General features: G+C 41.6%; 6 protein-coding genes and 2 long non-coding RNA genes across 31 annotated transcripts; 4 read left to right on the top strand and 4 right to left on the bottom strand.

Annotated features, from left to right (window-relative positions):
• Nucleotides 1-11,191: 11,191 nt before the first annotated feature.
• On the bottom strand, nt 11,192-30,564 carry VSX2 (visual system homeobox 2). Of its 2 annotated transcripts, none has more exons than XM_060620258.3 (5): nt 29,820-30,564; nt 28,441-28,525; nt 24,611-24,734; nt 14,163-14,343; nt 11,192-13,378 (listed from the first exon to the last, which is right to left on the bottom strand). In XM_060620258.3, the coding sequence occupies exons 1-5, from the start codon at nt 30,187-30,189 to the stop codon at nt 12,996-12,998; spliced, it is 1,143 nt and encodes a 380-aa protein (XP_060476241.1). In that variant the 5' UTR covers nt 30,190-30,564; the 3' UTR covers nt 11,192-12,995. The 2 variants fall into 2 exon arrangements, with proteins under 2 accessions (XP_060476241.1, XP_060476242.1); XM_060620259.3 differs by having other exon boundaries at nt 11,192-13,321; nt 29,820-30,561.
• A 7,950-nt stretch (nt 30,565-38,514) lies between these two features.
• Nucleotides 38,515-38,670, bottom strand: LOC132668504 (large ribosomal subunit protein eL39-like). The gene has a single exon (XM_060617436.1). The coding sequence runs from the start codon at nt 38,668-38,670 to the stop codon at nt 38,515-38,517; it is 156 nt and encodes a 51-aa protein (XP_060473419.1).
• Nucleotides 38,671-68,386: 29,716 nt separating this feature from the next.
• On the bottom strand, nt 68,387-178,399 carry LIN52 (lin-52 DREAM MuvB core complex component). Of its 4 annotated transcripts, XR_014137835.1 has the most exons (7): nt 178,277-178,399; nt 173,181-173,255; nt 171,635-171,672; nt 169,001-169,067; nt 167,214-167,297; nt 139,865-139,974; nt 68,387-70,469 (listed from the first exon to the last, which is right to left on the bottom strand). XR_014137835.1 is itself a non-coding variant. In XM_060620254.3 (6 exons), the coding sequence occupies exons 1-6, from the start codon at nt 178,305-178,307 to the stop codon at nt 70,418-70,420; spliced, it is 351 nt and encodes a 116-aa protein (XP_060476237.1). In that variant the 5' UTR covers nt 178,308-178,399; the 3' UTR covers nt 68,387-70,417. The 4 variants fall into 4 exon arrangements, 3 of the variants coding, with proteins under 3 accessions (XP_060476237.1, XP_078304163.1, XP_060476238.1); XM_060620254.3 differs by lacking the exon at nt 139,865-139,974 and having other exon boundaries at nt 68,387-70,473; XM_078448037.2 differs by lacking the exons at nt 68,387-70,469; nt 139,865-139,974 and adding an exon at nt 117,127-117,787.
• A 395-nt stretch (nt 178,400-178,794) lies between these two features.
• On the top strand, nt 178,795-201,645 carry ALDH6A1 (aldehyde dehydrogenase 6 family member A1). Of its 2 annotated transcripts, none has more exons than XM_060620253.3 (12): nt 178,795-178,940; nt 187,261-187,317; nt 188,912-188,986; nt 189,157-189,318; nt 189,524-189,602; nt 190,021-190,323; nt 191,307-191,428; nt 193,660-193,849; nt 194,045-194,226; nt 196,189-196,368; nt 196,636-196,734; nt 199,111-199,541. In XM_060620253.3, the coding sequence occupies exons 1-12, from the start codon at nt 178,890-178,892 to the stop codon at nt 199,126-199,128; spliced, it is 1,518 nt and encodes a 505-aa protein (XP_060476236.1). In that variant the 5' UTR covers nt 178,795-178,889; the 3' UTR covers nt 199,129-199,541. The 2 variants fall into 2 exon arrangements, with proteins under 2 accessions (XP_060476236.1, XP_060476235.1); XM_060620252.2 differs by lacking the exon at nt 199,111-199,541 and adding an exon at nt 199,602-201,645 and having other exon boundaries at nt 178,798-178,940.
• BBOF1 (basal body orientation factor 1) lies at nt 182,878-236,557 on the bottom strand. 5 transcript variants are annotated; one of them, XM_060620249.3, is made up of 14 exons: nt 236,474-236,557; nt 232,226-232,454; nt 225,783-225,848; nt 224,261-224,404; nt 214,739-214,819; nt 212,115-212,185; nt 211,209-211,353; nt 209,755-209,838; nt 209,345-209,622; nt 206,534-206,635; nt 202,531-202,605; nt 202,246-202,360; nt 183,072-183,120; nt 182,878-182,977 (listed from the first exon to the last, which is right to left on the bottom strand). In XM_060620249.3, exons 1-13 carry the CDS (start codon nt 236,527-236,529, stop codon nt 183,073-183,075), a joined length of 1,494 nt encoding a protein of 497 aa, XP_060476232.2. In that variant the 5' UTR covers nt 236,530-236,557; the 3' UTR covers nt 182,878-182,977; nt 183,072. The 5 variants fall into 5 exon arrangements, with proteins under 5 accessions (XP_060476232.2, XP_060476229.2, XP_060476233.2 ...); XM_060620246.3 differs by having other exon boundaries at nt 182,879-182,977; nt 209,345-209,838; XM_060620250.3 differs by lacking the exon at nt 236,474-236,557 and adding an exon at nt 236,158-236,453 and having other exon boundaries at nt 182,879-182,977; nt 209,345-209,838.
• Nucleotides 194,233-195,770, top strand: LOC145715572 (uncharacterized). The gene is made up of 2 exons (XR_014137836.1): nt 194,233-195,054; nt 195,308-195,770. It is a non-coding gene; the product is annotated as an uncharacterized LOC145715572 (long non-coding RNA).
• LOC132670078 (uncharacterized) lies at nt 209,040-219,016 on the top strand. The gene is made up of 3 exons (XR_009606412.2): nt 209,040-209,196; nt 210,253-210,334; nt 218,985-219,016. It is a non-coding gene; the product is annotated as an uncharacterized LOC132670078 (long non-coding RNA).
• ENTPD5 (ectonucleoside triphosphate diphosphohydrolase 5 (inactive)) lies at nt 236,522-281,671 on the top strand. 15 transcript variants are annotated; one of them, XM_081795957.1, is made up of 18 exons: nt 236,673-236,790; nt 239,259-239,365; nt 241,776-241,854; nt 245,306-245,372; nt 256,708-256,780; nt 258,613-258,898; nt 259,544-259,623; nt 261,137-261,280; nt 269,324-269,399; nt 269,678-269,713; nt 270,045-270,133; nt 270,445-270,524; nt 271,127-271,188; nt 272,386-272,487; nt 273,652-273,792; nt 274,527-274,583; nt 278,473-278,588; nt 281,044-281,671. In XM_081795957.1, the coding sequence occupies exons 6-18, from the start codon at nt 258,682-258,684 to the stop codon at nt 281,128-281,130; spliced, it is 1,287 nt and encodes a 428-aa protein (XP_081652083.1). In that variant the 5' UTR covers nt 236,673-236,790; nt 239,259-239,365; nt 241,776-241,854; nt 245,306-245,372; nt 256,708-256,780; nt 258,613-258,681; the 3' UTR covers nt 281,131-281,671. The 15 variants fall into 15 exon arrangements, with proteins under 15 accessions (XP_081652081.1, XP_081652083.1, XP_081652086.1 ...); XM_081795955.1 differs by lacking the exons at nt 236,673-236,790; nt 241,776-241,854 and adding an exon at nt 236,522-236,619; XM_081795960.1 differs by lacking the exon at nt 241,776-241,854 and having other exon boundaries at nt 258,622-258,898.
• The last annotated feature ends 6,687 nt before the right edge of the window (nt 281,672-288,358 follow it).

Raw genomic sequence — 288,358 nt, 5'->3', positions numbered from 1 at the left:
TTGCTCTCTTTGTACAAAGGGAGGTTAGGAGATTGTTGCAAGGGAGTTAGACGTACTGGCATCCAAGTGAGAATTTTCGCCTTAATAAAGTTAAAAACCTGGAATGGGAACTGCAAGGGGAATGACTTTCTCACTGTAAGACTTGAGGTTATTTACTGCCTTGTTGCTTATCACGGAAGGTGATCCCAGATGTGGGGCAGGAAATGGTAGAAATGGAAATTGGGAAAGTGCTGCCTGGGTAGCCGAAGTCTCCCCAACCCGGCCTGGCTAGAGCTTTTTCTTAGCTCCAGCTCCACCCTTTGCACCCAGGTGCCGGGCCGAGAGAGCGCAGGTGGCTACCTGGCCAGGTCTGATGGAAGTTCTGGTCCCTGGTGAAGCCTTCTTAGGGACCTGTAGGATACCAGCACTGCCAAGGCCGGTAGCAGGCCTTCGGCCAGTGTCAGACTCTCTCAGGGGCTCAGAGGGACCATCAAGGTGGGCATCTGCTTCGGAAGCCTTCCCATACTTGAATCTCCTAACTATATCCTGCCAAGTGGTCTTCTGGCCTCTGTTCAAACACACTTAGCATTGGGGACCACCCATCCTTAGGCCCCTCTAATTGAACAAAGCTCTTCCTTAGGTTGAGGGGAAGACTGTCTCCCTAAGGATTAAGGATTGCCCTGACTCTCACCCCTTGGGCATGTGTCTGTTAAGCTGTAGGGGCCGGGAATAGAAAGACCCTCTCGATATAACTTCTGTACTTTTTCAATGTAGCTGAAACTTCCCCCAGCCTGTTTGGTGACCTTTCCTTACTGACTTGCTTCCTTCCTTACTGGGTCCTTCAGCTCCCAAGCCTTCGTACAGGTGTTGCTCTAGCAGATTACTCGAGAGACCAATTTGGTGCCTGACTCAGGGTCTTGGCATTTGCTGTTTCCTACTCCTCAGACATGTTCTCAGTGCTGTTTGTGTTTTTAAAGCCCAGTGTTCTCCCTTGCAGAAACTCTGCCAGGAGAAAGCTGTTCTTAGGGGCAGACTCCACCTTTACCCATCATTCATCTCTGATGGAGGGTACTGAGTTTTGGATGAATCGTTACACGCCAGCACGATGAAGTCAGCTTATATGTCCTTAGTGCAGAACAAAGACAAAATGTTTGTTTTAAATGTTTTCAAATCAGGCAGGCAAATAATTTCCCCAACTTCATTCTACCACTCAGGGAATTCCACAGATCCAGTGGATGATACATGGAAACATGACTCTGTTCCTCTCCTAGGGCTGTGGGCCATGGCAGAAAAGCAATCCTTTTGTCATCCCTATCATGTGCCTGCCTACCCTAGCGATACTTCGTAATGTGATCTACAGACTTAAGTGCAATCCCTGTTAAAATCCCAATGGCCTGTTTTTGCAGAAATGGAAAAGCTGATCCTAAAATCCATATGGTATTGCAAATGATCACAAATAGGCAAAACAATCTTGAAAAAGAACAAAGTTGGGAGTACTCAGGTTTCGAGATTTCAAAAATTACTTCAAAGCTACAGTAATCAAAACATCATAGTACTAGGATGGAGAGAGGTCATTCACTGGGATAGAATTCAAAATCCAGGAATAAACCCTTATATCTACGGTCAAGTGACTTTGGTCAAGAGTGCCAATGGGGCGCCTGGGTGGCGCAGTCGGTTAAGCGTCCGACTTCAGCCAGGTCACGATCTCACGGTCCGTGAGTTCGAGCCCCGCGTCAGGCTCTGGGCTGATGGCTCAGAGCCTGGAGCCTGTTTCCGATTCTGTCTCCCTCTCTCTCTGTCCCTCCCCCGTTCATGCTCTGTCTCTCTCTGTCCCAAAAATAAATAAACGTTGAAAAAAAAAAAATTTTTTTAAAAAGAGTGCCAAGACTATTCGATGGGGAAGAGCAGTCTCTTCAACAGATGGGGCTAGAAAACTAGATATCCACATGCCAACGAATGAAAGTGAACCCTTTTACACCAGATGCAAAAGTTAAAATGAATGAAAATTTTAGGAGCGAAGACTGAACAACTCTTAGAGGTGTGGGGAAATCTTCACGACCTTGGATCTGACAATGGTTTCTTAAACATGCCCAAAGCACAGGCAACAAAAGAAAAACACACGGGACTTTTTAAAAATTAAAGCTTTGGTGCATCAGAGGACACCATCAAGAGAGAGTTAGCAGCTCCAAACATCCATCCCTCCAAAGAAACGAAAAAGAAGCTGAAACTGTCAGAACCAGAAAACAGTCCAAGGTTTACAGCAACCAAGCACACACCGAATCGTGAAAAAGATAACCTAGAAGTGGTAGGCAAGTTTTGCAGTGTTTCTCCTCGCCCTTCCCTCATCTCCCGGGTTTGATGGCAGTTTTGAAGAGGGTAGCCTGTGTTCCCTGTGTGAGACCCTCGTCCTTGGTTCCAGAGAAAGCAGAGCAGACCTTATTCCCAAATTCTAACCTGTCTGGGGCTAGAAAGACTGGCACAAGGTGCTGGTCTCTGTTTTGCCTGACCCAGAACTCACTGGGCAGAAAAGTAGCATTGCTCCAAAACTTTGTAAGGTGCACAAAGCCTGCAGCCAGCTGAAGCGAAAGGTTATGGTTAAGACATACAATAGGTCACCTAAAGCCTGCAGAGAATGCTGGGGAGAGAAATTAGGGTGTTCAAAAACGACCTTGTGTAGGAGGGAATTTAGAAAGCCACATTCCTGGCCAGGACAGGATGCGTGCTCAGAAAAGACTGGAAGAGACCCTGAGCTTTCGCCTCTGGCTGGTCTCTGGGCTCAGTCCAAGCAGGAAGTAAAGACTAAGGCAGAGTTAAAGGAGCTAAATTGGCCCAGTGTTGAAGAGTGCCCCAGCACAGAGCTGGTCTGTAAAGACTGGGAGACATGTAGGTTTTGTTTGGGCTCCTGGTATTCAAGGACATCTCTGTCAAATGCTAGCAGAACAGAGACTTCAAGTGACCACACATGACAAGGATGACAGTCTTTGCGAAACTAGCTTGAGAAGGTCCCCGAAAAGATGGCTGCGGCCTTTAGTTATCAAAAACAGCAAACTCTGGGGAAAGGAACTGGTTTCCAGTTACCGTATGATAACATTGAAATACCCAATTTCCAACAGAAACAGGTTCTCCAAAGAAACAGAACTATGGCCCATTCAAAATGGGGAGAATGACAGAAACCACGCGTGAGGAAGCCCAGGTATTGGTCTTCCTACACAAAGGCTTTAACCCATCTGTCTTAAATATGCCCACACGGCCAAAGGAAACCCTAGAGCTGGTTCCAGCTCTGGCTCTGATGTCAGAGCCACTAGCTCTGGACCCAGCACTGACTCCAGCACCGGGTTTGGTGCCGCGGCACCTTCTAGCTCGAGCGGGCACCGGCTCCGGGTTTGTAAGTGGGGGTGGAGTCGGAGCTCCAGCCGGATACGGTCCTGCGGCTGATGCTAGGGCTGGTCCAGCAACTGGCTCCACCTCTGAAGCTGGCTCCAGCCCTACAGCGGGCCCCTGCTCTGGCTCTGGTTGGTAGAGCGGGAGCTGGTGCCAGCTCCGTCTAGTCAATGGCTCGCCTACTGGAGCTGGCTCTAGGTCGAGACTGGTTGTGGCTGTGGTGCTGAAGCTTTACTCTAGCTCTGAAGCTGACACTCAGTGTGGCTGTCGCTTGAAAGTAGGTTCCGGAGCTGGTGCCGGTTTTAGCTATAGCTCTAGAGCTGGTGTTGGAGTAGGGGGCAGAGCTGTTTTTAGCTCTGGAACCAGGCCTGGTGCCGGCAACGGAGCTGGCGTAGGGTCTAGCTCTGGAGCTGACACTAGTTTGGCAGATGGCACTGGATCTGGATCCGAGCAACTCTAGCGTTGGCACTGAGGCGGAATGTAGCTCTGGAGCTGGTGGTAGAACTACCGCTGGATCTGGCCTTGAAGCCAGGGCCAGCTCCGGAGCTGGCACTGGAGTTCGCTCTAGCCCTAGAGTTGGCTCTGACTGTGGCTCCACAGCGGGACGTGGGGCCGAAGCCATCTCTCGCTCTGGATCTGGCGTTACAGCCGGCACTGGAGCCGGTTCTGGAAAAGTCCTACACGGCACTCCAGGTCCAAGCCAGGCAGGTTGAGATGCAGAAAGGCCACCGGCTGCTTCTGTCAGGGAAAGTCTGGAGGCTGTACCCACCCAGCAGCCAGGCAGGACGGAGGAGGCTGGAGGGGTAGGAGGGCAGGCGGTGGAGGCTGAAGCCTGGCCTCTCCTTCCACGCTGCCTCCTAAAGCACCTGTGCAGGGGGCTTGGCCCCCTACGCCTGGCCTTGCCCATCCAGACGCCAGCCCCAAACCACCCCTAACCCCACCCTGGCTGTCCTGGCAGAAGCAGGCCTGGTCACCAAGAAGGGAGCTGACAAAGAGCCTTGGTCGTGGGATGCTCTCCGTAAAGGTCTAACCAACTGAGCCCCCTTCTTCAGGGAAGCCTGACCTACTTCTCTGTCTTTCCTGTTCCCCGCCCACTGGAATATAAAGTCCACGAGGGCTAATTCCTTGTGATTAGATTCAGGTTATGCAACCTAATTGTGAGGAAATACGAGACAAACTCAAACTGAGGGTCTGCCATAAAGAAACTCACCTGAAATCTTCAAAAATGTCAAGGTCAGAGAAATCAAGGAAAGACTGAGAACTGTTCCCGACAGAAGGAAACTACAGGCTTGGCAACTAAATCCAATGTGTGGTCCTGGACACAATCCACCACTTATAAAGGGCATTCATTATTGGGAAATCAGCATTTTGTGGATTAGATGAAGTATTGAGTCATTGTCAATTTCTTGATTTTATTGGTTGTGTAGTGGTTAGGTGGGAGGGCATCTTCACTTTAAGGAAACAATGGCGCATCACATCCTCGATTTGCTCTCGAATGGTTTAGGAAAAAATTGCAAAAATATGTATATAGAGAATAAGGGGCACCTGGGTGGGTCAGTTGGTTAGGTGTCTGACTTTGGCTCAGGTCACAATCTCATGGTTCGCAAGTTTGAGCCCCGCATGGGGCTCTGCTCTGACGGTATGGAGCCTGACTGGGATTCTCTCTCTCCCTCTCTCTCTGCCCCTCCTTCACTTGCTCTCAAAATGAATAAACTTTAAAAAAAGACTAATAAGGCAGTGTAGTAAACTGTCCATTTTAAAATTTAGAAATCTGGGGTGCCTGGGTGGCTGTCACCCAGTTTGGTGGCCAACCTCCATTCAGGTCATGATCTCACGGTTCATGGGTTTGAGCCCCGTGTCAGGCTCTGTGCTGACAGCTCAGAGCCTGGAGCCTGCTTTGGATTCTGTGTCTTCTTCTCCCGCTGCCCCTCTCCTGCTCCCACTCTCTCTGTCTCTCTTTCTCAAAAATAAATACACATGAAAAAAATGTTAACAAAAATGAAAAAATATTTTAAGTAAATACTTTTTTTTATTTTTAATTTTTTTACATTTTTATTTATTTTTGAGAGACAGAGCACAAGTGGGGTGGGGGGGGCAGAGAGAGAATGAGACAGAATCCGAAGCAGGCTCCAGGCTCTGAGCTGTCAGCACAGAGCCCGATGCGGGGCTCGAACTCACAAACTTGTGAGATCATGACCTGAGGCGAAGTCGGACGCTTTAAGGGGCCAGGTGCCCCTTAAATAAATAAAATTTAAGAATCACAATTAGCATTTCAAAATTCAGTGAAAAACAACTACTAAAAGAGTAAGTCCTCCCTCACTGCTACCCAACTACCTATCATACCAGATATACGGCCTGTGTGCCCTTGGGAGAATAAGCATGTTTCCACCATAACTGCAAACAGTCAGAACTGAAGCCTGGAAGAAAATACATTTCATGGTCTCATGGTTGCTCTGCCTAAGCAAACACCACATATCACTTGCTCCTCCAATGCTTACTTGACGTTTCTGAATAAAGACAGAGATGGAGAGAAAGAGGTCAGTGGTAGGCGGAGGCTGACAAGAACTGAGTGAAACAAACCCAAGCAGGTAGCTCAGTGTTGGGATTGGGGAAAGTATCCCACCGGAGACCTGGGTGGGGCAGTGACCACCAGCAGTGGGGAAGGATATGCACAAAAGCCACAGGCTTCAGAAGTAACCACATTATTCACATTGTACTTCCCTTGACAGTTTAGGAAGGAAAATGGTGGACTAGACTGGTGGGGAAATGTCTGATTAGGAACACCTAGACATGACTATATCCATCAAAAACAAGTCTGATGCACGAATGAAGTGGGAAGACAGAAAGAGAAATCCCAGGTGTGAGAGCCAGAACAGCGATGGGGGTGTGGGGTCAGCAGGTGACAGGAGAGAGCAACTTGCATTTTAAATATGCAGGGATAGGAGACCAGACCCAAGCTGAGGGCTGGAAAGATGGAAAGAACACTTCAACAATCCAAGTATTCTCACAGAAAAAGAGAGAAAAGCTGTCACATTAACTTACAGAACGCACAAGCAAAATACCATGAGTTAGCAAATGCAACAAACAGAATTGCAAGGAGAAATTGGCAAAGCCACAGAATGGAAGGTTCTTAATGCATTTCTCTCCATAATCAAAACAGAAAAAAAATCGCGATATATAATATTTGAACAGCTCAACTAACAGTTATACGAAACACTGCACTTCGAAGTTGGAGGAAACATTGTTCAATCACACATGGAGTATTTACAAAAATTAGCCACATATTAACCTAAACCTAGTCTCAACATATGCCAAAATATCCAGAGGATGAAAATAATGATCTCTGATCACAACATAATAAAATTAGAAGTCAATAACAGGGATAATGTCTTCCCCCAGAAAAATCCCATATGCTTGGAAAATTTTTAAACATTTAAAATATCCAGAAGTGAAAAAAAATCAATTTGGTAAATATGTAAAACTGAAAATAATGAAAGCTCTACAGTCTTTTGGGGTGCAACTACAATAAAACTTGGAAATGTATGATTTTTAAATGTCTATTAATAAAGAAGATTAAGAATGAATAGGTGTTCAACTCAAGAAGCTAGTCAAAGTCCCCCACACCCAAAAAAGGGTAGCAGGTGGGAAATTTTTTTTCAACGTTTATTTTTGAGAGAGAGACAGAGCATGAGTGGGGGAAGGGCAGAGAGAGAGGGCGACACAGAATCGGAAGCAGGCTCCAGGCTCTGAGCTGTCAGCACAGAGCCCAATGTGGGGCTCGAACTCACAAACTGCGAGATCATGACCTGAGACGAAGTCGGACGCTTTACCAACTGAGGCACCCAGGCGCCCTGGGAAAAAAATTTTTTACATAGAAAGTAAGAGAAGAAATAAGAGTTTAGTGCACACCATTTTGAAACCAGTAACTAACAGGTAAATGGGACTACCCCCCAACTGCAACTTTTTACCCAGACCTTTCTCATCTGCCAGTAAATTTCCCCGACTTTCCTCCTTTGGAGGAGGGGCCTGCCTTGGAAATGGATACTTTTCTTGCTGCACGCTCCAGGCTGGGGGGTGGTCTCGGCTGCGCATCAGGCAGCGGAACTTGGGTTGCGTTACAATCTCACCGCCTCCTTGGCCCTTCACACCATCCCAGCGAGGTCCTGATCTGACTGCAGGTTTGTAGACGAGCGTGCTAGTGTTGAAGAAGTTAAGAGAATAGCAGAGGCTGCACTTCAACTCAGGTCCTGGATCCACCTTGGTGTTCTTCCTGTCTTTAGCTGGCACTCTGCTCCAGGGGCTGTCTCCCTGGGCGGTGGGCCTGGCAGACAGACAGGAGTGATCCCCGCGAGGAGGAGGGCTGTCCGCCCGGCTCCAGCACGAGTCAGTTCCTGCCTTTTGTGCTACTCTGCTCCTCTCTTCCTGGGCTCTTGCTCCTGGTATCCTCAGCTGGACGGCTCACAGGACATCACGGAAGACAGAAGCGTGTGAGGAGGAGAAAGTGGCACTCTTGTCAGAGGGCGCGCTTGTCCTCGAACATTCTCCTGTACCTGTTGCCGTTCAGCTCAGCACTTGTCTTAACATCTTGTTCATAAACGTGCGCATCGATCAGATTCCTGGGTCATCATCTCACCGGCGAAGTTCTGTTGACTGAGCCCAGATTTGGCTTTTAACCCTTTGTTTCTACTTCCGGGCAGGTAAGCGCCGTTCTGGTTCTGCTTCACGGGAGCTGTGAGGAGGAAATAGGTGAACTTCTCTTCTTGCCTCTCCCATCTGAGTTCACCCTGGTCAACCCTTTTTTTCTCTGGCCTCCTGAGCACCAAGTGAGGCTGCGAGGTGAATATCAACCTGTGTGGGCACACAGGACAACTTGTGCCATTCTGCAGCTCAACAGGAGGCCACCTCATCACTCCCCGTCCCCTTCCCGGGTCAAACTCCCTGAGATCCAAATTGGGAGTAGAGCCTTGCAGGTAAAGCGGAGGGGGCCTTGCCTCAGAGGCTGGGCATAGGCCAGGGAGGAGGAGGCTGAGGCCCACTGAGAAGAGTCAGCCTTGGAAGAGATTGATCTGAGTGAGAAGTGAGCAGATCACTGCTGGGCCTGCTCAGCTGTGACAACCCAGAGATGTCATTGCTGCCTGAGTTGAGGAAGCAACAGGAGACAGGACGATTTGGGGCTAGTGGCTCTTGACTCAGTTTCAGCTCCCCAGAGGGTGGGTCTTGGGTGTCTGAGTGATCTTGGGGAGATCAGGGACGGGGACAACTCGGCAAGCAGAACCCTGGGGCAGAGAGAGGGAAAGGGGCACCCCTGTACCTGTTCTAACCCAAAGGAGCCATCTGTTGTTTTCCCTCTAGAAAACAAGCTGGTTGGTCTTTAAAAAATTTTGTTTCTCATGTTCATTTATTTACTTTGAGAGACAGAGTGAAAGAGTGCAAGCACAAGCGAGGGGCAGAGAGAGAGGGAGAGAGAGAGAATCCCAAGCGGGCTCTGTGCTGTCAGCGCAGAGCTGGACTCCGGGCTCGATCTCGCGACTGTGAGATCATGACCTGAACTGAAATCAAGAGTTGGATGTTCAACCGACTGAGCCTGAGCCACCCCGGTGCCCCATAGTTTTTGTTTGTTAATAAACTTAATTTTTTTTGCAATAATTTTAGATTTATAGAAAAATGGTGACGATAGCACAGAGAGTTCCCATAAACCCGTCGCCAGGTTCCCCGATGATTCACATCTGCCATTTGTACGTGTACCTTTGCTACAGCTGATGACCCAGGTGCCATGCCCCCAGGTCCCCAGGACAGCCGGGGAGGAGAGGGCCCTACAGCTCTGGTGGGAGCAGAAGGAAGACTCCAAGGCTCCTGGTGATCTGGGGGTTCAGGAGACAGAGGAAGCTGGATGGACCAGGCCCCAGAGGACCGTCCGGCCTCCTGCCACCAGCCAGACTCCTCATCTATCCCTGCCAGGCTCTTCCTGGCACATGCAGCCCTCTGTGGGTAGCCTGTTGGGCCTGGGAAGCCTGGAAAAAAGTCTTTCTTCCAGGTGCTGGGTTGCAGGATCCTTGGGGAAAAGTCCCTCCCAGGATCGCAGTCGGCACTGAGCAGGATTTCCCTTCGTTCAGCCCCTGGCTGTCCAAGACCTTCCTTTCCTGGTCCTTGCTTTCTCTCCGCAGTGTCCCCACCTCTCCCTTCACTGATTGCCTGTGGGTTTGTCTACGGGTCCCTCTGCAGAAAGCAGCATGCCTCTTCCCAAGGCAAACCCCTGGGGCGGTTGTCACCTCCCAAATCTCTGAGCATCCCAGTTGTCCCCCGGATCTAACCGAGTGGGGGCGGGGGGCAGCTGCCAAGGTTGGCCCCTGGGCTTAAGAAGACTATGTGGGTGTGCCCCCTCTCCCCCGCTTCCCCTGTGCTCGTGTGGCACCTGTGCCAGTTTCCTTGCTGCTTCCTCACAACACTATGACATTGGAGGGACAGACGTTATCAGTCCCAGGAGAGAGGCACAGAGGTCAACACCTTGACTCAAGTCCCACAGATATGCTTTCATGGCCCCCTATCTCACGCCTCCAAGGCCTTAGAACCTTGGCAATTCTGTGTTTGACTTTTATTACTGTGATTCCTTGAATTCTATCTCTCTTTCCCTCCAAATAAGACTGCTCTGGCCGCCACCATATCCCTACTGCCTTGCCCCACTGCCTGGTACTCAGGAGATTCTCAATAAATGTTTTTAAATGATTGAATAAATGGATGAGTTAGAGGGAGAACATTCATCCGTGCATTCAACGATAGATTGTCAGGCCCTTTGATGGTTCCTGGGGTTAAAAGATGAACAGGTTATAATCCCCACCCTTGAAGAAATCAGTCTTGTGAGGAAGATAGACTTGAAAACAAAACATTACACGAAATTACACACGATACCGTAATGGAGGGATGTCTAGGCGTGTTCAAGTGCTAGGAAAGAACTCTCCTATAAACTCTCCCTGGAGGATCAGGAAGGCTCTGGGGAGGAGGGGGCTTGTAGGGTAAGTGGCAGTGCCTCTCCTGGAATGGTGGGGGCAGGCAGGGTGGAGGAAGGGCATTCCTAGGCCAAGGGGCCACAGTGAGCCCTACAGGGACCTGACTTTCTCAGAAAAGGCCCAGGGGAGCCTGTGCAGGAAGGACTTGAAGCCAGGCTCTTGGATCTTTCCCTTCACCACATCGCAGTTGGAGATTTCCCACATGTGCCCTCAAGGATCGGGGTCCAGGAGGATTATACCCACTCCCAAGACAGGGTGCGGGGACTACTGGCTCCCTGTCATTCTCCTTTGACGACGGCCTGCCAGGAAAATCTCTTCTGGGAGGGAGTTCCACATCTGAGGCAATTTGAAACAGTCTTATGAGATTTCTGGAGCCGAAAGCTCAAAGAGAAGCTATCCGGCCGGCTCCCTCCTCTCTCGCAGCTTGCAATTCCAGCCAGCACATCGTGGAGCCACCGGGTCGTAGCTGTCTGCAGGCAATTTCATGCAGTCCCTTCCCACGTTTACTTCCTGTCTCTTTAACAGGATTTAGCTCAGGTTCGTTTGACTTTTACTTCCAGAGACCGCTGCCTTTCCCACATGTTGCCGTTGTGTTTGGGTTGTAGGCAAGATCTTAAGAGTGCACACATGTACACAAAAGGAGGGAGTCGGTACTCTGGTGGGGGTGGGGGGCAAGGCGGGATTGGGATATTTCAGGGGTGTCTGCAGTGGAGGAGGGTCCCAAATCACGGTGACAAGTGCCACTGAAAGGTGGCGTCCGCTCAGTGGAGAAAGGCAGGCCACGGTGCCAGTGCGGCTGGAGTACTTTCAAAAGAGGAATCTGGTAATTTTGATTTAAAAATGCCTTCATGGATTTACTTTTTATGCTACCCATACGTACACCATCCTCACCCATGGAGGATTCCTGGATCCCTCCTCCCCTGACGTTTTTACATCAATTTTATTCTTACTTGTGTCTTTACAGAAAATGGCACAGAAATCACAGGTTTGGAATAGCTAGAAGTTATTACAGTTCCGTATTTCGAACACCTCAATATCAAGTTTCTTTCTTCCCACTCTATGTACAGTATTTACACAGCAGGGGCTACAGTCTAACACTTCAAACCAACTGGGGACAAAGACAAGAAGAAGAAGAGTGGGGGAGTTCCATGAACGGGTGAGGAAGAAATCAACTGTTGATACGGAATTAAAACCCCAACTCACTGTCTCAGACCTTCCTCTTGCAAGGTATTCCCTGCCAGGGTGGGTGGCATGGCAGAGGGAAATGTCAGGGGGGTGAGGGAGACCTGCGTCTGGCCCAGGGGCAGCTGCAGGGAGGCCACCCGTACGGACAGTTCCTCTCATCTGCATACAGGAAGAAGCACCCTGTCACCTATTCCTACACGGTCACTATGTCCCTCCTATTCTAGCGGGCAGACAACACGCATACACCGGGCATGGTTTGAGTTGAACACCGGCTCCTGCTTTGCTCTCCTTTGAGCCTTTTCTCTCTCTCACCCTTCTGGTGACCACTCCTTGATGCCTATAATAGCCCCAGGCCCCCTCCAAGCTTGGCCTCCCAAGGATGGTCTGGATCAAGTGGAGTCGAGATCTGTGGCTTCTTATGGGTTCATTTTACAGCTGGATTGGGGTGCTCCGAGGCAGGACACATGCGAACCGATAAATTGCAAGAAGCTCTAGAAGGTGTCTTGCATGGCAAGTCAGGGTCACAGGCATCACACCAGGGGGGTCAGGATGCTTCAGAACGCAGGCCCCAGGGCTCCGGGTAAGAGTTCGGCCTCCCCAACAGTGCCATGACCACAGCATTTGTGACGTGTACCCCCTGGCTGCAGGGCCCAGGCCCAGGACTCTACAGATATTGTACATGGCCCCGTGCGGTGCTGGGACCCATGCTGGGGGGAACGGTGGGGCAGGCTGGGTGTGGAGAGGGCCGGCAGGTTCCTAAGGGTGACCGTGGAGGGCATGAGACAGAGGGTGGCCGAGGGGCTCAGGCTGAGACCTTCCAAGTTTAACCTGGACCGTGGGCAGAGGTTGTAGCTGGGCCTGCAGGGCAGCACATCCACACCGCAGAGGCCCAGGCCCAGGCCCTCAGGAAGGAACGGGCTGGAGAGCACAGTTTTACTGAAGACTGGGGGGCTCAGGACGTTGGTGCCAGAGTGCGGGTCCTCAATCCCCGTCACCGCTGTGGCAGGCAATGAGTCTGCAGCAGTGGGCTTTGGGCCCGACCAGAGCAGAATCCGTAGCGGGTGTAGAGCTGGGAAGGGGAGGCTCTTGCAAGCGAGAGAACAGAGTAAGGGGTGGATTTGGACAGGGAGAGTCGCCAAGGGATTGAGTGAAAGCGGCTTGAAGGGGTGGTTTGGGACAGCAAGAAGGCTTCTGAGGCAGGGCTGTTGGGGTGAAGGGGAGGATGCTGGAGAGGTCAAGACCAGATAGGGGGTGTCTCCGCGTGGCCCAAAGCCTCGGCCAGAACTGAGTTGTGCCTGAAGTCACCCCGGGGGTCATGGAGGGCCTGTGGGGCCGGGGGAGGGGGACAGAGGCCAGGCCCGGGCCCTGCCTCAGAGAACACCTCCTGACACCACAGGCCCCGAAGAGAGCAGAGTCCTGGGGCTCCGGTAGCTGCGTGCCCTTGACCTAAGCCATGTCCTCAAGCTGTGGTGGACTCAGCTTCTCCGCTGGCCTGTCTTCTTCCATGGCGTCCTCCTCCTCTGGCTCCTCGGTATTCCGGGCCAGGCTGTCGGGCCCAGACACAGTCCCCAGCACTTTGGTGCTGTGCTCCTGAGCTCTGGCTCGGAGCGCCGCAATGCTGTTCTCCCTCAGTTCCTCCTGGGACATGGCCGCTGGAGGGTCGGGGCCCCGCTCCTCCGGCTCCATCTTGTCGAGTTTGGGCAGGGCCTGGCGCTCCACCTCGGGCTTCCTCCCCGACTCCGCTGCGGCCTCCAGCGACTTTTTGTGCATCCCTAAAAAGAATTGTTGGTATTCGGGTTTAGAAAAGCGCCTGGGAAAGCCATCTTGAACTGAAAACGGCAAAGATAGAGAGAGGCCAGAATTAAGGACGAGCAGAAAGCCTTACTTCACACACCACAGTCACGCGAGTCCCAGGGGCCGGGGCTGGGGCAGCGGGAGGGAGGCCAGGGGATGGGGCTACAGACCAGCAGCCGGGCACCAGGCCTGCAGAGGGCTTCTTCAAGTCAGGTTCCCCGGCACCTGAGCACTGGGCAGCCTATTCTGTCCCTTCCTAAGCATAGCATTTGCCCCCCCCGCCCCCCATCTCTCCCTCCCAGGATTCCAGATCTTAGAACCCCACGATAGGCTGGTGCTGCTTACCAGACATAGGCCTTGAGGGCAGGTGGGGGAAGATGGCAGGAGAGATTTAAGGGGGAAGAAGTCCTTTGGGAAAAACCAGAATGGTGGCCACAGGGACCTAGGGGTCCCCTGAACCCTCAAGAGGGGCGGTTTCACTCACCACAAGCCCACCTTTGGCCAAGGGGGGAGGAAGGTACAGACCCTGGGGCGACAGCCACACCCTTATCAGAAGACAAAAGAACCCAAGTTCCGGGGCCTGGCAGGGATGAGAGTCCTAGCCACCCAACAGGGGGGCACAAGGGATAGACACCGAGCCCTGGGCCCAACCTGCCCTCTGAGCCTCCTAAGGATGACGAGGAGGCCTGTTTTGGAGTGCCTGTGTCCTGCTAGGCTGTTGTGGCCAGGTCTCCCTGCTCCTGGGTTCTGTCCCCTCCTCCAGGGAGCCCGCTCTCCTCACCACAGGGGCAGGGCCCCAAGGAGGGTGCGGGCTCTTACCCAGCAGCCACGGGGCACAGGAGTCCATGATGCCATCCTTGGCAGACTTGAGGATAGACTCTGGCAGGGGGATGGAGTGCCGCACCATGGCCCCATAGAGCCCGTACTCCGCCATGACGCTGCTCCGGCCCCAGCACTTCTCCCGTTTCCTCCACTTGGCTCTGCGGTTCTGGAACCAGACCTGCAAGTGAGGATGAACAGGTCAGGGGCGTGTTCTGAGAGACGCTGAGGCCAGTCCCTTACCTCAGTGTGCCCACTGGGAAGGTCCCCACCCCTTTGCTGGCAGCTGCATCCCCTTGTGACGGCTGGTCTCTCCAGCAGGGTGTCCTTACTTAAGCTCACCCGCCCCATGGTGCCCCTGGGGTTCCTCCAGGCTCCGAGTGCCCAGAATGAGGACACCCAGTCCTGTAAGAATACGATGGGTGAATTTGTTTTTAATGTTTTTTTTATTTTTGAGAGCGGAATAGAGAGTGCGAGCGGGGGAGGGGCAGAGAGCGATGGGTAGAGAGGATCCGAAGTAGTCTCTGCAATGACAGCAGAGAGCCCTAGGGGGGGCTAGAACTCCTGAGAACCAGGTGATCACGTCCTGAACTGAGGTCAGACACTCAACCCAATGAGCCACTCGGGTGCCCCTCTTTTTCTTTTTTCTTTAAAAAAATTCTTTAACGTTTATTCATTTTTGAGAGACAGAGAGAGACACATTGTGAGTGGGGGAGGGGCAGAGAGAGAGGGAGACACAGAATTGGAAGCAGGCTCCAGGCTCTGAGCTGTCAGCACAGAGCCTGACCTGGGGCTCGAACTCACGAACTGTGAGATCATGACCTGAGCCGAAGTCGGGACGCTCAACGGACTGAGCCACTCAGGCGCCCCTTTTTCTTTTTTAAATCGAAGCAGTTCTAAGGTGATGGAATAGAGGCCTCATGACAGGGTCTTGCAGGTGGACAGTCCCCAGCATGGTCCTCAGTTCACCTCTGAGAAGCCCCACCTGGATAGCTCTCTTGCAAGTGTGCATGCCTCCAGCATATAAACAGAATCTCTTTGTGACTCGCAGAGGGACAAATGCCTTCCAAGGGCTGGACTAACCGCACCTCTTGTTCAGGGCTCCCTCTCCACCACAACTCCAGGGGCCAGAGCTGTCTGGGAAGCGAGCGAGTGTGGACCCAGGCAGCAAAGGGCATTGCACCTAGGGATCAGGAAGCCGGGGGACACACTCCCAGGAGGCCTGAGTCAGCCCCCTTTCTCTGCCCTGTCCTGGCTAAGCCCTCCTCTGCCCTGTATCCTCCATTCACCCTCTCCCCCACAGTTTTGGATCTAACCCTGAATGACATTTAGGGAAGCTGGGCATCCATCCCTCAGGTTAGAAGACAAAATTCTCCTGGTGTGCAGAGAAAGTGGGGTGCAGACCTAGGAAGGTGCAGTGGGGGGCACCCTAGAGATTGTTTCTCTGGCCCCAAAGCTGACTGGTACAGGGCATGGGGTACCCTCGGGGTGTCCATAGCACTCCAAGCCGGTGCTTGGGGGAAGGGAGATTCCTTGGTCTCCCAAAGCAGCTTTTCTGAGATTTCCGGCAGCTGCCAGGAGTCAGCGCTAGGGACAGCTGCACTGTCCCTCAAGCAGGTGAGAGGCCCTGGAGAAACCAGTGGGCGCTGTTAGGATCCCAGGCCCGGCCAACGGCCCCCTCTTGGCCCCCTCACAGCCCCTCCGGGCCCTCACCCCCGGGATGGCGAGACGGCCGAGACGCCCCGGGAAGTGGGGGGCTGAGGGGGGAGGACAGAGGCGGGTTCCGGGAAAATCTATTAGTTTCCTCTGCGATTTCCATTCCCTCGCCTGCGCCGGGTCCCCCGCCCTTCCCTCCGGGCCCCTCCCCCTCCCCCGGAGGCGGAGGTTTCAGCTTTTGATGAAAAATTGCTCCAGCTCTATTCAGGAGGCGGCAAAAGAAGAGTCACCCCCAGGGGCAGCCCTGGGCTGATTGAAAAATAAGTTAATTTCTGTTTGAATCGATGGGCCTCAGGCACTGAAATATCACGGGAAATTAAAGCGGCTGCTCTCTCGGGAGCCGCGGCATTGACCCGCACTAATTAATGCTGGGGAGGCAGCGCGAGCCGCGCCGCGAGCCGCTCCCACTCCCTGGGGGACCCCAAACACTTCTCATTTAACTAATTAGACGGGGAAAATTGGGTGTTAATTTGTTTAGGATTTTTTCCCCTCTTCCTCCCGGCAGCTCCCACCCCAGCCCCCACCCCGCGCGGGGGCGCGGGAAATGAATGCGGGGCTCGCCGGCAGATGGCTGCCCGGGTCACTCTGCAATCTTCTCCGACTTGATTGCTTGATTAGGTCGTTAGCACATTAAAAAAAAAAATTGCTTGCCGTCTGGCGCTGGCGTGATGAGTGGGACGCGCGGCAGCGCCTGGGTAATTTATCTTTTTATACGGCAAAGAATTTGATTTCAATCTGCAGATATATGGGGCGCCTTTGACACCTGTTTAACATCGCGCCGCTGACAGTTTAACCCTTTGCTGCCTCGGCCGCCGGGAGGCCCCGGGCGGGGGTTCGGATCCGCACGCCCCCGCCGTTCCCGCCGCCGCCGCTATGTGGCGCAGTGAGAGCCCCGACGGCCCCAGGTAGCCGCGAGTCTACGGCTGCGCGCGGCCGGCCGCCTCCAGCAGAGGGCGCCCCGGCAGCCCCGCCTCGCCTCCTGACAACCTCCCCAAAGCCCGGTGGTCACAGACACCCTCTGCGGGGCTGCGGAAAGACCGCACGCTCCACGCACACCTTTAAATAGACCCAAATGTGTGTGACCCTGTTTTGAAACATCTCCATTTGTAAACAACCAGGAACCCATAAAAATGGGAGAGAAGAGGCCCAAGACGCCCTGGGCCTCGCCACCCGCAATTAGAAAACTGTCTCTCGTTCCACCCTGGGTGGAGCCGCCTGCGGCGAGCTGCACTTTTGCCACCACCGGGTTTGGCACCTGCCGTTCCTGCTCGGGCCCTCCTGGAGAGCTGCGGAGCCAATGTGCGGGACCTTTTCCCTGGTCTGGACCCAGGACCACCAGGAGGGCCCCTGCCAAGGAAAGGGTTTATGCAATTTGAAAGCCACTAGATGGCTGCGCTTCGTGTGCTACAGAGGGGAGATCAGAAATGCAAGCCCAGGCTACCTCGCCCATCGTCCTGGCCTGGCTCTAAGCTGTTTAGATCCCTCCCCAGCGCCACCTGTCTGTCCTGCAGGCGCTCTGCCCGACTATCTGCCAACCCCAGTGCCTGCGATTTGTGAGACCTCTGTCTTGTCCTGTCTTCCTTCCCAATAGCCCTCGGTGGCCCTCTATAAGTACCCACTTGTCTCAAGCTGCCTTGTTCCATGGAGGATAAATCTAAAAGGACTAATTCACATAAAAATGTAAGTGACTTCTGGTTTCATCCACCTCTCAGAGAAGGCAGAAGGATGAAGCCGTTGGCGATGGAGCAAGGCACCGAGTCTGACCAGAGAGAGTTGGGAAAGGCTTTCTTTATGAATCTAAGTCAGACATTTACTTCCTGGTCAGGAGCTAACCTTCTTGCTTGAATATAGTGCATTATAAAACAACAAGACCACAACCTCTTAACTGGAACCCATGCAGCCAGACTCCACCATGTTTTGGATTTTAGAAAGAAAATGTGATGTAAATACCACCATTACATGGCATTCTACTGCAGCAGCACACCCATAATCAAACTCACTAGTTTGGATTTCTGCAGCAAAGCATATACATATTCATACTAAAAGGGATAAATAGGGGCCCCTGAGTGGCTCAGTCGGTTAAGAGTCTGACTTCAGCTCAGGTCATGATCTCATGGTTCGTGAGTTCGAGCCCCGCATTGGGCTTTGCGCTGACAGCTCAGAGCCTGGAGCCTGCCTGCCTGCCTGCCTGCCTTGGATTCTGTGTCTCCTCTCTCTGCCCCTCCCCTGCTCAGGCTCTGTCTCTCTCTCTCAAAAATAAATAAAACATTTAAAAAAATAAAATAAAACAGATAAATAAAAGCATAGGGAATAATAAAGAGCATAAAGTTGGGTCTGGTTTTTGCCATTAGTGAGTTTTGGATGACACACGTAGGAAAGAACCCTGTTTTCAGCATGGTTTGGCATTATGGATTCTGGAGAAGGGATTGTGGAGTATGCAAAGGCAGAAACACCCCACCCGCCCCAGTGTGGATGCCTGGGAAGATGCAGCGCTCTGACTTCCTCTGGATTCCATGAGCACTGGTGCTTGGGGTGGGGGGCGGGGGGCAGGGAGCTGGCGGGGGGCAGGGCTCTCACATGGAAACAGCATTTTTATAGGAACACTAAAGAAGGGGGTACAGACTTGGGATTCAGATTATCTCTGGGGCCTATAAACAGAACCATTTTCCTGGGTCTCCTAATTTGGGCAAATGAATAACCGGTCTGCAGATCAGACTTTGCCCACAGACATCCCCAGGGGAGTTGGTGCCAGCTGGTCGTTCAAACCAGGAGTCATCCGGACCCTCGGTTATGGGCTCCTGGAATGCCTGGCTCTCTGCAAAGACCAGATGCTGCTCCAATTTATGGAGGAAACCTGGACAGCCAAAACAATTTCTTTTTAGGACAGTTGGCAGGGACGCAGTGGCGGTGGTGCCTCGGAGGGAAGTGGACAAGGAATGAGCATTAACCCTAACCACTCTTCATATTTGCCTTTCTCTTCCCTTCCTGGAAGCAACCAGCATGTGTACAGAACTTTGAAGTGTACGAGAAGCACTGAAGGCAGACAGTCCTGAACTGGAATTCTCAGCTGTGACCACGACTGCTGTGTGACTTGGGGCAAGTTCCTTGCCTTCTCTCAGTCTCCATCTCTTCAAATATAAAACAATACCTATTTTTCAGGGTTGTTTGAGGATTAATGACAGAAGTGAAAGTTTCTAACATCCATGCTCATCACACAGAAGGGAGGTGTTCAGGAAGTGCTACTTGTTATTTCAATGGAGGCACAGAATAGCAGCAGGAGTCTGCCCAGAGGGAACGTTAATCAACAGCATTACCTGCCCCTCTGGCCTCCTCTGCATGCCCTTTAGCAAGGCTGGACTGACAATAATAACTCCAGGAGAGGGGCAGAGAGACAGATCCAACCTTCAAACCATGCTATTTTAATACAGACAGCCTCTGGTTTCCCCTTAGACATCCAGAGGGCCCAACGGATTTCCCTGCCGCTCTCAGCACATGTGTAAGGTATTGCAGGCCCTTGAGGCTCAAATGCAAGAGAACACCCATGCAGGTGCCCAACGCTCCCTGCAAATTGGCCGTGATCAGAAGCTAGGAAGCCTAGGTTGGAGATCCTTGCTCTGCCTCCAACGGTCTTGGTGATCTTGGGTGCATTTCTTAGCCTTTCGAGCTTTGAGTGCCTCATCTGTCCTGTAATACCACCCTCTTGAAGGTTTGTTATAAACATGAAATGTAACAGTGCATGGGAAATGCCTGGCACGTAATAATAATTAAAGAACCCTGGCCTGATGCTGGATGAATTCTGTGGATAAATGTGCAGCAAGACGAGGTTCCACTTTCCAGAAAATGCTCAGTGGAAAACTTTTTACCTAAAGCCAGGTCCTTCCTGGCCCCGCTCCCACCTCTGAGGTTCCTTCTAAGCATTTAGATCTTTTTCCCTACTTGGTTTCTTGGTTCTGGCAAGCGCCGAATACTCCTTCAGTCGCTCGCTCCTTCAGTTTCCTGGCTGCCCACTTTCTAGAAGAGACTGCCCCTCTCATGCGACGGTCAGGTCTGGAACTCTTCAGCAGAACCTGTGTAAAGGTCACGGTCCTCACCTGCCTGACACTGCAGGGCTCTGAGTGCCTGAGCAGGGACCCAAAGTGACGCCCATAGTCGCCGGATTTGGCACTCCAGGCAAGAACTTCCGGCTTGGGAAAGGATCTGGGTTTCCTGGTGCATTTCCCCTCAGAGGTGGTGCCCCAGCAGCGCTCAGAACGCCTAGTAGGATGCCTCTGGCTGTCAACAGCTAGTCTGGCAGGTGCCTCCACAACTGGCAGAGAGGGTCCCAAGAGTGTGTGCCTCCATTGATAGACTGGACCTGGGGAGGGGTACTTGCCAAACAGGTGCTCTTCTGCCATAGGGCGTACTCGGAGCAGACCAGGCAAGGCTGTCAGTCATTCCTCTCGCTGTGCGTGTGGCCAGCGTGAGCAGCTGTGGTTGTGCCCATGGCTTCTTTCCTGTCCTGGAAGCTGCCATCTTTGCATTCCCACCGGACAACATGCCCAGGGCTCCTTCCCTCAAAGGTCTCCCAGGAGACCCTCTGTGGTTTTCCCAGGACTGTCCCCCCTAAAGGAGACATCTTGTACAATGGACGCTCTTTGCACATTCTGGGCACTTGCCTCCCCAGGCCCCGCCCTCCAACCTTGTCTTCCTACCGTCAGGCCTGGCTCTGTCGGCCATGTGGCAGTTCCCATCACATTCACCCAGCTTCTTTCCTCTCTCCTCCGGCTGGAAGGTGATTAATTTGGGCTCGCTGCTGCAGTGATTTAATGACTTAACACTCCACATGCGCTCAGCATTCCTGACACCATATTTCAGCGTCTCCCTTCCTGTCCCAGCTTCAAGCTCAGAGAAGCTGGGCCTTGCTGCAGCCTCTGACGTCCAGTAGGGGGCGGCTTTGCCCACATTTCCCAGTAGCCCAGGCAGCATCCTTCCGTGCACACCTGACAGGTCATCTTGTCCCGCATCCCGTCCTGTCACCCCAAACTCTACTTCCCTCCACTCATATGAACCCACTTGAAACGCAGAAACTCCTTTCCTGAGCCTCTGTCCCAGCGTTTTTACTTTGGCTGCCCACAATCACCTGGAGAGCTTTAAAAACATACAGATGCCCAGGTTTGGGCTTGGGAGCTGGGCTTGGGAGCCCAGCATGGGTGTCTTCCAAAGCTGCCCTGGGATGCTAATAAATGTTCCAGGCTGAGACACCCTGCAGCCTTCTGTCAAGGTACATCTTCTATCTTCTGGAGTAAAATTCCTTAAAACTTTGTTCCCTATCCTTGGGCAGGGATCCCTTTAAAAGAGGCAGAATGGGGGACACCTGGGTGGTTCAGTCGGTTAAGCATCCGACTCTAGATTTCAGCTCAGGTCATGATCTCACGGTTCGGTTCGTGAGTTCCAGCCCCTCATCAGGCTCTGCACTTTCAGTGCTTGGGATTCTTTCTCTCCTTCTCTCTCTGCCCTCCCCCGGTTGCTCTCTCTGTCTCTCAAAATAAATAAAACTAAAAAAAAAAAAAAAAAAAAAGTCAGAATGGAACAGCACTAGTCAGAGAATCCAAACCATGAATTTATATACAAGAATGTGCCCATTCAAAAAAAATTTTTTTATGAGTGTGTTTTTGAGGGTTTTTTTCTTTAAGAATAATGTCTGGTACTCAAACAAATTTTGGTTATTTTTTTGAGAGAGACAGCGTGAGTGGGGAGGGAGTAGAGAGAGAGGGAGAGAGAAAATCCCCAGCAGGCTCCACACTGCCTGCGCAGAGCCCAGCGCGGAGCTTAAACTCATGAAACCGCAAGATCATGACCTGAGCTGAAATCAAGAGTCAGACCGTTAACTGACTGAGCCACCCAGGTGCCCAATATTGGTTATTTCTATAAAGGTTTTTTTTATAAAAATTTTTTTTAACGTTTATTTATTTTTGAGACAGAGAGAGACAGAGCATGAACGGGGGAGGGTCAGAAAGAGAGGGAGACACAGAATCTGAAACAGGCTCCAGGCTCTGAGCAGTCAGCACAGAGCCCGATGAGGGGCTCGAACTCAGGGACCGCGAGATCAGGACCTGAGCTGAAGTCGGACGCTTAACCGACTGAGCCACCCAGGCGCCCCTCTATAAAGGTTTGATATAGGTCCCCACCTGACCTCAAACCATCTCTGTTCCCTCAGCTTCAAGTCAAAGCACAGGCTTCAAGCTCAAGAGGAGGTGGTGAACTTCCGGGCTTTAGACGCAGACCCGGGTTCGAACCCTGTGCCCCCCCCACTTGCTAGCTGTGTGGCCTTGGGCAAGTTGCTGTGCTTCCGTTTCCTCAGTTGTCACCAGGATTTAATGAGATCAGCGCTGAAATGGAGTGAGCACTGGGCATTTGCCCGGGCATCACGCGGAATTCATTATGCACGGCGCATAGCATCTGCACAACAGGCAGGTGTCACCATCATCCCCATTTTACAGGAACCAGAGGCTCTGCAAGGTGAAGTAACTTGTCCGGTCACTCAGCTGGGAATGGTGAAGCCAGGATGTGTTTGGCTCCGAAACAGTGCCCCTAATCACCCTACCTACTCCCTTGCCCTGTGCACGTCATGTCTTCAGAACACCTGCACATGGAGACTGCTCTGTAAATGACAGCTGTGACTGTCACTGACACATGCTAAGGCTTTCTCCCCCAGCGCCACCTGGGGCAAGGACATTTAACAGCTCACAAACACCTCCTGGAGGCAGCATTTAGCCAAAGAACCCTGTGGTGCTCAAAGACTGAGAGATTCTTGTCTCCATTCTCCCATTTCTACAGTCCTCACAGTCCCGAGGGCAATCAATTTACTCCACACCCTAGTTCCTCCTTGCTGGTTCCTGCAGCTTCAGACGCCACGGATAGATGCCCCCCCCCCCCCCCCCCGCCCCAGGCAACTTAGAGAAGGGGGAGGGGGCATCTGTGGCAACCGCAGTAACGGCTGAGGAAGAGCCTTCCCCCAAATCCCTCACACGCTCCCACCCACCATCACCACCGTCACCGCCACGGCCAAACAGATTTTAGGACGACCCACCGCAAGAGACAGTTGTTCCTTCCCACTGGTCAGTGGTGCAAAAGCGAGGCCTGACAACAGGGGAATTTTTCAGCCGTCCACCCCAGCCGCTCGTAATAGCCAACTTTGTGCTAAGGAAGGGCCAGGTATGGGTTACCACTGCACATTGATTGGATTGGGCCTTGGCTTACACACACGCGCATGCGCACACGCACACACACGCGCACACGCACACACACGCGCACACGCACACACACGCGCACACGCACACACACGCGCACACATACGATTCAGAATCAACACCCAGGCTTACCCCACTGGACCCAGTTGGGTGGGGGATGACGGATCCAGGCCACCATGGATAATGTACCAAACAGATAATCTGCTTATGAGTAATTGAGCTCATTGTTAGTGCCAACGTCTAAAGCTACTGGCTGAAATTCCATATCACTTTCCAGGGGAGAAGAAGACTCTTCTGGAAAAGTAGCTCATGTCTCATTTCCAAATTCTCGGGTTGTCCAATGAGAGAACACAAAAAACAACCCACAACTTATCTGGTTCCTTCTCCCCCCAGCACACATCCCACCTGGAGACCCAGGGTTCTTGACTGGGAGGGGTTTCAGGAAGTCAGGACACCCCCTACCAACAACTTTTCCCAGCCTTAGCAGTGAACTGTTCCGGACCATTCCACTGACGGGAGCAGCTTTCATTTAAGGATGTGATCCAGTTGAGGCAAATCCAAATCTGGAAATGTTTCTCCTCCTACCACACTCACTTCTTCTGCCTCATGGAGGCCCTGCCTAGAAAACCATCCGACTTCATCTCCTCCCAGAGAAACCATTAAGCAGCCACACTCCTGCCCAGCTAGTGATGTTCTGGCCTTGGGAAGGTCTTCCTGCTGATGAAGGGAAGCCCTGCACCCACCACAGCTGAGAACACTCCTGTCCAGACCCATGGCCGGTTATGCCACAAAACTCTCTAGGAGAGGCGTACCTGGCTGGCTCAGTCAGTGGAACATGTGATTCTTGATCCCAGGGCTGTAAGTTCAAGCCCCATGTTGGGTGTGGAGATTACTTAAAAATAAAATCTTAAAAAAACAAAACAATGAGCCACACTTACAGGCACAAGTCCCCAGCCACAGGGCAGGGCCAGCTGTTCACATGTGAGAGGAAGAAGAAGCTTCTGGTGAATGGGTGGATGGACGTGGTGGGGAGTAGACAGAAAGGGAGGGGGCAACCTTTTCTTCATGGGTCAGGGGAGTGGAAGAAAGGGAAACAGAATGGGGTCAGGGCTAGAAGCCACTCTCCCCCTCTCCCCACCCCTGGCCTTGGAGCAGACATTTAGCTGTCCTAAGAGATATTGACCACAACAAAGACCCCACTGAGAGCCCATGACCCACCCAGCACTCCTTTTCCCACCACAGGGCCCTTCACGGTCTGCCTGACATACGCCTCAGGAACCCTAGGGTCTGGAACAGCAGGCCAGGCTACGTCATCTAAGTCTCTTGTCCCCAACAGTGCCCACGTCACATGGTGGGTGTTGAGCAAATACCTGTCAGCTTAAATGAACTGTCATTCATAAGGACCCATAGCAGGGGGGTGGGTCACAGGTGTCCGGGAGCCTGGGGCAGTCAATGCCTCCGAGGGTGGGGAAAGAGAGAGAGAGGGACTTGGGGCTCTGTTACCTGTATCCTGTCTTCTGGCAGCTCTGTTTTCATGGCCAGCATCTCCCGGGCATAGACATCTGGGTAGTGGGCTTCATTGAATGCCTTCTCCAGCTCCTCTAGCTGGTAGGAAGTAAAGATTGTCCTAAGGGGAGTAAAATCACACACTCAGGATCCAGCAACTGAAAGACACTGTTCCAGAGAGGATAGAATGGACCTCCTCTATGCCACCTGGACAGACCCCAAATACAGGCTGGCTCAGCACAATCCGACATAAACTCCTTCACACACACACTCACGCTCACATATATTTACACACACTCATAGCTTAACACTCTAGACTCGTCTTCATTCAACACTGAAGATCCACCTTGCCCTTCTTGGGAGGACATTATTTCATAATGTCGGTGACATTTCATAGTGGGAGTCTTTCTAGAAGCGATTTGGGGGAAAGGGTGTTCAGAAATTTTAGAAAACTGTAGAAAGCCCTTCTTCTTTCTTCTTCCTTCTAAGCACAGAGTGAGGGACTCACCAGATAACTTAAAGCCTCTGGCCCCCTGGGACCTGCTTCCCAGTTTCCTCTCACAGACAGCAAGTAGTATAATAGTCGATCCTTTTTTATTTAGTCGTTGACCTTTTAATGACACCCAAGTTCAAAGACCCACCAGAAAGTCAAATGCAACTGCAACCCCAGTGTTTGTACAGCTGGGAACTGAATCTCCCACCTCCTCATGCACCCCAACACCTCGCCCTCCTTACCAGCCCTTCCCCTGCCAGCATCCAAATTTACTAGCTCCTTAGAGCTGCCTGCAGACCCCTCCACTTCGGGGCGGTCCATTCTGGTCACTCTCACTCTGAGAGAGCCTACCTACACAGCCCCCACTCCCCACAGAGCAGATTCCATTGACCTGTTTGGGTCCTAATCTGTTTTAAAAATCTGGTACAAGCTACAGCCTTTCTTTCGCCCTGGGCCAATGTGCAAATGAATACGGTCCAACACAAAATTTTACCTCCAATATCAGGGGCTTCATGGAGCCCATCTTTTTTCCATGAACTATACACATCCACTTATAGGCACAAATTCTTCTCTTTTCAGACCTTATAGTCCAGATTCCACAAACCCATTTGTAAAAATGGTACATTCCACGCTTGAGCCTCTGGGATCTGACCCTGGGACCAGCACGGGGTGGGGGGGGGGGCGGTTGGTTAGAATCCTTCACTGACGGCCCTCACTTTCACCCTTACCCAACACAAGGGAAAAGTATAGGTGTAAGCCCCAGTGGGTCCTTGTGCTGGTGTGTCGGCTTTAATATCTTGGGGGATGATGCAAGGGATGTGTGAGGAAGAAAGATTCTGCCCTTTATAGAAAATGACTGGCTTGATTCTAAATCGTTTCTCCTATTCTCCTGGGAGGGGGGAATGGAATGTTTATGTATACAGAAAGTGAATTCTTCAGAATTTTGAAGATCTGCTGGTTTCTATTTTGCTCTTGTCACTTACTAAAGGGCCCCTGGAAGAGATCGTCCAAATAAACAATCAAAATATGCAAGCCGTTTTCAAAACTAGGGAAACAAAGTCACACAGGTATTGTGGTTTGGCCAAAGCCAAAGAAGAGACGTTTAGAGATTTAGAGATTTAGAACCATTCAAGTGCCAGCCTCTGCATGGGAGAGCTCTCATTGAAAAATAAAACAAAATAAAACCTCAAATCCCCCAAACTTTCCCTTAGTCCTGCCTCAGAGCGAATCCCTGTGTTGACACGTGCCCTCCAGGGAGCCTCCTGTATCCCCAAAGTGGGATTCAAACCCTGCTCCTGGCTTTGCGCAGAACCCCAGCCCCTTTTGGTGCCCACTGCATCCTGTCTGCAGAGCTGAGCTTTCCCAGTACAGAGAAGTGCAAAATCTGAGAGACTCCCAAGGCTTCTGCTCCATCCCTCCTCCCTTCTCTAAGCCCAGCACATTTCAGAGAGAAAAAGAGATGCCCATCTCTCATCACCAGACTCTAGGGTCTCTTACCTGAAATCCTCAAGTGAGAGAAGTTCAGGAAAAAATATTTTTTACTAATTAAAAGCTGCACTGGCAATCAGTCGCCGTTCTAATAATATCTCTAATAATCTGCTCCTTTCGTGCACCAGACATGACCTGAAACCCAGGGCAGGTGGTGAGTTATACTGTTGCACTGAGAAGCCTCCAAAGCTCCCAACCATCTCCTCGGAGAGGAGAGTGTCAGAGGAGGACAGTCAGGAGCGTTAAGCATAGACTTTGGGCTATGGGTCAGCAAGCTCCAGGTGCCACACAAGGACACGTCCTGGAACAGAAACACTGTTCTGGCATGCAGGGGATGCTTTTACTAGAACTCTCCTTGCTATGTGAACCCTGCTTCTCATTCCATACCAGCACAGAAGCAGTTCAGCCCGGACTCTGAACTGTCCTCCCTCCATGGTCCCCGCGTCTGTCCCTGCTCGGGGAGGCTGACAGGATTGCCCACCCTGGGACCAGCACGAGATGGGCGCATTAAAAAATGTTCTAATGAATATGTGTTGGATGAATGAATGTCCAAAGTGACCCAGGATCAATGCTTCCGTTTAAAACAAAACAAAGCTAAACAAAACAAAACCACCGCTGGGGTTACTGAGAAACCAAGTCAAAGTTCACCCTCATTCCAGCCTGAACCTATTGGGGTCTTAGAGGCCAGGAAAAGCCATTTTACAAGGTGGAAGCCAATAGAGGGGTTTTCAGGGGCTAAGGAAGAGGAAAATGCAAAAAAAGTACCCAGAAAAAGGGTGCCAAGAGGCTGAGAACGAATTGGGGAGAAGAGGATGGGGTGGAATGCAGCAGGGAGAACTCGCAGGGGAGAAATGTCGGGAGAGTCAGCAGGAACCCTCTGGAGATCCCACCTAGACTGGTGCGCAGAGAGAGATTTGGGGAAACACACCGGAGGGTGAGCACGGGGAAGGAGTCTGGAGGCAGCGCTTGCAGCCAGTCGGGCAGATTACTGGTTCTTGCTTCTCTATTTCCTTAAAAACCTCCCCATAAATTCCTACAAGGACCGGGTAGCTGTGGAGTGGATGTGGACAGGAACGAGAGTCTGGGGTGGGGGCGGAGAGGGTTTACTTTTCAGGAATTACCTTTCAGCACCTATTACATTTCAAAAATGTGCCAGTAATGCCAGTTTGAAGGCATATCTTTTAAAATTCTCCCTTTAGCCTGTGGCCTAATGCAGCCCACTCCACTCCAGCTGGGGCTGGCGGGGTCAGCCAGTCCACACACCTTCCCTCCCCATTTTACAGACGAGGAAACCGAGGCTGGGGGACGGGAAGAGACTCTCTCAGGATCACAAGAGAGCAGAAGCCTAACGAAAAATTCCCATCAGTGCAGGTATCACGCTCAAGATTTGGGGAACGGTGGGAGCAGAAGACTGGGGGGGGGGGGGGGTGTGTGGCAGAGAGGACAGGGGCCGCGGGAGAGGAATGCGGTCCCGGGGGCCGAGGGCAGAGGGACCGGCGTGCGCGGGAGGTACGCGCGGCTTTCCGAAGGTGCTGGTGCAGGGATCGAATCTGGGGGCCGCCTGCCCCTCTCTGGCTCGGGTTTGGCCTTTCCTTTCTCCCGAAGGAAAAAGCCCGCCCCGTGCCGCCTCCCCGGAGGCCACACACCATCCTCGCCCCGTGTGGCTGGACGCCAGGGTCCCGGGCGAATGTCCCCAAACAACGTTCGGTCTCCCCGCCCCGGCACAGCCTCAGGTTTCAACTCACGAGCCGGCGAAAATAGGGTCGGAGCGACCCGACCCCCACAGAGGACACGGCAGGGAGTGGGTGGGCAGAAGAGGTAGCGGAAGGCGCCGCAGGGGCCTTACCTGTGTCTCCGTTTCTTCCGTTTCTTGGTCTGGTTTAAAGCCGATTTGGACATTTTTCGGTCGCTGGAGGAAACATCTTCAGAATCTGAAAAGCGGGCGGAGGCACATGCGGCAGGATGGGGGGAGCGCTCGCCGGCGCCCGGGGACTTGAGGCGCCCGAAGCCCGCGAGGGCCCCACCCAGGGCCGCCTGCGGAAGCGCCGGGGGCCTGCTCTGCCCGCCTCGGAAGCCCTCCGAGAGGGCGACCCATCCCTAAGACCCGGCTGGCTGTACCCGCGCCGGCGCCCCAATCCGCAGATTTTGAACAGATTTCGTTGCAAGAGAGGCAAAGGCCCCAACGCGCCTGGGGCAGGGACGGCGGTGGAGCGAGGCAGCCTCAGGGAGTCGCGGGGCCCGCGGGCGGTGATCCCGGCGTTGCGCCCTGCCCCGCGCCTGCAGCCCCGGCGCCCCGGGCCTTAAAGTTGGCCCCGAGGAGCGGAGCCGAGGCGCCGGGAGCTGGGCGCCGGGAAGGGCTGGGGTCTCCCCGGGCACAGCCCCTTTTTTCCGTGCCTGCAGAATGCGCCCCCGCTCGAGACTGGAGAGACTGCGACGCGCCACTTTTCGTTGCCCCTCCAAATAAAAATAAATAAATAAATAAATAAAAAGATAAACGAAAAATCGGGGGAACTGCCGAGAGAGAGCACGAGCCGGAGCCCGAGCGGGTGGGGACGCAAGGCCGGGAAAGCAGTCCAGGGAGGGCGCGGTGGGGTCATCCCGGGGGCCCCCCGAGCCGGCAGGCGCCGGCATCGGATATATTGTGGCGTTTGGGAGCAACTGAACGGCGGCCGCTTCGGCCGCAGCAGAGGCCAGGTTGTCCGAGCGCGTGGGGTGAAAAATAAACCCCAGGTGACCAACGTGGGCGTTGTGGAACGGAGAAAAAAGAGGAAGGAACAACAACTTTGGATACCAGGGCTGGGGCCGAAGCGGGCACCCGCTTCCCCGGGCCTCCAGCACACGGAACAGAGCGAGGGTCCTCCGGGAGGCCGGGGCCGCAGTGGAGCAGCGGAGCTGGGGGCCCGCAGCCCGCCCCACGGGCTCCGACACGCCAAGCCCGGTTTCCGGTGGGGCCCCAACCTGGCGCCGGGGCAGAGCGGGGCCCGACGAGGGGACGAGAGAACAGCGCGGAGGCCGGAAACGCCGGGGCCGAAACCAGGCGGCCAGCGGGAGCATCCTCCGGGCCCCTGCCCCGGGCGCGCCAGCCCCAGGCCGGAGCTGCGACCCCTCGGCCAGGCGCGAACTTTTGCGCCCGGGGGAGGCCTTGCGGTGCCAGCGAAAGCCGACGGCGCGGAGCTCCGGCTCTTGCCCCCAGTCAGGCAGCCTGGCAGCCTCGCCCTCACCTACCCGAGCTGGCCGTCTGGCTGGTGTCCAGCGGCCCCGACGCTCTGCCCAGCGGCTGCAAGTGGACGCTCTGCGGGTCGGACAGCACTTCCAGGAAGGTGGGCTGCGCGTAGAAGCCGGGGAGCCCCCCGGGCCCCAGCAGCCCCATGCCGCCCACTCCTGCGGGACTGAGCACGGAGCGCGCTGCCAGCAAGTGCCCGGGGGCCAGGCCGTCGAGGGCAGCCCGCGGGTGGGAGCTGGGGGGCTCCTTGTTCAAGCCCAGGATCTCCTGAATGCCGAACCCCGTGCACCTGGCCGGGGCGACCCCCGAGGAACTCTTGGCCACAGTCTCGGATTTGGGCTTGCTCAGCGCTTCCCCCGCTTTCCCCGTCATCTCCCGGTTCTTTGGAGGGGCTGAGGCCGCAGGTCTTTCGCTCCCCCCACCCCCCCGCCGGGCTCCCCGCTTCGCGAAGTTGGTCCCAGGTGCCCCCTCCGGTGTCTAATGCTCTGGAGCCCCAAGGAGATTCCCCTTTTATCCAACCAGGCGGCAGCCCAAGTGGGGTCAGAGCTGAGCAGCCAATCACCGGGGCCAGGAGCATTAGGAATTCCAAAAAGCTGGCAGCTCCCGCCGCAGGCAGTACCGAGGGGCCAGGGCGCTGGGGGCCGGGCACCGGGTGGACTCGGCAGGACGCCCATGGGCAGGGACCCCAGGGGCTGAAACGAGTCAACAAGGTTCAGGGCTGTTCCAGGAGGCTGGGTGGCTTGGGATTCTGGGCAGAGCCTGGCTGGGCCAGGTCCCTGGGGTGGGGTGGGAGGATGGGCTGAGGGCCGGCGCTAGAGGCTGGGAGTCCTCCTCCCTCCTTTGTGTCCAGTGCAGGTTGATAGGGTCAGAGAAGCCCAAATATGGGATCCTTGTGTAAAAGGCAGAACAAGGAAGAGGGGTAAGTGGGCTGGGCAGGGTGTGTGGTGGCATGGGAGAAAAGAGGGGGCCAGGGTGTGAAGAGGGAGATGTGTGGGTGGGAAGGGCTCCACATTTGCCTTGCGGCACAGGATAAAGTGCCTGGTTCAGAAGAGCTACTCAGTAAACATTGGCCCAATGAATAAATGGATGCTAAAAGGGTCCGGAGTAAGAGTCTCTGGTGGGAAAGAACAGTGGTGATTTCATTTGGAGAACAACCATGGCCATCTGAACATCTTCCTAGAGTAAGCATGAAGTGTACCCAGCTTCCATGGAAGGACTTCATTTATTCTTCCATCCATTCATTCAACTAATACGGACTAAGCACCTTACCAGCTCTGAGCTAGGAGCCAGGGGTTCTGCAGTAATTCAGACAGACAACACAAGGGATTGGCTATCCCTTAGAGTTCACTGAGCACACAGAACGAAGAGGATGGGATTGTTGGTGGGGAGGAGAGGGGTGGCGAGAAGGCCTTAGAGGCCATTAAAAGGTGAGCTTGTGTCTCCAGTTGAGTGGGATCCCTTGACTAACTCCTGTGTTGGAAGTTGCAGAATTGCCACCAACTGGGCCAGTTGAAAAGTGGTGAGAGGCAGGAGCCTTATCTGGGGAAAAGCCTGAATTCCACAAGTGGGCAGTGGAGCCACTGGTTTCCTGCTTGAGGGCTCTGCAGGGAACATGATCCCCTTGGGCCCAAATGTGAAGTGAAGGTGATTCTACACACACACACACACACACACACACACACACACCTGCCATGGACCTCTGAGCCCCTGCATTACACCAGCTCAGCTAATTCTTCTGTGACATTCTTGGGGCCAGGGGCTGTCTTGTCTACGTTGGCATCCCCCTCTACTTAGGTGCCTAATATACACTAGGTTTTAAATCTTTCTTTCCTTTCTTTTTCTTTCTTTCTTTTTCCTTTCTTTTTCTTCCTTCCTTTTCTTTCTTTCCTTCCTTTGTTTCTTTTTCTTTCCTTCTTTTCTTTCTTTCTTTCTTTCTTTCTTCCTTTCTTTCTTTCTTAAGAGAAGTAAGCCTTTATTTCCTTGCTTCACAAATAAAGTTGGTTGAATTGATTGTTTTAAAAAAATTTTTTTTAACGTTTATTTATTTTTGAGACAGAGAGAGACAGAGCATGAACAGGGGAGGGTCAGAGAGAGGGAGACACAGAATCTGAAACAGGCTCCAGGCTCTGAACTGTCAGCACAGTGCCCGACGCGGGGCTCAAACTCACGGACCGCGAGATCGTGACCTGAGCCAAAGTCGGCCGCTTAACTGACTGAGCCACCCAGGAGCCCCTGAATTGATTGTTTTAAATATTTCTTGCATCAAATTCACCCTATGAGGCAAGATAAAGACAGGGTTAGTTTCCTTAGGCCAAGACTGGAAGGCCAGGCTGGGGGAGAGATGCCATTCAGGATTTCTTGGCCAGTCAGCTGCAACCCCCCCAAATAAATCGAAACCTCCTAACCCAGCCTACTGCCAGGGTGTCTAAATGCCCTTTGTGGTTGGCATGAGACCACACTGAGAGGTAAGAGGAGACCCCATAGGGTATGGAAACTGAGGTCTTGCTATCAGGGCTGTTATGAGATGGGTCTCCGCTCACTGTGGCCTGGTCCACACAACAGCTGGAATTAGACTGGGGTATTTCTCAGTGAGGGAAGTGTCTGGAAGAAGTATACTGTTCACTCCAAGGCCTGCCTCCTCATCCCATAATAATGTCATTCCTACTGTGCGTCTATCTTGCTCATTCCCTTTAGGCAACATAATCTGATCTCACAAGAACCCTTTTAGTGTCTTGGATCCACAACTGAAAGTTGACATAGCTATTCTTGTTTTTTGTGTGTTTTTTTTTCTTATTTTTTCTTTTCTTTTCCTTTCCTTTTCTTTCTTTTTTCTTTTCTTTCCTTTTCCTTTCCTTTTCTTTCTCTTTTCTTTTCTTCTTCTTCTTCTTCTTCTTCTTCTTCTTCTTCTTCTTATAGTTGATACACGTGGCATAGATATTCTCACTTGCAAGGTGCAGATTCAAAGATATGCAATCTTGAGGTAGCCTACACCTTGTATTCTATGGATTTGGGTTCCATGTGGCGTCAGTCCCATAGATAACAATATGAGTGGTGACCCCTGGAGTTGTGCAAAGCAGTGGCTTTCCCTTCCCATTTTATGAATATGGAAACTTAGGTTCCCAGAGAGGTTAGGTAACTTGTCCCAAGTGACCGAGCTAGTAAGCGGCAAAGACCAGACTCCACCTCAAGGGAGTCTGGTGTCAAAAGCTGTTCTCTTTTAACTTCATTCCTCTCTTGGCCTCCTCTCCATGTCAGCCTACCCTGGAAGGATGAATGGGGATGTTATGTTAATGGCATCTGTCATGTCGCTAACTTATCACAGGACATCCACGATAAGCCAGATGTCACCCGATGGGCAAAGATGTGAGTGATGGAAGCTCAGCTCTTGCCAGGAGATGGGGATGAAAAATCTCTTGACCAAACCCTGTATCTGAAGCTGCTAGTTCCCGCCTTCAGGGAGATAGTTACCACCTTGACCTAGAAGTTGGGGATGGGGGCAACCCCATGCCCTCTGAGAGGCACCCTTCCAGAGGCTACAGGTGGAGGGAGGGCCCAGTGTCAGCCTGAAGCCAGTCCCACCCTCAGATGTGAACTTCTGACAGATTCCTGGTGGGGGTGGGCAGGTGTCCGAATTTGGGGGTTGGAGGTGGGGGGAGTGAAGTGTACCCTTCTGGAGACATCTAGCTAGGTCACACCACATCCAAATCCTGGGTCTTCTGCCTCGCAGTTCTGTGGCTTTGAGCCAACCATTAAATTCTCTCTTAGCTTTGATTGCTTTGCCTACAAAACAGCCTGGTACTGGGACTTGTGAGCACCCCCTGGTCCCCTGAATTAGCACTGTGGCCGAGGGCATGGACTCTAGAGCCAGACTGCCTGGGTTCAGATTCATTGCCCTATCACTTACTTGGTGACCTTGGGAAAGTTACCCAACTTCTTTCTGCCTTCTGTGCCTCAGTTTCTTCATCCATAAAATGGGGATAATGGTAATAACTACCCCTTAGGATTGTCAGGAAGATTAGACATGTACAGTGCTGGAAAAGGTGCAAAAAGCTATACTGTGAACGTACAAAATACATTTCTTGTGAGTGTTGGTTTCTATTATCATCCTGCAGGAGCGTACTGTACCTGGCAATATGGTAGGGAACAGGACAGATCCAGTCCCAGCTTGCATGGAGTGACTGATGGAGGTAATATTTTGTGTTTGTTTAATTTTTTTTTAATTTTTTAATTTTTTATTTATTTTTATTTTTTTAATTTTATGTTTTATTTATTTTTGAGAGAGAGAGAGAGAGAGAGAGAGAGAGAGAATGCAAGCAGGGGAGGGGCAGAGAGAGAGGGAGACAGGTTCCAGGCTTCGAGCTGTCAGCACAGAGTCTGATGTGGGGCTTGAACCCACGAACCACGAGATCATGACCTGAGCCGAAGTCAGACACGTAACCCACTGAGCCACCCAGGTGCCCAGGAGGTGATATTTTGAAAACACTTAGCATGGTAACTGACCCTGGGGACTCAATACATCATAGCTCTTAGTATTAGTATTAATGGGTGCCAGACCCCTTACCACACTGAATCCACTCAATTTCTCTGACAGGTCAGGGGTTTTGTCCCCCTTGTGACAAATAAGACAATAAGGCTCAAGGAGGGAGATCCGGGAGTAGGCTACTCCTCTCCCTTGCCGTAGTGCTGGTCATTTTCAGCACCAGCTGTAGCCAAGTCATTTTTCTCCCCCGTAAGCCGCCTCCCTGAGTCACTACCCAGCCGTCAGCAACAATTTTTGGAGGGAGGAGGGGGGAAATGCAAGGAAGAGAAAGGATGTGTGTTTGAATCAATAATCCCATTATGAATCTGTCACCCATAAACGTGTTTCACTTTTTTAAATGCTCTTGTGTATTTTGGGCTTACCCCTGGAGAGTAAGCCTTCTCCTTTGTTGTGCTGGCCAGTTCTCCTGAGGGTCTCCTCAGAGAGCCTCAGAGGCCCTCCTCTATCACCGTCCTGTCATCAGACATTGGAGTAGACATTCCACTTTCTTTGTTTAGTCAAGGGGCTGATGCTGGGAGAAAAACAAGAGAGATTCTGATTCACATTTAACTGATGTACGGTGAACATGTATTAATTCCTGGACTTTTTTTTTTTTTTTTTTTATTCCTGGACTTTTTGACATCGTCTCAATGCATCCTCCCAGCTACCCTGAAAGACGTGTATCATAATGCTTTCCAAGTGAGGAAGCAACCTCAGAGAGGCCAGGTGACCTCCCCAGGAACATGCAGCCACCAAGGGCCGAGTGGAATCTAGACCCACTGCTTTCTTGTTCTCTCTCTCTCTTTCTTTAAGCGCTAGGCCCGACATGGGGCTCAAACTCATGACCTCGAGATCAAGAGTCACATGCTCTACCACTGAACCAGCCAGCTGCCCCTCTTGTTTTCCTGAAGATGGAATCAGAGCCTCAAGGAGAGAAAGGGACCTTGGATATAAGGAGGCAAATGGAGTCCCAGTAATGCTTGAGCCACCATCCAGCCTCATTGAGAATGGGGGACAGGGAAGGAAGGGCCACTGAGGGAAAGGCGGTGAATCCCCAGAGCCAGGGCTGCTAAGAACATCTTACTTCACACACCTGGGCCCGTTTCCTTTTCCTAGTTCTCCAGGGAACAATGCCCTTTGGACTTTTCTTGGAGGGTCTCAGGGAGTGGGAAGGAAGGAACACACTTTGGACAATGCTTTCAAGCCAGCCTTGTAGACAGTCCTGTCTCCCGTCAGTCACCTTCTAGGTGCCACCTGTAGCTCCCCTGAGGATCTTATCCCAGCAGAACACCACCCACCAGGATTCAGCTGCCCATAACCCCTGCGCCCTCCCACCCTCAGCATGAAAGCTTCCTTCTTTAGCTCCCAAGGGAAAAGAAAAACATTCCATTCATGTGCCCTTGTCTCTTCCCCAGTGTTCACTATGGGCAGTGTGGAACAAAGGAGGGGGAAAAAAAAGCTTAGAGGACTCGTTCCATTAGCCTGCTGCATGCCCCTTGGCTGTGTCTCAGTTTCCCTTCAGTCTCAGGTGGTAGGAATGACCACATCCCTGATGCCCTGAGAGGGTGTTTGTTCTGATTTATCCCACAGGACTGTTTCATGACAACTTAACCCAGTACCTTCAAAAAGTATTTATAGTGTACCTAACCTGTGCCAGATACTGTAGGTGGGAATACTGTGGGCTGAAACAAAGCAAAGCCCCTGTTTGCATAGAATTCAGGTTCTGGTTGTGGGGGATAGTTAACAGGCAAGTAAAGGATCAAGCAAGATAATTTAAGAAGGCATAAGTATTAAGGAGAAAACAAAGCAGGGTGGGGGGCTGTAGACAGATTACAGAAGAGGTCTCTTTTGGAAGAACAGGGAGGACATTCTAGGGAGTCAACATCTGGGCAGAGACCTGAGTCATGAGAAGCCAGCCATGGGGCGGGGTGGGCTGGGGCAGGTGGCAAGGTTAAGGGGAAAGCTGGTGTTCGCGTCCTGGGGAGGAACCAGGGAGGTAGTTCTGAGGAACAGTGAGGAGGCAAGGGTAACTGGAGGGGACAACTGAAGGCTCAGGTGAGCCTTTGACAGGAACGTAGCGGGTCAGTAGGGGTCAGACCCTGCAAGGCCTCGTGAGCCAGGGGAAAAACTTTGGATGTCATCCTCAGCGTGAAGGGAAGCTGCTGGCAGTTGTAAAATAAGGAGGCCAGTCAGGAGGTAGCTCTTGGTCTGGGCCAGAGAACCTACTGGTTGGTTGAGGGGCCAAAGTTGGTAGTCGTGATGGAGAGTAGAGGGTAGATGGAGAGGAGAGGGATTAATACAAAAGAAATTGGAAAGCAGCAAAGGCTCTCCCAAGGTAGAGTGCAGTTGTTGAAGTTCAGAGATCTTGGAGCCCAGGTCTCTCTGGCAGCCGTTTCTATGTTCTCCTCATAGAGTCTCAACAGCGCACACAGCAGGCCCCAGGCTTCTCCTGGGAGATCCGTAGGAAACCTGGCCAAAGGGTCCCTGTGGCCTTTCTCTTTCCCTGTGCCCAGAAGTTCAGCCTCCATCTGTTTATCATTTTCAGGGGCAAGGCTCTGATCCAAGCAGATCCCAGTGATCAGTGAAGCAGCCTGCCACAGCCATTGATATAAAGCCGTTGTAAATGGGCAGAAAAGCAGGAGGGTCTGGAGGAGGAGGAGGAGAGGGAGGCAATGGACATATGACCTGATGAGCAGCATTACCAGAGACCCAGGAGACGGCAGGGAGTGAAGGAACCATGGCAATGATGCATCCAGTGAAGGGGGAGGGGTGGGGGAGGAGAGACACCACCAAGGACTGATCCCAGGAAGAATTCCTTACTCTTCGGCCCTCTGAGGCGGGCAGCTTGACCGTCATTGGTTGCATGACCTTGGGCAAGTTCCTCCTCTTATCTGAGCTTCAATTTCGTTGTGCGTAAAGTGAGTGGCCATGAAGATGATGTGAAACAACATCTACAAAGACCTATAACAGACATTCATTATTTTGTGAGCTGTCCCACATCTGAACCTGATTCCTATTCGGGAGAATTCCCCAACTGGTGAGTCCCCAAGGAAGACAGAGCCCTCGAAGCCACAATGAAAATGGAAATGCCAGACATTTGCTTTCGCAGTTAGAACATGGTCATGTGACCCGAGCTCTACCAAGCAGAAGCAGTCCTCCCTTTGTGTTGAGAGCCAGTGACACAAAGGAGCAAGAACCCAAGAGAAGCCCCTATGATAGTAGTGGTTGCTGTAAGATCAAGTTGTAGGGTAACAGGTTGGCAGCAGACTTCCTTGCTCCGGGTCAGTGGTAGGGTCAGTGGAAGTTCCAGCACCTAGGGTCCAGTGGAGGTGACAGTAACTACATTGACCCTAGTCCCAGACCTGGAGAATCTCTGCACTACCCAGTATCTTTCTAGGAAAGGCCTTATTCTTTTTCTTTCTTTCTTTTTTTTTTTTTTTTCAAACAAAAAAATCTTACATATTTGGGGCACCTGGCTGGCTCAGTCAGCAGAGCACGTGACTCTTGATCTTGGGGCTAGAAGTTCAAACCCCACGTTCGGTGTGGCGATTACTTAGAAACAAAACCTTGAAGCGGGGCGCCTGGGTGGCTCAGTCGGTTAAGTGTCCGACTTCAGCTCAGGTCATGATCTCGCGGTTTGTGAGTTCAAGCCCCGCGTCAGGCTCTGTGCTGATGGCTCAGAGCCTGGAGCCTGTTTCAGATTCTGTGTCTCCCTCTCTCTCTGACCCTCCCCCATTCATGCTCTGTCTCTCTCTGTCTCAAAAATAAATAAACATTAAAAAAATTTAAAAAGAAATAAAACCTTGAAGGGATGCCTGGGTGGCTCAGTCAGTTGAGCGTCTGACTCTTGATTTTGACTCAGGTCTTGATCCCGGGGTCATGGGATCAAGCCCTGTGTTGGGCTTCATGCTGAGCATGGAGCCTGCTTGGGGTTCTCTGTCTCCCTATGCCTCTGTCCCTTGCTCATGCTCTCTCTCTCTCTCTGTAAAAAAAAAGAAAAGTTCTTATATATTTATTACTGAACCAACCTGCTAGTGCAGAAGCAGAGAAACAGAAAAAAAATACGTTCCCAATAAAACACATCCAATTGTTCAGGAGTAGCGATGTTTACGGTGTGATATGGTATGAGCCAGGGCCCTCGACACAGCATAAATGTGTATCATCTCATGTGTGACCCCTTATATACCCGGCTTGATTCTTCTGCAGTGTCTCCTCTTGGAGTTTAACCTGATTTCATTACCAGTTTTCATCTGAATCCACCAGGGAACGGGACAATTCTGCTTTTGTTTCTTAGCCAGGAATCGTTTGATCCTGCAAGTCTTGTGAAAACACATAGTGAGGAATAGGCAACCACACACCCCATGATGGTGGAGAAGAGAGAGGAGCAGTAAATTCCTTTTTGAGTCAAACCAGAGAGAGTCGTTTATAACCCAGATCCCTAGCTATTATAAGATGTGAGTCTAGTACCTAACTCTACTCCCCAGTGCCATCCAGCCTGGGAACTCGTTTCCCTTAATAATCTTATTTGGGCCACATTTGAGCTGTGATTAGGAAGGGGTTACAGACAGAAGGGTTTGAAGAGAGGTCTCTTCATAAGTTATGGGTCTGTGGTATGGATGAGACTGCTGGTTGCCCACTCAGTTTCTCTTTTCTCTTTTTTTCCTGAGCATCAGCACCCTAATTCTATTCAGAGTGGTGATGTCTGTAGCTAAAAGACTACATTTCCCAGCCTCCTTTGCAGCTAGTAGGGTCCCTTTGGTAAAGTTCTCGCCAATGACATGTGAGCAAAAACCTTAAGATATTTCACAAACATCCTTTTTGCTCTTTCTACCTTTCCTCTAGCTTCCTGTCTAGAATACAGACATGATGGCTAGTGCCTCAAGAGCTATTTTAGACTATTAGGTGACCTTGAGGATGGAAGCTAAGATTAGGAGAGTGGATTAAAGAACAGGAATCTGGGTGCCCGAAGACCCAGAACCACCATGCCACCGTATCAACCCTGCGCTGCCCTGGTGAGGTTTTTTGTTTGTTTGTTTGTTTGTTTGTTTGTTTTTTACATAGGGAGAAATAAATTTCCATCTCCTATCTTCCACCAGTGTTTAAACCACTGTTTTCTGGTCTATCACATAAGCAACTCCTCAGTGGTAGAATGAAGACGGATTTGAAACCAAATGTTTTGACCTGGGGAAAAGTTGAAGGGCTTGCCATCAGAGCAGAGATCTGCTTTTCCCGAGTTTTGATAGCTGGGGATCTCTTGGATCTGTCTCTCGTCTCTAACCTTATAGACCTTGATGCTCACTAATCCTATTCTTTCTCCTGCCATCTAGACGACCACCTTCAGCATCCTGAGTGGTGGCTTGTGCAGTGATCTAACTTTGATTTGTTGCAGGAAGCCCCTTACTTTTTTGTTTTGGTGCTTTTTCCATACGTCTTCTATGCAGGGAAGCTACAGGCATGGTTCTGTTCCTGCCTCTGGTACTCGCTTGTGTGCTCTAACTCACAGGAAGCTTCCCTGTGCCTCAGTTCCTTTACCTGTAAAATGGGGATGGTGATGCCTATCCTGGCTTTGTTAGAGAGCTCTCAAAGAAAAGTATGCATGAAAGTGTTTAGAAGATGGTGAAGGATCATACAGAAATCTGGTCATCTTTTTTCCAGTGATCTTTTTTCATCAAACGATGGCTCAGAATATATCAACTGTCTCATTTGTAAGCTTTCATTTTTTTCTGCTTTATACTTGTCCTCACTTGCAACTCAGCTGCCCACCTTTCTCACTCTCCAGTCTTTTAAGACGCACCCTAGATTTATATCTGTTGACTTGGCATTTTACTATATAGAATTCATAGATAGATAGCATTTATTTATTGAGATTTACAACTACCTCTGGCAATCTCCATTAACATTTATTGAGTGCTTACTATGTGCCAGGCATTTTGCTCAGCCCTGTACCTGAATCATCTTATTCGATACTCACAAAAAAACCTATGAGATGGGTGTTACTCTTACCTTCTTTCTTTTTTTTTTTTTTTTTTTTCTTTTTTTTTATTTTTTTATTTTTTAATATATGATATTTACTGTCAAATTACTCTTACCTTCTTTCTAAAGATGAGGAAACTGAGTCACAGTATGGTTATGGTCCAGCAGCTAGCAAATTGTGTAGTCAGTATTTGAACCCAGATTAGGCTTTGTGGCAATAAGACAGGTCGGGTTCTCTAAGGAAGCACGTGCCAAGGCAGGGTTACGAGTGCAAGTGATTTATTTGGGTGGTGGGTAACACCTGTGAAAGGTAAGGGGGAGGAAGCAGGGCTGGACAGGAAGAGCCTTAGACCATGATGCAGATCTCGCAAAGTCTCAGCCAATCTAACAGGGAGCTCTGGAGCAGATTGCCCAGTAAAGGATCCTTGAGTTGGGCAGAAATAGCCAAGCCCCAGTCCCCCCGACCCTGCCAGGCAGACTCCCTCAAACACTGCAGTGGGGGATTATAACTAACAATACTGTGCCATATACTTGAATGTTACAAGAGATTTTAACTGTATTCACCACAAAAAAAGAAATGATACTTATGTGATGGGATGGAGGTGGTAGTTAATGCTATGGTGATGATCGTTTTGCAACTTATAAATGTATCAAATCATCATGTTGTATACCTCAAACTCATACAATGGTATATGTCAATTATATCTTAATAAAGCTGGAATGTTGGGGAGGGCACTCTGTGGATCTCTAAGAGGCTGCAGCTGGAGGCTGTCTGCTAACCACACTCTTGCACCTGAATAGGTAGTCTTTCTTTGAAAGGCCATCCAAGTTCAACTCCATAGCTTCTGCATACCTGGCGTAACAGACAACATCTGCATCTCAGGGAGTTTATCTCTTGCTCAGGGTCCTAGGGTCCAGGCACAGCTAGGCTTGGCTCTGAACTGCAGGTTGGTCCAGTTCTGCTTCATACATCTCACCTCAGACCCGGTGGCTACCGAGCCGTACTCTTCTCCTGGCCAAGGTCATAAGGAGCAGAGACAGCCAGACCACACAAGCCCATTTCAAGTTTTTGCTTGGGTCATATCTGCCGAATTCCATTGGCTGAAGCCAGTCACATGACCAAGGCGGAAGGCAATGGAGCGGGGCAAAAAAATCCCTCCACAAGGGAAGTTTATGCCAAGAGTGGAGAGAGAGGGAAGAATCGTGGAGAAATGCATCCACTGTCTGGCCAGCCATCTGGCACCAAAGACTATATACCTTGCCCATTTTGTCATAAGTGGTTGGTACAGCACCTGATATGAGGTATTATGGTGGAGTGGCCAAAAGCACAGTTCTGGAGTCAGGTGGCTGGGGTGAGACCTGGCTTCAATACTACGAGCTATGCCATCTCAGGTTGACTTGACCTCTGGGAGCCTCAATTTCCTCTTTTGTAAATAGGGTTAATTAAAGAATCCATGTTACAGGCTTTGAGGGTTAAATGAGACAATGTATGTAAAACACTTGCCATGGTGCCTGGTACATGGTAGGCACTCACAAATGTTCTACTTGTTTCTAATCCTGTATGATGATTCTTTAATGTTTGCTAACCAGAACCGTGTATTAGTCTAGGAACCCACCTCCTTGCCCAGGTCCTAAGACAGCTTGCAGCAATGGACCTCCCAACTCCTTCACCTGTGACCATCTCCTCTTAGTGCATTCCCGTCAAAACTCAGGTTTAGGATGCCTGTCTGGAAAAATCTCATCCCACCCAACACCTCCTTATGTGTCCCTTTATCATCTCGTGGAGAAGGTCGTCTTCTCCACCCTCCCACCCATACCAATTTCCTCTTGCTTAGAATCACCACTTGGCACAGCCAAGGGTTGAGGTAGGGGGAGGTGTTGAAGGGGGTGGGAGGAGAGACCCCTTCCCAGCACACACCAGAGGGAGGAGGGACTGTGGTGGGCACAGTGGGGAGGAGGCCAGCCGAGCACAGAAAGCCAGCCAGGGAAGGTTTAGCCTGCAATCCAATTCCACTTAATATCCCATAATAAAATGCTGTCAACATGAGTTTCCTGTTCAAGTGGATTTGTTAAGAAGGCTGGGGGAGGTCAGAGATGCATTGTGGCTCTCCTGGGGTTGGGGGAGAGACCAGTGGGGTGATGGGGTACCTCAGGCATGAAGGCCCCCTTCTCACCCCTCCCCACTGCAGTCCAAACAGGTTCCCAGGAAGGGGTTTGTCACACTTGTCTGTCTCTGTCAACCCATGATGACTCACAGAGGGGCCCTTGACCCCGCTGGAAGGAGACTCTATCTCCTTCGATAAGCATCCAGCCACTGAGGCAGAGAGTGTGATTTTAATGTAGGGGATTCAGACCTAGACCAGAAGGTGAGTAGGTGTCCCCAGGTATATCAGAGCCCCTGAAATGTCACCATGAAGGGGGAACCACAAAGCCAATGCTAGGGCAACCTTAAGGGACAGAGAGCTGCTTAGTGAGAAGCCTGATGATCTGGGGTGGCCTCAGTCCTCTTGAATGACAACTCAGGGGGTGACCTCACCTAGTTACTCAAAATTATTTCTGTCTGCCCATCTCTGCCTCCCTAGCGGACTCTCTGCTAAGCTTTCCTTCTTCTGGGGCACAGACCTGACCTTCCCAGGGTCCCGAAAGTGCTTGAGCTGCCTGGGGAGCCTCGAGGGGGAGCTTGACCAGACTTGACAATTGAGTGGTCACCGTGGATCAGGCACAGAGCTGGGGGCTGTCCTGATGTCATCTTGTTGAATCCAGGGAAGAGCAGAGGGGTTAAGGCCAGAGGATGAGAGGCTAGTATTATCCCCATTTTCTTAGGAAGTAAACAGGGGTCCAGGGAGTTTCAAAAATGAAACCAAGACCTCATGTAGCGAGAGACAGCAGTGGGACAGAAGCCCACGCAAGGGGTGTGGGGAGCTGACTACAGGCTCAGTCAGAGCCTTCGGGAGCCCAGCTTGGGCTTGGAGAGGGAAGCTGGGGAGGGCTGCAGAGAGGTGTGAGGCACAAGTTGAGGGGGCGAGGTGAGACCATGGGTCCTCTCCCTGGGCCTGCAGGCGGGTGACAAGCTAGGCCTGTGAGACCAGGGGAGGGGGGCGTGGGCAGAGGGCTGAGGAGGGTAGGGCTGGGCTTCCAGCCCTTTTGTGAGCCCTTTTAATTCGTGTAAATGAGGGTTTTTAATTTGTTATTCTGGGTTTTATTTCTATTACCATCTCATTTGCCTCTAAACCCTATTTCGCCCCAGCCTGGACCGAATTCCATTTGATGCATTAGGACTAATTCTCCTCCCAAAGGGTTAGATGTTTTCTCCCCACACAAAAGTCGCTTATTTTGGATAAAGAGACGATTAGATTTATCTTTAATATTTTAATGGCAGCTGGGATTAGTGGGCAAACAGCCCCAACTGGGCTTGTTCACTGCGGATTAGGTTCTGATAAACTCTCAGATGGGGAGCTCCCCCCACCCCACTCTACTTTCTGTTTTCCACAAAGTGATTTTTATTATTTTTTTGTTGAAAAAAAATTCCCTTGTCTTTTGGAGCATCATAAATTCCATTTGCTGTTTTCTATTAAATCAAGTTGATTAAATTCGTTGTGACTCTTTGCACATAGATCTTTTTAATTTTAACGTCTCCAGCATAAAATCTTTAATGGTGCAATTTGAAATGGCTGCAATATACAGTACAGGCCTTGATAAAACAGATGGAAATGAGGTTCTTCCAGGGAGGGGGTCCTGTCAGGAGGGGTAGAGTCGGGAGCAGGCACAGACCTCCAGGAGAAGGCGGGGAACGAGTGTCTGCGAGGCCCAGAACAGACTAGCTTCCAATCCCTGCTCTGACTAGTAACCTTGGCCGACATTTATGGAGTGCTTACTCTGTGGGTAGTAACCTTGGTTGATGTTTGGTGGATTGCTTGCCATGTGCCCGCCACTGTGCATGCATGGTCGATAATCCTTCCGAGGAGGCTCAGAGAGGCCTCATGCTCAAGGTCACACAGCACGCTGGTGGCAGTGGTTGAGGCCAGGTTATCTGTGGCTGGTGGAGCCTCTTCTTACCTCTTGTAGCCTTCATTTCCTTATCAGTGAAATGGGGTGATCAGTGGTGCCCTGGCTCACAGGTGCTTGGAAAGATTAGATGAGGTCCACAAATGGCCTCGGGAATGGGATGGGGCTGGGTTCTCCTGGGAACACAGGGGTGATGTCAGCCCATTTGGGGCCCAGAGGCCCTGCCATCACTGGGAAGAGCTGATTTTTGAGACCTTGGGAACCTTCCTGAACTCCAGGGTCGGTAACAGGCCCCTGGGACCTGGGCTCCCCCTCCCATCACCTCTCCAGACCTCAAGCCTCCTGCCTCGGGCTTTTCTCTCTGTCCCTCCAGCTCTAATCCTGACCTCATCAAGTCCTGGGAAGGGTTGATCCACAGAAGCAAATCCCTCATTCGGAGGGACAAAATCAGCTTAATTTGCAGCAACTTGAAGCAGGTCTTTGCCAGGATTTGAATATCAAATTATCCCACAGCCCAGGCTAGCCTGGGAGGCCTCCTGCCGCATTATGGACAGACATGCTCTGGGCTCCTCCAGGAAGATTGTTCTGCAAGTGAGTGAGGCTGGCCTGGGCTGGGTGTGCGTGGAGTGGGGGCACCAGGGGGAGTCAGAGGGTGCTGGAAGGCAAGGGCACGGCAGCTCCCAGGCCTGGGGGATGGGAGGGCAGCGGGAACCTCCTATTCATGGGGCTTACCTGGGGTGGGGGGGTGTCTTGTCAAACATACAGGTTCCCAGGCCCCTCTCCAAACATAAGGAATCAAGGTTTTTACAATTAGGAGAGTTTGAAAAATTCTGGAGCTTCCTGGTTAGCCAATCAGCAAATACTTACCTAGTGTGCACACACTTTGTACCACCTCACGTTCTGAGGTGATCAGCTTCCTCTGGCATCCACTCCATCCGTCCCCAGCCTGTGGCACTGCAGACCATGTTCCTTTTGCCCGCTACTCCACGATGGCCCCAAATGCCTGAGTCGGCTGCTGCTCGAGGGTTCTTCGGCCTTCCCTCCCAGGTCAGTGTGCCTATTTCCTTCCTTCCTGGCAGACATCCTCGGATGTCAGCCACACGGGACACAGTGCCCAGACACAAGCTGTGGGGGTCAGACCCCTCTTACAGGCATGTTACTCCCCCAGGAATCCGTGAGCTGCTTCGAGAAGGGTGGGGATTCCAAGTCTGGCCTCAAGCCTCCATCAGTGTTGGGTGAGACCTATTGGTCCTTCTTGCACAGAGTGCGCCCCCTTGGGACCTTCGGTGTGAAAGCAGCAGCTGGGACTGCTGGAGATAGCCCCATATGGGCCGGTCTGTCCATCCAGTACCATCGACAGACAGCTGAAGAGTCCTGTCCTCAGAGAGCCCACAGCTGGGGAGAAAACAACACGGTGTGACAAGCTCATAAAGACCCTAAGAGGGAGGAAATACTATTGAACACATCCACTTCACAGATGAGGAAACTGAGGCACAGAGAGAACAGTAACATGCTCAAGGTCACACAGTTATAAGTGGTGGACCTGGGATTCACACCCAGGCAGTCTGACTGAGCCTGTCCTCTGAACCACTTTGCTGTATGTCCGTCCATCTTTATCTGTAACTCTTTGTTTATGTATATTACTTCTCTGTAAGTGGCTCGCCCTGTTTTTAAAGGCATAATCGTAGAGTGTTTGGGGAGCATCGAAAGGCTCACTAAACCTACATGAGGGCAGCCACAGAAGGCTTTTTGGAGGAGGCATCTTTATTCAATAGTTGCTCAGTTGTTGAGGAACTATGGTGTACCTGGCACTGATGATGCAGAGATGAAAACAGCCATGGTCCCTGTCCTCCAGGAGCTCACAGGCTAGGAGATGAATGCCTGTACGCAGATGTGCTAAGTGCACTGAGAAAGCATAGGGCATTATGGGAGCACTGTGCAGACACCAAGGCTGGGAAGGTCAGAGAAGGCTTCCTGGAGGAGGTGTATGTGAGCTGAGAGTGGAAGAATGAATGGGAATCTCAGAGACATGTCCCCTCCACTAGGCCCAGTCGTTCAGCTGAGGTTAAGGGGGCCCAGAGGCTCTGCTGGGTTCTCACTCTACTTTCTCTTGGCCAGACTCTCCTCCATGGAGCCTTCCTGGTGCAACCAGCCTCCATCTCTTCTCTGACTGCCTACCCCAGGCAGGCAGATGCCCTCCTGAGGTCTACATCCCCAACTCCTGTGTGTTCCTGGGAGGCAGGGCCTGAACACCAAACTCCTGAACACCCAGGTATTACGCCTAGCAGGGGCAGGCAGGATCTGTCCCTGTGGCCTTGGGAGAAGGTGTTTGATTTGAGGGCACCTAGAACTCAGAGCAAGAAAGGAGCCCAGAGACCACCTAGAAGGAAGGAGTAAGGCCCAGGGAAGTAATAGGAGCTGCCCAGGCCCACGGCTGAGATAGGGCTCAAGCTCAGGCTCCCAGTGCCCTGATCTCCTCTCTGGGGTGGTCTGGCCCCACCTGGGCTCTCCTCTAAAGCTTGCCCCCCGGGCCTGCCTAGCCTGATGGTGGCCAGGGTAGTCTCCCCTGAATAACGACGGTATTGGCTGAGATTAAGGGCAACTAGCTGGCTCTTGGCTTTTCCTTTTTTATATAACAACTAATCTCCTTCTAATCAGCCATTATTAAATTATATTCCGTTTTTAATTCATTCACAGATCACCGTTGGGACAGCTGGATGGATAATTGGGGAGAGATAATTTATGTAAATGAGGAATAGCAGAAGGTAGGGGAGAGGGAGGCTGAGGGCCAAAGGGGGCCCCTCCTGTGCCCAGGCTGAGGAGGGGGGCAGTGAGCTGGCCCTGCCTGGAAACGGGTGACTGGGGAACGCTGAGGGGATTGGGGCCTATCATGGGACCTCAGGGCTCCCGACTGGTTAGGTTGTCCCTCAGCATCACTTTGAATGCTTCTGGCAAGTGGGGAGCCCACTGCTTTTTGGGGGGCAGCTCCCAGGCCCATCAGGTCCTCCTCCTTAGAAGTGGATCCTGAGAGGCAGTGAAATAAATGTCCTGGAGAATTCCAGAGTCAGAGCTTTGTTTGATTCCAGCTCCATACTGTGTAGCTGACTCTTAACCTTAGTTTCCAGTCTGCTTCATGAAGGGATGGAGGTTGAGGCTCAAGAACCTCTGAGCCATGCTGGTAGAGCATGGAAAAGTAGCAGAGGAAGAGCCTGGTTACCTAGTGGCTCCTATCACCAGGGTGAGGACTCTCTGTGAGTCCAATCTACCCCCCCCCCCCCCCACTAACATTTGCCTCAGGCCATGAGGCTTTCTTCTGGAAACACAGACTAAATCCACTTCCTTTGCATATCTGACCTGTCCGTCCTGCCGATAAATAATTACAGAGGCCACTGACACCTCAGTGTGTCCCCTAAACACTTGCTATATCGCATCTCGATGGATCAGCAGACCGACCGTGAAGTGGGTGCTCCTGTCTCCACTTTAGCGATAAAAATACCGTGGACCCAAGCTCTCTCCTGACGATTCCTTCAACAAAACTAAGACCGACGCCTGCTTACAAAGGGACAGGAGGTTCATAAAACCTGGAGCCCAGCTGGAGGCCATTTGGGGAAGGTGCCTTGGGGACTGGGAGACAGGGACAGGGCCGACAGGGGAGGTAAGTCAGGAAGGTTGGGCCTCCGGCCCCCCTGGCTGTCTCTTTGGGGCCCCAGGAATCAGGTGTGGGTAGGCACAGGTGTCTGACGGGGCCTGAGGGGATGAGGTCTGCAAGTATATGGGGCTGGCAAGGCCCGTGGGTAGGGCCTTGGACCATTCCCAGAGGGAGGCAGGGGATTATGGAGGGTTAGGGAGGGTGGTCCCAGAGGGTCCAGCAGAGTAATGGGATTAGCCTTCAGGCAGTGAGTGAAAGTTATTAGTGTGTGGGGCCTCTGGCTCCCCACCGGAGTCTGCAGCTGTCACCCATCCCCAGGAGAGAGTCACTAGCAGCGCCCCCACCCCCACCTTAAGGCAGGCTGGCACCCTCTGCCCCCAACAGGCTTTCCTACTGTGATCATCTGTCGGGGGGGACTGGCCTCCTAGCCTTAGCCTCCTGCCTACCCCTGACAGACTAGGCCACCCACACACAGTATACCCTAGCAGTGCTCTGTGCCTCGGTTTCCCCATCTAGACAGGAGGCTACAGACAGTGAGGGTGCTCGAGACCCTGAGGGAGAGCCCCTGACCGTGGAGGATCGGACCCCCTGGGTCGGCTGAGCTTTAGCTGTGCCACCCCGGACGCATCTGCTGGCTTCTCTGTGTCCTAATGTAGAAAACCGGGGCAGGAGCACTGCAGGGTTTTCACAGGGGAGGGCCGGGCCACGGGGCGAGGTGCCTGAGGCCTAACGACTGGACCGGAGCCTCGCGGAGCCAGCGGCGGTGAAGGGCGGGCGGCTCCCGGCTCCCTCTAGCGGTGAAGGCTAGGAAGCCCCCTCCGGGCCGGGCGCCGGAGGGAAGGCCCGGCTGGGGCCGCGGGGCTCCCGGAGGGCGCGCCCCGGCCCCGTTCCTCCCAAGCGGCGGGCGGAGGGGCGCTGAGGATCCTAAAGGCGTCCCTTCCCCACCAGCGCCTGACTTCCGTCGTGAGAGCGACTTTCCTTCAGCTTGCACGCCGGTCTGTTGAACCGAGAAGGTCTTACCTCTTGTTGACCCGGCCCGCAGCCCAGGCACCCGCGAGCATTGATTGACCCAGGCTGGCAGCGCGGGACCTGGAGGATCCCCAGGTGACAGTGTGCGACGAGGCACGAGGAATCCCCCTTTCTAGCCTCAGTTTCCTCGCGGTGAACAGACGGTGGGGCCAGGCCAGTGGTTCCCCCTTTTCAATTCGAACAACCTTTTAAATGAGGAGGGCACCTGTTGGGATGAGTACTGGGTGTTGTATGGGAACCAATTTGACAATAAATTTCATATTTAAAAAAATAATAATAAAAGGTAAAAAAAAAAAAAATCCAGAGTTCCTCGGGGATGTACTTTTCCTTCTTCCGTTTGACTAAGAAACCTACAGGGTGACCCAACGCTGTTAGACACTCAGCAATGCCCTTACATGAAGTGATATTTTAATAATTGCAGCAGTGGTATAGGTTTTTAAATTATTTTTAAGTCAACACTATTTTTCTAGAGCAGCTTTAACCGTACAGAAGATTTGTGAGATTGCAGAGTTTGATACAAAACCCCTTCTCTTCCCCGTATCAACATCTGGCATGAGTGTATTTGTTAATGAACTAAGATTGATACACTGCTAACTAAAGTTGGTGCTTTTTTCAGTGTCCCTTAGTTTTGACTTAAAGTCCTTTTTTTCTGCCCCGTGATCTCCCACAGAACACCGTATGTCATTTAGAAGTTAGGTCTCCTTAGGCTCCTTTTGGCTGTGATGATTTTATGTCATTTTTTAAAATATGAAATTTATTCTCAAATTGGCTTCCATACAACACCCAGTGCTCATCCCAACAGGTGCCCTCCTCAAGGCCCATCACCCACTTTCCCCTCCCTCCCACCCCTCCATCAACCCTCAGTTTGTTCTCAATTTTCTTTTTTTTTTAATTTTATTTATTTATTTATTTTTAATTTTTTTTAACGTTTTATTTATTTTTGAGACAGGGAGAGACAGAGCATGAACAGGGAAGGGTCAGAGAGAGGGAGACACAGAATCTGAAACAGGCTCCAGGCTCTGAGCTGTCAGCACAGAGCCCGACGCGGGGCTCGAACTCACGGACCGCGAGATCATGACCTGAGCCGAAGTCGGCCGCCTAACCGACTGAGCCACCCAGGCGCCCCTGTTCTCAATTTTCAAGAGTCTCTTATGTTTTGGCTCCTTCCCTCTCTCTTTTTTTTTTTTTTTTCTCCTTCCCCTCCCCCATGGTCTTCTGTTAAGTTTCTCAGGATCCACATAAGAGTGAAAACATATGGTATCTGTCTTTCTCTGTATGACTTACTTCACTTGGCATAACACTCTCCGGTTCCACCCATGTTGCTACAGAAGGCCATATTTCATTCTTTCTCATGCCAAGTAGTATTCCATTGTGTATACAAATCACAATTTCTTTATCCATTCATCAGTTGATAGACATTTAGGCTCTTCCCATAATTTGGCTGTTGTTGAGAGTGCTGTTATAAACATTGGGGTACAAGTGCCCCTGTGCATCAGCACTCCTGTATCCCTTGGGTAAATTCCTAGCAGTGCTACTGCTGGGTCATAGGGTAGATGTATTTTTAATTTTTTGAGGAACCTCTACACTGTTTTCCAGAGCGGCTGCGCCAGTTTGCATTCCCACCAACAGTGCAAGAGGGTTCCCGTTTCTCCACATCCTCGCCAGCATCTATAGTCTCCTGATTTGTTCACTTTAGCCACTCTGACTGGCGTGAGGTGGTATCGGGGTGTGGTTTTGATTTGTATTTCCCTGATGAGCGACGTTGAGCGACGTTGAGCATCTTTTCATGTGCCTGTTGGCCATCTGGATGTCTTCTTTAGAGAAGTGTCTATGCATGTTTTCTGCCCATTTCTTCACTGGATTATCTGTTTTTTGGGTGTGGAGTTTGGTGAGTTCTTTATAGATTTTGGATACTAGCCCTTTGTCCGATATGTCATTTGCAAATATCTTTTCCCATTCCATTGGTTGCCTTTTAGTTTTGTTGGTTGTTTCCTTTGCTGTGCAGAAGCTTTTTATCTTCATGAGGTCCCAATAGTTCATTTTTGCTTTTAATTCCCTTGCCTTTGGGGATGTGTCAAGTAAGAAATTGCTGCGGCTGAGGTCAGAGAGGTTTTTTCCTGCTTTCTCCTGTAGGGTTCTGATGGTTTTCTGTCTCACATTCAGGTCCCGTATCCATTTTGAGTTCATTTTTGTGAATGGTATAAGAAAGTGGCGTAGTTTCATTCCTCTGCATGTTGCTGTCCAGTTCTCCCAGCACCATTTGTTAAAGAGACTGTCTTTTTTCCATTGGATATTCTTTCCTGCTTTGTCAAAGATTAGTTGGCCATACTTTTGTGGGTCCAGTTCTGGAGTCTCTCTTCTATTCCATTGGTCTATGTGTCTGTTTTTGTGCCAATACCATGCTGTCTTGATGATTACAGCTTTGTAGTAGAGGCTAAAGTCGGATTGTGATGCCTCCCACTTTGGTCGTCTTCTTCAATATTACTTTGGCTATTCGGGGTCTTTTGTGGTTCCATACATATTTTAGGATTGCTTGTTCTAGCTTCGAGAAGAATGCTGGTGCAATTTTGGTTGGGATTGCATTGAATGTGTAGATTGCTTTCGGTAGTATTGACATTTTAACAATATTTATTCTTCCAATCCATGAGCACGGAATGTTTTTCCATTTCTTTGTATCTTCTTCAATTTCCTTCATAAGCTTTCTATAGTTTTCAGCATATAGATCTTTTACATCTTTGGTTAGGTTTATTCCTAGGTATTTTATGATTCTTGGTGCAATTGTGAAATGGGATCAGTTTATTTGTCTTTCTGTTGCTTCATTATTAGTGTATGAGAAGGCACCTGATTATATAACTTTATAAAAATGTATTTTTTTTAGAGATAGAGGGTGGGGGAGGGGCAGAGAGAGGAGAGAGAGAAGCCCAAGCTTCTCCTCAGGGGCTTGGGGCTCCTCCTCAGGAACCATGAGATCATGACTTGAGTGGAAATCAAGAGTCGGAGGCTTAACTGACTGAGCCACCCAGGTGCCCCTATAGCTATTTTTAAACTTCTGGAAGGGTATCTGAAAGAATGGTTATGGGTTGATTGTGGGAAAGGGAATCAGATGACTTGAGAACAAGAGTGTGAGAGAAGCCTACATTCTACTGTGCACCCTTTTGTATTAATTTGGTTTTATTATTTTTTTTTAATGTTTACTCATTCACCTTTGAGAGAGGGAGAACACGTGCTCGAGCAGGGGAGGGGAGGGGCAGAGAGAGAGAGAGAGGTGGCCAGAGGATCCGAAGCAGGCTCTGCACTGAGAGCAGAGAGCTCGAGGTGGGGCTCAGTCTCACCAACCAGAGATCATGACCTGAGCCGAAGTTGGACGCTTAGCCAACTGAGCCACCCAAGTGCCCCTGTATTAATTTTGGTTTTAAAAACTGTGTATGTGGGCACCTGGCTGGCTCAGTTGATGGAGCATGCAGTTCTTGGTCTTGGGGTTGTGAAGGCAAATCCCACGTTGGGTTTGGAGATTACTTAAAATCTTTAAGAAGTGAAAAATAAATAAAAACTGTGTGTATGCATTATCTATCTTGGTAAACACCAACATTAAACATAACGGTACAGACGGGTATAGTATATTCACTGAGACTCTCACTGGGCTCTGTACTGTCGGTGAGGGTGTCCCTCGAGTTGGGTGCTCCTGTGGCTCCATTGGCTGGAGCTGGTCTGTAAAATGCCTTTCCACCCACGGACTGGGGCTCCTCTGGCTGTTCCAGGCCAGCGTGTGTCGGGTGTATGTCAAGTGCTTTGGGGTGGAGGATTCTGGCGGGGGTGGGGAGGGGAGTCCAAGTACAGATACTAGACTTATTTAAGGAAGAAAGCACCACAAGGACGCGGGGGCCTTGTGGTATCTGGGACAGGATGGATCCGGAAAGATAGGACTGCAGCTCTCTTTGCTGCCTCCTGCCCCTGCAGTCTGGCTGCCTAAGCTCCTCCTCCCCATGGCTGCACCTCGGCTCCCAGGCCTACATCCCACCCCATTCAAGCCCAGGTGGAAGAGTCTCAAGTCCAAAATTTCCAGAGGGATAAATCTGGGTTTAATGCAAGCTCAGGCATCCCTGTACGTGGCAGTATGAAATAGGGAGAAACATATTACATTCCCCAGGTATTTCGCCAGCCTTGCACCAGGTTAGGTGCTTTGGGGCACAAAAGAGAGAAGCAAGCCTTTCTCCTGGGAGGCGGACTACAGAATGGTGTGATTTCATGGGTTTTAGGAAGGCCCCACTCCTCCAGATCTTTCCCTCTCCTTCTGGAGATTCACTCAAGGAGCCTCATTTGGTTAAATAATGGATCCAATCCCTGTGGAATCCAGCTCCCTAAGAGAGGTGAGCGTTTAGGCAAGTCTTCCAAAGGTTCCCCAGATTCCTACTAGAAAGGCCCTTTTGAGATCCTGCTCTTGCTTACCGGTCAGTGAGCATTTACTGTGGTTCCTCTAGCTTACTCAGGAAATATTCTCTATTTCCTCAACTTTTCATGCCCTTTGCATGCCTCTGGGCCTTCACATTTGCTGGTCCCTCTGTCTGGAATACATTGCATCTTTCAAAGCTCAACTCAAGCTTCCCTTTCCATGAGAGGCCTCACCTGCCCAGGCCTGGGTGGAGGTACCATCCACCTGACCACCCCCTTATTTCCTTCTCCACCCCTGGGCACAGACCTGATCGCTTGAGGTGGCTAGGATTCAGAAGGACAGGCACCCACATCTGGCTTTGCCACTCCCACCAGCATATAGGAGATACTTAATAAATCCCAGCTCCCTTCTGTTCCTCACATCTCCAGAGCGTGCATTACTGATTTGTAAGTGTTTAGCCAACCATCTCCCCCTTTACACTACAAGCTTTAATTAGTAGGCACAATAAATGTTTGCTAAATGACTGAGTGATTTAACCAGGGAGGGGGAAGATGTTTGCAAGTTCAGAGGCAAGGCTGAGGACCCCTGCTGCCCCAAGAAGCAGGGAGTGTCCTGTGCCAGGGTCAAGATGGGAGGTGCAGCTGAGAAGTCTGGTGGGTTGATTTCAAGGGATGATTGGAGTGGAATAAGGGGGCACAATTGGATGGGTGTGGACCATCAGTGGAGGCACACATCTACCCAGTGGCCCCCCGCCTCATCTTGCTCTGTGCCAAGCAGAGTGGGCATCCCGTTCGGCCTCTAGGACCATGGTCAGGGGCATGAGCTCGGGTGCCCAGGGGCTGCCGGGAGATGCCCTCTTCTCTAGGCTCTGCAGCCCCAAGACCCAAGTACCTCATTTGCTGTCTTCTAATTGGTCACTAGAGACCTGTGGTTAGCACCTGGTGAGCACCTCATATGGCACCCAGGGCTCTTTGTTTGCACCCTCAAAGATGCTGGGACATGAGGAGGGTGGAGAGCAGATTGTAGCCAGGACACCCCAGCTTCCACTCACATTCTTCGGGAGTGTCCTGCAGAATCTGGGGGCCTATCACATAGTTTGAATGCTTCTCTGATGAGGCACCCACCTACCTCCTTTAGTCACTAGTAAAATCCATTGAACACTTACCACATGGCAGGTGCTTCACAGGCATGATCTCATTTAATCCTCACAAAGATCCAATAAGGTGCCTTTAAAAATCATTCTCATTATTTTCAGAGATGGAAACCGTGAATCAAAGAAGTGAAGTCACTTCCTGGGGTCACAAAGCTCATGAGTGGCAGGGCCAGATTGAGGAAACCAGTCCTCCTGCCCGCACAGGCGTGAACTTCCAGCCACGACCTGGCCTCCGCTCTGTCCCAGCTCTGGGCGCAGCTCCTGCCCCAGCTCTAACAAGTGCCGGGAACTGGTACCTCCGTCTTGAAGCCCTCCCCTTGGCCACGGCCTTCCTCCGCCTGGCCACAGTTTCCACTGCCTTACTTCAGCTGTCCCACCTGCCTCCAAGCTATGTACTTCCCTCTCACGAGGCACAGTCCACCCAGTCGCCCAGAGGTCCCGGGGGTCCCCAGGGTGTGGGGACCATGGTGGGCAGAGGGCCCCAGTGCCTCTGGGACAGGAGGGCTGCTGAGAGCGGTGGGGAGGCGGGCACAGTGCACAGCGCTGATCCTAACCAAGTTTGCCAGCCCAGCTTTTCTCATGGCTCCCACACAATGGTCTGCTTTGTGCCCACCTGCCGATAATGCTTAATTAGGCGAGGAGTTGATTAATTTGAGGTAATTGACAGCTAATTAGAGGCCCACAGGCTCATTAACTTGACATCTTGTCTTCGCGAATTGGCTGAGTAGGGTCAGGTGACGGAAGCCGTTGCTTTCTCCCTCCCCAGCCCTGTGGGCAAAGGTGATCACCTGGGGGAAGGCTGGGCAGAGCCAGCAGGTGGGGCAGTCCCAAGGCCAAGAATAGAGGAAACCGAGGCAGCAAAGGAGGAGGTGTGTGCCCTGACCCTAGGAAGGAGGGAGTGAGAAGCAATGGAGGGCTCATGGCATGGGGGCAAAGGCACTGAAGGGAGGAGGGTGGCTATTAATGGGGAGGGGCACACCTGGTGTCCGTGCAGAAAGAAGGGGCAAGGGCAGGGAGGTGTGTGGGGGAGCATATTGGCAATAAGCATAGGCTTTGAAGTGAGATAGACCTGGTGTTGCCTCCCAGCTCCGCTACCAACCGGCTAGGTGACCGTGAACGAATCAGTGAACCTCTAAGCCTCAGGCTTCTCCTCTGTAAAATGGGAATAAGAATGGCTCCTACACCTCATGAGACTATTGTGAAGAGTACTCGAGACATGGAAGTGAAGGACTGAGACCAGTATCTAGGAGCCTGCCGAATGCTCAAAGAAATACATAAATGTTAATCGCTCTTGGTAGGAGGCAGGAGTGACAAGAAGAGAAGGCGGGAGGGTGGGATGGATTGCAGGGAGACAATGGAAGCCCTCTCCGAAGAGAAGCCACTGTTACTCTGCAGGAAGCCTGCGTGCCTGCTAACAGCATTGCTGAGGGTGTGGGGAAAAGATCTCATTGTTACATCCACTTTAGGGGGACGCTTCAGCAATATATATTAAATTGCATATATTAAACATTGTAGATTAAAGTAAAAATGCATGCAACCTTTGACCCAGCAATTCCCTCCCTAGTAACATACTCTACGGATATATTTGTACGTGCACAGTGAGTTGCATAAGAGGATGTTTGTTCATCACAACTGTAGTTTGTAATAGAAAAAGACCAGAAACAACCCAGAATGTCCGTCATAGGGACTGGCTAAATAAATTATGGTATATCCATACAGTGGGATGGTATGCAGCTGTGAAATCTGTGTGAACAATATGAACGAGACGCAAGATAAATGAAGTGGGAGAAAAAGCAAGATGTAGGACGGCGTGTGGCTCCCACAAGCTGGTAACTGGTGACCTGAGAGTCGGAGAATGGGGAGATGTGTTTTTCACAACGTGCTTGTTTTAAATACGGTTTATATTTACTGTCTTTTCAAAAAGCACTGTAAAACTAAAAAGCAATAGAGATTTTTTTTTTTTCCCCAAATGAATTCTAACTTGAAATCTGAACTCATAGGCAGAGTGGCTCTGGTTGAACTTGGGGTAGGGGTCCAATCCTACTCAGTTCCTTCCTCCTCTCCTCCAAAGGTTTCAAAAGGGTTTGAAGATCATCTAGAATCAGCATTGTCCAACAGGCTTTCTTTCTTTCTTTCTTTCTTTAAATTTTTTAAATGTTTATTTGTTTTTGAGAGAGAGAGAGAGAGAGAGAGAGAGAGAGACAGAGCGTGAGCAGTGGAGGGGCAGAGAGAAAAAGAGGGAGACATAGAAGCAGGCTCCAGGCTCCGAGCTATCAGCACAGAGCCTGACAAAGGACCCAAACTCACAAACTGTGAGTTGTGACTTCTGAGCTGAAGTCAGATGCTTAACCGACTGAGCCACCCAGGCGTCCCACAACAGACTTTCTATGATGGTGAAAACGTATGTAGGTCTGCAATGTCCAGTATGGTGGCCGGTAGCTACATGTGGCTCCTGAGCACGGAAATGTGATCATGAAATGAATTTTACATTTTCTTTACATGCAGCTAATGGCTACCTATTTGGGTAGCACAGAAATCTCTTCAAGGGACTACACAACCCAGCTGTCCTAGCCTCCTTCTAAGGAATGACAAACCCAAGACATATCTGCAGTGTATACACAACCTCTTTGCTAGGAGCGGGTGGTGCTGGAACCTTAGAATGCTCCTGGGAAACTTGGTTGTAGAGAAAACTGGAGGTCTTTTCTAGCAGAACCAGAACTGCATCGGACAGAAGCAAGTCAGAGACAGCAGTAGCTCACCTAGATTGCCAGTTCTTTTAGGATGGATCGCCTAAATGACCCTGGAGTCAAAAAGCACATCTGTGGCTTTGAGATCAGTAGTAGTCAGTGCCAGCTGGGAAGAATTTAATAATGCCTTGGTGACCCGAGGCCATGGATTCAGGCATCCGATTGCCAACTATGCACTGGGCACCTATGAAGTGTCAGGCTCTGGAGCAACAGGGAAGCGTAGCCCAGGTCCTGGCATTCAGGCAGCCCACAGTCTCAGGACTGAATTCATAGGGGAGGGCAGATACAGACTGATCCTCCCTCACAAGAGAGCCCAGGCATCAGAGTTTCTAGTACCCTTGGAGTTTGGCTCACAGCTCTCCCCCTTCCAAGGTCTTAGCATGAAAGCACAGGACGGGGCCCCCCAGCCCTTATGCTCAGTGGCTGGTGAAGCATGGAAAGTAGCCGCCAAAGGAATACGTTGAACATTCTCTATCCTTCCCTCTGACTCCATAGCTTGGAAGCCAGGATGGGTCTGAGATCCCCTGGTTTCTTTTTTTTTTTTTAATTTTTTTTTAATGTTTATTTTTGAGACAGAGAGAGACAGGATGAACGGGGGAGGGTCACAGAGAGAGGGAGACACAGAATCTGAAACAGGCTCCAGGCTCTGAGCTGTCAGCACAGAGCCCGACGCGGGGCTCGACCCCATGGACCGTGAGATCATGACCTGAGCCGAAGTCAGACACTTAACCGACCGAGCCACCCAGGCGCCCCTGAGATCCCCTAGTTTCTGCTGTATTATTGTCCCAGTCAGCTCCATGGGGGTTGTGATAGCTTTCCTTAAAGTTTCCCTTTAGAGGCTCACAGGACTCTAAATTCACTTGTTTTACTCGAGGCAATTTACACACAGTAAAGCATACAACTCTTAGATGCAAAGCCTGATGAATGTTTATCACACACTCACATACATATAGTCCTGTGTAACCACTACTCCAATCAAGATAGAGAATATTTCCTACACCCCAGAAGGCTCCTCGCACCCCTTCCCAGCCAATACCCCAAGGTAACCACTGTTCTGACCACTACCACCCCAGATGAGTGTTGTCCATTCTCGAATCATACAGGTATGCACTTCTGTGCCTGCCTTAATTCTCTCCTCATTCTTGTTTGCGAGGTTCATCCATGTTACAGCGTGAAGTACAGTAGTTTGTGTTTTATTGCTGATTGGCATTCCATTGTATAAATATAAGAAAGTTTATTCATTCCCTTGATGGACATTTGGGGTTTTGCCACTTTTTGACTCACATGAATAAAGTGGCTATCAACATTCTTGCACATGTTTTTTGGTGGACGCCAGCACTCATTTCTGTTGGGTATATACCCAGAGGTGGAATGAACAAAGACTGTGTATTCCTCAAGGTCACATAGACCTGGTGACTCCACATTCCCGGCAGTGAGGCTTTAAGGTAGGGATGGGGAGTCAGCTTTGAGAGGCCTCTTGGGGAACTATATGCCCCCACTGGCTGTAGATGGGGGAGAATAGCTATTAGAAAAGAGTCAGGGAGAGAGCCAAAGAAGCACGACATGGTTCTCAAATCAAGGCCACATGACAATGACATCAAAAGTGTGCTACATGAATGGAGGCTGGTAGGACAGATGAGCATAGGAAAACAGAAGCCTCTGTTTGGGTGGGTGGGGCATGTATACGGAAGAAGCAAGAACAACTAAAGTTCTCATTAGATTCTGATTTACTTATTTTAATTCACCTCATGGAAAATAAATTTAAGTTCCCCTCTCTCTTTCTGCATTTATTTACATGACCAACAGAGTAAAGAAAAGTGTTTTGGTGACCCAGATATCATGTTTACTTCCCAGAGATGATAAAGCTCAGTACGTGCCCCTTGAACATTTCTAGCCCTGCAGAAGTCCCCTTCGAGTTCAGTTCATCCCCTGCAAGGTAACCACTATTCTGACTTCTGTCGTCATAAACTAGTTGTGCCTGTTTCCAAAGTTTACTCACATGGAATCTGACAGTTTATGTCAACATTTACTGAGCATTTATTATGTGTCAAACACACTGCTAAACGATCAAAGTTTCTTATTTGCTCTTTCCAACAACCCCCTTAACTTGAGAGAAAACCAAGTTCAACAAGGTCAAGAATACTGTCTGAGGCCAGGAAACTATTAAGTAGCAGAGCTTGGATCCAGACTAGAGTGATCAACTGTCCCATTAGCAGGACTGTTGCTTCCCCTGGGGACCCCGGAGTCCTAAGCAAACTGGATGGTGAGCCACCCTATTCAGACATGGATTGGACTCAAAAGCTGGGTTCCTTTGGTTTCTTTTGGCTTCAGATTTCACGCAAAGGTGCATATGTTGTTAGCACAATTTCATGGGGAAAGTTCTGTCTCAAAAAAATCTCTGTGATATCAGCTTTTTACTTGGGTTTCGTTCTTTCTTTCTTTCTTGCTTGCTTGCTTTCTCTCACTGTCTCTCTTTCTTTCTTGGTTTTGTTTCATTTTAAAGAAAGATTTCATTGAAAGTAGATCTGGGTAGGGCAAGAACAAAATTGTTCTTATTAAAAGGGAAAAAAGGGAATTCTAGCATATCAGTCTATCAAACAAGGATTTATTAAGCATCTGTGCATTGAAAAAGAATTTTAAGATAGTCCCTGACTTCAAGAAGTTTATAATTTACTTGGAGAGTTAAGAGTATGGTGTAAAGAATAAAATTAGAGGGTAATAAACAGGAATAATGATCACGCACATCTGAGTGTACATCATGCCCTGGGGGGCCTTACATATTCTATCTCATTTAATCCTCACAATATAGCTCTGAGATATGTACTGCTGTCATACCCAGTTTGGATGAGGAAATCAGGGCTTGGTGAGGTCAAGTGATTTGCTTAAACAATACACTGAGCTGTTCACTTACTATTTGTAAATGAGTTATACCTCCAGGCAATGTTAACTGAATGGGAAACCACTGAAGATGGGAAAAAATTTTCTTTACCCATCTAGTCTTTTTTTTTTTAAAGTTTATTTACTCATAATCTCCACACCCAATGTGGGGCTCAAACTCACAACCCGAAAATCCAGAGTCACACATGCTCTGCCGACTGAGCCAGCCAGGCGCCCCTCCTCTCCTCTTGAATAAACTATTCCCAATAATTTGGAGCAACATTTTAAAAACATGTGTGTTGGCTTGTTCCATTTTAGTAATTCAGGTCAAAATGCCATTTTTAGCCTCAATGACTTGGGTGCAGATAGGCACAGCTTATGGCAGGCCACTGGGCCACGGGCCACGGGGCCACGGCAACCTGCTTGGCCCCATAGCCCGGCTCCAGTCTTCTTGCTGCAGTCAGTCCTGCCAGGCATGTACAAGGCTACCTGTCCCCTGAGTCCTCAAGGCCAGCTTCACCACCTCCCCCATCACACCCCAAACCTTATCCCTTCAGTCCCCAGCCTGCCCCGTCACCCATCTCTGCTTTCCAGGTTTGCGGGCCTCCACCCAGAGGCACCTTCATCATTCGTTCCTGACATGTCGACTTTCATTTTCCTAGGACGAACCTCATCTGACAATCTCCTGCCCATATTTCTAAGCTCTCTGGGTCTCGCTGGGCTATTTCTCTGTCCTCTCTGGGGTTTGGAACACCAATCATCTGCAGGTTTCATTAGCATGCTGTTTACCCCTGTCTTTCAGATCATTAATGAAGATGCGTAGTGAGACACCAATCCTCGCGGCCCCCACCACGTGCCCCCTCCCATGCCCCCGCGCTGCTGGAATCATTATCCTTCCTGGCGTGACAGGGTCAGAACCAAACCAATTTGCATCAATCTTTGGTGATGTTGTGAGGTGTCGCTTGCCCTGCAATCCTCACGTTGTAACAACTGCTTCGGCTGTCTGTTCTGGCATGTTCCCCTCTCCTTTGGAGGGCTGACCGGACCTGGCCACCCCTCCTCTTCAGGCTGAAAGCCCCTCACGGTCAGGCAGGATTCGGGGCTGTGTGTGGCTGATATTTTCCCTTTGTTCTGCTATCCTGAACTGGGCAGAAAGGAGCACCTCTCTGGGAAACAGGATGGACAAGGGCACATACTGGTGACCTGGAGGGGGAGGCAGGTGTCTCAGGCACAGAGTTTTTCTTACTCATCATGACATCTGTTTCTGTTGAAGGAAAATGAGGACCAAGGCTCCCAAAGGCCCTGCAAGGCCTAGTCGGATGCCTGGGCCTGTGTATTCCAGGTGCCTGGGTCTGGGGTGGATGAGCCATTTCTTGAGGACAAAGTTCGCTCTTCTGCATGATTTTCCTGTCACCTGGCTCGATACTTTCATCCCTTCTTTATCAGTGTTCCATGGCTCTGCTTCCCGTCTCGCAGGGAAACGGACCAGACACACACTTGTTCCCAATAAAGGTGACAACCGCCCCCTGCACACCCCCTGTGTCCCTCAGACCCCAACCTGCACAGAAGACATTTCATTTTCTTTCCTGAGGGTGCAGCGCCTCTCTGCCTGGTGGTGTGGGATGAAAATAGAGGAGTCTCGTTCCAGAGCGCCCTGTCCCATGCCTACTCCTGGCTCCTAGGTCCTCTTTTTCTTCCTTCTCTCCCAGTTGGGAAGAGGAAAATGAGCAGGAAGAAAGCAGTGAAGGAAACTCTCACAAGCACAAGGTCTGAGATAATGTTTGGCATGCCTCAGAGCTGGGGAAATTTCAGCCTTAAGAGTCCACAGGAAAATTCGGTGAGGTAAATTTTTCTGTGTGGGGGTGAGCTGAGGAAAAAGAGCTATTTTGCAACACTGAACATGTACTGAGAGAACATTTCTCTGTTCCTGAGCAAAGGCTCTGTGGCGTGTGAGGAAGGCTGGGCCCTGGGACTAAGTGTGTTTAGGGTACAAGTCATTTCATTTATATTATGTGTGATGGAGTAGGGTCTGGGGCAGGGCTGGATGCTCAGTAGGTGCTCAGTAAATACTTCGAGGTTTATAGATTGACAGACTTTTTCATACACAGGAACAAACTTCATTACTATAAACAAATGTCATTGGTGAGCTCTGTGTGTCCGCACGTACATGTGCATGTTAAATAGGCTGGGTGGATAGGCAGGACCTTTGAAGCCCTCTATCCTCAGCTCCAGAGGCTTCCCCTCCCATATTATAAACACAACACATGCTTCTGTAAAGAGTCTGGAAATGTAGGAAAAAAATATTACCCACAATCCTCTAATCAGGCAGCAAGTACTGTTAACACCTTGGTCTATTTCCTTTCAATTTCCCCTCCCCCCATATTGGACATCATTTTGCATTTATAATTTTACATCTTGCTGTTTTCACTTACCCTTATGACAAACCATTTCTTCCATGGAATTAGAGCCTTTTTGCAAACGTACTAACTGGCTGCATAGAAGTTCGCTATGTGAATGTACCATAATTTAATCGATAGCTCGAGGTATGAAGGACCTTTGGGCCAGCTGGTTTGAGGCAAGTGGCACTGTGAGAAAAGCAAGGGATGAGGGTCAGCCAGTAAGAAGGTAGAGGCAGTGTGACAGCAGAGACAGATGGAGGGGAGCAGGAGGCCAAGGAAGAAGTTCTGGGGAGCTTGCTTTCCCATGAACCACCCCATTCCTCAGAGACCATTCATGGTTCTGACCCCTGCACATCCCTCGTGGCCCTGCCTAGGGCTTTGATGGTGGCCGTAGCCAATGCTTCTCATTTCCACTCAGCCTAAAGTCACTGACTTTTCCAACCTGACTCTTCTCAGCTGCTCCTTTGTGTGAAGCCGCTGGCTCAGGCCGCTTGGCTCCTGGGGCTTGGCTGTATCCGGGAAGGGCCTGGGATGTGACCTTCAGCCCTGCTTGACCCCGAGGCCCCAGGCTGCAGAGTCAGGTCAGGCTGATTGCTCTCCATGGGCTCCCAAAGAGGCAAAGCTGAGAGGAGGCTGCTAGGGGGGAGCCCAGGCCCAAGTGAAACCTGCTCAGTCCTAGGAAGGGAGTATCTGAAAGAAGGATGGAGGGATTGGGGTAGGGGTGGGGTGAGGAGAGGGGGAAGAACAAGACAGAGAAGAGCATTTCTGTGTAGTAACTGGAATAGTACGAGTGCCCAGCAACTGTTAGGACCATCAAGACTAGTGAAGCACAATGAGCTGAGGCTAATGCCGACCTCAGTGTCAGCTCAGAAATCTGCCACTGACTGTCACACAGAACACCTTTTCCTTCCCTTGTTCGTTAGCAATAAATAGTCTTCAATGCCACCGTCTGCAGAGTCAACAGTGGTATTTGCTGCGTGTCCGTGCCAGCACCGGCTGCCCCACGGGGTGGAAGGATGGGGGCACGAGTATTCAGTGAACTGTCAGCCCTCCTGAAGAGTGAGAGAAATGGGTTCTCTGCTTAGCCTATTTCAATGATTCAACATAACCAAAAGTTACTGTATGTTCCCTGTAAGACATGCCAATTTTTACCAAATGTGAGTATAATAAAATAATTAAATAATACACTGAATCCAGTTTTAAAGATCTATCCATCAAGCTCTTATATAACGGGGAAGATAGGACCGAGTACTGTTCTAAACACTTCCAAGTACTAATTTCATCTCTACAGTGACCCTAGGAGTCAGATGCTATTGTTGGACCCACTCTATAAGTGGGTAAACTAAGGCACAGAGAGATTAGGCAATTTACTCATGGCCACATGGCTAGCAGATGGCAAAAATAGGATTTGGACCCAGGCAGTCGGACATCAGGGTGTATGCCCTTATGCATAATGCTTGCCTGCCTCTTTAAAGTAGAAAAGGCCCCAAGGACAGCTGTGGCACAGAGAGAAGTGACTTGTATGACCACACCCCGCCTCTCTCTCAAGATCCAAGCTCTTACCTTAGACTAACAAAGTTATGAACACTGAGTATCATGGTGCAATTCATACTTCCAACAAATTCTTATTAAGCGCTTATTATGTGCCAGCTACTATCCTAAGCTCTGTTTATAACCAAAGAAGCTGTAAGAGACTGAACAAATTTGGATCAGATTCTTTGACATCTCCTAAAAGTTACTTAAAAAGTCAAATCTTATTGTTACCTCTGTGTGTCGCAGACAGGGAAGATGGAAAAACAACAAAGTAACTCTGATTACTTGAGCTTTCTGGCTCCTTGGATTCTAGATAATGGTTTTCTGGTATTGGAGGTCACTTTCAGAAGCATCGAGTATAGATCAAAACAGAAAACAGAGAGCAGGAGAAGATGAAAATATGTGTGAGTCAAACTCGGCTCAGAGCTCGAGTTTAATTGAGATTCCAAACTGCCACTCTCCCCTGCATTCCTTTGTCCCTGGCTATGACCAAGTTCATGGCTGTATCACCCCTCGTAATCCCCATAATGGGCTGTAGTCCTGGGGGAGCAATTTCTGTTTATTAAGTAGCCAACTTCTGAGCCATATGGAGTGTGGCCAGTTGTGGCTTCTTGCCCTGGCAGTTGATGAGCCACTTTTCTGTTTTGAAAAACAGGGATCTTTCAGGAGAGAGAACGGGGATAGAAAGCAGGGGCTATGGGAGAGCCAAAGACCCAGAAGCGATGGGTGCTGGAAGCGAGGGCCCCTTCCAGGTCATGAGCTCTTTGAGAGCAGAATGCACATGGAGGTGCCTGGCCAGCCTTGAGATCATGCACTACGGGTGTATAGGCCTTCAATGCAGGGCCAGGGATGGTGCCACAGTTATAGCTGTCCACGATGCCACCAGTGGGGACATGTGGGAGTGGGGATGAGGAGACCAAAAGGGAACAATAGGCAAGAGGTGGCGAATGAACAGGGCGAGGCAAGTAGCAGAGGGTGGGTCTCTCCAGAGGTTCTGGAATTCTCAGCACTTGCAGACAGCCGCCCAGGCAATGGGACCAGGCTGCACCCAGAGCAGTTCTCTCAAACCAACGGCCTCTTCGCTCTCTGCCCACAGCCCCAGCGTCTGCCTTTTGGAGTCAGGGAGACATTGCAGCAGCTGCTTAGCTGTTTAGACACCCTGTCCCCTCAGTGTGTCCCCCCTCCCCCTGGCATCTGTCCTCTGGTTAGAGTTGTGTGAAGCGGAAGACAATTTGGGGCTTATTAGTGTCCCAGGGAGACATGTAACTTGTGTTGCTGGGACCCAAACAGCAAGAGTCTTAGCGGCAAACTCCAGCCGAGAAAAGACTGAGGAATTGTCTCACCTAATTACAGGGAATGGCCCTCTTTGTGTTTGTGATTCGGTACGGTTGTCCGATCGCTTTTGATCGCTTTTCTCCATTTGCTGGCTCAGGCCATGCTGGAATTGTGCTAATTAGAAGAGAAATGGACAGAGTGATCTTGTCAGCCCTGGTTACTGGTGGGGACAAAGCGGAATATTATTCTGAGGCAGTGTTTTGTGAGGGCCCTTCTTCCAGCTCTCATTAGGAGGAAGGGGCCCACAGGAGGGGAAGGTTCCGAATGCCTGGCCTGGCTAATGGAGCATTGGGGTGTTCGTGTGCTAATTAACAGGCTCTGCCAGCACTTGAGCCAACCATGAGCCTCCCGGCTGCACCTGGTGCCACCTGAAGCCCCCAAATGACCCTGCTCGTGAAGAAAAAGTGTTGGGCAAAGAGTGGGAAGGCTGGTGGCCTCTTTGGGCACAGCCGGGGACACATCTCCAAAGTGCCAAAAAGCCTACACAGGTAGGAAAAGTCAGTTTCAGGTCAGTCAGAACTTACAAACTCGGAGAGGCCACTCTTTGGGGTGGGGGCTACAAGGCTCTCTGGTGAAATGAAGCCCACGCAGGGGCCTTATAGCTGGCAGAGGATGAAGAGAAACTGGAGGACATAACCAAATGCTCGTAGGTAGATTTTGTGTAGAAGTTGAAAGCTGGTAAGAAATCATGTCCTGTGACCACTGGGACCACCCATTCACCTCAGTCCACCAGCCCATTTCCTCCCTTCCTGTTCTGCCTGTTTCTTTTCTGTGATGCCTGAATCCTGGAGGAAACAGAGGGCCCAGAGCATCGCACTGGGAAGGTAATTTCTCGGTTTCATTGCAAAGCTCCTGTGAAAGTCCAAACACCCTTCATAAGTGTAGAGGCAATGGAATGACTCACCAGCTCTGTTTTCGTGGCCCGGAAGCCAGAGGAGCTCCAATAAGCTGCAGCTGGAGGGCCACAAACAAGCAGCAGTTACCAAGTGTCCATTTAAAAAATATGACAAATGGGTAACAAAAAGATAAAGAAAAATTAATAATGGCAACTTGATATTAATACAGTTAATAGCCTGTGAACTTTTAGTGCTCTAATGATGGAAGGAAGGCCAAGCAAGTCAGCAGAGGCCAAGAATCTGAGCCTGAAGTGAGCAAGAAGCAGTAAGACAGTTGATGAGCAAAGACTTGAATAAGAATTTGGAAACGGGCCTCCACGCACCGATGCTATTCTTCTCAAGACAGTGCTGCTCAGTCAACAACAGGTGCTTCTACAGGGAAGGCATTCAGAATGGCAAAGGGAAAGGCAAAACCAACCTGTGGGCAAATGATACATAATTGTTTACTGGGAAAATACTCTCTAAAGATTTAATTTTTTTTCATTTTTTAAAAATGTTTATTTATTTTTGAGAGAGAAAGACAGGGCACGAGTAGGGGAGGGGCAGAGAGAGAGAGGGACAGAGAGAATCCGAAGCAGGCTCCAGGCTCTGAGTTGTCAGCACAGAGCCTGACGCAGGGCTTGAACTCATGAACCGTGAGATCATGACCTGAGCCGAAGTTGGACACTTAACCGACTGAGCCACTTCAGGCACCCCACTTTCTATAAAGATTTAGGACAGAACAGTCTGAATGCTGTCTCCGTTGTCAGTCAGCCAGCCAGCCGTGCTTTTCCAGATCAAAGAAACCTACTGCCCACCCAGTTGTTTTCTTGGAAATCAATGATGAGCCAATGATGCCACGCAATTTACTTCTCTCAAACAGAATGTTTCTCTAAAAGGGCATGATGCTCTGCTCTATGGCAGGTAAACTATCAATGGGGGACAGCACTTGTACAAATACTTGCTCTTCTCTAGTTCTTGAGCGGAGTTGAAAAGGAAGTCACGCTAAGAGTTTTAGGAGGTGGCAGAGAAATATTTGTTTTCAGCCCATCATGTATAATTGGAAGCCCACAGGCAGGTATTGACCCCTCCGGTTCAAAGAAGACACAGAAGAATAACTAGATATGCACTCAGATCACTTAAATATAAGGCTAGGTTGGGAAGAGTTGTAAGGATGTTATACATAAATGTTGTAGGATTGCAGGGGGAAGGGGAAGGATTATTTCCAGCTGGTTCATCAGGTGTTAATAGGAAGGGTAGGTTTGATATGTGCAAAAGGGATTCGAGACTTTCTAGGAACTCAAATAGCATGAGCAAAGGCACTCAAGTGAGGAAGTGGGAATTGTTCAGATTAACTGGAACCGAGACTTCATATATTGGAGAAGAGGGTTGATTAGGATTACATGCAGAGAGTTTTAAATGCCAGGATAAGAGACCCAGACTTTATTATTTGACATGAGGAGGTATTAAAGGTTTTTAAGGAGTACTTTAAGGAGTTGAGAGGCACCTGGCTGGCTCAGTTGGAGAAGCGTGTGACTCTTGATCTTTGGGTCGTGAGTTTGGGCCCCATGTTGGGTGCCAAGATTACTTAAACAAAACTTAAAAAAAAATACTTTAAGGAGTTGAGTAGTAATGAGCTTGGATGGCTGGCAGAATAGACTGGAAGCCGGGAGACCAAGTAGTAGATGGTCATAAAGCCCCACACCACCCACTGTGATATTAGAGAGGAAACCAGCAGGTTATTTATCATTACAGTTGTACTTTCTTTTTTTTTTTTAATTTTTTTTTTGTTTATTTATTTTTGAGACAGAGAGAGACAGAGCATGAACGGGGGAGGGTCAGAGAGAGAGGGAGACACAGAATCTGAAACAGGCTCCAGGCTCTGAGCTGTCAGCACAGAGCCCGACACGGGGCTTGAACTCACGGACCGCGAGATCATGACCTGAGCCGAAGTCGGACCCTTAACTGACTGAGCCACCCAGGCGCCCCCCCCTTTTTTTTTTTTTTTAAAGCAGTTGTACTTTCTGATGAAGCGTATGCTTTAAATATGCAACGTGGCCCTTTGAGGAAAAACTCACTCTCCTATAAAAGGGACGTATTTATTATGACAACACAGAAACCATCATATACAAAGCACAGTCGTCTAACACCCTGAAGCGCGCGCGCGCGCACACACACACACACACAAACTATACATCAATTTATAATATCAATATAAAAATACATCATTAACATTTCTAAGGACGACAAATACAAAACCAATAAATATCGCAATTCTAAAACATCTACTTACATTAAGTGCTGGTGAATAAGATGACAGTAAAAGAAAGGCCAAAGCAGACCAGAAAACCAACTACAAAGCCTCGGGTTACAGACCTGAGTTGGATTTGGGGAGGTATCCTCATATTCTCCATATATTTTTCAATTTCCCCAAGCACTTAAAAGTGCCTGATGTCATCAACTCTCAAAAACAGAGCAAAGGAAGAATGTGACGTTATGGCACTATTTTTTGTCTTCCCCTCCCCTCCCCTCCCACTCTCTATTTCTCCCTCTCCCACTTCAACCGTATTTAGAGGAAAAAGGAATGCCAATAATAAGCTTAACTTAAAATCTATGCCTCTCCAGACTGAATTTCTATATCGCATCCAGGCAGAATGTCTTTTCTCATACTTACCCTTTGTGACTTGTGTTCAGTTTGTCTCCCTTATCAATACATAAAATTGCATGGATGGCAAAAATGAGAGAAAAAAATCCAACACTAATTCTAGCATGGGAAACAAGGCACAAATGCCAGAAATAGTTAACGGACCAGCTATTAAACTGAACAGTGCTGTACCCTAGCACAGACACTCAGGACCAACAGTTCACCCACAACTTTCCTTGTATCCAAACACCATCAGACAACTGCCACATGGATGTTCTCTGCATGAAGTTTGGGAAACCTCATGTACTTCACAGAACATTAGAGGCTGGGGGCTGCCTTATAAGACAAAATATGGAGAACGTGTGTAATCAATTTTACGCATGGGTTAGGTTTTCAGGTTTTAACACAGGGACAGATGACTGGCAAAGAGCTCTGTAAGAGTTGTATTTAAGTCAGGAAATTCTCCCTTTCCTTTCATGTGTGTGTGTGTGTGTTTCTGTTACATTGGTGAAATATCCGATACGTGCCACGAGAGGGGACAAGGGGACAAAACACTGCCACCGTTCCACAGCACATTCCTTTCACGTCAATTAGAGTTTCTAGTTTTTCATCAAATGGGAACTCCTGCAAACAACCTTCTTCTCCTACCTTTTAGGCCATACTGAATCTTGTTTGAAATTGTAACAGATTAGCTAGAACTCAAAGGTCCTTTCTTTCATCTTTAACTCAGTCTTTGAGGTCTAGAATCCAATACAACCTTGTATGAGCCTTTCACTAGCTAATCCCAGGAGGGACTTGATACACAGGGATCCCCTTTTCCTAGAATCAGAACGGATGGTGGGGAATGAAAGGCACTGGGGGATGGGGTTATAGTAGGAGGTACAGAACTTTTAAAGCAGGTGTGCATTTCAAAAAGATTCTGGCTTCTCCAGCTAGGGATTCTTGGAACCCAGTATATACTGGAGAGTTCACAGGTCAGGTTGCCTGGTCTGTTTCAGAATCTGATTGGTATCTTGGTCTCCTCACCATAAATACTTCCTAAGATATCAAGTACAAGTCAAAAGAACCCATCCAAACAACGTGTTCACAACTGACTTTGCCATCACCAAATCAAATCAATTGTAAGATCCTGGGGCTCCTGACCGACTTCTTCAAACAAGAGAGCAGCACTTTGACCTTTAAGGATGATACGCCCCCTGGTGTTCCCCACATCCAAGGCTGAGCCGGTCAAAGTCTGGAAGCTGATTGAATAACTGCACTTGATCCTTCTGTAGAGAATCTGTAAAGCAGATTCCTCTCTTGCCGCCGAATGTCCTCCGAGACGCAGAATGTCAGGAACAGGGGGAGAGGGTCAGTCCTGGAGGTGTACCCTCCGGCCTCTCGCCAGGAAGCAGAGAGTTGCACATCGTCACAGCTGCACTGGGAGGGGAGCATGGTTCCGGTCCCCGGGACATCCTGTCCACAAGCAGCTGCTACTTCTTGGGCTTCTCCAGAATGTTGAGAAATTTCCCCCTTGTCATCTCTCTGGCTGGAATCACAACAAATGGAAGATCAATGAAAACCCAAAATCTGGAAAGGAGATCTCAGGAAAATGTAATTTAAAAATGCAGGTTGATTTAAATTGTATACAAAGGTGTGACCATAACAGACTCAGTCACCACTAACCTCCAAAAAGAGGTTAAGATGAACAACTACTAATTACTAAAACTGTACAAAGCTCTTCTGAAGCTGACAATTGCTAGAAGACACAGGCCAACCAGGGAAGACTTTATCATCTACCTTTAAAAAAAAATCCCTAGGGAGGGGCGCCTGGGTGGCTCAGTAGGTTAAACCTTGGACTCGTTTTCAGCTTAGGTCACTATCTCAGTTTGTGGGATCAAGCCCTGCATTGGGCTCTGTGCTGACAGTGCAGAGCCTGCTTGGGATATTCTCTCTCTCTCTCTCTCTCTCTCTCTCTCTCTCTCTCTCTCTCTCCCCTCTCAACCCAGCTTGCGTGCACTCTCCCCCTCCCAAATAAATAAATAAATTTTTAAAAAGTCTCCAGGGAATTCCTCTAAACCTACCTCTCTCTCAGAATGTAACCTAATAGGGGTGCCTGGGTGGCTCAGTCAGTTGGGCGTCTGACTGCGGCTCAGGTCATGATCTCACAGCTTGTGAGTTCAAGCCCCGCATTGGGTTCTGTGCTGACACCTCGGAGACGGGAGCCTGCTTCGGATTCTGTGTCTCTCTCTCTCTCTCTGCCCCTCCCCGCTCACACTCTGTGTGTCTTTCTCTCTCCAAAAATAAATAAAAACATTAAAAAAAAAAAAAAAAAGAATGTAACCTAATACTCATGTTCACTATGTCAGGGGGTTTGCTCTTGGAGACTACAATCCAACCAAGATTAGAGTCTTCTTTGGATTGTTGGTCTCTGGACATTTATAATCTCAAATCAAAATGAGAGATCATTTACCCCATCTCCCAGCAGTGGTAGTCCCTGGATGCTGTAGTATAACGGAGTTTATATTCCCTCAGTGCAGTTCATCTGTGGATGGTGTAATAAAGTCGGGTTTATAGAGCTTTGGTCTTCTCTCTCTTGGCATTGTCAGTCCTTAGATATTTAATATAGCCAGGCAAGGTTTATGTGTCTTTCTCTGACTTTCAGCACCATCAATCTTTGAATGCTGTAGTTACAAGAGGGTTTATACAGCTACTTTCCTACATATGAGGCTTCGAAATGAAAGTAAAACATTTCTCAATTACAAGGGCCACTCCAGAAGCCCGCTGTTTTAGCTCCGTCAAGCAAATCCTCAAAAAGCGTATGTATTATAATACCCCCTTCATCCTCATCCCCACAAAATTGTCTTTTGGGATCTCTTAAATAGATTTAGCAGTGCTGAAAGTGTCCAATGGTTGGTCATGGAGGCCAGAAGTCTTCTGCAACCATGCAGTGGGCACACAGCAGGCTGTGCCTGTGGCCTCCTAAGAATATGTCCCCGCCAATCAGTGAGGTGGCTGGAGAGGCACCTGCAGAATGAGAAGGACCTTCACCCTAGCCTCTTTGCTGCTTTATTTAAGCCCAGAGATGGTGCTAGATGAATGGGCTCTACTCCTCCCTCCCTACTAACATTTAGTAGTTCCTGGTTTATTTGTACAACAGAGAAATAAAACAATACAAACTCTGTAGCCATAGGAAAGCTTCTGGTAACTGCAGTCCATATATTCCTCATCTCTCACAAATTCTGGAGCTCCCATGAAGGGAAAGGAAATCCCATTACCTAGGAATGGAAGCCCCAGTGCTTCCATTCCCCATGTGCCCATTCTTCCATTCCCCATGTGCCCATAAATCCTGGCTCAAATCAAACTTCCTTGGTGGATTTATACCAAACCCTATACCTACAAAGTAACTGTAAGACCTGCAAGTATTTGTTTATATGCTTGTCTTCTTGCACTAAAGGTTAAGAATTGGGGGCGGAGACTCTGTTCCACTATTCTTATTTATTTTTATTTATTTTATTTTTAGAGAGTGAGAATGCACGAGCGGGAGAAAGGGGCAAAGGGAGAGAATTTTAAGCAGGCTCTACGCTCAGCTCAGAGCCCAATGCGGGGCTGGATTCCATGACCATGGAATGATGACCTGAGCTGAAATCAAGAGCCGGATGGACACTCAACCGAATGAGCCACCCAGGCGCCCCTCGTTATTCTTTCTATTACCAGCAGCTAGTACAGAGCTAGACCTAGTATCTGCTAAATAAATGTTGGCTGGGTGAACGATAATATATAAAAGAACTATTCCAAGTAGGAACACAATAATGTTAGTTTCCTTCCTTTCTAGAGGCAAACAGTAAGACTTGTTAATCGCCCTCAGTGCTTCATTCTCTCCACTGTGGGATTTTTTTTTCTTCTAAATTTACCTTACTTATTTGGCAAGAAAAATAATTTCCTTTGATGGAAGTAATGCCAGATTAATGGAGAGATGAAGGTGGGGGGCAAGGACTAACTACCCTAGAGAAGTCCTAACAAGTACTTTCTTGCCCAGGGGAGGCAGCATGGACTTCTTTCAGATAACACGAGACCTGAACTCAGTTTAAGTTCCAGCTCTAGCGCTTAGCAGCTGGGTAACACCTTGGGCTGGGCCAGACCTCTGAGCCTCAGTTTCTATATCTGTAAAACGAGCAGCATACTAATGCCACCTGCCCTGCTTTTCTCTTGGGTATTCAGCAGGGAACGTGCTTGGTATTAATGGCACCATTAACACTCCACATTTTCGGAGTGAATGAATGAGTGAACTGTGATAAGGGAGGCTATCAATGTTAAAAATCCCATGGGGCGCCTGGGTGGCTCAGTTGGTTAGGCGACAGACTTTGGCTCAGGTCATGATCTCGCAGTTTGTGAGTTCAAGCCCCGTGTCCAGCTCTGTGCTGACAACTCAGAGCCTGGAGCCTGCTTTGGATTCTGTGTTTCATTCTCTCTCTGCCTCTCCCCCACTTGTGCTCTGTCTCTGTCAAAAATAATAAATAAATGTAAAAAAAAAAAAATCCCATTTCTTGGAATCTTTTTCCTCAGCCTGATCCTATAGGAACTGACTTATACTTTTGGCCACAGTGGGTCTCATCATTTATTTCTATTGGATGGATTTTCTGCCTACTCTCCAGTGCTTATTAAGGAGTTTTACATAGAATCAAATGATCCTGCAACATGGCTAGAAGCAGGTACTCTGGGAACCAAACATGGGTATTACAAAACTCTGCTGGGTAGAGCAGAGCCTTGCTCTAAAAATCCTGGGCCAGGAGCACTGTACTGATCTTGCCAATTATTTCTACCTGCTGCCCTTCACACCCCCTGATTCTTTTCTGTTTTTTTTTTTTTTTTTTCTCAAAATGGGAGAATGACCAATATTTTAAGATGTAAAATTTAAAAAGACCCAATCTATTTGAGGGATCAAAAGGATTTAAAAGGCAAAATAAACAGATTCCAAAGTCTCTCAGTGGCAAGCTCTCCTTGAATTTAACCAATCCTTTTTAACAACCCTCTCCCCACTCAATCATTCCTCCCCCTTCAACCTAATCTAAGTACACAGAGCTGCAGAAACCACCGTAAAAGTAGAAGTAATTCAAAGACTTCATCTTCTACATGGGAGGGGAGAAAGTTTTCCTACTCGCCAGTCCCATATAGGAGATATACGAATTCGTGACATAGCTGCTCCCTAAAAGAGGGCTGTGCCCTATAAATCACATCCTAAGCACCAACCCCTCTTTGCACACAGAGAAATTGCTGTGGGTTAGGGGCAGCTTCAGAGCATGAGCCCTCCTGTTCACTTGTTTTCAGAGATGTTAACATCTCTGATTAATTCACATACCCTTTATTTTATGCATTTCTTTATCCTTGCCTTCCTGCTTTGCTGCAGTGTGAAGATTCTTACCGACCTGCTATAGTAATCACCGCCCGCTAGCCGCACCCCCCTAAACCTAGTGAAATTGTTTAGTGATGCCAACCGCGCTTTTAATTTGCAAGACATCAGACACAGAGGTAATTTATACCAACATCTGTTCATTTTTGACTTCTGAAACAAACTCGCACATGCTGCTACAAAATCCCATTAGGAGTAGGAAGACAGCCTTCTGCTACTATTCTGTATTCCTCTTACACACACACACACACACACACACACACACACACACGCTCGCATGCGTACACACACACCCCTTCCAGCAGGGTTTTATATGTAAATGTATTTCACTAAAAAACTTCCACTAGAGATTTCAAATCTCTTTAGGGAAAAACCTTTAGAGATGTCTCTGGCTTCCTTACAGAAGAGAGGAAGACATTTCTACTTCCCTGCCTCGTTCCATCCCTTCTTCTCCCATTAGTTACAGATTGATACGATTCTTGCGTTAATGGCCATGGTAAGAGTACGTGCTTCCCAGCTTGACGCTTCTAGTTCCTCTCTTCTCCTGGTTCTCCTTTCTCACATTGTGTTACAAGACAATCCTAGATATAATAAGATTGCTAGAGTTTTACCTAGAGTTAGTAACATTTCTTAACTATTTTTTAAATTCTGGATTAATTCTCTAGGATGATGAGGTTCAACAGGAAGGCAACCCTGCTACCACATTCCAAAAATTATGCCAAGAGGGATGCACTGATCATCAGCTACCACACTGTATGCTGTGCAGAAGAGGAGCAGGACCTCCATGTCAAGTCATGATTGACAGGCCCTTCTATTGCAGTGCACAGACCATGAACGGAGAAAGTCACAATATAGACTGTCACCATAGGGTGAATGTGTGAACTGCTGCGGAGAATGTGGGAGAGGAGACCACTTGTACACATTTAAGGACAGCAAATGGATAAACTACAAGCGACCTCCAGGTTTATGCAGTTTCTATTACCCCCTTCATAGCCTCCCTAGGGCTGTCAGGTTCATGGCAGCTGTAAATACCTGGGTATACTTAGAGAGGTCAGGGCTGAAGGGAGGACTGCATCCTGCCTGCTCTGAAGGTAGCGTGTGGCTTAATACAATCTCTTCTTTAGCTTCTCCAATTCCTCCATCTACAGTTAGCCTTGCCTCTGGCTCCCCTTCCACAACGACTATCCCCAAACTGCCTTCTCTGCAGTAAATTTTCTTGGTGGCTGGTTGAAAAAGATTCAGTGGTACAGATTGATTTCTCACCAGCGAGGGGATGAGGGATTACCAGAGGCACCCTGGTTAACGAGATTGGGTGCAGAATCTCTCATGAGACCAACCCTCTCTGCCAGGGCTTTGCACCTTTCGCCCATGACATATGGGTTTCATTACAGAAAGATTTTCCAGATTATAACTTTGAGGCAATTGCCTGATAAAATTCTGCTCGGCTTTAATGTAGAGAACAATGTAAAGATTAAGTAACTTTTTAATGAAATGGGAGAAACTCATAATGTTTGGTTTTCAATTCCAATGCAAACTACTTTAAATATTTCTGTGCCTCAACATAATTAAAAACATTGTGAGGCGGAGGAAAGGTACAACAGGCTGTTTTCAGGAGACTCTAATATGACTGGCAGGGAACAAAGGAAATGGCATACCACCGTGGAAAGGGCAGGGCTTTTAGCACCGGACAGGCTTGGAATCGAGCCCCAGCTCCTACAATGACCACTGCAGGCAAGTCACTGAGGACATCTTTCCAAGCTTCGGTTTCCTCATTTTTTTTTTTTTTAATAAAATTCACTCTTTTTCTTTTATTTTTTTTTTTAAAGTGAGCTCTATACCAAACACGGGGCTTCAAGTCACGACCCTGAGGATCAAGAGTCGCGTGCTCTACCAACTGAGCCAGCCAGGGCCCCCTTGGGTTCCTCATTTGTTCCAGGTGAAATTAATAAACAGGTCACATAGGCATTTAGTAAATGCTAGCTACTGTATAACTATCTTTTTCTTTCTTTCATTTCAAACAAGAGTTTACTTAGGCAAAGAGACACTTGATGGGACAACTATCTAGGATTCATTTCTTTTTAAAGCAATTTATCTCTACTTAAAGACAAACTGTCCTACGTGCAACAGCTACGTACAAAAAAGTGATACGACTGTCCTTGGTTTTACGATAACAAATGAAAAACATTAAAATTCTCCAAATGAACAAGGTATGCAAGGATTTTGTTGTTGTTGTTGTTGTTAAAGTGAGAGCAAAAGAATTTACTGAAATACAAGCTAATAGGAGCTGAATGAGCATGCCACTAATGGGGAAAGGGAATATTTTCACTGAACCAGTATTTCACCCCATTCCATATCCATTCAGTGTTGATCAAAATACAGTAATGGCCATTCAGTTTTTTTAAAAAAGGCCATATGCTTGTGTACGTACACCAGTTGCTTTATGTACGATGAAGGAAGGAGGAAGGGGAAAACGAAAGAACAGAGAAATCATACTGCAGTGGTCAGGATGTGGTTGAACCAAACTGCAGTCTGCTGTTGGAATGTATCTTCAAACTCTACTTCCAACTGTGCATGTGTGTCTCTTTTGTGAATTGGTTGCCCATCAAACTGGTATCTGAACTGCCTCACTGATAAACCCTGTTGTGCACAATGGCCCTCATTAGTTTATTCAGTGGCATACGCCTCTTAAATTGCACCACAGAACAATCCCGCCCTGCCACCTTCAAGTTAATATGACTACCGTTCTTAGTCTAGACTCCTTCCTTCCTTGGGTTTTTCACTGGCCAAGGTGAGTGCTGGAGCTCCTCAGCTGCCATTTCACAAGAGGTCCCAGGTCTGCACAGAATCAGTGTTCAGGCAGTATCATGATAGGCAAAGGGGGTCAAACTTTACTTTTTAAAAGATCTCAAATGCAAAACAAAAGGATGCATGAATGTTTTGCTTCTGTGTAACACACATAATTTGGAGAATCAAATCTGCCGGAGTAATGCTGGGTATTAGAGGCAGCTACCTTCCCAAACTACACCAGGGGCTTCTTCCAGCAAAGAGGAACACATAAAATCCTAGTTTAGTTTCAATCAGTGTGCTAAAAAGCTATTTATTTAGTTAGCTTCCTAGAAAGATGTTTCATAGAAATGATGCCATTTGTTAGAATTATGGTTTTGACTCTTTTAAAAATTACTTTTTTCGTCCTTGAAACCTCGAATGCATTCTAATAACTATGACAAGAGGGATCTCCTAGTCATCACTGTGTGCTGTGCAGGAGAGAGAAGCAAGAAGTGGGGGGAGGATGAATAGTTAAGTCAGTCACATGAAGTGACCACCATGTGCTGGATATTAGGGAAGATTCAAATAAGTCAGAAGGGGCCTTGAGATGGAGCTAGTTGTTCAGAGGTTATCTTGATACATTAGAAGGGAATAAAAGGAAACCAATGGCATTTCGAATTCTGATTTCTCTCTCCCAGGAACGTGGAAAGTTTTTCTGTTGCTCTGGCATACAGCCGGTGCAGAGCAGACCAGTACCGGGGCGGTCTGCCAGATGGAGATTCTTCACCATGCTCCAGTTCGGACGCCCGCACAAAACGTACCAGTAAGTGATCGATAATTCAAGTCAAAGGCTAAACACTTTTTAATGCCTCTAACACAAGAGCAGCTGGTGCTGGTGCCATTGTCAAGAACAGAAGGTGCTATGAACTGAGTATAGCGTCATGGATGAGGAGGGGTCTCTTGGAGCCTCGTTGAGACACTCGGTGGCCCTCAGAAGGTGGTGTAATTGTAAGAAGGTCTGCTGACCATTCTCAATCAACCCATGGTAGAGTTTGCAAGTAAGAGTCTTTAGTAGAAACCTCACTTTCTCTAAAATATAGATGTAGCATTTGAATGTAAGCAGAACAGCCTTGAGGCTTTGGCCTATTCTTTGGGCATAATAAGCATTTCAAAAAGGAGACTACAATATATACCTGAGAAAAGAACAGTCTGGATGCTACATCTGTAACCAAACTATCACTGACTGTGAAAATCTCCATCCTGACAATTCCCAAAAAAGCCTTTTTTGGGCACCCTTTCCAGATTCTCTTTCTATTGGGTGTCTTGTCTCTCTAACAGGACTTTCTTCTTCCAAAAGGGTGGGATGGGTGAGAAGAGTGTTCCCTCCAGGGAATTCAGACAAAGATGATTTTATATCAGACATTTTCCCTCCAATTCACATTAAGTCCAATTTCTAGAGAATGTTTTATCCAAGATATAATATAAAAAAGAAAAACCAGTACTCAATGTACAGGTAAACAAATTTGGACAGTTCCAATATGGAAAATAATTTTAATGGCTTTTCACGACAAAAAAAAAAAAAAAAAAAAGGACAGAAATATCCAGCCAACAGATTTATTCTCAGAGTATAAAACATCAAGCAGGAACATAAAATATGGGAAGTGTCAGCCATGATGCCTGAAGATTGAAAGCAGAAGTAGAAGAATCTTAATTGTCAGGCACTTGAAAAATGTTGTATTCAGGTGGAAAGCCCGTGTTTCTCCATAGACTCTCCTTGCCCTGCCCTCTTTTAAGAGCAAAACAAGACCAGATTTCAAATATTCAATCCTTATCATCCTTCTCCCTACAAAAAAACCAACCAACCAAACGAACAAAAAAACCAAAATAACAACAACAAAAAAACCCCAAAGATTTGTGCTCAGGAATGAGAGCTAACAAGTTATTTGTATTTTGTTTCCTTTTCAGAGGGGTTCAGAGGCCTACTTCATAGTTTCATTTGGTTCTCTTTTCAAGGGTAAAACTCACCTGAATGAAAGGCAATGAGATCAAAGCAATGGATTAATGCTCTTGGGGTGAGAACTTTTACTAAACACTTATAAATCCGTGCAGAACATTCATGCTTCAGGGCATCCATAGTAATACATCGTGGTGAAACACTTATTATGACCAAAGGCTAGCAGCTTCACACAGTCTTAATTTCCTCATCCACAAAATGAGGAGAGCAATAAATCTATCATGGAAGGTTAAGATAAAACAACAACTAGTCAAAGTGACTTAACCGGTACACAAAATATTTTGCCTCAAGTTAGAGTACTTTATCCATAGGCTCTATTCCACTCTCAGGAAAATCAGAGCAAGATCACAGTATAGATAAATTTCAAATGACTTGGACATTAAGACAACTTTCTGCTTGGAACATCTCTACTTCAAGGTGCTGGCAGTAACTAAAGTCTACATAGAGTAAGGCCCGGTCTTCTTGACCCCCAGGGCAGGGAAAGAGTTACATCTTCACACTGAGAAGCCAATAAAAACCTCTCTTGATTATAATTTAGATAAGAACCATTGGATTGAATAATAATGTCTGAAACTCCCCTAGCTGTTTCACCTTGAGACGTCCATCACTGGGTTAAACATGATGCTAATTGCATTTGGATTGATTAATTTCTCTCACTCCTGTCTATTCGAATAACGCTTAACAAAATAATCATAGCACCCAGAGCCAAATCTTTTCCGTCAAAGGAATGAAGCCATCAGAACAGGCAGAGATGAAAGAAATGAAGATGACCCGTAATTACTGCTACGGTGATATCATTACCATATTATACAAAATGAGTGTGTGGGGGGAGGGGGAGTGGAAGGAGGAGGAGCTGAGATTATTTATTTTTTTTAATGGAACCCTACAATCTAAGAATACAGATTTGACATCGAGTGGAACACACAGAAATATAGAACTTTAAAAAAATACAAATCTTGCTCATGAAATTACAAAATCCAACAAACACTGAGGCCCAAGATACATCAAGTGTCTTGGGCTGTGAGCAGGTATTATTCACGCCACTATTTTTTCATCGCAATAACACTTTGTGTATGACTTGCATAGAGATTTAAGATGCTGTCTTCATGCCACAGCATTCCTATAGTTGCTGGAGAATTTTTCTTTAAGCCAGGAAATAATATCATTTCACTTTAATATTGTTAGAGGTGGCCTTGTTTGTAAAATTAGAATCTGCATTTTAACTGCACCTAGTTCTAGCTTAAGACACTAAAGGAAATGTCTATGAATCTTCACGCATGGTTCATTGGACAATAACATGGACTTAACTCACCAGCAAGGAAGAATATAATATTAGTTCCCAACTTTCTTATTGTTTGAGATGACCTTTTTAATACTTAGGATACAAAACCAAAGACTGCATAGGATTTGAACTTTAGGTCTAAATCCTATCACTTATTAGAAGGCGATCTCAAGTAAATTATGTAGACTCTCTGTGCCTCAGCTCCTTCGTCTATAAAATGGCGATCAGTATCAACCTGACTGGGTTGTTTTAACACTTAAAATAATACTTTTATGTGCTTAATATCAAGAAAAAAATCAAGTGCTTGTATCAAGAAAAAAATTTCTCCCTAAGATGAATTTTGTGGTTATTCTATTTATAGAACCTTGAACAATTTGGTTATTTCATTTACTAAAGTTAAACAAACACTTTAAAGTACCTTTTAGAGGCACCTGGGTGGCTCAGTTGGTTAACCGTCTGACTTTGGCACAGGTCATGACTTCGTGGTCCGTAAGTTCAAGCCCCACGTCCGGCTCTGTGTTGACAACTCAGAGCCTGGAGCCTGCTTCAGATTCTGTCTCCCCCTCTCTCTGGCCCTCCCGCACTCACATTCCGTCTTTCTCTCTCTCAAAAATAAAAATAAATATTAAAAAATTTTTAAAGTACCTTTAATAAAAATTTTAACAAATATTTATGAAATAAATAGGATACTTAGAAGGTGCATCATTTTAATAGGCCAGAAATATCTGAGGGATATTTTTGAGATGGTATTTTAAACATACAACCATCATTAAATTGAAAGCAATAAAAACAGATATTGAAATTTTAGCTTGGACAAGAAGTTCTATTTTCTTATAACAAATACTCCCAAATAAAATGAGCCTATGTGTTCTGAAATTGTAATCAGTAATAAATGTGAACAATGCTTTTTTAAAAGAAAAAAGCAAAACACTGTCTTTCTGCCAGGTTAAAATAAGAGTCTAAGCCATTTACTATGTTAAATCACTTATCACTGCTTTCTTTCTGGCTAAGAGAGGCAGTGCAGTAAAAAAAGGTTTATCTTATCTGGCTTTGGAATTAGGTCTAGATTTCATCCAAATCCCATCCCCTATTTCTAAGTTTCAAGGTCTTGAGCAAGTAATTTAGTTTTCTGAGTTTTCTTCTCTGTAAAAAAGGAATTATAGAGCAGACTTTGCAAAAGTCTGAAAATCTGAAAATACAGTAGGGAAGTCAATAAATGGCGGCATTAATCATTTTTATCCTTCATGTCTCAGCTCAAATGTCACCTTTTCAGAGAGGCCTACCCTGATTACCCTATCCAAAGTGAATCCTCTTACTCTACTCTTTCATATCAACCCATTCACTTCTTACAAAGCACTTACCCAAATCTGCAATTAACTCTATTTAACTTCATGCTCCATGAAGTTCTGTAGAACCTCCTGCTGTATCCCCATCAATTAGAACGATACCAGGCACACAGTAGGAGGCCAACTATATGTCTATTGAAATAACTTATTCATATATGAAGAAAAAGGAATTCTTCTTCCTTTTCAATTCTTAAACACGGTGTACAAGAAACTTTTTTTCTAGTATAACTACATATACATTTTACCCTTTGACCCAGCAATTCTACTTCTAGGAAACTATCTTAAAGATATACCAGCAGAAATTAAATAGGGTATTCACATGTCCATTCATTTCAGCACTATCTGTAATAACTGAAGATTGGAAACAACCCAAACACCTATCTTTAGACTCCTCTTTATAGAGTACTGTTCAGCTATAAAAAGGAATAAAGAAGTTACCTATATATTGTTACGGACAGATCTTCAGGACATATTGTTAAGTGAAAAAAAAGCAAGGTGCAGTTGCACTATATGCTAACTAATTTGGATGTATACTTTAAAAAATAAAAAATAAAATTAAAAAAAAAAAGAAGTATTGGGCCACACACACAAAAAAAGGCAAGGTGCAGAAGACGATATATAGCGTATTACCTTATGTAGAAATTAGGAAAAGGGGAAAACACATATGCACATTTACTAACATTTTCTTTCTTTTTTTTTTTTTTTTTGAGAGGGAGAGAGGGAGGGAGGGAGGGAGAGAGATGGGCAGCGAGCATGAGTGGGGGGATGGCAGACAGAGAAAGAAAGAATCCCAAGTAGCCTCCATATCCAGCACGGAGATCATGACCTGAGCTGAAATCAAGAGTCGGACACTTAACCGACTGAGCCGCCCAGGAGCCCCATATTTACTTATATTTTCAAAAGAAACTATGGAATGATCAGGTTTGGTATTCATTTTTACTAATAAAGACAGTTACCTCGGGGACAGAAATGAGAGGGGGAAGGGATAGAGATGGAAGGTAGACACTTTGTACCTTATTTCATAAGTTCATTCTTTGGGACGCCGTATTAATATTTTATATATTGAAAAACAAAATTAATTAGAAAAAGGCAATCTCTAAAAATTGAAATAAAATAACTTGAATTTATAAAGTTTGCATAACCGCACAGTACAAAAGTTTAAATTGTTTTATTATTTTTTTAAATTGATTTTAATTCCAACATAATTAACTAATTTTATTTTATTTTTTATTTTTTTTTTTGAGTTTCAAATTTTTTTTTAACGTTTATTTTTATTTTTGAGACAGAGAGAGACAGAGCATGAATGGGGGAGGGGCAGAGAGACAGGGAGACACAGAATCGGAGGCAGGCGCCAGGCTCTGAGCTATCAGCCCAGAGCCCGACGCGGGGCTCGAACCCACGGACCGCGAGATCGTGACCTGAGCTGAAGTCGGACGCTTAACTGACTGAGCCACCCAGGCGCCCCCATAATTAACTAATTTTAAAAGATATTCTGAGGTTCCTGGATGGCTCAGTCAATTGAGGGTCTGACTCTTGGTTTTGGCTCAGGTCATGATCTCACGCTGTGAGATCAAGCCCTGCACTGGGCTCTGTGCTGATGGCATGGAGCCTGCTTGGGATTCTCAATCCCTCTCTCTGCCTCTCTCCTGCTCACGTGCATTCTCTCTCTCTCTCTCTCTCAAAATAAAAAACTTAAAAAGAAAAAAAGACATTCTGACTATACACCCCCATGAGTATATATCCTAAGGATATAAAAGAAGCAGAGAAATCTTAAATTGCACCCAGCAGTCTTGTTACATGTAGTTAATTCTTTTGATGCTAGCTTTACTGTAGGTTGAAGCAAATAATTACATTAATTATTAGGAAACAAGCCTTTCAGCATTAAGAGAAGAGAGACATCACTATAAAATCAAATACATTAAATAAAAACCCTTTAACATCTTTAATTTGAACTGGGCATATTGGTAGGAACATTAATTTCCTTTTTTCTTTTTCTTTTTTTAATTTTTTTTAATGTTTATTTATTTTTGAGACAGAGAGAGACAGAGCATGAACGGGGAAGGGTCAGAGAGAGGGAGACACAGAATCTGAAACAGGCTCCAGGCTCTGAGCTGTCGGCACAGAGCCCGACGCGGGGCTCGAACTCATGGACCGCGAGATCATGACCTGAGCCGAAGTCGGCCGCTTAACCGACTGAGCCACCCAGGCGCCCCTCCTTTTCTCTTTTCAAAAACCAAACTGAAAACTTAGTTACCAACCCTGTCCACAGAAAAGGACTAGAAGCAATGACAGCTTAGTAACAATGAGTACTATTAGTACTTAGATTTCTACTAAAAGGGACTGGAGCTCTTTGGAGAAATGAATGCGATCCCAAGTCTGAAGAATGAGGAAGTAAATGAATCAGGGCTAACTTGACATGCTGAGAGCAAGAAAATTACCCAAGATCACAAGGGTCACGTCAAATGACACAGGAGGCAACCTGAAGGGCATCCACTAACCAAGGGTGGGACAGTTCTGAGTGTCAAAAAGATTACTGATTATAGTAGACTGAAACACATCAAATATAAACATCTATAATATTTTTTAAAAGCGCTCAGTCACTTCAACTCATTTCATGTTCTGAAAATTGATAAATAAAAGGAGGGGATGGGCACCTGGGTGGCTCAATAGGTTGGGCATCTGACTTTTGGTTTAGGCTCAGGTAATGATCTCATGATCTGTGGAATTGAGCCCTGTGTTGGGCTCAGCGCTGACAGTACGGAGCCTGCTTGGAATTCTTTCTCTCCCTCTGTCTCTACTCTTCCTCCGCTGACACTCTTGCTTTCAAAATAAATATATATATATTTTTAATGTTTATTCATGTTGAGAGAGAGAGTGTGAGCAGGGGAGGGGCAGAGATAGGGGACAGAGGATCTGAAGCAGGCTCTGCACTGACAGCAGTGAGCCCGATGTGGACCTTGAACTCATGAACCCACGAACCTGAGCCGAAGTCGGACACTCAACTGACTGGGCCACCCGGGCACCCCCTAAATAAACATTAAAAAAAGTAAGTAAAAGGAGGGGAAAATCTAGCATTTTTCCTGTCATTCCTATTTGGACTGTATTTCAGGGAAACCAAATAGTTGGTGATTTATTAGAATCACCATCATCACCATCATCATCATAAAAAGGATCAGACTGATACCACCTAAATCCACTAACCTTCACTGAAATGAGAACAAATGGAGGTCACGTGCTTCCTGATGTGAAGCAGTAGCAAGCACACAGTACCACTTGGCATTCTTGCCAAAAAGACTGAATCCAAACTCAATTTATTCTTTTTTCAACGTTTTTTTTTTTTTTTTTTTTTTTATTTTATTTTTGGGACAGAGAGAGACAGAGCATGAACGGGGGAGGGGCAGAGAGAGGGAGACACAGAATCGGAAACAGGCTCCAGGCTCCGAGCCATCAGCCCAGAGCCTGACGCGGGGCTCGAACTCACGGACCGCGAGATCGTGACCTGGCTGAAGTCGGACGCTTAACCGACTGCGCCACCCAGGCGCCCCAAACTCAATTTATTCTTTATCAGATTATAGGAAATATGGGGGAAAAGAGGTACATGTGGAATGCTACCACCAGGATAAAATCATCAAAATTTAAAATGTGGGACAGAGGATTTAAAAAAAGAAAGACAGACCCACCCACCCACACACACAAAAAATGCGAAATCCTGCTGGACAAACAACGCAGTTCTCTTCAGTAGCATGGGGGAAAGACTTGGAGGAAGTCAGGAGTGTAGTTATAGAGAAGATTAAGAAACTGAGGATTCACATCAACCATATAATGTGTGGGATCCTATCGAGATCCTGATTTGTACAAACTAATTTTAGAAGACACAATTTTGGGCCAAACTGGACATGGACTATAGATGTTACTAAGGAATTATTATTTTATTTTGTTTGGTGGAATAATGGTGTTTTTTTTTTTTTAAGAAAAGGTCTCCTCTAAAAAAAAAAAAAAAAAAAAAAAGGAAATAAAAGAAAAAATCCTTGTCCATAGATAATACTTGTCCATAGTATCTATTTCACTCCAGCCACAACAGGAACACAACAGTGTGATACAAGGATGTAGAGATAAACAAGAATGGCAGAAAGTTGACAATTCCTGAAGGTAGGGAGATGGGTATGTGGGTTCATTATAGCATTCTATTCTCTCTACTTTAGTTTACTATATACTTGGAAAATCTCCACCATAAAAAGAAAACCTCACCAAACGCTTCTCTGGAAATACAGCCTTTTCTCATTATCACTACATATCATAATACAATGAAGAGAAGGCCAGGGAACAGAGACCGGGATAATTAATTCTGCAGAAGGCTTGGAAATAGATGGACAGGGAATACTGTAGAAAGGAGGTGACTTTTCACGTCATGAATGTTTATTTCCATCGTTAAATTCCTTGGATGAGCAACAAATTACACATGACCAAACAATCAAAAGCAGATTATATATTTTTTAAAGTCTACCAAATCTAACTCAGGTTAAGCCTAATAATAAGGAGCAGCTGCCCCCCAACCTTTCTCTCTCTTAATTATTTAAGAAATCATATTGACATATCTAAGAGCACGGTTTTCAACTTATTCAGAAAAAAATAGCTATGAGAGAAGCTGTCTGGCTCGACATGCTGCTTCTACATAATTCTCTGGGAGGCGGAGAGGATAAAACCTTGGTTACTCATTTATGGAATCTTCTCCGGAAAAGCTTTAGAGGTCAGTAGCAAGACTAACTTTAAGCGTAGGTTAGTCCAATAGCTAACAAGTTACAAAAAGTAATAGCTTAATCTAAACTTTCACTAGTCCAGTGAAATTTCAACTAGATTGCCCTCACACTGTCAACAACTGTTTAAATAAATGATAACCTCACCAATCCCACTTCACTTTGAACACCCTTTTACTTCACAGATGATTTATACAATGTAAAACAAATGACTTGTTCTGGGTGATAATTTGATTTTTGTTTGCACTGTGGTTTCCTGTACATATGGTTCACATTCTCAACCTGACCAGACAATAAATTCATCAATGGAAGAGACCTTTAAAAATGATTTCCCTGGGGCAGCTGGGTGGCTCAGTCGGTTGGGCGTCCGACTTCGGCTCAGGTCATGATCTCACGGTCCGTGAGTTCGAGCCCAGCGTCGGGCTCTGTGCTGACAGCTCAGAGCCTGGAGCCTGCTTCAGATTCTGCGTCTTCCTCTCTCTCTGCCCCTCCCCCGCTCATGCTCGCTCTCTCTCTCTCTCTGTCAAAAATAAATAAACATTAAAAAAATTAAAAAAAAAAAAGATTTCCCTGATGGACTTGGAAAAAATGCACAACATACAGGAGTTATCCAGTAAGCCTTCATTTAAAATATCATTTTCCTCTAAAATCATGCAGTAATACAAAGGTACAATAATTACTGCCTTCGTTTGATTATGAATTTCTTTTAAAACCACATCACAATCAGGTAAGAACTTGACTGTATGACATGTCTACTTAGGAAGTCATATGGTGGTGGTTATTTTCCCTCCAATTAGAAATAACAGCCGGTTAACCCGTTTTTTTTTTCTTCAGAATATCTGATTTTGATGTTACCAAATAATCTTATTTACAAGATTCATGAATTATTAATTTAAAATAATTATGGCACAAAAATATCTTCAGTCAGAAAATTATATTATACTGTGTGTAACAGTGTGCATTTTTTTAAAGTTTATTTATTTATTTTGAGAGAGAGAGAGAGAGAGAGAGAGAGAGTCCCAAGCAGTCTCTATGCTGACAGTGGAGGCAGGGCTCAATCTCACAAACCTCGAGATCATGACCTGAGTGGAAATCAAGAGTTGGACACTTAAACAACTGAGCCACTCAGGGGCTCCACAGTGTGTATTATCTGAAACTCAAGAGCTTGACTAATACATAGTTAACATACAACAAACATGGACTGAATGAAGAAAACACTCTGACAATACAGGTCATAATTTAGATTTTTTTTTTTTTAGTGTTTTATTTATTTTTGAGAGAGAGAGAGAGAGAGAGAGAGAGAGAGAGAGAGAGACTACAAGTGGGGCAGAGACAGAGGGAGACACAGACAGAATCTGAAGCAGGTTCCAGGTTCCAGGCTGTCAGCACAGAGCCTGATGCAGGGCTTGAACTCATGAACCATGAGATCGTGACCTGAGCCGAAGTCAGATAGTTAACCGACTGAGCCACCCAGGTGCTCCCATAATTTAGGATCTTAAAAACAATTTATGGGTCAAGGTGCCCAGCTGGTTTAGTCAGAAGACCAAGTGACTCTTGATCTTGGGGTCATGAGTTGGGAGTCCCACATGGGGTATAGAGATTACTTAATAAATAAATAAACTTAAAAAACAAAACAAAACAATTTATGAGAGGCGCCTGGGTGGCTCAGTCAGCTAAGCATCTGGTTTTGGCTCAGGTCACGGTCTCATGGCTTCGTGGGTATGAACCCTGTGTCCAGTTCTGTGTAATGCGGGGCTTGAGAATTCATGAAGCATGAGATAATGACCTGGGCTGAAATCAAGAGTCAGACACTCAACTGACTGAGCCACTCAGGAACTCCCTTAGTCATTACATTTAAAATATTGTTTTCAAGGGGCGCCTGGGTGGCTCAGTCGGTTAAGCGTCCGATTTCAGCTCAGGTCATGATCTCACAGTTTGTGAGTTCAAGCCCCACATCCGGCTCTGTGCTGATAGTTCAGAGCCTGGAGCCTGCTTTGGATTCTGTCTCCTTCTCTCTCTGCCTCTCCCCATTTGTGCTGTCTCTCAAAAATAAATAAATGTAAAAAAAAATTTTTTTAAAAATATCTTTTTCATTAATTTTAATTGGAATCAAACCAATACAGAGGTAAAAGTGAAAAGAAGCATTTTATAGATGCTAGACCCCTGGCCTCAAAATCAGGTTAGAGTCTAAACCAGTTTCGTTAACCAACAAGATCTTACTGTGTGCTCATCATATACTTTTATAATTGCAGATGATCAGACACCAACATGAGCAACCAATCTTAGAAAACCATTTTTCCTTACAAAACTCCTCCCGGCTCCTGTGGGCACCAAAGTTTGCTCATCAACAGCTTAACTGTGCTCTGTGTAGAGTTTGCAATCATGGAGTACTTTTCCCTGAAGACCATAAAGAGAGGGCTAGGTGGGGAGATCAGGAACAGATCCTATTTCAATATACTGGAGGTCTTTCAGACAGTTTAGTTAGAATCTGTAACCTGTATCACTGGTTCTCAAAGTGTGGTCCCTGGAGCAACCACACTAGCATTACCTTGGGAACTTCTTAGACATACAAATTCTTATGTCCTCATCCCAGATCTACTGAATCAGAAATTCTAGAGGTTGGGCCCAAGACTCCATGTTTTAACAAGCCATTCAGGTGATTCTGATGGATGCTAAAGTATGAGAACCACAATCTATATTATCCAGGCTCTTAGATTTTTGTCTCCAGTTCTCTGCAGTTCTAATTCATTACCCAAAGAGGAAGCAGAGTTTTATTACATTAGAATTGTGATCTTAAGCTTAAAAAAAAAAAAAAAAAAAGTTGAAAGCTTAAGAAACTATCTTTTAGGGGTGCCTGGGTGGCTCAGTCTCTTAAGCTTCTGACTGTTGATCTTAGCTCAGGTCCTGATCTCAGGGTGTGAGTTCAAGCCCCAGGTTGGGCTCCATGCTGGGCATGAAGCCTCCTTAAAAGAGAGAGAGAGAGAGAGAGAGAGAGAGAGAGAGAGAGAAACAGACAGACAGAGACTATCTTTTAGAAAATATGAGCAACAAAGGGGAAAAATTAAAACATTCAGACGAAGGATTAGAATTTTGTTTTTAAGTAGGTTCCACACCCAACATGGGGCTCGAACTCATTACCCTGAGATTAAGAGTTGCATACTCTACTGAGCCAGCCAGGGGCCCCCAAAGAATTAGAAATACTAAAACTTTAGCTCTACCTCTATTATCATGATTGTGCTTATTTAGTGTTAAGATTACCATACAATCCTTATTAACCTTGGCAATCTTGACAGAAGACAGACTGGAAAATAAATAATTATCAAACAATGGCATGAAAGCTATAAGAGCAGTATGTAACACATTGGGAGGAGAAGAAATGGGCATACTTAATTCTGCAGAAGGTTTGGTTTGGATGGACAAGAAAAAACTTGAGTGAAATGGTGGCGTTTTCACTGAGCCTTTAGGAATGTACTATCTAGGAACACCTAGACAAGCTAAGGATAGTTCCTTTTTGAAAACTTTCCACTAGGCCATTGGCGTAAAATGCAAGTGAAAGAAACAGATCTTAAAACAAGCCCTAAGTACCTGCTTAATTCCCAGCACTGTTTGGGATTTCTTGTAGCTACCAAAGTAGTATAAGACATGGCCCTACTTTTAAGAAATTAAACCACAAATAATGAATTTGGCCTATCCAAAATTTGGCAGAAACTACAAATAATGAAGTTGGCCTGTCTAAAATTTGGCAGAAACCAAGGCAATTATAGCTATTCTTCATCGTATTTTGTTGAACAAAAACCTGACAGTCAACCCAGAACACAATTAAGTGACACGCTCCTAAGTCTAGTTTCCTTTCAAGATTGAAGTTTTCACAAGACTTACAAAAAATGAAGATAGCTACTATGCTTTTAAATAAAAAGCTTTAAATACTTTTATTTTTTATTTGAAAGAAATAGATGCTTTATAAAGTTCAGGCTGGATAATGCTATCTTAATGAACTAAAAATCCTTCGGCTTGTAGGCTTGTAAGATCAACTTGATCTAATTCCGTGAAACAGCTAGATCTTAAATCAGTTTTTCCCTGTATACTTATGTTGATGCCAATAAACCAGTATTCCTGTAACCAAACATATCTGACTGAACCTCATGTTTCTGGAAGGTAGACAGACTTAAAAGCTAGTTCTCATAATTTGCAAAAAAAAGTTTATTTTAATAAAAGTACTTAAGTCCCCAGTAATCTAGCTCTGATTTGATTATGGGATCCTATTTCTAATAAATAAACCCACAGATCCAGAAGTGAGTCAAAGGCCAGAAGACAATGTGAATAACACACTTAAATATTCCTACTATTAACCACATTCTCTGAAGTAGTTTCTTAAAGACTGTCCAAGTTCAGCTTGAGTTACTGGGTGCATTCACTTCATTTGTACAATCAACGATGTGTCTCTGAGGTTAATGTCAACAGAGAAATTAAATTCTATATGCCAGAAGCTATCCAGCATTCCAAGTCTATAGATTCTTTCAGGGTTTCACTCTGAGCAAAAACAAAACAAGAATATGTAAGATTAAAAATAACAAAACAGAGGATATTATCTAATATTGTCATTCAGCTTTTCATACCCCCAAATAGCCAACCAACTATAAATGGGTTCACAATAAGCCATTCTTTTCCAAGTCTAGCTCAGGATATGAAATACCAAACTCCAGAGAGAGTCCTTTGAAATGGAATCCAATACAGAGAATGATGAAAGCAAACGGGGCATTTCACTCACTCAGTTTCTAAGTGACTCCAAAAGACAAAGGAGAGACTACTAAATGGTGAGTTACCTACTAGTTTAGCAAAATGTATTTAGATCACTGGGTGATATAGGTGCTACTCATACTAAGTTAAAACTATATCCAAGAAATTCTAATGCAAATCTTATGATAAAATATAAAAACACATCCCCGCATCAAAAGAAAGTTTAAAATGGAAATGGCACAAGAACTTGTACATGAATATACATAAGCAGTATTTTTCTAATAGTCAAAAAGTGGAAATAACCAAATGTCCATCAATTAATTGATAATGTGGTATATCCATGTAATGGAATATTATTTGGCAATAAAAAGGAATGAAACTCTTAGACAAAAAGTAGGTTAGTGATTACTTAGGGCTGGCTGGGGAGGAGGAGTGGGGTCAGAGGAATGAAAGTGACTGCTAATGGGTATGGGGTTTCTTTTCGGGGTGATGGATATATTCCAAAATTAGATTGTCATGATGGTTGCACACATCTGTGAATATATTAAAAACTCACTGACTTGTATACTTGCATAAACAGGTATGTTTTACAGTATGAGGAACATATCTCAATAAGTCTGATGTGTAGAGCTGTGTCAAAATTAAATGCACAAGTGTAAAAAGCTCCTTGGGCTCACGTGAAATCCTTCATAGAAAGGCTTCACACAGAGATAAATATCCAAGGCAACAGAACCTGAGTTTCAACACTAAACACACAGGCATCCAGATCTTACCTGTATCTTAAAGCACAAAGGAAAATAGCCCTTTCCCTCTGGCTTTGTTTTTACTAAAGAAATGACTGAAAATCTAACCATCGGGGTGCCTGGGTGGCTCAGTTGGTTAATCGTCTGACTCTTGACCTCTGCTCAGGTCATGATCTCATGGTTCATGAGATCAAGCCCTGCGCTGGGCTCAGTGCTGACAGTGTAGAGCTTGCTTGGGATTCTCTCTCTGCCCATCCCTCATGCACACACACACACACACACACACACACACACACTCTCTCTCTCTCTCTCTCTGTCTCAAAATAAATAAGTAAATTTAAAAAAAAAAAAGAGAGAAAATCTAACCAATCAATGTTTTTGATAAAAGATCTGGGCGTTGGAACATTATTGTCATATTCTTCAAGAGAAAATACACTTCATAAATTCAATTGTTTAAATTCAGATAACATCAGAACTTGTATTTATGATGTACTTTTAGAAAGCAAAGAAACTATATTTTGAACTAAAATAACTGCAGTACTTAGATTACTTAGACACTATGAATAATTATTTGAAAAATGTTCCTTTTGTTTAATGACTAAATATTCATCCCAGGAAGTCAGAATGCAATTAGATTTAATATAAGTAGATTAGATTAATGCAAATGCATTAAATGCAAAAACATTTAACAAAGCTATATATTTAAACATATCAAAATCCATGAAATGAAAGATTAAGGTTGCTATGAAAACTAAGTAATCCTCAGTACATGTAAATAATTGGTTAAATGTAATAACTGAATTAGCAATCCTCACTCAGTAAATAACTTCATTTGCACAAAAGCATTTAATTGTGGACTTTCTATGTGCTCATTATAGTGTTATCATCTTCTGAAGATACTAAGAATAATAATACTGATAGTTTCTTTTTAAAAATTGGTTCATTCAATACGTGTTTACTGAAACACAGCCTCATATATGATTTGTAATGTTCACCTTTTTTGCATTCACAGTTTGAAGAGATTAAAAGATTCAGGAAATCACGACACAAGTTAACACAATTATTTCTATGGTAAATGTCTCACAGCGTCCCTAAGAATTTCCTAATTGTCACAGTAGAATTCCATACTAGTCACTTGGTTGCCCTTCAGTCCTGTGTGGCTATTTGAGTAGAATCATTTTCTGATCTCAACACGTTCTTACGTTCTTTTGTGGCACAAAGTGCAATGTGGGGCTTGAACTCATGACCCCAAGATCAAGACCTGAGCTGAGATGGAGAGTCAGACACTTAACTGACTGAGCCACCGAGGCACCCCGCATTCTTACATTCTCAATATATTTGTGAAGCAAAGTTCTCACTTGTTGTAGTAAGTGCCATCTTTCCTTGCTGTTAACTTGACATTAGTTTCTGACTTCTTACTTAGAACTTACTTATTCCTACTCCACATATCACATAACAACCTGCTTGGTCCTAAGTTTCATGTGACTTGTGATCTGCGTTACTGTAATGTTAATGTGTCTATTACACATTGTTCAAAATTTAGAGCACCCCCAGTGAAGTAGTCTGTGCTGCTGAATGGCTAAGAACCACAATTGCTAACATTTTTGAGTGGTGATTGATTATATGTTGGGTACTATTCAAAGCACTTAATATGTGTGATCATTATTTAGAATCTTCACAACACCCTATGAATAGGCACCATTTATCATCATTCCCATTTTACAAATGAGGCACAGAGAGGTTACATAACTTGCTCAGGTTTATACAGCTAATAAGTGGTAGTGGCAGGATTAGAACCCAGGTGCCTTAACTCTAGAGCCTGTACCCTTAGCCACTTTGCTGCAGTTATCTCCCGGTGGTTCCTGACCTAAAGAAGTTCACAGACCAGAGATACAGACATCATTTATAATATAATTGGGTACTGAATGTAACAGAGCAATGTACAGGAGGAGCACAGCAAAAGGGCTAGGGAAACGGACAAATCTTTCCAGGGATAAGAAACACCATTCAGTACTTCAAACATCCCACGTATAAATTTCCTAACAGATATAAATTAGATTTGTCCTAAGAATTATAGTGATATAAAACTCAACACCCAAAAACCAAATAATCCAATTAAAAAATGGGTTGAAGACATGAATAGGTATTTTTCCAAAGAAGACATACAGATGGCCAACAGACACATGAAAAGATGCTCAACATCATTCATCAATCTTCAGGGAAGTACAAATCAAAACCACAATGAGGTATCACCTCACACCTGTCAGAATGGCTAAAATTAACAACACAAGAAACAACAGGTGTTGGTGAAGATGCAGAGAAAGGGCAACCCTCTTACACTACTGGTGGGAATGCAAACTGGTGCAGTCACTCTGGAAAACAGTATGGGGGCCCCTCAAAAAGTTAAAAATAGAACTACCTTATGATCCAGCAGTCGTACTACTAGGTATTTACCCAAAGAATACAAAAATACTAGTTCGAAGGGATACATGCACCCTAACATTTAGAGCAACATTATCTCCAACAGCCAAATTATGGACACAGCCCAAATGTCCGCTGACTGACGGATCGATAAAGATGATGTGGTATATACATGCAATGGAATTACTCGGCCATAAAAAAGAATGAAATCTTGCTATTTGCAATGACGTGGATGGAGCTAGAGAGTATTATGCTAAGGGAAATACATCAGTCAGAGAAAGACAAATACCATTTCACTCATATGTGGAATTTAAGAAACAAAACAATCACAGGGGTAAAAAAGAGAAAGGCAAACCAACAAACAGACTCTTAACTATAGAGAACAAACTGATGGTTACCAGAGGAGAGGTGGGTGGGGGGATGGGTTAAATACGTGATGGGGATTAAGGAGCGCACTTGTGGTGATGAGCACTGGGTGTGCATGTAAGTGCTGAATCATTAAATTGTACACCTGAAACTAATATTATACTGTATGTTAACTGGAATTTAAATAAAAACTTTAAAAATCTGAAAAAAAAAAAAAAAGAATTACAGTGAAATACATATGAGAATACTGGATCTAAATTCACTTTCCAATTTCCAGGTCTACATAAAGGTACTCTTTACTCACATAATGCCTGTTTGCTACTTTTTAGGTACTTTCAAATAAGTTTTCAGGGGCCTGGGTGGCTCAGTTGGCTGAGTGTCTGACTCTTGATTTTGGCTCAGGTCATGAACTCACAGTTCTTGAGATCAAGCCCTGCATGGGGCTCTGCGTTGATAGCATAGAGTGTGCTTGGGATTCTCTCTCTCCTTCTCTCTCTGCCCCTCCCCTGCTCACATGCACACACACTCTCTCTCTCAAAATAAACTTGAAAAAAATTAAGTAAAGTTTTTAGTATAGTGCCTTTTGTTTTCCTTCTAAGTTTATGACATTTATTTAGGATTTCTTTAATGTCTCTCAATAAAGTGTCTCCATGAAGGTTTTACAAGCTTTTTGGTAGGTCAAACCCTAAATTAAGTATTTTAAATTCTTCTTAAATTGAGAAGGCTATCTTTTAAAAATGTTATATCCTGCTTGTTTCTGGTGTATAAACTACAACAGACTTTTGTTTTTATGTAATGGTTTTACAAAAAGTGCTATTTCATATGGTGCATTCTATTCAACACCACCAGTTCTCCAGTCAGAGAACATGGACTGCATTTGTGGTGTGTGCCCATATTTGAATGAACCAAACATCTGCTTTGTGTATGTACGCCAAGCAAGAGGGGCGATGGGATAACACATCTGTAATTCTTTTTTTTTTTAATTTCAATTTATTTATTTTGAGAGAGAGAGACTGAGGCAGAGAGAGAGACAGAGAGAGGCAGAAAGAGGCAGAGAGAGAATCCCAAGCAGGCTCCGTGCTGTCAGTATAGAGCCCAACGAGAGGCTCCAGCTCATAAACTGTGTAATCACGACCTGAGTCAAAATCCAGAGTCGGATGTTTAAAGCCAGCCAGGTGCCCCACATCATTTGTAACTCTATAATCACTTTGCACTGGCACTATTTCCATGTGATTTAAAGTATTCTCATATGTTTATGCTATGACTTTAGGTGTAGTCTGAGCGCAAGATAATTTGAGCCCCCAAAAGGTTGCAAAATTGGTGAAGAAAATAGTGCAGCAAGAAGAATGCATCTTCCAAAAGGTAACTCTCTCATACCCCATCTCCACTACCACCCCCTATCAAATCTCTTCTTCCCTTGGTAAACACAATCAAGTGTCATTATGTTTTTTATATGACCTGTATTTATGTACTTTCAAATTCTTATTTATTACTTAAACCTATTTTTATTGTTCAGTTTATGTATTTTTCTACCCATGAAATTTGTTTGGGTATCTTAGGTTGGGATAGAATGCACCCTAGTTTTTCCTACTAAAACTAATAAAAATAGTTGTATAATTTTTCAGAAGCATATAAAAGATAACAGATATATTCACTCAAGTACTGGTTCTATGAAATGTGTCACATCAGGAAAATTTCAACCAACTCATTCTTTGAAAAGTAATTTTCTTGAGATATAATGTACATACAACAGACTGTACTCATTTTTAATCATATGATTTGATGAGTTTTCACAAATGTTTAAAACTGTATAACTGCCATCATAATCAAGATACAGAATATTTACATCAATCCAAATCATTCCCTTGCATTCTTTTGCAATCAACCCCAATATCACCATAGTCCTAGGCAATCACTGATCTACTTTCTATCACTACAGATTAGATTTGCCTTTTCTAGAATTTCATATGAATAAAATCATACAGTAGGTACTGTATGTTCAGCATAACATTTTTTATATTCATCCATACTGTATGTATCAATAGCAAAGTGCCAAGTAGTGTTCAATTGTATGAATATGCTACAAATTGTTTACTCATTCACCTGTTGATATGCCCTTGGGGTGTTTCCAACTATGGTTTTGAAAAAAAATTGTCATGAATATTTTGCACAATCTTTGTGCAGATGCACGTTTTAATTTATCTTTTTTTTAGGAATTTTTTTAATGTTTATTTTTGAAAGAGAGACAGAAAGAGACAGAGAGACAGAGTGCAAGCAGGGGAGGGGCAGAGAGAGAGGGAGACACAATATCCGAAGCAGGCTCCAGGCTCTGAGCTGTCAGTATGGAACCTGATGCGGGGCTCGAACTCACAAACTGAGAGATCATGACCTGAGCTGAAGTCAGCCACTTAACCAACTCAGTCACCCAGGCGTCTCTTCATTTATCTTGAGTACAAAATTAGTAGTGGAATTGTGAGGCTAGATGGTAAATATATGTCTAACATTATAATAAATTGCTGAACTTTTCCAAAGTGACTATATCATTTTACATTCCCACTAGCCATGTATGAGGTTCCAATTGTTCTACATCTTCCTCAACACTTGCTATTATCCACCTTAAATTTTAGCTAACCTAATGGGCATGTAGTGGTATCTCATTGTGATTTTTAACGTGCACAATTTTCCTGATGACTAATGATGTTAAGCATATTTTCACATGCTTCTTAGCCATCATCAATCTTACATGTTTAGATTATTCATCTTTCTATTATCGAATAAATTTTTAAGAATATTATTTTGGATAAAGTCCTTCATCAAGTATATTTGATTCTCATTATTCTGGGTAGTTATATTCTATGATGTCATCGTGAACAGTGAATTAGCAAATACTGAACTGCTGCTCCTACGGGACATACCGGGCTAGGTTCCTGACAGGCTCTATTCACAACATTTTAGTCAACCAGTCAATACATAACCTCATTTGTTTCAGTTTAAAGACAACTTATTTAATATGTTTAACACCTATTGCTGATTCATTAACTCCCAGCCAATAGCACTATAACTCATGCCTGGATGAAGCTTATCTCACGCATGTATTTTCTCCATCAGGCACCATTATAACCTTGTATTTAGGAACACTAGATGGCACTTCAGCATTGTGCTTTGGGGGCCATTCTAAATTGCAAAATCATCAACAAAAAGAATAAAAATGCAAAATAAGTGGCACAAAACAGGCCATGAAAATGACACTTGTTTACAGTACGGAAACTAGAACAAGAAGGCAGACAGCACCACCTTGTTTGATGCCAGCTGGGAGCACTCATGTAGGGCAACTCAAAACTTCTGCCACCCTGCACACGTCCACAAACGATCATGAAAGCACCACAAATACCTGACTTGGGGGTTTTAATTTTAGCGAACAGGTGAATTTGCAAACACAGAATCCATGAATGAGGATCCACTACATATGTATTGCAAATACATTATCCCACTCTGTGATCTTTTTTCTTAAAAAAAAAATTTTTTTTTAAACGTTTATTTATTTTTGAGACAGAGAGAGAGACAGAGTATGAATGGGGGAGGGTCAGAGAGAGAGAGAGACACAGAATCTGAAACAGGCTCCAGGCTCTGAGCTGAGCTGTCAGCACAGAGCCTGATGCGGGTCTTGAACTCACAGACTGCGAGATCATCACCTGAGCCGAAGTCGGACACTTAACCGACTAAGCCACCCAGGCTCCCCTGTCTTTTCATTTTCTTAACAGTATCTTCTGAAGAGCGGAAGATTTTGATTTTGAAGAAGTACAATTTATCAAGTTTTTGCTTTATGGTTCATGATGCCTGTGTTATTTAAGAAGTCTTTGGCTACCCCAAGGATGTGAAGATTTTCTCTCATGCTTTCTACTAGAAGTTTTACAGCTTCAGGTTTAACATTTACATCAGTCACCTATTTTGAGTTCATTTTTTCATGTTACGAGGTAAGGGTCAAGGTTAATTTCTTCCCACAAAGATATCCAGATGTTCTAGCATTATTTGTTAAAAGACTTTCCTTGAATTATTTTGGTACTTTTATCAAAAACCAAATGACCACATATATATGGGTCTATTTCTGGATTCTACTCTGTTCTATTCATCTCTATGTCTATCTTTCTGTCAAAACTACACTGTCCTAATAACTGTACTTTACAATAAGATTTGAAATTAGGTTGTGTAAATTCTCCAACATGGTTTTTTTTCAAAATTGTTCTGGTTACTAAGTGCTTTGCACTTCCTATATAAATTTTAGAATCATTCAGCTTTCAATTTCAAGAATGTCTGGTAGGATTTTGATTGGACTGCATTAAATAAATAGATCAGTCTAAGAGGCACCTGGGTGGGTCAGTCAGTTAAGTATCTGACTCTTGAGTTCGGCTCAGGTCATGACTGCACGGTTGTGAGATTGAGCCCCATGGCGTCAGGCTCTGAGCTGAGTGTGGAGTCTGCTTAAGATTCTCTCTCTCTCTCTCTCTCTCTCTCTCTCTCTCTCTCTCTGTGCCCCTCCCCCATTCGCACTCACTCTCAAAATAAGTAAACATTTAAATAGATCAGTCTAGAGAGAACAAATATAACAATATTCAGCTTTCTGATACATAAACATGGTATGTATCTTTATTTACTTAGATCTTTAATTTCTCTCAGCAATGCTTTGTAGGTTTCAGTATTTATGTCCTACACATACTTTGCTAAATTTTACCCCTAAGAATTTCATGGTTTGTGAGGTTATAAATTGTATTTTTTACCAAAATGAACTTACCTATTGTTCACTGCTAGTATATAGAAGTAAAATTGATTTTTGTATCTTGATTTTGTGTCCTGGAACCTTGCTTTATTTCACTTATTAGTTTTAGTTGCTTTTTTTGTAGATTCCTTAGATTTCCATGTAAATAATAATATCATCTTTGAATAAAGATGGTTTCGCTTCTTTCCCAATCTATAGACCTTTAATTTCTCTGTCTTTCCTTATTTCACCAGTTACGATCTTTGGTAAAACATCAATTAAAAATGCTAAAAGCAGGGGCAGCTGGGTGGCTCAATTGGTCAAGTGTCCGACTCTTGATTTCGGCTCAGGTCATGATTTCATGGTCATGGGACTGAACCCCATGTTGGGCTCTGCACCGAGTGTGGAGCCTGCTTGGGATTCTCTCTCTTCCTCCATCTCTGTCCCTCCAATGCTTGTGCTTTCTCTCTCTCAAAATAAATAAACAAACAAACAAACAAACTTTTTTAATTGCTAAAAGCAGATATCCTTGTCTTGTTCCCAGTTTCAGGGAGAAAGCACTCAGTCTTTCATGACTAAGTAAGATGATAGATGTTTTTTGCATATCATATAGATTTTAACAACAGTTATAAGTCCAAAATGCTTATTATCTTCCCTATGGTTTGTAGCAGAAAGACTGAATTTTCAGAAAAGGAAAGGGACTAAAGATTGCTCAATTTTAGGAGAGAATGAAGAGAAGCATAGCTCAGAGTATGGACTACTCATCTTATTTGTACTATCAAGTCTCATCAAATTAAAAAAAAAACAACCTCTCTTCTATTTTTAGTCAGAAAGAAAATGGAACATTTAAACTCCAAAACCACTTCTAAAATAAGATACTGTTAAATAAGATACTATAGAGTTCACATCACCAAGAATTATTTTTATTTTTATTTTACTTCGAGGTTGGTAATTTGGCAAAATGTAGCACTATGAATTCTGGCAGGTAATCAAATACATTTCTATTTCATATTCACCTTAGATATACACAAAAAGGGAAGAAATGCTCATTAGTGCTTATGAAGTGACTTGAGAATCTGAAGATATAAAAATCCTAAAAATGTGAGAAAGGTTAGTCTTAGTAAAATTTAGATGAAAATTACAGTTGACCCTTGAACAATGTGCTAACCCCCCAGGCAGTCAAAAATCTGTGTATAACTTCTTAGTCCCCCAAAACTTCATTACTAATAGACTACCACTGACCAGAAGCCTTAACAGATAACATAAACAATTAACATATATTCTGTATGTTATATGTATTAAATATAGCATTCTTACAGAAAAGTGAGCTAGAGAAAAAATGTTATTAAGAAAATCATAAGGAAGAGAAAATACATTTTCAGTACTGTACTATAAAAAATCCATGTATAAGTGGACTCTGGCAGTTCAAACCTGTGTTGTTCAAGAGTCAACTATACTTAACTTTTCTGAGCATTGTTAATTGGCAGTATTACCTAGCTTTTCACAAGAGGGCAGCAAGAAACTTTTTAGTGTAATGAAAGTCCTATTTGAAAGGTATGATGGAATTTCAAGCCAGTATATAATTATTAGGGCAATCTGTAAAAACCTTATGAACACAAAGCTGATAAAGATTTCAGTAAGTCCTATAACTTGTTCATCTGCCTTTACAAGAGTTTATTATGTTACCAAGGCAAGTAACCTATAACATAAATATTTGATCCCTCCTTCAAAGACTGTATTTCAGTAATACAGAAGATATTCTAAGAATGTTTATAGCAGACCAAAATAACAAATAAAAAACCATTACGACAAATTATGATTAAGGACCATAAGACAGGGAAAAATTAAGTGCTACAGAAGCCCCCATATGGAAAGAGCACTACTAAGGACTAAAAAATTCACAGCACTATGCCTGAATTGGGCCTGAAGCGTGAATAAGATATAGACAAGTGGAAAGGAAGGACAAGGCATTCTAGAAGGCAGGCACAGAAAAGGACAAGACATAGGGTACTTTTGCGGGAGAGAAATGAGGTATAACATTTAGAAATCCTCATAGATAAATATTCAGAGGAAGGTATACGGCCTAGAAGTACAGGTTCCCAGAAGTGTGAAAAGTAATGAAGCTAGAAAGGGCTGTTGGATAAATGTAAAATATGATATTTAATTTTTAAAAACTGTGCAGGATGGGAAGAGGCACATGATTTGATAATAGAAAAACTTAGAATTTTTAGTTGATTTTTAAGTTCAGTATGAGCCAACTCTGGGAGATGTAAGTGCTAACCAACAAACACAAATCTTAATTTCCATTAGTAGAAGCAGTTTCCAGATCAAAGGAAACAATACTGTAGTGCTCAGGAATCGGTCCACAGAGTGCTATATCCAATTTTCATTGTCATATTTTAAGGAAAATGTTGATAAATTAGAATCTTTATCTAAAGAAAGGCAACCAGAATGGTTACTGCCATAACAGGAAGTTAATGACAATGCTGGCTTTATTTACTTCTATCTTTCCCTTTCGAGCCTGCATTATCGTCTGTATCCCCATTCTAGGCAATGGAAGCCCATCCACTGAGTCGTCTCACTTAGAAACCTGGGAAAGATCATCCTGGGTCTCTTCCTTCACTCTCATCTTGAACTGGTGATGAATCCTGTTGATTCTCTCGTGCAAATATCTCATATCAGTCCCATTTTCTGCCTCACCACTGCCTTACTTGAGGTCTCCATCTTGCCCCTGGATTCTTACTGATAACCTAACTGATCTCCCAGTCTCAACTTTACTCTTTCACAAAACCATTCTCCACACTACGGCAACTGAACAGGGAGAGCAGCTGTTTATTTTGGTGTTGAAAGCAAAAATAATAGGCTCTGTAACTCTCTTGGTTAAAAAGAATATTTGAGATCACCTAATCTAAGCTCCCACCTAATTCCAAACAGCATCTTAGTAACATTCCAGAGCTGGTTGAAGAGCTTTGTCCAACTAAGCATTCCCAGTGATAGGGAACTTGGTATTTTTTGAGAGTCCATTTGGAAAGTTCTTCCTTAATACTGTGGCAAAAAACCAAAACAAAACAAAACCCACACCCCCCAAAAACCTCTAACTTTTCCCCATTTTTCTTAACTCTGTCCACTGGAACAGGGCATGGATAAATGCCCCAGGGTTAGTCGATGCAGACAAAACGGGATGTAATGGGTCTAATCAAAAGTAAGGAAAAATAGGGGAAGTGTTAAGGGACAACTAAGTCAATAGACAACTGTTCCCTGAATACTTGAAGAGCAATAAAATGAAGCCCCTCACATCTGCCTTGACACTAGGATTCTGTTCAAACCCAAAGGGTTTATAGAAATTGTACATTTCTTTTGTGCTTCCAGATATTCAGTATTTCTTGAGATGGAACACACAATAAGGAGAAATAGCATGTGATTCTATAGCCAAACATGGGCGATCCATTAAAAAGACAAGTGACAGCTCAACCCTCTCTCCAGGAACATTTGTCACCTACGCCTTTATCCCTCAGGGATTTGAGTTGAATGACATTTGCTGTAGGTTGATAATTAGTTTTTCTTTCTTTCTTTTTCTTTTTTTTAAAAAAAGCATAGGAGGCCAATGTTGGCTTCTTCCCCAGGAGAGACACTAGCCTGAGTGGTTTTGGGAATATATGCCTTGATCAGATTTGCACTATGACTCCTGAATGCATGAGCCATCCCAGCAACACCTGCTCTCCTGACAGGCCACCCGGCACTGGCAGCAAAAGGATCCATCAATTCCACTCTCCCCAGAGAGATCACCCAGACCTAGTGTTAAATGTACAGTTCAGTGCCAAGTTAAAAAGTAAAATTCCATCCACCAAAACCTGCCAGTTATCAGAGGTCAACTTAACATAGAATTTAATTTTTTTCCAACTGAACTGCAATTGAACTAAATAGTAAAAAAAAAAAGAACCACCTATATCAAAGGAGGAAAGATGGGAAGGAATGAAATTCCTTAATCAAATTCAGTCACCAACATATTGCTAAGGGCTTCATTTGGGGTTCCATTTCTCATCACAGGGTGGAAATACAATTGCTTCCTATCCCAAAACTGTGAATTACTTATTTTGGGTTATAGTAAGTTTGGGCAAGCGGGTTTTCTAAAACAAAACTGAAAATACATAACCAATCACATTTTAATTCAAAGTAGTTAGCTTCCTTTTCATATGGAGAGTTAGACATCTTTTATTTTTGGCCTATTCATACACATTTTCCCTTTTGGTTTCCACTTATTTTCCTAGTGAACATTATTTAGCTTTGCTTCTCTAAATGTTACAAGAGCCAGTTTCTGTCCTTCCAATTACCTATTTCACCTATTTTTAACAATTAAGGTGTATTTTTAAATTTAAAGTTATACATGTACATGTTTCAAAAATTCATTCTATAAGGTTAAGAAAATCTATAATTCACCTTTAACTCCTCAGTGGTAACAATTTGACCCTGTTATTTTATATTACCTCTATGTCTCTACATGATTAAATAACACACTTATACTATTTCCTGATTTTTTAATTTGAGGACATTATCTGTTGACTTCCCCTAATATAAGTGATGATTTAGCGCCTTTCCCCACCTCCACCTAAATTCTTCACAATACATGTGCAAGCATCCCCTCTCCTATCCTGTTATATATTCTAAATTTACTTAGATTGATATTCATGTTCCACATTATTATGCTTATATAAATGTTACTTATAGCTAAGTCATGTAATAAACTAGGATTACCTTTCCTTTCTTGCATATTTTTTGTTTTGCTTGGGTCTTTTATTTTCAAGTAATCTCTACACCTAAAGTGGGGCTCAAACTTACAACTCTGAGATCAAGAGAGTTGTATGCTCCACCAGCTGAGCCAGCCAGGTGCACCTTTTCTGGGTTTTATAATCTGCTTGGTTTTCTAGGTACTTATCTCTAATTCAACCTCAGAGTATGTCTGCCTGGTGTCTAAATCTTAAGATATTGAGATATGTCTTATAATTTATCAATTTCATCTTCCTAAAAAAGTCTCCAATATGGTCTTTCCTCTGTGCCTGTACACAACAATCACCTGGAGATTTCTATTCTCTCACCTTGGGGAGCTCCTGTTTTCTATATTCCATGTCATCTTCTTTCTTGGCTTATTCCCTCATTTGTGTGGTGCATGACTTCCAATAGTTCATAGGAGTCTATGGGAGGTCAATTGTTTTGGATCTGCCATGTCCAAATGTGTCTTTATTTCATCTTTTCACTCGAGTTGGCATCCTAGGTTGAAAATAATTTTCCCTCCGGATTTTGAAGGCATTGTTCCAATGGTCTCCAATGTTGAAGACATTCTGATTCTCATCCTTTGAAACCTGTTTTCTGTCTGTCTTCTCTGGAAGCTTCTAAGATCTTATCTTCTTCCCCAGAGTTCTGAAATTTCATGATGATGTGCCTTGGAGCAGGTTTATTTTCATCTATTTTGGTTGCACCTGTCAAGACCTTTCAGACTGGAAATATAGGTCTTTCAATTTGGGGAAGTTTTCTTAAGGTATTTCATTAATGATTTCTATCTCCCCTTTTTTCTTTCTGGAACTCTTATCAGATTTTTGGTTCTGACAGATTGGTTCTCTTTTCTTTGTTTTTCTCTTTTGTTCATGTCCTTTTTGCTCTACTCTATTTCCTTAACTTCAATTCTAACAATTTTTGTTGAATTTTTCATTTCTATTATATTTTTAATTTCCATGAGCTCTTTCCTATTCTCTGTATAGTCTTTTTTTTTATTTATTTATTTATTTTTGGGACAGAGAGAGACAGAGCATGAACGGGGGAGGGGCAGAGAGAGAGGGAGACACAGAATCGGAAACAGGCTCCGGGCTCCGAGCCATCAGCCCAGAGCCCGACGCGGGGCTCGAACTCACAGACCGCGAGATCGTGACCTGGCTGAAGTCGGACGCTTAACCGACTGCGCCACCCAGGCGCCCCTGTATAGTCCTTTTTAATAGCATCCTGTTATTATGTTTGCATTATCTTCTTCTGAGTATATTAATAGAACAGTTTTGCATAGTCTGTTTTCTCTGAGCTGATTTTTTTCCATTTGTTGCCTTTTTTTTTTTTTAATTTTCTATGTCAAGGGCTTTTCTCAGATGTTAATATCCTTTCACTGTTTTTTCATATGTAAGAACACGGGACTAAAAAGCTGCTTGAAAGGCTGCTTCAGAGTATAGAAGTTGGGCTTGTTGACTGTGAACTTCACTGCAGTATTACCAAGCTGTTTAGTTGTAGAACTTCCAATGTCAGTGCTTTTACTCTTCTTGGGCTGGTCAGATTCCACTCTACCAACTTCCTGATTAGAGGACGAAGGCCCAGTCATGGAGGGTGGGGTGGTCTCAGCACAAAGTGTGCATAATTTACTACATTTTTAGTATAGAAATCCCATCCTCCAGTGATCTGTATCCACCAGTTGAGGAATCACTTTAATTTACCTTTTTTTAGAAAATAAAGCTCCAGTCTTTTGTGGGGTAGAATAAAGCAGGCAATCTGGGCATCTGACCCCTTCTTAAACAGACTTTAATGAATCCTCCTTATTTAAACTATCTCCCCTGTCCACCAGATAACAATCTTCAGCCTTTTTATTGTGAGATATGAATTGGCTTGTTCTTGGCTTCCAAATTTTAGGATTGTTTTTCTTAGATCTGCTAGGTTCATAAAAATACTAGCCTCCAAAATGTTGTGGCTGTTGTCCTCTTTCCTTTACTCTCCTTGAGAGCTTTTATCTTTCTTCAAAAAAAAAAATTGTTGTAGTAGGGTTTGGGAAGGGAAGAAAAGCACATGTATACATTTAAACAATCATAACCTGGAAGCACTCTCTTCCCAAATTTTATTGTTCACTATAGATACTTTCCAGCTTTCTCCATGATTTTGACAGTTTTGTCAGCCTCCCTAGTCCTATCTTGGTTTTGGTTTTGTCTTTACACTTATAATGTTATAGTCTTTCTAAAGAGTAAGAGACAGTGGTAGTTTCTGAAAAAGTAGCAATGGAGAAAGGAATGGGTAAGTACCTATCTGTTCTCTGATTGCCTTAAAGGCTGTTTCCATTTCTTATTCTGTAAACATAAAGAGTCCCATCTATTCAATAGATATTTGCACAATACTGTTTGGGTTTTTTTTTTTTTAGTGGATTTATTTAAGCCAGCATATAGTTGGGTCTTGATTTTCTTTTTCTTTCTTTTCTTTTCTCTTTTTCTCTTCTTCTTTCTCTTTCTTTCTCTTTCTTTCTTTCTTTCTTTCTTTCTTTCTTTCTTTCTTTCTCTCTCTCTCTCTCTCTCTCTCTGTCTGTCTCTCACAATCTCTAAGCCCAATGTGGGGTTCGAATTCATGACTAGGAGATCAAGAGTCCCATGCTCTATTGACTGAGCCAGCCAGATGCCCCTGCACAATACTATTTTTATAATATACAAAAATAATATAAAGCATGGTCCCTAACAGCAAGGGTCTTACAATTTAGCTGGGAATACAAGCATAAATAACAGGTGAATACTAAAGGAAGTTAGGAACAGGAAGGCTCAATGTGGCTAAAAAAAATTAAAAAAAAAAACCAACCAACACTTCAAGAAAAATAAAATGGTTAGAAGAGAGAATTAATCATAAAGGAAATGAGAATTCAATGGGATTCAGAGGTTAGGAAAGCCATCTTCTATCCACATTCATGCTCTGTCTTCTGATTATAATCAGATTTTTCCTTAATTTTAAATATTTGTTAAAACTTATTGATTAAATAACAGTTATTAAACCCCTTTGTGTAAAGAAGCCAACAGAAGTTTTGAGGGACATTTATAGCTAAGGCAATCACTGGCTCAGACTGTATTGCCAAGGTGGTGAATGCTAGTCAGTCAACTGCAAAAGTTACAGGAGTAATCTGCTTTGAGAAAAATAAACATCTATTACAAAAAAAAATGAGGCGTGCTAGGTGCCTGGCACCTGGTTGGTAAGGTAGAGCATCTGACTCTTGATCTCAGGGTCCTGAGTTCAAGCCCCACACTGGGCATGGAGCCTACTTAAAAAATAAAACAAAACAAAACAAAAACTATTCATGAAGCAAAATGAAAGTCTTTAATTTGCAAGATTTAACTTTACACAAAACTTTTACTCACTGTGCCAATTATTCATTTATTGCCTCAGCTCCTAACTCACCTTTCTCTGCCCTGTTCTGTGATATTAGAGCTGGACCTTTGCAGTAGGCTACATTCCTCCTGTCAGCTGGCTGCATGTTAAGCTTGTCAATAGAGAGGGTACTGGTGGGAGACTGCAAGGCTGAAGCAGAAAGAAAGAACTTTTCCTCCTTTTTACAGTGTATGGTTTTTCTCCACGGTGACAAGCAGGTTGGCATGTGAGGGTCCCAGCACTATTCACCTTGCTAACAGCGACCTGTTGTTCAGTTTAGTGGCGGGGTTTCCCTCTAGCTGAAGATTACTTACCATCCCAGGGTGGCTCCTCCTGTAATTCACCAGCAGAGTACCCTCGGGCAGTGGGCAGCACGTTCTGGAGGCAGCCATGTCCGCTCTCCAGAGGTCTGAATCTCAGCCTTGTGGGGATCTCCTTTAAGTTTCTAACTTCCCTATGGTTCACTCTCCTTCAGCCATGGGAGAAGTAGTTTTCTGCAGCTTCTACCTCTGTACTCTTTAGAGTCTTCTTCTACCCCTTTCACCTAGTTAATGATTTAACAATTCTTTAAAAATTTCCCTTTTCGAGTAACTCCTCACTGGATTCTGGCTGATACAGTCACCCCAAAAAAACAAATAAACAGAACACATATGATACCAAGTAAAGTCAATTCCCAAATCCTAATGTTAAAAAATGAATTCTAGAAATTACTATCATAAATCTAGACAAATTTCCCAACATCAATTCTGAATAAGACAACCGTAAATGTAAGGTTACCCAAACCATGAGTACTTACCACTGAAGAACAAGAGTAAAGAACCAACTATGTCAGAGAAACTTTTAGATTTTGTTGTGATAAAATCACAAGATTAGTGGCTGACAAGAACCCAATAGATGAAAGAACCTGATTATAAGAAAGCATTTAATAGTGCTTCTCCTGGCATCTTCCTTGCAAAATTAATTAAAACTAGCCAGGATATATGAGTCTCATGAATTGAAAACTGGCCTCAAGACCGCAAGGAGTGATTATAAACTGCCTTAAATCACATTGAGGAAAGTGTCTGGTAAAATGTCCAGAGAGTATTAGATTGGTTATAATCTAGTATTTCCATTAGTGCTTGGGAGAGTAAAGAGTAAGTTAATTAATGTTTAGTAGACATTAACTAGAAGGGATCTGTAAAAACTAATATGGTCTAAAGTATAAAAGTTTTAGAAAAGTGGGAAAGATGTACAAAAGGTAAGCTCTTTCCCTTTATTACAAATAATATAAAAAGCAATTTTCACCCACTGATTTCCAAACTTCCATACGCATATGGGACTACATATAGTTGACAGAAAAGAATCAGAGGTTTTAATCTGGGCTAACTAAGAACAGCAACACCTTGGGGGACCTAATTCCTTTCATTCTATAGAGATTATAAATTCATGGAGAGAAGAGTGTTTGGGTCTATAAATAATCCTTTGCATAGCTACATCATACAGCAACTTGAGTTAATGCCAGAATTTCCTTTCCATGTGGATTTGTAGATTTACGAATATACAAAGGCAGAGACAAAACAGGAGAAGTAAAAGCAGCAATAACACTAGCAGCCAAACTGAATTTTTTTGTAGATAAAGATATCACTGATGCTTTAATAAAGAGATTGCCTAAGGTCAGAAGTGTTCTTGGCTTTTTCTTCCTTTGCTTACCTTCCTGGCACCTATGTGTCAGGTACTGGGGACCCAGCGGAGAACAAATCAGATACTCTAACAAGTAAATGCAATACTGAGTTAGAGTATGGGGAAGTAGATATTGCTGGTAGAACGTTTACCATGAGATGAGCATGGGAGTGAAAGCAGGAATAACCTAGTCTAGCAATCAGGTATGGCCTTCCAAAGGAACTGACATTTAAGCTAAGCCTGGAGTTCACTATGTGGACTCCTTCTCAAGGGAAGGAGTTGTCAATGCTAATATCTTGCAATGGGAGAGAAGATGGTCTGGGGCTTGTTCTCAAATTGCCATCATCCAGTCAAAAGGGGCCCCAGTGCCTATTTTTCTTGAGAAATTCAGGGCTCTAAAAATGGTAGCAAGTCACAATTAAGCCAGGAAAAGCCTTGATTAAGCTCTTCCTCCAGCTAAATCCATACAGATACAGTATGCTTCATGTTTCTTTCTAGCAGTTAGCTAGGTAGGCGGAAGACAAGTATTGACCTTAAGAAGTGACATTCATGGCAGCGCTAAGCAGTCCTCAGAAGAGCACCCAGGGCCAGGACCAAAGGCCTTCCCTAGTTACCATGGTCAGAGGACTTAGGCCATGTTCAGCAGACAAGTTTAGAAGCAGAGGCTTTGCAATCACACAGGCCTGAGTTCTTGTCCTGGGCTCCATCATTCAGTACCTTGGGCAAGTGATCCCCTCTTTCTTCATCTGTACAGTGAGGATAATAACAGTAGCTACAGCCCACAGCAGTGGTATCAAGATATCGATAAGGAACTGAGCAGAGCACCAGTCACACGTCAGGAAATGTAGGTTGCTGATGTCAATAATAAACAAGAATATATCTGCATATGTGGGGTATATCTATACATAGCAGAAGGATAGACATGTTTATTAAACAATTTAGCTAAGTTAAAGTGATGTTTTAGAATGTCCCATGGGCAAACAAGACAGAACAGGTTGAAAGCAAGTATCTCCCAGCCCCAATCAGTACTTTTATTTGCATTCTCTATTCTGGTTAATAAAACCAATCAAAAACTACTCAAGTTAGAAACAGAGTTATCCGAAACACCTGCATCACTGTATCTTTTAAAACTGATCTCGCTGCTTCTAGTGGTCTATCAGTCATGAATACCTGTAATGTGCCAGACACTAAGAAGAGAGGGAGAGAAATACAGTGAAGAACGAGTCAACAGCTTCTGCCCTCAACTATCAGAGTACTCATCCTAACAAGAGGTCAATTGACCTCCCTACTTACCATTCTTCAGTGGCCACACAGAGCCTTCAGGATAATACCCTGGCTTATATGCACAATCAGGCTACTTCTTAGTTTTCTTTTTTTAACTTCTTTCTTTCTTTCTTTTTTTTTTAGAGAGAGAGAGAGAGAGAGAATCTTCAGCAGCCTCCAGGCTCAGCATAGAGCCCCACACAGGGCTTGATCTCATGACCCTGAGATCATGACCTGAGCCAAAATCAAAAGCTGGACGTTCAACCGACTGAGTCGCCCAGATGCCCCTCCTTCTTGGTTTTCCATCCTCACCTCCGAACTGCTTACTCAGCGGTCCCCCAAACACAGCATGCCTTTTGCTTTCACCATTGCTCACGCCCAGACTACCTTACCCATTCTCTGTGCAGCAATCACCACCCTCATTGCTCACTGTCCATCCGTAAAGACTGTTTAGGATTACTTCCTCTGACCCCGTCTGAGATAAGTACCCCTCCCTAGTGCTCTCTAATAAACTGTAATCTCAAGGACAAGAGCGTTTTTTCTCTATAACCCCATGCTCAGCAGACTATATGCATATAGGAGGCAGTCACTCATTTATTGAATGATTAAGTTAAAAAAAAAAACAACACAGTTACTATTAACTTAGAAACTCTTAAACATGAGTCACTATTCTGACATCTGAGCAGAGCTTAGCCTTGATTGGGTATCTTCAGAAGCACTGCCTGTCTTCTCAGGTCATGATCTCATGGTTGTGAGATTAAGCCCCATGCCAGGTTCCTGCACTGGCAGTGCAGAGCTTGCTTGGAGTTCTCTCTCTCCCTCTCTCTCTCTCTCTGCCCCCTCCCCAATTCTCTCTCAAGATAAATATTAAAAAAAAAAAAAATCTTTAGAAATACTTAAAAAGAAAAAAAAGTACTGCCTGTCTTAAAAAAACAATGGTTCCTAACCTTCTATAGAGGGCTCAGACTGGTAGACACAGGTAGCTGTCTACACATAGCCATTTCCTCACTCAATCTTTGTTAACAAAACCCTGGTTTTATTCAGGTAAAGAGTGAGCATGTACTCAGGGGAGACTCGGCTCCTTGCCAGTTCCAAGGATGAGCCATTATTAGTCCATCTAAACTAATCACGCTAGTCTCACTTCTCTTGACAACGATTAGTTTAGGCATAGGAATGTGACCAAAACTGTTCAATGGCATGTAAGGGGAAATTGCTTCAGAGCTTCTGGTCTTTTTCTCACTGACAAGAAGAAGCACAGAGGGAAAACAATTTCCCTTTCTTAGGATACTGCTGTCATCCTGTGATGTCAAAAACTGTAGCAGCCATCTTGAATATGATGGAAACCAACCTAAGGGGGGGGGGGTATCCAACCCACTGAAGGTGACACAGCAGGAAGATGGAACTAACAGGGGTCTCTGGTAATAATGTTAAGTCACTAATTAACCAACCTTAAAAATGAAGTACCTCTGGACTTCTTGTTATATGGAACATCTTTATCTAAGCCACTGTAGTTGGGTTTTTCTGCAATTTACAGACAAAAGCATCCTAATCAATAGAGAGTGTATTAGTTTTCTGGAGGCTGTTGTAACAAAACTATCACAAAGTGAGTGGCTTAACCATCAAAAACTACGGTCTCACAGTTCTGAGGTTAGATGTTTGAGATCAAGGTGTCGAGGGGTTCCTTCCTTCTGAGGGCTGTGAGGAAAGGACCTGTTCCAGGTCTGTCTCTTTGGCTTTTAAGATCACCGTCTTCTCCCTGTGTCTCTTCACATCATCGTCCCTCTATGTGTATCTGTCTCTGTGTCTAAATTTCCCCCTTGTATAAGGATACCAGTCATACTGGATTAGGACCCACCCTAATGACCTCATTTTAACTTGATTACCTGCATAAAGACCCTATCTCCAAATAAGGTCACATTCTGAAGTACTAGGGATTAGGATTCTGACATATCTTTTTTAGGGGCACAGTGAAAGCCACTGATACTCTCAGCAGAGAAACATACATGTACAAGCACAAACATACAATTTTGTTTATAATTTCAGGAGATCCAGGGACTCTTAGGTTAAGAACCACAGCTACTGTATCTTCCTGAACAAGACAAATACCTGAGCATTAACTACACATGTACAGAAGCTGAAATCAGTAATTGCCTAGGTAGTATAATGCATTATAATGCAGGTAATTCTAAGGGTACTGTGTTATGTATCTACAAAGGCAGGAAAGAGATATTTTATTGAGTGAACGTTATGCTAAGATCACTAGAAAGCTTTAGGAATGGAAGTTACCAAGAGTCTTCTCTTAAAGGGATAAAGTCAAAATTCTTTATTTTATTTAAAATTTTTAGGGATTATTTGGGTAAATTTTAACCTCAGAATTTCTAGCATTAAATTTTTGTTATAATTAAATGACAATACACAATCAATACTGAAAATTACTAATACAAAAAGAAAACACATTTTATTGCATAAATCTGTTAATGTTAAAATAAGGCTTAAAACTTAAAATAATTGAGATCCAACCAATGGAAATACAGAGCCTTTAAAATGCTTGCTTCTATGGTCCCAGAAAACCTGTATTGTCAGTAAGGCTGGAAGGAACTCTGGAGCTCAGAAAAATGGCAGGAAACGAAAGTTAGAGAGAAGAACTGGAAGGAAAACCAGAACCATCCAAGTGCAACATCAGTGTAACTTGCAACATGTGCCGTACTAGAAAATTCTGAAATTTTGTGCTATTTGACTTTCAGGAGCATTCAAATTCAAAATCATTAAGGGTTGTTTCTGAACTGTGGCAATCAGATTAAATAAGTTTGATTTCTACTCTCTAGAGGTAAATAACTTAAGGTAGCAGTAATGATGGCAAATAGACACTTTCCTTCTTACCATTAAAGATTGCTGTAAATCTATGTTAAATTTAAAGTGAAGTGCAGAAGGACAAATCATTAAAATTTTGATCATCAAGATGATTTGAACATCAAGATACCTCTGAAGTTGAAACAAAGAATTGGGAATGTTTGCAAAACCATCTGGCAAATAATGGACAGAGTCCTTAATTAATTACCAAGACTAAGAAGTACATTTTTTCTTCCATCAGAAATCTTCAGAGTCAAGTGTAGAACCCACACTGAATGATAAGAAAAATGTAACTCTGCCTAGGGGACAGGGAGACACTACATGGAGAGAGTGGGATTTGAAATAGCCTTGGAGGATAAGTATATTTTCCAGCTTATACTGGAGAGAAAGCTAGGTTGGTGTTAAGAAAGCCCTTTTGTGAAAGCCTGAGGAATCTGAATGTTACCTTATACATAAGACCCAAGGAGCCAAAGAACCTTAAAAAAATTTTTTTTAAAATGTTTATTTATTTTTGAGAGAGAGACAGAGACAGAGTGTGAGTGGGGGAGGAGCAGAGTGAGAGGGAGACACAGAATCCAAAGCAGGGTCCAGGCTCTGAGCTGTCAGCACAGAGCCCTATGCGGGGCTCGAACCCACGAACCGTGAGATCATGACCTGAACCAAAGTTGGATGTTTAACCAACTGAGCCACCCAGGCACCCCGAGGAGCCAAAGAACTTTTATTAGCAGGAATAGGACATAATTAGCTTCATTTTTAAAGAAATATTTGTGGTAGCAGGGGACAGACTTCCTCACTGTTGACTATGGCAACTAACAATGCCACACACTTAACAGATGCTCCATTAATACTTGTTGATAGATTTACTGACGGAAGCCTTATGAAAGAATTATCAGAATATGTAGATTGACATATAAACAAAGGTTAGTCCAAAAAGCCAACACAAGGTATTTATCTACAAAAACAAAAGTATTTAGGGTTTGATGCCTGTGTTCTGATACTGCTCACAAAGGGGTAGTATTATGATTTGTAACCAAATGATGCCAATTCTTCTTTTTCTACATTAATATGACTTTATCTGGCTTAAGATAAAACAAAGCAAATCAATAACCCTATCTAGAGGAAATAATGCCAAATAAAATAGCATCTAAAACATCAATTTTTATTTCAGTGTGTAAGCCCTTTTCTTGCTTGGCTGTACAGTCTCCAATCATCCCTGAAATACAAGTGATTGGGCTCTTCTGGACCCACCAGTTAAGGGGAGGGAACATTTATCTACCGTCAATTCATGGGACACTAATCTCCTTCCCACTCTTCTGATTACAAGCAAGCAGGATGGTAGAGGAAAGGCCTCAACAGAAGCTTTAAAAATAAATAAATAAACCCAGCCCCTTCTGCTCCAGGAATACAGAAAAGATTGGCATTAATACAAGAGAAAGTGATCTGTCCAAACAAAAGCCAATCTGAAGGAGGAGCAAACCCCACAAGCTAGCCTGGCATTAATGGCAGGAAGATAGCATACTTGTTAAAAATGTATATTTTAATTTTCTGTATTGCAAAAGGCCCCAATTTGCCCAGGGATCTAGCTAAGCTGCCATTTTCTACTACGACAGAGTCTAATCTTTATTTAATGGATTTAGCATCTATCTTTACTAGAGTGGTCTCTAAGGAAAAGGGGAGGGGAGAATGAAGGGGCAGAGAAGAGATGATCAGATCCCCCCTCCCCCTTTCATCCATCCGGCGCTCATGTTTGTGTTCAAAATTCAATTACCTCCTTATTGATACTTCACAGAGATATTTAAGCTGCAAACATGAAGCCCTGATTTCCCAAGGGGCCATGCCCCTCTCTATTTCACTGCTCTGCTTCCCCCTGGGTGAATTCCTGAGGCGTCCATATTAATAGGTAATCAGTCACAATTCATTTATTAAACAGCTAGCAAGGTTTATCAGCCTGCCCTGATTAGCCCGAAGAAACCACTGAATTCCTAATTTATTTATGGAAATGCAAGTGTCTTTTTGAATTCCATTCAGGAGCTGCAGGAGTGTTTTGGTCGCAGCATACTGCAATCTAACAGGCAGCACCAGCACACCAGCAGCAGGGAAGCTTTCCAGGAAGAAGAGGGGCAACCAGAAGGCAAAGAGCCAGGGACATACACTGCAGAGATTCTTCTCCTGGCCACGGGATTTGGGTCCACATAATCCTTGGATTAGTACTTATTTGATTGCTTTCTGTTTACATAAAAGAGTTTGAAATGTTGTCACCAGGCAGCTATTACTATCCACTGTAACAAAAATCAATCTCAGGGATGCTGCTTTTTGATTGGCAGAAAAGTGGCCCTTAATGGAGTAGAATTGAGGACCTCGGTGAGTTAAAAGACAATCATTCTCAGCAGAGTTAAGACACCAACAAACCTAAGCCACGAAAATAATACTTTTCAAGCATTCATCTTAGAATAGTAACTAAACCAGACCCCATTTTAATCTTCTACTATTCTAGGCTGTCGTGACAAAACAGCTTTTCAGATGATTTCCACAATTCTAATCAATTAACAATTCACCCAAAATTGCCCATTACTAATTAAAAGGCCAATTCAGATAAATAAAGCTCCAAAGAGTAACATTTAAACCAATGCTAACTGCCCCAACAGGTGCAATTAGAAAAGAAATGGTTTTAGGGACATGAGCAGATCATACAACCTAGACTCGTTTTCAGCCAGAATTAGGACTGACTTCTTCTGAAAAAGCATAAAATACAAAAAATATGACGAATGTAGCCAATGTTTCAATGCCAACAAAGAATATTAATGCTTATATCTGTGTGGGTTATCCACAGCCAATATTTTCAAATCCCAATCTGCCTTCCTCAGAGTTCACTATGATTAAGAGCAACCTCCCTGCATAACCTAGTATATGCAGTGAAAGGCAAACCATAACTGTAAGAAGAACATCAAATCCCAATTGGGGAACATTCTACAATGTACCTGGACCAGTATGTCCTCCTTAAAACTGTCAAGGTCATCAAGGAAAGCCTAATAAACTGTCACAGCCAAGAGGAGCCTATGGGGAGGTATGATTACTAAATGTAATTATGGTATCCTGGATTGGACTCTGGAACGAGAAAAGAACACTAGGGAAAGACTAAGGAAATCGGAATAAAGTATAGGGAAAAATGTTAAACAAACCAAAAAAGTTCACTAATTGTTAACAAATATGTAACAAATGTACCATAATAATAATAATAATAATAATAATAAGGTAAACTGTGTGTGGGTTATATGGAAGCTGTCCTTTATAATTTTCCCATGAATATCTAAAACTATTCTGAAATTCAAAAATTGATCTAAAAAACAGAAAGTGATAATTTATAAACTAAATTACAAGGTGGCCAAAACATGAATAAGTAATTTTTATATTTTTATAAGAGAAAGTTGAAGATATACTCTCAAAGTCATTTTTCATTAAAAACACTGTAAGTAAAATGAAAATATTCATATTTATTTGTCTTTACCTGATAGGAACACCAAAAACGTATTTAGTTATTAGTATATTTAGTTATCACGATTCTCCCAAAAATGTTATCTCTATGCAAAATATCAGTATTATAATTACAACAAATGGAAAGCCCCCTAAAATACACACACACACACACACACAGAGAAAAATATACCAAAAAAAAAGAACACACACAGCAGCTGTCATATGAAAAAATAAGTAATTGGGAGAGGTGTTTGCAAAGAAAATCAATATATCCTCAAACCAACTATTAACACTCTTTAGGTTGTGCTGATGTTACTTTGGGTTGTACTGATGTTACTATTCCTTTCCTTGAGTCTGAACCATCAAGAAATGATTTGTATGTGCTCTGGCTCAAGATGAAACAGGCTCAAGTCAAGAGCACCAACCCTCTCCATTCCCAAATTAACAACTGCATACATTAGGATTCTGTTAATATCTCCAAAGTGAAACGTAATAAAATTTTCTTTTAAGGATGTCTTTACTTGAACTGCCCAATACATAAAAATACTACGTGTGGCCCTGGCTTCTGAAATACTAGGTAGGGAAAAGCAAAAACTAAAGTGCATCATGGCAGGTATAGCATCACATACTACAAACAACTGCTGTGAAGTCAGACGACATGGGCGTGATTCACAGCTCTTGGGTCAGCCCAAACCTTTGTGAACTATAAAATGGAGTCAATGGTCCAACTTACTCATTGCACAGTTGTGAGGCTTTGGAAACTATGCATTTAAAGCACTTAGCATAGTACCTATTAGTAGGTACTCCTATAATGATGGCTGTTGAAGCTATGCTTATCAATGTTTCTCAGCTGGCACCTGATGACTACAGCCAGAAAAACCTGAGGAGACAAAAAGTTATTTGAACAGTATAAAAACAATGCAGAGTCCATCTACAGAGTTCATTAACGTTAACACAGCATCCTTACAGACATTGCACCTACTTGATGCACTTAACAACCTGTATGGAAGGTACAGCAGTTATTTATCACCTATATTTCAGATAATAAAAATTAGGCATGCTAAATGACCTGTCCAAGGTCAATGCTAATAATGAGCAATGTCAGGACTTGAATGTAGTTCTTCTGACTCTCACTGGCTAGTTTGTTCAATGGCCTTCCATTCTGCACCACAGGCACGTTCTGTCCTTTGGCTGATAACTCTTGACTTCTCTGTCATATCACTCTAATCCATGTCAAACTCCTTACAACTAAAACCCTTATAATGCCACAGGATTTCTTAAACCCCACCGCTTTCATCAAGCGCTACCATTTTAAGAAAATTTCAATCTGAAAAAAGAGACTATTCAAAAAACATTTGATTTGTATTAAAATAACCAACAAAAACAGACTAGTCAATCACTTTAATATTTCTTTTAATTTATGCTCAAGTGCACCCTAATCTCCTCATCAATAAATTTCATTGACATCTTTGTCCAAGGCAGTTAGTCATTATCTCAATCTTGACATATAAATATTCCCACATACAAGACTGAAAAAAAAAAAAAAAAAAGACACTGCTCAAATCCTTCCTGAATATTCTATGCATTAACACCCACTTAAAGCCATACTACATCAAACAAACTACCAATTGCAGGCTATCATTCTAGGATTTATGTGGAAAAATATGTCCTCTACATTTGTGGACTCTACATCTTATGGGTCCATTCAAAATAGTTCCTAGTAATATATGAAATAACAAATGAACAAAAATATTAAAATGTTCTTTCTGGTCTACGTGTCCCAGCAGGTGACCCTTTACCACTCTTACTGAAGAAAGTTTCTCGTAGTTACCCCCATGTATCCACATTTTGACTAACACCTACAAAGGGAATACTGCCATCTACTGAATCACATTTATCACTGTTCTTTCTCTATTACAGTGATACCTCATTTAGTGACTCTCTGGAAACAAAATTTTTAATACTAAAGATGTTTATAAAAGCCAAATTTGAAGGCACAAAAAGTTGTATATGTCAGCTACGCATGACAAAAATACCCTACAAAATAAGTGTTATTATTCTTACCCAATAATGTAAGGCCCTGCTTTAAGCAATATTTTGAAATCTGGCTGGAATACTACTAATGCTTGAGAACTTTCTTTGAGAGCTTCCCCTATCAAACCAGAATGGCTTTGAGAGCAAGCATTTCATTTTAACATTCGACTAGCTATTAGACTTGAGTGAATTACTTTCAATTTTTATTTCAGCCACTATTGGCCTTAAAAAAAAAATTTTTTTTAGTTAACTTTTAAAGTATAACATATACACAGAAAAAAGGAAACATCAGAGGTATATGTGTGAGGAATTTCACAAAATGAACACACAACAATATAGATCTTTATAGAGAACCATTACCAGCCCCCAAGAAGTCTCCCTCCTCCTGGCCCCTCCCAGCCAACACCATACCTGCAATGTAATCATTATTTTGATTTATATCACATAAATTAGCTTTGCTTGTTTTTGAACTTTATACAAATGATATTGTATAATATGTACTCTTTTTGTGTTTATCTTCATTTACTCAGTGTTATATTCCTGAGACTCATTCGTGTTGTTGCATGTAGCAACATGTTCATTTTCATGGCTATATAGTATTCTATTATGTGAATACATCAGAATTTAGTTATTCATTCTACTGTCAATGAACTCTTGCATTGTTTCTAGTCTGGGTGTATTATGAATAGCACTGTTCTGAATATTTTTCTATACATGTTTTGGTATAGCATTTCTATTTCTAGAGTGTGTATATATATATATATATATATACACACACACACACACACACATATATATATACATGTATATACATATGTATATATAGGTATGTGTATATATATATGTGTGTGTGTGTGTGTGTATATATATATATATACATATGTATATATATATATATACACACACACACACACACACACACACACACACACACACACATATATAGCACTGGAAATACTGGGTCACAGGGTATATGTATCATCCACCTTAGAAGATACTGCTGCACTGTTTTTCACAATGGTTGTATCCACAATCATTTGCCATTTAAAGTCTCACACTTCTTAACAAAGGGTGAATCTTTCAATTGGAAATTGTTCCCGGGGTGCCTGAGTGGCTCAGTCAGTTAAGGATCTGACTCTTGATTTCATCTCAGGTCACGATCTCACAGTCTGCAAGTTCGAGCCCTGCATCGGGCTCTGCACTGATAGCACGGAGCCCACTTGGGATTCTCTCTCTTTCTCTCTTTGCCCCTACCCCACTCATGATCTCTCTGTCTCAAAATAAATAAATAAACATTAAAAAAAAAAAGGAAACTGTTCCCAGTTAGAAAAATTTGAGACACCTGGAAGCAGTTCGGGACTACTTAGGGGAAGAGAGGCCACAGGGTTGCTCACTGGAAAGCATTACCAGAGGTCTCATTAACTGAGACCTTCCCAGACTCTCAGTTCCCCCTTGTGGACTATGACCTATATAGTCCACAGAATGCTAGGAGCCTATTTTGAGTCTGTATCCCATGTCACTGTACCCTAGTAACAATTTACCAGGAAGTTTCTCCCATTCAGGTTCTCTTAAACACTCTCTAAACCCTAATAAATACCTCAAACTCCCAGATATTGTATGTTTTTCAGCACAAGCTGTTTTAGTTAGAATTCAGAGACATTTTAATACCATAACGTCCTTCCTATCTGACTACATGGAATGTGTTTTAATGTAAAGAAGTTTCTGAAAAACACTACTAGTAGAATTGAACTGGAATTACTATAATGGGAACACTTCCTCCAAGATTTCTCCTATTTACAGTGACAAAGACTTTTGTCAATAATGTGAGAATACCATGCTGAACTACATTCTTGTACCTATCAGCACTGGTACAGTCTTATCTCATCATGATGTCTCAACTTAAAGGCAAAAAGGAGACAGCTGCCAGAATATTTTAATACCTATGAATTTAGAGAATTGCTCTATGTCAGTCTAATCATTTTGTAGAGTTATAAAAATATATGCTACAAAAGTGGTGCTATAAGTATGTGTCCTTATGTAGCTGAGGGTAATAAAATACTGCACAGCCCTGGGTCAAAGTATGCCAAGCCAAAACTGATATACATCAGTGCTGCTGTAGGTTTTAAAACTGTTCTGGCTAATCTTTTTAAAGGACTCTTATTTGTTTGTTTTATATTTTAATGGTTTATTTATTTTTGAGACAGAGAGAGACAGAGCATAAGCAGGGGAGGGGCAGAGAGACCGAGACACAGAATCCGAAGCAGGCTCCAGGCTCTGAGCTGTCAGCACAGAGCCCGACGTGGGGCTCGAACTCACAAACCGTGAGATCATGACCTGAGCCGAAGTTGGACACCTAACCGACTGAGCCACCCAGGCGCCCCAGGACTCTTGTTTATTTAACCAAGAATTAGCTGCAGTAGTAACCAACTGCTTCAGTGCTTCAACACTGAGTTGTGCCTAATCAAAATTCAGAAATCATCACTGCATGCCATAAGGAGGTTAACATTCAGCATGTAGAAGACTAAAAAACAACAACAAAAAAAGTCAATATATTTTTTAAATTAAGGGTCTTTGAGACTCTGATAAATCCATTCAACATAGAAAGCAGAAATAATCAAAATCATTGTCAAAGTTCAGGTCAAACTCATCCTAGGCCAAAGATGCTCGACAGTGGCTACTTTCTTATCTCTTTGTTACCACTTACAGGCTTAACAAGGTAAACCCAGAGAGGCTACTGCATGGCTCGATGGCCAAATTATGAGGTAAGGTTACTTTGCCTCCCTGCACACTTAATTACTGGTCTGGATGTGAACGAGTAGACAGACAGGCAATGCCTTTTACTGTGCTAGAAAGTCTGGGCAGCCAGCAAGGGAAATGAATATGAGAAAAAAGGATTTGTGCAGGCTAATCAAATAGTAACTGCGACATGGAATGTTGCATTTTACATAGAATCTTACAGCAAGGAGGAAACCAATTTGCCGATGATGATATATAAAATTTATTTCTTTCATTCAAGTTTAAATTCCACTTCCTTTTTTTTTTTAAAAAAAAAGGCTCTACCCTGGGGCGCCTGGGTGGCTCAGGCGGTTGAGCGTCCGACTTAGGCTCAGGTCATGATCTCGCGATTCATGAGCTCAAGCCCCACGTCGGGCTCTGTGCTGACAGCTCAGAGCCTGGAGCCTGCTTCGGAGTCCATGTCTCCTTCTCTCTCTGGCCCTCCCCTGCTTGCACTCTGTCTCTTTCTCTCAAAAATAAAAATAAACATTAAAAAAAGTAAAAAAAATAAATAAATAAAAAGACGCTACCCAACCACCTTCATCCCACTATGATCTCTCATTTCTGAACTCCTATGGTACTCACGTGGCATTTAGTACATGTTCTCTCATACGGTGATCTTTTTATATACCTGCCTTGTCACGCTAATCGATTATAAACACAAGAGTTTATGTATTTTTGACATCCAGGGTCTGGCACATTGCTTTTCATCGCAGGCCATACATAAATGTTTACTTATTATAATATCTAAATCCTAAGAAATATATGTGACCCCACAGTAGAGTCGGATGTTACAATAAGTACCAAGGATGATCAAGAGATTATTTCAAATCTACTTCAGGAAAGAATAAAAGAAGGTGAGAGGTAGAAAAGACTCATTCATGAATTGAAGGAAGTGGAATACAAAATCATTATACTTCAAAAAAAAAAGGCCTTCAGTTAGGAGCAGGCATATAATGGACTTCTTCAAATCCTTTTGGGTTTCCTAGACTGGTTTCTTATTTTTGGATTCTTCTTTTTCTTAAATGATTTGTTTTAAAATTGAAATATAATTCATATACCATAAATTGCTCCCCCTTTAAAGCTGTGGCAAAATACACATAACATACATTTTATCATCTTAACCATTTTTAAGTGTACATTTCAATGTCTTTAAGTATATTGATACTGTTGTGCAACGTATTTTCAGACTTTTTTTTTCATCTTGCAAAACTGAAATTCTGTATCCATGAAATAATAACTCCCCATTCTCCCTTCCCCAACCCTTGGCAACCACCATTCTACTTTTTCCCTCTATGAATTTGACTAGGTACTGCATATAAACAGAATCATACAGTATTTGTCTCTCTGTGTTATGACTGGCTTGTCTTACTTAGCATATCCTTGAACTCATCCATGTTGTAGCATATGTCAGATTCTTCTTCCTGTTAAAGCTGAATGATATTCCACTGTATGTACATACCATATTTTGTTTAGCTAATCATCCACCAATGGACACTTGGGTTGTGCTCACCTCTTGGCAACTGCAAATAATGTTGCTATGGGCATACAAATATCTGTGTAAGTCCCTCCTTTCAATTCTTTTGGGTATATATACACAGAACCGTGGAATTGCTGGATCATAGGTAATTCTATTTTCAGTATTTGAGGAAGCACCTTACTGTTTTCCACAATGGCTGCACCATTTTTACATTCCTAACAATAGTGCACAAGTGCTCCAATTTCTCTACCTCCTTGCCAACACTTGTTATTGTCCATCTTTCTCATTATAGTCACCCCAGTGCGTGCAAAGTAGTATCTCATGATTTTGATTTGCATTTCCCCAATGATCAATGATGCTGAGGATCTCTGCATGTGCTTGTTGGCCATCTGTATATCTTCTTTGCAGAAATGTCTATTCAAATCCTTTGCTACTTTAAAAATTGGGCTGGGGGCGCCTGGGTGGCGCAGTCGGTTAAGCGTCCGACTTCAGCTCAGGTCACGATCTCGCGGTCTGTGAGTTCGAGACCCGCGTCCGGCTCTGGGCTGATGGCTCAGAGCCTGGAGCCTGCTTCCGATTCTGTGTCTCCCTCTCTCTCTGCCCCTCCCCCGTTCATGCTCTGTCTCTCTCTGTCTCAAAAATAAATAAACGTTAAAAAATTAAAAAAAAAAAAATAAAAAATAAAAAAAAAATAAAATAAAAATTGGGCTACTGTCTTTTTATTGTTGAACTGTAAGAGTTCTTTATATAGTCTGGATACAAGCCCCTTATCAAACAATACAGAAATGATTTTTAAAAGTTCTCTCCTATTCTGGGGTGCCTAAGTGGCTCAGTCAGTTAAGCATCCAACTCTTGGTTTCAGCTCAGGTCATAATCTCATGATTTGTGGGTCTGAGCCCCGCACTGAGCTCCATACTGAAGGCACAGAGCCTGCTTGGGATTCTCTGTCTCCCTCTCTCTCCTTGTGCTCTCTCTCTTTTTTTAAAATAAATAAACAAACTTAAAAGTTTTCTCCCATTCTGTGGGCTTTCACTTTCTTTTTTTCTTTTTAAGTAAACTTTACTCCCAATGTAGGGCTCGAACTCACGACCCCAAGATTAAGAGTTGCATGCTCTATCTACTGAGCCAGCCAGGCACTCCATGTCTTTTCACTTTCTTAATGGTATCTTTGAAGCACAGAAGTTTTACATTTTGATGGAGTCCAATTTCTAATTTTCTTTTTCTGCTTATGTTTTTGGAATCATATGTTAGAAACCACTGCCTAATCTAAGGTCATAAAGATTTATGCCTATGTTTTCTCTAAGACTGTCACAGTTTCAGCTCTTACATTTAGGTCAGTAATGCATTTTGAGTTAATAACTGTATATGGTGTGATGTAGGGGGTTCAATTTTAGGTTCTTGTGGTGAATGTTGTGTTTTCCCAGCACCATTTGTTAAGTTATTTTCCCTCCCTTGAATGGTCTGGCACCCCTGTCAACAATGAACTGACTATAAATATGAGGGTTTCTGGATTCTCAATTCTATTCTATTGATCCATAAGGACATCCATATGCAAATACTACACTGTCTTGATTATTTTAGCTTTGTATTAAAATTTTGAGACTGTGAGCCCTTCAACTTTGTTCTTTTTCAAGATTTTTTATTTTTTTAAGCTATTCTGAGTCTCTTGTATTTCCATGTGAGTTTTAGGATATGCTTGTTAATTTCTGCAAAACCAGCTTCATTCTTGACCTAAATAAAGTACAGGACTAGTTCCTACATTCGGAAGGATCCACAGTCCTTACAAGGTTAATCATGCAAACTGGGATCTCCCCACTGTTTGAGCCCTACAAATACCAAGGCAAATGTAAGTGATAACAGACCATTTCACACATTGGTGGTGAACAATAAAAACAGAATCGAATATAATCTCTAAGGACAGAGTTATTAATTTAAAGAATTGTTAGATCTCCTTTTAGGCAAAAAACCATTTATTCTTCTTCTAACAGTGTTACAAAATATTCCAGAGAAAAGCAGACAGCAGTATTATATACAATGCTGAATAGTTCCATTACACAAGAATTGAATTTTTCTTTATACTTTATACTTAGGCGGAAAACAAGTTATTCTAAACAACTCATAATTGTTACCAGTATAGGAATCTAAGTCTTTAATATCTGTGGGATTTCAACTATAAAAGCATGAAAGCCAATATAACACAGGCGTTTACTTGCAATTTTGCTGAAGAACTAATCTAAACTAATCTAAACAACACACAAAACATTCAGCTAGTTAGTGGGCCTAGCAGTCCACTTACCACCAGCATCCCATTGTGACTGCGACATTCCCTAGCGGTACTCTTATACATAGTAAAGATAACACTATGCAAACTGGAGAGGATTAGAAGTTTCTACAAATTTGGAATAAAAGATACCCATCTTTTATTTTTATACTTCTTTGGGTTGGCTCACATCTATGACACAAATAGTTCCATCACAAATTCAGCGGCACATGGGAATGTTTTAGCAAGTGCACCAGCTTTTACCAAAAATGTTCATCAGAAAAGAGAAAAATGAGGGGCGCCTGGGTGGCTCAGTCAGTTAAGCATCCGACTTCAGCTCAGGTTACGATCTCACGGTCCGTGAGTTCGGGCCCCGCATCAGGCTCTGGGCTGATGGCTCGGAGCCTGGAGCCTGCTTCCGATTCTGTGTCTCCCTCTCTCTCTGCCCCTCCCCTGTTCATGCTCTGTCTCTCTCTGTCCTGAAAATAAATAAACGTTAAAAAAAAAAAGAAAAGAGAAAAATGAAAGCTGAAAAGGCAGTGAGGATGGTACAGTAAACACAGGACTCATGACCACAATGTGATGTGGGAGAAAATGTGAGGTTAAAGGTTCATAAAAAGGAAGAGTTAATCAATCATAACAAGAAATTGTTTAACACAAATATGAAAAGAAAAATGCCTTTGTAAACATGAATCATGAAAGAGGAAAGGTAAACACCTAATTACTGGACAAGAGACATTTAGAACGTACTAATTGTAAGAAGTGCTGGGAATTCGGTGGTGGAAAAACCCAGATGCCCAGATATCCTTATAGAGTTTGCGGAGTTTAAGATCAGGCTACCTCATCTACTTTGCAGTAATGGGTAGACTTTGTGCAAAAATTAAGTTTGTTCTACTAATCTGAGAACCTCAGGACATAAAAAGAATTCCTTTCCAAATATGGATAGGTCAATATAAAAGCCTCAGATACAGGGTCGTTTTGGGATTGGTCTTATAAATACTTTATGGCAGGATTGGAGAACTATCTAATTTCTCAAGTTTAAATTTTAGTTTCTCCTCATCATGGACAATGTGCAAGGCTATCGTTAATGGCTATGGTTTGCAACTCTAAATCTCAAGTTGATGTTCCTTCCTCTTAATGTTTCTGATTTTTCAGCTGGAGTGTAAAGTACAAGCCCATGGTATATGTCTTTGCCGTACTTTGACTGGCATCATAAAATGCCATGGACAAAGATCTCAAACTTGGTAACAGCCAGCTTTAGTAGAGATACATCGTTGATTACATAAGAAAAATATTATGGGGCGCCTGGGTGGCTCAGTCGAACTCATGAGTTCGAGTCCCATGTCTGGCTCTGTGCTGACAGCTCTGAGTCCAGAGCCTGCTTTGGCTTCTGTGTCTCCGTCTCTCTCTGCCCCTCCTTCACTCATACTCTGTCTCTCTCTCTCTCAAAAATAAATAAATATTAAAAAAAATTTTAAATATTAAAAAAATATTATGGGATGTCTTACTGGAGACTGGGTGATCTTTGGATTCTTACTTAGCATGCCTTATAAGAAGGCAGTGTATGGCTTCAAGCAGCTTATTTTCACAGGCAATGAAGAGGAGTATGCTATTAATACTAGTGAGACAAGAGGATGGCAAAGGTTTGGAGGGCACACATAAAAGTGACATGGAAGAACTGAAAGAACAAGAAGACTTAGAGATGATTTGGCAAAGAATAGCAAAGAGGGGGCACCTGGCTGCCTCAGATGGAAGAGCCTGTGACTCTTGATCTCGAAATCCTTGAGTTTGAGCCCCACATTGGATGTAGAGATTACTAAAAAATAAATAAAGTTAAAAAAAAAAGAATGGCAAAGAGGATGGCACTGAAAGATTAGAACAAATCTGGGGAGTTTCCATAAATTTAGTCAAAGTTCTACCTTGGGAAATTGCTACTAGAAACCATAACCAGTGATGATCAATGAATACAACCTTAAGTAATAAAATTTTCACTGATTTTGTACCAGTGAATAAAAGCAAAACATAGCTACCATTCTTACTGTCCTTTAGAAAGAAGTCATACTCGGGGTACCTGGGTGGCTCAGTCGGTTAAGCGTGTGACTTCAGCTCAGGTCATGATCTCGCGGTTCGCGGTTCGTGTGTTGGGCTCTGTGCTGAAAGCTCAGATTCTGTGTCTCCCTCTCTTGCTGCCCCTCCCCTGCTAACACTCTCTCTCTCAAAGATAAATAAACATTAAAAAGAAAAAGAAGCTATACTTCATGAAGGTTTCCTCTCTACTATCTCACAATTCTCTTCCTTATCTCCTTTACCACTTGCTTTTTTTGACAAGGCTAATGTTGAAATGTGACTTTTTCTGGGGTTCAGTACGCTTCATGATCTCATCACACAATCCATAATAATGTGATATCACTATCTTAAATCTGAAGATTCAGGCAAGTTCAAATTAATGCTTCTACCAATAATTCAATGTATTGTAGTATAACATTTATTTTAGTGGGAGCACTACTTGAGTTATTTCTAATTATGGAATAATTCACATCAAAAAGCCAAAGGGATACCTTAATTTTTTTCAAATGAACCTTAATGCATTTTAGAGGAAAAATAGTATAGGTTAGCACAAACTTGGGAAATCACAAAGTCCGCTCATGAATACCAAGGTCCTATCTTGACAGCAACAAGTTGACTCTATAATTTTCCACAGAAGTGCCAGATGCTCACTTTTATAGCAGATTTCATAAGCTTTACATTTAATGAGAAACTGCTAGCTACATTTGGCAAGGGAAGATTATCTCTCAGATGTAGAGAATACCAGCAGAAGCATCTTTCTGCTTCATTCTTCCAAGGAGAGACTGGGTGAAATAATTTGACAATTCAAATTATTTGAACAGTTAAAAATCTTCATGGTAAATTCTTTGTTGAAAGGTCAAGTGCATCTGTTGAAATGTATTCATTCTATTTCTTTCAGAGTAAGATGGGAGGAGGAATACTTAAAAGTCACAAAATAGTGTACAAAATCAGAATGTTCTGTTACACTGTAGGTATTATTCAAAAAGCGGTTGCAAGTTGATCATTTATACTACAAAGAATTTTACCTATTTCAAAGCTCATCCCACTTGTGCTAGCTCCAGGGAACTGATTTGTGTAAGCTCTGGACTCATTCTGTGGTCTATCTACAGTAAAAAACTTTGTGCCTCAATTTGCCTAATTTGCTTAATAGATTCACAATCTTCTGATGGCTTAGGGAAACCCCTAACCTTAACTTGATCAGAAAGCTGAAATGTTATTAAGAGAAGGAGGCACAGGTCAAAGGGTCAGCAAACTTATCCTATAAAGGACCAGGTAGTAAATACATTAGGCTTTGCAGGCCACACTCAGTCTTTGTCTCATATTTTTCTGATTTTTGTTTTATTTTATGACCCTTTAAAAATGTAAAAACCATTCTTTGTTCACAGGGAACCCAAAATCAGGCTGTGGGCTATAGAGTTCGCCAACCTTTAGAGTAATGTTAATGGAAATGTTCTCTGTGCTGTCCAGTGTGGTAGCTACTAGCTGCACATGCCTACTAAGCATTTATTAGTGTGACTGAGAAATTAAATTAATTTTATTTTCTTGTAATTAATTTAACTTTAAATGGCATGTGGCTAGTGGCTACCATTCTGAACAGCATGAGTCTAGAGAATCTCCAATAGCCCACAAGAGCCCCTGAAATCTCGGTATACACCCATATGTCCCAAGAATCTACTGAAGGTTTGGACAAGAGGTAAATCATGTATAAATAGTAACTGTTATTAATAGCCTCCAATTATTAAGTTAAGCATCGTGCATCAATTCGAATGCATCAAGGAGAGGAAAACACTGTAGAAGAAACTTGAAACAAAACTAGTTGGCATTTCACAACTTAGAAGTATGACATCTCTTCAATAACGATTGGGCAAATCAGAACTTTGAAGAGGTGAGAAAATGAGACTAAAGGGCTTTCAGTTAAAAGACACATAATGTTCCCATTTTAGATGGAAGTGCCAATTTCTATCAATTTGCAAAGGTCCTATTGAAGGCAGATGCAACTAAAATTAGGTTCTGGTTTACCCAAGAAGACAAGTGATTTCTTCCGTCACTGACCTGAAATATTCTTGGAAAATTGCTTTGCTTCATTCATCACACTGCCACTCCCAGCAAGGCCCCTAAAGTTCACAAGGTACAAACTTGCTTTGTTAGCCAAGCTGTTAACACAATAAACCTAAGTCCTCATTTTCACGTGCTGACAAATCATTTCCCAAGTCCATTAATGCATTCATAATTTGATACTTGGAACATCTGAAGTAGAAAATTAGGGAAGAAAACACTCATTCAATTTGAGAGGAAGCCTCCAGTCGATGCCTTAGACAACATCCATTAAAGGCTATTTGTTTTCCTCACCTATCTGGACTAAGCAAAAAACTTAAAATATGCAGTAGGGCACATATCACTACACATACGTCCAGCTGGTGGTCTATGACAAGACTCACACTATCCCTCTCCAAAAGTTTTACCTCCACTGTTACCTATTTTAAATGTCTGGAACATCCCTGAAGAAAGGAAAATCACTGATGTGAGAGGGTGAACCATAGAATACAAATCAATGAGTGCAACCAGTTGGTACAATAAATATCCACCCACGGGTCCAGGTCAAACTATCCAGTAAGAGTCTAGAATTGGTACATCAATACAATAAAATTCTATGCAGCAATTAGGAAACAATGGGGTAGATCTATCTGTATCACTGTGGAAAGATATCCAAGATATATTGTGGGGTGAAAAAGTAAGTCACAAAACAGTACATATATTATGATCTCATCTGTATGTGGTAACATAAATAAACTTGATTATGCATAGAAAATGTTTTGGTGGTTACCTCTGGTAAGTTCAGCAAGCAAGGTTTTTACTTTCCACTTTATATCCTACTACGCTATTTAAAAAATTTTTAAATCAAAGTGTAGCCTAGAGAGATTTCTGCAGTGATCTCCAAGAGACTAAGAATATGTGGTAGTCCTTAACTGCTGCAGTGTTGATAATTTAAATGAAAAAGTCAAAGCTGTTCTTTTTGTACTTAAAGCCACTACTGTAATGTTCCTAAGACTGCTTCTGTCAATGAATTTCTATAGTGAGGAGGAGAGAAAAAAAACCTCACAATTATGTAATTGAAAAAAAAAAAAAATAAGGCACACTTCAAATAGGGCCTTGGTAGGACAAGAATCCACAAGTGCCAACCAGCTCTAGGGCTGTGATGGTCCCAGGAGAGCCATCACATTTCAATTACCATCACTAACATTACTTATTATTTGGCCTGCTCCCGTCTCTAAGGAAGGCAGCTTGTGATGACAATACCCAGCCTCTTCTTGTAAACCAATTCATTAGGCAAAGCAGAACAGCTGGGGCAGCCACGTGCTAGTTCTTAAAGCACCACCCCCCTGGGACCTCTGGCCCAGATTTCTCTTTTGGTGAGGGACAGCCACCACCCCTGTGACAGCTGTAGAGTCCTCCAGGGACACTTCAGGTTTAATCAGTACTTCCTGCACTGGAGAGGGCCATTTGATTTCTAACATAAACTAATGGCGCTCCTGCTTTCAGCAGGTTACACCAGACATCAGATAAGAGGCTTTAGGGCATTTTTATCTTGTTCTAATGCTCCAGAGTTAATGAGGCAGCAAAAGATATTGTCATAGAGCCCCGGTGTAGCTATATTATCCAATAAACGAACTCTTTCCAAGACAGGTTTAATATGGATCGAGGAGGTAAAGAAGGCTGGCTTAATATTGATCCTATTGAAAGGATGAGAATCCAGTCACCAGAAGTAGGGCAAAATCATGCACATTCTGCAATAGACAAAGTGCTAAGAAGTCATCTTTAAATATTAAGTAAAATGCAAGTTTTACTATTCTAAGCAGCATAAACCTAAAAGATTTATTTGGCATTTTGGGTTAAGTTTTCAGAAAATGCTTCTAAATGACTCTATTTTCATGTATTTTGCTGAAAGGTATTCTTGGGGTTAGTTTTTGTTAAAACTAGCAATCAAGCCATTGTAAATATAGCTTATATTAATATGTAATTTATTAATACATAATTATACTAATAATATAATTATATATTAATAAAAGATATTAAAGGTTTTTTACTGGCTATAAAGTAAATTTGATTATGTTAAACAATAAAGACTGCCTTTAACTTCTAAATATTACCAGAGCTTACATCATATTGGGCTTCAGAAGTAACTCAACCATCCACTCAACAACACTGATGCCCTATTATAATCAAGGCTACGTGAGACACAGCAAAAATAAAAATCAGCGCTTGGATTCACTATCACTAGGCCAGGCTAACTGCATGAAAGAAAATTTTACTGAAACAATCTTTTTTTTTTTTTTTAAATCTCTTAGAATCTGCTTTGATAAATATATGGAAATCAGAGAACCAAGTATTTCACTTCATAACTAGAAATATCTACTCAGAACCTACTTAGTAGATATACATATTAATAAACTGACCATAAAAAGGGTCACTACTAAAAGCTCACCATTTCTTGAGTGGTCTGCCTCCTAAAGATTTTTTAAAAAGCTGAGATTTTTCTGTTTACTTCCTTGGAAAAATAGCCGTCCCCACCCCACCCCCCAGAAAAGCTCTGCAAGATCCCTTAAAAGGACTCATGGGTATGAATTTACTGACTTTTGGAATACCAAGCATACCATATGGTAAAGAAAACACAATCAATCCCTAACTTTTGTTTATAATTCATACAACATAATCAGTAAAGTATAAGAATGAAGCCTAATTCACAGATGAACAACCATTCATACACCTCTAAAATCACTAATTCTGAGCTTTCTCAACATGGCCATCACCTCACATTCTTCTACTTCTACTGACCAGTCATTGCTCTTGCACAGGTGTCTTGTTACCTGTGACCGAGAATGTTGATTGCTTATCCCAATACCTATTATTCTCTTCCTCCTTATTAACAAAACCCTTAATTTCTAGCCAGCAAAACCATAGCCCAGAATAAAAGATGACAGTCTTTTGCAGCTAGGTTGGTGCAGACAACTAAGTTCTATGGCACTTCTAGAAAGCTGCTTAAAAAAAAAAGAAGTCAGCTGTGTGGGACCCCCCCCCCCCCACCTCCCTTTGCTCTTCTTCTTTCCTACCTTCTCCTGGCCTACATCTCAGGCTTGATGGCTAGAGCTCTAGTAGTCACCCTGTATTTTGAGGTATCCTTTAGCTGAAAACCACTAAGAAAGTGGAGTGGAAAGAAAGAAGCTTTGGTCCCTGATGACACTCTGACTGTGTCCTACCAGCCTGGGCCTGTCAACCTCCAGCCTTCCTTTTTGTGGAAAAGAGTTCTACTCTGTGTAAGCCACAGTTCACATAGTTGAACCTCATCCTAACTAACAGACTTGATATCCAGAATCTTTTAGCTTATAATAGTGATAGGTGCTTACATAATTCACTTCGATGATGCCTTGACACTCTGTACCCCACTTCCAGCCTGAATTGTATTCTCCTGGTCACAGGGGCTTAAAATCTTAAAATCATTTTGACTCTTGTGTCCTTCCAGTTTGTTACAATTTAATACCTATTTTTCCTCCCCAATATCTCTCAACTGTCCTGTCTTTTGCATTCACACTGTCCTATCTAATATAAGCAGCACTGTATTCTTAGACTGCAACAGCTTCCTAGCTAGTCTCTGGGACCCATCATCACACCCTTCAATTCTCCTTGGAGGTAGCTATCAGACTTCTAATGATCCCTCAGCCTGGTCCTTCAGGTCTTCCAATTTAGCTCCTCCACACTTTCTAGTACTCTAACCAACCCATACTCAAAAACTGCTTCCAGTCTGAAGTGTCTTCCTTCCTCTCATATGCAAATATTAGCCATCAAGGTGTACTTCCAAGCTTCATCTCTCCCAAGATGTGTTCCCCGGATGGATTCGTTACTTCATTTTTGCTTCATGAGGAATTTGTAGAACCCATGGTAAGAGAGGGAAGCATGGTGTGAGATGTGCATGGTGTGAGAAAGGCCAGATCACACAGAGCAACAAGGCCAAGTTAAAGATTTCTTATTTTTTTCTGAAGAGCAATTGGGAAGCCATTGATGGGCTTTAAGAAGGGAATAAAGTCACATGTCAATTGTGTTTCAAAAACATTACTCTGACTGCAGAATGGAGTAGTTATTGGAGAGAGATCAATTCTACAGCTAATTTGGTTAGCAGAAGGGGAGAATACCAGAAATAGATTAAAGAAGCTTGATAAAGCCGGCCCCTCTATAGAGGGAGCTTGAAATTCAATATTCTAGAGGAAAATGACAGTCATTTGAGTAAATACATGTTCACCATAGGAAAAAACTGGTAAATATTTATTATTACTATTAGTGTTTATTTACTTTTGAGAGAGAGAAAGACAGAGGCAGAGACAGAGCATGAGTGGGGGAGGGGCAGAGAGAGAGGGATACACATAATCTCAAGCAGGCTCCAGGCTCAGAGCTGTCAGCACAGAGCCTGACACGGGACTCAAACCCACGAACCGTAAGATCATGACCTGAGCTGAAGTCAGACGCTTAACCAACTGAGCCACTCAGGTGCCTGGTAAATATTTATTAAAAGAGCTGGTGTGTAGAATTTAGTACTAAATGTTCTACCAAGAATGCACTGACATTTGCAATGCTTGAATCTTGACTGGATCTTGGTTTAAAAAGAAAAAAAAAAAAAACTACACAAAATTTTTGGAACAACTGAGGAATTCTGAATGTGAAAGGATATTAGATATGTTGCAGCTACAGGACGTAAGCAGTATTATGCAGGAAACTGTCCTTATTCTTAGAAGATGTGTTCTCAGGTGTTTAGGGGTGAAGTGTCTCATACTTGAAACTTACTTCCAAATAGTTCAAGGAGAAATAAAAATTTAAACACACACACACACACACACACACACACACATGTACATACATACACATACACATATATGTATGCATGTATGTGGTCGGGGGAGGCTTACGGGGTATTTAAAATGTTTTCATACAAAGATGAACTGCAGGAGGAAAAGACTTAACGGCATTTCTTCCTAAGTTAGTGAAGAGGAGCTTCTTCCCTGACCTATTTGTGGCATTCATATTCTTTTACTTGATAATCTGAAATAAGCTATTTTTAATCTATATGGAGCCAAGGAAGTCTGGGATCTTAAAAACTAAACTACCACTTGAGGATTTTCACCCAAGAATGATCCCTTCTACAAGCAGTTAACAGATCAATACTCCAGCCCTCCCTTTAGTTTCAAGCCTGGCTACTCTTGGATTCCATTCTCAGCCTGATTAAGGACAGTGAGGAAGAAATGCCAGTCGTTTTTCAATCTGGAGACACGTTCTGGAATCACTGTCCAGTGTCTTTGTTTATTAACCCTTTAATACAAAGTTATCAATTCCCACTGTGGAGCCATTTCAGTGAAGAGCAGGTACACAAATTCATATTCAAATAATCTTTTATTGTGTTGCTCTCTTCTTTGTTAATGCTATTATCCTCCAACACTGAGACTGTTGGCTAATTAGACCCTTGTTTTTACTGAATTTGACAGCTGACAGCAGCAGAAACAGAAGCAGACAACCATGAACTATTTTCTCTCCAACCAGAAGAAAAGTGCTTCCCTTGCACAGGAAGCTAGTGCACTATACTCTCCCCACCTATAAAACTATTTTCTAGGAGGCAATAATAGTCTTAGTGATAACAAGCCTCTCAATCTGAGCAATCAGAAAGCTTATTTATTACTCTAGGGGTACCTGGGTGGCTCAGTTGGTTAAGCATCTGTCTGACTCTTGATTTCACCTCAGGTCATGATCTCACAGTTCATGGGATTGAGCTCCATGTTGGGCTCTGTGCTGACAGCACAGATCCTGTTTGGGATCCTCTGTCTACCTCTAGCCCTGCCCCTCCCCCACACACTCTTTCTTCTCTCTCTCAAAATAAACAAACTTAAAAAAAAAAAAAAGCCTATTTTTACAGAGCTATCTCCTTCTAATGGAGCAGGCATATAGGTGAAAGTCCTTAACTTAGCCCAAACTTGTGCTGACAACCAGCTTGTATAAAATGGATAAAAGACAAAAGGAAAAATAAAGGTCTACACCAAAATGGATGTTGAACATTTCCAATATGGCATTCATTAAAGAAAACTTTTTAAGTTCATAAAACAAAACTGGAAGCTACAGCACCAAGTTAAATTGTGGCTTTGTTTGTTTGGTTTTCAGGTTATTGTGTATGTTTTTTAAACCAGACCTAGTAAGCCATATACTAGAAGTTTTCCCAAACTTGAATCAGGTTAACGATGTAACTTACTCCATGAGGAGCACTGCTAGGTGTGATGGGAAAGAAGAGAGTGAGTGACAAAGGGTTCCTAGTCTAAAGAAAGGCAAGGGCTGACTTCCAAAGGGGCCTCAGCAACTTCTCTCTCTCACCCAAAGAAAGTAGTTGACCCTTTGCTGAGTAAGAAGAAACTCTATTATGGCAACAGGAGAGACAGAGAATCAAAAACACAGATAATTTCACATCTCATTTTAGCTATAATTTTCTCTAGCCATACTTTTTCACCACAGCTTCTGGAAAGAAGCCAAACAATCTTGTATCATATCATCTCCTTTAATCTTCCCTCTCCCATCTACTAGTAGAAAGATGGCAAAAAGAATGCAAGCAGAAGAAGGAAGAGAAGTTAAAGGTTTGGAAAAATCAACTAGAAAACTCTCCACATTACTTGGACGTGTGGGATGACTAAGGACTGAGAATTATCCTGCATCTTATCCTCTCTTTGCTGAACTGTACCGCCACCTACTACTCTTTTAAACTACCTTGCAGAGGGTTCAGGGTACACAAGGACAGTTTTGATTCTTGAGGGGTGTGCTCCAGTGTCAAACGTACTAGAAGAAAATTCTGTGTGTTTGCTTCTCCACCTATTTTTAAAGGGTTCTCTTTGGTTTCTTTCACAATTGCTCTAAGGAAACACTAGAGAAATCCTGAAGCGTCCTTAAAGACGGAATATTAAGAATTTGTCTCTGTTTTAAGCCTTCCTTTCTCACGGCAAATGGTTGAGTGCACCCTACTTCAAGCAATCAGCAAAGAGACATTACCAGCTGAGAATTAAGACATGGCAGATGGAAAATCTGGAACGTCATGAAAACTCTAGCTGCCCCACTCTTGAGGGCTGAGTGTTCTGAAAGAGACATCCTGTGTTTTAATTCAAATAAAAGATAAATGGAAAGATGGATGGGAAGTCATCTTAAAAGCACATGAACTTAGAAGAGATTTTTTCACATCTGTATCAATAAAGTTGCATTTCACTTAGGAAGCAAAGGTTGTCTATGTTCTATTTTCAATACACAGTTATCCAACACAATGTCATCTGACTTTAAACAAACAAGAGGCCAAGGTCCAGTATCAATTCCTATCCCACCATTCCTACCTAGTCTCCCAGCAAGTTAATGCAAATCAAAGCAAGCATTTCAGTGCTGCTGGTAGTGAAGCCTGTTCCTTTCCCAAGAGAGGCCTGTAAAACAGGACAGTCACTGACAGCAGTACAATTACTGACACAGATACAGACTTTATGGACATGTTTATCTCCGCTGTAAATCCATACTCTCTCTCCACTCCGATTCACGAGTCATAAAGAAATTGCAGATAATGAAAAAGTTGGGGAAATTTACAGCATGTCGGAAACCTCAGACAGCCAGAAGAAATTAAAGAGCTGACTAGGGATAAATCACACAGGTACAATTAAAACTTCCCGCATACCTCCTTCATTTCCAAACTGAGGCACAATCCAATGGAGCTGATGAAAAGTTGAGGTCATGACTCCTCAGGCTGTAATCATTTCTTAACTAACTGCATGTTAAAAATTAGCCAATTCACTGGTCATGCGTAAATGCTGACTTCTTGCTGCTACCTTGCTTTCCTTTGCTCTCTACCAGAAGCACCCATGAAGCAGTTCTGTCTGTAAACAGGCCAAATTGCAACAAGCAGTAAATGGAAAGGTGATGTCCCTTCTCCCACCGCCATCTCTGCAGGTACAGGACCTCTTTTACCATCACCGATGTGGACCGAGCATTAAAATGAGAAAGTGGAGCTACAACGGGTGAATGAAATTGGAGGGTTCTTCGTCCTCAATAAATAACCATTCTGACGGTTTCATTTGATCTCTTTTCAACATTCCAAAGGAGATTTTAAAGGACTGTTATGTTTGATACCAGAATAAGCATTACTTCTGGTGATACTTGTTTTTCAGTAGTGGACTGAGCTTAAAGGTCCATACTCTTAGGTAACCATCTCAGCATGAGCTAACATGTGCTTTAGCTTTAGCACTGCCTTAAACCACTCAACTTTTATTTTTTACATTCCTCTAGTCACTAAGGCTCCAGGAGGGGAGGAAAAAAAACAAAAAGGGGGGAAAAAGGCAAAATCAAAAATCCTAGACTTTACCAGAATCTATAAGTGCTAACTAATGTGTAACTCTTATTCCAATAGAGTAAATCAGAAAAATACTAAAGAAATAATGTCTATTTCTTAAATAATGAGATTTACAGATCCCACATGATTAAAGACTAGAATGTGAGTTAACGGTTGGCTCCCCTATTCTATAAGCCTACAAAATCCTCTGTAAAGGAAAAAAAGGAAGAGTCCATCACATGCTACATTCTTCCATTTCCTCCAACATAGTTAGATGAAACCAGCAGGTTTAAAAAACATCAACCCAAACATTTACAAGATCTCTCTGCAAAGCAGAAATGCAGAACACAGATTTTACCAGCTAACTTCTACATGTCTGAACCAAACCAAGAGTATCAACAAAGTTATACACAAGTCAATACTAATCTCTGTACCTCTTTGTAGGATGAAGCTACAACCAAATTAGCTCTATATGATTTTGAAATTCTGAGACCTGTCAAGAAATCAAAGTTAAGAGGCACTTTTTTTTTTTTCTGGAGATATGGAGGATGCAATTGACATGGTTTCGATTTTGTTCCTACTGACCCCTTGATGATTTCAAGTCCATTTTACACTTCAGAGAATCCAAATGTCATTTTCATTTTATATGTTAAGATTTCACTCTCAACGGGATAAAAATGCTTCTAAGAAAATACTGAGAGTTTCAATCCAGACATCTCTACCATTAAAAACTTAGGTTATATCTAGCTCATGAATCTCAAATCTATTCACCCATAAGATGTAAGACATGGTATCTGATCTGTTTTTGCTTATAATAAAGAGTTCCTAAAGCTCCTAAGTGTTAGATTGGTGTCCAGTATCAAATAAGAACTGTTAAACACAGGCAGAGTTTTATTTACAAGTTCCCAAGAGGCAAATTATCATATATTATCAAATGAGTATTTGAGTGAAGTCAAGAAACATATCTACTATTACTATTCTAAGAGGCAATGATACCCCTGGATCAAGCATCAGAAAATTTGACTTCTAGTCCAGGTTTGCAAATAACTAGGTGTGTGGGCAAATCACGGAAGCTCTCTGAACTTCAGTCACCTTATCTGTTCAAATGGGAATACAGTTGACCCTTGAACAACACAAGTTTGAATTGCATGGGTCCACTTACACGTGGATATTTTTGATAAATACAGTACTATAAATGTATTTTCTCTTCCTTATGATTTTTTTTTTCAATGTTTATTTATTTTTGAGAGAGAGTGAGCAGCGGAGGGGCAGAGAGAGAATGAGACACAGAATCCAAAGCAGGCTCCAGGCTCTGAGCTGTCAGCACAGAGCCCAACACGGGGCTAGAACCCACGAGCCGTGAAATCATGACCTGAGCCAAAGTTGGACGCTCAACTGGACTGAGCCACCCAGGCACTCTGTTATGATTTCCTTTATAACATTTTCTTTTTTCTGCTTATTTTATTGTAAGACTACAGTATTTTTTTTTTTAATTTTTTTTTTCAATGTTTTTTTTTTATTTATTTTTGGGACAGAGAGAGACAGAGCATGAACGGGGGAGGGGCAGAGAGAGAGGGAGACACAGAATCGGAAACAGGCTCCAGGCTCCGAGCCATCGGCCCAGAGCCTGACGCGGGGCTCGAACTCACGGACCGCGAGATCGTGACCTGGCTGAAGTCGGACGCTTAACCGACTGCGCCACCCAGGCGCCCCAAGACTACAGTATTTAATACATATACAAAATATGTGTTAATCAACTGTTTATGTTATTGGTAAGGCTTTTGGTCAATAATTAACTATTAGCAAATAAGTTTGGGGGGAGTCAAAAGTTCTATGAACCATTTTTGCCTGCACATGGGGTTAGCGCCCCAACCCCTGCATTATTCAAGGGTTAATTATGGTAAAATAATAGTGAGAATTAAATGAGAAAACACAAGAAATACAGCAGGCTCAAAAATGTTACTTGCCTTTCCCTCTTCATGAGACATGATTCAGATTCCTGGTTGTCATTAATGAGCTGGGTAGCTGTCCTTAGTCAAGTCACCTAACATCTTTAGGCCTCTGTTTCTGCATCTGTAACATTAGAGGGTTGGGACTCAATGATGTCTAAGATCCCCTTCCAGCTGTAGCATGCTATGATTACCGATTCTGGCACTAAATTACTGGCTGACCATGGGAAAGTTACTTCCTTTCTTTAGATCTCACTTTCCTCACCTTCATTTTTTTAAATTTTTTACTTAATGTTTATTTATTTTTGAGACAGAGAGAGACAGAGCATGAACGGGGGAGGGTCAGAGAGAGAGAGAGACACAGTATCTGAAGCAGGCTCCAGGCTCTGAGCTGTCAGCACAGAGCCCGATGCGGGGCTCGAACCCACGGACCGTGAGATCATGACCTGAGCTGAAGTTGGACGCTTAACCGACTGAGCCACCCAGGCACCCCATCCTCACCTTTAAGTAAGAGAAGCAGAAAAGTAGACAAGGATGATAACAAGAAATTCATGAAAGAAGGAAAACAAACTGGCCAATGAACACAACTTTATTAGCAATCAAATGCATGTAAAAAACACTGAAACATAATTTCTCTATAAAACAGGCAAGTATTAAAAAGTTTAACAATATCCAGGCTTGGCTAAGTTAGAGGACTACAAGAGCTTTCATTTACCACTCTCAGAAATATAATTTGGACAAGTGTCCAAAGTAACAGAGGTCACTTTGTTAATATGTATAAAAACTGTAAATGTGCCATTCACTTTGATCCAGCAAAGGATCTCACTGCAGCATCATTTACTTTAGTGAAACACTGGAAACAACCTGAATGTCCACTAAGAGAGAGTTAACAAAATATATGATAAATAATCTCATAATGGTATTCTTCACATTCATAAAACTAATGATTTTGCTACGTTTTCATGGACACTGAAAGATGATCACAATGAACTAAGTTGAAAAAGCAGGTTGTAGAACAATAGCATGATGCCATGCATATAAAATTTATATTTATATGCACATATGTGTGTGTGTACATATGTGTGTATAATATCTCTCAGAGATGTTTAGATTACTTAGAAGAATGTTAAAAGTGACTATCTAGGGATGCTGTGATTTTGCCTGATTTTTGCTTTCTTTGTATTTTCTATAATGAATATGCATTGCTTTATAAGGCCAAAAAATAAAGCTCATATTTAACTTTTAAAAATACATACTACAAAAAACAAAACAAAACAAACTCCATGGCTTTAACAATTATTTTCAGTCAGATAAGCGATATCTCTTGTTCTTACAGTCTTTGACATCTAACATGCATGTAGTTAAATCATAAGCACTACACTTTATTTGCTTCACTTACACCTATGCTAAGCACTTTACACATGCCCTTTCTCTAATCTCTCTACAGTGCTGTAAAACCACTTTTATCTTAAAATCCAGCAGGGCTTTTACATTTTAGAAGCTGTTTTCCCCACACTGATATTATTTTGAAAAGCATAAGAAACCCCAAACTGAGATCTTTAAGACCAGAAAACTGTCTTTACTTTTTTTTAAATGTCACTTTGTAAATACAAACAAATTTTATTCTTGGTTATCCTCCAAATCTCAGAAACACTGCTGCATTTAGGAATTCTAAGCGGACACTAGGAATACACTCAAGATTACCAGAACCCAGGAAAAGCACATAAGAGTGGTATTTAACAAAGCGCACTGCATGATGGGTATAAGATCTGAGCTGGTTATCTGTTGTAGAATGGCCTCAATAGGCAAAGAAACCAGTATACTTAAGAATAAGAAACTGGGGCGCCTGAGTGGTTTAGTTGGTTAAGCCTCCAACTGTTGATTTTGGCTCAGGTCACGATCTCATGGTTTGAGACTGAGCCCCGAGTTGGGCTCTGTGCTGACAGTGCAGAGCTTGCTTGGGATTCTCATTCTCTCTCTCTCTCTCTCTCCCTCTCTCCCTGCCTCTCTCCCACTCACGCGTGCTCAGATTCTCTCTCTCCAAAATAACACATTTTTTAAAAATTTAAAAAATTTTGGTGAGATGTAATTCATATATGATGAACTGCACATACTTGAAGTGTATCGTCTGGGAAGTTTTGACCATTGTATTCACTACTACTGAGGCAAAACTCTTCTGAGTTCTGTGAATCATGAGATTTTGTCAGTGTGGCTGGTAGGCGCAGGCGCTTGTACTGGCCTGTGGTGCCAACCACTGTTGCCCCTAATCCCTTGGGATGGTCCTCTCTTCAGCCTCAAGTCGTTTCCTTGCATGAACGCACTGACTGGTACTCAGCTGAAGACTCTAGGAGGACCCTCTGCAGCTCTCCAGAGCTCCTGTGCAGCTTTCACCTTTCTACAACTCTCTCCTGTGAACTCCGGCTGTTTGGGTCTCTCCAGACTCTTAGCTCTGTGTCTTCAACTCAGGGAGTCTGCCAACCTCTGCCCGGATTCCCCCTCCCTGCACCGCAACGTGGAAACTCTCACAGCAGTGGGTTGGGACAATCACGGGGCTCAACTGCATTTACTTCTTACCTTTCAGAGATCACTGTCCTTTGTTGCCTGATGTCAGTGTCATAAAACCACTGTTTCATCAATTTTGTCACTTAAAAAAATTGTCTCAGGTGGGAAGGAAGGTGAATCTAGTCCCTGCTATTTCATCTCAGCCTGAAGTGAAAGCCTTCCAATGGTCCTTACATGCCACTGACTTACATGCTCAAGGGAGAAATCTGGGACTCAACCCTGATACCTCTCTTTCCTCTCTCATGTCACACAGGCAATCAATCAAGACTTTGTCCTAAATTACTCTCAAATTCAATGACTTCTCTCCCTGACCACTATCTGTACCCTGGTTCTAGGTATTAGTCTTGGCTACTGCAATGACATCCTACTTGGTGTCCCCAGATCCCCTCCTGCCCCCCTCCAAACCATTCTCCACATGGCCAGAAACTGAATGTGGCTTGTTTAAGCCCTTCAGTGACTTCCCAGTGTTCTTAGGATAATATCCAAAATCCTTACTACAACCTGAGAAGTCTTACATGATACAGCCTTTGTCTCTCTCAGCAGTCACTGTCTGAACTCCAGGCATATTAGCCTTGTCTTTCAGTTCTGCAAAGGCACTATGCTCCTTCCCTTTCCTTCACTCAATTTCCTTCATCTCCCTTTCCTTCACTCAATTAACTCCAACTCATTCTTCATACTTAACTATCTTTTTCTCAGGAGAACGATCACTGCCCACTTGACCCCTGCCCCAGAGTGTAGTTAAAACAATTTTTCAGCAAACAATTATTTGTGTACTGCCTTTTCTACTAGAATGTTAGCTGTGTGACAGCAGGAACCATCTCTGTCTTATTTACTGCTAAGTCCTTGGTACCTAGCACAGTACCCTGAAAGTACACAATAAATATATGCTGTATGAATGTGAGATAATAAAAAATTCTCTGCCCCTGCTTCCTGGCACAGGGCTCCTAAAACTCTTGTGATTTCCTAAGTGGTACGAACCCTAGGAGCATCTTTTGTTCTAATATTTAAGCTTTGACCCTAGCTCCTGACACAGAGTTGCTAAATTCTTAGGCACTTCCTGGGCGATAGCAGTGTTTTTTTGTAACGAGGTGACTCTTGGTGGGTTCCTGTATGGGGGCTGCTCATAAGGTCAAGCCATGATTAGAATCTTGGGATTTTCATTCATACCACTATCCTGTCCAGAGATGGAGAGGGCTGGAAATGGAATGTGATTAAATGTGGTTAAAATTTCCACAAAAATCCCCAAAGTACAGGGTTTGGGGAGCTTCTGGGTTGGTGAACATGTGGAGGTGCTGGGAGAGTGGTTTGTCTGGAGAGGGCATGGAAGCTCTGTGCCCTTCCCACACATCTTGCCCTACGTATCTCTTCCAGCTGGATGTACATCTGTACCCTTTATCATACCTTTCTATTAGAAACTGGTAAACAGTATGTAAACTGTTTTCCTGAGTTCTGTGAGGTACTCCAGCAAATTAATCAAACCCAAGAAGGAATTCGTGGGAACATCTAATTTATGGTTGATGATCGGTCACAAGCACAAGTGACAACCTGGACTCGTGACTGGTACTGAAGCGGGAGGGAAGGTACTCTTGTGGGACTAAGCCCTTACCCTGAAGGATCAGACAGTATCTCTAGGGAGTCAGAATTGAGTTAAACTGTAGGACACCCAGCTGGTGTCAGAATTACTTGGTGTGGGGGAAAAAAAAACCCACATATGGTGTCAGAAGTGCTGTGAGTGACAGGAATGTGAGAGTAAAGGAGCAACCCAGGAAGAGTTAAGAGTCAGTTTTCCTTACACAACAAATTAAATGCTATGTCTTAAAATCACAGAATTTTATTTTAATGCTGGAAGAATCTTAGGGGTCTTCTAGTCCAACAACTTCATTTTTCAACTGAGAAAACTGATACCCAAGGTCACACAGCTAAATTAATGATAAAGGGAACACTAAGTAATAATAAAATCTAAAATTTATTGATAGCTTACTAGGTGTCAAACACTATTCTATACATTTTTCTTACTGAGCTAAAACTTTTTTTTAATGTTTATTTATTTATTTTGAGAGAGAGAGAGAAAGAATGTGAGCAGGAGAGAGGGGCAGAGAGAGAGGGAGAGAGAGAATCCCAAGCAGGGATTCTCAATGCTGACAGAATAGAGCCCAATGCAGGGCCTGATCTCATGAACTGAACTATAAGAGCATGACCTGAGTGGACATCAAAAGTTGGATGCTTTACCATAAGAGACTCTTAAATACAGAGAACTGAAGGTTGATGGGGGGGGGAGAGGGGCAGGGGCAGAGGGGAAAATGGATGATGGGCATTGAGCAGGGCACTTGCTGGGATGAACACTGGGTGTTGTTGTATACAAGGGATGAATCACAGGAATCTACCCCCAAAACCAAGAGCACACTGCACATACTGTATGTTAGCCAATTTGACAACAAATTATATTAAAAAAAAAAAAAAAGTTGGATGCTTAACCAACTTAGCCACCCAAGTACCCCTGGAGCTAAAATTGCTTTAATGTGAAATTTTTAACTGTACATTTCAATGGCATTTAGTATACTCACAATATTGTGTAACCTCCACCTATATCAAATTCTAAAACATCTGCATCACTCCAAAAGAAAATCTTGTATCCATTAAGCAATCACTCCCCATTTCCCCCTCATCTCCTGTCCTTTCTCCTGATTGGCAACCACCAATCTGCTCTGTCTCTATTGGTTTATCTACCCAGGATGTCTCATATAAATGGAATCATACAACATGTGATCTTTTTGTGTCTGGCTTCCTGGTTAGTACAATGTTTTTGAAATTCATCCACGTTGTACTATGTATCAGTACTTCACTTTTATGGCTGAATAATATTCCCTTGTGTATATATACTATATTGTGCTTCTTATCCACTCATCTGTTAACAGACATTTGGCTTGTTTCCACCTTTCACCTAACATGAATAGTACTGATACGAACATACAGGTACAAGTATTTGAAGTCTTGTCTTCAATTCTACTGGGTATATATCTAATAGTGGAATTGCTAGGTCACTAATTCTATGTTTAACCTTTAGGGAACCACCAACTTTCCACAGTGGCCACATCATTTTACATTTCCACCAGCAATGTATGAGGGTTCTAATTTCACCATATCCTTGCCAGCACTTGTTATTTTCTGTTTTAAAAAAAACTATTTTTGGGGCGACTGGATGGCTCAGTCGGTTGAGTGTCCGACTTTGGCTCAGGTCATGATCTCATGGTTTGTGGATTTGGGCCCTGCATTGGGCCCTGTGCTGTCAGCTCGGAGCCTGGAGCCTGCATCAACTGGCTGCTCACAGATTCTGTGTCTCCTTTTCTCTCTGCCCCTCCCCTGCTGTGCTCTGTCTCTCTCTGTCTCTCAAAAATAAATAAATGTAAAAAAAAAAATTTTTTTTGAACTATTTTTATTATAGCCATCTTAGTGGGTGTGAAATGATATCTCACTACGGCCATGATTTGCATTTCCTTAATGACTAATGATGTTCATCTTTTTATGTGCTTATTGACCATTTGTGTATCTTCTTTGGAGAAATGTCCATTCAAGTCCTTTGCCTATCTTTTAATTGGATTGTCTTTTTGTTGTTGAGTTGTAAAAGTTCTTTATATATTGTAGATACTAGCCTCTTATCAGATATATAATTTACAAAACTTTTCTCCCATTCTGTGGGTTGTCATTTCACTTTCTTGATAATGTCCTTTGATGCACAAATGTCTTTCACTTTAATGAAGTCCAGTTTATCTATTTTTTACTTTGTTGCTTGTATTTTTGGTGTCATATGTAAGAATCTGTAACCAGATCCAAGGTCATGAAGATTCATACTGGGCATTTTACAATCATCATCCAATCTAATCCTCTCAACAACCTAATAAGATATTATAATTAACTCCATTTTAAAGACAAGGAAAATGAGGTTAGAGAGATAACTTGTCAAATTTCAGTAAGTATTAGAACAAGTCTGTTTCTAATGTCCAGGCTCTTACAATTCCCAAGCCAGTTTTTCTCTCCATACTCACAACGTGGCATCTTGCTTCTTTAAAAGGGGAATGAGGGACAAGACAGAAGTTATGGCCTTTTTGTAATTTAATCACAGAAGCAGCATTCCACCATTTTTGCTGTCAGTGGATCCAGCCCACAGTCAAAAGAATAAGATCATGCAAGGGCATAAATACAAACAGCAGGGATCAGAGAGACCATCTCAGTCTGCCTACCACACCAGAGTCCTGTTGTAATATCACATATCCCTCCTGGGTGATCTTCTCACTAATGGCTTTAACTAGAATTTATAAGCTTATGATATTCAAAACTCTATTTCCTGAGCACTAGATCCACATATTTAACTATCTCCTGCATATGTCCTCCTAAATTGACTATACATACCCTTAAACAACTGAACTCTCCCATCTTTCTTCTCAAAGGTGATCTTCTTCCTATATTTATCCAAGCCAGAAACCTGAGTCATTTTTTTAAAAACTGAAATATATCTGACAATATAAGTGTGCAAATTTAAGGTGTACACTAAGAGTCATTCTTGACTCCTCATTCTTACTGACCAGAATTCCCTGACCCCAATATAACCAATCAATCACTAAGACTTTCCATTCTACTAACTCAGATTTCTAGGAGCTATCCTTCATTTTCCATTTCCACTATCTTAGTTCAAGGGCTTACCATTTTAGTCTGGCTTATTAAAGAAACCTAATTTGTTTCTCTGTCTCTACCTTATTCCTTTTATTACCAATCCATCTTCTACCGTGTTGGCCAAGAGGTATTTTTAAGAATGTAAATAGGATCACACAAAATTTCCCATATGCTCCCATAATGATAACGACACTTAATAGTTTTTAAGCACTTTTTAAGTGCCAACACTACGCTAAGGTTTTTATAAACAATATTGTGTCAAATCATAAAAACAACACTCTGAGGTAAAAGCCCTGAAAGTGTAGTCAGGAAACTCCTAAGGATCCTAGGGATCGCTAAGCATCTTTCAGGGAGTCCATGAATCCAAACCTATATGTACAATACTAAGATGCCTTTTTCACTCATTCTCTCACAAGTGACCAATGAAGTTTTCTAGAGCTTACCCAACATATGAAAGCAGAAGCAGATATGAAAATCTTTTTTCAAGCTTTTATCAAGCTGACAGTAAAGAAATTGGAAAAAATACAAAAATGCCACACTCTTCTCAATATTTTTTGTTTGGAAAATAGTTATTCTTCATAAAAATGTTATTTATGTGAATATGTAATGGATTTATTCCTATTTTAAAATTCATTAATTAAAAAAAATTTTTTTTAGGGGCACCTGGGTGACTTAGTTGGTTGAGTGCCAACTAAGTTGGCTCAGGTCATAATCTCACCGTTCATGGGTCTGAGCCCTGCATCAGGCTCTTTGTTGACAGCCTGGAGCCTGCTTCAGATTCTGTGTCTCCCTCTCTCTGCCCCTCCCCTACTCATGCTCTGTCTTTCTCTGTCTCTCAAAAATAAATAAATGGTAAAAAATATTAAAAATTAAAACATACAATTTTTAAGAGAGAAAGAGAGCACAAAGGGGAAGAAGGGCAGAGGGGGAGGGGGAGGACAATCTTAAGCAGGCTCCACACTCAGTGCAGAACCCAATATGGGGCTCAACCCCACAACCCTGGGATCATGACCCGAGCTGAAATCAAGAGTTCGATGCTCAACTGACTGAGCCGCCCAAGCGCTCCCATTAATAAATACTTTTAAATTTTCTCAGTTTTAATTTCTGCAACAGTAAATATAGACCTAACCCCCACACACAAGAGCTCTTTGGGGTCACCATGAATTTTTAAGAGTTTAAAGAAGTCCATGGGGCACTTTGGTGGCTAAGTTGGTTAAGCATCAGACTCTTGGTTTTGGCTTAGGTCATTATCTTGTGGTTTCATGAGTTCAAGCTCTGTGTGGGGCTCTGCATTAGCAGCACAGAGCCTGCTTGGGATTCTCTGTCTCCCCCTCTCTCTGCCCCTCCCCACTTGACCTGTCTCTCTCTCAAAATAAAATAATAAACTTAAAAAAAAAAGTCCTGACTCCAAGAAGTTTGAGAACCACTGTTCTAAGGTTATTATCTCCATTCTACAAATGAAGAAACTAGGGCCTAGAGAGTTAAGTAACTTGCCTAAGTGGTAGACTGAGGTCCATAATAAATCTGTATGACCCCCAGAACCCAAGCTCTTAATCACTATATTGCTCTCACCTGTTAGCTATTTATCATCTGGCTCCTACCTACTTATCTCCAAGTTAATGTTCTTTCCCTTATATTATTCTCAGGCCATCATTTCTTTCTACTAGCCTTAGTTTCCTTAAATAAGGCCCTTCTTAAGCTATATTTTGAAAAAGCAATTCCTACAAGTTGTTCACTACAATAAGACAGTATACTCTCCCAAAGCTTTCTTTAAACCAAACTTATACTTTTCAACCTATCAAATACAGATATAATTCCTTGGATCTGACTTAAGAACTTCTTAAAAACAAATCTCACAAAATATCCACAGTGATGCCAATGATTATACTAATTTCCCAGGGTACATGTTTGGAACCATGAAACAGGGACTTAAAGTCATTGCTCACATGTTTTACTTTAGTTACAATATATTCATTTCTACAAAAGGCCTAAGAACTGAAAAAGAAAAACTATGCTGGACAGTGAGCCACTAAAGATTGTGTATAGTGCTTCAGTGATAACCTAAACCTTCACAACAAAGATGCCCAGACAAACTCTTTTTCCTCAGGCATCTTCACAGCCATGCAGTTCCCTCGTCATGTTGGCTTTTCTTTCTAGATGACTGGGGAATGAGACAAAGATTCATTTTCCCATGATGTAGTTCCAATCCCCATGAAGTTATTATTTTTTTTAATGTTTAAAACTATTTCTCAGAAGAAACCTATCTAGTAGACTCCACTGTTTCTAAATATAATCCACTGCACAGGGTAGATTGCCCATTCAGGGTCAAACTGTAAGGTCTATAAGCACAGCCCTCATCTAAGTCATTCATTATCCAGCTGAAATCAATGGTTCCAGTATAATTCCCTATGGTTTCCACATCCCACCCAAACAACTTTTCTCTATTCTAGTAATTCTCCATTGCTTAGATCTTCTATTTCCATTTTATATGATGAATTCACTCTATATTTCTTATATCACTACCCATAATGGTTTCCACACACATACAAAAGGATGTCTTCTGCTTATATATTTAAGTGGTACCCAAGTTTTAATTACTAACGTGAAATTAAAATCTTCCTTATCCTTTCCTTTCCAATTCTAAAATAATTATACACATCAACTCAGTTATTCGATCACTATGCAAGTTTTTTTGTCATATAGTGCCCAAGTTAGTCAACAGTTAAAAATGCTTTGGTTTTTCAAGAGAAGTGGTTTTCCAAGGACTTTCACATGACAAGTGATAACACATTTAAAAATGCACCACTCAATAAGGTTTTCAGAAAACTTACACATCAAATCAGGAAACCAGTGAGTTGCAGAAAACATACGTTCGCTTTGTCCATTTGAATTTTTTCCATTATGTAACCAATAATGATAGTCTGGTATTCTCGTGAGGAAGAAGTAGGGGAAGAAAAGAATTCAGCCAGCCCAAGTCACACTATTAATTTAATATTTATTTCTAAGATACTGCAGCTTTGACATTATCACAATCCAAATTAAAATGACAGGGGTGGCATTAACAAAAAAGGAAAATACTGCTAGACTGAACTACACTAAAATTCAAAACTTCTGTTTAAATTGGAGAAATATGAATATGGATTATATGTCAGATAATCATATTGTATTATGTCAAATTTTTTGAGTGTGTTAATTATATGGCAGATACATAAGAGAACATCCTCACTCTTTTAAAATAGTACAGAAGTATTTATGAGGTGTCATAGTGTCTGCAGCTAGCTCTCAAACCGTTCAAGAATAAAACAATAAACTTAAAATTATATGTGGAAAAACAAAGCAAATGTTAAACGGTGAATAGGTGAAGGGTATCGTAAGTATCATACTATTCTTGAAATATTTTAAAGAGATTTGAAACTTGACAAAATATAAAATTGGGAGGAAAAAACAAACTTCGGTTCATTAAAATATACCATGAAGAAAATCAAAAGGCAACCCCCATGTTTATAGCAGCACAATCAACAATAGCCAAAGTATGGAAAGAGTCCAAGTGTCCATCGATGAATGAATGGATAAAGAAGATGTGGTATATATATACAATGAAGTATTACTCGACAATCAAAAAGAATGAAATCTTGCCATTTGCAATTACGTGAGTGCAACTGGAGGGTATTATGCTAAGTGAAATTAGTCAGAGAAAGACAAAAATCATATGACTTCACACATATGAGGACTTTAAGAGACAAAATAGGTGAACATAAGGGAAGGGAAACAAAAATAATATAAAAACAGGGCGGGGGACAAAACAGAAGAGACTCATAAATATGGAGAACAAACTGAGGGTTACGGGAGGGGTCGTGGGAGGGGGGATAGGATAAATGGGTAAGGGGCACTAAGGAATCTACTCCTGAAATCATTGTTGCACTATATGCTAACTAATTTTGATGTAAATTTTAAAAAATAAAAAATAAAATTTAAAAAAAATTAAAAAAAAAAAGACAGAAAATCAAAAGGCAGGGGCACCTGGGTGGCTCAGTCAGTGGAGTGTCCGACTTCAGCTCAGGTCATGATCTCACGGTTTGTGTGTTTGAGCCTCACGTCCGGCTCACTGCTGTCAGCCTGTAGCGCAGAGCCTGCTTCAGATGCTCTGTCCCCCTCTTTCTGCCCCTCCCCCACTTGCGCTTGCCCCAAAAATAAAATAAATATTAAAAAAAAAAAAAAGAAAATCAAAAGGCAAGCCATAGAAAGGAATATTTTTTTCTTTTTCTTTTTTTTAAAGTCAACATTATTTTTATTTTTTTCAATATATGAAGTTTATTGTCAAATTGGTTTCCATACAACACCCAGTGCTCATCCCAAAAGGTGCCCTCCTCAATACCCATCACCCACCCTCCCCTCCCTCCCACCCCCCATCAACCCTCTGTTTGTTCTCAGTTTTTAAGAGTTTCTTATGCTTTTGCTCAGAGAGGAATATTTGTAATTTATGTAACTGACAAGAATGCATATCTGGGATATGTTAGCAATACTTGCAAATCAATTTTTAAAAGACTGACAATCCAATTTTTAAAGATGGACAAGAGATATGAAACACTTCACTGAAAAGGTTATCCAAATGACCAACGAACATATGAAAAGGTGCTCAACCTCATTGATCATTAGGGAAATGCAAATTAAAGATACAGTGAGATGCCATTCTACCTATTAGAATGTTTAGAATTTAAAAGGCTTGAGAATATGCCTGTTAATAAGGATTTGGAGCATATGAAATTGCCAATGAGCTTGTAAACTGGTATAACCATTTTGGAAAACTGTTTGGAAGTAGTATCTATTAAATCTAACCATATCTATACCCATAACCCAGCAATTCTACTCCTAGTTATATATACAACAAAAATGCATACACCAAATAGGGGCATATACCATGAATGCTCAGAGTATTTATTTATAATTACAAAAGCTGGAAGCACTCCAAATGTTCATGGTCAGCAGCTTGAAAACATTGTGTTGTATCCTTGCAGTGGTATACTACACAGTAATGAAAATAAATAAAAGAGGCCAGACACAAAAGAGTATGTAACTTGTAATTTCAGTTACATACAGTTCAAAAACAAAATTCTTTCACGATATTATGTAATAGTGCTTGCCTTTGGGGAAGGGGCAGGTAGTCACTGGAAGAGGAATGAAGAAGGCTTTACATAGTAGAAAGATTCCATTTCTGTCTCTTTTTTTAAGTTTATTCATTTATTTTGAGAAAGAATGAGAGACGGAGCAGGGGAGAGGCAGAGAGAGAGGGAAAGAGAATCCCAAGCGGGATGCAGAGCCCAATATGGGCTGGAACGCATGAACTGAGAGATCATGACCTGAGCTGAAATCAAGAGTCAGAAGCTCAACCAACAGAGCCACCCAGGTGCCCCAGAGAAGTTCCATTTCTTCATCTGTTCTGGGTTGTGGCTACATGGAAATACTAATTTTATGAACATTCGTTAAGCAGTAAATTATAATTTATGTATTTTTCTGTATGTATATTATACTTCCATTTTAAAAAGTTTATTAGGGGCACCTAGTTGGCTCAGTTGGTTAAGTGTCTGACTCTTGATATTGGATTAGGTCACGATCTCGCAGTTCGTGAGTCTGAGCCCCACATCAGGCTCTGCGCTGACAGCTCAGAGCCTGCTTGGGATTTTCTCTCCCTTTCTTTCTGCCCCACCCCACTAGTGCTCATGCTCTCTCTCTCTCTCAAAAATAAATAAATAAACTTAAAGAAAATTTTTTAGGGGTGCCTGACTGGCTCAGTCGGTTAAGCGTCTGACTTTGGCTCAGGTCATGATCTCATGGTTCGTGGGTTCGAGCCTTGAGTCAGGCTCTGTGCTGACAGCTCAGAGCCTGGAGCCTGCTTCGGATTCTGTGTCTCTGTCTCTCTCTGCCCCTCCCCCACTCACACTCTGTCTCTCTTTCTCAAAGATAAACATTATAATTTTTTTTTAATATTAAGTAAAATAAAAAGTTTATTAAAGAACAAAAATTGTCACAGTGGAATTTTTTTAAATTTTTTTTTAATGTTTATTTATTTTTGAGAGAGACAGAGACAGAATGCAAGTGGGTTAGGGGCAGAGAAAGAGGGAGACACAGAATCCAAAGCAGGCTCCAAGCTCTGAGCTGTCAGCACAGAGCCAGACGCAGGGCTCGAAGTCACCAGCTGTGATGTGAGATCATGACCTGAGCTGAAGTCGGACGCTCAACCAACTGAGCCACCCAGGCGCCCCTGGAATATTTTCATAGCCTGAATCTGAGGTCTCATTTTACTTCCCAACCAAAGAGCTGCAATTTCATTTAAGACTGACATACACTCAAACAGGTCTTTGTTCCTACTGAGTAGTTAATACTAAGAAATATAGTTTTCTAACTACAAGAAAGAAGGGCTGAAAGCATACAGGTGGACAAAATGTTGGTCAATGTTGGCTTATGAAAAGATGCCTCTCTGCCAATTAGGTCATCTCTTGCCCTTGACCCAGCAAGTTACTACTCTATTTATTCCCAAATTTCTACTTTCGGAAGAACATGCTAAGGATGGGAAATGAAGTATCACAACTTTCTCCTTTCTATATGTCACTTACTTAAAATGACCAATTGTCATTAATGGATCCAGTCATTTTTATTTAGAAACAGTCCATAAAAGAGTTTAAGTTTTTAACTGCACAGGAAATCAAGAGATTTCAAGTAACTTTCAAGTTAACTATAATTTTGTTTCTAGAATAATTTTTCTCTATTTTTTAAAGTTTTTCAAGGCGCCTGGGTGGCTCAGTCAGTTAAGCACCTGACTTTTTGACTCAGGGCATGATCTCACAGCTTGTGAGTTTGAGCCCTGTGTTGGGCTCTGTGCTGACAGCTCAGAGCCTGAAGCCTGCTTCAGATTCTGTGTCTCCCCCTCTCTTTGCCCCTCCCCCACTCACACTCTGTCTCTCTCTCCCTCCCTGAAGAATAAACAAACATTAAAAAAAATTTTTTTTTAATTAAATTTTTCTAAACAGAAGAGTGTTCGTTGTGGGCAATAAGGAAAATTCAGAAAATTTTAAACACAAAAAAAGTCACTCAAGGTAACCATTAAAACATTTTTGGTGTATTTCTGGTGCTTATGGGACAGAATAAATGTCTCTTCCTCTGGGACAGAAAAAAACAAAACAGAGAAGATATTGGTATATTTCCTTCCCATCATCTGTCTACATCCATGTTCTTAAAACAAAGTAAAACAAAACAAAAAGCAAAAAAGATTTTAAAAAAACAACTTGATTTTGTGTTTTGTATTACACATAATGAGCAATTTTTATCCTTACATATAATGAGCAATTTTCTGTACTTAAATTCTCTTTAATACTTTAACATTTTTAACAGCTACACTGTCTTATACTGTGTAGATGTACTATAATTCACTTGGTTATTCCCTTAATGTTGAACTTTAAATTGTTTCACTATGTATATCTTCCCTACCTACATTTTGTAGGTAGTAGAATTATACAGAATGCTACTTTAAAACCAATCCCATCCAAATTAATGTATGCCCTGCTTTCTTTCCTCTATCCTTGCCTCCCTCTCCCTCCCCCCAAATCTGAAGAGAATAAAATACCACAAGCATTTTATGGTAAAATCCTCTTTGTGTGTAAAGCCATTTCAGAGGCAATGTTGGGTTTATAAAATAACTTGACTAATGGATAAAATATATGAATGCTTATAAACCTTAAAGGCAATTTGAGGCTTTATGTATCCTAATTTGTTAACCAAGGGAAGAATGAGAAATAATGGCATGTTTTATTTCCCATTATCATAATACATTTTTAAAAACAAAATACTTAAAGCTAAACTGACAATTTCTAATTATGAGGAATAACCTTGATCCCTTCAAAGTGGGATTTCTAGATTTTATACTGTATTACTACCTAAATAGGATGCCATGCTAATGACTATGGTGAATAGCAGGGCAGTGCCCAAAACAAAGAAAACAAAGATGAATTCCATTTGGTATTTGAGAAATGTGGATTACAGCACTGTCTTTAAGGTGCTTTTGAATCAAGTTCCCTGGCTTTATTTTTCAGGTTAAAATAATTTAAATTTATACCTTCTTGAATTTCCCTTTCAACAGATATAATTAAGAAACATTAAAAAAAAAAAGTTCATCTTTACAAGTGAAGACATAAACAACATTAAAACAAGACATTAGTATTTTGCCTACCAAATTCCAAATTAGCAGTGACTTTAAAAATTAAAATATGTGGTGTTCACAAGGATGTATGGGTAGGAAGTGCCTTTCTAGAAGACAATTTGACAGTGTATTTCCCTCTCTCTCAGAGAGCCCACAAACTTCCAGTTACATGTAAAATGCTGTCTTCACTTCTGGGAGGAACTGACCCTGTTGCTGATATAATCCAAATATAGCTGTAATTAATAGACGTATCAACATCAAATATTTGGGGCCGATTACTGTTACTTTAAACATAGTTCTTTATTTATGAAGTATAGTTGACATATAATGTTATATCAGTTTCAGGTGTACATCACAGTGATTTGACAAGTCTATACTATGCTCACCACAGTAAGTGCAGTCACCATGTTATTTCAAATTTAAACTTCTGAAATTTACTTCCAGAATCCAAAGATTTGGACCTCAACTATATATAAAGCCATACCAATTTCCTGAATAACTACAGGCAAGCTAAGTGAGTAAAACAGCACTACTGTGGAAGAAAAGTATACACAAGTAATTTATTCAACACAGAGGCCGATCACCTGCCAATGAGTACTGTAGAGGAAATCCACAAATCCATTTCTGAAGTTACGGATTCAGAACCCTGTTTCACGTGTTGATTTCCCTGAGATAAAAATATCTATTCAAAACAGTACTTGTTGCCCAAACATTAGATAAGAGCACTGCTGTCACTCTACTAAAAACAGCCACCTATACAAATGGATGTTACTTATATCTAAAAAAAGATTAAGGTGCCTGCTTCCTAAGGGACCTGTAGAAGAGTTAGGTGATGTTTTTCTTTAGCTGGATCTCTCTCCTTCTTCTGAAGTCCCTGTAATTAGTCAGGCTCAAAGCATCACAGTAGGCTCTAACTTCAGCTTACCCCCTCAGGTCCATCCATCCAGTTACCTAGTGCTGGAAATGATACAGCTGAAACATCTCCTGCCAGTGTACTTCTCTGCATTCTCACCATTCTCACTGCCACCATTCATTCAAGCCCTCAAGTCTTCTTGCAGAACTCCCACAGTAGTTTCCAGCCTCCTGTCTCTACCATTCCATTCCATTCCATCCTGTGCACCAATGCCTCCTAACCAAGTGAACTCCCTACTCAGAGATCTTCAGTGAAGAATTTTTAATGACCCAGAAAAATGCTTAAGATAGAATAAATTTTTTAAAGTGCACAGGCTAAAATTATATACATATACTATAGTCTCAGTTATGTTAAAAAGCAAGTCTGTGTATATGTATGGGCACAAGCAGAAACATATACACGACATCCACACACAAAGAGAAAAGAGTGGGGCAAAAAAACATATCAAAATGTGAAAAGTGGTTACTGCATTGTGGTGAGGCTATAATTCTTACTTTCTTTTTTATCTTTACAGTAACAGATTTATGGTAAAGTCTCTTTTAGCTAAGTGTCTCTATAAACCATCTATAATGAACACACAGTTAATGTTATAGCCATTAAAATACCTTTTAAAGTACTTTTCACATGTTCCCATTACCTATAAGCCTAACTCCTCATCCCCTAGAATTCAAGGTCCGCCTCAATCCAGCCCCTATCTCCCTCCTTGTTTTAGTTCTTATGGACCTTGATGTAACCTGGGCTTCTTAAAAACCAGATTAGATCACTCCCACCATCCCCTGAGCACAGCTGCTTCTCAAACTGTTTCGCTCTGAATATTCACTCCACCTGGAATATGGCCCCTTCTCACTCCCACCTAACAAGCTCCTATGTGTTCTTTAAGGTCTATTTTCAATGCTCCAGAAACAGCAAATACTACTACACCCCTTCCCCTTGTCCACAGCAGACAACACTAAGTTGTCTCTCTGACTCCAGGCTCCTTCTCAAAATCCTCAATTCTATGGCCCTAGACAATCCTTACTAACCAATCCATGTTAACATACAAAATGAAATATATCTGTCATTCCTGTAACAATCTAATATAATTGCCCTCTTCTCCCCTACCCCATAGGTCTTTGTACTCTTAACGGAGCTTATCTCCTCTACCTTCTATTAACAATCATTTACTTAATTGTCTTATCTCCTTTTCCTACTAGATTTTAATCTGTACAAGGGCAGTAATTATGTCTTATTTAACTTCACATCCCCTACAGAGCCTTGCACGAAGTTGGCACTCAAAGAGTCACTGAATACTCCATTCTTTTGAGATTATCTTATCACTCAAAATGGCTAAATATTTGAAAGTTTTCTTAAAACAATTAAATTCTTCTTGAAAAACAACTAAAGAGTCCAAGTTCATTTCCTCAATTTTAGCCAATATTCCCACCTTAACTTAATAAGACATTGTCTAATATCACACAGCAACCTGCAAGTTCAAAGGATAGAACAAGAGAAGCTGAGATGAGACAACTGAGCCTATTCTGAGGGAATTATGTCCAGATACAAAAGCTACTGAATTAAACTACCACATTTTTAGAATTTTTTTTCTACCAATCTCCTTAATCAAAAACAAAATATTCTTTCTGACGATAGAGAATCTAAAGGACTCTGAGCATCAGAAATATGTTGCTTTAAAAAGGGATTCAGGGGCGCCTGGGTGGCGCAGTCGGTTAAGCGTCCGACTTCAGCCAGGTCACGATCTCGCCGTCCGTGAGTTCGAGCCCCGCGTCAGGCTCTGGGCTGATGGCTCGGAGCCTGGAGCCTGTTTCCGATTCTGTGTCTCCCTCTCTCTCTGCCCCTCCCCCGTTCATGCTCTGTCTCTCTCTGTCCCAAAAATAAAAAAAAAAAAAAAAAAAAAAAAAACGTTGAAAAAAAAATAAATAAATAAAAAGGGATTCAAAAAATAGGGAGATGAAAAGGAAAAACAAAAAGCTAAAAAAATCAAGCAAGGCATCAACAAAAGTTACGCAAATAGTCTGGTAAAGTCACAAGAATTTTTTACCTAAATCAGAAACCCAGCTCAAGAAATGGGAGCAGAGTTAAAGCTGGTAGTACAGTAAGACTCATGCTGCCATCTAGAGGTTAAAGGCGAGGCAATTTTCCTCCTCAATCAATCAACTGCAGTTAATTTAACTTCTATTATAGAGGGAGACTGAACAGGCCTTACAAAGTAAGCCAGACAAATATCTCTGTCAGGCCACAAAGAAGAATATCCAGACTGTAAGAGTCAGTTTTGTTCTCCTTCTTTTCCTTCAGATTAAAATAAAAAATGTAAAGAACAGAGCTAACTGTGCTTTAGAATTTTATCTAGATGGGAAACAGTTTCTAGATATAAATGGCCATTTTTTCAAAAATAATATGCCTCGAGGATAGAGAAGTCTACTATACCACAGGATAGCTTGGAGGCAGAAGTTTTTCTTTGGTACTACCTTTGTTCTCCTCCTTATGATTTTCTTAATATTTTCTTTTCTCTAGCTTACCTTATTGTAGAATACAGTATATAACACATATAGCATAAAAATATGAGTTAATTGATTTTATCTCATCAGTAAGGGTTCTGGTCAACAGTAGGCTAATAGTAGTTAAGTTTTGGGGAAGTCAAAGTTATATAGAGATTTTCAAATGCACAGAGGTTTGACACCCAAGCCCCATTATTCAAAGGTCAACTGTATTTCTCTAAAAGTACCAAATGAGCTTTAGAAACAAAACAAATTAACATGGGTTAAAAAAGAGAGGGGCAAGCCAAGAAACACTCTTAACTATAGAGAACAAACTGAGGGTTGCTGGAGGGGAGGGGGCGGGGCGGGAATGGGTTACACAGGTGATGGGTATTAAGAAGGGCACTTGTGATAAGCACCAGGTGTTGTATTTATGTAATGAATTACTAAATTCTACACCTGAAACTAATATTACACTGTATGTTTATTGGAATTTAAATGAAAACTTGGAAAAAAAAATAAAGCACTAATGAGCAAATGAAAATTAAAATGAAATTAAGAAGACAATAACACTGGGGCGCCTGGCTGGCTCAGTCGGAGGAGCACACAACTCTTAACCTTGGGGTCATGAGTTCAAGCCCGACATTGGGGTATAGAAATTACTAAATAAATAAACTTAAAAAAAAAGGGAAAACAATAACATTTGTAACATCAAAAAATAAAATATTTAAGAATTAACAAATAAAATGTAAAACTTATATTTCAAAAACTACAAAATATTATTGAAAGAAATTAAAGACCTAAGTAAATAGAAAGACATAGTACATTCAGTTATCATCTTAATATTATTAAGATGGGAATACTCCCCAAACTAATCTACAGATTCAATGCACTCTCTCAAAATCCCAGCTGACTTCTTTGCAACAAGTTAAAATTCCTATAGAAATTCAAGAGACCCAGAGTATCCAAAACAATCTTGAAAAAGAACAAAGTTGGAAAACTCACACATCCCAATTTCAAAACTTACTACAAAACTACAGTAATCAAATCAATGGGGTAGTGGCATAAGGACAGACATAAGATCAAGGAAGCAGAACAAAGAGTCTAGAAATAAACCCTCACATTTATGGCCAACTGATTTTTGACAAAAATGCCAAGACAATCAATAGGAAAAGAAAAGTCTTTTCAACAAATGGTGTTTGAAACAACTGGATATATCCACATGCAAAACAATGAATTTGGATCCCTACCTCACACCATATACTAAAAAATTAACCTAAAATGGATCAAAGACCTAAATGTAAGAGTTAAAACTATAAAACTCTTAGAAGAAAACACAGGCATAAATCTTCACAACACTGGATTAGGCAATGGTTTCTTAGGTATGAAACCAAAATACAAGCGACAACAACAAAAATAGATAAACCAGACTTAAACAAAATTTGAAAATTTTGTGCTTCAAAGGACATCATCAAGAAAGTAAAAAGACAACACACAAAATGAGACAGAACTTCTGCAAATCATATATATGATAAGTGACCTGTTTTCAGACTATACAAAGAATATCGGGGTGCCTGGGTATCTCAGTTGGCTAAGCATCCAACTCCTGATATCGGCTCAAGTCATGATCCCACAGTTTGTGAGTTTGAGCCCTGCATCAGGCTCTGTGCTGACAGTGTGGAATTCTGTCTCCCTCTTTCTCTGCCCTTCCTCCTCTGCTCACTGTCTATTCTCTCTCTCTCTCTCAAGATAAATAAACATTAAAAAAAAAAAAAAAACCCTCTCACAACTCAATAATAAATATATCCAATTTAAAAATGGGTAAAGGATCTAGGGGCGCCTGGATGGTTCAGTCAGTTAAGCGTCCGACTCTTGGTTTCAGCTCTGACCATGATCTCACAGTTCATCTCACGCTGTCTGTCTCTCTCAAAATAAATAAATAAACTTAAATAAAAACAAATAAAAATAGGTAAAGGTTTTAAATAAACAGTTCTCCAAAAAAAGATATACAGCTGGTCAATAAGTACATGAAAACATGCTCAATATCAGTAGTTATTAGTCAAATGTAATAACAATGAGTCTAAACAATAAGATACTACTTTCACATTCATTAGGATGGATAATAATTTTTTGAAGACAAAAACAAGTACTGGAAAGCATATAGAGAAATTGGAACCCTCATACACTGCTGGTAGAAATGTAAAATGGTGCAGCCAGTATGGAAAACAGTCTGACAATTCCTCAAAACGTCAGATGTAGAGTTATCATATGACTCAAATTCTACTTCAAGTTATAAGCCCAAGAGAACAAAAAGGCAAATCCACACAAAAACTTGTAAGTAAATGTTTATAGCAGCATTATTCATACTAGTCAAATGGAAGAAATCCAATGTCCATCAAGTAGGGGATAAGTATAATGTGGATAACCGGTGGATAAATATATCTATGAATGGAATATTATTTGACCATGAAAAGAAATTAAGTACTGATCCATGCTATAACATAAACACTGAAAATCTGTCACAAAGACCACATATTGTATGATTCCATTTATATGAAATATCCAAAATAGGTAAATTCATAGACAGAAAGTAGATTAGTGGTGGCCTAGACCTGTGGGCCTAGGGGGTAAATAAGGAATGACTGCTAATGGGTACAGGGTTTCATTCTGGAGATAAAATGTGGTGATAGTTGCACAACTCTAAATATATTAAAAACCACTGAACTGTACAATACAAATAAGTGAATTGTATAATGTGAATTACATCTCAACAAAGCTGTTATGTAAAAAAGAAAAAAAAGAACAAACGCATCAGAGTCCCAAGCTTTAGCATTGTTTTAAATGGCATGATCCTTTGCTTTCCCACTTTCACATTCTATTTAAAAATATTTTGAATATAGCCATTAATTAGCTCATCTGCATGGACTACTAAAAGGATTCTAGCCTTCAGAGACAAGAGACAAAAATTTTTTAAAAGGTAACATGTGTTGAGAATCAGTGTTCAATAGGATTCACAATAGTTCCACTGGTTTGTTGTTGTTGTTGTTGTTGTTGTTTTTTAAGATCTTATTTTTAAGTAATCTCTATACCCAATATGGGGCTCAAATTTACAACCCCAAGATCAAGAGTTGCATGCTCTACCGAACCGGCCAGGCGCCCCTAGTTCCACTGGTCTTAGTTCCAACAGTCCAAGCAAAGGACTGTTGAAAAGACTAAATCAGGATCATGTCCAGATAATAATAGTGATGGAGTAAAGTCCAAGTAGAAGATAAAACCAAATCATCACCAATAAGCTTCATCTTATTTTTTTACTACATGTGGTTGATCATCCAGCCATTAGAGGAAAAATTCCAGACATTACAAGACCTTTAAACAATACTTCTTATCACTAAAATTCCAACTATCCAGAAAAAACAATTTCCAGAGACTTCCACCTTTTCACTTTTAAGTCAATGGATTTCATTAGAGAAATTCCATCTTTTCACTTGAAGTCATCAGCAGTTATCATTCACTCAATCATATTTATTTGCATACTTACTATGCAAATTCTTTACTGTGCAAATACATGCACGTTTACTATATGCCAGGTACTCTAGAAAGACAGCTCAAATTATGACTCTTACCTAAAATAATTATAATCAATCTAAGGGATTAAACATGTACAAAAAATCTCCCAAAGTGGTAGAAGTACTATACGAACGAAACAAATGAACTGTTTTAAGAGCAATTTAGGAGGCCAGGAAAGAGAGCTCACTTTTCAGATCAGGAATGAGAATGAAAGACTAATGAAAGGGGTAAATTTGGGTCTAAATAGTGAAGGACGAATAAAAGTTCTAACATTAGAAATAGGTCAGGGGGAGTTTTCTGAGAAAAAGGAATAGCATGGATAAAATTAAGAAGGGCAAGTGTTTCAGGAAGAGTGACTATTTCAAACAGGAACAGTGTATGGTGTTTTGGTAGAGAAAAAGTAAGTAAGCAAACTAGACATTAAGCTAGGACCAGAGTGAAAAGGATTTTGAATGCCGTTCTAGAGTATGAATTTGACCACATGGTCAGTAAAGGACTACTAATGACTAATAGCAAAAGTCAAAAGAAACAAGTGATACGTTAGAAAAATTAATCTGATTAAGAGTAAACAAGATGGCCTGGAATGCAGTGGTTAAGAGGTAGGGAGACTGGTTAGGTGACTGCAATAGTACCAGCAAAATAAGAGGGATACTGAACTCAGAAAGAAGAGAAATAAATTCTTTATATGGCAAGGTAGTTTACAATTTTTCATATTTCTATATATTCCATGAGAATTTCATATAAATTAACTGCTCAAATGAAGCCAAGGGACTTCTATCATGACAAGCTATAAATGCCTACACAAAAAATTACTACACTCCCAAATCTCCATACCAAAAGGGTTATCTGAGACATAATCACATAACGAATCAAAGGGCATGGTTCATCTTCCAAAAGACACAATCTAGTTACTATCAACCCTAGAAGGTACACATTATTTCTATACTAACATTTAACAATGCCCTAGGGAAGTGACAAACAATCATGTTTTGAGGACAAATATTTTTTGCATTTTTTTTCTTTCCATCATCTTTATCAGTGCAGATATTTGCATGAAAACAGGATCACTGGTCCTTGGGGATTCATCAGTTCCTACTGCTTATTTTTCATCCATGTCATCCTCTCAATTAATGCAGGAAAGAGGATTGAGACATCGAAACACCAGATTAGGGTGTCAAGTAAATGTCAACCCTTAGAGTAGATGAATAATCTGTAAGGACAAAAAAAAGATCTTGTTTTTATGCAAATACACCATATATGATAAAACAAAGATTGACTATACCCAAGAAGTCCAATACATACCAATATAAATCTTTCCAATTCTAAATTTTAAAACTATTTTCTGTATGTCAGTTAATTTGTTGTGATCAGGGAAAATGACAATAAGTTGCAAAGCACTGATACAGAAACTGAAATAAGGCTGAATTTTGAACCAGAAAAAAATTCTGAAAAATTTCAGCTGTGCTCATGGGACTCATATAGCAGAAATGAGCATTTCTGTTTCAGAATTTTGGTTTAGTGCTTAAGGTGGCTATGTTAGGTGACTGCAAATCTCTACCTGCAGAGTCTTAAGTTTGAGAAATACAAACACTTAATAGTAATAATGTTTTTAACTATGTGGATAAAAAACTAAAACCAACCACACCAAATTTCTCATTCTGTGGAAAGCCATTAAAATAATCCTTACTGATATTTAGGGAACTCTGTTCCAAAAACGGAAATAGCGAAAGAATAATTTATTCTGTATAAACAGCTTTCAAGGTAATAGTAATCAGTTGATAAAGTCCTTTATAGAAGATATCCAGCTAGTAACAAAAAAATGACAGAATTAGACAACCACCATTTGGCAACCTATAATAAAACAGGGTAACGAGGCAGTTACCAAAGGCTACTGAAACTCTGCTGTAAGGCTGACAAAGAATTTTACAATGAATAATAGATCAGGCTAATAATGCCTTTATCAACTAATTAATTTTAATATCACAAAGAGAGATAGGCAGACATGATGTACCTTCTGATGGATGTATACAATACCATTTATGAAATACTCTTGCCAAAATAACAATTAAAAGTTCAAGCTGTATCTGTGCAGGCTTCTATATCTAACTACCAGAGAATAAAAAAGGGATAAGTGAACATATTAAACACTACCATAGGAATGTAAACAACAAAATCCAGAATGTAGAAAATTCTACAGAACAAATAACTAGTTTTAATAAATGGTAAGGGAAAATAAAAGGGAAGTGGAACTATGACAGATTAAGAGAGACTTAAGGAACATATCAATTAAATACAGTGCATGAACCTTATTCAGGGCCTGATTCAAGTAAACCACCAATTGATAAAGACAATTATAAGTCAACAAGGGAAATCCGAAACCCAATTAGCTATTTGACAACAGTTTGTTAAAAATTTTTAGGCACAGTAATGGAATGGTGGTTATATTTTAAAAGGTTAGGGAAGAGGGAGACAGACCTTGTTTTTTGGAATTATATATGAAGCTATTGGGTGATGAGGTAATAGGATGCTTAAGATTTGCTTTAAAATAATTATGGGAAATTATATAGGTGAAACAGATTGGCTCTGTATGGACTATTGAAATTGGGTCTTGGGAACATGAGACCATTATTCTATTTTTTCTACTTTGTGGCTCAGTCAGTTAAGCATCCAACTACTTTTGATTTCGGCTCAGGTCATGATCTTGGGGTTCATGGGATGGAGCCCCACATCAGGCTCTGCACTAAAGGTGCAGAGCCTGCTTGGGATTCTCTCTCCCTCTCTCTGCCCCACCTCTGTTGCTCATGTACGTGTAATCTCTCTCTCTCAAAATAAATAAAAAACATTTTTTAAAAATGGGGAAAAATACTTTATTATCTTTCTCAGTAGGAAAGCAGAAAAACTAATTAGAAGAAATAAAGCAACTTCAACTACAACTAACTAGAGATAGTAATGTTGATAAATACATTTGGCAATATAGTGTCTTCTTAATATAATAAGCATAAAACTTCATTTAAAAAACTGACAGAGATAAAGGATTATCTTTTTTTTTTTTTTTTTTTTTAAGAGACAGAACATGAGCTAGGGAGAAGGGAAGAGGGAGACAGAATCTTTTTTTTTTTTAAGTTTATTTATTTTTGAGAGAGAGAGAGCAAGCGAGCGAGAGAAAGAGACAGTGTTGAGTGGAGGAAGGGCAGAGAAAAAAGGAGAGAGAGAATCCCAAGCAGGCTCTGCACAGTCAGCACAGAGCCCGATGTGGGGTTCAAACTCATGAAATCGCAAGATCAGGATCTGAGCCAAAACCAAGAGTTGGATGCTTAACCGACTGACCCACCCAGCGCCCCGAGGTAAAGGCTTATTATGATTATTATAGCATTTACTATCCAGAGCTAGTAAAAGAATCAACTTATATATGATACCAACCTTGCATTCATGAATTTAATAATCACACATTTGCCTTTTCATTATAAACCCTGGAAGTCCATGATATACGTGCTAAGTAGTAATTTTGCCAAGACGTAAATTTTAATCATGAGACATAAATGACCAGTAACACAGAGGAAAGTTAGATAAAAATGAGTAAACCTAGTAGACCAACTAGCAACCATAGTTCAAAGCAGTTTGTTGTTTCCTGCTCCTTGATTCATGAAGTGGTTAAAATGTTTTCTTGGGAAAAGAAAGCAACTGCTAATGACAGTGATGGAAATATTGAAAAGATAAAGAGACCTAAGGAAGTGATGACTATTAGTCAAAAATTAAAAGTTTTATAGGTGCCTGGGTGGCTCAGTTGGTTGAACAACTCTTGATTTTGGCTCATGATCTCACAGTTCATGAGCTAGAGCCCTGTGTTGGGCTTTGTGCTGACCACATGGAGCCTGCTTGGGATTCTCTCTCTCCTCTCTCTCTACACCTCCCCCCACTCGCTGTAAATCAATTGATCAACCAATCAATCAATCAGAAGTTTTAAATTAAATTTTAAAGTGACATATTGAATTTGGCACTAATTTAAAACAACAATGGGAACGAATCCTCTATATGCTCTATAAATAAGAAAAATAATTTATGAAACTGTTTTTGGGATTGTTCCAATCAGTGCCAAACTTGCATGTTTGAAGAAAATTATAAGCTACTGTGGCCTCTTACAACTGTGGATTCAGGAAGGTCTCAGGAAATTCTAACCACAGTATTATGTTGAGTTTCTCTTTCACTTAAAAAGTGAGAAATTCTACAATTCTTTCCCAGTTTTATAATGAATACAGTATGGAAAGAGATATAATCTATATGGGCTTTCCTTTGGGGAACCAATCTTTCCTCCAATTCCATGTGATCTGAGTCAGACTAATCCCTCTAAACTGTGTCTGTATCCAGGACTCAAGCCTGGCCCATCAGAATGTTCCATGCTAACTGGCCAAAGGAGTGGTTCTAAAATAGGTCTAAGTCAAGATGGTATAGTCTGAGTCCTCCCCAGGATCTTTCTTTTGGAATGTTCATAAAAGATATTCTTCATTTTGGGATTACAAGATTTAAAGACATATAAACTGGAGCTCCTTTTGGCCACCTTCCCCACTGCTAGTTCAAAGAATAAGGCTAATGCAAGAGCCTTGAGCTGCAAAACAAAAGCCAAAAACAAGAATACATCCCAATGACATCATTAAAAGTCAAAGATCTAGATACCCTCAAAGCTATTTCTACTCCTGAAATTTTGATTTGCACGAATAAAGTCCCTCTTTTGCTTAAGCTAGTTTGATTTGACATTCTATCGCTTCAAACTCAAAGGGTTTCCAATATACTTTTATTGTATAGAGAAAAATAACTTGTTATTGAGTAAACGCCATAATTGTTCCAGTGTATTATACCATAAAAGGCACACTAGATTATAGTGACTCCTTACCTCCAGAATGCCTAATAAAGATACTTTGAGTTACATCTAGAACTCATCATGAAATGTACAACCTGCAACCCTGAATAAATGTGATCGTATGGGTACTCACACTCATCTAGCCCCAGCTGATAGGCCAAGTTCTGCAGGCCCCGTACCTTCTCCATCAAATTAGCTGTGGTGAGGCTCCCCAGTTCTGAAACAGAGTAATTTATTTCAATACCATTTCTTTCTACTATTCTCTAGTGACAATCCATTCAGATTAGAAATCTTTCTTATAAAACTTTTCAAGCTTAATTCTTATCTAATAAATAGAAAACGGATCTCTTCTCATCCAATCATTCTCTCTATACACACACACACATACACACACAGAAATCAGTGAATTTTTCCTACTGTTGCAAAATGCTTCAGATGAACTTACCCATTTAATGAGAAAATAGCATAAAAACATAGCAAATTATGTTTTATTCTAAAGATCCTTTTATAACTTTCATTTTACCCATCACACAAAGTAAACACACCATTAAAACATGAAACCTTGTGATCTGACACAACACTGAGAAAGTCTCAGATCTTTGTCTTACAAAATGGCACTGTCTTCACTATCATTTATAAGTCCCCATTATTCCAAATAATAATAAAATAGCAACAAAACAGTTACTGTTCCCCATTTCCCTAGGTTAGTAAACAGAGACTAAACATCAATCCAAACTACCTTCAAACCAAAATCCTATAAATTTTTTTAAGTATACTAGATAAAAAGACAGTATACTTAAAATAAAAACTTACTTTACCAGATTTTCATTTAAATAGCACACAATTCCTTTTATGTTTAGATACAGATCAATTGGAATGGAACATGATGCTATAATCCCTTACTAAAAATGTAAAGTTTCCTTAGGAAATTCATACTGATGGGACATTATATAAATGTCTGTTTGGAACATTACAACAATGAACCCGAGATGCCCTTGAGACTTAATTTTTCCATGGTTGGAGGAGGGGATCTGCATTTAAGCATTTCATGCAGAACAATGAATTACTTCTGAAATCAAATAAAGGTGTTATTTTCTCCCACTTATCATGCCACACTCATTATCCATATCTGGCATAAGTAGACTTTTGTGATCTGTTCAGCTCTTGAATAGCTCAAGAAAGCCAGACTTTTACCTTAATTTCAGTCTATTACTTCACAACCATCATGAATCTTATCACCAGAAGGATGATAAAAATTAAATAAAGTAGAGCAAAATCAAGGAAAATTAATGTTTTTTAATTTAAATTTCCACTTTGTGGTTGAGTTCCAAGTCATTTATCAAACAACAATATTCACTACTTCTAGTATTCTTTATGGAAGAAATTGATGGCATAGAAAGAACTAAAAGACAGGTCTTAACCCACTAAGAGGTTATCAATTAATAGTACTGACAACAATATATGGCAGTAAATCCTAAATAAGGCACTTGTGTTAGAGTGGTAAAGGACTAGACTTAAAAGATCAGTTTAAATTTTAATTCTAATAAATCTTGGTTAAGTTAACCTCTGAACCTTAGACACCATCATACCTAACTCACAGGACCTTTATGAGAATTAAATGGGAAATTTTTATGTGAGAGCTTTTGTTGACTGTAGCATTATACAAAATAAAGTTAATATTAAAGGAATTTAGCAGCAGCAGAAATCATCATGACTGGTCCTGAGTTGAAGGGATTTATACACATGAAAAAATAGGGACAAGCATCAGACACGAAGAATCATGAATCAGCTCAGTTAAGCAGGCGGTCTGACTGCAGCAGAGAATACCCATAAGGGAATAGTGAGAGAAAAATTGGAAAGGTGGTTTGTGGAAGAGCATAAATGTCAGGTTAAAAGTTAGAAGTCACCAGCATTGCTTACCTTTCAACATGTCAATGTCATCACGTTCTATTTCAGCCATCCATTTGGGTGGAGAACTAGTAATAGGCTGTCAAAATGTAAGAATACATCCACTCAGATGCATACAAAATGTAAAGAGATCGTAATCTTCCTTCTTATAAGAAAAGTAGATTGTCATACAGTCTTCAGCCTTCAGGCTTTTGTTCAGAAATACTGACAAATTATAATTTCAAAAGCTCAGATTTCTCTAGGTTCAGATATGGCCTGCAAAGAGTCACTTTACAAAATAATACTGCTCATCTTTATAGTTGGTCTCAGAGAAATTATCTTAGAAGAAAGGTCTGGGGACACCTGGGTGGCTCCATCAGTTAAGCCTCTGATTCTTGATTTGGGTTCAGGTCATGATGTCATGGTCCATGAGATTAAGCCAAAAGCCCCATGTCATGCTCTGCGCTGACAGTGTGGATACTACTTGGAATTCTCTCTCCCTCTCCCTCTGCACCTCCCCCCACCTCGATCTCTTTGTCAAAATAAATAAACATTAAAAGAAAAAGAAGAAGAAGAAGAAGAAGAAGAAGAAAGGTCTGACCACTGTTACTGTTTCATGCGTAAGAGATTAGTAAAGCAATGAAAGAAATTACTTGAAATCCAGTTCTGGTAAAAGACTCCAACTGAACTGCTCGAGACAATCAGCAAGTAACATTCTCTGGCACAGGAGAAGATTCAAAGAAAGAAGATGTCTCTGTCTCTCTCTCACACACACACACACATACACACACACACACAGAGACACACAGGAATATTACTCGGCCATAAAGCAATGAAATCTTGCCATTCGTAACAACACGAATGGACCTAGAGGGTATTATGCTATGTGAAATAAGTCAGAGAAAGACAAATACCACATGATTTCACTTATATGTGGGATCTAAAAAAAAAAAAAAAAAAAAAAAAAAATGAGGGGAGCTTGGGCAGCTCAGTTGGTTAAGCGTCTAACTCTTGATTTTGGCTCAGGTCATGATCTCACAGTCATGAGATCGAGCCCCATGTTCAGCTCTACACTGATAGTGCACTGAGCCTATTTGGAATTCTCTCTCCCTCTGCCCCTCCTCCACTCGTGCTCACATGCTCTCTCTCTCTCTCTCACAAAATAAATAAAACTTAAAAATAAATAAATGAATAAGCAAAAAACAGAAACAGACTCATGAATACAGAGAACAAACTGGTGGTTGTGTTGGGAGAAGAGTGGGCAAAATAGGTGAAGGGGATTAAGGGATACAAACTTTCAGTTATAAATAAGTCACAGAAACAAAAAGTACAGCATGAGGAATATAGTCAATGATAATGTAATATATATAATTGTTGATTCACTATGCTATACTCCTGAAACCAATATATTATATGTCAACTATAATTGAAGTAAAAATTTTTTAAAGAGGGGTGCCTGGGTAGCTCAGTCGGTTAAGCGTCTGACTTCGGCTCAGGTCATGAACTCGTGGTTCCTGAGTTTGAGCCCCGCGTCGGGCTCTGTGCTGAAAGCTCAGAGCCTGCTTCAGATTCTGTGTCTCCTTCTCTCCCTGCCCCTCCTCTGCTCATGCTCTTCTCTCTCTCTCTCACAAAAATAAAGACTAAAAAAATTTTTTTTTAATTTTTTTAAAGTAGTCCTCAATTTGTGAGAAGACTATCATGATCATCACTTTAAATTTCATTTTACTATAACATTTTAGAAAACTTTAGAACTTTTATCTTCTCATTTATGAAAAGCAAACTTACATGCTTGCTTCGCGTATACTATGAAAAGTAAACTTGCAAAATATGAAAGAGAGCCCATTCTTGGAATAACTTTTGGCAACAGTTTTCAAGCCTAGTTGCACATGAGAATCATCTATGTAACAAAAAAATACAGATGATGTGGACACACTCCAGATGCACTGATGTAGAGTATCAGAGGTGGGGAAAGGGTCCAGTGAAGAGAACAGAGCAACCGACATTACAATGTATTTTTGTTGTTGTTTTTTTTTTTCAACTCTGGATACATTTTATTTATTTACTTTTTAACACAGTTTATTGTCAAATTGGCTAACATAGTGTGTAAAGTGTGCTCTTGGTTTTTGGGGTAGATTCTAATGTACCGTTTATTTAACTTCAAAAACATTTCAGTACCCTACACATACAAAAAAGGGTAACAGAACGTTTTAGGGCCTGCTGCCTTGAAAGTAGGAAAGTTGTAGCTCTATTGAATGCTTTACTTTGCCTTCTAATGAGCCACTGAGAAATTTCAAATTCCTGTAAGGAAGTATAAGCTAAGATCATAATGCATCTCATAAACAAAAGAGAAAAGTTTCAAAATCATGGTTTGGTCAAAAAGAATATTAGTGTTACATTAAATATTTCAACTGCCTTGCCTTAAAAGCTTTCACGCTGAGAAAAGTGGCTAATAGACATAGGTCAAAATGCCAAAATAGAGCATTTGGACAGAGGAAGACATTATTATCAACATGATGATAATATAAACAGATTTCCAGGGCTGTAGTTACAAACTGATTTTAAGCCTATTACATTTTTCTTGAAAATAAAGAAACAGGAGATATTTAAGGTTTTACTAAGGAGTAAAACACTGTATAAACTTCATTAGGTAAATAAAATATTACTTACACTTTTAAAGGAAGCTGCGAATTCAGCAACACCTGGTACTGAAAAGAAAAAACATATTATTTATTCAATAAACATTTTAGTGTCCCAGACATAGAGGAGCCAAATAAGAAGAAGAAAACAGCCTTGTCTTCAAGGAGCTTACAGTCTGGAAAAGGAGAGAAACTCGGTAATTATTTTTTAAGTGCTCCAAGAAACATACCAGGTGCTATGGGAAGACAAAAAAAAAAGGGGGGGGGGGGGGAGAGAGAGAGGAAAAAAAAGAAAAGGAAAAAAAAAGAAAAACAAGAAATCTGTATCTGACTGAGGGGAGGGAAGAAAAGCTTCTCAAAGAAAATAATGCCTCAACTGAACTTGGAAGGATCAGGAGTTAGCTGGAAGGACAGGGAGATACAATATGTCTTACCAAAAAATTTAAATTTACTTTTTTAGGTATGCTGTTCTATCAATCCAGTTGTTACTTAAATGCCTCACAAGAAGAATTACATTAGAAAACAAAATGATAAAAACAGATATTTAAAAATAAAATACTGTTGGGGTGCCTGGGTGGCTCAATCAGTTAAGCATCCGACTTTGGCTCAGGTCATGATCTCACGTCTCGTGGGTTCGAGCTCTGCATCGAGCTCTGTGCTGACAGTTCAGAGCCTGGAGCCTGCTTCAGATTCTGTGTTTCTCTCTCTCTCTCTGCCCCTTCCCCACTCGCACTCTGTCTCTCTCTCTCTCTCTCAAAAATAAACAGTAAACAAAATAAAACAAAGTAAAATAAAATAAAATAACTGTTCAACCTCACTAATAAAGAAACATGAACTAAAGACAAGAAATATCAGTAACGTCCAATAATGGCTAGTATCTGGGTAAATGGGCACTCACACACGGCCATCCTCTACATTGTGTACAAAGGTACATGTTAGAGGTACATGTTAAGTTGTTTGTAATATCAAACAGTGGACTAAAGTTTCCAAATAGGGTAGGAATATATAAGCCACAGTATATCTACATAATGAAATACTTCAGGAGAATGAAGGAGATCTAGACCTACTAACATGGAAAGATGCATTAATAAATTAGTAGGTGGGATAAGTTAAGCTATATTAGCCCAACCATGTACATCTGACACATCATTATACCAAAAACAACAAAACAAAAACCAAAACCCAAAAAACCCTGCTGTATACTTTAAAAATATGTATTTGTTTATCTATATAATCATTATAAAAGCCAAGAGGATTTGTACCAAACTATTAATAGTGATTTTACAAGAGTGAGTGAAGGAAGTGAAGAAATACTTTATGCATCCCTGAATTGTCTGAACTTATTTCAGATGTAATTTTTTTAAGGCTGTCTATCATTTCCTGAGTCACACTGTGTCCTGAAAAAGTTAAACCACCAAAAAGCTATTCTTAACATCAGACCACAGAATTCAGTCTCTTCCCTGTGAAGTAAAATCAAATTTTTAACCATTACAGTTAAATGATAACTTCAAAACTCTCTCTCAAAGTAGCACTGATTCTCCTGTATTACTTCTGATATCAAGAAACCAAAAACTTACATTGTTCTGGCCAAAGGTCTGGTGAGGCACGGTCAAGTTTTTCAAAACTTAGCAGAGATGCTTCCAGATCTGCCCCTAGAACAAAACACCCACATGAGCCAAGAAGACACAAAACATGTTAATTCACATTTTATAACACTTCAAACTCAAAGAACATAACAAACTGGGACACTCTCTTGGAAGTCTAGAAATCCGAGTTCTAGAACTACTGACACTACCAGGCCATGATGTTATATAAAAATAAATCATTCTCCTTCATCAAACTTCACTTTTCTGATCTATAAACCGGGAGCAATATTTTAGTGGGGTGTTAAGAAAAATAAGTAACAACAAACCCATCTATATCTTCACTCATACTCTTAGACTTTCCCCCAATTAAGTGTCCCTGCTCCCAAGAAAGACAAACTCCTCTGCAGAGCTCTGCATGCCATTTTTTTTCTTGCTTTGTCAAAGATATCATCTTGAATAATCTTTCTTACACAATTAATTTCTATGTTTTCTACTGGCTCATCCTCAACAGCAAGCAAGCCTGTTCTAGAATCTCTCCTTCTTTGAAAAAAATTCTTCTATGACCCCATTACCTCCTTTTTCCTCCTTCATTTCCAAAGTTCTGGAGTTGTCTATCCTGCTATTTCCACTTCCTTTACCTCACATTCTCTCCTTAACCCATGACAATCAGGCTTCTGCTCCTGCATACATGGAAAGTGTTGTGGTCAAGGTCACCTATGACTACCTATGTTGCTAAATCCAGCAGTCACTTCTCTGTTGTCTATCATGTGACCTCTCTGCAGCACTTACACACTGACCACTCTCCTTGAAAAACTCCACTTCCAGCTTCTATAAAACCTCTATGATGCTGATTTTTCTCCTACCTCACTGACTCCTTCCTCATTCTCCACCACACAGGTCCCACCCTAGGCTGGCTTCACTCTCTACCTGAAGTCTCCTAAGGAGATCTCATCTAGCCCCACAGTTTTTACCATCATTTATATGTCAATAACTCCATAATCATATTTCCAGTCCCAATCTTACCCAGAACTTCAGAGGAATAGCTAGGCTACTTAACAAACTCCTCTGCCAGAGCTCTAATAACTCCTGACATCTGTCTCTATTTACATGTGTGAAAACCGTAAGTCTAATACATTCAAAATCATCTCCACCTCAAGAAATAGAACCACCATGAACCCCAGTTCTCAAACCAAAATCCAGATGTCATCTATCCTTCATGCCTCCCTTTCCTTCATCCGTCCATTACAATCCATTAGTAAGTCCAGTAGTTTCCCTCTCCAAAATATACCATGAAACCAAATTAACTAGCCAAGGAACCATCACTTCTCTCCCAGACTATTCAGAAGCCTCTCAACAGTTCTCCCTGCTTCGATTTTTACCTTTTCCCCTCTCTACCCAAATCTGTTCTTCACAAAGTAGCCAGCACTGACTTTTTTTTTAAATGTCAATCAGTTTGTGTCACTCTTCGGCTTAAGGGACTTCTTCCCAGCTAAGTTCATGAATGTATATTGTATCTGCCATGCCCTAGAAAAACATCATACATGATCCAGCCCCTGCCTAATTCTTCCATACCATTTGATATGTACCATTCCTTCACTACTCTTGCCCTGGCACACAGTAGATGCTCAACATTAATAACAATTAACGTTTGTTGAATATCCATTGTGTGCTCAGTATGATAGAGAGTTGCATAAATTAGTTCATTTAATGGTCTAAACAGTGGTTCTTAACATTTTCTGGGTGAGTCACATCTTTGGAAATCTAGGGAAAAAAGGGCTATGGATTCATTCCCTGGAAAACATACGTATGTATAAAATTTCAACATGTGCTTTCCTTGGGGTGCTTGGGTGGCTCAGTCAGTTAAGCGCCTGACTCTTGATCTCAGCTCAGGTCTTTTTTTTTTTTTTTTTTTTTTTAATGTTTATTTATTTTTGCGAGAGAGAGAGAGAGAGAGAGAGAGAGGAGAGAGTCAGAGTGCAAACGGGAGACAGGCAGAGAGAGAGGGAAACACAGAATCTGAAGCAGGTTCCAGACTGAGCTGTCAGCACAGAGCCCGATGCGGGGCTCGAACTCACAGACCACGAGATCGTGACCTGAGCCGAAGTTGGACGCTTAACCAACTGAACCACCCAGACGCCCCTCAGCTCAGGTCTTGATCTCAGAGTCGTGAGTTCAAGACCTGTATTGGGCTGGATGCTGGGCATGAAGCCTAATTAAAAAAACAACAACAAACATGTGCTCTTCTCTAAACTGGACCCCCCCCCCCCCCACCAATATTCTACGGGAATTTCCAGCAGCATTCTAATTGGTAAAGAACTCAACCCTAATAAATTGTCTTAACTAAGCATCCAAAAATGGTAACAAAGAAAAGCTGTGTGTAACACACAAAATGCCAATTTTCAAATTCCCAAGGAATGTTACTGATGGGAAGCTCAATCACAACAAAAGTGAACTTACTAAGAATAGGATCCAGTAACAAACAAGGGTGGTCTTATGATCCCACGGTCTGGGGCATAACTCAGAATTTGCTGTGAGTGCTACTCTCATTCATTAATTCCAATGTTCTCCTTTTTAAAGAAGTGCTAAGCCAATTTAACATTAAAAAGACAAATGAGTAAATGACCTAGATTTGAATTAAATCTTATAGAAAGAGACAGGTAAAACACTAAAGATACAAGCTAGGGGCACCTGGGTGGCTCAGTCGGTTAAACATCCAACTCTGGCACAGGTCATGAGTTCTCAGTTTATGAGTTCGAGCCCCACATTGGGCTCTGCACTGACAGAGTGGAGCCTGCTTGGGATTCTCTCTCAACCTCTCTGCCCCTCCCCCACTCTCTCACACATGCACTCTCTCTCTCAAAATAAACTTTTAAAATAGTGAGAAAGCTAGGCAGTGGAATATTTTAGGATGAGATACTTATTTAGAAGCTGTATTTAAGTTCAAAGTGCTCAACTTGATTTTGTCAGATTAAAAGGAAAAGATTAGGTGAAGAATGCAATTCTGTAAAAGATAAGCATGAAAACTGAAAAATCAAGTGTGCAAATAGAGTGACTATGGAGATGGCTAGAAGATCAAGGGAAAACAATGTTTCCAATATTCTTCCTAGCCAAAAAAAGGAAAAAAAAAAAAAATAGAGAACACAAGAAAAAAACAAAATACAAGCAACACAATTCTAAAATCTCCAAATTTATAAATATAAAAACTTAGTAATAAACTAAAAAAAAATTTTTTTTAATGATTTTTATTTATTTTTGAGAGAGACAGAGCATGAGCGGGGGAGAGACAGAGTATGAGTGGGAGAGAGGCAGAGAAAGAGGGAGACACAGAATTTGAGGCAGGTTCCAGGTGCTGAGCTGTCAGTTAAGAGCCTGATGCGGGGCTCAAACTCGTGAACCACGAGATCATGACCTGAGGCAAAGTCGGACACTTAACCTACTGAGCCACCCAGTCGCCCCATAAACTAAAAATTTTAATAGCAATTACTTCTACTTCTATCACTTGGCTGATTTTTTTAAAATTCTGGTAAGATACACATAACAAAATGTACCACTTTAACTATTTTTAAGGGTACAGTTCAGTGGCATTAAAAACATTCACACTGTTGTGTAACCATCATTACCATCCATCTCCAGAATATTCTCACCATTCTAAACTGAAACTGTACCCTATTAAACAATAACTACCCATTCCCATAGTTGACTTTATAAATGTCCTTTTTTGTTTTTCTGGCAAGAAAGACATTTTAAGAGAGCATCCAGGCAGGAATACTTTTGGCCCCGGACCCATAATTTCTTATACGGTATGCACCTGTGCTCAAAAAACTTAAGACTAAGTTAAACTTGAAACCCAAGACTAGTAAATTATTGATTAAAAATAAAATGTTAATTGAAGGTCTACTGCTTGCCAGACACTGTGCTAAACTCTGGGATCCAACCATGAACAAGACAGACTTGGAATTTATAATCTAGCATGAAAGGGGCAAAATTAACAGACTAATTATGCTGACAGTGAAGGTAGTGAGATAGTGACTAACAGTGAAGAGAGGCAACTTCAGATACTGTGTTCTGGGAAACCTTCTCTGGGAAGTAATCTAAAATGAGACCTTAAAGTACAAAAGCATTTACATGATTGATTAATCTCTTCCTTCCCCAAAGCACCTAACATTTTGCCTTTCATACAGTGGAAACTCAGTAATAGCTCTCCTGGCCTCAATTTCCTCATTCCTGAAATAAACTCTCAAGATTTCTTCCAAACACAAAATGTGTTTGAGAAGAGAAAACTACATATCAATGAAATGGACGTGAGGATGGGGGCGGTAGAAGCAAAAATTAAGTGAGTTCAGAAATGACTGCAAAATCATAAATAAGGCAGAATGGAGTGCAGAAGAATGCGGATATACCAAAACCACTTAATTGCTATCTGAAGTGACTTGTATCTTAGACAACATATAGACGGAAATCGTTCACTCACTGGGCCTGAGGAAATACATACAGAAGCAAGAGAGTATGAGATAAGTGCATGACTACGAAAAGCTCAATTCTCATCTTTCTCTGGGAAGGGACCAAAACAGGGCAACGGTCCCAATCTACCGAGACAGGAGAATATCAGGTTTTGCTTGTGGCTTAATTCCGGGAATGAGGTCAGCCACCAACCCCAGCTAGGGTTTGAACGAATCTTCCCAGATGCTCAAAAAGAAGAGTATCGACCCTTCCATGGGGTGCCCTGAGAAGAAAACTACACTAAAGCATCACATTTCCCTCCAGCAGTATATCCTCCTCGGCCCTGCCTCACCCAAATGGGGCTAAGGGAGGGCTAGAGCGACCCCGACCTTCCGCCTGGAATGGGCCCCACGAGGGTGCCCTCCTCCACCCGCTTGGTACGCAGAGGGGAAACGGAGCACCTCCGGAGCTACTGTGAAGAACAGGCGAGCTTGAAGACGCACCCGCATCCTAAGAAAAAGAAGCCTAAAGGAAAGGATTGGAGCTCAAGAACAAAAGTGTAAGTTCGAGGAGCAGGCAGAGAATGGAAGTCACCAGCAGAGCAAAGAAGGAGGTTGCAGCCGAAAGGTCTCTATGCCGGCTCTTACCGTCTGTGGGAGACGCCATCTTCCAACCCATGTCACGTGACGTGGCCAACCGTCGGCGGGAAAGCTAGGATCCATAAGCCACGCCCCCAGAGAGAAACCCCTATCCCCAACTTGCAGCCCCGTCTCATTTCCCCGCCCCATAGGGCAAGCTTTGCCTAGCCCCGCCTCCAGTGCTGGCCACACCCCCTCGCACAGAGGATGAGGTGCGGCGACTGCAAAGTTCTTGAAGGGTCTTATTTACTTTCTTCGGTGAGGGGGTGGGACCGCCGTCGTACCTGTGGCCAATCGGGGTTCCCGTTTAGGGGGCGTCTTCTCCGTGTGCTCAATACAGAGTACTCAAGTCAGTGGCGACTTTCCTACCTCGGCCAACGGAATTTTCTGAGCTGGGAGGGGGCTAGGGCTCTTCCACTTCGGACCAATCGCGTATCCCCAAGACCGGGACTGAGAGGAGTGCAGTAAGGTGTTAGGGTGCGTGATTGGCTAGAGGAAATAGTCTTCTCCACCAATGAGGAAGTGTGGCAGGCTGGGAGGGCTGGGCCTGGCAGCCGTGGCGCTTCTAGGGAGTCACCCGCAGTAGGGGCTCGTGGAGGCCGACTGCAGGCAGCTGAGGACCATGGCGGCGGCGGTGGCGGCGGCGGCAGCAGTGCGGACCCGGATCCTGCAGGCGAGTGAGGGTGCTACCGAGGGACGGCGAAGCTAGGAATTGGGTCCTTTCCGTCCACTCTCTGAGCCAACCCCTTCTTAGCCGACCTTCCAGTTCCCACCCGGCGCGTGAGGCCTTGTCCCAGTCTTCACTTCTCATCCTCCCTCGTTGGATCCTGGACTGTCACCCCTGGCTCTCTGCCCTTTTACTCTGGAGGCTCTCCCTTTCTGTCTCTGGCGCACTCTCCTCCCCCCCAGCCCTGTCCGTCCCTGCAGTCGCTCACTTGCCCTCACTTACTTTGGTCCACTCGCCGTGTTTCCTTTTCACCTCTGTGCCAGTCACCTCTCTCACCTTATTTTCCAGAAACTCCCTTTTCTGGTCACCTTTCTTAGAGCTCTTTCTCCTGCCCAGAGCGACCAGATTGTTCCCTTCCCCCCACCCTGCTTCACTGTCTGTAATCCGTGGTAAAGGAAGCACACGAGGGGGAGGGTCCGTGAATGAACTTTGAATATCCTTCTAGAAGATGTACACTAGGTTTTCCCCAAAGCAGTTATTTGCTGAGCTGTTTAACCTAGCTGTGGCTCTTTGTTTTTTCCACAGGCTGTAGGCTGTCCCTTTTCTTGCCAAGAGTTTCATTTAAACTTTTAGCAAAGTTACAGTATTCTTGTTGGTGGTAAATAAGGACACATAGTTATACTACCAGATGTTCCAAGCATATGCAAGGGACTAAACATCTAAAAAAAAAAAAAAGTGATAGAAAATGAGGTGATAACTCTAAAATGGGTAGTAGAAAATAAACAAGAAGTGTTAATTCCAAGGTCCTAACCCAAAGTCAGCTTTGAGTGTGCTAACACAACCTCACACTTGTCCATGGTGGGGATTGGGTCCGTTCTGCATGCCTGAGGGTGGTTTCTAACTCTGTTCATAGCCTTTCCCCAGTTTTCACAACCCAGCAAGTACTTTGGGCAAGGTTTACTGCAGGCAAAGTTTCTCCAACCTACAAGAAACAGCTTTGCCCTTCTTACTTGTTACATCCAGCCTGGGAACTTCTTCCTCTATATTGCTGGGCTTTTAGATAATATTAGTACTTACCAGGTTGCATTGAGTTCTACTGCAGAAACTTAATGCATTTTTTAAATTCTTAGCAAAGTCAGTAAAGGTTCATGTTTAAATGCTTTTTAACGGGACAGTGAGGAGAATGGGCCGGAAAAGTTTTTCAGATAGTCCGGCTTCACTCATCTATTTCTTGCTGTGATCCTAGTTGTTTTTCTAGGACTTTTTTTTATAGTAGGGGTACAAAGTTTCTACCCTATAATTCCCATTACCAATTTATCCTTGAAATCTTTTACTAAAATTGGTTTTTTTCCTTTGCTTCCCCACCATCACAGTGAGTCATTGATGGCCTTAAGAAGGTATTTTGTGCTTTGAATCAAGGAGAGGAATCTCCCTTTCTATGCACTTTATTTTGGAAACAGACACTATTTTCTGATTCATTTGAAGAAACTTCCGAGTTGACCTGGAAAAGAACATAAATAGTAATTCTTAGCCAAAGAAGAGTTACTATAACGTGAAACTTTGATAAAGAGTAGTCTAGGAGCGTCTGGATGTCTCAGTTGGTTGAACATCCAACTCTTGATTTCAGCTCAGGTCATGATCCCAGGGTCGTGGGATTAAGCCCTGCATTGGGCTCCATGCTGACTGTGGAACCTGCTTAAGATTCTGTTTTTCTCTCCCTTGACCCCTCTCCCCTGCTTGTGCTCCTCTCTCTCTAACTCTCTCAAACTGAAAAAAAAAAGGTAGTCTAGATTCTGGGGGTCATGAATTTCAGAGGATCATCAAAAGGGTCTGTAAAGGGAAGAGTAGGTGTTTTCAGTAATTTTTTTAAAGTTTATTTTGAGAGAGAGTATGTGTGGGAGGGTCAGAGAAAGAGGAGGAGGAGAGAGAGAGAGAGAGAGAGAGAGAGAGAGAGAGAATGAATCCCAAGCAGGCTCCCTGCTTTCAGCACAAAGCCCAATGTGGGGCTCGAACTCATGAACCATGAGACTGTGACCTAAGCCAAAGTTGGATGCTTAACTGACTGAGCCACCCAGGTGCCCTTGTTTTTAGTAATTTTAAGTATAGATAGTCCTTGATGTTCAATGGTTCAACTTAAGACTTAAAAAAATTTTTTAATCACAAAAAATTTTTTAACATTTATTTTTGAGAGACAGAAAGAGAGAGTGTGAGTGAGGGAGGGGAAGAGAGAGAGGGAGACACTGAATCCAAAGCAGGTTTCAGGCTCTGAGCTGTCAGCACAGAGCGCGGCGTGGGGCTCAAACCTACAAACCATGAGATCATGACCTGAGCCGAAGTCCTACACTTAACCAACTGAGCCACCCAGGCACCCCGACTATTTTTTTTTTTTTAATTCATTTTGAGACAGAGAGTGTGTGAGTAGAGGAGGGGCAGAGAGAGAGAGAGAGAGAGAGAGAGAGAGAGGAGGGAATTCGAAGCAGGCTCTGCAGGGTCAGCACAGAGCTGTCCTTGGGGTTCGAACCCACAAAACTGTGAGATCATGACCTGAGCCAAAATCAAGAGTCAGATGCTTTACCAACTAAGCCACCAGGCACCCCAGCTTAAGACTTTTTGACTGTACAATGGTGTGAAAGCAATATGCATTCAGTAGAAACCGTACTTCCAAGTTTTGAATTTTTATCGTCCCTACCCCCAGCAAAATGCAGTATGAGACTTTTGAGGAATGCTGGGCAGCAGCAGGGAGTCACAGCTCTCTATCAGCCACATGATCACGAGGTTAAACAACTGATACACTTATAAGCATTCTGTACCCATACAGTCATTCTGGTTTTCACTTTCAGAACAGCATTCAGTAAATTACATGAGATATTCAACACTTTTTTATGAAATAGTCTTTGTGTTAGATGATTTTGTAGAACTGTAGGCTAATGTAAGTGTTCCGAGCACATTTAATGTAGGCTAGGCTAAGCTATGATGTTCTTTTGGTGGGTTAGATATATTAAATGTATTTTCAACTTATGATGGGTTTAGCATATTCAGAGGTAAAGAAAACCAGTCTTTTTTGTTTTGAAGTTTATTTATTTATTTTGAGAGAGACAGAGACAGCACGAGCAGGGGAGGGGCAGAAAGATAGGGAGAGAGAGAATCTCAAGCAGCCTCCACACTGCTAGTGCAAAGCCCAATGTGGGACTCAAACTCATGATCTGTGAGGTCATGACCTGAGCCAAAATCAGCAGTCAGGCACTAAATTGACTGAGCCATCCAGACCCCCCAAACCCCCCAAGAAAACCAGTCTTAAAGACACTCAGTGGCTTGCCTCGGTGATGTGGTTTAAAGAGTACAGACTTCACAGTCATGCTTGCATTCTATCCTAGCAACACCACTTTTTAGTTTCAAGAATATTTGTGAAGATTGGAATTCATGAATATAATGAAATAAATACCTGACACTTAAGCCGATCCAGTATCTCCCAACTAGTGACTGATGGGGCTGAGAATTCAGGACGTAAGTCTTGGTATCTCTTTCTATGTCAGGTACTGTCCCCAGGCTTTGGGAAAGGAGAGATTAAGTAAGACACACACTGTAGGCTCCCCTATTGTAATGCAATAGTAAGCACTAACAGTAGGAGTGCACAGAGTACTGCAGGGGTGTAGGGAAACTATCTCATACTCAATCTGTACAATTCAGGAAAAAAATCCAAAAGGAGTTGGCTCCAGCTTGAGTTTTGCAAGACTAGCAGGCCTTCAGCCAAGGGGAAAGGGAGTGACTGATAAAGGAAACAAGTATGAAGTAGACATCTAGAGAGGAAGAATTTTGGTGTGACTGGAAGCAGGATAGTTTAACAACAGTAGTAATGAATGTTTTTTTAGGAAATGAAGAAAAGATAGGAGATCCAACCCATCAAAAATTATGTGCTAATGTTTTATTATGCCAGATGCAGTGCCTTTTATGCCCTCTTGACAGCAAGGAGGCTGTGTGCAAGTAAAAAAATAAAACTAAGTGGCCTAGCATCCTCAAGTTGACTGATCTGTGCATTTTCTGCCCTGTAAGAGAGTAAACATGAAACATGATGAATACCAAATGATTGCTTGGCCAGTACTCAATTTTCATTCTGCAAATGTATTAATGAATGCTTACTCTATTCCAGGAACAATGCCAGGAGCTGAGGACACAGCCATCTAGTGACCTAAGGGGAAAGAGACTTAATAATTAAACAATCTGTTATTCCATAACATAAGAAATGGAGGAAGTTAGGTGTTGTAAGAGCTGTATAATCAGGTGCTTGAGCTAAACTTGAGATTGTGACTTTAAAAGCTTCTGACTCTATTTCCCCTCTCACTCTCAGAAGTTAACCTTTTTTTTTCCTACTTCAAAGGCAACAGAAACCGTCAGTTGAGAACTTCCTCAACTTCCTACTGGCAAACATAAAACTGATCTTCACTGATACCCAAAGTGATGGCTAAGTAGGGAGATAAGAAATAGGAGTGAGTCAAGCAAACAGAATTCCATGCAAGAAGGAGCAGCATGTATACAGGCAAAAAGAGCACAAAACATGTTCCAAATGCCTAGAACATAGCAAGGAGGAAAGTGGCAAGCTATGAAAAGTAAAGATGCCACGGGAAGTCTTCTAAGCAACATCAAGATTAGCCTTTAAGAACAGTGGAAAGCCATTGGAGCTTTTTAAACAAGGGAGTGATCTGCCCAGATTTGTGTTTTAGAAAGCCCCTCTGGCATGGGAGAGGAAGCTAGATTCAGAAAGCTTAAAACTGGAGTCTGGGAGACCTGTGAGGAAACAGTTACTGAAGTCCAGGTAAGAGACAGTGATGGTATAGACTGTAGTGATGGCAGGCAGCATAGAGAAAAAAAGGCTGTGTTCCAGAGATTTCTAGGAGGACCGATTGCCAGGATTTGATTCACTGTGGAGAGAGAGGGAGGAGTTAGGGTGACATTCTGGTTTTTTCTTGGGCAACAAGGTGAATAGTGGTCCCCTTCACTGAAAAGCGGGATATAGAAAGCAGAGCAGCTTGGTGAGAGGAAGATGAGGAGTTCAGCTTTCTCAATATGTACCTAAACAATATCCACAAAGAGGTGTGGTGAAGACAATTAGGTAGCTATTATCTGAAGAGGAAGCTGGCTAAGAACTAGATTTGGGCATCATCAGAATCTAGATAATCAAGCTACAGGAGTTGATGAAATCACCTGAGGAGAATGTGCAGAATGAGAAGAGAAGGCCTAGGACCAAGTCTTGAGGAAATGGAATTGTTAGTGGCCAGGGAGCAGAGGATGATATCAGGACATACTGAAGACTGGTGAAAAGGGCGGGAAAAGGTTAAGTACAGAAGAACTGGGAAGAGCCCATGGGATGTAGGAAGTCACTGGTGTTTAGTCATGAAGGTTGGAGTAGATTAAAGGGTTAGCGGGAAATGAGGAAATAAAGGTAATTAGTATAGAGAATCCTTGCTATTGGATGGACAGAGGTTTAAGTTTCAGGAAAGAAAGGATCATTGATAGAGGTGTCTGGGGTAGTGGGAAAAGTTGGCTTTAGAGCACAGGCGCAGGATTAGCCTTCAGTTGGAGGACAGGTGCCTCATTGGTCAGTCCATAGATACTTGTTGTACGCTTCAGTCTCCCAGTCACTTTGTCCCCACAGAGCTTGTGATTGTGATTGACTATCTTCTCCCTTATATAAGGGAGCTATCTTCTTCCTTATAAGAGAAAAGGAGGGAAAAAGGATGGGTATAGGTCAGTTTTGTAGGGTTGCTAGTAGGAAGTTGAAGTTCTCATCTGATGGTTTCTGTTCCCTCTGAAGTAGGAAAAACAAAGGTCAGCTTTTGAGAATGAGAGAGGAAGCAGCAAGGTTGGAAGTTTTAAGAGAATAAGTTTTGAAATAGCAAGGAGTAAGAACAACTAAGTAGTGAGAAGACAGAGTTGTGGCAAGGAGAAAAGATATAATAGTGAGGAGATAAGAGAAGTTTTCAAATAGCAAGGAGTCACAGCAAAAAGTATTTTTAATAATATAATAGTAACGTTGAATGAGCACCAACAACTTGCTATTTTCCGTATCTGGACAATCTTGATCACAATAACTGTAAAGTAGGTGAACAAGACAGATGCAGTGCCTACCTTCATGGAACTCAAGTCTTTTGGGCAACAGACAAGTAGCCAGGCAACTACAGCACAGACAGATAAACCTGATAGGGGAAGTACTGGCTGCTCTGGGAGTCCAAAAAGGGACACCTAACCAAGTCTTGGTTGGGGGCAGTCAGCCACCCAGTAGACCTTTCATTTGTTCCATAGATACTTATTAAACACCTCCTATGTACGAGGTACCATGTTGATGTTGGGAACATGCCTATAAATAAAACATGGTGGGCTCTAGAAGAGTGTGGATGGTTTGAAATAATTTTTGTGGGGAATGGGAGAGGAAGTAGATGAGGCATTTGGAAGAATCTTCTGCTGGCCCAAAGGACTGGCACCCTTTCCCCTAGATAGTACTGCAGGAACACAAACAAATTCTTGTATTTCATGCAGCCCCAAACCCTTTGAGTAACATGTCTGTCTTCTGGGGCGCCTGGGTGGCTCAGTCAGTTGAGTGCCGACTTTGGCTCACATCATGATCTCATGGTTCACGAGTTCGAGCCCCGTGTGGGGCTCTGTGCTGACAGCTTGGAGCCTGAAACCTGCTTTGGATTCTGTGTCTCCCTCTCTGTGCTCCACCCCTGCTCACACTCTGTCTCTCAAAAATAAATAAATGTTAAAAATAAAAAGTAAAAACATGTCTGTCTTCAGACAAGATAAAAGATTTTTAGAATACAGTTTTCCTCTACTTCCCATTCCTAATTGATTTGAATATTTCTTAAATCAACTTCTATAGTATATATACAAATGAAGTTATTTTATTGTAACTGGCCCCTCTCCCCAGTTTGCTGATTATACCCTATCAAATGTTATCTATACAACACATTCTTTTCCTATAAGGTACATGTGGCATTTTTTAAACAAGTTTATTGCAATAAAATTGACATAAACTCTATATATTTAAAGTATACCATTTGATAAGTTTTATATTCGTGGTTTTTTTTAAAGTTTATTTATTTTGAGAGAGAGAAAGCACAGGAGTAGGGGAGGGACAGAGAGAGAGAAGGAGAGAGAATCCCAAGCAGGCTCTGCACCATCAGCATGGAGCCTGATGTGGGGCTCAAACTCACAAACCAAGAGATCATGACCTGAGCCAAAACCAAGAGCCAGATGCTTAACTGACTGAGCCACCCAGGCACCCCAAGTTTTATGTTTATATACACCTGTGGAAATATCATCACATTCAAGATAATGGGCAGATCTCTCACCCCAAAAAGTTACCTTCCTATCCCATCTTCTCCACTTCCTCCATCATCCCCAGGCAACCACTGATCTGCTTTCTAACACTATAGATTAGTTTGCATTTTCTAGTTTTATATAAATGAGATCATAAAGTGTATACTGTTTGCATGTTTGACTTTTTTTACCCAGTATAATTGCTATAGTTATCCAGTTTACCCAGTTATAATTGCTATAGTTGCTGCATGTGTAATAGTTCTTTTCATTGCTGAGTACTATTCCAATGTATGGATATACCACATTAGTTTCCCTATTCACCCATCCAATGGTGGACATTTTGGTTATTGCTAAGTTTGGGGCTTTCACAAAGCTGCTATAAACATTTATGTTCAAGTATTTATATGGGCATGTAAATACTTACATTTGACACTTGGTTATATGCTATCTTATATTCGACACCGATTGTGTTGGATACCATTTAAGAGTTTTCATATTGTTAAGATTTGTGGTCACTACATTTTCCAGGCCAAAAATTAGGAAAATATGGTCCAATAAAAAAAAACTTTTTTTAAGTTTCTTTATTTTGAGAGGGAGAGAGAGAGCAAGCAGGGGAGGGGCAGAGAGACAGGGAGAGAGAATCCCAAGCAGGCCCCGCACTGTCAGCATAGAGCCCAATGTGGGGCTCGAACCCATGAACCGTGACATCATGACCTGAGCTAAAGTCAAGAGTTGGACATTTCACTGACTGAGCCACCAAAACTTTTTAAATCAGGACTTCCCTGGACACTGAGGACATGATCATTATGGTTTATTATTTTCTTATAGTTTGCCGTACGTCATCGTCTGTTATCTTTTCTCCTTAAGGACTATATGACCCTTGGGAGCAAACACCAAATCATTTTTCGTATGCCCATAGTAACTAGTGTAATGTTAAGCATATGGTAGCCTTTCCAAGTTTTAATAATTTTCTGCTCTCATTTATCAAAATAATCATTCTTTTACCTCACAGGTCTCTTCCAAGGTGAATTCCACTTGGTATCCAGCATCCTCCTTTTCTTCTTCAGTGGTAAGTTTATTGGGTACTAAAGTTTTACTTCTGAGAAGGAATACAGTATAATTTGGGGGTATTCCCATTTATCTTCTATTATTGTGATCAGAGTATATGTGAAACCTTCTATCTTGGTTTTCTTATCTAAATTCTGTTAATTATATGTTGTAAGCATTTTCAGTATTGCAAGATGCTCTTTATAGCTGTGATTTTTTTTTAATTTTCAAAATGTTTTATTTTTATTTTTGAGTGAGAGAGAGATAGAGCATGAGCAGGGGAGGGGCAGAGATACAGAGACACAGAATCCGAAACAGGTTCCAGGCTCTGAGCTGTCAGCACAGAGCCCAACACGGGGCTTGAACTCGCAAATCACAAGATTGTGACCTGAGCCAAAGTCGAATGCTTAACTGACTGGGCCACACAGGCCCCATATCACAGGGCTTGAACTCACAAACCACAAGATCGTGACCTGAGCCAAAGTCAAATGCTCAACTGACTGGGCCACACAGGTCCCATATAGCTATGATTTTTTTTTTTTTTTTTTTTTTTGTTATTTTTGAGAGAGATAGAGAGAGAGGGATCATGTGAGCAGGGGAGGAGCAGAGAGAGAGGGAGACAGAGGATCCAAAGCCGGCCCTGTGTTGTCAGCACAGAGCCCAATGCGGGGCTCAAACCGACGAACCCACAAACTGCAAGATCATGACCCGAGCTGAAGTCAGATGCCCAACCAACTGAGCCACTCAGGCGCCCCTACAGTTATGATTTTTAATAGCTGCATAATATTCCATCAAGTATATGTAGCCTGAATTAACTAAAAATTTTCCCATATAACACCTAAACTGATTGACTTTTTCAATATTATAAAACAAACATTTATTTATATAGTTTTTTCCTTCTTTTAGATTACTGTCCTTCTGAGGTAGGATTACTATGTCAAAAAATGCAAACATTTTCATGGCTTCTAGAGGTTTTATTGATCCTGCCAGATAGTTGTCCTCTTCTTCACAATCTTTAAAGTTGTTTTCATAGAATTGTCAGCCATTTGCAGTACCTAAAATCTAACACGTAAGGACAGGTGCTCGAAATCCTTTCTATTTAAAAGCATGCACACATTATAACACAGTAGTCCTTCGCCTTTTTTGGTCCACAGCCTCCTTTGAAAATTTAATGTAAGGAAGCTACTTCTCAGAAAAACCACACACAGAGGGGTGCCTGGGTAGCTCAGTCGGTTAAGTGTCTGACTTCAGCTCTAGTCTTTTAATCGTAAATGTAATTCATGCTCATGGTGACATGACAAAAAGTAAGCTGGGTGAACAAGTCAACTAGCTAATCTTTGTTAATACAGAATCTGCTGCTTTTTCAGTCGATGCTTCACAGCAACATAAAGTTCCACTGTGTGATTAGCAGGGACTTTTCCTCAGAGAAATCACAGTATTGAGAGGCTCGGCCACATCTTAATGAACACTATAGACAAGTACATTGTGTATCTCTTTCTTAGTGTTAGCATTTCTAGAGAACAGAAGATTCACTATCAACCCTGAATTCCTTCCTCTTTGTGAAAGGGAGAGGAACAATTCACTAATACAAGTTTTGTGGGGTTTTTATTTTCCAGCCAACTGTAAAGCTCTTCATTGATGGGAAATTTGTTGAATCCAAAAGTGACAAATGGATTGACATCCACAACCCAGTAAGCAAAGCTACTTTGGGATTTAAACTGACTAGCCTAGAATTCTGGGAACATGGTGGGAAATTAGGGACTTGGGTGTTTGTCGTGAAGTACATAGTGCTGCCTCTATTAGGTGAAAAATGGACAAGGCAGGCAAGGGGCAAAATATGATGTGCTGCTCTTCCCATCAGGCCACCAATGAGGTCATTGGTCACGTTCCTCTGGCCACCAAGGCCGAAATGGACACGGCTGTTGCTTCCTGCAAACGTGCTTTTCCCGCATGGGCGGACACTTCAGTATTAAGCCGCCAGCAGATCCTGCTCCGCTATCAACAACTCATTAAAGAAAACTTGGTAAGAAATCAGAATGGTATTATTTTCCAAGCTGTTGCCTAGGATGCAGAGGCCTTTTAGCTGCCCTTGTAACTCTACAATGCAGAGACATAGATCATAGCTCTCTCCCTTATACTACTTCTCCCCCAGTTTTGTTCTTCCTTGGCTACCTAAGAACTAAAAGGAGGCACATCTTTGCCTTGGTTTCTGTGTGTGTTTTCTCTAGAAAGAAATCGCCAAGTTGATCACGTTGGAACAAGGGAAGACCCTCGCTGATGCGGAAGGAGATGTATTCCGAGGCCTTCGTAAGCTGGGAGTCCCTCTTGGGGAGTTCAGGAACCCTTTGGGAAGGAGCAAAGGAAGATGGGAGGCAAAGATCTCAGAACGGGAGGTTGCTTCTTCCATGTAGATTTTCCTATCCCGTGATCTTTTTTAATACTTGTGGAAAATGGCAATACTTCTTAGGTACCTATGGGATCAATTTATTTCATTTATTTTACTTGATCGTTCAGTAGGTATATGCATTTCACTGTCTTTTTTTTTTTTTTTTTTCCTATTTGGAGAATCTCATTTTGCTCAGCCCCTTCACATGGACGGGCAAGTCGATCTTTCTGCCGTGTGTCATTGGCATGAGCCATTCTCTGTCTCAGGGATGACTAGAGCAGGACAAAGCTAAGTAGTGCCCGGTGGAGAGCTGGTGGTCTGACTGCTTCTCTGTTGCAGAGGTGGTTGAGCATGCCTGCAGTGTAACATCCCTCCTGCTGGGAGAGACTATGCCATCCATCACCAAAGACATGGACCTTTATTCCTACCGTCTGCCTCTGGGGGTGTGCGCGGGCATTGCTCCATTCAATTTTCCTGCCATGATCCCCCTGTGGATGTTTCCAATGGCCATAGTGTGTGGAAATACCTTCCTACTGAAACCATCAGAGCGAGTTCCTGGAGCAAGCATGCTTCTTGCTAAGTTGTTCCAGGACTCTGGTGCCCCAGATGGAACACTAAATATCATCCATGGACAACATGAAGGTAACTGCCCTTCTGTACATGGCACTTAATCTGGCTACCAAAAAAAATCAAGGTGTTGAGTGGTGAAGGAATATTTTAGGATGAGGAACCTAGGGAGGAAGGGATTTACTGATAGTAACCTCCATGTTTGAAGGTAATGTTTGTTGACTGCCATCCCTGTATGCTAAGGAAACTGACTGGGGAGTAGCAGTGCTTCTGGCCCTACAGAATACATTGGGACAAAGAAATACGGATTAGGTCAAGACAAAAGAGATAAAAGAGAATGTTTTCAGTTCGATACTGAAAAATGTATAGCCCTCAGAGAGATTGAAGGCCTTCTAATTCACATAGTAATAGCTAACACTTAAAAAGCACTACTGTGTTTCAGGCAGTTTCTAGTGCTTTTCATATATTATCTCATTTAATCTTTATAACAATCCTTTAAGGAGTGTTATAAACAATCCTTAGGTTTATGAAACCTATAAACAGTAGATACTATTGTTTTTCCATTTTACAGGTAAGGAAACTGAGGCTTAATGAAATGAAGTCATTTGCTAGAAACAATCAAAGCCAGACTGTCAGTACCCAGGAAAACTCTGGTTTTTACTTTTAAATTATGCTATATTGCTGCTCACATGACAGCACAGTAGTATCTGAGAGTCCCAGTATATAGTAACAGTTAAAGAACTATCACATTCTTAAAGGATAAAAGGAAGAGTTGAGTATTAAAAGGCTGCTATTTTGGAGGAAAACAGGAGTTGTAGCCTTTGGAGTTGGAAGTAGGTATAACAAATGAGAAAAATAATGAAAGGGAAGAGGCTAAATAGAAATAGTAGTTTAAAGAATTTAAGAGAAAGGAAAGAACTTCAAAATGGGAATCAAAACTAGAAAAATAGAAGTATAGAAACTTCTCATTCATAGCAATGGAAAAAGGCAAATTTGCCATGTTGAGAAGCCCACGGCCATTTGCTCCTTTGTGGTAATCATTTCTTTTCTTCTTAAAGCTGTAAACTTTATTTGTGATCATCCGGATATCAAAGCAATCAGCTTTGTGGGATCCAACCAGGCAGGAGAGTACATCTTCGAGAGAGGGTCAAGACATGGCAAGAGAGTTCAAGCCAATATGGTGACTTCTTATTCGTTTTTCCCCCCAAATCTGTTATATGTATTAAAATTACAGGGGTTCCCCGGGTGGCTCAGTCAGTTGAGCGTCCGACTCTTGATTTCTGCTCAGGTCATGATCTCACGGTCGTGGGATTGAGCCCTGTGTCAGGCTCTACAGTGCTAGCATGGAGCCTGCTTGGGATTCTCTCTCTCCCTCTCTCTCTGCCCCTCCCCTGCTCATTGTCTCTCTCTTTCTCAAAATAAATAAACTTTAAGAAATAATAATAAAATTACCTACAAACAGCCCTTCAGCCGAGGCATTACTATCCCACTGTCATGCCAATGTGTCTTTATTCCCATTTCATCCTGAATGTCTTCCTTTTAACCATGAACCTGGTAATGATTTTTATCCTAAGCCACTTTAATTACTTTTTATCTTAGACACTTTATCTTGGTGACAAAGAGCACCTTTCTCATTAAGAATGTTATTCAAATTCTTTGGCTTTAGCAGTAGCAGCTGAATTCTAGTTCTGGCCTTGTTTCTTCCTTCATACCTTTCTAGCCCTTTCTCCTTCCTTCCGTTCAACACATATCCCAACTACTATAATGTCAGATATGCTCTTCCTAAGAGTCCATGCTATGTAAGGTACTAGAAGGAGCCAAATACCCTGTATGTGAGTATGGTTTACTTGTTTGCGTAGTTTTACTATTCTCTTACCAGCTCCTTGCCAAGTACATAGTAATTCTTTGATACTAACTGTAAATCCAGTTGCCTCTTTCTCACCCTTTGGTTAATGTTGCAGAAAGGACAGCCACCTATGCACAGGCCTAGAAACAGTTCCCGATATGCTCACTTATTTCTTTTCCTGGTGAATGTGTTTTGGCCAATTTGACTTAAGCCACTCCCATCTCATTACATATTTATTGAGTTTATTCTGTGTCTAACAGTATATTATGTGTAATGGGATAAAATTAAATAGCAAACATGGTATCTATCCATGCACTCAACTATAGTTGTACAGTAGTCACCCCTAATCTGTGGGGAATGCCTTCTAAGACCCCCAGTGGATCCCTGAAACTGTGGATAGTACTGACCTCCATATATACTATATTTTTCCTATAAATACATGTCAATGATAAATTTTAATTTATAAATTAGGCACAAAGATTAACAATAACTAATAATAAAATAGAATTTTAACAATACACTATTATAATATGGTCTCTTGATGGGGCACCTGGGTGGCTCAGTTGGTTAGGCGACTGACTTCGGCACGGTCATGATCTCACAGTTCGTGAGTTCGAGCCCCGTGTCGGGCTCTGTGCTGATAGCTCAGAGCCTGGAGTCTACTTCAGATTCTGTGTCTTCCCCTCTCTCTACCCCTCCCCTACTCACACTCTGTGTCACTCTGTCTCTCAATAATAAATAAACGTTAAAAAAAATGTTTTTAATAATATGGTCTCTTGAGCTACCATATTATACTTTACTCACCCTTCTTATGATGATGATGTGAGATGATAAAACGCCTACCTTATGAGATGAAGTGAGATGAATGACGTGGGCATTGTGGCAAAGTATTAGGAGGCATAGTTTCCAGACTTCAGTTGACCTTGGGTGACTAAAACCGTGGCAAGTGAAACCCCAGATAAGAGGAGATTACTGTATTTGGAAACATATGTTTAGAAATGACCATGTTATCCTACCTAGTAAAGAAATTTATGAGGCTATGTATCTAGAAGCAAGCCAATTTGGGGAACCTCTTTCCAGAAATGGTGTATCAAGAGGTCCACCTATTTCGCCATTCAGCTGACCACTGGTATTATACTGGCAGCTCTTTGTTCACATTGCTCTTCTTATAGCTGGAAATCCCAGCAGACAATAGACTGTTTCCTGTCTAACTTAGGAAAGAGAAGGGAGTTCTTCTTGGTTCCTGGGTGCAGTATTTAGTCTGTCAGTTTGACTGAATGTGATTATGTGACTGGAGGTTTTGTTTTGTTTTTTTGGTAATGATTTTGATCTAAATAAACATATAACAGCTTATCAGCTAAGAAAGTAGAAAAAAAGTAACCTGGAGACTTACTCTATGCTATCAAGATTTCGCAGTATCAAAATGATAATAAATCTAGCCTCAGAACAACAAAGGGTAAATTCTCTCTTTCCTTAAATTATTTGAAATCTCAGATTTTGCTTAGTTTCTTAGCCTCGTTGTATTTTGCCAAGGAAGATCCATGTACTTTTTATATTTCCTTTAGGGAGCCAAGAACCATGGAGTAGTCATGCCAGATGCCAATAAGGAAAATACCCTGAACCAGCTGGTTGGGGCAGCCTTTGGAGCTGCTGGTCAGCGCTGCATGGCTCTTTCCACAGCAATCCTTGTAGGAGAAGCTAAGAAGTGGCTGCCAGAGCTGGTGGAGCGTGCCAAAAACCTGAGAGTCAATGCAGGTAATCAGTTATCTGCCCAGCTCCTTTAGACTTTGTATCTGTGGCACTAAGCTCTTGGTTTTAGTGTTGGCTTTGGCCAATGGGAGTAATCATGTCTACTCTTTAACCATTCCTCTCTTTATAGTGTACTTGTCATAGTTAGCAGTTATAATATATGTTAGTGAAAACATTAAATACTTTTGTGTTGTTTTACAGGAGACCAGCCTGGAGCTGATCTTGGCCCTCTGATCACCCCCCAGGCCAAAGAGCGAGTCTGTAATCTGATTGATAGTGGAACAAAGGAGGGAGCTTCTATCCTCCTTGATGGTCGAAAAATTAAAGTGAAAGGCTATGAAAATGGCAACTTTGTTGGACCAACCATCATCTCAAATGTCAAGGTGAATAACTCTGGCTCATTTATTTCACACATACAAGCACTAAAGGTACCTTGAAGGCTATGGATGGAATCTCATCCCTCCAAATGAAGACATTTAATGACTGAGACCTCATCTCTTGCCAGGATTAGTCAGTTATTTTATTTAGAGTCTGAATGATCCTCTTATCCTGACACCCAGCCTCCTTCCACTATACCAGTGGTTGGCAGATTTTCCATTAAGGGCTAGATAGTAAACATTTTTGGCTTTGCAAGGATATACAGTCTGTGTCACAACTACCCACTCTTGACATTTTAGTGAGAAAGCACATTAACACTATGTGGTTGTGTTCCATAGCTTTTATTGGACAATGGAATTTTAATTTTAAGTAATTTTATATGTCATGATTGATTTCTTTTTCAGCCATTGAAAAGACATAGAAACCATTCTTAGCTTGTGAGCTGTACAAAAATAAGCAGCAAGCCACATTCTGCCCACTGGCTATATTTTGCCAACCCTATCTTGTATTTGTTACTTATCTGTTTAATATTAATTTTTTGTTCTGCTCCTTGCTGTCTAGTTTATAGCTATTACAGTGTCTCCATCAACATATTGACCACGCAATATTTACTGAGTACCTACTCTGTGCCCCAAATTTAGCTGTCTCTTCTCCAGAAAGTGACGAAAGAAAAATAATTGATCTCTCAATTTTTATTTATTAAAACTCCACAAATCTCTGAGCTAAAATTAATGACTAAATTGAGGTGAGGAAGCTTTTTTTTTGAAGTTCTTATGTCCCCACTATACCTACTATAATCCTGAATAATTAAGAATTGAATGTGGGGCGCCTGGGTGGCGCAGTCGGTTAAGCGTCCGACTTCAGCCAGGTCACGATCTCGCGGTCTGTGAGTTCGAGCCCCGCGTCAGGCTCTGGGCTGATGGCTCGGAGCCTGGAGCCTGTTTCCGATTCTGTGTCTCCCTCTCTCTCTGCCCCTCCCCTGTTCATGCTCTGTCTCTCTCTGTCCCAAAAATAAATAAAAAACGTTGAAAAAAAAAAATTTAAAAAAAAAAAAAAAAAAAAAAGAATTGAATGTAAGTGTAGTAGAAATTATGAAATCTCTTGCCACAGAACCATTGAGGAAAAATCCACTTAATAGCAACAAACATAGCTGAGCAGCTACAGTGGTGAAGGATGTTTTGAATGTTTAATGTGACCTGATATCAAAATATAAATGTACAGACTCATTTGGGGAGGCAAGGGAATGAATGAGAATGAATTGTTTATGTTACAGAAAACTTAGTACAGGGTTTCTTTAAACAGAAACACTCTCCTGTGTTATTTTCAATATCTATCTGATTTAGGGGCACCTGGGTGGCTCAGTCGGTTAAGTGTCTGACTTAGGCTCAGATCACAATCTCACAGTTTGTGGGTTCGAGCCCCGCTTCGGGTTCTGTGCTGACAGCTCGGAGCCTGGAGCCTGCTTTGGATTCTGTGTCTCCCTCTGTCTCTGCCCCTCCCCTGCTCGTGCTCTGTCTCTCTCTCTCTCAGAAATAAACATTAAACAAAATTTTTATATATATATATATATATATATTTGTATATATTTATATATATATAAATTGTAAAATTTATATATATATATATTTGATTTATAAAAAATGAATTTTCATGTAACTTTTCATAACATAACAATTGTATAAACAAGTTATACAGGTATAAAAGAGGAAGCTAGTGATGGGTCATGGGACCTAAAAATACAGTGCTCACAGGGCAGGAGGGTAATTGTAGTTAATAGGAATTTCAAGTTGTTTATATGATTGGTAGCTTCAAAGATGGAACACAGCAAGAAAGGACTTTTTTTTAAAAGGTGGTTTAAAATGAAGAGAGGTTACTAACATGAAAACTGTCCATGTAAACAGTGGGTAATAAAGTACCAGATAAGCCTAAAATACTGACTTCTTTTCTGGATGCATCACTCCTGGAAGCCAACTATGACCTGTTACAAAGAGGAGATTTTTGGTCCAGTTCTTGTGGTTCTGGAGACAGACACTTTGGATGAAGCCATCAAGATTGTAAATGATAATCCATATGGAAATGGAACCGCCATCTTCACCACCAATGGAGCCACTGCTCGGAAATATTCCCACCTGGTGGATGTTGGACAGGTTTGTGAACAGAGTTCTTAGGAGATTCTTGTACTCATATACTGTTTACTATCTAAGGGAAACAGCAAAGTTATCGGTTGCTGCGCCTCTGATTTCCTACAGTGCCCCATTTCTTCCTCAGGAATCACAGTTCATGGGATACAGGAAGGAATGGGATAGAAGTTGGGGTATTTAAAATCGGTTTGTCTGATGCCAAGCATTTGTGCTTCTAAATGGAAAGTTCCTTTGTTTGAGTCCTTTTATTTATGTGGATTTGTTCTGCTTTAGGTGGGGGTAAATGTCCCTATTCCAGTGCCTTTGCCAATGTTCTCATTCACCGGTTCTCGATCTTCCTTCAGAGGAGACACCAATTTCTATGGCAAACAGGTAACTTTAAGAAAATATTGTTTTCCTCTAAGAAACTTTCTTGAATATACTCAGGAACAAGGATTCTGAAAGGAAGGCCCTGACATTAGCTTCTGTTGGGTCATAAGTTGTTCAGCCATGCTTATCAGGATGTTCCCTAGAGAAGATTTAAAATACAACAAAATTTCGTCAAAGCTGCTGCTCCCTGACTAACTCAAGGCAGCAAAGTTTTGGGGAAAGAGCATGAGGAAGTCCAAGCCTTTATGTATGTCATTTCCTCTGAGAGCCTTTCCTCCTGCCTCTCCTCTTTCATCTAAGTCTTAATCATCTGTCTTGTCTAAGTTTGAATCATGGACTGACTCCTCCAGAAAATCACCTCTGACTATCACCACCCCCTTCCTCAGTGCTGGGTTGGGAATGCCCCCATGTCCTCCCACTGCACATTTTTCTCCTGTAAGTTATTCACTTACAAAACAGATTTTTAATGTTCATTTATTCTTGAGAGAGAGAAAGAGTGTGAGTGGGGGAGGGGGAGAGAGAGAGAAGGAGACCTAGGATCCGAGGCAGGCTCCAGACTCTGAGCTATCAGCACAGCCAGACACAGGGCTTGAAGTCACGAAATGCAAGCTCATGACCTTAGCCAAAGTTGGGTGCTTAACTGACTGAGCCACCCAGGCACCCCTTCATTTACAAAAATTTTACTGAATACCTTCTTTGTACCAAAACTATTCTAAGCATTATGGATACATTATGAACAACAAAAAAAATAAAGCAGATTTGGTACAGAATGGCCTGGGGTCAAATTCCAGCTTGGCCTGTTATTAATTGCATGACTTTGAGGAATATCCTGTGTCTCAAGTTTCTTATCTATAAAATGAGAATAACAATAGTACTTATATTTCATAAGTTTATGAAGATCAAATCACCATTGTTACCACATCCTTCAGCAGATGCATATTTCCTAAGACGAGGCATGGCAGGTTCAAATAGCAGAAATGAGCTGGGGCACAGAGAGTGAATGAGAAGGAGAGTGGTAAGAGATGAGGTTAGAGAGGCAGGGGGAATCCTGTAGGGCTGTGTAAGCCAAGATAAGAACACATCACATTGTAATTATTTACTTAACTGCGGTACCTTGCACGGAGCAGGTGCCCAAACATGTGTTTAACAAATGGGCTAGTGAAAGTTCTTTGTAACCCCACAGAGATACAGCCATTTTGGAACCTTCAGTAATAAACTACATGTTTTCTATACAGGACTCTCTTTTATACTTTAATTAAAAAAAAAAATTAACAGTAGCATTGCATAGCAGAATGTAACAGTGTGACCAGCTGGTTAAGAAAACATATTGGGGGACACCTGGTGGCTCAGTCAGTTGAGCGGCCAACTTTGGCTCAGGTCATGATCACGAGGTTCATGAGTTCGAGCCCCGCGTCAGGCTCACTGGTGTCAGCACAGAGCCCACTTCTGATCCTGTCTCCCTCTCTCTGCCCCTCCCCTGCTCGCTCTCTATCTCTCAAAAAATAAACATTAAAAAAAAAAAAAAAAAAGGAAAACATTTTGGTTATTTGGAGGCAGATTATTCAGTTTGCACATTAGTCACAGCTTTTGCATAATCGATTACTTTGATTCTATTAACAAAAATTTCTTTTGAGGGAAGCAGAGTAAAACTATTGCTTTTTTTCTCCCTGTCTTGGTTGCTTCAGATTCTGTGTCTCCCTCTCTCTCTGCCCCTCTCCTGCTCATGTTCTTTCTCTCTCTCTCAAAAATAAATAAACATTTAAAAAAATTTAAAAAAATTTCTCTCCCTTGCTTTGCCCCTCCCCCTCAAAATAAATAAATAAAGTTTAAAAAAACGAAAAGCTTAATTTAAAAAAAAGATCCTCTCCCTCTTCCTCTGCCCCTCCCCCCTTCATATTCTCCTTCTCTCAAAAAATTTCTACTTTGTATTCTTTGGGAAAATAGACAAGAAAGAATCATTCTGATAATAAAATGACAACTTTAGTTATATTGAAAGTATATAATAACTCTAAAACCCTTAATATATATATTAACATGGCCCAGATTTTGTCAAATAATTCTAGAAAAGTATTTTAAAGAAGCTGTTGTGGTTTTTTCTAACATTATCTTTCTAGCTTGCTAGTTTTTTTTGTGTTAGATCTGCACAGTCTATTCTCCTTTGCTCAAGCCTATTCTTACAAAATAAACTGTATATAAAGCCTTACATATGAATTTTTTTGGTTCACATTACAGGTGCTTTAGAAGTGAATGTGTGTAGTATCAGACAGTTTACTTTAGATTTGTAAGATATTGTAGATTTTACTACTTTAGCATCACTGACAGTTGTCAGAAATGGCCTAATATGTATTCTATCCCTTCATGCCTTTTTCTTCTTCACAGAAAAGAGAGAAAAACTAACAGTTATTGAACAGCAGTTACTTTACTAGGACGTTTGAAGGTCATCTCATTTTCCCCTCACAGCGAGGTGAGCCACAGGTCACAGATAAGGCCCAATGTTACATGGCAGTCAACAAGGAGGAGAGGCAGGATTTGAGCCAGGTCCTAATATCTCAGAGCACACATTCAGCTCTAGGAATAGAATGAACTGCAAGTTTAACAGATTACACTGTTCAATTTTTCCATTTAGATCCTCTTGACTAGTTTCAGCATAATGATCGGTAAGGTTTGACTATTTATTTACTATGCCAGGCATTGTGCTAAATGTGTTAAATAGATTATCTCATGAACAATATGTTGGATTTTGGTTGCACCAGCTCCTCAAGTGGCAACATTAGTAACGCTTTACAGCACCTCCTTCAAAAGCTGATTGAAAGAGAAATCATGAAACCCCCAGGAATATATGCTCTTTTTTTTTCCTTTATTCTCTTTAGGGCATCCAATTCTACACTCAGCTAAAGACCATCACTTCTCAGTGGAAAGAAGAAGATGCTACTCTTTCCTCACCTGCCGTAGTCATGCCTACCATGGGCCGTTAGAAACAAGTTTGTTCCAGATTCAGTCCACCCTGAGTAATCTCCCTCTGTTCTTGACCAACTTCATTTGCCAACTTTGCTCAGATCAGATCTCTAGGATTGGAATACCTGGTAATTAAGACCTTTCTGAAGACCATTGGCCCCTGCAAAGTTGTTCTGAGGAGATTCCTAGTCTGACTCTGAAAACAGATTTTCACTTGCTCCTTACTTTGGTTTTTGAGGTAACTGTTGTTAACTCTGAAACACTTATATGGAATGAGATCTTAGGTTATTTTCTAAAAGTTCTCCCCTTTTCTGATGACTTGCGGAAGGGAAGATAGTGTATGTAAAGAAGATCTTCCAATAACTTGAAGAGGACTCCTTGGATGGGGAAACAGGACAGAAATTAATTCACCCTTTGGTTGATCCTCAAACACAGCCCTACATAAATGGTAGTGGGGGAGACCCCTCTGCCAAGCTTTCCTGAGCCTGTCATTTATCCCACACTATGAAGGACATAATACATTTCTACTTATCCTGTGGTTGTGACAACTGCTTTCTTTTCTGCTAAATGCCACTTTGTCCTAGTGATTCATGACCACTAATTACTAATTCTATCATTGTCACTGTTCCTACTTCTTAAAATCACTTCTCAAGGATACCTCAGTATGTACTGGATAAATCAACTTTTTGTTGTGTGTGCCAAGTGTTAAATTTCACATTTGGCTTCAACAATCATTAATGCTTCAGTCATTAATTCAGATGCAAATGGAGTTTTTTAAGAGAACTATTTCAAAAGGTTTTTAGGGCCAGAAATCAAGGGGTATTCCAGCCATGAAAGTGTGCAAGACTCTTGCCTTAAGTAAGTGTAACCAGGTATTACTTGTTGAATTTTTTATATTGTTCTTTCTTCTTGCTTGCATTTCTCGTTAGTGATAATTTTTAACGAAAGAACTCTTAATGTAGAGTAATTCATTGGTGCCTAAGAAATTTCAAGGCTCTTCATGACATGAAATAGTAAAAAAGAAATGCTTTGACAGATTTTTCTGCAACCATTATATTCAAGTGTCTTTATGCCTTTTCTTTTGATATAGCTAAACTTTATGTCAGAACAGAAACTGATGAGCTAAAAAAACAGATTCCCAACCGAATCAAGTCTTTTCGGATATAGTTTTTACCCAGTGAACTAGGAGACGGCTGCTGGCTCTGATAGAATAGTCTTTGGTCCTCAGGCAGATGATATAGGTCATTTATTTTTTCTGCTCCCTCATGAGTCACTTGGATAATGCTAATCTGCTCCATGGCAGTGATTCAGTGAACTAAGAATATGAAAACTTTGAAAACATTTGTGCACTCTGTGGATTTTAATACTACCACTGCTGGATAGAGTGTCAGAGTCTTCAATCGCTTAAGGTGACTGGAACCTTAATAAAATACATTTATGACCCTAATGGGTTTATTGGTTTTTTGGGGTTTTTTTGTTTTTGTTTCTTTTTTTTTGGATTTGCCTTCCTAAATGTGAGGCAATAAAAATTTATAATTTGATAATAGAATGCCCTTTATTTTCTTTCTACTTATCACAGCTGGCAACTAATAGTGGTACTTAATCCAATCCAACAACAATAGGCTGGGTTGAATGAAAGCTCATATTGTCTAAATTCCAACTGGAATTAAATATAATCCCAGAGATTCCTATGTTTTCCTTATATTTAAGGGAAATCACTTTTGTAAAAATACTGACTCATCAGAATTGTGTTGCTCTAATTGGAATCAACTCATTTGTCTAGCTACTTGCTACTCAAAAGAGTTTCTTGTTTCTTATATGGAAAAAAATATGCAGTTATATTCATGCTAATAGCATCTTAAAAATTTAGTGTGGCCTCATTTGAAATTTCTCAGATCCTGTGTTGTACTAATTGATTATGAATAACAAATTACAAATAAAAAGCTCTTAAAAAGAAAACCTGGCTTTTTTGTTTTGTTTTTAAATGTTATATTTTTGAGAGAGAGAGAGTGCAAGTGGGGAGGAGCAGACAGAGGGAGACACAGAAACCCAAGCAGGCTCCGCGCTGCCAGCACAGAGCCAGATGTGGGCTCATGAACTGTGAGATCGTGACCTGAACCGAAATCAAGAGTTGGACGTTTAACCAACTGGGCCACCCAGGTACCCCTGGCTTTTTGTTTTTAATAATGCCTTCCTACATAATTCCTTTGTCCCTAGCTTATAGGAATTCAGACTTCCCAATTCTGTTCAAAGCCATTATGTTTATTATTACATAATATGGTCATTATGTTTATTATTACATAAAAGATAGTACATATTTTGGCTAGCCTTTATACTTCACAAGACAATGTATAGGTTTTTTCACATTTACTAAAAGAGGCACAAATGTGCATTTGCATTAAGTATAACATGCCTGCCATAGTGTAGACATGTTATACATGTGTTATTACTCATTTCACTGATCACTGAGAGCTCTTGGCTAGTAGAGAAAAGCACTATGACTTAGCAAGAAGTTCCATGGGGGAAAGGAAGCGTTTAGTTAGATTATAGACTCCTTACTATGTCAGACTCTTGTGATTCTTTCTGAATATTGGGTATCATCAGTTCACCAGAAGAGTCTGAGATTGGTACTTGCTGGGTGATGAAGGTTTGATCTTGAAGCTTACTGTCATCCCTGCAATGACGACAAAATGACAGACCTGTCAACAACCACATATTCATGGAACTTGGTTCAGAACAATAGACTTGTCCTACAACTCCCACTCAGTTCTGGCACATATAAAATGTCCACCACAGCCACTGTGATCAGGCTTACGTTCATTACCTTGTCAAGACAGCTCTTACCCAAATTCCTTTGTTTCTCCATCATCAGCAACAACATAGTCTGGAACTGAAGGCCTAGAGCTCTGGCTATATTTTCTGTGGTAGATAAAAGTTAACAATGAGGCAGTGTCTCCTCTTGTCCCATATTTCAACTGTGCTTTTTTTTTTTTTAAGTGTATTTATTTGAGAGAGAGCATGCGCACATGTGCATGAAAAGAGGAGGGGCAGGGAGAGAGAATCCCAAGCAGGCTTCACGCTAAGAGTGCAAAGCCCGATTCGGGGTTTCATCCTACCAACTGTGAGATCATGACCTGAGTCAATACCAAGATCAAGAGTCAGATGCTTAACTGATAATCATGATGATGATATTCCTCCAATAGCTATTAATGGTGATGCTTAAGACGGAACCAGAGTACTGACCAAAAACATGGCCAGAGAAATTCCCTTCCCACAAAAAGAACCTCAGAGCATAGAAAAATTACCCAATGGTGATGGACCCAGTATGAAAATTTCTCCTCATACTTTGGAAAGTTTGGTTTAAGAACAGGAAGTAATCATATCACTGATTGAATATTCTAATAGAAAGTGAGCTGAACAGGATTATAAAAAGTACAGTGCGGGGGGGGGGGTGCCTATCTGGCTCAATTGGTAGAGCATGTGACTCTTGATCTCGGGGTTGTGGGTTTGAGCTCCACATTAGGTGTAGAGATTACATAAAAATAAAATCTTAAAAAAAAAAAAACATAGTAGGTTGATTTGCCAGCAGGTAAGGACACATGCTCCACTTCTAAAACTTGTCCTCAAGTTGGTACATATGAAGCAGAATAAACCCATTCAAAATATGACTGTATTAAATAGTCTAATAATTATGCATGAGAAAAATATACTTTGGGGGTTCCTAGGTGGTTCAGTTGGTTAAGCATCTGACTCTTGGTATCAGGTCGTGATCCTGTCATGAGGCTGAGCCCCACATCGGGCTCCATGCTAAATGTGGAGCCTGCTTGGGATTCTCTCCCTCCCTCCTCTCTGCCCCTCCCCTGCATTCATGTGCTTGCACATGCGCTGTCTCTCTCACTCTCAAAATAAATAAACATTTAATTTTTAAAAATGTACTTTGGATACTACTAGTACCTGAGTTACAGCCAGTGTGGTTGCTAGTGCACTAAAGAGTGCAGTTTATTGGTTATACTCCTTGACTTAGTTCAATCACAAAAATAGCATACTATTAGATTCACAATCATACAATCAATTGAACTCTTAATGAACTTCCTAACTGCTCTGCTTGCCCTGGTAGACCATTTATCATCTAATCTCTCCCCAGTCTGGTTTGAGCTTTCTCATTTAATCTCATCTTCACCACACATTTCACTATTCGATTCCCATCTTCTTTTCCCTTCAACCAGCTCTGATATGAGATTCCAACAGGCTTAGACATCATTCCATTGCAGCTAGATTTAACTTCATTGCTTTGGTGCGAAGATTTCACTCACATTTCTTTGTTTCTGCAGTATTGAAAACAACATAGTATGGAACTTGAGACCTAGAACTCTGGTTGTTTCTTGGAGTACGGAAAAGTCAACTCACAATGAGACAGACATTCTGTAGCTATAGTCTGGATTCTACCTCCCCCTCTAAATAAAAATAAATAAATAAAATAAAATAAAATAAAATAAGACTCTTTGGAAGGCTCCCAGAGACAAAAGACCATTTCAAAGTCTTCCATCTTCCACTTAGCCTAAAATTCTTTAAACTCTTCTCTTTTGGCTGTCCTCTTCCTTGTTCTCCTGTTCACTGCTGTGGTTATTTCTAGTCTCAGCCCTTTACCCTTCTACCTTCATACAACCTCCTACACTCAACTACCAATTTTCACTAAATATGCTTAAATCTCCTTCCCTAAACACCTGTACTCAAATCAAGGAGTATTTTTCGTTTCAATATACTGCCATCATCTCCAGTTCAACATCGAAAACATTCCTTGCTATTTCTTCTGCCCAGAATGTTTTTTCCTCCACCCTCTCTTCCTATATACCTTTCAGAGGTCAGCTCAAGCTTTTATTTCTTCATAAACTTTCCTGACCTCCTCAGTTGGGTCATATTCCCTTAATCTAGCCTCTCTTACCACTGTACGCCACTTCTTTGAGCTAATCTCATAGTTGTCCTTTAATATTTGTGTGATGATTTGAATAATGTTTTCTTCCCACATAGACGATGAACTCCCTGAGATTAGGAATGATGTCTTTATTTGCTCAACACTATATCCTCAATAAATAGTAGGCGCTCAGTATGTATATGCTACATGAATTAATGGATGGATTAAATACAATTTAAACATTGCCTTCACATTGGCTTTCCAGGTTTTTCACTTGCCTTTCATACCACCAGTTGTGCACTTCTAAGCTAAACACCTTAAACATTTACACTTTGTTTTCTTGATTTCTTTTGCCTTTTATCACTAAGTCCTCTCTCTCCTTCCTAAGTGCCTCAGTTTCTCCCCTTTTCCACTCCCGCCCACACCCTCCACTGCCGCACGTCCAGAGTAACACGGCAGCTTCTGCTGGTTCCCCACTCTACTTTTGTCCTGCAGTCCATCCTATGTATATGTGTCACTGCATTAGGTTAAGGTCAGCTCTGGGAACAGTGGCTTATGAACCCTTTCAGTGAGACAGTATGAGAGTAGGGCTTATCGCTCTTGTATTCCTTCAAGGCAGAAAAGGAAAGTATGTTATACTACTTTAGAATAACAGTTGCACACGTTAAGGTTTTTCAGCATGGTTTTTAAGGCTCATCATAATTTAATCTATAGATCCAACCTTGTTTCTTCTTTTTTAATTTGTTTTTTAATGTTTATTTTTATTTGAGAGACAGACAGACAGCACGAGCGGGGGAGGGGCAGAGAGAGAGGAAGACACAGAATCCGAAGCAGGCTCCAGGCTCTGAGCTGTCAGCACAGAGCCCGATGTGGGGCTCAAACCCATGAACTGTGAGATCATGACCTGAGCCAAAGTCAGATGTTTAACTGACTGAACCACCCAGGCGCCCCAACGTTATTTCTAATTACTAATTACTCTCATTGCCACCAGTTTTCCTCAAGCCATGAAGTTTTCCTCAATGTTCCTCAAACACCCCACCTCTATTCCTACCTCTGGGCTTCTGCATAGGCTGTCTACAAAGCCCCTTGCCTGATGTACCCTTCCCACTCTGTCTACTATTCCACTCTCCTACAAGGCACCCGGCAGCATCACACTCTTTCAGTCTTCTTCCCTGAAGTCTTCCCTAACTGCTGTAGGACACTGACATGTTGTCTGAACTCCAGTGATACTTTATTGTGCCACCTGATTTTTTTCTTTGCTATGTTTGGTTTTGTTTGGGCAACTAGATTAGAAACTGTAATCAAAGGCAATGTCTCTTAATTCCTGCAAATGTTCACAGTACCTAACACAGTACCAAGCATGTAACAAGCAGTTAATAAGAGGTTGATTTATTTTAGCCACTTTATAGTTCAGTACCAGTGTTGTAGTCATTGATAAAGCATAGTGGAGAAAGAGAGTGAAACGAATCATTAAAAAGAATGATTTGGAGTATCTGTGAATTTCTGTTTTCCTCTCTAGGTCTTTATCTTGGTATTAGAGAGTCTCTAAATCAATAATCAGCTTAAAAATCACTTATTTGTTTTTGCAAACCAATAAAATCTTTTTTTACCAATAAAATCTTAATAATTATTTTGCTTCTCTTCAGTGACCACTCATTCAGCTGAACAATGCTGTACCTTCCTAGCAAGCATTACCTTAAACATCTAAGATCAGTCTCTTTTCTCCCCCCTTTAATTAATCTTTCATTTTTGTGCTCATTCATTCATCTCCCATCATTCATCTCTGGGAGTGACAGGTGCTAAGCAGCATGACCCTTTTCCATTTTCTGATCCTTTCCCATTCCTTTAATTCTAAGTGAGAATAAGTTCATTCTTCCTATATGGTTTCTAGGTTTGTTAACACCTTGGTATTTCACTACAGAAATAGGGAGTTACCTGGAAACAAAACCATTCATTTTTGCAAAGAGCAATCGCAAGACTTTCTCCTTTTGCTCCCAGGTCAAATCTTCAATATCCACATTTCCTTGAATATCCGTCCTGAAGAATTTCAAAGGCAAAATGGCCAAAGTAAGCATCTCTCCTTTTTAAAATTTAAAATATGTAAATATGAGAAAAGAAAATTTCCAAACCATAACTATTATGAGGTTTCCAAATATAATGACTACAAAGCAAACTGTGTCCATTACAAAATCACGAAGTTGAAGAGGATATCAATATGCTAGCCATTCTGAAATGCTATGTAGTCTTTAAGATAAAAATAAGAAAAACTATAACACAAAAAAATGTGTGCTCAAACATTAAGCAAAAGGGCAAAAAGTTGTAATATAACATTATGCATCCAGATACAAAAAGAAAAGGAACAATACAACAAAAACTAGTTGTTTACAAGGTGAGATTATTGATAAATTCCTTTTAACATTTCTTTTTGTATAAGATATTTTGCTATGAAAACAGAGTGACAAGAGGTACGTTTAGAAAATAACACGTAACTTATCTAGTCTATTTACCTACTTCCAAATAAGGCTGCAGCTAAGCTTTCCAGGCAGGTCTTTGGCTATACTATAACTTTCCCAGAAGATTTGTAGTCTATTTACTATTTATGAAAGCTGGCTGACACTGTAGAGAGTACTGTATTTCACAATGTAAGAAATGTTTTTGCATATACATCAGTTGGGTTAGTTTTCTTTAAAAGTTTAGGTTTTGCCTTATGATCACCATACACTTAAATTGTCCTTCCCCAATCTGCCTCTTAAGCAGATGATGTAATATTTTAATCACCATTTCTGCCCTGCTGGTACAGGCAATAGAACACTGAGGTTAAGGTGAGAAGTTGTTCAGTAGCAAAAATGTCACACAGCGCAGAAGAGGAAGAGTCCAGCTTCTGCAATAACAATGTGGAGAATCATTTTATATACCTCTCTCTGAAATACCACTTTGCAGACAAAAAAATGTAAAATAGACTGGCATATGTATGCTAGGGACTCAACTTGCTTGACGTATTAAATTAAAAAAAGGACATGGGGCGCCTGGGTGGCTCAGTCAGTTAAGCGTCCGACTTCAGCTCAGGTCACGATCTCGCAGTCCGTGAGTTCGAGCCCTGCGTCAGGCTCTGGGCTGATGGCTCAGAGCCTGGAGCCTGCTTCCGATTCTGTGCCTCCTCTCTCTCTGCCCCTCCCCCGTTCATGCTCTGTCTCTCTCTGTCCCAAAAATAAATAAACGTTAAAAAAAAAAATTAAATTTAAAAAGAGGACAGGGCACCGGGGTGGTTCAGTTGGTTGAGCATCCAGCTCTTGATTTCAGTTCAGGTCATGATCCCAGGGTCGTGTGATCAAGCCCCACATCAGGCTCTGTGCTAAGCGTGGAGCTTGCTTAAGATTCTCTCTCTCTCTCTCTCTCTCTCTCTCTCTCTCTCTCTCTCCCTCTCCCCCACTCGCATGCTCTCCCTCTCTAATAAATTTTTTTTTAATTTTTTTTCTTAATGTTTTTATTTATTTTTGAGACAGAGAGAGACAGAGCATGAGCAGGGGAGGGGCAGAGAGAGAGGGAGACACAGAATACGAAGCAGGCTCCAGGCTCTGAGCCATCAGCACAGAGCCCGATGCGGGGCTCGAACTCACAGACTGTGAGATCATGACCTGAGCTGAAGTCGGACGCTCAACCGACTGAGCCACCCAGGCGCCCCTCAAATAAAATTTTTTTAAAAAGAGGAAATTACAGAGAAATTATTGGTAATACAAGTAATAGACTTCTAAATATGGCAAAAAGGTTTTAAAAAATTATGGTATGGACATTTTGAAGAAAACAGTCTTATCTTTCAGAAGCCACTGACCATGTCCAACCTTCCCAACAGATACATAGTTTAAAAGAACCTACTAATTAATCCATTAAAAAATAAATCAGAAAACACATTTGGAAGCACTGTTAATAAGGTGTTCAGTACATAGTAGTAGGGAGTCCTTTTAAGTTTCTCAAGCTAAGGCCTTTGAAGAACCTAATTGCACTGGGAGATAAAACTTTTTTTTTCAGAATAATCTTTAAAATGCACTCTAATTTATGGTTCATAGGAGTTAAGAGTGCACTGACAGAAACACTAACAGGAAACAGTCATTGTATAAAGTCTACAACTGTCTCAAGCATCCTGCTACCTTTATTATGGTGGCAGTAGATCTGTAGCATGTATTTTGGAAACTTGCAAGGACTTTTGGTTAGTACAATGATGGGGTCCCACTCCTGGATGTCCTCCAACCCATAGAACAGTTCTGTGCAACAAAGAATTATTACAAAGATCTGTTATATTGATTTCTTAAATTATATGTTTAGTTAGATATTATCTATGAATTTCATCTCAGTAAAAGGAACGTTACAAAATATTTGTGAAAGTAAGCTTATCAAAAATGTTTAACCTTAATCTGGTCACACCTTTATAATGAATTTACAAAAAAGAAAATAAAGGAACATGTTCAAAGATACTACAATGACATTCTATGGAACAAATGATCTAGTCTCTTTAATAAGTCTCTGTCTTGAAAAAAGGAAATCTACTAAGAATACCTACTAAGCCCCACACACAGTGCTAAGCACAGGGGTTATAAAGACAGGTAAGACAGTTCCTATCTTCGAGTAACTTAGTGAGTAATCTATTCAATACTTAGATATTATGTAACTGAACTCCTCAGAGTGCTTATTTCTCTAAAGGGCACAAAAATAGCTGCACAAAGGATAAAATATTAAAGCCATGATTAGTACCATTTCTCAGCCTCCATAAGATCTTGAGTTACGCTATTGGTGCTGTGCTCTTTGCCATCGAACGTTCGGATCCGGGGATATTCTGTTCTTCCTGCACATGCCTCTCTCATTTTAAAATTGAAAGCAGCTTGTGCTACCTTTTTGTAATGCTTCCTGCCCAGTAGGATCTGTTGCTTCACTTGGTGCAGAGCATCTAAAAAGAACCTTTCCACTTCTGTTCTCTCATCCAGTATGTTCTTGGCCAGCCTCTTCACTCGATTCATTTCCCTGTCCTTCATCTGGAGAAGATGTTGCAGCTTGTCAATTTCAACCTGACCTGCTTGGTTCTCTATCATTGCCTGTCGCTGCATTTTTAGAACTTCAGCCTCAAACTCTCTGGTCATACAACTCAGGGCAGTCTCCAAGCTTACCACCTTTTTCTGAAGAGTTTGGATTTGTAATCTCTGCTGGGTAAACTGCATTATCTTTTCCTTAACCAACAGATCATTGATTTCCTAAAAACAAAGATGAGAGAGTTGATTTTCTTTAATCAATTTCAAAACTTAAAAGTTCCTCACTAATTTCCATTACATCATTAGCTTAAATTTGATACCAGGTTGAGATGATGATTTTGGTATTCTGTGTACCGAGAGAAAAAACATCCCAGGGTTCTTCTCTGGACTTGTGAAGGCCACTAATTTTGCTGATTAAGAAACTTTCCTTTCTCTAAAATTCCAATAGTTTAAATATTTTATATTATTGAAATGGGTAATTTCAAAATCAATAAGATTATACAGTAAAACATTAACAACTGTATACTGGAAAATGTTTCCTAGCCTAGCCTATAGGCTAGTGGCCTATCCCTTTTCCATTGTCCCTTTCCTCCTTAGTAATAAAACTCCATTTTTTTTTTTTTTTTTTTTTTTCAGGAAGGCAGGAAGCCCAATTGAAAATTCCCAGTCTCCCTTGCAGTTCAGCAAAGCTATATAACTAAGTTCTGGTCAATGAAATGTAAGTAGAAGTGTTTGCAGGACTTCCAGGAAGACTTCTAAAGGGGAGGGGGGGGCATAATTTTTCCTCCCTGTCCTTCTTCCTTCCTGCTTTCTGGGTAATGGTTAGAGATCTAGCAGCTGCTTTGGGCCATGAAGTAACTTTGGGGATGTAAGCCATACGTTGCCCAGCAGAGTTAAGGAAACTGAGTCTCTGTTGACTTTGTGGCACTACCCTTCCAGCTCTGGATTGCTAACCTCCAGACTTCATTTAGAGGAGAGAATAAACCCTTACATGGTAAAGCCACTGTTGTCGGGGCTGTTACAGCTGAACCTATTCGGAACCAGTAATTCAGAGACCAACTCTAAGCAAAGTAAAATGAGTATTCTAAGGTAGTAGAGGATAGGGTTTACATTTATGTTTCTGATATATTCTTTATAAAGCCAAGTCAAATACTTCTTTTTTTATGTTTATTTATTTATTTATTTATTTATTTATTTTTGAGAGAGATAGAGAGAGAGCACATGCTCAGGGAGGGGCAGAGAGAGAGAGAGAGGGAAGCAGAGAATCCCAAGCAGGCTCCGTGCTATCAGCACAGAGCCTGATGTGGGGCTTGAACCCACGAACTGTGAGATCATGACCTGAGCAGAAATCAGGAGTTGGACTCTTTAACTGACTGAGCCACTGAGGCATCCCAAGTCAAATACTTCTTATGCCATTCTCATAATTAATCCTTTCAAATAAGAAAGGTACATCATCCAGACAGAATAAAAATGGTCCCAAAGTCCTCATGTATCATTATTATACTCAATTCTTCATATTTACCAACCCAATCCTTAAATAAACAAACGAGCAAACAAACAAAAAACCCAGCAAGTCCAAATGGAGTGGGAACCTTCTGATGTAAAAGGAAAGTTTGAGTATCTTGCAACTTCTGGGAGTTTTTTTGTAGAGTGTCAGCTTCCTTCAGGTGGTATGTGAGGGCTTTCTGGAGATAAACATTCTCTTTAAAAACGGCTCTTCCAGCATGGTTCAGTTGCCTGAAATAGATAGATATATGATCCCAAAACACAGGTGTTAAGTTTTAGATATTACCAAACTAGAACAATGACTGCCTTATCCCCCAACATTAAAAATAATGACCACGACGTATTTAGTTTATGGTAGGGACTCAAAAGAGGTGGGGTATGTGACTAAGTTTTCACCAATGGAAAGTGAAAAGTTACGTGTTACTTCCAGTCCAAGGCAGTTAGGAGCAGATGGGTTTCCATGCTCTCTCCTGTCCATATGACTGGATGGAAGAAGTCCAAGATAGAAACAGCCCCAGTTCCCGAATCACCACTCAAGTAGAGCTATCAGACTTATACTGGATTGTTAAGCGAGCAAGAACTAAACCATTGAGACTTCGGAATTTATTAACACAATTAAATGTTACTTTCACTAACATACCTCATGACAACTCTATACAGTTGCTATGATTAACCCCGTTTTTAGACGAAGAAATTTAATTTCAAAAAGGTTAGGAAATTTTCCAACAGTCAGTCATGTCGGTATACATGTTGAGAACCAAAGTCTAACTTCAAAGCCAGGGTTATTTCCTCCACACCACCTTGCTGCAGAAAGGGTGGGTGAAAAAGGGGTGGGGACACAAAGAGAAAGAAATAACGAGGGAAAGTAAACAAGAAAATTTGAAGAAAGCAAACCAAGAGAGAAGGGAGAAGACAATATGATGAGAACAAAACAGACCAGCAAAGAGATAAGAGAAGCTATGAAAAAGAAAAAGGAAGCAGCAGTCTCTTACGCGATAGCTTTATGGTGAGCTCTGTCTGCCAGCATTATTATCTTCTTTTCAGCCTCTTGTTCTAGTCGATGCTAAAAAAGAAAACAGACTTTTTTTTTTAAAGTTTATTTATTTATTTTGGGGGTGGTGGCGGCAAGAGAGAGAAAGGACAGGCCTTCAGCTGTCAGGGCAGAGCCCAACAAGGGGCTGAATCTCACTAACTGTGAGATCATGACCTAAGCCGAAATCAAGAGTCAGATGCTTAACGAACTGAGCCACCCAGGTGCCTGTAGGCTGTTTTAATAGAGTTATATTTCTAACAAATTTACACACCAAAAAGTGAAGTATTTATTTTATAATGTCAAACAAAATACTCCTGTCCACATGACCTAGTGTGAAGAACTCCAAGTACTGGTGGAACAGCTAGCAAAGAGGATAGTGTGAACACAGGAACCTCAGGGTACCATCTGATCTCCCCATTAAAGAAGCAATATGACACATAAATAGAAAAAAAAAGTCCACATCAATATTGGAAAGTGGAGCTTGGATAAATTTCTGCTAAATACAATGTGGTTAGAGTCATTTATTTATCCAACAAATCCCTATTGAGCATTAGTATTGTATCAGATTTTTCAGATGCTGGAGATTCTGTGGTGAAAAAAACAGATAAGGTCCCTGTTCTGACAGACCTTGTATTCTAGGTGAGATCCAAACAACGATAATAATTAAAGTGCACTGAGCTTTTACCACGTGCCAGGCATGGTTCTAAGAGCTCTATGTGTATTACTTACCTATCACAAGAACCCTAAAAATTAGACACTATTATTATCACCAAAAACAAGGACTGAGGAAACAGGGAAAGAGAGGTTAGTGACTTGCCCAAAGTCAGATAGCTAGTAAGTGGCAGAGCAGAGATTCATACGCAGGCAATGTGATGCTTGTTTGCTCCCTAACAAGCAAACAAATGAGAGAATTAAACTGTGATGAATGCTGTGAATGTAATAAATGGAGTAATGAGATAGATAGTAACTGGGGGAGATTATGTTAGATTGGGGTTTAAGGAATCCATTTCTGAGGAAATGACATTTGAGCTCCTAAGAATGAGAAGAGCCAGAGCTGGAGGAAGAACATTCCAGAAAGGAACACCAAGTACAAAAATATGTCATTGGGAAAGGGCTTGGTGGTTCAAGGAACAGAAAGGATTAAATAGGGAAACAAAACACCTATAACCTGAGGGATGTGCTTTATATGACCAGGTGGAGCATACTATAGTAAGAGACGAATAAACAGGGCTTACTGGAAAGCCCTCTGCCACAAACCAGCAGCACTGGGGTTCAAACCAGCACAGGAGTTCGTACCTAACCATGAAGTTTACACCGAACATACTGAGACAGCTACTGCTGTGGCTGGCCATCCCAACACTCATTCCCATCCTCCCTTTCCGGCTTTCACTAGTGTCTGGAAAAAAACACACTCACTTTCCCAGCATCCAATATAACATGGCTCTGTCCAATGAGATAGATGTAAGACAAAATCTGCTAAGAGCTTCTGGGAAAGCTTTTATGGTTTCCAAATAAAAAAGGACAGATACAGCTGGAGCCTCCCTTCTTCTTGCCTTAAACACAGACAAATCTTAGAGCTGCATTAACCATCTTGCAACTATGAGGGAAAGGCCAGCAGCCACCTACTTCCAGACATAAAAATCCTATTTATATAGGCACTGTCAGACATGTATGCTGCAGTCTGACAAAGCACTCCTAACCTTTGTGGAACTGCTGCACTTAGCAGAGAAGAGAACAAGCTTAGGGGGTGGGATAGAGGGAAAAAGGCAATTGAGAGCAGCCCATTCCTGAGGACTTCCACTCCTAACAGTGCCAGAAAGTGCCTGAGAAGGAAAGCACCAAGATGCTGCTCCTGCCCCATTCCTAGGTTATTTAATACAGAAACGGGAAATCTAGAGCCACTTTTTACGGCAAATTTTTTATCTAAAGCTGATATGAGTACTTATTTGCCCCACCCTCAACTTCCTACATCCCTACCAGTTTCTGAAAGAAATCTGTTCAATTCTTCCCTAAGAATGAACAGTTAAAGGAAAGTTTAGAAGACTTAAAGAAAAACCATGGGTCCTCTGAAAAGCTCACAGAGAAGTGTTCCAATGCACTTCCCACAATTTGGAGAATTAATGTCAGAGGCACAGAGAAATGTGGAAGTTTGTGATATGCTAAGGAACATTTTTGAGCCCCCTTTTTATTAACACCCTTAGTTTAGCTTGGCTTGACTAAGGAAACACCTTCACGTGTACCAGAGTGACCTTTCCCATCTCATCCCCCTACATAATGTGCTACATGCAGCTTTCCGTCCACTAGGGGAACACCAAGCTGAAGGGACTGTGTCCTGAAGCTTCGAATAACAATCCCTCTTTAGGATTTCAAGAATCTCTAACTGACTAGACACTGAGATATCTAGAACAGGTTTCATTTTCCCTATTTTTTTATCTGCTGTGATTTGATAAACAATCCTCTAATAAGATACCAAAAGAAAGGTTGACATGTCTCAGAGTGCATATAGATACTTATAATGTTTTAGTAAACAAAATATTTCTTCTTTTTAAAAACAAAATATTTCTTAACACTAAAGTGTTGTACCTTTTCTTCAAAAAACTTGCCCTCCAATCTTCTAAGAGTCTCCTGATGTTTCCGCTCCGTGTTCCTTAAATTCTCCTTAAGCTATAATTACAATAACAAAAGAAAAAAAAAGATCAATAGGAAATGGGGGTGACTGAGGCACATTTCTGGAAAATTCTCAATAAAAAAACATTTTCTGTGATACATTATTTCTTAATCCTGAACACACAGGAAAATTCCATGTCCCTACCCGTGAGTACCATATTTCCCACCAATCATCTATAGACTTACAAGATCAGTATTGAGTTTCTAAAAAGTTATTCATGAACAACAGTTCCCAGAACAGACAAGTTGTTCTCATAATCATATTTGCCAAATATCTTCATTTAAACATGTAGACTCATAGAATCATAATATTTTAGAATTGGGGCACCTGGCTGGCTCAGTTGGAGGAGTGTGTGACTCTTGATCTCAGGAGTTCAGGTCCCACGTTGGGTGTAGAGATTACACTTTAAAAACATAATATTTTAGAATTGAAAGGGACCTTAAAAGTCACACCAGACAATCTCCCACTTAATATAGGATTCTTTCTATGAGAAAAATATCTAGAGACAGAAGTATCACGAATTCAAATGTCATTAATTCATTAGACTAACCTTTCATAGTTCCCATTTTTAGAAAATTCTCCCTAGTATTAATCTAAAATACATCTCCCTATGATTCTCATAGATGGATCCTTCTGTCCTAAAAACATGTATACATGGAATAAAAAGGACATAAAACTCTTCTAGGCAAAGAAAAGTAAGCTAATTTAAAGCTATATTGTAGTCTACATTTACTGGCAATCAGTCAGGCTGAAATAAGCATACTCCATCTAATCCATAAAAAAGGCAGTAGAGTGTCCCATGAGACAACTGTTTGACTCTGGGCAAATCACTTCTCTAAGTCTCAGGTTTCCAGGAACAAGAAGAGAATAATAATAGTAACTAGCTCATAGGGTGTGGCCAGGATTAAATAACAAACAATACATGTAAAGTACCTAGCTAGAATAGTAACCATTTAATATACCAGCTAGTTATTATTATATCTACTACTGTCCTCCCTTATACTTAATAATTATCCTGTGATCTCTGTCCAAAGTGTATTAAATCTCCATTTTATATGATCTCATTCAGATATTCTTTCTCTCTGTATTTTTCATACCATTTTTTAAAAAATGGCTTCTGATATCATTAAAGACTGAAAATTAATGTCAGTGTACAAGTTTATGGAAATGTCTATCATCTTAGTGTGTGGGAAGATTGACCTTTCAAAATCCATAAATTAACAAATGTTTCTAAAGATAATTAGGTAATACCTACCAAAAACCGTTCTTTTTGGGGTGCCTGGGTGGCTCAGTTGGTTAGGCGACTGACCAGCTCAGGTCATGATCTCGTGATTCTTGAGTTTGAGCCCCGCATCAGGCTGACTGCTGTCAGCACAGAGCCCACTTTGGATCCACAGTCCCCCTCTCTCTCTGATCCTCCCCTGCTTTGCTCTCTCTCTCTCTCTTGCTCTTCTCTCAAAAAAATTTTTTTTAATCTTTTTTAAGTTTATTTATTTATTTTTTTTTTTTGAGAGAGAGAGAGAGAGAGAGCAAACACGAGCACATGAGCAGGGGAGGGAGAGAGAGAAGTGAGAGAGAGAATCCCAAGCAGGCTCTGCTCAGCACGAAGCCTGACCCAGGGCAGACACAGAGTCCACCTTGGTCCAAACTCAAGAATCAGATGTTTAACTGACTGAGCCACCCAGGTGGCCCCTATCAAAAACCTTTAAAAGTTTATGTTCTTTAACCTACAAATTCCACCTCAGAGAAGTTATCCTAAATACTAATTACAGATGTAGAAAAACATTTTGTTACCTAGGTGTTCATCAGTTTATAATAGTGGAAAATTAGAAAAAAGCTCAGATGTCTAACAATGAGGGACTAATTAATAAATCATGATACATATACCCATGATACATCTTACCTAATAAATTATGATACATATGCCTCGACTAGTCAAAAGATTTTATAGAAAAATATGTAATGGCATTGAGGGGTACCTGGGTGGCTCAGTCAGTTAAGTGTCTGACTCTTGGTTTCGGCTCAAGTGATGATCTCACGGCTTGTGGGACTGAGCCCCCCATCTGGCTCTGTGCTGACAGCATGGAGTCTCCTTGGGATTCTCTCTCCCTCTCTCTCTGTCTCTGTCTCTCTCTCAAAATAAATAAACTTTAAAAAACAGTACCTTTTTTAAAAAAAAGAAAAAAGGAAAATATGTAATGGCATTGAAAAATGTTCACAACAAAAGTGAAAAAGTCAGGGTAACAGTTTGTACATAATAACCTCATTTTTTAAAAAATAGCATATATATATATATATATATATATATATTTGAAAGATGGCTACTTATTTATTTATTTATTTGAGAGAGAGAGAGAAAGAGAAGAGGGGGAGCGTAGGGAGAGAAAGGCAGATGGGGGAGAAAGGCAGAAGGAGAAAGACAGAATCTTAAGTAGGCTCCATGCTCAGCATGGAGTCGGACACGGGGTTCGATCCTACAACCCCAGGATCATGACTTGAACTGAAATCAAGAGTCGGATGCTTAACAATCTGAGCCTCCCAGGCGCCCCCTAAAATGCCATGTATTTTTAAACGTCTCTACATAGAGGAAGAAAAAGAGAAAGAAAATAGACCAAAATATTTAATGGTTATCTCTAGGTAGTATAACTGTGAGGAGAGGGCTTTTAATTGTCTTCTTTTTTATCAGCTAAATTTGCTGCAATGGATATTATCGCTGTCAAAAGAAGATAGACTAAAACAAATTATTTTAAAATAACTGCAACCGGGGCGCCTGGGTGGCTCAGTCGGTTGGGCGGCCGACTTCAGCTCAGGTCATGATCTCGCTGTCCGTGAGTTCGAGCTCCGCGTCGGGCTCTGTGCTGACCGCGCAGAGCCTGGAGCCTGTTTCGGATTCTGTGTCTCCCTCTCTCTCTGACCCTCCCCCGTTCATGCTCTGTCTCTCTCTGTCTCAAAAATAAATAAACGTTAAAAAAAATAAAAATAAAAATAAAAAATAAATAAAATAACTGCAACCTACCAATGTATGCTCCTTCTGTTAATTACATAGATAGAAATCATTTTTTCTTTAAAATTTATGCTTTGAGTATTTTTTGATAATCTAAATTTAACTAGCCTCTTTTCATTTGTATAGTGAATTCCATATACACAGTATAATTAATTTTCTTCCTTTATCTATATACTCCCCTCATTTTAAGTTCACAGGCCTCTACACCTGCCCTAAATCTTCCATATTTTGGATTCCAGAGAACCACCTTATTTTTTCCCACAAACCAGTATCTTTTGCCTGAATTTTAAGTCTTCCTGGCCCACGTCCCTTTTGAAAAGTCCGAAATCTATTTCTCCATTAGGTGGCAATATTGTTCTTAAAAAAAAGAAATCATACCTCTAGAATACCCACTAGTTAATTCATTTTGATTCAGATTGTATACCTATACTTAAGATAGCTATTGTGAGAGTTCCTAAAAAGTTACCAATCTTAAATTGATTCAATCTTCAGTATTTTCATATTAAAAAATTTGATATTCCTTCTAGAAAATTTTAAGCTTTTTTTTTGGAAATTATTAATTGTAAAGTATTTTGAGTATATATTGCAATGATTTAATATACATATACATTATGAAAGGATTCCTCCCATCTAGTTAGTAGAAAACTTGATATTCCTTCAATTACATTTTTTAAGTTTATTTATTTTGAGAGAGAGAGCTCAAGCCGGAGGGGCAGAGAGAGAGACAGAGAGAGAGAGAGAGAGAGAGAGAGAGAGAGAGAGAATCCCAAGCAGTCTCCGCATGTCAGCACAGAGCATGATGTGGGGCTTGAATTCACAATCTGTGAGGTCATGACCTAGCCAAAACCAAGAGTCGAACACTTAACCGACTGTACCACCCAGGTGCCCCAATCTTCAATTACATTATTTTAATGAAAAGACCTACTCAGAATTTAACAAAGATTTATTGAGCATTACTGTGTTATCTTGTATTTGATGAATACAAATGAACAATGATGTTCATGCCTCAAAGAATTTGTAACTAGCAGGGGAGAAAAGACAAATAATGAATATGTCAAGGTAAATGAGCAAAGTGGTATAAAAGAGATAAAAAATGCTATGAAAACACACAAAGTATTACTTTTTTTTTTGCTAATAATCTTTTTTCTTTTTTCCAGCTTGATGAAATAAAATTGACATATAAAATGGTATAACATATAACATGGTATAAATAATAAATAAATAAATAAATAAATAATGAGCTAACACCTCCATATTGTCACATAATTACCATTTCTTTTTTGTAGTAAGAACATTTAAGATTTATTCTCTTAGCAACTTTCAAGTATATAATACAGGATTATTAGCTGTCATCACCATACTGTACATTAGAATCCCCAGAACTTTTCAATCTTATAACTGGAAGTTTGTATCCTTTGACCAATATCTCCTTATATCCTCCTCCCTCCCAGCTTGGGTAACCTCTACTCTGTTGCTCGGAGTTCAGCTCTTTTTTAGATTCCACATATAAGGGATATCATATAATGTTTATCTTTCTGATTTTTTTCATTTAACATAACACCCTCAAGTTTCATCCAAGCTGTCACAAATGGAAGAAAATTAATACTTTTTTTCATAGAAAATTATTACTTTGATTTATTTTTTAAAAATTTTAATGTTTATTTTTGAGAGAGAGAGAGAGAGAGAGAGAGGCAGAGAGAGAGGGAGACAGAATCTGAAGCAGACTCCAGGCTCTAAGCTGTCAGCACAGAGCCCAACACAGGGCTCAAACCCACAAACTGTGAGATCATGACCTGAGCTGAAGTCAGACCTTAACCGACTGAGCCACCCAGGTGCCCCTAAAATTATGACTTTTAAACATGACTCTGGGGGACAGCCTTATGGAGGATATGCATTTGAGCTGAGCCTTTGAAGAATCGGTAAAATTTTAATGGATAGAGATCTATTGGGAGTATATTCTGGATAGAAGAAACAGTTTGAACTACGAAAAAAATGGCAGAAAGGGGGTGCCTGGTTCAGTCCATTAAGCGTTCAATTCCTGATTTCCGCTCAGGTCATGATCTCATGGATTGTGAGATCGAGCCTCACATTATGCTCTGTGCTGACAACAGAGAGCCTGCTTGGGATTCTTTCTCTCCCTCTCTCTCTGGCCCTCCACCATTTGCTCACTCTCTCTCTCAAAATAAACAAAAATGAACTTTAAATTTTTAACGTTTTATTTATTTTTGAGACAGAGAGAGACAGAGCATGAACGGGGGAGGGGCAGAGAGAGAGGGAGACACAGAATCGGAAGCAGGCTCCAGGCTCTGAGCCATCAGCCCAGAGCCCGATGCGGGGCTCGAACTCACGGACCGCAAGATCGTGACCTGAGCCGAAGTCGGACGCTTAACTGACTGAGCCACCCAGGCGCCCCAAAAATGAACTTTAAAAAATATGGTAAAAAGACTTCAGGGATGAGTAAATATCCAGTTTGGATGAATTAAAGGGGGTGTGCATGAGGAAGTAAAAGGAGAAAATAATGTTTCAAAATAGGTGTTGGGTCTTGACTTTCACATCAAGGCATCTGGACAATACTAGGTTTACAAAAGAGAAATACTAAAGAAGATTCTTCAGGGAGTTAATCAGAACATTTCCGTATTGGTGCATACTTTGGACTGTGGTGATGTGGTGGTTTTAAAATACATCCACAACTTCTTTGATGGTCCTCCCTTCAAATGATGGAACCTAATTCTCCATCCTTAGAATGTGGGCCAGAGTTAGGGATTCACTCCTAACTAATAGAATATGACAGAAGTAATGCTGTACAATTTCCAAGGCTAAGTCAAGAAAGGGATAGCTTCTATCTGGCTTTCTTTGGGATTATTCACTTTGGGTAAAGTCACTGAAAGGCCCATGTGGGAAGATGCTGAGGCCTCCCAGTAATTACTAGTCCCAACTTGACAGCATGTTAGTTGGCACTGGGAAACAGATCCTGAAGCTCTAATCAAGCCTCCAGATGACTGCAGCCCTGGCTGATATCTAGACTGTAACTTCATGGAAGACCCTGAGCCAGAATTTCCCAGTTAACCTAATCCCAAATTCTTTTTTTTTTTTTTTTTTTTTTTTTAAGTAGGCTCACACCCAACGTGCGGCTTGAACTCATGACCCTGAAATCAAGAGTCACATGCTCTATGGAGCCAGCCAGGTGCCCCAAACTGCTCCCAAATTCTTGACCCATGGGAATTATGTTTTTAACAAATGTTTAGTGTAGTTTTAAGCTGCTAGATTTGAGGGTAATTTTTCTTCAATAATAGGTAATAATGCAGGTGAAGAAATAGAGAGGGCACGACTAGAAGTACTGGGCAGGGATTCAGATCAACAGGGTTCTGCTACCAGCTCTACAAGTTACCACGAAAGTCACTTAACATCTTTGTGTCTCAGTTTTGCTCATCTATAGAATGGCTTAAATTGGCCCTAAAGTTTCTTTCAGCTCTAAGATTCTATGAATTCCATGAAAGGATTTCATTTTAGATGGTTGCCTTATATCACTCACTTAGCAAGTTTTATTAGTAAGTACCAGTCTAGCGACTAGTGAGGAGTGACAAAGACATTCACAAGTAGATGATCTGGCTCCTTTTATTCTCCTCAGTTTACAAAACTAATGAACAATACAAACATAAAATAACTAGAGAAGACAGTTATATAGCTGCTATTTTAAGGAGTTTAATGTGGTTTGTTATTGTTGTCGTTTTTGTTATGTTTTGTTTTGTTCTGAGAAAGAGAGAAAGAGACCAGGTGGGAGAGGGGCAAAGAGAGAGGGAAAGAGAGAAACCCAAGCAGGCTCCTTGCTGTCAGCACGGAGCCCAACGCAGGGATCTAAGATCAAATCAGATGCTTAACAGACTGAGCCACCCTGGTTCCCCTTAAGGACTTTAAAGGTCTGGAAACACATAGAAGGAGAGAGTTCCTCAGAAAATACTGCACAGGAGCTTGTATAAAGATGAGCTACTGAAATTAAGAACAATTTTAAAGTAACAGAACAACAGTTGTAAAGCAACAGGCAGTCAAGTTCACAAAGTCAGCCAGGCAGGGAGGTTGGGAGATAACTTTGCAATTATGACAGAAAGAGTTAAAACACTTTCCTATACATTCCTCCAATTTAAGAAAGTGTCTTAGACTTTCCCACTTTGCCTAAAATGTGCCAACTCATTCCTTTAATTAGAGCTTTTAAGAGTACTCTATTACGATTTTTAAAGCTATATAATCATAACAAGTAAATATCAACAATTATGACATTACTCCTCTTACTGGAGACTAGTAGGAATAAATATGCTAAATATTTTACACACATTATTTAATCCACACAACATCTCTAAGAGGAGACACGTGATATTATAGCCACATTTTACAAATGAAGAATCTGAGACTCAGAGAAATTAACAGACTATCCAAGGGCCACATAGCTATCAGCTGCAGAGCCAGGACATGAAGTCCCTGATTTCAACCACTACAGTATCTTGTCTGACTTATTCATTTCTCATACACCCTTGCAATTTGGCAGTTAGCTGGGAGGTAAACAGAGATAGGATGCAGGAACTTTGGTTTCCCATCAGACCTTGTTCTTGCTCAATAGGGTTCTGGGGAGCCCAAGGACTGCTTGAGAGACATTGCATGCTTGGAGAATACCATGACCAAGAATGAGAGGCATCAAAAGGGATGGTGGAAGGGCCTTAAATAATACTAAATAATACTTAAATAATACTAATTTCTATAATCATAATTTTAGCAGTAGTAATACTAGCAGCAGAAACAGCAACAGCAGGTAATATTTACCACCCAGTGCTAAGCATTTAAAACAGATGATTTCATTTAGTCTTCACAACGACCCTTTAAAGTTGGTACCATTATTCCCAGCTCCATGGCTTAGATGAGGAAGCTTAACAAGATAATATTCAAGTAGTGAAAACAGTATTTATACTCTAGCAGTCTGACTTTAGAGCACCAACTTTCAGCCCCTCCACTATATGAAATATGGTTATCTTAGGTGGTAATGCTACTGCTATTACTAATAACAGCAGCAGTATTTAATTGCACATTGGAGCAGACTCACACCAGGAAGGTCGCTAGCATGTGTTAGGGTGTTGGTAGCTTGAAATTGGCCATAATAAGAGTATTTATACCAAGGAAACCAGAAAATGCTACAAATCAGGACTTCTGTTTGCAGAGCACTACATACTATTGTAAATATAATTGTCTCTTATATGACATAATGCTATTTTAAGCACTGTAACTATATGAACTCATTTAATCCTTACAACAACCCTATGAGCCTATGATGAACTCTTACTATCCTCATTTTACAGATCAGGAAATCAAGGTATAGAGAGGTTAAGTAACTTGCCCAAAGTCACAAAGCTGATTTCTGCTACTGTGCCCAACACTCATCTACTAAATGTAAATGTAGTGCCATTTACTACATTATTATTAATGCAATAAAACTATATTCCGAGCTGAGGGAATGGAAAGAGAAAAAGCATAGCGAAGTCAGAGAAACTTTCTGAAAGTACGGTTTTCCTCACCCCACCTACCCCTACCCAGAGAACCTTCTAAAATGTTCTAAAATTATCACTCATCAGTCTCAACCTAGTTTCCTTTGGGACTTTCTACTTTGTTTTCCCCTACTGTTTTCCAAGAACTGTAGTGTGTTTCTTATTGAAGTGACTCCAAAGGTTTAATTACTGATAAAAGCAGAAGGTGTGTTGGCTGAGATTTGGTGAAGTTACAAAGAAATCAATGCTTAGAAAAGTCTAACCAAGACTTTTTTGCACCCAGTGCTACACTCATGATGTCTTCTACTTTCTCTCAAATAATCTCTAAAATGCCAAAGGGAGTCCTTTACCATCTCACAGGAGTAAATGTCTATGAAGGCTTTTGCACACATAAGTGTAGTATTGTGAGGGGCACCTGGCTGGCTCAGTCAGTAGAGCATAGGACTCTCAATCTCAGAGTTGTGAGTTCAAGCCTCATGTTGGGCAAGGAGCCTACTTAAAAAGACAAAAAAAAAAAAAAAAAGTATAGTATTGTGACATTCACTTTATTGTGGCACTCTGGAACCAAACCTGCAATATCTCTGAATTATGCTTGTAGTTAATCCTAATCTCCTTTTTTTAAAGTATTTATTTATTTATTTATTTATTTATTTATTTATTTTAAGAGAGAGAAAGCACGAGTGAGGAAGGGACAGAGAGGAGACAGAGAGAGAGAGAGAGAGAGAGAGAGAGAGAAAGAATCCCAAGCAGGCCCCTCACTGCTAGCACAGAGCCCCATGTGGGGCTCGAACCCACAAAGTCGTGAGATCATGACCTGAACCAAAACCAAAAGTCAGATGCTTGAGCGACTAAGCCACCCAGGTGCCCCTCTAATCTCCTATGTTTAAAGAAAGAAAGAAACTTACGTCATCTAATTCTTTCTCCACTTGGATTTTTCTCTTCTGGAATTGTTTTATTGTTTTCAGCTCTGTCTGAATCATGCCAATTTCTTTGGCTTTTTGCTGGAACTCTCCCTCCAGCTCATTTATTTGCACAATATACTTTTGTTCCTATATGCAAAAAAACAAAAAACAAAACAAAACAAAAAACCCAAACAGTTAAATGAATTAGGAAAAAGAACAGAAGTCCCACAAAGTTGTGTTCCCTTGAAACCTTAGGCCATTTGTCTATCTTCTTTGAAGAAATGTTCCCTTTTTGTTTTTGCAGAAAGTTTTACTTTTTGTTAGAAGATACCAAGTGCCTTGAATAAGAAAGAACTTCTAGAATGAGCTGATCTTATCTAGAAAATGCAGGTTAATTACTAAAAAGAGGTTTGAGAAGACTAAACAAATCTTTAATTTGTAAGAAAGAGAAGTAACAGCCCTAACCGTAAATTAAAATTAGTAAGCTAAGAGATAAAGGAAGGGCCAGTATCTCTAATAAATCAAGAGAGAAGGAGAAGGTGGGGAAAAAAAGAGGAAGGAAGAGGGAGGAGGAAAAGGAAGTGGAGGAGGAGTATAAAGGAAAGAGAAGGAGAGAAGAGAAAAAAAGAGGAAGAGGAGGAAAAAAGGGCCAATAACAATTTAAAAAATGAATGAGTTGTCAAAAAGAAATGCAAATGACCCTCAAACATGAAAAAATGCTCAACCTAGCTCAAAATAAGAGAAATGCAAGTTGAAATACACTGGAATACCCTTTTTCACCTATCATGTTGACAAAAATCAGTTTTGACAATATACTCTGGTATATTGTGAAGACATGGATAGTTTGATTTCTCAGAATATAACTCGCTTGATTTGACTTTGGAGCCACATAAATATTTTACGTAATTATGTAATTACATAACTTTAAAATTACATAATTTTATATAATTCCATAATTTTAAAAAGCAACTCCCCAGAATCAAAAACAAAATGTGTTCTTGAGTTGGTGGCATAATCACACAGAAAGAAATTATTTCAAATGGTAATGTAATTTGATCATAGATCCCTATTGGTATATATCCAGAGGGGAAAAGTGCCCCCTAATATCTTAAACTGTTTCCACTAATCTATGTTGGTGTTAGTTATTCTGTGACTGTTGATGTATTGAGGTTTGAAGCAATAACTCAATCATACCTGATATTAAGAACCAGAATTTCTGGTGAGAGAGAAAGGAGACTGGATCAAGTAAAAACCCTGTACTCCTGCATCTGAATTTATATTTCCTACCTCCATCCACTGAAAAGCCATTGAAAGGACAAACTCAGGAGCACCATGACTACCAGATCATTTTCTACAAAAGCAGTTTTGCTATTTTTGAGCTTCTGCACAATCAAGTGTGTGAGCTTTAAGGTCACTGAGGCTGCTCTTAGGACCTATTCACTTACTCATTTTGTGTCTTAAATATCTGAGCTTGCCAGAAACCTGACCACCCAGTAAGTAAAAGTAGTAGTACCTAGACACTCACCAACTTCTCATTCTCCTCTTTGGCTTTTTCCTTTGTTTCATTCAATTGCTGTTTGAGTTTTTCAATCTGTAGAAGTTGGAAATACCGTCAGGAAGGTAAAAAACATTGCTCTGTGTCTTATCTTTATTAAGTAGCCTAGTTTTCACATGATATTAAAACCAATAGGGTTGGAGAGGTAGAGTATGGTAGAAAGAAGAGAAAAGGGGGCATAATTCCATGCCCTTAACCTGCTATTGCCAGTTTCTAAAACCTGGCTATCGTCAGAATTGCCTGGGTAACTATTTTTTTTTTATTGTGGTAAAAACCACATTATATTTACCATCTGAACCATTTTTAAGTATATAGTTTGGCAGTGTTGAATATATTCACATTGTTGTGCAACAGATCTCTAAAACTTTTTCATCCTGCAAAACTGGAACTCTATATCATAAAACACTACTTTCTTCTCCTACCTACCCCCCTCCCCAACGCTTTTGACTTTTGACTGCTTCAGATAATTTGTATGAGTAGAATCATACAGTTTGTTCTCTTGTGACTGGCTTATTTCACTTAGCATAATGCCCTTGAAGTTCATCCATGTTGTAGCATGTGACAGGACTTTCTTCTTTTTTAAAAAAAAATTTTTTTAATGAGGGTTTTCTTTTTTTTTTTTAAGTCTGCATATTATTGTATTGTATGTATATATCCATTTTCTTTATCCTTTCATCTGTCAATGGACATTTGGGTTGCTTCCACCTCTTGACTGTGAATAATATTTCAATGAAGGGGGTGCACGAATATCTTTTCAAGCTCTTGCTTTAAATTCTTTTGCAAATACACCCAAAAGTGGATTTCTGGATCATGTGGTGATTCTAGTTTTAATTATTTGAGGAAACTACATACTGTTTTCCATAATGGCTGCACCATTTTACATTCATTCCCACCAACGATGCACAAGGGCTCCAATTTCTCTGCATCTTTCCCAAGGCTTGTTATTTCCTATTTTTCTGATCATAGCCATCTTAATAGGTGTGAGGTAATATCTCACTGTAGTTTTTATTTGTATTTCTCTTATCTGGGTAACTTTTGGAAAAAAGTTTCAAGAGTACAAAGAGTTCTCATATAGTTTTTACCCAATTTTTCCCATTTGCTTTCCCACTCTATGTATGTATAGATTGATCTATCTAAAATATGTAGAGATGATATACATTTTTTTTTTCTGGACGATGAGAGAGGAGGTTTAAGATATCATGCCTCTTTACCCCTAAATACTTTAGAATGTATTTCCATTCTTCTATTTATTTATTTATTTATTTATTTATTTATTTATTGGGGGGGGGGAGGGGCATAGGGAGAGGAAGAGAGAGAACCTTAAGCAGACTCCACACAGGGCTGATCAGATCGTGACCTGAGCTGAAATCGAGTCAGACACTTAACCAACTGAGCCACACATTTGCCCCAAAATTCTTTTAGAAGCACAGTAATCAAAGTCAGGAAATTTAACATTGATATGCTATTATTTCATCTATAGTCCATATTCAAATTTTGCCAATTGTTCCAGTAGTGTCCTTTATTGCAACTTTTTTTTTTTTTTGGTCCAGGATATAATCCTTGATTATGCATTACATTTAGTTGCCATGTGTACTAGTCTCCTTTAATCTGGAACAGTTTCTCCGTCTTTGTCTTTTATGGCATTGACAGTTTTCAGGAATACCAGCTGGAGTTGGGGCTATCTGATGTTTCCCCATGAGCAGATTCAGGTTATGCATTTTTGGCAGGCACACACTGTCTAAGTGATGATGTATTCTTTTCAGTGCATTATATCATAAGGTAACTGATGTTTTCATCAATTGGTTAAGATTGTGTCTGCTAGGTTTTTCCTTTAAAATTTTTACAAAGTTACAACTTTTCCTTTTGTGATTAAGTAATTTTCAAATTAAGGAAAGATATTTTGAGACTATTAAAAAGTTACAATTTTCCTTTTCTAATTAAGTTAATTTACAAATTAAGGACAGATATTTTGAGACTATGCAAATATCCTTCTGCTCATCAAACTTTCACCACTAGTCTTAGCATCCACCGATGATTTTTGATGGGATCAATTAATCCCATGGCACCAAATAGTGCCTTTTTCAATTCCACCGTTCTTTGGAAATTTAGTAATTTTCTATATTCTACTGTATGGACATATTTTATTCAATGGATTATGTTTTACTGTCATTATTTTGATTGTCTCAGATTTGGCAGTGGGAGCCCCTTCGAACTAGTACCCGTGCCCTTTTTTTTTTTTTTTTTACAATTTTATTTTTAAGTAAATACACCCAGTTTTGGGCTTGAACTCACAACCCCAAGATCAAAAGTCACATGCCCCACTGACTGAGCCATCCAGGTACCCACCCTTTATTTTACTTACTTTCTTGCACAAATATTCCAGGCTCATCTTTTACTTTCCCTGCTTGCCTTGGAATCAATCATTTGTCCAAAGATTCTAGTATGTTTTAGTAGGAAACCTGAGTAGCTTATTTTTTTTTTTAAGTTTATTTATTTATTTTGAGACAGAGAGAGAGGGAGAGAGATTAAGAGAATCCCAAACCGACTCTGCACTGTCAGTGCAAAGCCCAATGCGGGGCTCAAAATCATGAACTGTGAGATCATGACCTGAACCAAAAACAAGAGTTGGACGCTCAACCAACTGAGCCACCCTGGTGCCCCCTGAGTAGCTTTTTAAACTGAAAACCCCTTGACATGGTTATAGAATCAGAGGATACGTAAGTGAAATATTGTAATTAGACTAGCTTAAAGGAAACCTAAAAATTCTGAAAGATAAATTGAGACAGTCCTAAATCATATAGGACAGGTGTGAAATATAATGAGATTTATTTTGTGATTGAACAAACCTTTAAGTACAAAAACACACTCTTAAGGAAAATCTCCTAATTTTGTTCAAGATATGTTTCCAAAAACCATTTCATTTCTTTTTTGTTGTTGTTGTTTATTTGAGAGACAGAGAGTGAGCAGGGGACAAACAGAGAGAGAGGGAGAGAGAGAGAATCCCAAGCAGGCTCCACACTCAGCACAGAGCCTGATGTGGGGCTTGATCCCACAATCTCAATATCACGACCTGAGCCCACATTAAGAGTTGGTCGTTCAGGGGCACCTGGGTGGCTCAGTCGATTAAGCATCCGACTTCAGCTCAGGTCATGATCTCACAGTTCATGAGTTCGAGCCCCCCGTTGGGCTCTGTGCTGACAGCTTGGAGCCTGGAGCCTGCTTCAGATTCTGTGTCTCCCTCTCTCTCTGCTCTTCCCCCGCTCATGCTCTGTCTGTCTCTCCTTCAAAAATAAATAAAAACACTAAAAAAAAAAAAAAAAAAAAAAAAAAAAAAGAGTTGGTCGTTCAACTGACTGAGCCACCCAGACACTCCTCATTTCTATTATTTCTATAATTAACATGAAATAAGATTATAGACAGTTTATATAAAGCTTAATAACACATTTCTAGGATATGGCAGAATGAGTAACAAACCAGGATATATTGAATCTACTATACTTCTTCCTCCCAAGGTAGTCTCTTTGGTTTCAGTAGTCAACCATAATTGTGAGAAAATTATGTTATTTGCTATAGCCAGATGCTAACCTCTGATACACAAAGGCAGATGAAAATCAGGAAATATAAATGATACTCATAAATCAATATCAATTAGCTAATGCAGGCCACAAAGCTTCTATGTAATGAATTTGGAAAATTATTTGACCTAAAAACTTATTTTAGAATAATACTTCATAGAAGACAATTTTAATACCTACTAATGAAAGTAATTTTAAAAATGGAAGTTGCCTGTGAAAGAAGGTAAAAAAAATAACAGTAATGCATAAAAAACTACTTTAATATATAAAATCAAGACAAATGTTCAGTAGTCTTTCTGTAATGTGCTTTCACTATCATCTTGAACTTAGTTTTGATTGTTATTAACTTTTTCAAAGTATCAGTATACTCACAAGCCATTCATTCATGCATGCAAAAATATTTTAATGAATGCCTACTATTTGCTAGGCCTACACTACATGCTGGAGGTGTAGCATTGAGGAAAAAAAAAAAGCCCCCAAATTCTTTACTTCTGTGAGGTTTCATTCTAATCAGAAAAAGAGACAATAAGCAAATATATAATTATCATACATATAATATGACAGAAGATAGTAAATATTTCAGAGAAAAAACAAGGGAGGTTGTTTTTAACTTTAAGGAGAGTAGTGAGGAAAGGTGTGACTGCAGAGGTGGTATTTGAAAAAGCTATGGAATGAGGCATGAATTTGTATGTCATCCTTATGCTGGAGCCAAGTTTTGCATCACACCAGCATTAATTCCAACGTGTACGGAAGCAAATGCATAAACAATTAAGAATGAGCGAAGGATCATATAAAAGATGCTCAAATGACTAATAATCAGGAAAATATAAATTAAAACAAGATATCAATTTACACCTGTAAAATTGAACAAAAACTAAGTAACATATCAAGTTTTGACAAAAATGTGGTCAAACAGGACCTCACTCTAATACATCACTTGTGACGGCATAAATTGGTATAACCCCTTTGGAGCTCAATTTAAACTCCTGTGAAGCTGAAACAATGCATAACCTCATAATGTAATTTAACTTCTAAGTGTCTACTCTAGAGAAACTCTCCATCATGGACACAAGCAGACATCCACAAGAATATTCACTGAAAGTCTATTTGTAATAATGAAAAAATGGGAGTCTGACTCACAGTGGGTATGGATAAATAAGTTTTGGTTTATTTATTTGCTGGAATATTACAAAGCAGATAAGAATTAAAAAATAAAGCATGCTCATTATAAATTTTCATTCTTTTATTTTTTACTTTTTTAATGTTTATTTTTGAGAGAGAGAAAGACAGAGCCTGAGTAGGGGAGGGGCAGAGAGAGGAGACAGAGAATACGAAGCAGGCTCCAGGCTTTGAGCTATCAGTACACAGCCTGACAAGAAGCTTGAACTCACAAACCATGCGATCTCGACCCCAGCTGAAGTCAGGCGCTTAACTGACTGAGCCACCCAGGTGCCCCAATATAATTTTTTACAAAATAAACTGAATCAGGTGATTTTAATGAATATACCACAAAAACATGATGTTGAGTAAAAAAAAAAAAAATATGTTGAGAATGCATGATCAATAGTTAAAGTACAAAACCATACATGGGAATGAGCACACCATCCTCAGCGTGGTAGAGATTCCCTTAGGTCTCCATGGGGCTCATAGAGGCAAATGGGAAAGAGAAGAATTTGGAATTACACCTAAATTCCACTTTAACACCTACTGGCTGTGTGACTTTGGGCAAGTTACCTTTCTGAGAGTCAATTTGTAAAATGGGAATGACAATATTGTAGCTACATGCAGTTGTTAAAAGTCCTTAATGAGATAAAAGCGGTAAACTTCCTAGCATAGTGCCTGGCATAAAACAGGGGCTCCAAAATATTGGTTCCCTTCCCTTTTCCTTCCAGATCTAAAATAGTAGCTTTACCCTCAACACTTAGAGTACAGAAAGATAAATTCAAGATTCAACTGGCTAAAAAAAGGAGATTCAACTTGCTGGGTTCATAATCATGTGATCATGGATTAAAGGTGAATTCCTCTACAAATCATTAAAAGTATTTATCCATATCAAAAACACATAGGTCATATGTTCTTCTTCTTAAAATAAAATGGATCTTAATGTCCCCTTATGACCATCAATCTTTGTTTCAGACAAGAAAACAACAGGACAAGGGCTGAAAATAACAGCCAATTCTAATAGTAAAGTCATTTTGAAATAGCATCCTGAAATAAGTCAGGCAGAGAAAGACAGATACCATATGTTTTCACTCATATGTGGATTCTGAGAAACTTAACAGAAGACCCTGGGGGAGGGGAAGGGAGAAAAAAAATGTTACAGAGAGGGAAGGAGGCAAACCATAAGAGACTCTTAAATACTGAGAACAAACTGAGGGTTGATGGGGGGTGGGGGAGAGGGGAAAGTGGGTGATGGGCATTGAGGAGGGCACCTGTTGGGATGAGCACCGGGTGTTGTATGGAAACCAATTTGACAATAAATTATATATTTAAAAAATGTGATTTAGGGGAGCCTGGGTGGCTCAGTCAGTTAAGTGGCCGACTTCGGCTCAGGTCATGATCTCCCAGTCCATGAGTTCGAGCCCCGCGTCGGGCTCTGTGCTGATAGCTCAGAGCCTAGAGGCTGCTTCTGTTTCTGTGTCTCCCTCTCTCTCTGCCCCTCCCCCATTCACACTTTGTCTCTGCCTTTCAAAAATGAATAGATGTTAAAAAATTTTTTTTAATTAAAAAAATGTGATTTAAATAAATAAAGTAAAAAAAAAAAAAAAAGAAATAGCATCCTGCTTCAAGTATAACAGAGGTAGTTATTGAGGCTCAGGAGGATTTCTACCTACATACCATATTATCTTTCTCCTGATCCTGCTTCTTCAGGTAACTTAATACAGACATTGTGTCTTTCTCCATTTTATACTGCTGTTTCTTTAACTCCTCATTACTTTTTGCCAGTCTCCGCGAAGTATCACGATACTCAATCCTCGAGAGTTCTGTGACTTCTAGCCTGGCCTCCCAGAGGGAGGCACTGGCCTTGGCTCTGTCCACTGCAGATTCATCAGCTTTTATTATCTTCCTGCGTGGGAAGAGGACATTGAGAGCATATAACAATTACTCTACTATATTAGAACTATACCTTTCTCTTTATTACTTTTTGTTTTGCTTGGCATTGCCCGGCACATATAAGCAAATATTGTTGGATAAATGAGTTAATAGGAAATACACATTTGCTTGATAAGGGAGTTAATTGGGTGACTCTTCTTGGAAGAGGGGAGCTTTGGAGCATAACTCTGAGAGACTGAAAAAACAAAGAAGAAAGGCATGGTAAGGCAAATTCATTTCATAAATCTTCCACATCTTTTCATTTACTTAAAAAAAATGTTTTTAAGTTTATTTATTTATTTTGAGAGAGACAGAGACAGTGTGAGTGGGGGAGGAGCAGAGAGAGGGAGGGAGAACTCATGAACTGTGAGATCTTGACCTGAGCCAAAACCAAGAATCAGTTGCTTAACTGACTGAACCACCCAGGTGCCCCTTACTCCTTTTTCTCATATTTGAATGGTCTCTTCTATTCCTACTCACCCAGTTTTAGACCTTGATTCTTGTACTGCAAATCCATTACCTTAGTTCCCTTTCTTTATGATGATACATGCATAGTGTAACTATAACTTTAAGTCCCTTGTTCTGTAATCTTCCACCCACCCCAAATCTAGTTTTGGTTTTGTTGTAGGTTGTTTTTTGAGGGGATTTTCTGGCTAGGCCTTTGACAAAAGATCAAGTCACTTGAACAAGTATGTTAAATACTTTTATCAGCTGGTGCCACATGCACCAGGCTTCAAGGATGGTTGAGAAACAAACCATAATCGTTATACAGAAGTAAAGAGGAAATTAAAAAATAATAATGATAAAGTATGGCTTCAAGATTAAGGATTAATCTATGCCTTCAAATATTAAAGGAGAGTTTTTCAAAGTAAAGATTTGTTGTACAAGGAATGACAAAACAATATACCTTATATATAGTAGGCACTGGATATATAAATATTCAGATAATAAGACTTCACCTGGGGGTGCCTGGGTGGCTTGGTCAGTTAAGCATCAGACTCCTGATTTCAGCTCAGATCATGATCTCAAGGTTCATGGTTTCAAGCCCTGCATTGGGTGCTGCTCTGACCAAGTGCAGAGCCTGCTTGAGATTCTCTCTCTCACCCCCTCTTTACCCTTCCCCCACTTGTGTGTGTGCTCACACGTGCTCTCTCAAGATAAACAAACAAACAAAAAAGACCAGTATTTGAACTCTAAATAGTTTCATATATAGGTATCTGTGGACCTTTCTATACTATCACCCTCCATCCCCAACCCCCTACTCCTGGTTCTCCATTCTTTTCCAGTCCCACTGTTCTCTCCAAATTAAGGCCAGCCCCACCTCCAACTCCCTAGCTTGTTATAGCTTTGACCTCCCTTTCCAACATGATTTAGGCAGTAGGGATATATTGCCTTGCTATAATCGTCCAGTTGCTTCCCGAAGGTTATCAGGTCTAAGCTGCATAGAGCAGTTGATGCAGATAGGATTTCTCATAAGAGAATCACTAATACTGACTGTAAAAACAAAGCAGTATTTCTCAAATTGAGTCATGGAAAAATCCAAGGAATAAGAGGTCTGTTACCTTCAATGTTTCTCATTGCTGAAAGATGTACTGTAGACACATGGTCAAAAATAGAAAACATATGCTAGTGAGTTCCAAGAATTTGAGAATGCGATAAGCCCTTGGCATTTTTACTTATTAAAAATCTTTTTTGTAATGTTTATTTTATTTTTGAGCGAGAGAGACAGAGCGCAAGAGGGGGAGAGGCATAGAGAGAGGCAGACACAGACTCTGAAGCAGGCTCCAGCCTCTGAGCTGTCAGCAAACAGCCCAATGCAGGGCTTGAAGTCACAGATTGCAAGATCATGACCTGAGTGGAAGTTGAACGCTTAACCAACTGAACCACCCAGGCGTCCCTATTTTTTTTTTTATTTTTAAATTTTGTTTGAGAGAGCACGCGTGCATGTGAGCAGGGGAGAGGGGCAGAGGGACAGAATCTTAAGCAGGCTTGATGCTCAGCACAGAGCCCGACATGGGGCTGGATCCTATGACCCTGGGATCATGACCTGAGCCGAAATCAAAAGTTGACTCTCAACCAACTGAGCCACCCAGGCGTCCCATCCCTTGGCACTTTTAAAAAGTACTAGACTATGCAATTACGTAAAAAAGAAAAAATAACACTGTAGAAGAATACTTATATTAATACATGGAGTGGGGGAGTTATAAGTAAATATGTACTGTGGGCTATCATTTTATAAAGAAAAAAAGAATATCCCAAAGGATATTAGTGGTTATCTTCGGATACTGGGGTTACAAGTGATTTTTGTTTTCTGCCTTGACTACCCACATTTCCTAAACTTTCTGTACTGAGTACACATAAACTTTACAAGTTTGGGGGATTCCCTTATGGTCACATACATAGTGATGCTAGACACCATGTATGATTCCAATGAACCAGTAGAGTCACTCAACAGATCTAGTGGCAATCCAGCAGCAACTCCAAGCCTGCTAGAGCAATACCTACTTCAGGCATTCTGATCAGTTTGGGGAAATCTGAACAATTACCCAATTTGGTCAAATCTTTTAGGTTTTCCTTTGAACCAAAAGGAATCCTTCAAAAGCCCCAAGGAACTACTTGAATCACTCAGAGATTCTCTAGATGTTCAAGATATTCTCAACAACAAAGCAGAGATCTCTCAGGCTAGGGGCAAGACAAAAAACAAAAAACAAAAACACACACACACAAAACAAACCCAGAGCATAGCTCCCATGGAAAAAAGAAAAGATTCAAGTTGCAGTATACACAAGCAGACACCTTAATTTTTTTATTTAACAAATAATAAGCATCCACTGTGTTTTAGACTTTTTGCTAGGAGCTGGAGATATGGTGAATAATGCTAAGTGCCTATTCTAGAGAAGCTTATAGTCTTTCATTTTTCATTTCATTTATTTATTTATTGTGAGAGAGAGAGAAAGTGTGAGAAGGGCAGGGGCAGAGACAGAGGGAGAGAGAACCCCAAGCAGGCTCTGCACTGTAAGCACAGAGCCTGATGTGGGGCTCGAACTCACAAACCATGAGATCATGACCTGAGCCAAAGTCAGACGCTTAACTGACTGAGCCACCCAGGCGTCCCAAGAGAAGCTTATAGGCTTGAGCAGGGCTCTACCGTCGTGGCACTACCGACATCCTAAGCCAAATGATTCTTTGTTTGGGGTGCAGGTGGGAGTTGGCCAGAGCACTGCAGGATGTTTAACAGTATCCTTGATCTCTACCCACTGGATGCCGGTAGCACACATCCCTAGATGTGACGACCAAAAATGTCTCTAGATAGTGCCAAATGTCCCCTGGGAGCCAAAATCACCCCCAGTTGAGAACCACTGTTCTAAAGCAATACAGTCTGATAGAAGTTTCTGTCGTGATGGAAATGTACTATACCTAGGCGGTCCAAAACAGTCACCAGTAGCCTACTGAGCATATGAAATGTAGCCAATACAATTAAGGATCTGAAGTTTTAATTTTAATTAATTTTAGTTTAGTAGCCACAAATGGCTGATCACTACCCTATTGGACAGCGCTGGTCTAGAGGACCTTCAATATACCAAGAAATGTTATTCTGAAGTGTGACCTTCACTTCTAGTGTCAGAACCAATCCTTCCTCCTCATTCCCAGATCTTTTTCTCTCCACTAGCACCCACCTAGTTCATTTGGTCTTCTACTCCATTCTTTGGTAATGTATCTGCTTCCACCGTTAACGTATTACTCATAGGCAGGGGCTGTGTCTAAATTATTCAGGGTCCCAAACCTCACATTCCATTGTCTAGGTTGGAGCAGTATGGTTTGGCATGCATTTGGGGAATTTCTGAACAATGCGGGCTATCCTTTTCAGAAGCGGGGAGAGCAAGAGGACGGCAGTTAGCCAGCTGGCCAGCCCCAGCTTGCAGGCGGCTCCCAGCTCCGAATCATCGGAGGGTAGGCCCAGGGAGAGAGGAACCCCGGGTGGCCTCTCCTTACTTCTTGTCTTTGCCTTTGTTCTTGCCTTTCTTTTTGTCCTTTCCCTTAGACGGCATCTTGGCTTCACCAGGGACCCCACTGTAACCGACGTTTCTCTGCCGCCGCCCGGCCGGCTCCGTTTCTAAGGAAACCAGCACGCCAAGCGGGTAACGTTCCGCCGCAGCCGTTGCCAGTGCGCGCGGAGAGCGCACGCGCCCGTGACGTAGCCCCGACGCCGCCGCCGCAAAGGGGCCCCGTCTGCGGGCCGGGCGCGGGGGGGGCGGGGCGGAGGTCGTGTGGAGGGCGGGCGGCCGCGCCGAGCGGCGCGCGCGCGCGCGGTGAGTGTGCGGGCCGCAGAGGCGCTAGTGTCGGCCCCGGGACGGGGCTGGGTGGCCTAGTGGGGGCTCGAAGCGGGCCCGTCCGGGGCAGCGGCGTGACGTCCTGCAGGCCGGGCGTTTCCGGCGGCGCGACGGTCGTTGCGCCCTCACCTCAGGAGGCTTGCTTCCCTGCGGGCCGGGCTTCCCCGCCGCAGTGGTCGGAGCGCCACCCCGCGCCGGCTTTACAGCGTTTCGCGTCCTGCAGGCGCGTCCGCCCCTTGCCTCACACCACAGCCAGCGTGGCTGCAGCCGCCTGCGCCGCCTCAGCCTCTCCCGAAGCTGCCCTGACTCTTGGTTTCCTTATCCCACTCCTGGCTTCTAACTCTGGCTAATTATGTAAGGGACGGCGCATCCGGCGGACTTCCGAGGCCAAACACATTTCGATGAGGCCGTTGAGGACTTTTCCCAGGGCGGTGGTTGGGAGTGAGGCTGGCATAGTGCTGTCACCTGGGGTGGGAGAGGCTCCGGCGAGGAGAAAAGTGCTGTCAGCTGGGGTGGGAGAGGCGGCGGGGCCACGAGGAGAGCTCGGGGGGGGGGGGGGGGGCAGGCCCTCCGGGGGGGGGGGGGGGGCAGGCCCTCCGCCCCATTCCCTTCCATGTGCCCGAGGCTGCCCACCCAGAACAGCCCGATTCCCTTTTTGCTGATGCTTGACTCGTCCGCAGCCCCCTTTTCTGCAGGTTGCCTAAAGTTGGAACCTCTTGCCTTTTGGTGTTTTTTTCCCCTGGGCACACGAATGAAAAGGAGTACTCAAAAGTATTGTTCTCCTTTTTCAGAGGACCTTTGTAATTATGCCTTCATTCAGTGAGAGTTAGTCTTTAAGAACGATGGGAACTCTGGGTGCCAAGACAACGGTTAGGAAATTTGCAGAAGCTCTGCTCTGCGTTATTCTTCATTTCAAATTGAATTTAAAATTTCTTTTAAGACTTCTTTCTACATCTTCCCTCTCCATTTCTTTAGGGAGAACTTAATCCCTACACCTCTTCCAGAGGTCTTTGGCCTAATGTCCCCCTCCTTTTTTTTTTTTTTCTCTTTGATTATGTAGTTTGTTTTTGAATTGTGTGGATAGAGGGAACATGCTGATTTGCAATAAGCGCTAAAAATCTTTTTTAAGAATTTTTTTGTAATGTTTTTATTTTTGAGAGAGACAAGAGTGTGAGCGGGGGAGGGGCAGAGAGAGAGGGAGACAATCCGAGGCAGGCTCCAGGCTCTGAGCTGTCAGCACAGAGCCCAATGGGCAGGGGTGGGGGGGGGGGGGGGCGAGAGGCGGGCTCAAACTCAGAAACTGTGAGATACGACCTGAGCTAAAGTCAGACGCTTCATCGGCTGAGCCACCCAGGCGCCCTGAAAATCTTTTTAGACCTACTGTGTGTTAACATGATCTTAGCTTTCTCTCTCTCTCTCTCTTTTTTGTTTTTGTTTTTGAGTATAGTTGACTCGCAGTGCTACATTCGTTTCAGGTGATTCACTTTCTCTAGGCGTTATGCTCACGCAAATGTACCTACCATAAGTCACTATGATGCTATTATGGTATCATTGACTATATTTCCTATGCCTTAACTTATTCCCTAAGTCCCTTTTATTCCCATGATTTATTCATTGCATAACTGGAAGCCTGCGTCTCCCACTCCCCTTCACTTGTTTTGCCCAACCCTCCATCCCCTGCCCTTTGGTAGCTTACTGTATTTCTGGTGCATTTCCTGTTTGTATGCCTCACTCTGATGGGTCCTTGGTGGAATCACCGTGCATTGAAGGGGTTTACTCTGATATGGAATTCATAAAGTTATGATGAGTTTTTGTCTAAGGTTCTGAAGATGTACCCTATTGATAACTGGCAGAAAACAGAGGTTAGGGCATCTTCTATTACGGGCTGTATATTTGGAGTTCATTCTAAAAATTGGTTACTGTACAATATGCAAGTCAGTCCAAGACTTTCCTTGTTTGAACACAGGCCTATAGATTCATTTATAAAATGAAAATTTGATTGTAATGAGATTTCTTGATAGGCACATACTTTAATTGCATGCACTTTGTAGTTATTTAATCATACATTTTTATTGACCATAGTTTGATTTGTAGTTAAAACTGTTGTGATATGAATAGGGCTAAGAGAAAGGCCTATATTTATACTATAGTAGAAGTGGGTCTAGAGTCTTCAGTCTTCTGAACCTCCACATTCTCTGCCAAAGAACTTGATGTTATTCAGTCATCTATTAGTAAGAAACATCTGATGATACAGATAGTAGAGTAGGAAGTTGCTATTTAGCAATTAATCTGGTAATATTCCATAATTTCTGGTAGGTTTACTGTGAAGTTTCAGGATTATCTTGCTGAATAAATTTTCTTTGTTTTTAGAATACTAATGCTTTTAAACTTGGAATAGTCCACTTAATGTTTTGTTGATTTGGCTTTACAATTCTTTTTTCCCCCAGTTTGCGTGGTACCTACTCAACATAGAAGTGTGGAGTGTCTTGGCTGAATCCTCATGCAGACAAGATCATTATGGTCCTAGTAGGTAGGACAAGTATCCTGATAGAAGGTAACATCTCTGCTATCTTAAAGCTGTAAATGTACTTCATAGACTTCTGGGTGGTTTTTGTTGTTTTTCTTTCTGAATTGGACTCTCTGTCTTTACCTAAATGATAACTTTTCTCTTATCTTGTTGATGCTAATATCAAGTGTGGAGTTGTTAAAAAAAAAAAAAAAAAAGCCAGATAACATAGGACTACGTATCAGAATATATGGTATTTCTGATTTTTTCTTCTAGTAGTTCCCAAATAGGGTTTACTCTGTAAAGTCATCTGTGGCTTTATTCTGGTTTAACCTGAAGACCCTAGTTTATACGCCTAATTCATCCTTGAAATCACATGATAGCAGATGTGACTCTAGGTGGAAGTGAGTAGGTGAACAAACAGCTTTTGATTTTGTTTTCACTTAGCATTTAGAATCATGCATAAGTATATTATCCAAACTATGTCTGAAGTGACTGATGAGTATTTCTGAATATCATGGGGAGTGACTTACTTTCATCTTTTTTATTGCACGTTGTACAAATACAGAATTCTATTAAATAGGTATTATGTTGTGATGTGGACTAGTTCACATCCTTGCAGGGGATAAGGAATCCTTGAGATCAAAGATTTACTGTTACCAATTTTGAAATCTGTGTTGTTTTTTTTGTTTGTTTGTTTTTTTTACCATTGACTTCTATTTTTATACAAAATGTGTTGCTACAGAATCATTACCACTGGCAATTTATTTGCAAAATATCCGATTTTTATTAGTTGTCCATTCTGACAAAGCCATTACACAGGACTAAAAGTTCTCTAAGAAAAATAATACACCAAAATTTCAGGCTCACTTATCTGTACTTTGATTTCATGGATCCGTTAGATGTTCATTTAAGAAACGTTTAGTGACAGGACACCTGGGTGGCTAAGTCCATTAAGCATCTGATTTCAGCTCAGGTCATGATCTCACAGTTTGTGGGTTTGAGTCCTGCATTGGGCTCTGTGCTAACAGCTCACAGCCTGGAGCCTGCTTTGGATTCTGTGTTGCCCTCTCCCTCCTGCTTGTGCTCTCGCTCGCTCTCTCTCTCTCTCTCTCTCTCAAAAATAAACATTAAGAAAAAAAAGAGGGGCACCTGACTGGCTCAATCGGTTAAGTGTCTGACTTTGGCTCAGGTCATGGTGTCGCAGTTTGTGAGTTCGAGGCCCACGTCGGGCTCTGTGCTGACAGCTCAGGGCCTGGAGCCTGCTTCGGATTCTGTGTCTCCTTTTCTCTCTGCTCTTCCCCTGCTCACATGGTGTCTCTCTCTCAAAAATAAATAAAGAGGGTGATGGGCATTGAGGAGGGCACCTGTTGCGATGAGCACTGGGTGTTGTATGGAAACCAATTTGACAATAAATTTCATATTAAAAAAAATAAAGATTAAAAAATTTTTTTTAAAAAGAAAGAAACATTTAGGGAGGAGGTGCCTCCTCACTGGCTCAGTCAATAGAGCATGTAACTCTTGGTCTCAATGTTGTAAGTTTGAGCCCCACATTGGATGTAGAGCTAACTTAAAAATAAAATCCTAAAGAAAGAGAAATGTTTAATGAGTACCAACTTGTATACCATGCTACCTGATAGCTTGAGGGCTACAAGCCTTCAGGTGGTTTACAGTCAGGTGTATAAAGTAGTGACCCAAACAGTGATCTCTGAGAGTACAAAACTTCACTGGCACCTATATACAAACAGTTAACAATAAAACAAAAACAAAAACAAAAAAACAAACAAACAAAAAACCACCAAGCAGTGATGGATAAGGGGAACATGGTATGGACAATAAGTGCTGTAGGAATTTGGTGGTATGGAAGATTGTCATATTCAGAGAAAGTTTGCAGAAGGAGGTGGGCTGAAAAGAAGAGGGAAGGCTTTCTGGAAAGGTAGAATCATGTGAGCAAAATTCAGTGTGTATTAGAGACAATGAAGTGTTTAACTAGAGCAGTGGTTCCCAAAGTGTGGTCCGTGGACAAGTAGCATCAGCATCACCTGGGAACTTGTTACAGCTTAGAAATGGAAGTTCTCAGGCCATACTTGAGACATGCTGAATCAGAACGGGCAGTGAGGCCCACCAGTCTGTGTTTTAACAAACCCTCCAGGTGATTCTGATACAGCCTAAAGTTTGAAAACTGCTAGACTAGAGCAGAGGGTTCTTATATGAAAATAGTGGGCAAAAGACTTTGGTAAGTTAGCCTGGGATTCACAGTGATGGACTTCAAATGTTAGGGAGTTTGTCCTTTATCCTACAGAGCAGAGTCACCAACTTGTAACTTGACGGCTGGATTTGGCTCATAGGTGTGCTTTGCCTGGCTTTTGGGTTTTTTTTGGGGGTTTTTTAAATTTTTAAATGGAATTAGTTGTCACTATTTAAAAACCAAATTCTACAAAGAAATCTGTACTTTCAGCTTATCTTGAAAAATCAGAAGACCTGGAAGTACTGGACCTATCTTTCATTGTGGCAGCAGCAAGCAGCTGCCAGCATAGGTAGGATATGTACTCTCTAGTTTGTCATTGTCCCCACCACTTCCTGTTGGTTTGCAACTTTACTCACATTTCCTGCTTGGCCCCAGTAAGTATTTAGGTATTTGAGTTTGTGCCTTCTGTAATACATAGTGGGAAATTAATGAAAGTTTTAAAGAGAGTGAGGAGGGGAGCCTGGGTGGCTCAGTCAGTTGAGCATCTGACTCTTGATTTCAGCTCAGGTCATGATCACAGGGTTGTGGGATTGAGTCCCAAGTTGGGCTTCACACTGAACATGGAACCTGCTTAAGTCTCTCTCTCTCTCTCTCTCTCTCTCTCTCTCTGCCCCTCTTCCCTGCTCATGCGCTCTTTCTCTAAAAATAAAAAATAAAAATAAAAAAGAAAGAGGTGATTTATGTATTGTGATACTATGTATTCATTCAACAAACATTGGTTAGTTAAACATATATGCCAGGTTGGATAGTGTTCAAAGGTCAATGAATTCCTGACATGCTGTGGGTTAAAATCTAGTGGGAAGATGATGAAAACATTTTAGGAAAACATTGGCATATATTTGACAACAGAGACATCGGTGATTGGAAGACGATTTAAGAAGCTGTAATAGTCCAAGTCTGAAGTAATAAAGGCCAGAATTTAGATATTAACAGGAGGACTAGGAGGTAAACAAGAGAAAAAGATTAGAAAGATACTGCAAAGGAAAAATCACCAGTTCTTGATGATAGTTGGAATATAGAAGGTATAAGAGAGAAGAATTCAAAGATGATGAGGAGTTTGAGTTGTGAATTAGGAAATCTGTGATGCCACTAACAAAAAAGGAAATAAGAGAGTCTATTTAACCCTCTCTATGTATGTGGTACAAGGGTGCCAAGGAATGGGGGCATTTGGAGATGCCAGTTTCAAGTGTCTCTTGTTTTGAGTTTAGTGTATTGACATACACACAATATTAAGTGTTTTTCAAAGGAAAACTTAATTGAAATGTCAAGACTGCATGTTTAAATTCTTTTTTTTTTTTAATGTTTATTTTCGGGAGAGCACAAGTGGGGAAGGGACAGAGAGAGGGGGACAGAGAATCTGAAGTGGGCTCTACACTGACAGGCTGACAGCAGTAAGCCTGACGTGGGGCTTGAACCCACGAACCACAAGATCATGTCCTGAGCCAAAGTCAGATGCTCAACCAACTGAGCCACCCAGGAGCCCCAAGACTGCATGCTTAGAAGTAGATACCACTCATTCCATCCTTGGATTCCAAGAGCATACTGGGGGAAGTTTTTAAGTTATAGTCAACAAAATGTATGAAGACCTTTCTTAAAAACATTTTGTTTTGGGGGCCCTATATTTTCAACCTTGTTTGAATCCTCTCTTGAATGTATAATTTTCAGATTTATGTTGCATAGGTAAGTTTCTCTTTCTGGAAGAATGGAAGATACTGTATAAATTCAAAGCTTAAATATGTATTCTGAGTATCAGTACTACCCTTCAGAGTTTAAATCGTAATTGGCTGTGTACCCATGAGATATACCAAGAATGAAGTGTAATAACTGTTGCTCCACTAAAATAGTAACTAGTAGCCAGTGTTTTTCCTCTTATGATCTTATATTTGGTTCTATCTGCCCTTTTTTTTTTTTTTTTTTTTTTAAAGTAATCTATGCCCAATGTGGGGCTTGAGCTCATGACTCTGAGATCAAGACTTGCATGCTTTACTGCCTGAGCAAGCCAGGCACCTCCCATATGCTTTTTTTAAAAAAGTTTTTACTGGAGCAGCTGGGTGGTTGGTAAGTTAAGCACCTGACTCTTGATATTGGCTTAGGTCATGATCTTGCTGTCCTGGGATGGAGCCCCATCTCAGGCTCCAAGAATTGAGTGTTAGAACCTGCTTGGGATTCTTTCTCTCCCTCTATCTCTCTCTGCTTGTCCCCTGCTCACATGTGCTTGTGAGCTCTCTCTCTCAAAATAAATAAACACTAAAAATTTTTTAAAAATAAAAAGTTTTTATTGTGGTAAAATATATTACATAAAAATTGCCATTTTAACCATTCTAAGTGTTCAATTCAGTGATATTATCTTCACAGTGTTTTATAATCGTCACTGCTGTCTTATTTCCAAAACTCTGTCATCACCCTAAACAGAAACTCTGGACTTGTTAAGCAGTAACTCCATTCTCCCCTCCCCTCAATCCCTGATAACCTATAATCTAATTTCTGTCTGTCTGAATTTACCTCGTCTAGATATTTTGTATAATTGGAATCATATATGTCTTTTTGTATCTGGCTTCTTTCACTTAGCATAATGTTTTTAAGATTCATTCATATTTGTAGCATGAATCAGAATTTCATTCTTGGCTTTTTTTTTTAAGTTTATTTAAGTAATGTCTACACCCAGTGTGGGGCTCGAACTCATGACCCCGAGATCAAGAGTCGCATGCTTTTCTGACTGAAGCAGCCAGGTGCCCCAGAACTCCATTCCTTCTTACAGATAAATAAAATTTTATTGGATATATGGTCATGTTTTATTTACATATCTATTGATGGACACTTGGATTGTTTCCACCTCTGGTGGTTGTGAATAATGCTCTAGGAACATTGGTGTAGAAATATTTGAGTCCCTATCTTCAATTCTTGTGGATATGTACCTTGGACTAGGATTGGCTTGGTCCCTTGTAACCATGTACTCATACATGTATAGTAAGTGGCTGCTCTTGATCACACTGTGGAACGCACAACTTGTTTTGTTTTTTAAACCTTTATTTTTTTGTTTATAATTTATTTATAATAAATACAAATATAAATATTTATTTATTTATTTATTTATTTATTTATTTATTTATTTATTTTGAGAGAGACAGAACAACGCAAGTGTGGGAAGGGCAGAGAGAGAGGGAGAGAGAGAGAGTCCCAAGCAGGCTCTGCACTGCCAGCACAGAGCCTGATGCAAAGCTTGAACCCACAAAACTGGGATCATGACCTGTGCCAAAACCAAGAGTTGACACTTAACTGACAGAGCCGCCCAGGCGCTCCATACAACTTCTTACTTGAATTCTTTACAGCCAAAAAAAAAGACTCGACAAAGTGCAAAGCTAGATTTTATCCACTTTTTTTATGGATTAGCTCCTTAGTCACTGCCTCCCATACATTTACACACACACATTTATACAAAAATATACACTATCTTTTAGAGGGAGTGTGACTTGCCTCCCTTGGCTGTTGCTGATTTTATAAACAAGTGACTTTATAAGAGTGGCTGTGGTTGTAGTTTGAATAAGAAGAAAGTATGGAAGAGGAGAAAGAGCCCAAGAGTACTAAACTGCAAGTCAGGTGATGAGTATGGTGATCTGGTTTCCAAAGACTGAATAGTTGGAAACAAGTGTGGAAAGAGATAATTGCATCAAAAATAAGCATGCTGATGAGAGAAAAGAGAGAACTTTGCTCTTATGATTATCCACGTCCATCTTCTACAGGTTGAAAAAATGGCACATTAGTTGAAGGAAACAAGGGAATGTCCAGGAGAAGAAGAAGAAAATATTGGTAAGTAGCCAATATAAAGTAATACCCCACTTTTTCATAGGTCAGATTTCTGTACATTCTGCTTTCTGTTCCTAGCTGAGAGCTTACAGTAAATGGAAAGGGATCTATGAGCCACTAAAGCGCTGTCACAAAGTCTATTCTTTTGTCACAAACCTTTATTCTTTTAGGCCCTCATTTGCATAAGTTGACATAAAAGTCTAATAATTATGGCTTTCTGATTTACATCCCCATGATTTTAAAGATTTTAAAATACTACATGATGACAGTTTATTGAAGGAATCAGGCCCATGGCAACACTAATCAGTGATAACATAGCATCATGTCCAGGGAAACTAGCTCAAAAAGCATAGCATTCTGGGACTGTTTGGTGCCAGAAAGGCAAACAATCCTATAGAACTCTAGCACCTAGAGGCATCCCAAGTTTACACAAAAATATAACTGCTGATCATAATCATGACCCTAAATCATAAGTCACTTGAGAAATATTTGTAGCAGAGGCATCTGCGTGACTCAGTCAATTAAGTGGTGGACTCTTGATTTCAGCTCAGGTCATGATCTCATGGTTCGTGAGATCGAGCCCCACATGGGGATGGGGCTTCATGCTGACAGTGCTCAGAGACTGCTTCTGATTCTCTGTCTCTCTTGCCCCTCCCCCACTCACACTTGCTCTCTCTCAAAACATAAAAAAATTTTAGAAAAATATTGGTAGCAAACATTGTTAAAATAAAAATGTTATTTAAAGGGGAAGCATCTCAGACACATTTGGAAGAAATGTATTTATGTGGAAGTCCTATTCCTTGCTTTATATATAAGGTATCCTTTAATATTTCAGTCTTTCTCATTTTTTCATTTTGATTTAATGTTTTTAAAGCAGTAGCTATTTTTAATTTGATAATAAGAAAGGGAAAATAGGTTTTCACTTCCCTTCCCACAAATTCCAGTGTAAACAGTGACAAAGGGCACTGATCCTTGCAGATACTCTTCTGCACATAAGTGCCTCCCACAATGGATAGGAGTTCAAAGGCAGAGATAGTTATTTCCTTAGGTTTTCAATATATTTGCTCATTGGGACAATATTAACCCTCTCCTGACTGGTAGTATCTTCCTGTCTAAAGGTTTTTCACTTTAATGAATGGGTAAGAAAAGGCTTTGTGACTTGTGAAGAAAGAGGCAGCAAGAGCAACAGCTTTCCCCATGCAGTGATTATCGTAGCTAAGTCAAGCCTGAAACAATGAAGAATGAAGTCAGGCACTGCCTGATCTCATTTTGGTATAACACCCAAATGGTTTCATTGTATAGAATGGGCCTGTTTGACACTGTCTAATAATGTTTTGAATAAAATGGAATAAAATACAGAAAGAAGTGATGTTTATAGGAAAAAATTTTATATTTGTTGGTAACTACCAATGTATCAATTTTAATTTATTCATTGGGAGTGTTTGATCTTAGGGTTGGAGAGCCCTTAAAAGATCTCATTCAACGCCCCCTTCTGATCTGTGAATCCACTTGGGACAGTGTGGTCAGATTTGAGCTGAGCCCTCGGGGCAAGACTCCTCTCCTCTGTCAGCACAACTCCTATGTTGGAAAATTCCTCCTGTCCAATCTCTCCTCTTGTAGTTTCCATGCTCTTACTACGGTTTATTATTATGTTATACAGGTCTTACTTTTTGGCAGGGATCTAATATAATTTGATTATTTAATAACTTTTTCATTTTGTTGATACTTGAAAAATGCTTGTTACAGAATTTTTCAGTGGATTTTGTATCTGTGCCAGTTGTTAGTCTTATCCCTTTCTACCAAATATCTCTTCAGTACCTAAGTATTAATGCTACTATTATCTGATTAGAAATTTTCTTTCTGTATATAGCATGAAGAAATTTGTTATAAATATTTTTAAATATTTACATTTAAACAATATAAGTTAATATAAATATTTTCACTTTATACCTTCCTTGATTTAGTATTTCATTTCACTGTTAGGTTTAGTATTCAGTTATTAATGGATACCTATAATTTTAACAAATATAGTGACTTGTTTACTTTTTTCCTACTCTTTCCTAAATATATTTGACTTTTTTGAAGTATTTAAATTCCTTTCACCCTTAGGAACAAGCAGGATGTTTGTATGAATTGTAGTTTTTCTGACTTTAATGATGTTAAGTAAAATATTGGGACTATAACAGAAACAATGGAAAGCATCAAGTGGTGGGATGTGATATTTTCAGAGAAACTATAAGTCCATTATTGTTTTTAATTTTTAAGAGTTCATATCATTGAGGGACGCCTGGGTGACTCAGTTAAGTGTCTGACTCTTGATTTTGGCTCAGGATGTGATTTCATGGTTTGTGAGATCGAGCCCCATGTTGGGCTCTGTGCTTACAGCATGGAGCCTGCTTGGGATTCTCTCTCTCCCTCTCTCTGTCTCTGCCCCTCCCCCACTTGTACGCCCTCTATCAGAAATAAATAAACGTTTAAAAAAGAAATGGAGCGCCTGGGTGGCTCAGTCAGTCTTATAAGCATCAGCTTTGGCTCAGGTCATGATCTCATGGTTTGGGAGTTCGAGCCCCACACCAGGCTCACTGCTGTCAGGGCAGAGCCCACTTTGCACCCTCTGTCCCCTTCTCTTTCTGCCCCTCCTCCTGCTCCGCTCATGCTCTGTCTCTCTCAAAAATAAACATAAAAAAAAAAAAAATGAGGCAAGGCACCTGGGTGGCTATCAGTTAAGCATTATACTCTTGATTTTGGCTCAGGTCATGATCTCCTGGTTCGTGAAATTGAGCCCCGCATTGGACTCTGTACTTTCAGTGTGGAACCTGCTTGGGATTCTCTCTCTCCTTCTCTCTTTGCCCTTCCAGCATGTGCTCTCTCCTTCTCTCTCAAAATAAGTAAACATTTTTACAAATTTTAAAAAAGAAGAGTTAATATTATTGGAATAACATGTAGTTTTCCAAACAAGAAGTGTATAAGGTCAGGGCGCCTGGGTGGCTCAGTCAGTTAAGCACCCAACTTCAGCTCAGGTCATGATCGTGTGGTTTGTGGATTGGAGCCCTGCGTTGGGCCCTGTGCTGACAGCTCAGAGCCTGGAGCCTGCTTCAGAGTCTGTGTCTCCCTCCCTCTCTGCCCCTCCCCCGCTCAAACTCTGTCTCTCTCACTCTCAAAAATAAATAAACATTAACAAAAATGTTTTTAAAGTGTGTAAGCTCTGTTGATAGAAATATGTATAAGTGAGGAAAAAAAGCTGAACACAAAATATTACGCAAATACTGGTTATAACTTGCAGTAGCCTCCAAGATGGCCCCCAATGATTCTCACCTGCTAGTATTCATGCCCATCCTCTTATACATTTATTTTTTTATTATTTTAATTTTTTATTTTTTAAAATTTACATCCAAGTTAGTTAGCATATAGTGAAACAATGATTTCAGGAGTAGATTCCTTAATGCCCCTTACCCATTGAGCCCATCCCCCCTCCCACAACCCCTCCAGTAACCCTCAGTTTGTTCTCCATATTTATGAGTCTCTTCTGTTTTATCCCCGTCCCTGTTTTTATATTATTTTGTTTCCCTTCCCTTAGGTTCATCTGTTTTGTTTCTTAAGGTCCTCATATGAGTGAAGTCATATGATTTTTGTCTTTCTCTGACTGATTAATTTCATTTAGCATAATACCCTCCAGTTCCATCCACGTAGTTGCGAATGGCAAGATTTCATTCTTTTTGATTGCCGAGCAATACTCCATTGTATATATATATATATACCACATCTTCTTTATCCATTCATCCATCAGTAGACATTTGGGCTCTTTCCATACTTTGGCTATTGTTGATAGTGGTGCTATAAACATGGGGGTGCGTGTGTCCCTTTGAAATAATGTAACTGTATCCCGTGGATAAATGCCTAGTAGTGCAATTGCTGGGTCGTAAGGTAGTTCCATTTTTCGTTTTTCGAGGAACCTCCATTCTTTTTTCAGAGTGGCTGTACCAGCTTGCATTCCCACTCTCATACATTTTATTAGGTTGGTCTGCATGACCAGTGGAATATGGGGGAAGTGATAGTATATGATTTACAGGGCTAAGTCATTAAAAAACATCGCTGCTTCTGCCTTGTTCTCTCTTGGATTGCCCACCCTGGAGGAAGCCAGCCACCATGTTGTAAAGATATTCAAGGCTCTTTGGAGAGTCCACTTGGGAAGCAACTGAGGCTTCCTTCTAACAACCAGCATCAACTTGACAGCCATCGAGTGAGCCGTTTTGGGGCTCACTCAAAACTGGGGGGTTTTCAGCTTCAGTCAAGCCGTCAGTTAACTGCAGGCTGGGAGCCTGCATCTTGACTCCAGTATCATGAGAGACCCTGAGCCAGAACTATCCAATTCTCAAATTCCTGGACTACAGAAACTGTGAGATAATAAATGTTTATTATTGTTTTAAGCAACTAAGTTTTGAGATTATCTGTTATGCATCAGTAGGTAACTAATGTATACCATCTTAAACATTTGTTGGTTTGATAAAACTTGGACAATGTAAATAATGTTTAGTAGTTTAGTATCCTTTAGATTCTTTTTTTTTTTTTTTTGGAAAGTTACTTCAGTTTATCAAAATTTTAACAGTGGTTAAAGACCGACATTCAATGTAGCAATATAGCTATAGAATTAATAGATTCAGAAAAATAAAATTATAGTTTCTCCTAAAAACAGATCATTATTACTAGATCAGGTATTCATCTTATTCTCTTAAAATCTCATTTTATTCTCTTACAAATCTATGAAAGTATTATTTTTCCCTTCTTATGTCACTTTGTAGTTTCCTATTACCAGTTTCTTTTGAGAACCTTCTTGGACGCTCCACTAGGTGCTTGGGCTACATCAGTAAACAAATATTCCTTCTCTCTAGGAGCATATATTCCATCAGAGGAACACACATAATAAGCATAAGCATAATATATAAGCTGTCTAATACGTTAGAATGTGATAAGTGCTATGGAAAAAAAAGATCAGAGTAAAGGGGATTGAGAAAGCAGGCAGAGGTAAGGCCACATGAGGGAGAGAAGTTAATATTAAAGATAGGTCTCAATAAGAAAGTAGCATTTGAACAATGATTTGAAGCAGTTGTAGGAATTTATCAAGTGGATGTATATTTCAGACAGTGGCGACAGCTATAGCAAAGGCCCTAAGGCCAGAGCACGTTTGACATGTAAGGATGCAGAGGTCTGTGATTCGGGGGAGTAAGATTAAAACTTAGATAAGGTCAGAGAGGTAATAGGGAGGGAGACAGAACAGGTGGATCCATGAAAACTGTTGTTGGAATCTTGCTACTCTGGGGGAAATGGGAAGCCTCTGCTAGATTTTGCAGAGGGGAGACATGTTGTAACATTTTAAAAGGATGACTTTATTTGCTTGTTAAAAATAGACTGTAGGTGGGGCACCTGGGTGGCCCAGTTGGTTAAGTGTCCAACTTTGGCTCAGGTCATGATCTCATGGTTCATGAGTTTGAGTCCCATGTCAGGCTCTGTGCTGACAGCTCAGAGCCTGGATCCTGCTTCAGATTCTGTGTCTCCCTCTCTCTCTGTCCCTCTCCCTGCTCACAGTCTGCCTCTCTCTTTCAAAAAATAAATCAACATTAAAAAAATTTTTTTTAAATAAAAAAAGGCTCTCGGGGAGTGAAAGTAAAAGCAGAGATATGTTGGGGCACCTGGGTGGCTCAGTCGGTTAGGCACCCAACACTTGATTTTGGCTCAGGTCCTGATCTCCCGGTTTCTGAGATAGAGCCCTGAGTCGAGCCCTGTGCTGACAGCACAGAGCCTGCTTTGGGATCTGTGTCTCCCTCTCTCTCTGCCCCTCCCCCCACTCACTATTGCATTCACATGTGCTCACTCTCACACTCTCTCAAAATACATAAACAATATTTGTTTTAAACAGAGCTCTGGGGTGCCTGGGTGGCTCAGTCAGTTAAGCATCTGACTTTGGCTCATGAGATCATGACTATCTCATGGTTTGTGAGTTTGAGCCCCACATCAGGTTCTGTGCTGACAGCTCAGAGCCTGGAGCCTGCTTTGGATTCTGTGTCTCCCTCTCTCTCTGCCCCTCCCCCACTCATGCTCTATCTCTCTCTGTCTCTCAAAAATGAATAAACATTAAAAAATAAATAATTTTTTTTTAAAAAGCAGAGCTCTGTTAAGACAGAGTAAATCACATGAGAGATGATGGTGGCTTGGGCCAAGGTGGTAGCAATGAGTGATCAGAAGTAGTCAGATCATGGAAATATAATGAAGTTCTGGTTCTAACCGGCAGGAAACAGATCAAAAGTTCTTGGTCGTATATAGGAAGGAGATCAAACTACTGTAAGACTTTTGCATGTTGATGCCAGTCTAACTTTCCAGCTTCATCTCTGATCATTCTTCTCTGCTCTACCTTCTCTTCCCACCCTCAAATCCATTTTTCTCTGGAGTCATTCTAGGTGACCCTTCCTGGGTGACCTAGTAGTTAAAACTGTGGGCTCTGGAATTAGACCATCTGGGTTTGATTTCTGGCTCTCTTCACTTACTATATGGTCTTACATTACCTAGCTTCCTATGACTCAGTTTTCTCATTTCTAGAAAGGGGGTGTTATAAATAAACCTACCTCACAGAGTGGTACTGTGAGATTAAATGAGATGATGCATGTAAAATACTTAACATAGTGCTTAGCTAGTATTAAGGTTTCAATAAATACTAGCCACTATTATTATTATTACTTCAGATTGTGCTCCTTTGGCCACAGTCCCCTGCATTAAGTGCTAACCCTCTCTTCTATACCCTCCTCTGCTAATAGTGTACTTTCTTGTTTCTGAAATCCATATTACACATTTTTCGGGAAATAAAAAATGAAATCAAGCCATTCATAATTTACCTATTTCATATTTACCTATTTCATCTTTTTATAGTCCCTCTGGTTTTTATCCACATGTCTATATTATTTTTGTAGTTCTATTCATTTTTCACAATCAGTTCAAATGCCATCTCATGATGCCTTTCCTAATCCTATCAAGAGAGTTAGTCCTTAAGGCCCTGGGCTCTTTTAGTGTTTTTATGATTAACTTGAAAGTGTGGTTATTTGTGTCTATGCCTGTCACCTCTGCCAGACTCTGAGAATCTTGAATAAAAAAGTCTGTTTATTCATGTTTAATTCTCAAGCAACTACCGCTTGATGGGCATCAGTGAACATTTGTAGAATTAGACACTGGAATGGAGCCTACTAAGGCTTCCCACTTCAGTCTTTCTTATATGTAATGGCCAGAATCATATTTGTGACACTTCCTTGCTCAAAATCTTCAATGGCTTCCCGTTGCCTACAGAGTTTAGTCTAAACTCAGCTGAGTGTTTGGTGTGCTCTCCTGTCTGAATTGAATTTGCCCTTCCAACTTTATTTCCTATGACAGTTAGTCAAACTGATGTGTTCACTATTCCCCAGGGGCTTCCATCCCTTTTCTATATCCATGTCTTGAATCATTGTTTCCTGAAAAGTACTCCTCTCCTATCTTAATGCCCCTTCTTAGGACCTTCCTCAAATGCCACTTCTTTTATAAAGCCTTCTCAGTTATTCCAGCTGTAAATAATATCTCCCTGTTTTAAAGTCTCAGAGCATGGCAACTGTGCTACTTGTCACCTTTTAACTCTACAGACATAGTTAATGGACATGTATTTATTTCCTGTTTACTGTAGTCTCTTAAAGGCCAGGTCTAAGATGATTCATCTTTGCATGACATACTTGTAAGTAGCATTGGCAGCTGATAATTTCTGGAATGCCTAAATGAATGAATGAATTTGTGAATAAATAGAATTCCTGGAATAGCATTACTATCCACGAGCTAGTTTTGAGGGGCATGGGGAGTTGGGTATGTGATAGCCATAGTAAGACACTGGGAAAGGTGGTACCCTCTTCCCCATTGCTTCTGTCTGCAGATATTATCAGTTCAGTTGTACCAAGTCAGTTAGAAATGTACTGATGTTGGGGCGCCTGAGTGGCTCAGTTGGTTGAGCGTCCAACTTCGGCTCAGGTCATGATCTCACGGCCAGTGAGTTCGAGCCCCGCATCAGGCTCTGTGCTGACAGCTCAGAGCCTGGAGCCTGTTTTGGATTCTGTGTCTCCCTCTCTCTCTGACCCTCCCCCGTTCGTACTCTGTCTCTCTCTCTGTCTCAAAAATAAATAAACGTTAAAAAAAAATTAAAAAAAAAAAAGGAAATTTACTGATGTCAACATGTTCCAGGCTCAGTACTTGGGTTTGGAAATACCAAAGATATCATGTTCCCTCACCTTAGACACTCTTCAAATAGCAAAGTGTTCCAGAGTTCTGGCCCTTGGTGTTGGGTATGTAGGTCCCAACTTATATTCCCAAATGAGGCATTGCTCACTGTACTGAATCTATTTCATACTTAAATTAGACCAGTTTTCGTTTTGCTTTACTTGACTAACTTTTGCTCTGAGTAGTTTGGCTAATCCATTTCCATAGTTCAGCTTATTTAAATTTTTCACTCTGGTTACATTTTAAACTTGCTTTGTATTTAATTTTTAACTTTGTTAAAGCTAGCTTTTTTGTGGAGCTCAGATGAATTGGCAGTGGGAGCTTCACTAAGACTTTTTGGTGGACCTTTCCAGTTACCTACTTGATTCCATTATTTTAAACTGTTGAGAAATCCTGTGTCATTTTATTCAGGTCAGTCAATACTTATATTTGTTTAGGGAAGGAATAGAAGGACTTAAATTAACAATCAGGTGTTCTCATGGAACTGTATAAGGAAAACCAGTCCATTCTTTGAAATATGATTCACTGCCTACAGAACCATTGTTTCTCACACCTGTTCTCTATTTTGGCTCTCTATACTTCATCTGTTTAATACTTAAAGTTCTCAGGATTCTCCTTGTGTCACTTCACCAGGCTAATTCCTACCTCTGATTCAGGACCCAGCTTAGGCCTCTTATCCCTTAAGGAGCCACCCTCTTCCTTCCCAACTCCATCTTCCTCTGAGATGTAACTCGGTAACTCTGAGATGAGTTATTTGCCTCGTAGGTCCATTCCTATAACATTCTATGCATATTCCCATAAAAGAACTTACCACAGTATGTGCATTATAGCTGTTGGCTTACTTGTCTGTTTCTTCTAGTAAGTTGAAGTCTCCCCAAGAGCTGAGCCTATATCTAATCCCTCTTTTGTATCTAGGAGATAGCACAGTGTCTGGCATATATCAGACATTCAGTAAATACTTTTTTTTTTTAAATATATGACCTTTTATTTATTTACTTTTAATTTTAAAAGAATATTTATTTATTTAAAAGTTTATTTGAGAGAGTGTGCACATATGTGCACAAGAGGGGCAGAGAGAAAGGGAGAGAGAATCCTAAGCAGGCTCTGCAGCTGTGAGCCCAGAGCTCAACATGGGGCTTGATCCCACGAACCACGAGATCATGACCTGAGCTGAAATCAAGAGTTGGATGCTTAGCTGAGCCACCCAGGTGCCCCACATTCAGTAAATGCTTATTAAGTAAACAATCCAATGCCCAGGTTTCTAAGTTCATCTCAAGGATAGAAGCTACCAAGGAGTGGACTAAGGTTGTAAAAACATGAAATAGGAGGGGATTAATAACATTATTACGTAGTTACATATTTTGTAATTATAAATAGAACATGTAATATCCTGTATAAAAATAGAGAAGTCAGTTCCTGATCAACTTCTGCCCTATAAACAATTCTACTAGTTGACACTTAACTATCATAAAAGTAGATGAACCAGACAATCATGTGTACCCAGAAAAAAGGTGGATAAGGGAGGAGTGAAAGATCAAGAAGGGAGTGAGTTAGCAAAATGCCACGTAGTTAGTTGCAAGCTAGCACAAAGGTGAACGTGGTTCATGAAGCTAGCTTGATTCTTGAAATAGGATCAAAGAGCAAAAGGCAACCAACAGTGAAAGCAAGGATTCACAGGAACAGGCAGACATGAGTTGGTGAGCACCCAAATGGGGCCTGGGTTCTGTGGGATTGTGGTCTGTCTGGGTGACATGGGAGAAGGGAATCTGGAGTGTGAAGCTCTGGGGAGGCTGACTAGGGAGTATTAATGTTTCCTATAGAGACAAAGATATATTGAAAAGACCTTGGAAGAAAATGAGAATAGTGACAAACACTAGCTGGCACCAGGGTCTCAAAAGAATTGAAGAGGGGACTTTATGGGGGTGAATAGGAGAAAGTGAGCAAGAGATGTTTGAGAAGATCAGTTCTGAAAGGAGTGAATTTCAGTATACTGATGTGTATACTCCCCAGTCTGTAGAAAGTAAACTTGACTATCTGTTTTGTTTTGAGTAGCATATAAAACATATAATTGACATGTTTGAAGAAACAATCTTGCCCTGGAAGTTTGGAATCGTGATCTTCCAGGGGAGGGTGATTAACCTCCTTTTTAGGAGGTCAGCTCTTATATTGCTAAATGGGTAGGATCCAATGCCTGAGTTATTGGATCACTATTCATCTTCTCAGAGTACTTATTCAGCACCTACTGTGTGATAGTACTGTTCCAGTGCCAGGAACACATCAGTGTATACAACAGACAAAAATTCCCACCCATATGTAGCTCACATGAGGATGGCAGAGAGCAAGGAATATGAAAAAAACCCACAAAAGTAGTAAACTATATAGAAGATGGAAAGTGCTATGGAAAAAAAAAAAAAAGCAGGGAAGGAAGGTAGAAGATGTGCATGTGGCCAGGTGGGCTGCAATTTTAAATTGAGTCGACAAGGAAGGTTTCAAGAAGGTGACATTTAAGCAAAGACTAACGAAGTGAATGAGCAAGCTTTTCAGGCTGCGGTTGTGTAAAAGAGGATCCCATTCTATACACTCTAAATGTAAGCCATTCTTAACTAACCTTAAAGAAAAATGAGATTGAAAGTGGTGTTACAAGGTAGGGATTAAAAGCAGAAGGGGCATTTTATGTTTTCATCCTTTGCTTTCTCTAAGATCTGTTTAGTTTCACACTAAACACCTGGTATGACTCTGCACTTTTTCACTTCATGAGAACAGATAACCTAGCATGCATTTTTTTCCATGTGAAATCTCTTTTGGCAGAAAAACAAATGTTTGCTTAGTGGAAATAGAAGCTGGAGAGATTTTTCAGAAACCACAATAATAGAGAAAAAATGAGCCCTAGGAAGCCGCTCTGGAATTAGTTACAGAGGTAGAGGAAGGCTGGTGACTGGAGAGCCCTAAATGTTCTTCTTGAGGGAGAAAAGGGACCAAGGACTGGATATGGTTTGAAATCTGGACAAGGCAAGGATCCATTAATACTCCAAGAATCTGAAATGGTTGTTTCTGTTTTCAGTTATTTAGACTGATATACATGTCCAGTCTGTTTGCTGTAAAAGAAAAATCAGCCAAAGGGAGTGATTTAAGATGTGACTATGAATCTGGCCAAGCAGCTGCCCTATTTCAGTGTTGTTTTCCTGGGATAAAGTTTCCTTTGAGACTCAAAGTTGTGTTTTTTTTTCCCCTAGCCAAAACCTTTATTCTTAACTATGGAATAGAAGTCCAGCCTTGAATTGTGTTCAAACTGATAATTCTAACTCTGCCTTTTAGTATCTCAGAACTACTGTAGTTATTTTTAAAAGTTTAAACTCTGAATGCAATTAACTTCAATTTGTATTATTTTTTTAAATGTTTGCTTATTTTTGAGAGAGAGAGCACAAGCAGGGGAGGGGCAAAGAGAGAGAGAGAGGATCCGAAGCAGGCTCTGTGCTGTCAGAGGAGAGCCCGATGCAGGCTCAAACTCGGCCCCCAGGCATCCCTCAATTTGCATTATTTTATACAATATGCCACCTGTGGGAAGAGAAGCATTTTGATAAAATGAACCCTAGGAGGTCAACAAACTTGAGAATGACTGAGAATCCTCAATCTATGCTCCAAATATACTGAGTATTCTGTTAGAGATAAGGGGACTGAACAATAGGAACTTCAGAATTAGATCTTATATAACCAGTTACTGTGACTTACATAAGGAGAAGTCCAGAGATGAAGGCTGGAACAGGACTCTCAAAACTTTTTTCAGCAAAGTGCATAAAGGGCCATTAAAGAAGCCTTACATGTTAGAGGATAGCATTGTTCATGAATACCAGGAGAAAATACAGCCTAGAGCAAAGAAAATATAGCTTATCCAAGAGACATTGTTTCATGTAACCCTACTGTAGGTTTTCAGCATCATTTGTATTCAACCTGCTATAATATACTGATCTAAAACAAATAATGCTGAGCACTAATGCTAAGATTTTTGTCTTTGCTACAAACATATAAAGAAATATAGGCAAGAACTTGCTGTAAGGGAGGCTTTGGGAATAATCAGAAAAAGAAAGATTGGCAAAAGTGAAGACTGATTTCTGATCAGGATTTCACCAATGACTTGCTTTATGACTTTCAGCAAGTCATTGAGCTTCTCTGGCTTAATTTGCTCATTTGCCTTAACTTCTTACAGGGATAACATGGAACCCTGAAACCTATGAAAGATGTTTTTTAAAACTGTAACAGTCAGCACCCCTGGCTGGTTCAGTTGGACTGGAAGAGCAATGTGACTCTTAATCTCTGGGTTACGAGTTTGAGCCTCACATTGGGTATAGAGATTACTTAAAGAAACTTAAAAACAACAACAACAAAAAAACCTATAATGGTCCATTTAAGTGTTTTTAAATTAAGTTGATTTCCCTAAAATGGGATTGTATGTGCAAACCCTGGCAATATTATTGGTCACAGGTAGCATTCCAGTAGCCTGATTTTTGAAGCCTGTGGACACCCTAATGCTAGTGACTTTATAACTTCTATGTAAATTTATAACTTTAATTCAGAAATTGAAACATAGGAAAAAAGACAAAAGAGAAGGAGAGTGGGAGGGTTATTATATGATCTAAAGACAAAATCGTTGAAATTGAAAGAAGACAATTAGACTCAACAATAAGAGCAGGGTGGCAGAGAGAGCCTTGAGTATGAGGGATCCACCTTACAAATGAAAGCAGAGAATGAGGAAATATATTTTAAATCCTAGTTTTCTATTGCAACAAGATACTCTAAAGGAAAAGGTGCTAAGAGCCTATGTTACTGTGGTCTAGCTTGTTGTGCTGCTTATAAAAAATAAAGAAAGAGCACCTTGGGGAAGGGGGTGGGATTTCTGTAGTAGGTATTTCTTCCTTTACAGGTTTAAACAAAAGACGAGTTGGTCTATGTTTGTCTTTTGTCCTATAAGCCACTGCAGGTGTATGAACAGCATTGCTTCTGCAACAAAAGCCTAGACTCACCACATCTTGGGAGGAGAATGGCCACTGCATGGGGGACCGCCTTTCTCATGCTGGTGACATCCTGTGTTTGCAGCACTGTCTTCCACAGAGATCAGCGGACTTGGTTTGAGGGTGTTTTCCTGTCTTCCATGTGCCCCATCAATGTCAGTGCTAGCACATTGTACGGAATTATGTTTGATGCAGGGAGCACTGGAACACGAATTCATGTTTATACCTTTGTGCAGAAAATACCAGGTAAGTGCAACTCGTACCCTCATTGGTGCCTATTAATCTACACTTCAGCCTCTCCTTCTAGAAATGAATGTGCTGAGAGTATGTGATATGAATAACAGAATCTTAATGCTACTGAATGTCTTTCTTCAGAGAAGATTTTGGACGATAATTGAACATATAGTTTAATTCAGTGTGAAATTAAAGAGATCTGGGTTGCCTGTAGTCTAAAACCCATATGTCCAAGAAATATAGTTGTAATTTGTCCTTTTCTCTAAAGTAGTTGATACTTCGGATCCAGAATATTGAGAATATTGGATGTGGTCTTGAGAGAGGATCACTGTCATCCTTGGAGGAGATGAAACGACCCTGAGGATTAACTTTTTGTGAATTTCCAGTGTTCTCAGGTTACATATAGAGCCTAAGAGCAGGAGTAGGAGCTAGGTGTCCACCCCGACAAATGGCAGAGGGACTCTCAAGAATTGCCTGTCATCTTCTGTCCCTTTACTCAATACTCCTACAAGCCACTCTTCACAGGTGGGATTACTTGGGATGGCTTGGAGGAATAGGTTAATCTAGTAGGTCATATGATACAGAACCCACTATCAGAAACAGTCTAGCTTTTGGTAATCAGCCATCTGTCTTCTGTTTTCTTCCATGGACAAAAAGGTCAGCTTCCGATTCTGGAAGGGGAAATTTTTGATTCTGTGAAGCCAGGACTTTCTGCTTTTGTAGATCAACCTAAGCAGGTGCGTTTTTTATAACAAGATGTTCAGATTCTCAGTGCTTTAATAACTTTACCACGCTGCTGCTGTTAAATACCTCATGCTGTTCACTACTGATATTGAGTCATGTGTAAGATCAGTTTTCTGTCCTCAGATATACTCAGCTATACTTGTACACCCCAAACTCACTAGGGCTTGAGCAGAACGAAGCAAGAATAGATTGTGGATATGCAGGGATGACACCTTTTTTTTTTTTTAGCAGATTGTTCCCTTTGTATTTACTGTTTAAGATTTTTGAGTTGAAGCCATCAACTGCATTGATTAATGTAGATGGAGAAGATAGACATGGAGTTCTCTATAAGGTATGAGGTATAAACATAGCAGTTGAGGAACTGTAGACCCAATGAACTTCATTTCAAAGTACCCTGATATAGGACAGATCATGTATACCTATACTCTAGAAATTAGGGAAGAACTCATGAAAACAAAAATCTTTGGTATTAAAGGATGTATAGAGAGTTTTGTCATGACTGTATTTCACATTCGAGCACCCATAACATGCCATACCCAGTGTGTCAGAGGCCATACCAAAATAGAATAAGGCAGAATATCGACCATTTGGTAGCAAATGTAAAGATATTGTTACAAGCATAGTCATTAACCAAAGGAAAAACTTCTATTAAAAATGGCTTGCGGTACATGACTGGCTCAGTTGGTAGAGCATGTGATTACTTAATAAAATCTTAGAAAAAAGAATGGCTTGAACTTGAAGACCTGTGAAGATGTTTTTTTTCTCAGCTCACTAATATGAAATGGTAAATGCGTCAGAAAATTGGGAGGTGTCAAAAACTGATTTGACATTTAGAGAAGATTTTGTTGTGGTTGCTAATAATTCTGATGATTTAGAGGTAGCAGCATGTTGTCAGATGTTCACTCAGGGAAACAGTGGATTTAAAATAATGGTTTTTAATTTCATAAATTGAGTATCTACTCTGTCCTGTGCGTGTAGGTGGTATGATGCAAAAATGAACCTGGCAGGTTCTGTCCTTCCAGAGATCATAAAACCTGTAGCATGGTAATAGCCACACCAGTCTTTGTGTGCACGTACATGCAGTCTGCCGCATGCAATGCACTCAGCAGTTTTTCAGTGGGATGAGGCGTATCTCCCATCGTAGAGTTGAGGAAACCAAGTCCCTATATGAAGCCACAGAGCTAGCAAGCAAGTCTTCTAACTCCAAATCCGGTGTTTTTTTCACTGTACCCAACTTTCTAACCTGAAGCTAATTTATGAGACACAAAATAACAATCAGTTAAAATGACCATGCTATAAAAGAATAATTTTTGTTATCATTCAACCAAAATTAAATGCATTTTCCTTCAAAGAAGCCTACTTATCTAGGTTTCTTCTCCTGTAGAGCAGAGAGTGGTTGGAGCCCCCTGCTCCCTCACTCCTGTTATCCCCCCGAGCATGTTGAGGGAATAGACAGTTGCCACTAAATGAACTGTTCACTGTATGAGTAGGTCATCTCTTTTGAAGGGTGCTGAGACTGTTCAAGGACTCTTAGAGGTGGCCAAAGATTCCATCCCCCGAAGTCACTGGAAAAGAACCCCAGTGGTCCTGAAGGCAACAGCAGGACTGCGCTTACTGCCAGAACAGAAAGCCCAGGCTCTGCTCTTTGAGGTAATCTTCGAAGTCCTTTGCATCACAGATGATTATTTTTCCCTCTGTGAATATTTGCCTTAGGGGTGTTTAGCTCTTTGGAATGTGACTGCTACCTTTAGTATTCCACCATCGCTAAAGCACTCTGGTAACTGGTCTCTTGTTCTAGCTACTCACATTTCTAAACGTTACTCTTGAATTTATACAACTTTTCCTAAAGAATTTTAAAGTATTTCCTGTCCATGATAGTCTTAACTCTTCTAACTTATTAAAACAGAATCACAAAAATTATTTTTAGCCCACTTTATTGAAGTATAACTTAAAATGTGTACATTTTCAGTGTACAGTTAAATGAATTTTTACAAATTCAGAAGTTTCCTTATATACCTTTGCAGTCAGTTTCCTCCTCCCCTGAAGCCAGACAACCACTGATCTGCTTTCTATCACTGTAGATTAGTTTTGCTTGTTCTTACATTTCATATAAATGGAGTTATACAGTTTATGTTCTTTTTTTAATGTCTTTTTTTCTCTCAGCATAAAGGTTTTTTAAATTAAATTTTTAATTTTAATTCTAGTATAGTTAACATACAGTGTTACATTAGTTTAAGGTGTACAATATAGTGATTCAACAAGTCTCTACATTACTCAGTGCTCATCATGATAAGTGTGCTCTTAATCCCCTTCACTTATTTTACCCATTCCCCCTGCCCCCACCTCCCCTCTGGTAACTGTCAGTTCTCTATAGTTAAGATTGGTTTGTCTCTCCCCTTTATTTGTTTTTTCCTTTGTTCGTTTGTTTTGTTTCTTAAATTCCACATATGAGTGAAATCACTTGGTATTTGTCTTTCCTCTGACATATTTCGCTTAGCATTATACTCTCTAACTCCATTCATGTTGTTCCAGATGGCAAGGTTTCATTCTTTATGGCTAAGTAATCCATTGTGTGTGTGTGTGTGTGTGTGTGTATGTACACACACACACATATGTACACACACACCATATCTTCTCTATCCATTCATCAATTGATGGACACTTGGGCTGCTTCCATAATTTGGCTATTGTAAATAATGCTGAAATATAGAGGTGCATATATCCCTTTGGATTAGTGTTTTTGAATATTTTGAGTAAATACTCAGTAGTGCAATTACTGGATCATCAAGTAGTTCTATTTTTAACCTTTTGAGGAACCTCCATACTGTTTTCCACAGGGGTTGCATTCCCATCAACAGTGCACAAGGATTCCTTTTTTTCTTACATCCTTGCCAACATGTTGTTTCTTTTGTTTTTGATTTTAGGTATTCTGATGGATGTGAGATGATATCTCATTGTAGTTTTGATTTGCGTTTCCCTGATGATGAGTGATGTTGAGCATCTTTTCATGTGTCTGTTGACCATTTGTATGTCTTCCTTGGAGAAATGTCTGTTCATGTCTTCTGCCCATTTTTTAATTGAATTATTTGTAGGTTTTTTGGTGTTGAGTTGTATCGGTTCTTTCTATATTTTGGATACTAACCCTTTATCAGATATGTTTTGGCAAATATCATCTCCCATTGAGTAGATTGACTTTAGTTTTGTTGATTGTTTCCTACACAGTGCAGAAGCTTTTTATTTTGATGCCCAATGGTTTATTTTCCCTTTTGTTTTCCTTGCCTTAGGAGACACATCTAGAAAGATGTTGCCACAGCTGATGTCAAAGAAATTACTGCTGGTGCTCTTTTCTAAGATTTTTATGGTTTCATGTCTCACATTTAGGTCCTTAATCCATTTTGAGTTTATTTTTGTGTGTGGTGTAAAAAAGTGATCAGTTTCATTCTTTTACATGTAGCTGTCCAGTTTTTCTAGCACTGTTTGTCAAAGAGACAGTCTTGTTCCAATTGAATATTCTTTCCTCCTTTGTCATGACAAATGATTAATTGACGATGTAATTGTGGGTTTATTTCTGAGTTTTCTATTCTTTTTTTTTTTAATGTTTATTTATTTTTGATAGAAAGAGCATGAGCAGGGGAGGGGCAGAGAGAGAGGGAGACACAGAATCCAAAGCAGGCTCCAGGCTCTGAGCTGTCGGCACAGAGCCCAACGCAGGGCTGGAACTCATAAACCATGATATCATGACCTGAGCCAAAGTTGGACACTTAACCGACTGAGCCACCCAGACGCCCCCTGGGTTTTCTATTCTGTTCTATTGATCTATGTGTCTGTTTTTGTGCCAGTACCATACTGTTTTACTACAGCTTTGTAATATAACTTGAAGTCTACAATTGTGACAACTCCAGTTTTTTCTTTTTCAAGATTGCTTTGCCATTCAGGGTCTTGTGTGATTCCATACAAATTTTAGGATTTTTTGTTCTAGTTCTGTGAAAACTGCCATCGGTATTTTGATAGGGCTTACATTAAATCTGTAGATTGCTCTGGGTAGTATAGACATTTTGATAATATTTGTTCTCATCCATAAGCATGGAGTGTCTTTCCATTTCTTTGTGTCATCTGCAGTTTCCTTCATCGGTGTTTTATAGTTGAAAACTATACAGGTCTTTCAACTCTTTGGTTAGGTTTATTCTTAGGTATCTGTTATTATTATCATCATTATTATTATTCCATTTGAGAGAGAGTGTGACCGGGAGAGAAGGGGGAGGGAAAGGGGCGGGGGGAGAGAGAGAGAGAGAGAGAAAATATATCTTAAGCAGGCTCCATGCTCACTCAGCATGGAGCCCAACTTGGGGCTTGATCCCATGACCCCAGGATCATGACCTGAGCAGAAATCAAGAGTTAGATCCTCAACTGACTGAGCCTCCCAGGTGCCCCCTTATTATTTTTTTAATTTGTTTTTTTAACTTTTATTCATTTTTGAGAGACAGAGATACAGCACAAGCTGAGGAGGGGCAGAGAGAGGGGGAAACACAGAATCCAAAGCAGGGTTCAGGCTCTGAGCTGTCAGCACAGACAGAGCCTGATGTGGGGCTCAAACCCACAAACCATGAAATCATGACCTGAGCTGAAGTTGGACGTTCAAATGATTGAGCCACCGAGGTGCCTCTTGATGCATTTGTAAATGGAGTTATTTTCTTAAATTCTCTTTCTGCTGCTTCATTATTAGTATGTAGAAATGCACACTAATATGCATTAATATGATTTGTGTACATTGATTTTATATCCTATAACATTACTGAATTCATTTGTCAGTTCTAGCAGTTTTTGGTGGAGTCTTTAGGGTTTTCTGTATGTAGTCTCATGTTATCTGCAAATAGTGAAAATTTTACTTCTTTACCAATTTGGATACCTTTTGTTTATTTATTTTGTCTGATTGCCGTGTCTAGGACTTCCAGTACTATGTTGAATAAAAGTGATAAGAGTAGACAGCCTTGTCGTGTTCCTGATCTTAGGAGAAAAGCTCTCTGTTTTTCCCCATTGAGTGTGGTGCTGTGGGTTTTTCATATAGGACTTTATTATGCTGAGGTATGTTCCCTCTAAACTTCTTACTTTGTTGCTGTTTTTTATCATGAATGGATATTATACTTTGTCAGATGCTTTTTCTGCATCTATTGAAATGATCACATGGTTTTTATCCTTTCTGATATTGATGTGATGTATCACGTTGATTGATTTGCAAATATTGAACCACCCTTGCATCCTGGGAATAAATCCCACTTGATTGTGGTAAATGATTTTTTTTTTTAATGTATTGTTGGATTTGGTTTGCTAGTATTTTGTTGAGGTTTTTTGCACCATCAGAGATTTTGGCTTGTAGTTCTCTTTTTTTGTGGTATCTTTATCTGGTTTTGGTACCAGAGTAATGCTGGACTTATAGAATGAATTTGGAAGGTTTTTTCCTCTTCTATTCTTTGGAATAGTTTGAAAAGAGTAGGTATTAATTCTTCTTTAAATATTAGGTAGAATTCACCTGTGAAGCCATCTGATCTCAACTTTTGTTTGTTGGGAGTTTTTTGATTACTAATTCAGTTTCTTTGTTGGTTATCCATATGCTTGAATTTTCTGTTCCTTCCTATTTCAGTATTAGGAGGTTATATGTTTCTAGGAATTTATCCATTTCTTTGTCCAATTTGTTGACATATAATTTTTTATAATCTCTTATTGTTTGTATTTCTGTGATATCAATTGTTATTTCTCCTCTTTCGTTGTATTTTTGTTTATTTGAATTTTCTCTCTCTCTCTTTTTCTTATTTTTAATGAATCTGGCTAGAGGTTTATCAATTTTGTTGATCTTTTCAAAGAACCAGCTCCTGGTTTCATAGATGTGTTTTTTTTTTTTTTTTCCTATATCATTTATTTCTGCTCTAATGCTGTTTCCTTCCTTTTGCTGGTTTTGGGTTTTTGTTCTTTTTCTAGCTTCTTTAGGTGTAAGGTTAGGTTGCTTATTTGAGATTTTTCTTGCTTCTTGAGATAGGCCTGTATTGCTGTAAACTTCCCTCTTAGACCACTTTTGCTACATCCCAAAGATTAAAAAAAAATTTTTTTAATCTATCTTTATTTTTGAGAGAGAGAGAGAGAGAGAGAGCAAGCAGAGAAGGAATAGAGACAGAGGGAGACACAGAATCCAAAGCAGGCTCCAGGCTCCAAGCTGTCAGCACAGAGCCTGATGTAAGGCTTGAACTCATGAACAGTGAGATCATGACCTAAGCCGAAGTCGGTCACTTAACCGACTGAGTCACCCACGTGCCCCTATTACATCCCAAAGATTTTAGACTGTTGGGTTTTCATTTTCATTTGTCTCCATGTAATTTTTTATTTCTTTTTTGATTTTTTTCAATTTAAATTATTTTTTATTTTTTTTATTTTAGAGAGAGCACACACGAGCGGGGGAGAGGGGCAAAGGGAGAGAATCTTAAGCAGGCTCCACACTCAGCATGGAGTCCAACATGGGGCTCAATCCCACGACCCTGGGATCATGACCTGAGCCATCAAGAGATGTTCAACCAACTGAGCCACCCAGGTGCCCCTCTTCTTTGATTTCTTGGTTCACTCATTTATTGTTTAGTAGCATCTCAGCATAAAGCTTTTGAGAAGAATCATGGAATTTTAAGTGTGAGAGATTTTTAAAGATCATCCATTTAAATTTCGTATTCAAGTAAAAAATTTAAGTAGAGAAGTTTTTTTAAACTCAGTATTTTTAGCATTATTGTGCATACTTATTTTGCATAAAACATGCAAACTCTAGGGGTGCCTGGGTGGCTCAGTTGGTTAAGCATCCGACTCTTGATTTCAGCTCAGGTCATGATCTCGTGGTTTGTGAGTTGAGTCTTGCATCGGGCTTTGTGCTGATAGTGCGGAGCCTGCTTGGAATTCTGCTTCCCTCTCTTTCTGCCCCTTTCCCACTTGCTCTCTCTCTCTCAAAATAAATAAAAAATCAACTTCAAAAAAATTATTGAAGGGGGGGTGCCTGGGTAGCTCAGTTAGTTAAGTGTCCACCTTTGGCTCAGGTCACGATCTCACAGCTTGTGAGTTTGAGCCTTGCGTCAGGCTCTGTGCTCACAGCTCAGAGCCTGGAGCCTGCTTCAGATTCTGTGTCTCCTCTCTCTCTGCTCCTCCCCTGCTCATGCTCTCTCTTTCTCTCAAAAATAAACATTAAAAAAATTTTTGGGGTGGCTCAATTGATTGAATGTCCGACTTTGGCTCAGGTCATGATCTCACGGTTCATAGGTTCGTACCCCACATCAGGTTCTGCGCCTGGAGACAGCTCAGAGCCTGGAACCTGCTTGCAATTCTGTATCTCCCTCCCTCTCTGCCCCTCCCCTGCTTGTGCGCTCTCTGTCTCTCAAAAAGGAATAAATAAACATTTTAAAAAATAAAAAAAATGTTTTAATAAAAAATTATTTTTAAAAACATGCAGACTAATAAGATTTAAATTATGTATGAAGAATATTTACAAGTAGGATCCCATTATAACAAAAATTACAACAAAAAATTATTCTATATTATCAGTGTGTAATTCAGAGCTCAAAATCCATTTTCCTTTGACTGTCAACACAGAGCATTTAAGTCCCTTGTCCAAGGACAAGCTGCCTAGCATGTTTGCATGAGAATCTGAATCCTGATTCCTTATTCATGTATTCATTTATATTCAGCATATGAGTGCTGAGCATTGGTGAGGTTACCAGGGACATGCTGCCTGGAGCAAAAAATGACAGTCCGTGCCGTGATGGAACTTACATTCTGGTTGCAAGGAGACAGAAAGTAAACAACTAAACAACTCACTACAAAGTATGTCAGGTGCTGTAGATGCTATGGAGAAAGAAAAGCAAGGGAAGGCAGCTAGGGAATGCTGGTAGTCAATGTGGAGGGATGCTATTTTTAATAGGGTGGTCAGGAAAGACTGTTGATAAGATGCATTTGATCAGAGACCTGAGAAGAGTAAAGAAGCAAGCTATACAAGACATTTGTAGAAGAATATTCCAAGCTGAAGCAATAGCAGGTGAAAAGCCTAAATCAGGGAAAATGCTTGGTATATTCAAGGAACAGCATCCAGGAGGTCAATGTAGCTGGAAGGGAGTGAGTGATGGAAGTAGGAGATGAGATCAGAGAGGTGTGAGGGGTTTATTATGTAGGGCCTTAAAGGCAAGTGTAAGAACTTTCACTTTTTCTCCAAGAAGTAAGTCATTGGAGGGTCTTGAGAGGCAGCATCTGACATCTGTTTTAAAAGCACACTGTGGCTGTTGTGTTGAGAATAAACTGTGAGCAGGGGAGAAGAGTGGAGAGGACAAGAGCAGAAACTCTCTGTGTTTACTACTGTTTGCTTATCTATCTTCTCTTTAAAAACTTGTTTATAGACCACTGGGTTTTCCTGGATGAAACAGGGTCCAGAGGTCACCACATGAAGTGTTTCATCCTATCAGGAATTAAAACAGCCAGTAGACCAGAGTTCCTTCTATTCCTGTTTGGAAGTCTCCCTCTGCCTCATGATAATCATATAAAAAAAAAATAAGACATAACACCCATATAATTGACCTCTATTTGTGGAGAGTCAAGAGTGTGTGAGAGATATTAATTCCCATTTCCTAAAATAGGATAAATAAGTCTAGACCTGGGGTCTCTGGACTCTTGAGGCCTCAGCCATGTGCCAGAATCTAACAGGGGCTGAGAGCAGAGTACTCCAGCCCGTGGACATGAGTCCTCTTTACCCGCAAGGGCAAAGACCTGCAGAATTTGATGGGAGAGCAGAAGAAATGTTTCTGTAGCCTCAGGAGCTGCCCAGGCCCAACTCTTCTCTACCATCCATTTATCTTGTCATCTAAGAAATGAAGTGGGAAAAGGTCCTCTTAGCCTCCAGTGTGCCCAGGCAAAATTAATAAGGTGTTTTTTTTAAAAAATTACAGGATCCCAATTTGAGCCGAGTCAAATGTATGCCCTTTCTTAGGTCCAGTTCACCTATAAATGTAGACAGCGGTTGAGATTTACTTATTTTTTAAAAATTTTTATGTTTATTTTTGAGAGAGAGCATGAGCAGGGGAGGGGCAAAGAGAGAGGGAGACAGAGGATCCAAGCAGGCTCTGTGCTGTCAATACAGAGCCCAGTGTGAGGCTCAGACTCACAAACCTTAAGATCCTGACCTGAGCTGAAGTCAGACACTTAACCCACTGAGCCACCCAGGTTCCCCTGGTTGAGATTTACTTTAAAGTCAGAGTAATCCCTGTGTTTTTGTTTTTACAAGAAACCGACAATGGTTTGTGTAGTTCCCTTCTCTGGTTTTTTAGAGAAAAGGAATGAGTTCTGCTAGGGGTGCCTGGGTGGTTTAGTCAGTTAAGCGTCCAACTTCGGCTCAGCTCATGATCTCAGGGGTTGTGAGTTCGAGCCCCACATTGGGCTTTCTGCTGTCAGCACAGAGCCAATCTCAGAGTCCTCTTTGGATCCTCTGTGCCCCTTTCTCTGCCCCTCCTCTGCTCATTCTCTCTCTCTTTCAAAATAAATAAATAAACTTAAAAAAAATAAATGTGTTCTAAAATTTTATTTAGGAAAATAAAGAGTGTAGTTTTCTAAACCTTATACGATATAGCCAAAGTATGGAAATCTTTATTGCCTTAGGGAATCCAGGTTTTTTCCCTTTTTCTTTAGGTAAGAGAAATCTTCAAGAAGTCACCTTTCCTGGTACCAAATGACAGTGTTAGCATCATGGATGGATCTTATGAAGGTGGGAGAGGTGTTAGTACATGTTCTGGGGGGAGCGGGCCAGGGTTAATAAATATTTTGATTAAAGGAACTGGGAACAGAGGTGGAGGTGCTGAAGTAAAAGGAACTAAATGAGGAGAAACACACAAGGAGGGATGGGATGACAGGAAATTGAAGGACAGGGAGAAGGAATACGTGTTTTAGACACAAAATTTAGAGAAAAAAAAACAAAACTGGGGTCGAGGAAGATTAGGGAAAAATGCTCTTGAGATGTAATCCTTGTTTTTCTCTGTCTTTCAGGTATATTAGCTTGGGTTACTGTGAATTTTCTGACAGGTAATACATTCTCAAGTTTATTCAGAGATATTAACTGGGTTTCACATGAGGGTCCGAGCAAAAAAAATCCCATTTTGCTTGTATTGTGCTTTAAAAAAAAAGAAAGGAAGGAAAGAAACTATAAGAAGTTACTGTTTATACCTGTCTTCAAGGCCTCAGCTACAGCAAGAATCCTTCTAGGTTAGCGTTCACCTATACCCTTCGGGGCCAGGGAGCAGTGGAATACTTACGAAACACCTACAATATACAAGAGCAGGACAGAGATTGCAGACAGAGGAGTGTTGAGCTGTCCAGGAAGCAGAAGATATTCAGAGCTGGCTCTCATTCACAGGTCAGCTGCATGGCCAGAGCCGGGAAACTGTGGGGACCCTGGACCTCGGGGGGGCCTCCACCCAAATCACATTCCTACCCCAGTTTAAGGTGAGTCATTTATATGAAGGCCTGGTTAGCAACCCACTTGGCAAGCATATCATGGTGCCAAGAAAGTGGTACCCCATTTTAGGACAGCAGCTCTACCACAAATAGTCTGAGTGGAGTCAGTTAATAACTGGGTGTACTTCCCCTTGCTCCCTCATTGTTCAGAGTCCCTTTGATTCCTCCATCCCTTTGAGATTAGCAGCTTAGTCTGTGTTTCTTTTCTGATTTCTTGGGGGAGGGACAGGGATGGTGGTGGTAACACCTCCAAATGCTTGCAGATCCTGAATAGTCTTTTTGCTTTTTCTGATTTGCAGAAGACCCTGGAACAAACCCCTAGGGGCTACCTCACTTCATTTGAGATGTTTAACAGCACTTATAAGCTCTATACACATAGGTGAGGAGGGGGACATGGAGGAACAATATTTCATGTTGTATGATTCTCCTAACTTTCCAAAGCATTTTCACATCTGTTACTGCATCTGACCAGCCTCACAAAGTTTTTGCCAATCCGCAAAGGTCTAATAACTGAAACCATAGCTCAAGGACCCAAGAGATTTCTCCATTCTTGGCCTCAGAAGTGTATAACTTAAAGAGTTAAAAGTTTTCTGTAGAGAGAACTCTTGGAGAAACTTCAGCCAAAGCTCTGTACCAATTCCTTTGAGTTTGCTTTCAGATGTTCTAAATCTGGCCGTGGATTTGATCACACTGGGGCTGGAAGCTAAGATAATGAGAGCTTTTCTGGGGATGGTTCCCAAGGTCGGACTGTACGAAGTGTCACTATCTCTGGCCTTTAAATCATAGGCATGGAAAGTTCTGGATGGCCTTGATCTAAACTGCAGAAATTACCACTTGTCCACACAAGATGAAGAGGTTGCAGAGAACGAGGTTTTCCTCCCTCAGAGGGAGACACAGAAACCATGCTACTTTGGAAAGAGGTAGCTTTAGGTTGGAGAGCTTCAGGACCAACATGAAATTAGTCAATCCTATATTTTACAGTTACTTGGGATTTGGATTAAAAGCTGCAAGACTAGCAACCCTGGGAGCCCTGGAAACAGAAGGTTCGTCTGGGTACCTGTGTGGTTGGGGTATGGTGAGAGTGACATCAGTATTCAGCTTGCCTTTCCCCTTTCTTGACAGTGATTCTGTGGAGGAAAGCTTTACGCCAAATTAGGAAGCATGTGTTGTATACTGGACCTGATAATAGCAAATTCCTTTTCTACTTTATGTTGTGTTCAGTAGTTTTGGTATATATTATTAGCCATTTCTGGAATGAAGGCTATATATATAGGGGGAACAGCCTGTGACCAGAAGGCTGAAGTGTGCAGAAATTCAAGGTTTGAAGAGTGAATTTGGCAGAAGCTTTTTCAAGCCCTTAGTTTTACGTGGGGGGTGCAGAAAGCAGTCCACTTGCAAGAAGCACCCACTGCAAGGGTGCAGTCCACTTGCAAGATGGAGTAACTGAACAACTTTATTCATCTCTTTCAACGTGGTTGAACATTTAAGATCTCAGCTTTTGGGGTCAGGTAGAACTGGCTTCAGCCAGCTTTTTGATTTTGGGCAAGTTAGCTAACCTTTCTGTGCCTCTTTCCTCCCTTTATCTGAGATTTTGCATTTAATGTACTTTCTATGGTGCCTGCCTGGCTCGCAGTAAACTATTACTGTGAGAAGAGTAGAAGCGAATTTTTTACCTTTTTAAAAATTTTTTAAAAAAAATTCTTTTTTTAATGTTTATTTATTTGGGGGGGGGGGAGGGGCAGAGAGAGAGGGAGACATAGAATCCGAAGCAGGCTCCAGGCTCTGAGCTGTCAGTATAGAGCCCGACACAAGGCTCGAACCCACAAACCATGAGATCATGACCTGAGATGAAGTCGGAGCTTAACTGACTGAGCCACCCAGGTGCCCCTACCTTTTTTTTTTTTTAGAAAGGAGGGAACATATTCCATTGTAGGTTTTGGGTTTCTTTGAGATGTGATAAAAACCATGAACCTTTCTGCCAAATACACATATACACAAAAATTTATAGTTTCAGGAGGTTCACCAACCCCACAAAGCCCATCTATGAACCCTGAGTTAAGAATTCCTGTCATAGGACCCAGTCATGGAACTACCTACTTTGGTAATTCCTTTCAACTTTACTGTCTTCTTGCATTTGTGTGTGCATGTGTCTTTCACACATTCTATCTCTCTGTCTCTCTCTCTCTCTCTCACACATACACACACCCTTGCTTCTTACTTCGTGGTCTGGCTTCTTTCAGGGATTGATGGACACACTTTCCGAAGTGCCTGTCTACCAAGATGGTTGGAAGCAGAGTGGATCTTTGGGGGCGTGAAATACCATTATGGTGGCAACAAAGAAGGCAAGTGATGTGTTTTCACTGGTTGAAATTACCTTTACAGTAGAAGTCTGGAAAAGTCCCACAGGAGATGTTTTTCAGAACTTAAGAGAGGCTTGTCTTTTGCAGGGACTCATTCCAAATAGATCTTGGTATGCCTTTAAGGAATAGTATGAAGTGACAGTGAACAAGGCACTGTCTCTCTGTCCTGCTCTTTCCCTGCCCAAGTGTTGTAGACCCATTAGAAGCCTGTTCTTAACCTAGGTCTGATGCCCTCAGCAAGGAGGAACACTATTTCAAATTCAGTTAATGTTTAGCTTTTTATTTTATTTTTTACTTAAAAAAATTTTTTTTAAACATTTATTTATTTTTGAGACAGAGAGCATGAACAGGGGAGGGTCAGAGAAAGAGGGAGACACACAATCTGAAACAGGCTCCAGGCTCTGAGCTGTCAGCACAGAGCCCGACGTGGGGCTCGAACCCACGGACCGCGAGATCATGACCTGAGCCAAAGTCGGACACTTAACCGACTAAGCCACCCAGGAGCCCCTTTTTTTACTTTTTTAAAGTTTATTTTTTAAGTGTATTTATTTTGAGAGAGACAGAAACAGCATGAGCATGAGAGGGGCAGAGAGAGAAGGAGAGAAAGAGAATCTCAAGCAGGCTCAACACTGTTAGCACAGGACCTGATGCAGGGATTGATCTCATGATCTGAGCCAAAATCAAGAGTCAACCTCTTAGCCAACTGAGCCAGCCAGGCGCCCCATTGTTTAGCTTTTTAAATAATATTATATACATTTAAAACTGAGACCATGAGAAAAAGAATTCATCTCAGGTATTATAAAAAGCAGAGATCTTAAAGTCAAGATAAAAAACTCAATTTTTCCAGTGAAGGAAGCAGGTGAGCCTTCTGGATGCTCCTCATGAATACCATGGCATGTAAGGCTAGGCAGTAGCTTCAGGTTAGGTATGGCTATTTTGGTGAACACAGGTTAGGGAGGGGAGCTGCCATGGGGAAGCAGGTACCTTTCCTCCAGAGTGACAGGACTGTGGAAGTTTGCTCAGCTTTGTAAGCCCTTTGTCCTCAGCCCCAGCATCTGCTTTCATTGATCCTCCTGCTGTTTCTTTGTTGGCTCCAGAGAGCTCTTATTTTTCTCACATTGTGCTTGTACACTCTTGCCCTGGCAGGGGAAATGGGCTTTGAGCCCTGCTACACTGAAGTGCTGAGGGTGGTCCAAGGAAAACTTCACCAGCCAGATGAGGTCCAGAGAAGTTCCTTCTATGCTTTCTCTTACTATTATGATCGTGCTGTTGACACAGACATGATTGGTAAGTTTACTCCAGGTATCAGTCTAGGGAGGAAGCTGGGCAAACCTGTGGTGGGGAAGGGAAAGGGAGAAAAGGAGAATGTTAAATGCTTCATCATGAGTGATCACCTTACTTCTTCTCCATTGCTGGCTATTGAATGACCTTAGTCACTGCAATGGAAGGATGAATATGATTTAGAATCTTTTGGAGCTGGAAAGTGGCCTAAGCAAATACTTATGAAATCTTTTTTTTTTTTTTTTACATTTTTATTGAGGTATAATTAACATAAAATGTGAATATTTAAAGTGTATAATTTATTGTTTTGACATATGTGTATACCCATTAAGCCATCAACAAATTCAAAATAATATATCCATTACCCCAAAAAGTTTTCTCCTCCCCCTTTATAACTTTTATTTTCTTATCACAATAGTACTGCTTTTTGTTGGTTCTGTGAATGAATGTATGTATGTGATCTGTCATGGCCTGAGATATGAGTTAATTTCCTATTTTCTGGGTTTTTTTAATAGGTCATTTTTTATTGTGGTTAAATATACATAGAATAATTATAAATGAATTAGACCACATAGATTGTGTTGCATGGATATGTCATGTTTGTTTATCCCATCTTGTAATGTTGGAAATTTTACTTCTAGTAAAAATTTACTTTAGTTTTTCATTATTATAAATTTCACTAGGATGAATTTCCTTGTTTCCTTGAAGGCTTTTTGACATCAGCTACTGTTTCATTTTAGATTATGAAACAGGGGGTGTTTTAAAAGTTGAAGATTTTGAAAGAAAAGCAAGGGAAGGTAAGTGCCAGTGGGAACCCTTGAAGGCGAGTCCATGAGGCTGTGCCTGCCAACTCTAATGACCTTAAAGTGACCCAAAGCACCACAGTCAGCAGAAAGCCGCTCAGAAGGCTGGTTTCATGTTTTTGCCAGGAGTTAAAAGCATCAAGTGGCATAGAAAACCATGGGAATACAAGAAGCTTTGGGGAAATGATGAAAACCTTTTCTTCTTTCTATATTTCTTCCTTTCTTCCTTTTTCCCCCCTATTATTGAAGTATAATTGACATACAATTTTATATCAGTTTTAGGTGTACAACATATAGATTCAACAATTCTGTACATTACCCAGTGCTCACCACGATAATATACTCATGATCTGTCTCCGTACAACATTATTATAGTACTATTGAGTGTATTCCCTGTGGTGTAATTTTCATCTCTGTGACTTATTTATTTTACGGCTAGAATTTTGTACCTCTTAATCTCCTTCATCTATTTTGCCCATTCCCCCCCCCATCTCCCCTCTGGCAACAACCAGTTCTGTCTATTTAAGAGTTCAGTTTTTTCTTTATTTGTTCATTTGTCTTGGGTTGTTTTGAATTCTACATATAAGTGAAATCATGTAAGTGAAATCATATCTGTGTGACTTAGCATAATACCCTCTAGGTCTGTTCATGTTGTCCCAAGTGGCAAGATATTCTTTTTTTATGGTTGAGTACTATTCCATTGGTGTGTGTGCACGCACACACCACCTCTTCTTTATCCATTTATCTACCAGTGGACACTTGGGCTGCTTCCATAAGTTGGCTGTTGTAAATAATGGTACAGTATATACAGGGGTGCTTATATCTTTTTGAATTAGTGTTTTCATTTTCTTTGGGTAAATAAGCAGTAAAAGAATTACTAGATCATATGGTATTTCTATTTTTAATTTTTTGAGGAACCTCCATACTATTATCCACAGTAGCACTGCCAGTTTACATCCCTACCAACAGTACATGAGGGTTCCCTTCTCTCTGCATCCTTGCTAACACTTTTATTTCTTTTTTGATATTAGCCATTCTGATTGGTGTGAAGTGATACCTCATTATGGTTTTGATATGCATTTCCCTGATGATGAGTTATGTTGAGCATCTTTTCTTTTTTCTTTTCAAATTTTAATTTAAACTCTAGTTAATTAACATATACAGTGCAATATTGGTTTCAGGAGTAGAATTCAGTGATTCATCACTTACATACAACACCCCGTCCTCATCGTAATAAGTGCCCTCCTTAGTATCCATCACCCATCTAGCCCATCCCCCACCCACCTCCCTCCATCAACCCTCTGACCCATAAAAGTCTCTTATGGTTTGTTTCCCTCTCTCTTTTTTTTTTACCCTCTCCCATATGTTCATCTGTTGTGTTTCTTAAGTTCCACATATAAGTGAAATCCTATGATATTTGTCTTTTTCTGACTGACTTACTTCACTTAGCGTAATACTCTCTAGCTCCATCCATGTCATTATAAATGGCAAGATTTCATTCTTTTTGATGGCTGAGTAATACTCTATTATATACATGTGAGATAGATAGATATAGATATATATAGATATCTATATATATCTATATCTATCTATCTCACATATATATCACATCATCTTTATCCACTCATAGGTCAGTGGACATTTGGGCTGTTTCCATAATTTGGGTATTGTAGATAATGCTGCTATAAGATTGGGGTGCATGTATCCCTCCGAATTAGTATTTTTGTATTCTTTGGGTAAATACCTAGGAGTACAACTGCTGGATCATAAGGTAGTTCTATTTTTAACCTTTTGAGGAACCTCTATACTGTTGTCCAGAGTGGCTGCACCAGTTTGCATTCCCACCCTTCCTCTGCATCCTTGCCAACAGTTGTTATTTCTTGTGTTGTTAATTTTAGCCATTCTGACAGGTGTGAGTTATCTCATCATGGCTTTGATTTGTATTTCACTGATGAGCGATGTTGAGCATCTTTTCATGTGTCTGTCAGCCATCTGGATGTCTTCTTTGGGAAAATGTCTATTCATGTCTTCTGCCCATTTCTTAACTGGATTATTTGGTGTTTGGGTGTTGAGTTTGATAAATTCTTCATAGATTTTGGATACTAACCCTTTATTGGGGATGTCATTTGCGGGTATCTTCTCCCATTCTGTAGGCTGCCTTTTAGTTTTGTTGATTGTTTCCTTCACTTATCTTGATGAAGTCCCAATAGTTCATTTTTGCTTTTGTTTCCCTTGCCTCTTGCAACATGTCTAGTAAGAAGTGAGCATCTTTTCACGTGTCTGTTGGATATCTGTATGTTTTCCTTGGAAGAATGTCTATTCAGTTCCTTTGCCCATTTTCTTTTTCAAATAGTTTAGTAAAGATGTATTTCTCCTAAAGTGGATAATATAAGCAAATTATACTTTTTTGTACAATTCACATATTGCATGAAATACTAAAACATAAATTTTAGACATTTGAAAATTATATGGAAATATGACTACATGTGATAAAATTAGATTATTTAGACAAGTTTTAAGATTGAGACTGCATTAAAAATGATGGTAGAGGTTGACGTGATTGAAAATAAAAAAATTTGTATATGGGAAAAGGCATCATCTATAAAGTTAATGGATGGAATAATAAACTTAACATTATTTGCAGCATTATAAATAGATAATAAAAATAAAATAGGTAAAGGCTAATAACACTAGCATATAAAACAGTCCTAAAATTATGAACACTTTATATATAAAAGTTAATATCAAACTGTATTAAATCGTCACTAAAGAAAAATAAGCTGTATCTGTTTTCTTTTTTTTAATGTTTATTTTTGAGAGAGAGGGGGGAGGGGAGGGGCAGAGGAGAGGCACACACAGAATCCAAAGTAGACCCTAGGTTCTGAGTTGTCAGCACAGAACCTGACGCAGGGCTCGAACTCAGAACCAGGAGATCATGACCTGATCCAAAGTCGGATGCTTAACCCACTGAGCCACCTAAGAACCCTGTTGTATCAGTTTTCTATTGCTGTGATATCAAGTTACCATAAATGGAGTGCCTTTGCCCATTTTTAAATAGGATTGTCTGTTTCTTTGGTGTCGAGTTGTGTAAGTTCTTTATGTATTTTGGATACAGCCCCTTACTGGGCGTACCATTTGCAAATATCTTCTATTCAGTAAGTTGCCTTTTTGTTTTGTCAATGGTTTCCTTTGCTTTGCAAAAGGTTTTTAATTTGATGTAGTCCCAAGAGTTTATTTTTGTTTTTGTTTCCCTTGCCTGGGGAGATATATCCATAAATATGTTGCTAAGGCCCGTGTCCAAGAGATTCCTGTCTGTTTTGTTTTAAGAGTTTTACAGTTTTAGGTCTCACATTTAGGTATTTAGTCTAGTTTGAGTTTATTTTTATGTATGGTGCTCTTCCTTTTTTTTTTTTTTAAATTGAAATAGTGTTATCAGTGTTAATGAAATACTGAGCACCAAAATATATGGGAAATAGCCACAAGGGCTTCTTTGAGAGCATCCATGGAAATACAGATAAATGCTCTTATCCACTGGCCCCAAAGTAGGGCTACTGGTATTTCTCTGTCTTCTGGGCCTTAGCATTAATAATAGGTAAGGGACTTAGTTGAATTAAGCCCCAACAACAGGTAATAGAAATTTAGCAAATAAACCAGGATCCCAGGCACCTTTGAGTAAAGAAGATGTGACATCAGAAATGTGCAAATTCTTAAGCACCGTGGCCTTACAGAGGTTGTCAGTGCACAGTTGTAGTCTTTAAGACTCCCAGGTGCTAGCCAAATGGAGAATTCTGCTTTGCTTATCCTAAGTGTGTATTTTGAGAAAATCCTACACTTGTCAGTTAGCCTCAAACTTGAATTCCACTCTTCACTCTCTCCCTTTCAGTGTGTGATAACTTGGAAAACTTCGCCTCAGGCAGTCCTTTCCTATGCATGGATCTCAGTTACATCACAGCCTTGTTGAAGGATGGCTTTGGCTTTGCAGACAGTACTGTCTTACAGGTAAGAGAGATGGTACTGAAATCATGTAACAGTCTACTTATTTGGGAATTAGGAAGATTTAAGAACTTGTTTAGTAATAAAAGTGGCTGCAGGTGGAATTATGAGGTGTTTATGTTAGGGCTATGGACAAGGCACTCTGCAAGACACCATGAATGTGGGAAATTAGCTTGATGGAATGGTAACTTTTTTTTTTTTTTTAAATGTTTTCATTTATTTTTGAGAGAGAGCATGAGCGGGGGAGGGGCAGAGAGCGAGGGAGACACAGAATCTGAAGCAGGCTCCAGGCTCTGAGCTGTCAGCACAGAGCCCGACGTAGGGCTCAAACCCATGAGCTGTGAGATGATGACCTGAGCTAAAGTCGGACGCTTAACCGACTGAGCCACCCAGGCTCCCTGATGCAATGGTAACTTCTAAGTATATTCCCAGGCAAGCTATCCTAGGGGTCACAGAGCAGAAAGGCTTGCATCCCAAATTAAGATGCCCAAGTCACATGGTTTATTGAATCAAATTCAAAACTCAGGGCAAGAAGCAAAGGGAAAGAAATAGGATAGGTGAGAACATATAGGATAGGGTGGAAATGGGCAGGCTGGAAATGCCATACTTCTTAATTCCTGGGTTCATATGTCCTGCATCTCTCTCTCTCTGCTGATAGTGCAGTTATAAGTACTAGAGCTGATCAAGGGGGTACAAGGATCAAGGGGGTGCCTGGGTCTGTCACACAAATTTGCTCTATTCGGAGAGGCAGAGGGGCAGGTACAATGGCTAGTAGCATTCACTCATTACCCTATTAGATGGTTTTATTCGGCAGAGGACAAAAGGATGTCACCAGTGAGTGGCTTATTCAAGTTCTCATTAATGTTGAATGCCTTGTGTATATGTAGTATGTCCTATATATTTTATATGTGCCTCATATATTTAGTGCCTCTTGAATCTTGTGTCCCTTTTTGTCCTGCTGTCTCTGTCCATTTGTTTAGGTACATGCAGGCTCCATTTCGTAGTAACTTATTTATCTATTCTAAACACATCTTATGTGTTTTATCCATCCCATTTATTTTCTTGTCTTCTGTACCATAATTGTATAATTGTACATTATGGTTACAAAGATGATTAAAATGAAATCTTGTCCTCAAATAGCATATAATCTATTAACGGAGGTGTGACAAAAATATAAGTACGGCACAGGCAACTTTGTACTTTGGGGTCAAATAAGTAGGCCGTACTTTGTTTTTGAAGTGCCCTTGCAGGGGTGCCTGGGTGGCTCAGTCAGTTAAACGTTCAACTTTGACTCAGGTCATGATATCACAGCTCGTGAGTTCGAGCGCCACGTTGGGCTCTGTGCTAATAGCTCAGAGCCCAGAGCCTGCTTCAGATTCTGTGTCTCCCTCTTGGCCCTTCCCCTGCTCATGTGCATGCACGCTCACTCTCTCTCAAAAATAAATAAACATTGAAGTACCCTTGCTTGCATCATTTCCCCTTCCTGTTTCCTCAATTCCAGATGAGTTTATATTGCCCTATTTCTTGTGTTACACAGATTTCATAAACTCATAAACTTTGTACTAAGGTATTTGGATTTCATGTGTTGTATCTGACAAGAATATTGGCATTTAAGGTACTTAACAAAGAATTACTTGCTAGTAGAATGTAGATTTCATCTGGTCAACAAAGAAGGATTGTGTCATAAGAAATTAGTCCTAGAAAAAAAGACTAAAACCAATCCACTGGTCTCCAAACTTTTTTGTGTGTGGTGTTATCAGTAGTGGCATTATTGTTTAACAAAAGATACAGAATGACAGTAAAATTAATCAAAGTGGAGCTATGTGGTTGAAGTGGAGGAATGAGGCCTGGAAGGATCAGCATTTGGCCTCCTTTTCTCCTTTGAAGCACTTCCAAGAACTCCTAAGATTCTGAAGAAAACAATTTGATAAATACTAATCTGATCTTCTTTTATGTATTGGAAGAAATCAGGTTTAAACATTTGCCCAAAGTCACTGAACTGATTGAGACACAACCTGGCCTAGAATGCCTTAAATGCCTTGGTTGGTTATTAATTAGTGCTTAAGAAAATTCAGTTGTTTATAAACTATGAATTGTGAAGTTTAATATGTTCTTTCCTACCCCTAAATTGATTCCTGCCTCCTGTTGTATTTTGTTTCGGGATTAGGGAAAAGAATTCAAAAGCCTGTTTGTCTAAAAGGTCCTGTCTAGAAGGCCTGGGTAAGACCACTTCCAAGCCAGAAGATTCAGAGATCAGATTGGCAGGTGTAGGGGCAATAAGCCACGGCAAGAGGGAAACCTTATAGAGAGTGGTAGTGGGAAGCCTCCAAAGACTGGCTACTCCAAATTTTACCTTGATTTGGCCATGTGTGATCTTTGTAGATATTCTCTACCTGTGTCATGCTTGCCAGAGTTGAAAATGAAATAAAAATGTGAACTTTTTTTTTTTTCTACTCAACAGCTCTCAAAGAAAGTGAACAACATAGAGACAGGCTGGGCCTTGGGGGCCACCTTTCACCTGCTGCAGTCTCTGGGGATCTCCCACTGAGGCCAGGCCCTTCTTCTGAGGATTGCATTTGCCAACAACCTTTTTAAAGGTAGAAGGAGAGAGGACTCAGTCATGTTCTGAGCTAGTCTGAGGATAGCCTGGACTGAAGCCCAGCAGCTCAATTCATCAGGAGGAAGGAGCTTTTGGAGACAGGTCTTGCCCTTGAGTCTGGAGATTTGGGTCTAATTAATTCTGTATATCTAATGTGAACTCTTGACCTTACCACTCTGCTTGCACAGCTGGCACCAGAGTCTAAATCTTTGAGATTCTTTGTGTGTCACAGCCAAAAGGAAAAGCTTTGAAATTAACCTTGGAGAGCCCAGGGACAGGTCCCTGGGAACCAAAGAAAAATCTCATTTCAGCCCTTTGAGTGCCTCATTCCTTTGAACGTATTAATTTTCCTCTTAACACGCTACACTAAGCCCACTGATTGCAATCCCATGACCTATCAACACCAGTAATTTTTCCTCCTCCCTACACATTGCCACGTCCCACCCTCTTTCCACTCACCTCCCCTAAAAACAAAAACAAAAACAAAAACCTGGTTTATGCTTTTCATGTGTAACTCCAAGGGAGAGAAAAGGTAACATATCTGAAATTGTGTGATCCTGCTTTGTGCCAGTTCTTGGCAAGATAGAGAGCAACTCCTCACTGTGCAGACCCCAGCCTAAAAAAGGAGTCTATTTGATCTCTAGGACAAGGTTTGGGAGAGTGTGGCTCCCTTGAATAGACCTTCTCTTAATCAGGCAATCCTGGGATTAATTAACATATCCAACTTTATAGGAATGTATGTGTATTCAGTGCCAGTTCCTCCTCCCAGGAAAATGTGTTTATAGTTAATTTCTCATCCTAAATGAGTTTTCTTTGTATTTCTAAGAAATTCATCTACTCTGGCTTTTGGTCTGTGCTCAGATGCCTTTGGCTGTGCTGTGCAAGGGTCTCTAGATTTGGGTCACAGCTCCTTGCAGTTTGCCCTTTTATTCTCTCCGTTTGTAGTCGTATCTCTTTCTGCTCTGACCCTGATAATTTTAGCTAACTTCCTCTAAATTATTTTTTAGTTCCAGGGTTTCTGGTACCTTTCTTGATGGTACCTAATATTTGATTTGGTTGGCCATTTTGGCCCACATCAGTACGGTGGATTCTCTTTTTGTTTGAGTGTTGAGAGCTCTTGATTTTGTGAATTATTTCCCCTAAAATTAATTATCTTTTCTTGTGTGTGTGTAGTGGTGGCGGGGTGGGGGTTGTTTTTTGTGTTTTTTTTACAGGATCATCATCTGCTTCTTATCTACCCACTCAAGTGCTCTTAGACTTCAAAGATCTTTGTATAGTCTGGCTCCTTTACCTTAGCTCTTTGCTTCCAGCTTCTTTCTAACAAAGTTTGCATGTCCCCAAACTTGTAGTCTTCACAGTAGACTCTTTCAGCTCTTTCAAACAAGTGTTAAATATACCTGGCCCTCACACTAGTTCCTGGGGAAACTTATTTCTTAGTCATTCCATTGAGTCAATAAATATTTAACATCTGATATGTGCAAGTAGGCAAATTTCTATATCCTCATCCCCCAAATTTTGTTTTTTAATTCAATGTGGAATTTCTTCAGATACTTCTTTTATTATACTGAGGTCACTTTTATACCTACTGTCTTCCTCAAAAGATGCTACATAATTAAATAGAATCTTTAGAAAGTTGAAAACTACCAAAGATAAAACCCAGTCTTCTGCCCATTGCAGAATTCCCTGAACATTTCCAATTGGTTATTATTCATCTTCTGTTTAGGCATGTGTTTGGACAGCTTATTCCATTTTTGGACTTTGCTGATGTTAAAAGAAAATCTCTTTTATATTGAGCTGAAATTAGCTATCTTCTCAGTGGTCTTAGATCTGCTCTGATCTCTCCTTCCACAGCCTTTCAATCTTTGGAGAAAACTTCCAAGTCCTTTATGGTATCTTCTTTAACATACCATATGGCTTCTTTTCAAAAACAAAAAACAAAAAACAGGGTGCTGGAACCAGTCATCATACACTAAATGTTGTTCCATATAATTAGGGAGAGAGACTGTTTCCTCTAGTAGAAACCAAGTTTTCCCAAGAGGTAAGCTGTGTTCACTAGACTCATCCAGCTTGATGGGGCTGGAGAGGTAAGATTCCATGGTCTTTAGCACCACAGCTTGTCTGTGAGGCTTATAAATAGGAGCCAAGTATTGTTCACCCAACTCCTTTGGTCATCCCAGATACCTTCAGAAATCTGTAGGTAGAAATCAGTAGATGCAGTAGTATTCCAGAAGTGTATCTACATATATTCTGATTCCCTTGATGAGAACATCTGGACAATTAATTTATCCAGTTTAGGAGCAACTTGGAATAAGAATTTTTATTTCTTAGAAAAAAATTTTCTATAATGTCCTTTCTGCCCCTTAGTGTACCTTTTGGGCCTCTTATTGAGGGGTCATATAGAGTCTAATGTTGCTGGTTAAGTTTCCTTTCTCTAAATGTGTAAGATTTCAAACACTAAGGACATGGCCTGGCACATAATGAATGTTGTGTTGTTACATCATCATCATATGAAGAACATCTTCTGTGGGTCGTGGAGGTTTACAAGATGTGCCTTAAAATTCTTCCTGTCCTGCCTGATTTGGTTGGTGTATTTTTGGAGTCCACGTTCTTCTTACCTGGGCTACCTTTCCATTTTTTGTGAAAGATGATCTTTTTTCCCTATGGTGACCTTTCTGGACCCTGCTAGTACTCACACAACTTTTCACAGTAACTGCCCTATTCCATTCTGGCCATATTTTCCCTGAGATTACAGGAAGTTTCATGACTGTCACTTTCTTTAGTATCTTTACAAATTTTCTGCATTCGCCTGTAAAGCTCCCCCTGTGGTAACAAGTTTCTCATCCCTTCAAAAATTATTCCCAAGAATAGCTTAGTTTGGTTCAAAAGCAGACGGTTTCTTCTCATTTCATCTTCAAATCGGACTTTTGGGCAAGATATTTTTTACAGTGTACAAATAACAATGGATGCACAAATCTATAAAAGGATTCTCTGGGACCATGAAGTGAGCTTTTCGAAAACCCAGAGCAAGACACCCTTTCTCCCACAGGTCAGCCACTAGTCTACAACCAAACATGTATGTGATTCTGCTGCTAATTGACTTTCCCCTTTGACCTGGTTCCTGAGGTCTTCAAACCTGTGCAATTATTTATTGTTTTATTACTGAACAGACAATGGTGTCCCAGAGAGGAACCATAAATAAAATTGAATTCTGGTGCTGTGATAAGGAAGTAATTAACATTAAGAAGATTTTTTTTTTTTTTTCAGGAAGTCCAGTGTGCACCTTTAACCAAGGTTAAAGCAATTTATGTTTAATTTGCATTGTTAGGGATTTTGAAACAGCAGTTGTAACAAAAATGCATGAATTGGGTATTTTTAATTTTTATCTTAATCAGAAAGCAATTGTGTAAATTTATGACCAGCATTAAAAAGAATTACATAAATCTTTATTATATAAGTTTCTGGTGTGTAGCTTTATAATTCGTCTGTGTATACTACCAAGTGATCACCACCACAAACCTAGTCACCGTACCGTCGACCACCTCCTCCTCTGGTAACCACTGGTCTATTCTCTATAAGGTTTTTATTTTGTTTGCCCTTTTGTTTTTTGAGATCCACATACGAGTGAAACTGACTTTTCTCCAGTATACGTGTTCTTGGCTCCTTTGTGGTAAAATAATTGCCCCGATATGCGTGGGTTTATTTCTGGGCTCTCAGTTCTGTTCCATTTGATCTCTGTGTCTGTTTTTGTACCCATACCATGCTGTTTTGATTATTACAGCTTTGTAGTTTGAAATAGTTTGAAATCAGGGAGCTTGATACCTCCAGCTTTGTTCTTCTTTCTCAAGATTGCTTTGGCTATTCGGGATCTTTTGTAGTTCCATACAAATTTTAGAATTAGTTGTTCTAATTCTGTGAAGTATGCCATTGGAATTTTAAGAGCTATTGCATTGAATCTGTAGATGCCTTTGAGTTGTGTGGGCATTTTAGTATTAATTCTCCTAATCCATAAGCACAGAACAGCTTCCCTTTGTGTCTTCAGTTTCTTTCATCGGTGTCTTATAGTCATAAGTGTCTAGGTCTTTCACCTCTTTGATTAAATTTATTCATAGGTATTCTTTTTGATGCAGTTGTAAATTGCAAATGGAATTGTTTTTTTAACTTCTTCTGATGCTTTATTCTTAGTGTGTAGAAACACCACAGATTTCTGTGCATTGATTTTACATCCTGCAACTTGACTGAATTTTTTAGTTCTAGCAGTTTTCTGATGGGGTCTTTAGGGTTTTCTATGTATAGTATCATGTCATCTGCAAATAGTTTTGCTTCTTCCTTTCTGATTTGGCTGCCTTTTCTCTTGACTAATTGGTGTGGCTAGGACTTCCAGTACTGTATTGAAAAAAAGAGGTAAGAATGGGCATTCTTGTCTTGTTCTTGTTCTTAGATGAAAGGCTTTCAACTTTGCACTGTTGAGTATGATGCTATATGATTGTCCTATATGGCCTTTATTGTGTTAAGTTACGTTCCCTACTGTACCTACTTCATTAAGAATTTTGTTTTTCATTGTTTGCTTATTTTTGAGAGAGAGAGCATGCGAGTGGGAGAGGAGCAGAGAGAGGGAGACACAGAATCCAAAGCAAGCTTTGAGCTGTCAGCACAGAGCCTGATGCAGGGCTCGAACCCACGAGCCGTGAGATCGTGACCTGAGCTGAAGTCGGATGCTTAACTGAGCCATCCAGGTGCCCCTTTGTTGAGAATTTTTAACATAAATGGGTATTGAATTTGTCACATGGTTTTTCTGCATCTATTGAGATGATCAGATGACTTTATTTTTCTTTCTGTTAACATATCTCATTGATTGATTTCTGTATGTTGAACTATCCTTGCATCCCTGGAATAAATTCCACTTGATTGTGGTGTGTGATCCTTTTTAATGTATCATTAGATTAGATTTGCTAGTGTTTTGTTTAGAACTTTTGCATCTATGTTCATCAAGGATATTGGCCTATCCTTTTGTGTTGTCTTGGTTTTGGTTTTTGGAGTAATGTCTGGCCTTGTAAAATGTGTTTGGAAGCTATTCCTCCTCTTTTGGAAGAGTTTGAGAAAGGTAGTAAATCTTCCTTCAAAGTTTGGTAGAACTTGTCAGTGAAGCTGATTCTAGACTTTGCTTATTGGGAGGTTTTTTATTTCTGTTTCAAGCTCCTTATTAGTCATTGGTCTATTCATATTTTGTTTCTACGATTCTGTTTTGGAAGATTGTATGTTTCCAGGAATTAATTGACTTTTTCCAGGTTGTACAGCTTGTTGGCATGTAATTTTTTACAGGAGTCTCTTAGTTAGGATCCTTTGTATTTCTGTGTATCAGTTGTAACTATTCTTTGATCTCTGATTGAGTCCTCTCGTTTTTTCTTGCTTAGTCTGCTTAGGGTTTGTGGATTTTATCTTTTCAAAGAACCCTACTCTTGAGGTGCCTGGGTGGCCCAGTCCATTAAGCATCCGACTCTTGATCTCAGGGTCATGAGTTCAAGCCCATGTCAGGCTGTGCACTGGGCATGAAGCCCACTTAAAAAAAAACAAAAAACAAAAAAACACCAACTTAGTTTCATTGATTTTTTTTTTTTTTTTTTTAAAATATCTTTTGTCTCTATTTCTACTCTGATCTACCTTCTAATCTGGGGCCTTGTTCTTTTTCTAGAAAGTTCCTTTAGGTATATTGTCAGTCTGAGATTTTGTTTCTTTGGGTAGACCTGTATTGCTGTGAACTTCCCTCTTAGAACTGCTTTTGCTACATTGCATATCTTTTGGTATGTCATATTTCTGTTTTGTCTATAGGTATTTACTTCTCCTTTGATTGGATTACTCATTGGTTGTTCAATAGCACATTTAAACTTTTTGTGGTTTTTCCTGTTTTCTTGTAATTTATAGTTTCATATCATTGTGGTCAGAAAAGATGCTTGATAGGATTTCAGTTTTCTTTAATTTATTGAGACTTGGTTTTTTGGCCTAACGTGATTTATTCTGGAGAATGTTTTATGTACACTTAAGAATGTGTATTCTGCTTTAAGATTTTTTTTTAATGTTTATTTTTGACAGCGAGAGGGGAAGGCGCAGAGAGAAAGGGAGATGCAGAATCTGAAGCAGGCTCCAGGCTCTGAGCTGTCAGCAGAGTCCAACACAGGGCTCAACCTCACAAACCGTGAGATCATGACCTGAGCCCAAGTCAGATGCTTAATCAACTGAGCCACCCAGCCACCTCTGTATTCTGCTTTTAGATGGAATATTCTGAATATATTAAGTCTCTGTGGTCTAATGTGTTAAGCCCAATGTTTCTGTATTGATTTTTTTGGTCTGGATGACCAATCCATTGATGACAGGATAGTAAAGTCTCCTACTGGAGCACCTGGGTGGCTCAGTCAGTTAAGCATCTGACTCTTGATTTCAGCTCAGGTCACGATCTCAGTTTGTGAGTTCAATCCCCAGGTTAGGCTCTGTGCTGACAGTGTGGAACCTGCTTGAATTCTGTCTCCCGCTCTCTCTGCCCCTCCCTATTGCTTTCACGCTTGCTCTCTCTCAAATAGTTTAAGAAAAAAAAATCTCCTACAATTGCTTTCAGTATCTTCCTTTAGGTACATTAGTATTTGCTTTACGTATTTGGTGTTCTACATTGTGTGCACGTGTATTTATAAATGTTCTCTTTTCTTCCTAGATTGACCTTTCTATCCTATGTAATGCCCTTGTCTTTTATTACAGCCTTTGTTTTCAAGTCGATTTTGTCTGATAGGAGTACATAGCTTATCTGGTTTTCTTTTCATTTCCATGGAATATCTTTTTCTGTCCCTTCCAATTCCAGCCTGGGTTGTGTCCTACTGAAGTGTCTCTTGTAAGCAGTATATAGATGTGTGGTTTTTTTAATCCACCCACTCTGTCATTTGGCTAATTTAGTCCATTTTCATTGTTTCTTGTAGGCAGTATGTAGATGTGTGGTTTTTTAATCCACGCACTCTCATTTGGCTAATTTAGTCCATTTTCATTTAAAGTAATTATAGGTAAGTACACACCTTACTGCCATTTTGTTCATTATTTTCTGGCTGTTTCTGTAGTTTTTGGTTCTTCTTTCTTTCTTCCCTGGTGGTTTGATGGCTTTCTGGTGTTCTGTTTAAATTCCTTTCTCATTTTCTTGTGT

This window comes from Panthera onca, chromosome B3, assembly GCF_046562875.1.
Source record: "Panthera onca isolate mPanOnc1 chromosome B3, mPanOnc1 haplotype 2, whole genome shotgun sequence".
Lineage (NCBI taxonomy): Eukaryota > Metazoa > Chordata > Mammalia > Carnivora > Felidae > Panthera > Panthera onca.
This window is presented reverse-complemented; position numbering and strand designations above follow the sequence as displayed.

What these genes read in the sequence shown, in the direction of transcription:
- LOC132668504 (XM_060617436.1), bottom strand. Translation starts at nt 38,670, where the DNA reads ATGTGTTTTCACAAGACTTGCAGGATCAAACGATTCCTGGCTAAGAAA.
- BBOF1 (XM_060620246.3), bottom strand. Translation starts at nt 236,529, where the DNA reads ATGCCGTCTAAGGGAAAGGACAAAAAGAAAGGCAAGAACAAAGGCAAA. An exon ending in CTTATGGAGGCTGAGAAATG is followed by an intron (nt 206,636 to 209,344) that starts GTACTAATCATG and finishes GAAATTCTTCAG; the next exon opens with GACGGATATTCAAGGAAATG. An exon ending in AATCACAAGAGTCTGACATA is followed by an intron (nt 183,121 to 202,245) that starts GTAAGGAGTCTA and finishes CTTTCCCCTTAG; the next exon opens with GTCACTAGATGGCTGTGTCC.
- VSX2 (XM_060620258.3), bottom strand. Translation starts at nt 30,189, where the DNA reads ATGACGGGGAAAGCGGGGGAAGCGCTGAGCAAGCCCAAATCCGAGACT. An exon ending in CGGAAGAAACGGAGACACAG is followed by an intron (nt 24,735 to 28,440) that starts GTAAGGCCCCTG and finishes TACTCCCCTTAG; the next exon opens with GACAATCTTTACTTCCTACC. An exon ending in CTGTGCCCCGTGGCTGCTGG is followed by an intron (nt 13,379 to 14,162) that starts GTAAGAGCCCGC and finishes TGCCGTTTTCAG; the next exon opens with TTCAAGATGGCTTTCCCAGG.
- ALDH6A1 (XM_060620252.2), top strand. Translation starts at nt 178,890, where the DNA reads ATGGCGGCGGCGGTGGCGGCGGCGGCAGCAGTGCGGACCCGGATCCTG. An exon ending in AGATGTATTCCGAGGCCTTC is followed by an intron (nt 189,603 to 190,020) that starts GTAAGCTGGGAG and finishes TCTCTGTTGCAG; the next exon opens with AGGTGGTTGAGCATGCCTGC. An exon ending in ACCTGGTGGATGTTGGACAG is followed by an intron (nt 196,369 to 196,635) that starts GTTTGTGAACAG and finishes GTTCTGCTTTAG; the next exon opens with GTGGGGGTAAATGTCCCTAT.
- LIN52 (XM_060620254.3), bottom strand. Translation starts at nt 178,307, where the DNA reads ATGGGTTGGAAGATGGCGTCTCCCACAGACG. An exon ending in AGACCTTTGGCCAGAACAAT is followed by an intron (nt 171,673 to 173,180) that starts GTAAGTTTTTGG and finishes TTTTCTTTTCAG; the next exon opens with TACCAGGTGTTGCTGAATTC. An exon ending in TCAGCTGGGGCTAGATGAGT is followed by an intron (nt 70,474 to 167,213) that starts GTGAGTACCCAT and finishes TTGTGATTCCAG; the next exon opens with CCAGAGAGATGACAAGGGGG.
- ENTPD5 (XM_081795955.1), top strand. Translation starts at nt 258,682, where the DNA reads ATGGCCACTGCATGGGGGACCGCCTTTCTCATGCTGGTGACATCCTGT. An exon ending in TACTGTGAATTTTCTGACAG is followed by an intron (nt 269,714 to 270,044) that starts GTAATACATTCT and finishes TCTCATTCACAG; the next exon opens with GTCAGCTGCATGGCCAGAGC. An exon ending in TATAAGCTCTATACACATAG is followed by an intron (nt 270,525 to 271,126) that starts GTGAGGAGGGGG and finishes TATATTTTACAG; the next exon opens with TTACTTGGGATTTGGATTAA.